Genomic DNA, 287,752 nt, shown 5'->3' with positions numbered 1-287,752 from the left:
TTTGTTTACTTTTTTCTACCTGATGTTCAGGTAGAACATCAAATCTCAGTTTGTCCCCTTCTTTTTTTCCTTCCTTCCTTCCTTCCTTTCCTTCCTTTCCTCAATCTTCTGCTTCTGAGTCAGTATTGACTTCTGACAACTGCCTGGACAAGTCCATCCAATTTTCTCAGCACATTTTCTTTTGGTAGAGGCCTGCCCCCACCCCCAACCCCCGAGGGTGACTGAAAGGGCTGAGAGAAAAGGAGGATTGGCCCAAAGTCATCCATTAGGCTTTGTGCTTAAGCAAGACTTGACTACGTGGTCTCCTGGTTTCTAATCCGGGGTCTTTAATCCCAATGCTGAGGGGATTCTCTAGTTTGGCATTTCTATTTTTATTTTGTTCCTTGAAGTTTGGCAAGGTTCCAGAAGTGGTTTGCCATTGCCTTCTCCTTCCTAGGGCTGAGAGAGAGTGGCTGGCCCAAGGTCTCCCAGCTGGCTTTGTGCCTAAGGCAGGATTAGAGCTCACAGTCTCCTGGTTTCTGATGCTTTGGCCATTCCAATGGCTCCCTTAATTTGGCATTGTAGGCATTAAACGTTTCGGTTGGTCTCCATACATCCTTTTGGTGCTGCAGAAGAGGAGGAGAGTTCTGGGATGTGGCAATCTGTGGTTTGTCCTTTCCCTCAAAATGTGACCTCAGAAATTAGGATAGAAAAGTATTGTTGGATGATTTGTTGATATATTTAAAAATAGCCAGTGTCTGGAAAATGCATTAAAATTACATTAAAGTTTTGTTCCAGGTTAGTGAGAAAGACTTTTGCAATTCCAGATTACTTAGTTTTGTCGGTCAACTTTCAATTTATCTTAAAACAAATAAAATGGTACCCAGGAACTTATTTTTTTTCCAATTTGGATGCCTGACCTTTCAGTAAAAGAAAGAGACAAAACTTCCACCACATTCTGCTCTAATTTAAACTGGAGAAGGGAAAAATAAATTGTGTAAACGTGATGTGATGATTTTTAAAATCTTCTCTCATGGAAAGAAATATGGCATCTTCTGCTTTAATTTCTCCAAACTAAGACTGTTTCCAAAACAATTTTCAAGAGTTTGTGGTCCAGCCACATTAATTAAGTACATATGCTTGTGACTTTCAGTAGAGTTGCTTCTGATTGGTACACAACATTTATTCTATACAATAGCAATGTGGGTTAGACGGCATCACCATCAGATGGATTCATAACTGGCTGACCAGCCATACCCAGGGTGCGCTCCTCAACAGAACAACATCTACGTGTAGGGAAGCACGCAGTTGGGTACCCCAGGGTTGTGTCCTAGGCCCAGTACTCCTCAACAACTTCATAAATGACTTAGAGGAGAGGATAGAAGGGGAACTCATCAAATTTGCAGGTGACATCAAGCTGGGAGAAATAGTTAAGATTTAGAAGTTAAGGTCAAGATCCAGAAGGATCTTGATAGACTTGAGTATTAGACTCTATCCAGCAGTTCAGTAATGAGAAAAGTAAAGTTATAAACTTAGGCAAGAAACGCCAAACTCACAGGTACAGGACAGGCGTCCCCTGGCTCAACAGTATTAACTGTGAGAGGGATCTTGGAGTCCTAGTGGACAACCACTTAAGTATGAACCAGCAGGTTTCAGCAGCTGCCAAAAAAGCCAATGCAGTCCTCAGCTGCCTCACTACACGGATAGCATCAAGATAAGTGAAACTACCACTCTATGCTGCACTAGTGAGGCCACACTTGGAATACTGCATCTCATTCTGGTCACCACAATACAAAAAAATACGCTAAGGCAGGGGTCAGCAACCTGCGGCTCTGGAGCAGCATGTGGCTCTTTCACCCCTCTGCTGCGGCTCCCTGACACTCAAAATATGTGTCACAACCGCCAATGTGCAACACCCGCCCGCCCACAATTTATTGAGCTTTTCAATCCCCGTTAAGCCAACCGTGGATAAATCCAAGAAAATAAAAGTTTCAGAAGAAAACAGAACATATAATTCAACTACATATGCCAGTTTTGTGGCTGCTCAAGAAATCGTCAGGCACGGGAAGGGTTTTGTGGCTCCCGGTATTTTCTTTTCTGTGGGAAACGGGTCCAAATGGCTCTCTGAGTGTTTAAGGTTGCAGACCTTCCTTAGCGCTTAACCTTAAGTTAAGGGAATTTAGTATGTCTAGCCTAACAAAAAGAAGAATAAGGGGATGACATGATAGCTGTCCTCCAGTACATGAAGGGTTGCCACAAAGAAATGGTGGCTGACTCATTCTCCAAAGCACCCAAGGGTAGGACAAGCAGCAGTGTGTGGAAGCTCTCAGAGGAAAACTCACCCTGGAACTAAGGAGAAGCTTCCTGACATGAACATGAGCTTGCAAGACCTCCAAGGTCCCCTCCACCTTTGGTATTCTGATAGTGAGAACAATTAACCAATGGAACCTTTTGCCTCCTGGAGTCCTAGGTGCTCTATCACTGGTGGGTTCCAAGAAAAGACTGGACAACCATTTGTTGAGCATGTATAAGGTTTCCTGTCCTGGGCAGGGGGTTGGTCCTTTCCAGGCCTAGGACTCCATTACGCTTGTATCCCCAATGGAAACAATAAACCCAGGTGCCCTTTCCTCCCAGAGGAATGGATCTTCTACATGTGGCATTCTGTAGAGGGCTTCCTGCATCTTTCATACCTTCCTTTTCCTCACATGTGAAAATGCCCCTGGCTGCTCATGTGGATCTCCAGGAAGTTCTTGGACACAAAGAAGAGCCGTCTCTAGTAACAGAAAAATGTCCCGTGCTGCTGGTTGCTTCTGGACAGTTGCTTCATTCAGCTCCCCTTAGTGGCAAAGGCATGTTGACAGGTAGCTTTTCTGAAATGACCTGGCTGGATAGGGTGAGGGTTCTTTCTCCAACTTTTACAGCCAGGTTGCCCCGCCAAGTAGAAGCAGACATACCCCCAAGAGGCAGCTGACAAGGACTTTTCTTTGGGTAATGAGAAGGATCACCTGCTCCTCTCCAAAGAGGCTTGAAGCATATCAAATCAAGCAACTTCTAACAGAGAATCAATTCGTTCATCCTCCATTTTTTAAAAAAAAGAGATCACCAAGGGACAGTCCATGGAACCAGGCAGACCAAACTAATGTGATCCATGTTTTCCATGGATCATGATGGCCTGCCAGGATATCCAGAAGTGATGACAGATGGCAAATACGTTCTCACTTTTGAGGGTCATTTTAAGGATGCGACATCTGGGCCATAAAGACACGGGGGCCCTCATGCCATCCATAAAGCGAATGCTCGCTGTATCCATCCTGCCCTCTTTTTACTGCTACTTTGGTGTCCAAGACTGCAATGGATACGTACAAGCTGTCAACAGAGATCTTGGGGTCAGTTGTTCCTCCCGTTTCTCCAGCCAAAATTAAATACTTTCCGTGTCTGGCAACAACACAAAGTTTGCTTTCAGAATTACTGGGCAGCCAGAGCATTTTAATAATACTGCCCAAATTTCATTTGCTCAGAATTCCTGACCACCAAATCCAAATATAGTAAAGCAGTTGCTAAATCTCTAATGGGTCCTGACACCAGGAGTGCCGCATTTGGGACAAAGAAGCGATACTGTTTTCCAAGGCTGGGACTCAGAAGAAGCTGGGCACCTTCCCCACCCAGAAGTCACAAGGGTTTTGACTCGCAAAAAGAAGAAAATTGTCTGTTGCAATTGAACGATTGGATGGCTGAAGAAAGTCCCTCCTTTATTTGATTTACTTCCTATCTCCTTTCTCTTTATATAGCACCCACAATAGGAATACTACAACTTATTCATCATATATTTATTCCATTCTATTCGATGCCACTTGATTCCAAACAACCCGGAGAACCTCTCAATACTATATAAGCATAATACAGCAACCAACAAAACCAAACTAGAAGAGAAGAAGAAAAAGAAGAAGGAAGACCAACACTGAGAACTTATTAGATGCCTCAAAGCTTCCTACCAAGCTTTCACCTTCCGTGGAGCAAGCCCCACCCAGTCTGGCCCAAGGCCTGGCAGGACAGAGGGGCCTCTAGGACCCTTGGAACGCCCTCAGGGCAAGAACCACCTGGGCTTCCGGGGGGGGGGGACCTCATTCCAGAGGGCAGAAGGGGCGCTTCCTGGGTCCCAGTAGAGGACAGGCTTTAATGGAAGGGAGCCAGGCCTGGTTCCAGCCCATCAGAAACCACGCAGGGCTTTGGGTGGTAATGAGCACCTTGCTTGACTCACCGCAGGAAAGAAACTGGCAACCAGCGCAGCTTGCAAATCAAAGGTGTCAGGTGGACACTGAGTTGTTAACCATTTCTAGTTTAGTAAACCAATAACATTTTATCACAGTCCTCTGATTCAGAGATAATAGGTAGCTGTGATTTAAATGACTGAATCCTAACACCTGTTGGACTTACACAGCCGCTGAACCAACATTTGAAACACTGCCACATATTTCTGTTACTGGGATTTCAGATCCCCTTCAGCCCAAATATTTAAATACTGCAATACTGGTAATAAATGTAACTGTCTCTAAATGTGTGCATGGATGGGTTTCATAGTAATTGGGCTCCAAAAATATGGTATTATGGAGATCAGCAGGACATACAAAAAATAGCGCCATTTATCGAAGCAAAATATTCCTGTTTCTTGGAACAAAATTCATACAACCCATAGACAGAGTTCTACAGAGAATGTGCTTCCCTGGATACTAACGAGAATCCAAATGACCAAGATCACGAAGACTTTTCCAGCTTGAAATCCAGACTGACTAGGGGCAGCCATTCACGTGACACGCCCCCACCCCCGACACAGACACTTTGAATTAAAAGTTATATTTATTTGATTCATAAGAGGGGTGATATTGATCTAATCTCCACTTTCTAGGGCAAGGTCTGCGTATCGCCACATACTGTTTCCTGTGGGATTACCTTTTAAATTTTAATTTTAGTGTACATGTTTAAAGCTGCCAAAGCAATAATTATCCATACCAGGGAACATTTTCCTCCGTCCTTTGAGTCTTCATAATTCGCATACAAATTATATACCATCCCTGCTTAAAAATTCATTTGGAATGTTTGCTTATGTGCAGGCTGAAGCATCAACTTCAGAACTACATTTAACAATCACCCAGCCTAATAAAATGTTACTAGCTTAACCTTATCAGAGCAGAAATTGAAGGCCAAGAAGAAACAGTCCCTTTTTTAATTAAAAGTCTTCACTCTGGGGATCAGGCACATGGTTTTCTTCTCCCTCTGCTGGCTAGAATCTCCTGTGAAACAAGAGAAATCGTGGAGAAGGATTTTCTGAAGCAAAGCTTGAGCCTCTTATCTGAAAACAAAGCACTTTGCTGCTGTAGCTGTTTCGGAGTTACTTTAATTCAGTGGGAAATTGTGTCACCCACCCTGCTTGGCCTTGAACGCCATTTATGGTCCTTGCATCCCATCAACGACTTCCAGTTATAGCTTAACTCCAGCCTCCCTCTATAGAACCAAGAGTGCAGCTGGCAGCCTCAGCAGACCGGCTGTTGGGTCTCCTACTTGTTCCATGTTTTCAGAAGTCTAGTTCTGAATTAGAAATAATCCAAATCAATTTTCCTCTTTTTGATAGCAACAGATGCTTTTAAATGAAGAGCCAGGAGCGAAGTAGAATAAATGTGCTGATCTGTAAGAAAATACCCATAGGCTTGGGGAGGTCCTTTGTTAGAGCCAACCAAATGGGAACAAAACTGTGGATAACTACCATATTTTTCGGAGTATAAGACGCACCTTTCCCCCCAAAAAAGAGGGTAAAAATCTGGGTGCGTCTTATACTCTGAATGTAGCCCCGCCCAGCCTCTGAAACTGAGTTTCAGTGGCTGAAAAAAGCCTCTAAAACGAAGCTTCAGAAGAAAAGCCTCTGAAACTGAGGTTTCAATGGCTGAAAAAAGCCTCTAAAACGAAGCTTCAGAAAAAAAGCCTCTGAAATGGAGGTTTCAGAGGCAGAAAAAAAAGCAAGGCACAGAGCTCACAACCAACAAACCTGTTGCTAAAATTCACCTCTGGGAACAGCTGAGCGGGGGTATTCCGGGAGGTTGATCCACCCACCAATCAGCTTTTTTCTTATTTTCCTCCCCAAAAACTAAGGTGCGTCTTATGCTCCGGTGCGTCTTATAGTCTGAAAAATACAGTATCTTAAATCGCTGGACATATTGTTGAAAGTACCCATAAGAAGAGCAAAAATCCCTGCCCCCGCCCCCCATGCCCAACTGAGCCGTGCGATCATCAGAGTCTTTTTTTTTCTTTTAAATGGCTCTGACGATCCAAGCTCTGACGATCCCAGCTGAGTTGCCAGCTAACCGGTAGCAAAAATCCCTCCCCCTCCCCCCCCCCTCAGCTTGCTTACCTTAGCTGCTGGTCGCAAGTCTTGCTGTAATCCCTGCAATCCATTGCATCAGCAAGCAACTGGATCTCCCTGCCTGCAATCAAGCAAGCAGGGAGTTGTGGACTTCAACTCCCAGAATTCCTCAGCCAGCAAAGCAAAGCTGGCTGAGGAATTCTGGGAGTTGAAGTCTACAAGTCTTAAAGTTGCCAAGGTTGGAGACCCCAGTTCTATTAGGTAAGTTTTTTTCCCCTTTGGGAGCTTTAAAAAAATAGTTAATTGGGGTTTTTTTTAGTTGTTCTTTTTTTAGACCTAGCCATTTAAAGTTTAGGAAGTTTTAAATTTAGCTGCTTTTATATAAAAATAAAAATAAATTCAAATAAAATAATATTTGTGCAGCTTTTTGAGATTTAATCTGTTTCTGTAGTGTTTCACTCTAACTACACAAACACACAAAATCTCACAAAGCTGTATGTGGAATGTTGTGTGTGTAAAGTGTGAAAGTTGGTTTTTTGGGCTTTTTGTGGCTGTGTGAGTTTCCTGTTTGTTGCAGGGGCCATTTTGGGTCTAGCACAGCTGCTTTTACATTGTGAGTGAGCCAGTTGTGTTGTGTTGTGTTGTGTGTGTGTAAAGTGTGAAAGTTGTTTTTTGGGGCTTTTTGTGGCTGTGTGAGGTTCCTGCTTGTTGCAGGGGCCATTTTGGGTCTAGCACAGCTGCTTTTACATTGTGGGTGAGCCAGTTGTGTTGTGTTGTGTTTTGTAGGTTAAAAAAGGGCAAAGAAGTGACATTGACTTGGCCACGCCCACCTGACCAACAAGCCACGCCCTCCCAGTCACCTTACCACCAAGCCTCGCCCACTAATTAAGCCACGCCCACAGAACCGGTAGCAAAAAATGTTAGATTTCACCCCTGCATATTATGCTTTCTAGTACAATAAAATATCATCTAAAACTACGCAATTTAATGAAGACAAAATAAAGGCTTCATCAGATTGTAAGCCAGTCTGGTTCTGGATAGAAGAGTATCGTTCCATGGTCTTAATTTTAAAAACTGGACCCTCATCAAACACAGCGCCAGGAATGGAAAGCCAGAGGCGTTGCAAGGAAGCACCAAGAGAAGTTACGGGCAAGAGAAGCCCAAGGCTTCTGCTCCCTGGTCCACGCCCGAGACCTCCAAACAGGGTGGAGGTTCCTGGGGGGCCCTGGCTGCCCACCCCCGAAGGTCTCTTGACAGCACCCTGTTGAGGTGCTAAAAAAAACACAAGTGTATTCCAGCAATTTTCAGAAGGAAATTGATTAAAATTGGTGGGTTGAAAACACTGCAAAGACGGGTCTGGTCACCTTTGAATGCCATTTTGAAAATTCCTTCCCCCCCCCAATCGCCACTCGCAGAGGGGTCCCCAAGTGGGTCAGAGCAAAGGCCTGATGCAGGGACAGGATTCCCAGCACTCCTCCTGGCAGCTGCATTCAGCCTGGGAACGTCTGGCAAGGCAACCCGCAACTCACAGTTGCATAACGTAGAAATAAAAGAAAGGCCAAAGTCACCCGTGTCTTTCCTTCTGAAAAAAACATACGCTGAGGGACGGGGATTATTTTCAGACAGCATCTAGATGCATCATGGGGGTGTTCTGGCAAGGCTGACCCTGCTTGCCCAAAAGGAGGGGCCCAGTTTCTCCACAAACCAAGCCCTGCTTCCAGCCGCTTTGTTTTGAGCCAATGACGTCACCCAAGTTCCTTTCCAGTTGGGTCTGATGGCCACCTCTTCCTTCCCCAAAGGCAGCTGGCTCCCCTCTGGCTCTGGAACCATCTCTGCTAGCTCAGCCATGTTTCCCAGGGTTTGTTTGCCGCTTCTTAATTCTGTTTATGTTCCGGGGGGGCCCTGCAAGCATCCCTGAGAAGCTGTCTGGGAAAAGCCAGCCAGGCGCCCCTGTACCTTGTTAAAGTGCTCGATGAGAATCTCCACCACGATGTTCTGGAACTTAATATTCATCATTGCCGCAACCGTGTCCTCTTGTGCACGCATGAGGGTGGGGCCAAAGATCACCCCCATGTTGGAGGGGGACATGAGATTCTCCCTGCTGTGTTCACAGACACTGTCAAGAGAAGGAGAGAAAACAGAGAGGGGTTTAGCAAAGGGAAGGGCACAAGAGACAGAGAGAAGGCAGAGGGAGAACTCCTTGAAGGAGGACCTGGAACTGCCCCCTAGAAACTGAAGAGGATGTAAAGTCAGGACCAGGGAAGTGCCAGATGCCCGGTCTCCCAGCTGCCCTGGCCAGTTGGCAGAGGATGGAGGTTCTTCTCTGGCCCAGCTGACCTGGAGGGCCCAGGAGAGAACAAACACCTCCCGAATCAGCATGGCTTGGCTGGATCTTAGAGCAGCTCTCGATATTGTCCAGGGGAAATGAATTCAGCCATTTCAATGTCTTCCATACAAATATATGCAAGCAGGAAATATTTTCCACTGCAGCTGAAGCCAACGGGAAGCATAAATATCTACTCGGAGCAAAGGCTCTCTTGCCATGTCCTGGGAGGCAGCACCGCAACAGCCCTGATACCTGACCCCTGAGGGCCCCAACTCACTCTTTCACCGTCTGCTCACATAAAAACACACAAAGAATTTGAAATGAAGCTCCACTCATCTGGGACAGAAAATGTTCCCTCTTATTTGAGAAATTGTAAGTAGCCACATCTCCATGTATGCATATGTGTGTGCAAAAAAAGGAAGCAAAATGGCAGTTATGAGCAAATTGAGTGTCGAGAGGACAGAGAGAGGGGAGCACCATCGTTTTCCCTTTTGTGGTCTTTCTGGTCTCCTGTAATTCAAAGCATGACTTCTTTCCGAAAGAAGACTATTCACAAAACGCTTTGCAAATAAAGCTAGAAAGAGAATCAGAGCAGACAAAGAATTTTATTTCAGTCATTGATCAATAAAAATACAATCAATATAATGAACAACACAAAACTATCCCTGAGCAACAAGAACTACTGACAACCATTTATGGGCAAAGCTTACACATAATGTAGCAAACTTTTTTTTTAAAGTTTATTTTTATTCAACATTTACATCTTTAAAATCTTAGTTACACTTTTACAGCTTTCCAATACCGGCATCTTTGGTAATAGCCATTTTATCCTTCGGCCAATTATATACATATGCATTTTGTTTGTTACATACTTATTCATATAATTCATATAATCACAACATTATATACATACCTACTACACACTGAATAATGCATTTTCGCTCTAATTTCTTCTCTTAACAGTCACTATACATTGATTTTAGATTTCTTTTCTAGCCAATTATACCATCTGTTCCATGTTTCGTAATAAATCGTTTCCTCTCTGTCTTTGAGTTCCATCGTTAACTTATCTGATTCTGCACACTCTAGCACCTTTTTTATGATCATCGTGTTTGATGGAGCATATTGTTGTTTCCAATTTTGGGCAAATGAAATTCTGGCAGCAGTGATTATGTGGAGCATGAGGTATTGAATATCTTTTCCCCATTTTTTCTTGTATAATCCCCAAAAGAAATAGTTCTGGTTTCATATCAATTTTTTGCTCAGTCATTTCCTCCAACCACTTTTTAATTTTTAACCAGTAATTTCCAGCTTTGGGACATGTCCACCACATGTGGTAGTATGTCCCTTGTTGATGGTTACATTTCCAACAGTGTGGTGGGTTATTTGGAAACATCTTAGCCAATCTCGCCGGGGGTAAATGCTACCTATAAAACATTTTATAGATATTCTCTTTATAGGCGGCCAACAATGTCATTTTATAATTTGTTCCCCATACTTTTTCCCAATGCTCTAATTCTATATTATATCCAAAAATTTTCGCCCAAATTATCACTGTTTCTTTCACCATTTCCTTCTCCATTTTAAATTTGAGAAGACAATTATACATTTTCGTAATTATTTTCTCATCAGTCCCTGTTAATATTTTATCCATTTCTTGTGGTTCATTTTGGAATCCATATAGTTCTAAATTTTTTTTGTATCTTGTTTGGATCTGTGGATAAGGCCACCAATCTGTTTTAATTCCTTGTTCTAATAATTTTTGTTTAGATTTCAAATTCCCTTGCCTGCCCAACAATTCTTTATAGGTTACTATTTTGTTTAAGTCAATTAAATTGGGGTAAACCAAGGCTTCCATCGTTTTATTTATTTATTTATTAAATTTTTATACCGCCCCCTCTCCCGAAGGACTCGGGGCGGTGAACAACCAAAATTAAAACACACAATACAAATATTAAAATACAATTAAAACAAAATTAAATTATCTTTGGCTTCTCCAATTTAAAACCCCTTACCCATAAAATTCACCCAATTAAAATTTTAAAATCGTTGATACCCATCTGGGAACTTTTGTATAAAAATTTCTTTTAATCTTCAACCAAATTTCTAACAGGGCTTCTCTCACCTGATGTCTCTGGAAGTACTTGTGGGCTTTGTTCTTTCCCTGCCAGATAAAGGCGTGCCAACCCCTCTGCAAATCATGTCCCTCAATCGTTAGTATTCTTCCATTTTTTAAATTTATCCACTCTTTGAGACATGATATTACTGCCGCCTGATAGTAGAGTTCCCAATCCGGGAGGCCAAAGCCACCTTTAATTCTAGAATCTTGTAGAAGTTTTAGTTTAATTCTGGGCTTTTTTCCCAACCATATAAATTTAAGAATTATTTTGTTCAGTTTTCCAAAAAAAGTTTTCCCTAATTTTATGGGTACCGTTTGAAATAAATATAGGATTTTTGGTAGGATGTTCATCTTTATAGTTGCAATTCTTCCAATCAATATTTGTAATTTCGCCCAACTCTTTAAGTCTTTTTGAATTTGTTGCAATAATTTTAAATAATTATTTTCCTTTACTGGAGGCGTTCTAATGTAGCAAACTTTTGCTGCTTTTAGAGAAATAGTTTTTTTCTTGATTGTAAACAGATAGTGCAAATAAAAATTATCAGAATGCCCTGGAAATTTAAATAAAAGAGAGGTAATCAACTGGTGGAAAATGCCCCCGTAGTACTGACTGCATAAAAGAACATGCGCTGTGGTTTCTATGGCACCCATATCACAGGGGCAGCATTGGGTTTCATGTGGGGTTTTTCTATATTTCCCTTCCAGGACAGCTGGGGGACAACATTACATCAAGCTAAAAATGAGGTTCTCCTGAATTTGAGAAGCAGAGCCTATTTTAGGAAGTTCACCCTCTCTCTTGTGACAGATCCGGGCTGGCTACAAAGCCCCCTCTGGGCCACCTCTGTCCCGTGCCAAGCCAAGCACTTACGAACACACAAAGGGCTGGTTTTCTTCTCTTTAGTAAACGAGGCTTGCAGGCATGCACACTTGGACTCTACATACACATCCCCCCCCCCACAAAGTTCAGCAAGTTTGGCTTACAAGAATTTCCAACCAAAGCAACATGCTGTCAGATCCCCCAGCTTCGCCTTGGCGCCTCGCCGCCATTCTGTCATTAATCGGGGAAGGTGGGGGGGTGGGGGAGGGGACAAATGGGCAATTTGCTGCATACCTTTATGGCAGGATATTGGGAGGGGGGGAACTGACGGTTGAGGAAGAACAGAGCTGTCTGGAACCAGGTTCGTCCTGGTGCACTGGCACCTTCAAGGTCGCTTGCCCTGAGTGTGGAAATTCACCAGCCCAAACACCTCGGAGTTTCCCATAATAACTCAGCAGTGCTGGATTGGCTACACACAGACGGGAGGGCTAGGGGAAACCAGGGGTTTAGTCCTCTATGGGCGCACGGGATTTCCCCTTGACTTTACTGCAATCAGCATCTCTTAGTAAAAGGGTCTTTTCACATCAATCAAATGAGTTCTACCAAGGGATCAGACTGGGGCCGGTCTGACACATGCAGGTGAGAAGCCAGGTGGAATCTGAGGGCTGAGGCTTGTAGCAGATTCGCCAGCCAGTCCAGGTTCAAAGTCGGAGTTGCGAAGTGCAGAAGTCAAGGCACACGGAGTGGGGGTTAGCGAGCTACCGTTGCCAACACAGAGTGGGTGCCAGCTGCTCCAGCCCCAGGGTAGTTCATTTAGTGGTGTGAGAGTCCTTCCGTGCCAGCAGCCTCCCAGAGCACCTCGGCTCTGCTCTCCTGGCCCAGGGAGAGGGTGGTGCTCCCATCCCTCATCTTCAGAGAGTGACAGCCGTTGTCATGTTGCCGTTTACCATTTTGCCCTCCCTTCTTTGCCTGCTCAGGCAGCAGTCCCTCTTGGGGGGGGGCTGGAGTGGGCTGCTTCTAGGATCCCCTCCGACTACAAATCGGACCACGAATCAATTCCCATAGCAAGAATATGGAAGCGTTTTGCCAGCGCTTCTTCTGGAATGCTTCTGCTGGTTTCCCTTCCAGCTCACAGAGGTAAGGTTTCCTGGTGGTCTCCCACCCAAGCATTAGCCAGTTCTATTTCTGCTTAGCCGTTTAGTTGGATCCAGCAGGGGAAGAGAGATGTTTATGGTGTTGTTGGCAAAGAACTGGAGAATCAGCAGGAGGGGCTCGTTTCCTATGCATGTGACATTTGGGGGTTGGGAAACTTTACAGGCTTTTGTGGTAGGTGACACGGCTGTGGCATTTTCTTGGGTGTGACTGACACGGCCCACACATCATTCCCAGCCGGGCATCCTGGAAGATTGTTAGGGAGGGGAGAAGCTGTCAATGCATCTGCATAGTGATGAAGTCTTCTCTTTCTACGCTGGCCTTCAGCTGTTCAGTTACCCTTTTCAGGGGCTTTTTGGTTATGTGTTACTTTCCCTGGGATTAGGCACACGACAGAAGAGAGAGGGGGAAAAGGAACATCCCAGAATAAAGTGAAGAACTGGTTTGAGTTCAGCTGGGGGACAAAGGAGACGTCCACTCTCCAGGATGCCCCAGCTTGGCTTCTCAATGGACTCAGGGGCTCAATTGCCAGGAGAGTCTCCGGGCCCAACAGCTCAGAGCAGGACAGGCCGAACAGTTTTGGAACAAGGAGACCAAGGGTGAAAGGATCCCTCCAGAGATCGATGGAACTGGAGAGCAAGATGAAAGTCCAACCTGCAAAGCAGTCAGCTTTGCATTTTATTTGAACAGAAAAGGTTTTTCTAAAACTAACTTTTCTAAAGAGAGGCTCCTGCGCCTTCTCCAGGGCTTGCTAGAATTACAACAACCTCATCGGTTGCAGGTGTTTATCACAGGTGGGCTGGGATCGGGCACAGCGTAAAGCTCTCTGAGTAATTCCTTCTGCCCACAGGAGCCTTCAGTCTCACCCTTACTCCCCACCTTGATGAAAGCAAGAAAGCCACGTGACGCAAAGCCCAGCCACTCGGTACAACTGAAAATTGGTACCATTTCCCAAGAGAAGAGCAACACAAGGCGTTGGGAAGGAGTGCCCAATGGAAATCTTGCACAGGCTCCAAAACTAGCTTGCACCAAAGAAATCAGAGCCGCTAATTGCTGAGCAATCACAGAACCCCGGAGGGCGAGAGACGAGGGCCGGACTTCCCTCCCCTTCTAGCAGAAGAGACACGGACAGGCAGAGCCAAAGGAAAATAGGTCGGAAAAGAAACCTTGGCTAAACAGATTGGCAATGTAGTTTTCCAGAAAACGTGTTGTAAAGCTGTCCTGTGGGCAGTTGGAAAATAGCTAGGATTGCATGTAATTTGCTTGGTTTTGGAGGAGTCTGACTCTGCAAGGAGTCAGACCATGAAGATCTTGACCATGATTTACTGCTTAATGTTATGAGAGAACCGAGCCAATTGTGATTCCTTCAAAGGAAGGAATCCTCCTTCAAAAGATTGGTTCCCATCTTCAAAAAGCAGAGGGGGAAAACAAATGCAGGAAATTACTGACCAATCAGCCTGACATCAATACGTGGGAAGAGCCTGGAACAGATCATCAAACAATAGATCTATGAACTTTTAGAAGCAAGCAAAGATATAACCAGAATCCAACATGGGTTTGTCAACAACAGATCATGCCAAACAAATCTTACTTCATTCTTTTACAAAATTTCTAAATTAGTGGAGCAGCGAAATGCTGTGGATTTCAGTAAGGTATTTGACAAAGTAGATCCCAACCTACTTCCTAGTAAGTTATAAAAATGTGGGATAGACAGGAGAGAGAGAGAGAGAGAGAGAGAGAGAGAGAGAGAGAGAGAGGGAGGGAGGGAGGGAGGGAGGGAGAGAGAGAGAGGGAGGGAGAGAGAGAGAGAGAGAGAGAGAGAGAGAGAGAGAGAGAGAGAGAGAGAGAGAGAGAGAGAATAGAGAGAGAGGTACATTTTTGGACTAATCTTTGCCAAGCCATGTTAAAGAGAGATCTTCCTTAGGCAAGATTTAGGGAGAAATCAATGGCCAGGGCCAATTAAGGATGCAGATTAACTTCGGCTGAGCCATGGCCTGAAGAGGGTGATTCAGGTCTGTATCTGGTCAGCATCTTGCTGGTGTACAGCAGCTGTTTAGAAGTCTGTGGGTGCTGTGTAAGGAAAATGAGAACCAGGCATATGCAACCAACCTTCTTGGTTTGGGACTTTTTCTTTTCCAGTGCCAGATAAGTACTTATTTCTTTAAATAAACAGGCATGGGATACTGTAATGTAGAAATCAGCCAGTTTAGTGTAGTGGTTAAGGAGCTGGCCTAGAAACTGGGAGGTGCTTTTTCAGGAGGCAACTGGACTTCTTTTTAAGCACTTTTGAGACAACCATGGCCTGGATGACTGAGAATCTCTACAGACTTTTAGCTATACAGTTTGGGATGCACAGCCTTGGAATGATGTGGGAGTAGGAATGGATTTCCAGAGGGGGAAAAATGGCAGATTACAGGAATCATTTGCACCACTCAGGTGACCCTGAGGACACAGATAAATCTCCAAGTGCTTCAATGACCCTCTAAAAGGATGCAAATGAGTACAACTGTCTGCAAGGAGTATAAATCCTTCCATTCCCCATTATCCTGTCAAGAAGCTTCTTGATGAGAAGCGAAATGTCTTCAAAAGAAAAAACAAGAAAGTCCAGCTGCCTCTTGAAAAAGCACCTTTAGGAAAAGGAAGACATATGCATGTTAACCCTCCTTGAGTTATTTGTAAAAAATAAACCTAATAAACCAATAAAATAAAACATTCAAACGGCCTTGAAAAAGGTACTTTACAACCAATGAAGTACTTCCTGCCCCTGTAAAATGTCACGCTGCTGCCCCTCCCCCCCTGTAGTTACATGTTTGCAGTACAGGTGCTTGAACCGTGTCTGCACTTACAACCGGTTGCCAAGCTCCCCAGGATCACCATTTGCAATCTCCTCTGTCGGCTTCCCAGGCAATCAACGAGGAAGCCGGCAGGGATGGCTGCTGCTGCCTGCCCAGAGGACTCCCTCTCATCTCTGGGGACTGGCTGGAAGAGCTGCCAGCTGAACTTCAGTGGGATGCAAAAACTGAAGCTGACAATTTGAGCACCGTTTCTGGACCCTGCTGAAAGCACTCCTCCCCCGCAGAGAGGGGAGCTGACATCCTTTGGCAGGCAGCTCTTTCAGGCAGCCCAGAGATGATGATGATGATGATGATGATGATGATGATGATAATAATAATAATAATAATAATAATAATAATAATAATAATAATAATTTATTTCTATACCGCCCTTCTCCCGAAGGACTCAGGGCGGTGTACAGCCTATTAAAAGCACAAAGACAGACATCCATTTAAAAATAATTAAAATTATTAAATAATTTTGGCTCAGATTTAAAACCCCAAAAATTTAAAAGATCTAATTTAAAATCATTACGTTGATAGCCCAGCCTGGCGGAACAGCAGGGTCTTGAGGGCACAGCGAAATACGCGGAGGTCAGAGATCTTACGCATTTCCGGGAGCAGTTCATTCCACAGGGCAGAGAGCCGGAGCTGAAATCCCAGCAGGGCAGAGAGGCGGTGCAATAAGGGGAGGCGTGTGGGTGCCTCAGGGGGAGGCCCTGGAAGGCCTGGCACAGGCCAGGCATCTTTATTGCTCAGGGGCTGAAAATCCTGCTTGGATTTCAACAGGGGCGATTTTCAGTTCCTGAGTAAAGACTCTCAGGGTCTCCATCAACCCCCAAGGCACCCCATGCTCCTTATCTGGGGTTCTGTCTGCTTAACGACCACAGCTGGGAGTGCCAGGATTGCAGTAGCTGAGGACTGCACGGTCTGGGCTGCCATGGGATGTCTCACTTAACTGCTTCGCTCAATGACTCAGTTGGGGTTAAAGTTGAATTGTGGTTGTAAGTCGAGGACTACATGTAAGAAGGGCTTCTAGCTGCTTGGAGATGGCTGGAACCTCAGCGTTGACAACTTAATATTAGCTGTTTTAAATAAGAAAAAGATGAATATAAGCACACTATACCTCTGAGCAACTACAGCTGTTTCTCCTAATAACCCATAGTGCCCTGCTGTCTTTGGCATAAAACTTCTTTGCATGTTTCTGTAATTGTACTTCGGATGGACTTAAAAGGTTTGCCCGTTTGATGCTCTTCTTGGAACGAGACACATCGCTCTGCAACCTAACCTGGCCGGCCGTGAGAATCGTGGGCTGTGTTGGCATCCCCAGCCCAGAGGGGTCGGAGCTCAGCAGTGCATGAAGAGCCACGTGGCCCAAGAAGAACTGCCTGCACCCGGGGATGACCAGGCTGGCTGGAATGACTCACGGAGGAAAGAAAGTGAGCCAGGAAGGAGAGCGCAGGCCAAAAAGGGCCCCCCTCTCAGTGTGTAAAGCACAGCCCCACAAAGGGGGAGGGGTCCTCTACAAGGGATTCCAGGAGAGAGGGGAGGACGGGGCCCATGAGGGTCGCAAAGGGCCAGACACGACTTAGCAACTGAACAACAACAACAAACTCTACAAATATCACTAGTCCCCCAAATGGAAATGTGCTTTCTTCATCCCCAATTCCAACGTGCTTTATCTTTCTCCTCTGGAAAACAAAGCGGCCACGTCACGCCTCCTCGTTTCTGGAACAGCTACTAAGTACACTCACCACTCAAGCTGCTTGGCCACCATCGGCTCCTACTCCACTTCCCCCCCCCGGCCCCCCAGCGACCCCCCTCCCACAAGCAAATGAGGCCAAAGCTCCAGAGGAACCTTTGCTCAGGTCTCAGCTCAGCCCCCACTTACTGGACCAGGTGCCTGATGAGCAGCTCGGACATCTCTCGGTTCTTGTCAGGAAGTTTATAAACCAGGGCATGAATGGCTCCCAGCCTGTAATCCAGGTTCTCAGACTCTGCGGGTGAAAAAGAAAAAAAATCATCATCATCATCAGGTCCATGGGGGCTTCCTTCCTTGCATGGAGGGCAATTTTATCAGGCTCAGCTTAGACTCCTTCCTAACTTGGTATCGCCTCTCTTTCTATAAAATCTGGGAAATTACGTAACTGGGGCGAGGCCCTGTGCCTTGAAAGGGAGGGGTGCCGGAGGAAACGGGGGAGTGTGTGTGTGTTTGGGGGGGGTGGTCCAGTAAGACTATATGCCCTGCAGCTATATAGCCTAAATGAGTTAAAAGCCTGGAATTCATTGTTTCTTTCATAAATCTATACGCCACTCATCTCGCTGTAGCAAGTAATTCTGGGTGGCTTATAATACAGTAAAAATATAGGAATAAAAATACTACAATTAAGATTAGCAACCATTAAATAACAAGTTAAAACCAAGGGTGGAAGCAGATCCCACCTCTGGCAGTCGGATGTTGCAGAGGGTGGGGGCCACGGCAGAGAAGGTGCTTCTTCTTGACTCCCCCAGCTGAAATTCCAGGGCTGAGGGATCCCAAGAAGACTCCTTTTGCCGGTGCAAGTGGGCTTTTTTTTTTTTTTAAGCGTATGGCACATACTAGCCAGGGATCACCGGAGTGGCTGGCTGCCTCTGTGAAAGGAACTTTTTCGGGTTGTGTCAGTTTACCCGCGGGACGCCTGAATGCCAGTAGGCAATCTGGGGAGGCTCTTTTCCTGTCCCTACGCAGTTAATTCGCTCGCGGGAATCGAGCTGCCGACCTGAGCGGAGTGCAGGCTCAGCCTCTTACCACGTAAGCCACCACAGCCCCACAAGTGGGGTGAGGCAGTGAATAGATAACCTGGCCCCATGTCGTGAAGGGCTTTAAGGGTGATAATCAGCACCTTGAATTGGACCCGGAAGCAAACTGGATTTGAATCTTTTAAAATTAAATTTATTTGCTGCCCATCTCGTTTCAAAGCAACTCTGGGTGGTTTACGACATAAAAAGCATTAACCCCCATTGGGCCGTGGGGCCGAACCAGGCCTTCAGCCTCCTACGGAAGGTCAGGAGGTGGGAGTCCATCTCCCCTCGGGGGATGAGATCTTTCAAAGGGCAGGAACCATGGTGGAGAAGGCTCTTCTCCTGGAGCAGGCCAGCTGAACTTCCTTGGCTGACGGGATCCACACTACGCCCCTTCTGCCAGCATGGGTTGGCCGGGACAGTCCCATCGGGGACTTGGACCTATGCCATGCAGGGCTTTAAAGGTAATAACCAACACCTTGAATTGGACCCGGAAGCAAACTGGCAGCATGGGCCACTTTAGGGGCCCGAAGAACTGTCCAGCCACACATTCTGCGCCAGCTGCAGCTTCTGAATGCTCTTCAAGGGAAGCCCCATGTAGAGCACAGTGCTGTAGTCCAAATGTGAAATGAGCAGGGCTTGGGACTCCTGATCCAGGAAGGGCCAAACTGGTGCCTGAGAGAAAGTTGTGCAGAGGCTCTCCTAGCCACAGTTACCCCCTGCTCTTTGGACAGGATATGTGAGTCCAGGAGAAGCTCCAAGTTGCAGACTGGAGCCATCCAGGGCAGGGCCACCCCATCCAGAACTAAGGATGTTAGAAGTCCCAGGTCTTGAAGCTCCATGCGCCCAAAGCCATTGGCCTCGCCAGGGTTCAGCCTGTTGGCCCCCATCCAGCTCCAGACACCGCGAGAGGCCGGCAACAGGATCACTTGGACCACCAGGGTGGAGATAGGAAGTTGAGAATCTTCAGCAAAGTGAGGATAGCTCAACCGCTGGGGGTGAAGAGTCTCACCGGCAGCTTCATGCAGATGTTAAGAAGGAGTGAAGAGAGCACCAAGCCCTGTGGCGGCCGTAGGAAAGCCCTCTTACTCCCTATCAACACCGACTGGGTCCCCCTTGAGGAAAGGAGTCAAACCAACACAAAAGTGTGTCACCCAGCCCCAAACCCTGCAGCTGGCCCAAAAGGGAAGCATGGCTGATGGTACCAAAGGCCACTCAGAGATCAAGAGAACGAAGGCGGTTGCACCACCCCATCCCCCTCTCGCCAGAGATCACCAACAAGAGCAACCAATGCTGTTTCCGCCCCATCACGTGCCCTGAGTCCCAACTGAAAGGGGTCCAGATGCTTCATCCAGGACCCCCTGAAGCTGCCAGGCAAGCATCTTTTCTACCACCTTCCCTCAGATGGGAAACTGGATGAAACTGAGATCCAGCGATGGTTTCTTGAGGGAGGGAGGGAGGGGGCATTGCGAGAGGCCGGCAACAGCATCACTTCCCCTCCTGCGGTGAAGACTTGATTGCTGCTTGCACCCACTTGAATGGCTGGAGATGGTTCCCAAGTGAGTTTTAAAAGAAACTCTGGATGGCCCAGCAATGTTTTCACTGCCTCCAGCTTTCTCAAGGGGTTCTTGGAACAACAGGCAGCAGAGCAAGAGCCTTTCTCCAGAAGGACCCCAAATGTCCCCCTTGCTTGGGGACAGGAGCAGCATCTGATAGCTGGCCAAAAGAGCTCTGGTGACGGGGGAGAGGGGGGGAGAGAGAAGGGCCCTTATTCTGAAGGGTTTGGAGTAATGGCTGCTTCCTATCCGTCACCCCAACATTCGCTGCATTATTTTTATTTTATTTATTAAACATATTCATATGCTGCTGCAGTTGGAAACAACTCTCAGTGGCATACGAATATAAGTGTAAACGGGCCCTCGTGCCCCAAGAGATCCCCTCTCTTTTCAAGGAGCACAGGGCATCAAACTTCCCAGCTGTGGAGAAAGATCCTCCACAGCCAAAGTATCAGAGGAAAACTGGGAAATAAAACTCCATAAAAGAGCAACTCCGAGGCGGGAAGCCTTGGGGAGCTCATTAACGCTGAAGCTCAAGCCAAGCAAGACAGCATGATTAGAGATTACCGGACTCCACGTATTCGATTACAGCCTGGTAATTCAATGCAAATGAGGTTGGTCAAAGCGGCTGGGAGATTTCATGGTGTATTATCTGAGCTGCTCTAACAAGGCACAGTACAATCCATTTATCAATTTGGAAAATAACTCTGTCAGTCTCCAAGCGTCAGCACATTCATTCTAGAAAAGGCCTCCATTTTTAAAACTAAAAGTCAACATGCCCAGGATCGCAATTTCTCCATCTTAGATTCCCCCCGCTGCATGGTTAAAGCAGAGATCGCAAGAAGGACAGGAGAGTAATGGGAAGGCAAGGTAAAATAATCTCACACATGGGGACTAAGTCCAAGACGCAAGAAACCTGGGGAAGAAACAATTAAAGAGTTTCCACTTTAATTAACTGATTAACAAATGAGGGTTAAAAAGACCATCTGCAATTTCCAAGAGTCTTATATTTGTCTCTTAACACTGACCTTTAAGGCACCTTCCTGAAGTCCATGCCCACCATGGGAAATAATATTTACAGTTCAGAAACACCCCCTCCTCCCCGTTGTCCCCCCCCCCAAAAAAAATCTGCCTGTGGCTTCAATGAGGAGAGGACGACACAGCCAAAGCACAGCCGCCTGGCTCTGCAAGTTCCGCCCCCCCTCTGGAGACTTTCCAATTTTGGCTAGTTACTTCCCTCATCAATATTCTGAAACGGACCACTGCCTGCCGCTCTTACTGATTTCACCACTAATTAACCTAGGCTGCTATTTTATGTTGGCATTTTAAGGTTTTATTACCTATGTTTCCATTTCATTTTTGTCACTGCCTTGAGCACCATTTTGAAGCGAGGCAAGACCCGACACAAGGCACAAAGAAAGAGCGAAAGGCCAAGGAAAGCCAATTTATGTTAATGGTGAATTGTGGCTAAGCACTTAGTTTACTTATAGTTCAAACCAAATCCGTTGTTCCCTTATAGAAACTCACTTGAAATCACGACTTACACTTAACCGTAGCATCAATGGCAACCAAACTCCATAGCAAGATTGGGGTGGGCCATACGTGCTCCATGCAGAAAACGAAAGGACTCCGCTAATTGTTGTTTATCGGAAAGATTCTACTTGTGCTTACAGCAGAAAAAAGCAACTAGAAAGTTTAGGCATCACATTAAGCCATCAAGTAGATGTTTACTTTGGTCCACGTGATGCATAAAGCCAACCATTATGACTTAGCTTTGCACCCACTTGCAACCTTCTAGCTTTTTCAATGGAGCATGGCTTGAAAATCCTGGTTTGGCATTTGGTACAAGCGGGGCCATTAACAGGGAAGGCTGTTCCTGCTTTTTGTGAGCCAAAGACTCCCGGTGTTATTGAGGAGAGGAACAGCCTGGCATTTGTTCACAGCATCTGACAGAGATCTCACATTCCAGAAATGTATTTTTCACACCATCAGGAAAACAAACAACAAAATCAGGAAACCCTCCGGAACAGCCTCCTCTGCCCCCCTCTTGGAGACTTACTGGCAGCCAAGACCAATTCTTTGTGAAGCTTGTATGTCATGACAGGTTCAGAGAGGTTCCTGAAAAGAGAAGAAGCAACAGTGCCAAAGTCACCAACAACCAAGGGCCACTCCACAGTGGGAAGAATTCTGGAGGGGAGGGGGGCACTTTATATCTCAATTTGTTGCACCGAGATTGCTCATCTGGTAGCCTTTATGCTCTCATTCCCTGGGATGCCTAGGAAATGATGCCTTACATATATTTTTTTTAAGCAGCATCCTCTTTAAATAGTTGATAGAAGCATCAAACTGGCTTGATAAACGACAGGAGAGAGAATTTGCTCATCTTGTACCAATTTATGCAGCCTCATACCCAAGCTATTAACTGCACAGCACTTCCTGTATGCCTTCAATTTTGCCAAAGTTTTCACTACTCCACTATTCTGCTCCCATCACACGCCCAAAGCATGCCAGTTGCTCTTTGCTGATCGCTGCCTCTGACAGCAGCCTCTGGCCTGGCCAAGGGCTGAGGCAGGGGTTCCTCTGCCGTCCCGATGTCCTTAGCAGTGGCGAGGCTGGTGGGTTTAACTACCTCTCGCCTATGTGAGACCAACGGGAGAGCTTTGTTTCTATGGCTTTTAGTTTTCACCCCACCTTTCGATGGCCTCCTGGGATGAGCAGTGGAAAATGACCATAGAGGGGCAGAGCTAAGACCCCATACGTCCTGGAAACTCTGTGAAGGCACAGTCCCAGCCACACCACTGCAGATGATTAAAATTTTATTTTATTTTGCTCCACTGTTAAAGAAAAAAGGAAGTGAGGCAGAAAACAAAGCTTCCAGGTTAAATCTGCCCATTGCCAGGAGTGTGATCCTGACTCAGTCTCCCATCCCTCTGAGGTCAGTAAAACGAGGACCCAGGTTGTTGTGGGCAACAGGCAGACTCTGTAAATTGCTCAGAGAGGGCTGTAAAGCCCTATGGATGGTACGTAAGTCTAAATGCTACTGCTATTTCCCCACCCTCTACCAAGGACAACTGTCCAACGGCAGTTGCAACTCTCTTCTCCTCTTGTGCTGCTGGCACTCAACAGCGCCCTTCCTTACAGGAAGAAGACTGGGTAATCAGCACTGTGAATGGAAGGCCACCATTTGCTGGTTTTAGGCAACTCTGGCGCAAAGCAGTGGATCCAGATGTCACTGGCTAACTAGGCATCGTCCACCTGGGCCATGAGATCCATCTAGGATCCGGAACACGGACAGTTATTTGGTAGACGCAAACAAGTTTGGACACTACCTCAGGTAGAACTTCAAGGAGCTAGTAATAGTCTTGATGTCCCAGTCATTGCTCTGGAAATCCACATCCCCGGGGCACTTAGGATCTTGAGAAGGAGGGGGAAGAGGAAAAAGGTAAGTTAGATTAATTATGCATGCATGTATACTTAACATTTAGCCGTAGGGAAATAGACAAATGTTTTTGTAAAATCAACAAGACAAAAGGCAAATCCCAAAGCATTATCGAGGCAGTCCACAACCTGCTGGGAAGTTCCCACCTGAAGGGTACTTACGCCCTGTTTGAAGCTCTGACAATAGTCCCCACCCTGAGATCACGTGACACCCCCCCCCCCACAATTGGGGTGCTTGGCAAAGCTGCTGCAAAATGGGGTCAGGTGACTGCAGGATGGTTGTAAATGCTAAATGCTGGAGGGCTCCCGGAAGCTCAGATCCAGGCCCTCAGTACCCCAGGGGTGGCAGTTGCTAAGCAACCTGTCTTAAAGGCCACCTGTCAGCCTAGAATCAAGACTAGGATGGAGTCTAGAGCAGACCAAACAATGACTAAAAACAATGCTTTCCAGAAGCCACTATGGATTTATCTGAAACTATTCTCATCCCATCTTCTTCCTGTTGCTTTATTTCTCAACAAATTGCCAAGGATGCTATAGATCACAGGTGTCAAATTCAAGGCCCGTGGGTCTTAGATCTGGCCCACGGGGTTGCCCTGGAAACAGCAAAGGACAGGCCCACGGGGCCCCTGCCAATGAAAACGGAGCTTGGGAGGGCTGCATATGACCCTCCCGAGCTCCGTTTTTGCTGGCAGGGGGTTGCAGGAGGCCGTCGCAGCCAAAAACGGAGATCGGGAGCCCATTTTCCCTGGCAGAGCGCTTGGGCCACCACAAGTGCCCCCGACACAAGTGACGTCAAGCTGCCACTCCCCCATCAAACACAACCCTGATGCAGCCCTCAATGAGCTGACTTTGTATAAAAATATACAAAAGTATGAAGGCTATTGCTTAACACATTGTATGTAAGCCGCCCTGAGTCTCTGGAGAAGGGCGGCATATAAATCAAATTAAAAAAAAAAAAAAATGAAATAGAGTTTGACACCTCTGCTACAGGTGCATTTTGATTCAGAGAAACATCTAACAAAATACCCTATTTCTGATTTTAGCAAATCATTTAAGCCTGATAATTAAGGGGATATGTAGATTATGAAAATAGATATTCAGTTACTGCTCATCGATGCTTTTTCATCAATGTGAGATGCAGTCATGGATGAAGGCCACAAAGTTTAAGCGTTAGTTCCATAGGCTTAGACGTTTCGATTGATCAGGTGGATGAAACTGAAGGGACGTTTATCAGATTTGCCCTTTTCAATCCTTACTGAATGATACACAACTGGGTAGAAAGGTAGCCCCCTAGACCAGCAGTTCTCAAAGGGTGCCCATGAAACCAAATAAATTTTAAAACTTCTCTGTTTTATTTTCTAATACCCACATAAACTAGAGCTCATTAGGGTCCTCAGCCACTTTTAAAAATGTAAAAGAGTCCTGAGATCAAGATGTTTTATCTGCCTTAGATGACTAAAATAAAATCCAACATGACATTGATAAGTTCTAGGAAAAAGGAATGAATGAAACTGAGCATGCCATGAGGCAAGCAGAGGATTAAAAATGTGGTCTCCGTCTTATGGAGTCCCAAGAGAGACTGGAAGAACCACGAGCCAAAATCCAGTTGGCCGGCCGGCCTCTCGCTGGTGCTCCCTTGCTCCAGCCTGTCCCCCCAATGACCCAAAGGGATGGAAGCCGCTGCAAGTCTCTCTCAGGGAGGCCGGAGCAGAAGAGGGTCGGCCCGCTTTCTATCCTGGCCACACAGGGACCTCTTCTGCAGAAGAGAGCTGAACTTGAAACCAAACACGTCCCCGCTGGATACTGGCTCCTTCCAATAGATCTCTATCTTTCCTGAGGGGAAGGAGACATTCAAATGGCACTTACAATGTTTAACTTTACCGGTTGTGACCCTTTCGTTTACGGAACTTCCACTGTCTCTGAAGCCCTTCCTGGAACACACACCGGGTCTCCATTTCCCCTCTTGGTATTGTTACGACTGAACCTGCCTTCAAGTTATTCGTTCTTCTTTATGAAGGACCTATAATTTACTCATGACTTTAATGACTGCTAAACTCCCCCCCCCCCAGAGCAGAGACTTGGCCCTGACCTTCCCACTCTCTCCTTTATCCCTTCCTCATCCCTTCCTTTTTAACCAGGGAGGAAATCTATCTTTTTTTCTTTTTTACTCCTCTGGCAATATTTCTGCTTTTGTTGCCTGCCCAACTGTCTACAGCCTTTCATCATTTTTACTGGCTTTCCCCTCGGTCCCAGAAATCTAACTCCGGCCCTTCTCCAAGCCTGAGCAGCTGTGATTGCTAGCTGCAATTTTTCACATTTATATACTTGTCAAATCAACCATCAGTTTTCCAGCTATTTAATCTTTACCAAACTCTCCTCTCCAAAACTGTTTTCATTCCCTCTCTGTGCTTGTATTTCTACTTCTCCTGCCCCAGATTGTAAATCTCCATATTAAGTCTAAAAAAACACAAGTCCTGAGGATTTATTTTAAATTGCAAATTGTTCTGGTTGTACTAGCAAGTAACAGTGATAGTTCACAATTGCAGCTGAATCACCAAATTGAGTGGAAAGTTGGAAGGTTTGGATTTACATATCTCAAATTTTCCACCAGCTTCTGCAAAATTCAAAGCTAATCAATATATTTTTAGAAATGCAAATCTTCACTCTTTTATGCAGAGCGTAATTCTCCAGGACAAGCACTGAGAGGTCCGACATTGGCAGGGATGCGGGATGGCAGAGTAGCAGATCTATCCGTGCTCTCCCTCCCTCCCTTTCTCTGCAAGTTAAATCGTGATGTTAGTCAGGTAATGAAACATCTACAGCAGGGGTCTCCAACCTTGGCAACTTTAAGCCTGGCAGACTTCAACTCCCAGAATTGGCTTAAAGTTGCCAAGGTTGGAGACCCCTGATCTACAGGAAGCAACAAAGGGCTCCCGCAGTTCAACCCTGAGCTCTGCCTATTCTCTCCTCTTGAAACTGGTTCCTGTCCACAAGTTTGTGAGCCTGTTCAAGGGGGCAAAAGGTGTCCTGCAGATGTTATATCCAACTGCAAACACCGCCGCATTAGACTGCACCCCTTTCCAGTAATGTCTGCCATCCATCTGTGGTGGAAAGGAAGCTCTTGAAGGGCCCAATCCTGTCAATGCCTCAAAAACTCTCCCGGATGTTGCTGGATGACATGGACCAAAACTTCCGGAGCGCCTCAGCTTGGATGGCCTCCAGTGGCACACGGGTAGCCACAACTGGGAACAGAACTTTCATTAGTAAACGAGGATATGGTTAAGTGAGTCGTACCCAATTTTATGACTGGTTGCTAAGCAAATTGCTATGAATCGTGCAGTCATTAAGTGAATCTGGCTTTTCCCATTGATTGTGCTGATTGCAAGTCGGCTGGGAAGGTGGCCAATGGCGAACCCGGGACATTGCCCCCCTCATAAGCACCCAGACCAATTGCCAAGCGCCTAGATTTTGAGGCTGCTGCTGCAACGGTCACATGTGTGAGGACCAGTCATGAGTCACTTCCTTCCACTGTTAACTTCAAACGGTCACTAAATAAATAGTTGTAAGTCAAGGAGCACCTATTTGCAGTAAAACTCCACCAGGTCTGTCCTCTCTCCCCCCCGTGTCTAGTTTTCTATGATGTGGAAAACAGTGTGCTAATAAAAGCCATTCTACCATAACTATTATGTTAATTTAATTCCCATGAAAAAGATGATCACAGATTATTCAGCAAAATGAAAAAAGAGGAAGCAGTGAAATTCTGAGGCAGATTTCAGAATGAACAGTGGTGGTTGGGTGTCCTCGGTTCCTTTCCTTTCGGGCAATTCCTTCCGACCGAGCCCTGCCGAAGGTCTTACCAAAGAAGGCATTCAAGAGCTTCTGGACTTGGATGTTGCTCCCAACAGTGCGATAGATCCCTTCCGTGGCGATTCCTGAACGGGAAGAAAAAACAAGAAGCCACTCAAATAATTCATCCTAGCAAAACAAAGATCTTTATTAGGATTTGAGGAAGCTCACTAGTGCCACCTTATGCCATCATTAAGGGGGGAAATCATTTTTCAAAGGTGTTTTGTAACAAACTCTGGTACAATAATTTAAAACGGAAAAGAATCCAGAGACCGCAGTCCTCTTTCAAATAATTTATTAGAACACAGTAATTCTCAAAAAAGGCTTGGGGGTAAATTGCCTGCAGATGTGCCGTGCGAGCTCAGGCAGGTAGGGCAGCCATGTGGAGAAGTTGCACATCCGAGGGAAAATGGCTCCCAGCACTTCCAAAGCAGCCTGCAGCCTCTCCTCCCTTGCGGACAATTACTATCTGAAGTATTTAGCCATAGCCCCAAAATTTAAGAGCCACAAACCCTTCCAGAATCCTTCATAGGACTCTTTTGTGGCAGGAAAGTCCGTCCTTCGTGGCTGACGACCCTCATCCACATGGGGGGTCTCGGCACGCATGCAGGCTGCCATGGGATGTGCATGGCGGCACCAAACACAATCTATGCCGCCTTCTAACTGAATGTCCCCAGAATATTCCAGCCAAATAATTTACAAGGATCCTCAAAGAAAACAAGGACATCTAAAGCAAACTGATACTGCTGAAGTTCTTGCCTTCATTTTGTTCCATTGCTGGCCACTTGTTTAAGTGTTCTGCCAGAAACACTCCACTGTCTGGGATTTTGAGTGTTGTCTGAAGAACGGAGCTGAGCAGAACCCATTTATTTCTGTGGCACTTTTATGACACGGCTTCTCAAAGCCAGAAACAGGAGACTCACCCATTCCTTCTGCTCTTTTTTATTGTTTCATTCTGGAATATTAGCTATCCTGAATTTTCCTCTGAGCAATTCAGAAGTATATTTAATTCCCTTCCCAGTTCTTTTGAAATTGTATAAAATGTCATCCTTACAGCAGTTTTCCACTCTTATTTATAGCAGGTGTCAAATATTTACTTTATTTTAATGCTTCTAAAATTGCATGTCATCTTTTCAACTGCTATTTACAAGGGGTAACAAAAATGTGCGTCTCCACTAATTGCATCTTGCTTTTAATATGTTGGCTTAAGTTAGTGATTTAAGAATAAAGTTAAGACTACTTTAGGGTGTAACTTGCAAACTCTGCAACACTGTCCTAGAACCAAAGAATTCCTCAGATCCCACCCACTCAAATTAGAGAAATTGTCTTTGGGAGCATAACATTATCACTTCAGACCTCTACCTCCCTCCAGGCTCCCTCACTGCCCTTTCTGAAAATGTATCCTGCCCACCAAAAACCTCCATCAGAATAACCTGAGGAAAGGCAGGACAGGAGAAGGTTGGGCTCCAAAGGAGGCCAAACGTCTTTGTAGCCTTTTGCCACGTCCTCCATAGGTTGTTCTTGGGGGGGTGGGGTGGGGGGGGTGTTGTCCTTAGAAAAGCGAGTTGATTGGCCTCAAACAGCATTTCTCAACTCCAGCAACTTTAAAAGGCCATTTAGACTATTTTTTCCCCAAGTTTGACAATTTTGTGCGGACATCTGGGAGAATTAAAAATACTATAAAAATAAATATATAAACAAATAAATATGAAAATAAAAATAAAGAATTTAAAAAACTTAAAATATAAATATATTTAATATATAAATATATATTTTAATTTAAAATATATATTTTCTGGGAGAAGAAAAAATACACAAGCACATAATAGATACAAACTTAAAGTGAACCGCTCCAAACTCGATGGCAGAAAATACGACTTCAGCAACAGGGTGGTTAATGCCTGGAATGCACTACCTGGCTCTGTGGTTTCATCCCCAAACCCCCAAAACTTTAACCTTAGACTGTCTACTGTCGACCTCCCCCCATTCCTTAGAGGTCTGTGTGCTGCCTATCCCTGTCCTAACGTTCCCTTTAATTGTATTCATTTTATGTATTCAATTCATGCTTATATATATATATATATATATATATATATATATATATATATATATATATATATATATATATATATATTCTAATATTCACTCAACAAAATAAAATAAAAAAATTCTGGGAGTTGAAATCGAGAGATCTTAAAGCTGTCAAGGTTGGGGTGGGAGTGGGGGAATGACCTAAACAGTCTTTCAAAGCTGGGGTCAGAAAGGAGGTAAAGAGGAATTTCTCTTTTGCTTCCCCTGTGGAAAGATGCAACTACAAGAGATAAATTGGGGATGCTCCATCCTTTAAGGACTGCTCAGCCAGACGTGCCTCCCCACCACTGAACCCGTGTCTCGCTCTAGTTTAATCCAATGGGCCATGTGCTATCCTTACCATTTGTCTCTACTGCATTGATGCATTTCCGGACAAATCTGAAGCCGATCTCGTTCAGTTCCACTGTTGCAAAAAAACGAAACAAAAGGCAGAAAAAATTATCCCTCGGCAACCTCCAGAAAAACAAGTAAGAACATGTTTCTTTTGCTCCCCCTGAAGACGTGATGCTGCTTTTATGCAGCAGCATCTGCTGGCACATGCAGGCAAGAAAGGCTCCCGTTCCTTCCGACTGAGGGTGAAACTATGGAGCAGCTGATGAGGCATGAACAATAAGGTCAGCTCAAGTGGCAAGAGGCCCCAGGTTTAATCGTGCCCTCCTCCAGGTATGGCCAGGCCCAAATCTGTGGGATGTTAAAAAACTGCTGCCAGTCAGAGCAAGCAACGTAAAGCATGCTGGGATAAGGACCTGATTTACTCTAAGTCCTGGTGGTTATGAAAGGAGAAAGCAGGTGATTCCAGATCCCACAAGACAAAATGACTTTTTGGAACTTCAAACCCAACCCTGCTCTGCAAATGTGGTTGGATAAGAAATGAACCAAATTCAGTATAGCGGTCAGGGAAGTCTGCACTGTATTTGGACCTCTCTGATTAGATTTAAGGTACAATTGTTTTATACCAGCCTTTTATGGCATGTCCACAGGTGTTGAACTCCAATTCTTGTAAGTCCTTAACTATGTGGACTGGGGAGGAAGTGGGCGGAAGACTGGAGAACTGGAGGCACATACTGCAGGTAGGGAGGGGGCAGGTAGGACCATGAGAATTCAGAAAAACTATTTTTTCCCCATAAAGCCCCATCCTTACTGAAGTCAGTTTGGACTCAGTGTATCACGTGCAGGAATACATATGCTAATTAAAATATCTCTAAGAGGCTATTAATGATGTTGGATGACAGGGTTAACAGACTGGGGCTGAAACCCTCTACAGCGAGGAGACCCAGCTGTCTGGCCTGGCTGGGCTGCACTGAGCAAAGAGGAATTGAAAAATATATAATGGAGTTAATGCATATAAATCACGGGTTGGACATGCCCGTTCTAGACCTCTGATGGCTTTGTGCCCTCTCCTGGCTATTCAGCCCTCATTTGGTGGCCGTAATGAACATTTCTAATTAACTATTCCTTAATTTTTTTAATTTTTTTTTTGAAATTTTTTTTATTTATTTTTAACATAAAATATAAAACAACATCTTTTTAGAGCAAAGGTTTGGATCCAGCATAAATTCCAAATTTCATCAATTAACATCTTAACAAAAAAAAAAAAAAGAGGGGCGGGGGAAGAGAGAAAAAAGAAAAAACAAAACAAAACAAAAACAAATCTATACCCAATTTTTGTCATTCAATTTAACATCTTATTCTAACATTTAACATTTTATTATGTAATCACCCTAAATCTTAAACTTCAAATCTAAGCAGCTCTTTATAATATTCATTTATCATTTTAACAATCAGTATTAAAAAAAAAATTCCTTAATTTTTTTTGTTTTTATTTTAAAAACAATTTTTTAAGCTTAATTCATGCAGGCACAGATCCTGCAGGAAGAAAGGAGCTGGGCACATCTATGCTGCACTCTTACCACCTCCTTGCATTTTACTTCTCCAAGTCACATATGTGGAGAAAGAGGAATGGCTTCCTGGGACCGAGAACTTCAAGTTAAAAAGAGCAACTGCCACCCTTCCTCTTTTCTAAGGCTATCCTGCAGCCAAGTAATGACCGGTGTTTTCAAAAACAACAGCAAGTCTAACAGGGGAATTGTGCTGCTCTCATAAAAAGTTACTAAGCTGCTGAAGAAAATCCAAAGATATTTGTAGCTAAAACTTGGAAATGGTGCAAGGCAAGCTACCCTTTCAGAAAACCAAGATTGTGAATTGCCTGCAGTTGGATAGATTCTGGAAGCCTATTCAAAAAGTTGATGCTGAAGTCTGAGCAATACTGAAGAACATGAAAGGAAGATCCTTCCCAAAACAAAATGCAAGACGTTTTTTTTAAAAAGGAGGTTCATTGACTTGAACCTTTTAAATTTCCTGACCCTGCAACGTTGCTGATCATTCCTATTTTAAAGCCTGATTACAAAACCTAGACATGCCACCAGCAGGGGGCAGCAGGGGGCTCTCTCTGAAACAGAGCAACTCCCTTTGGCACCCCCAATGCTGGGAAAAGTCACATACTCACTTTCTTCCTGCTTGGTGATGGGGCTGTGGTAGATCTAAACAGCAAAGGGGAGGGGAGGGGAGGGGGGTCAATTAAAAGCATGACAGGACAAAGGAATTGGGGGGAGGGGAGAGAGAGACAAAGAAAGAGAGAGAACATCATTTGAAAATAAGCACTTGGGTTAATTTTCATCTTTGCAGTCTTTGCCAAGCTGCACATTACAGTGAAAGACTTTAAATGCTTAAGATGGAAAAAAAGGCATCCTGGACGTGTGTGTGTGTGTGTGTGTGTGTGTGTGTGTGTGTGTGTGTGTTTCTAATTTGCTAAAAACAGCATTGGGAAGGGCCTGTTCCCAATATGAATTGACACAGCTCTTGTCTTCCAAATTTTGGCTCTCTAGCTTAGTGGGGAGGGACATCCTACTGCTACCCGTCAATGCTACGGCTCCCTCTTGAGGACAGGGCCACCCACCATTTCATGTCTTCCATTCCATTCCTCCCTCTGCAGCCCTTTCTGTGCGGCTGCTCCAGCCTCCCCTGCCCAGGCACAGGGCGCCCCAGATGAAGCGCCATCGCTCCCCAAAGCAGTGCTTGCTTCTGGCAACAGCAACTCAGCTGGGCAGCTCCATACAGAAGCAAAGGCTTCCTCTCCTGTCCTGCAAGTGGGCCTGCTGCTCCCCACCATCCCTGGCAGCATCTACCATCTTTTCTTCCATAGCAGGATGAGATACGCTGAGGAACCCCCCAGGCCCACCCCCAGGCCTTCGCCTACTCCAAAACATCTGGAGGACACAAAACTGCAACAGCGAAAAGTAATTGCTGGGTGGATGATGAATAAGGTATAAATAAGATATAAACCCTCATTAAAGAGCCGTGGTGGCGCACTGGTTAGAATGCAGGAAGAGAAGAGAAGAGAAGAGAAGAGAAGAGAAGAGAAGAGGAGAGGAGAGGAGAGGAGAGGAGAGGAGAGGAGAGGAGAGGAGAGGAGAGGAGAGGAGAGGAGAAGAGAAGAGAAGAGAAGAGAAGAGAAGAGAAGAGAAGAGAAGAGAAGAGAAGAGAAGAGAAGAGAAGAGTTGGAAGGGACCTTGGAGGTCTTCTAGTCCAACCCCCTGCTTAGGCAGGAAACCCTACACCACTTCAGACAAATGGTTATCCAACATCATCTTAAAAATTTCCAGTGTTGGAGCATTCACAACTTCTAGAAGCAAGTAGTTCCCCTGGTTAATTGTTCTAACTGTCAGGAAATTTCTCCTTAGTTCTAAGTTGCTTCTCTCCTTGATTAGTTTCCACCCATGGCTTCTTGTCCTGCCCTCAGGTGCTTTGGAGAATAGCTTGACTCCCTCTTCTTTGGGGCAACCCCTGAGATATTGGAACACTGCTATCATGTCTCTCCTAGTCCTTCTTTTCATTAAACTAGACATACCCAGTTCCTGCAACCATGTTTTAGCCTCCAGGCCCCTAATCATCTTTGTTGCTCTTCTCTGCACTCTTTCTAGAGTCTCCACATTTTTTTTACATTGTGGCGACCAAAACTAAATGCAGTACTGCAGGCTACTTCTGCTGATCACCGGCTGCCATCAGTTTGGCAGTTCAAATAGGGGGCAAAGTTTAGAGGTCAGCATGTGGCCCCTTTGGGCAGGTTGCTCTCCAGGGGCACCACACATTGCCCCAGTTGCTTCGCGGGCCTGCTCCTTCTTCCCCCTTTCAGTTTTCCACTTATTCAGCCCCCCCCCCCGCACCCCCCCCCCAACACCCAGACCTGCTGCTTTCCAAGTGTGTCAGAAACAGAAGATCTGACCGGAGGAGGAGACGGTCCCTCTCGTTTCCCAGAATGCTCTGCTGCAGCTGCCATATCTGGAAATCACCACACCCGAGAAGAGACTGCAAACCAGCCAGGATCTCCTCTTAAAGGGGGGGGGGGGGGGGGGAGGGGGCGGGAAGAGTATCCAGTTGGGTGCTGACATAGGATCCCCCCCACCTTTTCCTACCAGGTCAGACCTGGTGTTGGACAACCTTTTTTCTTCACAACCGAGAAATCCTGCTGTGAGCCTGGATTTTCATCTCCAATATCAGGCAAGCTTCATGTGCAGGATTCAAGGTTTAAAAGGTTTCTCTGATGATTTACTCAGTTGCTGCAAGGAATCTAAGCAAAGCCAGAAATAATTTTTGCAGAGATTCAAGAAAATCTATCTGAAAAATCATAGGAAAAGCATCCTATTTTGGGAAAGTAACTCTAGCAAACTCTGTTCAGAAGAAATTTGCAGGGTATTTTTTTCAGAAGCCACAACGGATTTTTAAAATTATTGGCTTTAATGTGCCAATAATAAATGTTGCAATTTAGTGTAATCTAAGACTATTAATTCAGAACTCTGTTTATTATGCAGATATAATGAACAAAAATGAAGATTTATTTATTAATTATGAATTTTAGCCCACTTTCCATCAAGGGTCCAAAACAAAGCAATATAATAAAACCGAATGTCTAAAGTCACCGAACACAACCAGGAGAGTGAATTTCTCAGCAAACCCGGCCACGGGGGGCTCCTTAAGGTGATGTAGACCCCCTTAAAGCGCCAACAGCCTTTGCTGCAACGGACCTTGAGGGGCTTCTTGAGGTAAATAGGGGCCGCTTAGGGGGCAAACATGCTCTGTCCCTTTCGGTGGCGGCTGAAACTCCAAACAATTCTTATTATCCTGTCTAGTTTAATTTGGCCTTTGGCAGAAGCCTTCAGCGGCTCCACGGGTCCTGCCCAACATTGGAACTGAAACGCTTCAGGTAGCATCATTTTGAATGGTGGGATTTTTAACAACTGCTTTCCATTCTCGGGTGCTTCCTGCTGGCAGCCCATCCCAGGAAAGGATCGGGGATTCGTGTTCTGGCTGAGGTTCCTTTGCTTTCTTTCCTCTGCACCTCCGGTCAGAGCGCTCATGGCCAGGCAGGCCAGGTAAAGAGGGATGGGGAACCGCGGCTATCTGGGGAGGGGCAGGAGACGAGGGGCAGGCCTGGCGCTAAGCTGTGACGCTGGACATTCGAAGGGAGTTCAGATGCGGCAGAGTGAATAGCGGAGCCTGAGAGGCGACAGGGAAGAGAAACGGGACTCGGTTTCTTTTTCTGACTCTCCCAACAGGCTCAGCTGGAAGTCATGCTACCCTTTTCCACCCCCGAGGGGCCTGAAGCGATGCCAGGAATTTGATATAATACCGTAATACAAAGACTAAAAAAAATAAAATGTGAAAAATTGCCAGGACATTAATTTCTTAAAAGAGCTCAACAACTCAATTATTTCTTGATATATATATATATTGGGGGGGGGAGAGGGAGATCCGTGAATGCCATCTGGCGGTCGGTCTTAAGAAGCCAGGTGCTCTCTTGAGCACACCACCCTTTAATGATGTCCAGCTTCATTCAGGGGGACTTTACTTCTGAGTGGACGTCCGGCCTGAAAACTAATCCCAAGGCACCCTTTTAACTCTGCCAAGGCATATTTTTTTATCCTTAAAAAAAAACAGCTAAAACCCTTTTTGTGGAGAGTTTGCCAGTCCAAAACGGCTCCTTGAAAGTCCCATTCTCAGAGGAGGAAAATGACCAGCCGATGCTCCGGCTTCAGCCAGGAGCAGCCCTCCCTACCTACCGGCTCCTTCCCATCCATGGCCTCCATCCAGAGCCGTCGGTTGGCTTCCGAGGGGGCTTGTAAGGTGATGGCACCAGGCCTGCATAAAATTCAGCGGGGGACAACAAGAAAGAAAAATTAACAGCCAACTCAAATGGAGCTTTTATTTTTTCTTACAACTCCCAAAATAAAACTGAAAAATATGAGGGAGGCTGAAGGAAGGGCTCGCAGTGAGAAAAGGAGGCAGGCTTCTTTCAGGAAGGACTCTTTGGTATATTAATGCTTCAAAGTTTAGCAATTGGAGGGAAGTATTTGTTCATTCTGAGGGATGATTTTTCTCCTCTTACAGTAGATCAGTGCTTCTCCAGTTGAGCAACTTCTCAATATGTGGATTTTATCTCTCAAAATTTCAGCAATGGCCATGGTGGCTGGGGAACTTTGGGAGCTGAAATCCACAGATCTGGAAGCTGCTCAGCTGCAAGTAAAACCAGAGGAAACAGACCCGTCGCTGGTTTGATCAAGAGGACTTAAGTCCTGGACTAAGGGCCAGACTCCTATTTCAGCTCAATCCGAAACTGAAAACAAATGCGCATGAAATTTATTTTATTCAAAGAATATACCAAATTTATCAAATCATTTCTACATTTTTCTCTCTGTATTTAACCCATTTTTCCATCAATCTCCCCCTTTTTCTTTCAGCATATATTTTATTAAGTCAAGCGTCTCATCATCAACACTGCCATGACTTCATCAAGCAGCTCTGGATTTTTAACCAACATCCAATCCAGATGCCAACAACAGTGTTGCAATATTTTCAGGATCAGACTCAATAAAGATAATAGAAGTTAGAGATTTAAATATATCTCTCTTTAATCATAATAGGCATTCTATATTCGCTGAATATTCAAGATAGAAGCAAGGAAAATGGGGAGGATGGCTCCTTATATATACAAGGGGTGGAGCCAGGAATGGGAGTGGTAAATTATGAATACATTAAAGTCCAAAGAATAAGTTAACCCCTGATGTTCCATATATACATTATTTACACATTAGAGAATAAGGCATTTACATCTGACAAACAGCTCAAAGGGAACAGAAATCCCCACTAATATTATATCTGAGAAGAGTTGCTTCCTCTTGAAATTCTCCATCACTGCAGGCAGAAAGCACCAAAACTCCCATGTGAATGATTTTAGGAAACCCTTCCAAAAAATAAGAGCAGACCCAGAGAAATGACAGCATTCACCTGACGTGTGGAAACAGAGAAAGGAGAGAGATTGGTCAAGAAAGCTTCAATCTCCATTTATCCACTGGGGGGGGGCGGGGGGATCCCTACAACCTCTTCAACTCTCAAATAGAATAACATTCCCACTCATCTGAGTGAGGAAAAGCTTTCATAACCTTCATTATTGTTTATTTTTATCTGCACAACCTTTAAAGAGGAGCGGCCCAATATTTCACTGGGATCGAAGCTGCCAACGGTTTAGCTCACCTTTCAACGGTCTCAATGTCAAAACAAAACCTTTTGTCTATGGAGTCCGTCTTCCTTCGCACACAGGATTTCAGAATCAAATGTACAGTGGTGCCCTGAGAGAAACAGAACATTACATTTAAAAGAAACACCAACAGCAGGGAAGGTGGCGCCTTAGAAGCAGGCGTCAAGAGTAATACCCAACCCTCCAATCAATGCAAGTTGAAAGCTTAATCTTAATCTCAATCTGATCTCAGCCAAACAAAGCACACGACCAGGAACCAACGTTTTCTCATTACAGGAAAGCTTGCCGGACTGAGGGCCGAAGCAGGGGGAGCCTGGCAGATGTGCCCTTTTCAGCTGGACTCCTGGTCAGGCTTCATTCTTCTGCCAGGAGCCCCCAACTGGCCCTGTGGGATCTTGTGCAAGCCTTGATCCTGCCACTGGCTTGAAGGAGCAGCCTCACTTCTGCCTGCACTTCGGAGCACTTCGAGGCTCCTGGGAAGCTCAGCAGATTCTGAGAAAGCACCCCATCCAGGCCCAACGGCAGGGAGTGGGATGCGAAGGGGGACACAGTGCAGTGGCACTTGGGGAAGGGGGGCACCTGACAGAAGGGGAACGGAGGAGGAAGTTCGGGGCAGCAGCCAGCCTCCTGGGCCAGGAGGGTCACTCTGCAATTACCGTGAGCGTCTTCATTTCTTTTTTAGGCAAGAGTAATAATCAAGTGGATCTGCAAAACTGTACGTAAGGGGGGAAAGGAAGACCTGGATGGCCCCAAGTGGGCGGAGGATGTCTGGGTGGCCCTGGGCTCTGGCAATGATGGTGATGGGCCTCCTGACACCACCTGGCCACTCTCCTTCCAAAAGCCCAAATCCTAGTAGCAGAAATTGAGGAGGTAAAATGTGGGCAAGAGGCACCGAGACAGAAAGTGACAGGAGAGGGAGGTACTTTGCAGGCTTTGCCTTCTCCCTTCCGGGAGGACTGTGGCTTGAACCAGGAGGCCTACAGCTTCTTCTGGCCAACCCACGGGCTCCTTCACAGCTGCCAACTGTGCAGACCACCATCTGTCCTCACTGGAGGTCTGGAGCCAGGAGTCGCATGCCCAGGCAAAAGCCCTCTGAGGAGGCAGCCACATGGCTGCCAGGAACTCGGTCCTGCTCTGCCTGGATGAGCCAGCAAGACCAAGTTTTGCCTGGTCACAAAGAATATGGAAGGGAGCCCAGCGGATTCTCAACGGGCGGCCGGCACACTCACCCCGACTGGGAGGAGCTCATCCGTTTTACTCTCACCCAACACATCCATTCTATGGAGCCACCAGGGGGTCAGAAGCAGTGGTGAAATCCAGTTTTTTTTTTACTACCGGTTCTGTGGGCGTGGTGTGGCTTGATTAGCGCGGCAGGGGAAGGATACTGCAAAATCTCCATTCCCATCCCACTCTGGGGCTAGCCAGAGGTGGTATTTATTTATTTATTTATTTATTTATTTATTTATTTGTTTGTTTGTTTGTTTGTTTGTTTGTTTATTTATTTATTTAATTATTTATTAAATTTTTATACCGCCCCCTCTCCCAAAGGACTCGGGGCGGTGAACAGCCAAAATTAAAAACACACAATACAAATATTAAAATACATTAAAACAGAATTAAATTATCTTAGGCTTCTCCAATTTAAAACCCCGTTACCCATAAAATTCACCCAATTAAAAAATTTTTTAACCCAGCCCGGCTTGCTGAAATAAAAAAGTCTTCAGGGCCTGGCGGAAGGTCCGGAGGTCCGGGATCAGTCGTATCCCTGGGGGTAGCTCATTCCAGAGGGCGGGTGCCCCCACAGAGAAGGCTCTTCCCCAGGAGGTCGCCAGCCGACATTGCCTGACAGACGGCACCCTGAGGAGACCCTCTCTGTGGGAGCGTGTTGGCCGGTGGGAGGTTATCGGAGGCAGAAGGTGGTCTCGTAAATAACTGGGTCCTAAGCCATGGAGCGCTTTGAAGATGAGAACCAACACCTTGAAGCGCACTCGGAAGACCACTGGAAGCCAATGCAGCTCGCGCAGGAGAGGTGTCACGTGGGAGCGCCATATCGCCCCCGTAAGTACCCGTGGGGCCGCATTCTGCACCAGTTGGAGCCTCCGAGTGCTCCTCAAGGGGAGCCCCATGTAGAGAGCGTTGCAGTAGTCGAGGCGGGAAGTAACGAGGGCATGAGTGACCGTGCATAGGGAGTCCCGATCCAGAAAGGGGCGCAACTGGCGTATCAGGCGAACCTGATAGAAAGCCCCCCTGGCCACGGCCGTCAAATGCTCTTCTAAAGACAGCTGTGCGTCCAGGAGGACACCCAAGTTACGCGCCCTCTCCGTGGGGGCCAATGTCTCGCCCCCAATAGTCAGCGATGGCACCAGCTGACTATATCGGGACGCCGGCAGCCATAGCCACTCAGTCTTGGAGGGATTGAGTCAGAGCCTGTTCCTCCCCATCCAGACCCGCACCGCCTCCAGGCACCGGGACATCACTTCAAGGGCATCGTTGGGGTGGTCTGGGGTGGAGATGTATTTGCCGGTTCTCCGAAAAATTTCCACTACCGGTTCTCCAGAACCTGTCAGAACCTGCTGGATTTCACCCCTGGTCAGAATATGTGGGGCTGGAAGGCGGCTGATCCTGCTGATGGGATCTTCCTTATTCTGAATCGGCTTAGAATGTCTTCAGGCATTGTGATGTCACTATTGTGTTATTGTTATTTGTTTTTACGTTTGTTGCTTTTGGATTTTTAATACTATCTGCACCCTCCACAGCTGCATTTGCAAGATGGGCAGCTATATAAATGAAAGGGAATAAAAACTTAGCTGCTACCTGGGGTGCAGTTTGTTTGCAGTGTGGCAAGAATTAAACATTTGCTTCCCACGCAAAAATACTCCTTCTTTTGCATTTCTTTCCAGTAGGTCTCATTCTATTTGATGAGATTTCTTCCAAAAGAGAAGAAAAAAGTTGACCAAGGCACTACCACATTCTTTAGTTAGCCAACACCCTGCTTTCTGTTGTGGCAACGTATGTCCCGGTCTGTAGCACTCCTGGTCTGCCACTCTTCCCATTTAGAAAGATCAGAAGGGAATTTCCTGCATGGGACCCCTTCAGACAGGGAAGCAGGGGCAGCCAAAGGGGTCCAGCACACTGGAGAGACAATCGGCAGCCGCCCTGCCTCCACCACCCCAAACAAGATCAGTTGGGACAGGCATCACAGAGAAATCCAAAGGAAATGCTCAAACTTCCCCAGGAAGAAGAAGAATATCAGAAAGTCTTTTTGGCAGGAGAAGAACATTTTCAGGAACTTTATATTCCTTCCCTTGCTGGCAATGTAAGCAGGTGAAACAAAGCTTCCTGCTGTTTCAGTAGAAAGATTTTTCCAATTGATAAAGATGCAAATAGGGAATTGCAAGTAAAGAGAGGTCTTGGTTTAGACATGCAAAATTTTGCCTGTATTAACAGAAATGCTGCTCCTTTAAGAGAGGCTACACTGAGAAAAAGTCTACAATGAACTACTTTTTGCTTGATAAAAGGGCATTTTGGAGGAACAATAAAGGTTAGTGAGATAAAAGATTTTGGTATGATCCAAGACAGCGTCCTCAGCTTGAGAATTCTAGATAGAAGTCTTGGGGAAATGCTGAAGATTTTCTCTTGCCCAGACAGCTGATCCTGATCCTGCAGGTTATTAGAAGATCAGTTGTCCTGTTTGTGATTCTTTTGACAAATGACACAATGCAAATCTGACATTTTGTTAAAAGGAGGTTTCCCCAAACTAATGTCTCGTAGCTCTTACAATCGCCAGCCTGCACGGTTTTGCCTCTAAACACTCTAAAATCAGTTGGTGAAGATTACAAACAAATGAACAAAGCCAAGTACGTCTCAACTGGAGACCAGAAAGTTAGAGAAGAGGGCAGAAGCCACAAGTTGCTGCATTCGTTAAGGGCTACCAAAAGGGTGCAGAGGTTCTGCCTGGTTTCCCACCGTTGATGCAAGAAGCTACTCACTTGTTTTGCTCCTGGTTTCTGCTCCATGGGTGTCATTCTTAACATCTTTGTTTCCTTCTCATACTGGCAGTAGTATTTGACCCAGGAGATTCCCAGTGCCCCTACATCAAATCAAGAGATGAATTAATACCTGAGACCCCCACCCCACCCCAATTCTCCACGTTCAGAGACATGCAGTATCTAATACAACCATCTCAAGCAGTGCCTGGGTCTCCAGCACTAAAAAAAAAAAAAGACAAAGGGCAGGCAGACCTCTCTCACTTCTCCAGCTTGTAGATAAAAAATGGCTGCCACAGGCTACCTATCACATCCTGGCCCTTGCCAACTCTTCTTGATTCAATGTATGTGAGAACTTGACTCAATTCCTTGACTTCAGTTCTGGTTACAAGGTTGAATTTAACTAACTGCATGGCCTCTGCTTTCATTAAAACCCACAATATTCTCATTAGCAGAATGGGGAAATCTGGTTTAGATGATGCCACTATCAGACAACCCCATAGTAGGATGACTACAATGCCTAAAGAGTTCTTGTTAATGGCTCCATTCAGCTGGGAAGAAAGGACCACACCTTTACTAATGGTTTACTAATGATTTACTAATAATATTAATGACCAGGATGGGAGTTGATGTGTAACATGGACAATGACAAAGTCCTGCATCTTAGGAGAAAAAAAAGGGATAAGACAGCGGTGTAGAATGGGGGAGTCCTGGCTGGACAATGATGCACCCGCAAAGGATCCAGGTATTCCAGGACACCACAGTGGTGAAGCTGCCAAGCAGTAAATACTACTTTAAATGAACAAGACGGTAGAGTCCAGATTGTGGGAAATGGTTTTCACTCTCTATTCTGCCTTGGCCGTGGCCCACATAGAGGAGGGCACCCTATTCCAAACATCACAATCTGGAAGAAGAAGAAAAAAGACAAACTGAACTATCTCAGAAGAGGACTAAATGACCTAGGAACGGAAATTGTCCAGCGTGGAAATTTAATGGAAGCGGGTATGTTCAGCTTACGAAAGAGGTGATCGAGAGGAGAAAAAAACCAATCTATCAGAATAGAGCTGGAAGGGACCTTGGAGGTCTTCTAGTCCAGCCCCCTGCTCAAGCAGGACACCCTCTACCATTTCAGACAAGTGACTGTCCAGTCTCTTCTTAAAAACCTCCAGTGATGGAGCCCCCACCACTTCTGACGGCAGCTGTTCCACTAGTTAATAGCAGCCTGTAGAAATCTAAAGCTGTAGGGAGGAAGGATTTGTTTTCTGTTGCCCCAGAGGGCAAGACCAGAAGTTGAAACGTAAGGAAATAGATCCAGGTAAGAAATTAGGAAGAGCTTCCTGAAAATGAGAGCTGTCAAACTGTAGGACAGGATCTACCTTGTACATCCCCCGTTACTGGAGGATTCTGAAATGAAGCTGAATGCACCAAATAAGGGTGGGTCAGATGAGGCACTTTCCAGTTATGTGGTTCTATAGGAAACTATCGGGAGGGGGGGGGAGAAAAGGGAGAAAAGTAAATACAGGAATTGTGTATTTCTTGAAAAAGGGAACCTGGGAACTCTTTTTGCAAGGATGACCGCCGTCATATACAGCTCACAGATAAGCATTTCTAGTTTCTTGAGTTTTTCAAATAAATAAAGACTTCCCATGAATACGAGTGTGGCCGCACTCAGATGCAAAGGCAACAGCTGGAGCAGTTAATGGGTTTAAGAATGACAAATAAAATTAAGTATCTGGGTATATGGTTGACTGCCAGATGCTGTCCATAAAGGAGGATAACTATCTTCCTCTTTACAACCAGATGCTCAGAGATCTAGAAAGATGGAAAAATTTCCAGCTATCAATTTTGGGAAGGGTGGCAACCATTAAGATGTGCGTGTTACCCAAATGGCTATTTCTATTCCAAACAGCCCTGGTAAGGTTGAATAAAGATTTTTTTACAAATTTGGATAGGAGTATATCCAAGTTTATCTGGCAGGGGAAGAAGCTGTGGATTAGACTTAAAATGTTACAAGAACCCAAAAACAGAGAAGGACTTGGACCTCCCAAATTGGGAGCTCTATCACCAAGCAGCGAACTTGATTTGGGTGAAAGAATGAATGATCCTACAAAAGAGACGACTTTTGACATTTGAGGGAGCCGGTCTTCAACATGGCTGGCACTATTTTCTATGGCCAGGAGCGTCCGGCCGTCCCAGACACTTTGATGATCGCTATTTACATAGGACTCTTGGGTACACTTGGGAAAAGATTAGAAGAAGAGTATATTCAAAAGTTCCATGTTGGATTTCGGCGCAGGAAGCTCAGATCTACCCAACATTATATATAAAGGGAGGAAAACTTTGGCGTATGAAGTCTTTTTGGATGTTCAGGGTAATCCGAAGTCACGAGAATTATTAAATCTTCAAGGATATAAGATAGACTGGTGGTCTTATTCCCAAGTGCACTCCAGGTATAAAAAAGATTTATATAAAGAAGGACTTTACCATAAAATACAAGAATTGGATAAGATATTATTAGAAGGAGGGAAAGGGGTACTATCTAAATGTTACGCATATTTATTGTCTCTGCAGATAGGACAGGATGTAGTGAAGGACTGTATGATAGCGTGGGGGCGAAATTTTGGATATCCCCTTGACTTCCAGCAATGGGAACAGATTTGGTTGAAAAATATGAAATTAACCATGGCTTCTTCATAGAAAGAAAACATATATAAAATGGTCTACCAGTGGCATCTCCCCCCTGCGAGACTAGCTAAAATGTTTCCCGGGACATCTTCCTGCTGTTGGAAATGCGGTTACAGTAATGGAACTTATTTTCACCAATGGTGGACCTGCCCACAGGCGGTTAAATATTGGAAAAAATACGGCAATGGATTTTGGAAATTACACAGATCAATTTGGAATTAAGGCCCGAGATTTTCCTGTTGGGGGCAAAACCTTTGAATGTTAAATCAGGTATACGGTTCTTGTTGATTCACGTTATTACTGCAGCAAGATTAGCGTATGCGCAGGAGTGGAAAAATCAATACTTACCGATGGATTTGAAAATAATATATAAAATTAATGAGTGTGCGGAATCAGATAGATTAACTAGATTGATCAATGGTAAAAAAGATTCAGAATTTTATAACAGTTGGAAGGTATGGTACGATTGGGTCCAGAAAAGGTGGGATAGAATAGATATATGAAGATGTATATATATGATGGCAAGTATGTATGTATAAAGGAATGACTTTATATTTATGGACAATGTACTCACATTACACCATGGTTGCAGGATTGTATATTTCATTTGTGTATTGGTGCATAGAATATATTAATAAAAATTATTTTTAAAAAAATGATGGGGATTCCATGGTGATCAGCTTGACTTAAGAGACCCAAGAATAGCTCAAACCCTGTGTTGCAATTATTTACCTCACATTCCTGCGAGACGCCATTTGATGTCAGTCCCCAAGGTCAAGATTGATTTGAGAGGGATGTTCTATGTGCCTTCAGGTGTGCAAATGTTCTTTTCCACAACCCCAGTTATTTCTGTAGGGACTAGCATGAGACTGGGACACCTCAAGTACCGGTTAAAACTGGTCTTTAGGGCAGGATCCCTTAATTCTCTTCGGTAGTAACTATTTCTCCCTGAAAGAAGGTCTAGACTCAGATGTAAGACACTACAGCTTCTCAGTCCCCCTTTGGGCTTCACAGAGCTCAAGAGAGCTAATCTAGAATTGAATACTCTGCCCTTGATTCTGATTCTCCAGAAAAACTGAAGTGCATTCCGTTGTTATTATTATACAGGTAGCATATACAGAGGAACCTTTACTTAATTTACTAATGCCTTATTCATCCTACTTGGGAACAAACCATGGGAATTACAAAAAGAGAAGCCAAAGTCAAGAAAGACAATGCTCCCAGATAGGTACCGAAGAAAAAAATTCAGGGACACAAAGCAGTATTTCAACCACCTCTATACAGAGATGGATGATTGACATGATGATTGACATGGAGAAACAAGAAAGCCTTCCAGAAGATCTCCAAGCTTGAACGGATATGCTGAAGGATCTCAAAAGAGAGACAGTAACTATCCATTTCAATATACTATAATGAAATTCTGTATAGTAGAGATGGCACGAAAGCTGGTTGTGTAACTGGGCCAATCATTCTCTCTCAGCCCAACCCACCTCACAAGGTTATTGTGGTGGTGGAATACGTGGCAGGAGTATTAGGTAGGTTTGTCATCTTGAGTTGACATTTTACACACACACACACACACACACACAAATACAGGTGGGATAAAAATCTGATAATAACAACAAGAAGAAAAAGAAGAATTCAGAAGATGAGAGGAACTGCTGGAACATCTAAGAACTTTGGCCATCAGCAGAACACAAATCAGTGAGATTCTAGCCAAGTTATGCCAGCAAGAGATATTGTGCAGAAGGAATATTGTGAGAAACCCTGGAGAATTTAGGATGGACAACCTGTTCGGAGCTAAATGGAACATTCCCAGGAACGTTCACCCAAAAGCTTTGGCAAGAGTGAGGCACCTCTTCTTCAAGGTGCTACTTCTCCATGTAGGCCTTCCACAGCCCCTTCCTTTGGCCACTGTCCCAGGGATGGACCTGCACTCGTGTGCAGACTTCCCGGGAAAACTTGTGAAGCACGGGGGCCAACCCTTCTGGAGGATCGGATGCCCCCTCCCCCCCGCTTCAAGGGAGAAGGGTTGGCTTGGGCCCCTCTGAATAAGCTCCATTCAATTTGCAGCCATGCTAGATCCCAAGCAGAGGGAGTTCAGCCTGGGGAAGTACAAGTAGTCCTCAACTTACAATTATTTAAAATTTACCATTACGATTATTCATTTAGTGACTGCATATATTTATGACAGTGTGCACCTTCCTAGGGCCACATGATTGCCATTTGCCATCTTCCCTCCCAAAGAGCAAAACCAGTGGAGGGAAATGGGGGAAAGGCCATAAAATGAGGCCTGGTCACACCTAATGGCCAAATCGCTTTGCAACAAAAACTCTGATCCTAATTGAGGACTATCCATAACATGGGGAAGCAGGAAATGATTCCGTTTTAATTGTTCCTCATTTTCCTGTATCCTTGGTAATTTTTTTTAAAGGAATAGTGAGGATTCCAGCTAAAGCCCCATAAACGGTTGAAGGGATCTCCCTTTATTGGGACAGAAGCCTCAAGGAAGAAGAACAGGGATGCTTGGGAGCAGGGCTGGAAGCAGTGTGAGAACGGAAGATGTGGAGAGTTGGACACAATGGAATGGATATCAATATCATCATCATCATCATCATGGCTTGAAGGTTTGAATTGGGCAAGTTAAGGCACCAATCTCCCAGATTAATTTTTGAATTGTTTTGCCCTCCCCGCCCCCCCAAACTTTCATTATCATTTCAATTAGTTTTAGGCCAAGGCTTGACCAAAAGGTGAATTCTGATGAGATCAGTGGGCACAGGGACCTTCGGCTGTCTACAAGGAGGCAAGCTGAAGAGCAGAGGTCACTTATTTCCAAGATCTTCAATCAAAGGCATGTTTTAGCCATAGCCACAAGGAGTGACTCTTCTCTTTCAGGATTCCGCTCTGTACAACCTTGTTTAAGAAAGCAAGTCTGCCTCTTACATTTTTCTTGTGAATAGAGGTATCCCTCAATGGCTGGTTTGCCAGGGAGCTTGCAGGTCAGTGGGGCTTCTTTCATTCTTTTCTTGAGGTCTTCCAGCTCTTCACGCGTGCTGCTGAAATGATTCCTTGTCTATTGAGCAACGGGAGAAAAGACTCAATTCGTATTTGGGAGGCAAAATCCTTATGTTCAGATGGCCAATGGGACACTTCCATGGTCTTCTATGAAAGAGCCAGAGAAGAAGGCTAATCTTGGTGGACCAGTCTAGCAATCATTTCAAGCAGAGGCTGGCCAGGTGACCCTGGGGACTTTGCAAAGATATGCAGGAAGTAGAGGTGTGTAAAACATTCTAAGATCAGTGGGGCTGTTTTGGGAATGGGCCTCCACAGAGAACAGTGGAAGAGTCGATTTTCCATCCTGGAGCTTTAATATAAATGGATGGTAATCACAATGGCTCTTACCAAAAGTTTAGCCAAAGGGATAATTTTTAAATATTTTAAACAATCAAGCATACTTTTGCATCCTGCCTTCATGGTGCTTAGGGAAGGTGGTTTTTTCCCCAAAGTACAAAACAAAACTTTTGCGCATTTGGGAAGAATATTTATCCAAAGAGGCTCAACGTATTTGATTCACGACACACGGTTTGCTCTTCCCTGGAGCCTGGGGAAAGAGGCCAGAGCCTGGATACTGGGGTTCAAAGCTGTTCTAAAACCAGCTCTCTCCCACTGAGCTCGGCAGGAGTTTGAGGGACGGCAAGTCTCCCTTTCTCCAGAGGTCCCATGTCTGGACACCCACCAGTTTCCTAGGAAGGAGGAGGCATAGAACCAACACAGCCAGATTTCTTCTCTGAACAGCCATTTCTCCCTTCCTCAGGTTGGAGAAGTGGAGGAACATGTCCAGCTCAGCACCTGGAGGGGCCCTCTGATCCACCTTTCCCTCTTCCAGGGAAAGTAAGTGTGGCAGCTGGGATCCCTTCCAGTGTAGGCCTGGTGTCCTTGGCTGACCAAGAGACTGCCTGAGACACTCCTTGGCTGCCCCCACAGCCTTTGGGGAAGGCCCAGAATAACTGAGGGGGCCCCCAGGGCAGTTTCAGCAGACAAATTCATCAGGTCCCATGGATCAATCTAGGCCACAGGTTGGGGTTTCTCAAATGTCCCTGTCTCGGGTTAAAAAAAGGTTGAAAATAGAACCAAGTGCTCTCTAAACATAACCGATTCCTTGTATTTTTTTTAAAAAAAGTGAGTTAAAATGTGCATGCCTAAGCCTAAAAATCAGTGGTGAGAATAAGAGTTGTCACTAAGAATTGCTGCTTCTCCACTTAAAAAGAAGAGGTGGGAAGAAACTGGGAATATTGGAAATTCACTTACATTTTGCAAACTGAGCTGAAGCTGTTGCTTGTATGGAAGGAAATCTTGTGTGAGCTCCACAGTCAGGTTGTTGTAAGTGAAGAGGCTATGAAGAAAAGCCAACACCTGTGCAGGGAAGAATGATAATATTCTAAAAATTGTACAGGCCAAAGCCACAGACCATGCCAAAAATGGAACTGGGCCTCTGCAGGGGGAACGTGCTGCCAAATGACTTTGCAACCAATTAGAACTGGTTTCACCACTGGCCAAGCAGAGCTGATGGCCATCCCAGGCGCCTGGCAAGTTAAAAGATTCGGACTAGGTTCACACCCAGAGGAAACATAAGCAACTAATCTTCCTCACTGAGGCCTCAACTGATTGTGCGGAATAGTTTTTTCCCTTTAATTCTAATTCTAATTTATTAATTATATAATAATTTATTACATATTTTCTCTAAATCAAGGACAACAATGTTTGAATATAATAGAAGTGGTAGGTATGGCCCAACAACGTTTAAGCCCTCTTTTGCAACTTTTAGGGTTAGCTGGTACAGGTAAATCATTTCTTATGCAGACTTAAGTCTATATAGTTTATAGAGAATACAGAACCAATTTTCTACCACTTCTAAATGGAATGGAACTATTTATTTCTGTGTGAAACTCTGCACATTTCACTTTCCTGCTTTTGGTCACTTTACAACCAAGAGAAACCCTCAATTTCTACTTATAGCAAAATGAAATAAAAACAAAAGGAAATGCAAAAGACTATTGAAGACCAATTTCACCTTCATGAAAATTTTTATTTACTTTTTTTTCACATTTTCTTTCTTTTCTCTTTAAGAATAAAAGCATTTCTGAAACAAATAATTATAAAGGCTTACACTAAAGAGTACATAGGTAGTCTTCTACGTATGATCAGCCACTTAGTGACTGTTCAAAATTATGACAGACCGCCCAAAAGGTACTTACTACCCAGTTCTGAAGTTCCAATACAATTTTAAAAAGGTTGTAAAATCTAGTCGGTCAGTCTAGGCGAGGGGGGGGGAGCGGGGGGAGGCATCAGACTTACAGGCTCCACAATACTGAATTTCTTGCTCTCCTGCACTTCTTGGATTTGATAAACATATTCCAGAGAAGATTCAAAAAAAACGTGTCGCTCTTTATCAACCAACAAATCAGCCTGAGCAGAAAAAAAGAAAGAAAGGAAATACTACATGATTTTCTTTCTGCTGCAATTAAGGAAGCTATAAATCTATGAGCAGCTGAAGACTATTTCTAAAAGTAGAAAGACAGGGAGGGGAGGAAAATACCCCAGAACAGAAAATACCGTGTGTTTTGAATTGTTTCCCAAGAACAAACTGTATTAGTTCTACTAGCCAGAATTCCTATTTGAGACTTGCATTCATTTCAAAGAGCCCATTAAAGTGGGCAAATCAACAATACTTTACATAACAAATAGGAGGAAAATAAATAAAAAAGTTCAACTAATTCCCTCTATTACTTAACACACAATTTTGCCAGTTGGTGAATTTTTATTTATATTCCACCTTTATTACATTTACAAATAACTCAAGGCAGCGAACATATCCAACACCTCTTCCTCCTCCTCCTATTTTCCCCACCACAACCCTATGAGGTGGGTTGGGCTGAGAGCGTGACAGGCCAAAGGTCATCCAGCTAGCTTTCATGGCTAAGGCGGGACTTGAACTCACCGCCTCCTGCTTTCCAAGCCTGGAGCCTTAACCACCAGACCAAGCTGGCTCTCCAAACCGTCTTCATGAAGAGACTCACTGACAACTTGGGTCCAGCTCTAGGCCCTGCTCACGGATGTGGAAGCCAGGCGAGGTGGGGGGCCCAGACTAGCAAAATCCAGGATTGGCCCCCTCTTAGCCAGCAGAACTGAGTAGCTGGCCTAGGCCCAAGGGCTGCTTTCTCAGACCAACCTAACGGACAAAGTTGTTGCAGAGGTGGCTCTTGTTCCCTCTTGGCTGGCCACTGAGGATAAAATGAAAAGCCCAGAATGCTTTGGCTTGCCAGAGGAGTGCCAAAATAAGCAGATGTAATGAATGCAACAGCTGTATGATTGTGGCCTGTTCTATCAGTTCAACCATTGATTGATAGCCTTAGTGCCAATCTGTTTGCTGGGGTGGGGTGGGGTGGGGGGTCAGTGGGCTTGATCCACTGGTGGGACAAAACTTCCTGGCAGGCAGAAAAGGAAGAAGAAGCAGGGGGGAAATGCAGAGCAACAGCTGTGCCTTGATATCCTGAAGAAATGGCCGGATATAAATAAACAACAGACAGCCGCATTGACCTTTCTGTCAAACAAAATTCTCTGACCACCACCCAACCGTCAGCCTCTCCTTTACCTCTTGAAGTTGAGACTCCTTTTTCTTGGAAGATAAATGCAGGTGGCGGTCCAGCATGGAGTAAAACTTCTCCCCATCCTTCTCAAACTTTTTCTTCCTTTCCTATGGAAAGAGAATTTGCACAAGCTTCTATTAGGATCCACTGAGCACAAATGGAAGAGCCAAAATCAGAATTCACTCAAAATGTTAAAACTTGGATGTTTGGAGAGGAAGGAAAATTATTCTGATTATGCTCAAAATCTTTGCTAATATTATTTTCATATAATCCCAATTTCTGGCTGGGCAATGCCTCCTCAAGCCCAAAATGTAAGTGTTTGGTTCACACACACACACACACACACACACACACACACACACACAACTATGTTTGAACTTAGCCAATGAGCCCTGTAAATGGAGGATTCTCAGATTACTTTTTCCTATGATTTGCCCAAAATTTGCATGAGCAAATCTGAACGGAATGCCCATCTTCTGTATCTCACCTTTATTCTGCTGTGGAGAAAATCAGTTTATTTCTAACACAGACGCTGTGTAAAATGTAATTTGCACTGAGTCCAGGAATAATTAAAGTAATAGAAAAACAGATTAATAACAAAATTATGCAGATTGTTAACCACAAATGAACTCTTAAACCCTTAGACTTTACTACTGTATATGAATTGTACTTTCTATTAATATTAAAAGTATAGTTCATAGACATTACAGACTATGATACGAGACCCAGTTTGGTGTAGTGGTTAAAAGTACTGGCCTAGGAACCAGGAGATTAGTAAACAACATTTACTAAAGAATTCATTACTCTAAATGAACAGAACAAAATATTATTCTATGAAATCATAAAATCTCTGCCATAGTAACAAATATTACTGTGTTTCCTCAAAACTAAGACCTCTCCGGATACTAAGCCCAATCGGGCTTTTCAGCGCTTGTATTAAAATAAGCCACCCCCAAAAATAAGCCCCCTACCAACTACTTACAAGCCAGTCCCGCCATTTCCTCTGGTTGCTTCAGAGGTGGGTTTCAGCAGGTTCTGACCAGTTCTGGAGAACCGGTAGCAGAAATTTTGAGTAGTTCGGAGAACCAGTAGTAAAAATTCTTACTGGCCCCGCCCCCATCTATTCTCTGTGTTATGTATTGATACTTTTCAGCGGGAAATTCAAACCTGCCTAAGTTTCTGATTGGCTGACAGTCCCTCCTGGATTGTATATAAGGAGGGCTGCAGCCTCTGAGTTTTTGCTGAAGTCTCACTGTATATTAAAGAGCTGTTGTCACTTGCTTGGTTGTGCCTCTCGTTATTCCCGAACCACTTTATTGGCGACGAAGGTGGGATAGAGGTCACAAGAAGCGAACCAGTGAGACCACGAGCTTCAGCTAGGCGACGAGGTGAACTACAGGCGGCATACCGAACATATCTGCCTACGTTCCGCCCAAGCCTTTCGATCCGACCCGTGAAAAATGGGTCTCGTACCTGACGAGGTTTGAATGCTCGCTTGAAGCCAGCGACATGCAAGGGCTCTCCGCTAATCGGAAGAGAGCCCTCTTCTTAAGCCACTGCGGACCGGACGTGTTCGAGATGGCAGAGTCACTGTGTGAGCCGACGCCGGTCCAGACCGTCTCCTGGGACACCCTGATGGCCACGCTCCGGGCCCACTACGCTCCCGTGCCCTCCAAGTTCGTGCAACGATACTAACTCAGACAGCGCATTCAACGAGAGGGAGAACCGGTCAGCGCGTATATGGCCAGCCTGAGAAAAGCCACAACTCATTGCGACTATAGGGACTTGGACAATGCGTTGCTTGAGCAACTAATCTGTGGCGTTCGGGACATTAGGCTACAACGGCGCCTGCTCGCCAAGCCTGATTTAACGCTTGCTGGAGCCCTAGACGAGGCCAGGGCTCATGAAGCCTCCACAAAAGCCGCGGAAACGCTGCAGCGTCCGCTGACCAGCAAAGACAGTCCCAAGTCTGCCCCGGTGCATAGGGAAGACGCCGGATCCAGCTCGGAGTCCGAGTCAGATGAGGACGTCTTCCGAACGGAGCACCAGAGGAAAGACACAGGCAGCCCTCGGCGAAGCTGTCCCAGCTGTGGAGGGCACCATGATAGACTGTCCTGCAAATACAGAGAGGCTATTTGCAGGCGTTGCGAGAAAAAAGGGCACCTGGCGCGAGTCTGTAGAGCCATTCTGCCCAGAAAACACCAACCACGTGAGCGCCGCAGCCAACCGGAATCGATGCGCCAGAAGCATCCAATGAGAGATGGCGGCGCGAAAAAATGGCGCAAAATTGAACCGCGAGATGGCCACAGCATACACATAGACCAGGCCAGCACGGCGATCGAGGACAAGGTCAGCACGGTGGTCGAAATCAACGGCAAGCCATGCTCGATGGAGATCGACACCAGATCAGCTCTCTCCATAATGTCATGGGCGACCCTAAAGACCCTCCTGCCATCGTTCCGGAAGGACCAGCTCTCCAAGCAGAGACTGCACATCCTAGACTACCAGGGGAACCGAGTCCCCCTCGAAGGCATGGGCACGTTCCGAGTCACCTACGGAGACTACGAAAGAGACCTGCCGCTGACCATCGTCACGAAGCAGCTCCCTAGCCTTCTGGGAAGCAAACATCAATTTAGACATCTCCGAACCTAACTACAACAACTTTCCCAAAACAGCTAACTCAAGCCCGGGTTCGCGAGAATACTTAGCTGACAAGCCCTGGTTCCAGCGCTGCCCAAGCGAATCGCCACTCCCAGCCGGGGATAACCACGCCCCGGACAAAATCCAGGAGGTTCCATTGGCGGAGCCGGGAGAGACAGAAAGTCCCTCCGACCAGCTCCATGCCCAACCAAACACTGAACTGCGCAGGTCAACTAGGACGAGAACTTGGCCTGGGCACCTGCGAGATTTTGTGTGTACTTATGTAAATATTTGAATGTTAGTGCCTTCTGGGAAGGGAAGGGTGTTATGTATTGATACTTTTCAGCGGGAAATTCAAACCTGCCTAAGTTTCTGATTGGCTGACAGTCCCTCCTGGATTGTATATAAGGAGGGCTGCAGCCTCTGAGTTTTTGCTGAAGTCTCACTGAATATTAAAGAGCTGTTGTCACTTGCTTGGTTGTGCCTCTCGTTATTCCCGAACCACTTTACTCTGCCTCCCAAGTCCCAGATGATCGGGAGGAAATGGGGATTTTGCAGTAACCTTCCCCTGAAGTGGGGAAGGAATGGAGATTTTACAGTATCTTTCCCCTGCCACGCCCACCAAGCCACACCCACAGAACCGGTAGTAAAAAATTTTGAAACCCACCACTGGATTGCTTGCCGTGCAAACAACACAAGGTGAGGAGGCAAGGCTGGAGGGGGAGGAAGGGGAGGACGTGCCCTCCCCTCCCTGTTCTTCACGCCGGTCGAGCGGCTGGCCACCACTGCCCTGACATATCTCGCCGGGAGACATATGGGAGATTCCATTCTATACCTTACAATGAGTGCCTCTGTATTTGCGAGGCAGAGGTAGAAGTCCTGGCTCACATCCTATTTGACCGTTGCTTGTATAAGAGGGTGAGAGACAGGTACCTTGGTCCATATACCAAACAAATGACCCATGGGATCCCCGTATCATAACAACTTACTTTATGTGCAGCCAGAACCTGAAAATAACATTTAACACAGCACAGCACTCAAACAAAACGGTTCGGTCGAGATCTGCATACGTGGGACTGATTGGGGTAGATTGTAAGAGTGATACTGAAATATAATTTTATGTCATTTTATTCTATTATATATATTTATGTATTAAATTATATTGTATCTTATCCTATAACTATTGTATTTTACCCTACTCTTATTTTAAATTATTTGTATAAGATTTTATTGGCGATATGTGTTTGCACTTGTGCTTTGATATGGCCTATAGGCTAATCAAAGCTATCATTTTAAACTGTATTTTATTCCAATTTCATTTTAAATTGTATTTTATCCAATTCCATTTTAAATTGTTTTTATCAGATTTTAGTAATAATTTGTGTCTGGAACTCTGTGCTTTGATAAATATTTTCCCACAAATCTGCTTCTATACATGAATATGCTATCCCAAAAAGGCGCTAACTGATCACACAACTGTATCATGTGAGTCAAGGAACCTGCAATTTTTTTTAATATTTCCAGGGTAGAAAATCTGATGTTCATCCTTTCAAATATGTTCTTCATGGACTCCAATCTACCCTAAATACAATTTTTTGATAAATCAACCTGAATCTTAGATCTGTGGACAACATTTTATCATTTTTAAGGTCATAAATCCACTACAGGACTTTTGGGAATACTATTTCTTAGCCTATGCTTGAAATATTCCAGAAATGTCCGCTTTAAAAGTATTTTTGAGCTTTTGATAAAACTATATTACATGTTTTAATTCTGACATGGATTCCATCAAGTAAAAATGCATAGATACACCCAATTTAAAGTCATACTCAGCCAGACTGTTCCCACATTTATTTTCTTCCAAAATGGAGCAGTGATCTGAGTAGCAATGAAGGAGGCAGAAACTTTGAGAAACCACTGGGAGCTCTACCATGTCCTGGTCAATTAATTATTTGTAAAAGTAGTTTTTATTGAATATAAATATTAAAAAAGACATACGTAACATATACACAACAACCATTTATACAACATATACACAAAAAGAGTGTAATTTCTTCTTAAGCATTTTTTCAGAGTGACATTCTACAATTCTACATATATATATATATATATATATATATATATATATATATATATATATAATAAAAAATGTTATTAGATTAAGGACAGGTGAAGGAATATATCATAAGTAGAATTGTAGAACGTCACTCTGAAAAAATGCTTAAGAAGAAATATATATATATATATTTAAATCAGTAATATTTCCCCTATATTTTTTGTATATTTCTGATTTTTAACCAATTATACCAATTATTCCATATTTTATAATAGTCTGATTCTTCTCTTTCTTGTAATTCTTTGGTTAACCTATCCATTTCAGCGCATTCTAAAATTTTCCCTATTACTTCTGTTTCACTTGGTATTTTTTCTTGCTTCCAATTTTTTGCATAGGTTATTCTTGCAGCAGTTAATATGTGAATTGTGAGATATTTGATATCCTTAGGATATGATTTGTTAAAGATTCCTAATAGAAATGTTTCTGGTTCTTTTTCAATCTGTGTTTTTGTTATTTGTTCCAACCATTTTTTGATGTTAGACCAAAATTTCTTTGCTGCCGGGCACGTCCACCATAAATGATAGAAAGTCCCTTGTGCCTTTTTGCACTTCCAACAAATCGGGCTATTTTTAGGTTGTATTTTTGCCGATCTGGTTGGAGACATATGCCACCGATAAAACATTTTCAGTTGGTTTTCCTTGTACACCATTGCTTTCGTTAAATTTAGGTTTACCTGCCAGAACTTTTCCCATTTTTCCAAAGGTATTGTGTGCTTGATGTTTTGAGCCCACTTAATCATCGTTTCTTTGACTGTCTCTTCTTCTAATTTATAGCGTAGAAGAAATTTATAAATTCTACTAATTAATTTATTTTCTGAATCTAATATAATTTTATCTATTTCTTGTTTTTGATTATAAATTTCATATGTTTTTATATGTTCTCTGTATTTGGATTGTATTTGAGTATAAATCTACCAGTCTATTTCTCTGTGTAAATCTGTCTCCAATTGTTGTTTTGTCTTTAATTTGCCTTGATAGTCAATTATATCTTTATATCTAATTATTTTTGTCTTATCTGTTAAATTTGGGTGCCTAATTGATTCTGCTGGTGCTAGCCAATTTGGTATCTTCATATAATGTTGTTTTTTAATTTTAAGCCAAATTTGTAATAATGAGTTTCTTATTGTGTGTTTTTTAAAATATGAATGTGTTTTGTATTTCTCATCCCACATAAAGGAGTGCCAGCCAGTTTGGAGTTCGTGTCCCTCAATTGTTAAAATTCTAGAGTCCTTTAATTCTATCCAATCTTTGACCCACGATAGTACTGCTGCTTGGTAATATACCTCCCAGTCAGGGAGTGCAGCTCCTCCTCTATCTTTTGTATCCTGAAGCAGCTTAAATTTTATTCGTGGCCTTTTCCCTTGCCATATAAATTTAGATGTTATTTTATTCAGCTTTTCAAAAAACGGTTTATCTATTTTAATTGGGGTGACCTGAAACAAATATAAAAATTTAGGTAATATAGACATTTTGATGGCCGAAATTCTTCCTAGGAATGAAATGTGTAAATTTTCCCATTTTTCTAAGTCTTTCTTTGTTTGTTCTAGTAATTTATCATAATTGTTTTCTTTAATTGCTGATGTTCTTGTAGATAACCAGATTCCTAGATATTTTATTTTTTTTGTTGTTTGGATTTGTATATTATCTGTCAATTCTTTTGTTTGGATTTCCGTAAGGTTTTTTACAATTAGCTTCGATTTACTTTTATTAATTTTTAGTCCGGCCACTTCTCCAAATTCTTCTATTTTTTGGAACAAATTAGGTATAGATTCCATAGGATTTTCTGTCAAAAACACTAGGTCATCAGCAAAGGCTTGAGCTTTGTATTCTTCTCTATTGATCCTTAAACCTTTAATTCCTTGGTCTTCTCTAATTTTTTTCAACAGGATTTCCAATGACAGAATATATAGTAAGGGGGAAAGTGGACAGCCTTGTCTGACTCCTTTTGTTATATTAAATTTGTCTGTTATGTCATCATTCATAATTATCCTTGCTGATTGCTTGGTATAGATTTCTGCTATAATTTTCCCAAATTTTTCCCCAATTTGCATATTTTGTAGTTGTTCAATCATAAATTTCCAATTTTGATTATCGAAGGCCTTTTGGGCGTCAAGAAAAACCAACGCTGCCTGCTTCTCCGGATGTGATTCATAATATTCTAGAGCATTAAGTACTATTCTCATGTTGTTCTTTATTTGGCGTCCCGGCAGAAATCCATTTTGGTCTGGGTGTATATATGTATTTAATACTGATTTGATCCTTTCGGCCAAGATTGCTGCAAATATTTTGTAATCGGCATTCAATAATGAAATAGGTCTATAGTTTTGTATTAACTGGAGATCTGTATCTTCTTTTGGAATGATTGTTATTATGGCTTCTGTCCATGAATTTGGTATTTTGGCTTTCTCCATAGCTTCATTATATAATCGCAACATATTCTCTCCCAATACTTCTTGCATTGTTTTGTATATTTCTATCGGTAGCCAGTCGGGTCCTGGTGTTTTATTGTTTTTTTGCTTTTTCAGTACTTCATCTAATTCTAATTTGGTTATTGGCCTATTGAGAGTTATTCTTTGAAGAATAACTTTGAAGAAAAAACAATTAGATAATTTAGAGAAAGACCTAAAACAAATAGAACAAAAACTCCAGGAAAAGCCCCAGAACAAAACAATAAGAGAAGAATGGGAAATGATTAAGCATAAATTGAATTTGATAAACCAAATAGAACTAGCCCAAAAAATAAAAATGGCGAAACAAAATTATTTCGAACACGCAAATAAAATGGGCAGATGGCTAGCCTATAAACTGAAAAAAGAACAGAAAAAAAGAATGATATACCAATTGAAAGACGATAAAGGAGAAATTCAACATAGTAAAGAGGCCAAAAAAGAAATTATTAAGAAATTTTATACGAATCTATATAACCAGGGGAAAATAGAGGAAGACAAGATAAAACAGTACATAGGGAAATCAGGAATGCCAAAAATCACAGAAGAACAAAGAATAACCCTGGTCAATTAATTATTATGGGGGTTTGAAAAGTATTTTGCTCTGCTATAATGTAACTATCAATAATTTTTAAAATGTCATTTGTAAAATGTTCACAAGATCTTATTTATGGCCGGGGGGGGGGGGGGGGGGGGAAGGAATCTTCTGAACTGTTTTGCTTAAATTCTTGGGACTAGATTCTTGCTTCACTTCCCCCTTTCCAGTCATCTCCCCCGTCCGCCTATTTACAGACTGCTGTCACCACCACCCCTTTCCATCACCATCACCCAGTGGTGGGTTGCTCCCGGTTCTGTCCGGTTCTTGAGAACCGGTAGTAAAAGCGGCAGGAGGCTCCGCCCACCCGCCCGTACGTCATAAGGTACAATCTGCGCATCCGCAGAAATGAGTGCGCATGCATGCTCCCATTGCAAACTGGTAGTAAAGGTAAGTAGAACCCACCCCTGCCATCACTCCCATTTTTCTAGACACTGCAGGAGCCATGTTGTGCCCCCAAATTAAAAAGGAATAAACAATACGGTACCCCACGAGAGAGAAGGAGGCCTTTGAACTTTTTTCCTCACCCTGAAATCCAGCAAGGATGAGCTGCTGGTCTAGACTCTAGGACTGGGACCCCCTTCTGCAAGTGTCCCTGGGTCCAGCTGGCCCAAACAGAAAGGCTGGGAAAAGTCCCTCACCTCCAAGGAGCTCCTTGAAAGGAGAGACTCCCTCTTGACTGAGTAAAAAGTGGCCCTTAACAAATAATCAAATGTGAAGGTTAGTTTTGTGACTTTCCAGAAGGCCAATTCAAAGATGTTTGTATTCCTTCAGCTGTTTTACAATATTAATAGTCTGCACAGGAGACTATTGCGTAGCGGACAATATGGAAAGAGCAAAGTCAGAACATCCTAATTTTTAAAAAAGTATTTTAAAAAAATAACTACTAATAAATGTAACCATCTGAGATACTACTCTGCAATTTATTTCTTTTTAGGAACTGGCTAGAGATACTTTGAATGAGCATTGAGAATCACACAAAAAGAATGACATCTCCTCTTAATACAGTTACGTTACAAATAAAATGGAGTTAGACGGAGAACTTACTTTGGTGAATCCAATTTGCTCCTTACGGAATTTTTCAAGAGGTTTGATCAACAAATTACTGGCATTTTGCACCTGTAAGGAAAAATGTAGCCAAATAAATAGGCAACAACACTGAACCTTTTAAATCAGTATGATTTGGTCTTCCACTGTGCTCCAGAACTAAGTTTAAAGTAACTCATTTGAAACTCTGCAGAACTAAGGAAGAACTCATGTGACACGAGAGTTCACAGGCGCAGAGTTTGGCCAGGTTCTCACCTCAAACTAAGTCTTCTTCTGGATTAGTGTGTTATGTGAGACCAGCCACTTTGGTCTTTTCAGGAAACCATAATTAAAAGCTAATCGTGGAAAGGAGTAACGGAAATCATGATATGATGCAATAGGGTTTGTGTAATGTGATGTGTGTTTTCAGGAAACCTCCCTGTTCCAACAATTTGGAGACCTCAAAAAACCTCAGTTGCCAAGAGCGCTATAACATATCAAGCATTTCTTAAACCTCCAAGATCTTGGACTGATCAGTGTTTTCTGGAAGGGAGTTTTTAAGATGTTTTGTGCCCGGAACTGAACTGAAGCAAAAGAAGAGTGGAAAAACCTGAAAGAAAGGACAGACAGCTTTGCAAGAGAAATGGGCATATTTAGCGTGCACCAGAAATGCAGCTGCTTGATTTAAAACCCCCACAAGAAATATCCACGGTAATTAAGATGTTTTAATTAAATAATCCAATAATTAGGAGTGAAATGCACAGAAAACCCCCGGAAAGAAAGTAACTTGTTAAAATGGGATAGATCCATACTGACTCCTTTCCGGCAGGGAATTCTGCAAGGGCACTATGTTAGAAGTTGTATTACTGTAGCTATTATTGATCTTATTTTGGCTAGGTTTAGACATCAAGCATAGATCAAATAAACCACAACTGCAGAGATTATACCTAAATCAAGATTTACAGTTCCCAAGGTTCAACACTGACACAACATGCTGGGCCCAAGCCAAACATGCTTTGGGTCATGCAATGATGGAGCTGAGTCCCATTTACTGAATCCTCCACCCACTTCTGACTAAGGAGGAAGGAGAAATGTCCTTACCATCATGGACCTCTCAAGTTCCACCTCTTGGAGCAGCTCAGCAAATTCCTTAAAGGATTCAGCTGAAAAGGAGAGAAAATACTGTAATGAGAAAACATTAATTGAGAGATTAAATAATTGAGAAATTAACAGAAGCCAATTTGGTGTAATGGATAAGGCCCCAGACTAGAAAGCAGGAGACTGTGCAGGAGACACGCCTTAGTTATGAAAGCCATCTGGGTGCCTTTGGGCCAGTCACTCTCTCTCAGTCCAACCCACCTCACAGGGTGGTGGGAAAAATAGGAAGAGGGGGGAGGTTATGGGATCTGTTTCTTGCCTTGAGTTATTTGTAAAACTAATAAAGGGGGGATACAAACAAAGACTGACTCTAAGAGATGGGAATATTCAGTACTTCCTACTTCCCCCATCTGTATCCCCTTTAGCATCCTCATAGTGGATTAATACCCTGAATGCGTAGGCTTCTTGGCCAGTTATCATATCAATGTGTCAGGAGAGATTATTCAGCTGTGACCAGCGAGAAATCTTCTGAGCAAACAAGAGGGGTGTCCCAAGGCTCCCACGTCCAAAACAACCGCCCACTGGAACCCAATGAAGCATTTCCACGTGATCATTTTATTACTGCCTCAAATCTGGATCAAAACACATACGGCTTCTGACCCAGAGCCCACCGTCTTGCCTTGGCTTTTTGCTTTAATTCAAAAGTGCACAAGAAGATGGATCTCTCCTGCCCCAGCATAATACTCACGAATTCTTCCCTTTCCTCATAGGACAATATGGAATCATCTATTGGATATTTACGCTGTGCCAAATCTGTTCTGCAATTCATCAAACTTTTCCCCTCCTTCGGTTTTCCTGTCTTATCCTCAGGGTTCCCCAACGCTCACCAGACCCAGGCCTGCTGCTTTCTGACACTTGTCTTTTTTCATCACGTGGCAGCTGCCCTGACTGTTCACACCTTCACTTTTTCTACTTATTCTTCCCCCAAATGTAAATTCTGCATGACTTTATAAAACATTTACTATATACTGCAATAAAAAAACTGATCTGACATTTGCATCTATCAATCCATCCATCTCAAATATTAATAGGCAAAGTAATCACAGATACAACTGGGTTGTTTATCAGCTAAGAAATGTGAATAGTAAATACACTCTTTAGAAAAGCATTCTCAAAAGGGGCCCTGCAGTTTATTTTCTTCCCATGGAAATATGTAGAAGCCCACCTTCTGATCAGGACAGACGATCACACAACTCTAGCATGAACACACTTTGTTCAAGGGAAGGAAGTTGCATTGTGTTAAGGGCCTCCCAAGTCGTGCTGGGAAGGGGAGGGAGGAAGCCAAACGCGGGAAGGTCCCATTCTTGGAAACACACATTCCAGCTGTTGCTGGGTTCCCCAGGCTGCTACATGGAACCCTTGGCCAGGGGGAAACAAGACATAAATCTACTAGACGTATCAACAAGGCCAGATATAATTTGAATTTTTAAACTTTAACGACTTGCACTTTTCAGTGCAACTTCAGCTGACCTAATAGGTGGCTGCTGCTCTGGATCTGAGCTGTTCTAAGTACTGATCTGCCCATCACAAGAGGCTAACATGGCAGCTATGGAGAGGCCGTTAAGTATGTCGGATAGCTTTGATGCATGATATTCTAAACTGAATCGCAACAAGAATTTTATTACTCAAGCAGGACATTAAATGGACTTCTAGCGCCTAGCCCTGACAAGGCAAAAGAGGCAGCTGGCCAAAAAAGCACTTACCAATGTTGATTTCATCATCTGTCAGAGTGTCCCCAATGAAGTCAAACTGGAAGGACTGGAGTGTCAAGGAGAATTTCTGGACAGCCAAGGAATAGTCTGGGAAAGTTTAAACAGGAGAGTTTCACACTTGAGTGAGCATACAAGGAGAGCAACTCAATTTGCAGAAACCTCATAACTGAAGCAGAGGACTGATTTTGAACTTTGGCCCCCGGGGACTTCTGAATGAAAGCTGGGCTCCCCCAAGCATCACCTGCTTACAAAGAGGCAACTGCCCCCACACAGCTGGCTTGCCTGCCTCATCCTGGCTCCTCCCCCTTCACTCCCGGCCCCGCCCACGGCCCCAGCTGGCCTCTGCAGCTTCCACAGAACGCCCTGGATGCAGCTCCTGACTTCTGCCTGCCAAAAAGGCCTTTGGAGCAAACAGATATTCTTGGAAATAAATCTTGCGTTGAAGGCTGGCACTCTATTTTATAGCATGGCAGCTTCTCAATATTTTTTTAATGAAAACAATCTGTAATGGAATCAGGAATCAGAGAGAGGCAGCAGAGTAAATGTTTACCAACACGCTGCTCTCCATGGCTATTAAACCGCCTTCACCAGTTTTAAAATAAACAGAAGAGGGACTTTGTGTGCATGAAAAATAATTTCCATGCTGGGGTCAACATAGGTCTGTCTAGGAAGGAAGGAAGGAAGGAAGGAAGGAAGGAAGGAAGGAAGGAAGGAAGGAAGGAAGGAAGGAAAACATTGGCAGGGCTGCTCTGGATTTGGTTCTTCTGCAGAACCGTCATCCGACTAAATGGCTTGTGATCTTGATACTGTCCCTTCCTGCATGATTGATTGTGATCTTGATGCTTCCTCTTCCTGTTACTCTTCCCTCTCAGTGCAACTGAATCTGCAGGCAGCATATATGAATTAATTTACTTTTGAGTCACTGTCTCTAAAATGCCTTAAAAACTCATCTGCTCTCTTTTTCTATGCATTCTGGAATTTGGAAGTTTAGAAAATACTTGCATAACCAAAAGCAACTCGGTCTTAAACACCAAGAGAAGATAACTGTTTTGACCAGCGCCACAGAATTGCATATGAAATCAGCATTCAACAGAGTTGCTTGGTGGCACATGAATTAATTGGAAGGGCAGGCAGCAAAACTCTCAGGGAAAAACCTCTGATTGCCATGCTGGGCTCATGGAGCAGAATCCAAAGAAGAGCCCTTTACGCTCTTCAGCCTCGTTTAAAGGCCAACAAGCCACAAAGAAGCAGAGGGCCAGGTGGGTGAGCTACAGATAAACCAGCCCCTACACTCTTAAATGCCATGGAACCAGTGAGGAGTTCGATACCTCCTGGCCAATAAAACCTCTGACTATTTGGGGTCAGATGAGTGAAGGATCCACGGGAAAGGAGAAACAGAAGGACCTTGAGCAAGATCCTGCATAGCCAGCCCTCAGCATTAAGGGCAATGGACCAAGAACATGAAAGGAATTAGAGGGCAGCGTGAATCCTTACATCCTCCCCACCCCTTCCTTATTTTAACCATACATCCACATTTTGAGGTAGGCGGAGCTGTGATTCAGGGACTGGCAACAAAAAGGCCTCTACAGATTTACAAGAAAACAAGGACTGAAGATCTGGATGTCCCTTCATCTCCACCCCAACCCTGTCCTAGCTTCCTGTCAGTTCTTTCACCACACCAAGTCTCTTCCCATGGCCAACTGCCACATTCTCAAGCGTAAAAAGATTGCTTGGCTGAGCTTGAGTAGAATCAAATTTGCAGTGTCTTCGGCAGAAAGCATCTAGGAACTGGACATGGGTGTGTCCAGGAAGAGCTGCAGAGCCCCAGATGGGCTGCATTGAAGAGGAGGAACAACAACAAAAAGGTCAGCCGGGCCAGAGAGACGACATGCTGAAGCCAACAGCCACTCAACTCATCCTCAGACTGTCCCCAACAAGCTTCTCCTTTCACTTGCTCTGCTAGGCACAAAAGAGAAGGGCTCTCCAGAAAGCCCAGCTAGAAGGTGGGGGGGTGGGGTTCGTCTTATTTTCTGAACCTTCAGACAGCCAATGGTTTTTCCAAGGGTCAGGAGATGACTGGGCCGTTCCCCAGGTTTATTACATTTGACCATGGCACGAAGAGAGGTAATGTGATGCAGGACTCTGCTTCTATCTGGGCTGAGGGAATGACTGGCCCAGAATCCCCCACAGGAATGAACCTGCTTCACCCTCCGTGATGCTGTAACCATTACCCCACACTTTTTGCCCCGCCCGGTTCTCTCCAGATGCTGGGAGGCAAATCTCTACTGCACCCTGTGGTTTCTGACGGCACCAGAAACTGGCTATTTAGCACAGCAGACAGATGGAGACAATGCTTGGAACGTGTACATTTCCTAGATGTATGTTGTTGTGATTCCAGCCTTGCCTTGACTTTGGATCGTACCTTCTGAATTCTGGACTTTTCATAACCTCTTGTATTGTGGTTTTAATTTTGCCTAATGGGTTTATCCTGTTTGGGAAACTTTCAAGGGCCTTGTGGGCTCACTGGCCATTGCTCTGTGGACTGGTATTGGCCTGCATTTGGCTGGATTTAATTGGGACAGCTCTGGATCTTTAGGGAAGGGAATTGTTAATAAACCCACTAACTCACCATTACGTGTGCTTGTGAATGAGTGTGGCTTAGAGAATTACGAAAGAAAAACCCTCCATTTGTTTGAAGTGTTAGGTTCTTTTACTAAAGTTAAGTGGTTGCAGGGAAAGCAAATCTAGATCTGAGTATTCACGCACAAGGGCTACACTTTCCCCCCTTTCCCTGGCCCTCCCCCTTTGACCAGTTCATCCGTGTCCAATAGTATGCCTTTTTGATGTTTTGGGAACTGATTTGAAGTTTGGCTTTTGCATTCTGTTCCCAGGCCAGGTGTCCTTGGCAGTGGCTTATTCGGTTTGACACCTCTGGTTCTTTCAACTTGTCTCCCCACCCCGTTTGTCTTCCCATGCCCAAACTTTATTTACCCAAATTCTTTCTCCCACCCCCCTTGTGTTTCATGGCAGAATGCCAGCGAAGCGAAGAAGCTCAAGATGGCAGGGCTGACACAAATTAAGTAATAGTAGTTTTGAAAAGTTCGGAATAAAATGCTCTAGAAAATAATCCTTCTTCTAAAACAGTATAAAAAGGGATGCAAAGAAGAACAAATGCCCCTCCCTCAAAGACCTGCTGCTGACAATCGGACGTGTGTGAGAGAGAGAGAGGGAGGGAGGGAGGGAGAGAGATCAGGTGGATCTCTCCTTGTGCCGAATTCTTTTCCTGCTGGAGAAGAGCGAGTCGAACACTCCCTGCGCAGGCCTGGCCTGCAGGCAAACCCAATGCTGAAGTGGGGCATAATGGAGATGGAGATTTTTAAAACGCCATTCTTCCTCCTCCCCCTCTTCCCGGCACAAAATAGGGAAGGAAGAGAGCTTGAGCTGAGCCCTGTGAATGAGAGAAGCCCCGCACCTATTTCTACCCTTCCTCTCTGCAAAAAAGCCTCTTTCAGCGTTTTCTGCCCACAGAGATCTGTTTTCCAACTCTGACAGGAGGAAGCGCTCAGCTGCTACCAGCCTCTTGAGAGCCATTCAAAGAAACTCAGAATTACCTCCTCCATTTTGTGCAAAGCCTGAGCCTCTCTGGCTCTTTTGTGGCCATTCCTCAGAAATGCAGCCATACAGGGAAGACTCACTGGCTGGACGGAGCTTTCCGCCCTTCGCCAGAACTTCCAGTGAAATGCATGATTGAGAAATTAAAACTTCAAGACGCTGAAAAGCCTCGGAAAGAAAGGGAAACGGCTCTCCTGAATGCCCAAAGAATGCAATGCTGGGGCTGGGCAAGCCCCCAAGGAGGGAGACCCCTGAGAGATCCCAGATTCTCTCTCAGATCACAACATGCTTCCCCACCGATGGCAGCAAAGCCCAACAGGCAGCTCTGCCGGGATCCTTCCTTCTGGGGTGCGCCTCTACCTCCCCGATATTTGTCCTCTGGGGTTTAATCTTGAAGCCCTCGGTCGCGAAGCTCAAACCGGAGAGCTGGACAACTTCCTCGGACCGAATCACCGTCGTGCCACAAGCTCAGCAGATGACTCTGCCAGGTGCCTTTTGCGGTAGGCAACCTCTCAGGAGGAGAACCAGACGGGGGCCCAGTCCTCCATCAAAAGCTTCTGGACACCCAGACTGACCACTCTTCTAAGGTGACTTAAGAAATCACCATCCAACAAAATCAGGAAGATCCGAGTACTTAAAGAGATAAAAATTAAATTCAAGAGATCCAAATTATCAAGATATCAGGACTGTTCCTAGGCAGCAGATTTGCAACCGCCTTCTTTATTTGCTCCTCATAAATTCCCTGCAGCAAGAGGCCAATGGAGGAAAGAGGAAGATTACCAGTCTCTCTCCAATCTGCCCCCACCAAACCACCAGAGTTCCAACTACAAGAGGCCAGGTGAAAAAAATCACTCTCACCCGTGCAAAAGACAAGCAAATGGGAAAGGAGGCAGATGGGGGGACAAATCAGACAGGAATTGTGGCAAGACAATGTAATTAACTTCAATCTTACCAGTCTAGTGCAACTTGCATGAAGCAGAAATGAGCAGAACTGGGATGTTGCCGTTAAGGTGCTGAACTAGGATGAAGGAAAGCCGAGTTCTGGTCCATGCATAGGCATGGAAGCTCTCGGAGTGACCTTGGGCCAATCTCAGCCACTCAATCCATCCTATTGTGAAACTCTGTTGTGGAAGGGCAGGAAGGCGGGACAGAAGGTGCCCTGTATGCAACCTAGCAAACCAATTCTGAGTTAATCATGCCTCACCCAGTCTGTGAAAAGCCAACAGGTCTCCCACTGGCTCCCTGCCCTTCATTCTAAAGATTGGGACGGAAAAGCAATTACTCCTTATTGTATCACTCTGGAGAAGGCAACAGTGTTGGACATAACTCATAATAATAAGTAATAATAAATGCACTGTGTTTTTTTGACTTATACAGAAAGAGAGAGAACCAGATTGGAGAGCAATGGTGCACAATTCCAATTACCACAAAGCAAACAAAACTTCAATCCAGCATAAACGGTGTCCTCTCCCATTGCCACTTTGTCCTGTGCTAAATGTTTTCATGGATCAAGGAACTTAGTAAAGCCCCACCATGAGGCATGTCCAAGACAAGGGGTTGTCTGTTACTTGGGGGGAAATGGCGGCGAGTGGAGAAATTCATCCAAGCAGTGGAATGGGGGCGGCGATTCAGATTCTTGCAATGCCTCTTGAAGCCAGAATTTATTTAATGGAAAACAGATTCAAGGCTGAGCAAATGAGATTGCACTACAATATTCAGGAGGCAAAGCAGGACTTGGTTTAGGTCACTTTTCAAACCAATCAAATATGCCAAAATAGAAAAAGGGACCATGGAAATTGTTCAAGCTGGTAACCCCCCACCCCAACTCCGGGCACTTGATTTAACAGGAGGGAACTGCAGCTTTGTACTTCAGAATAATAGGGAAAAAGAAATGCACAGCATGAATTAAAGTTAAAACGGGGAGGGGACGGAGGTAAGTAATTGACTTCTCTGTTTGTGAAGAGCAGAGCCAGATTTCAGAGACTCACAGCTTATCGTAATAAGAGGGAGGCGTCTGAATTCTGCCTTTCTACTATACCCAAACAGCACCAATTTGAAAACATGTCCTGCTGCCTGCACTTTAACTCCCATCCTACTTGAACCCGTTTCCCATCGGGAGACAGGCGAGTCTCTTGCTTGGTCTTGCTCCATTTTGCTCCAGTCTGTCTTTCCCTTGCAGAAAATGACTGGGCTTGAACCAGTGGTGGGATTCAGCCAGTTCGCACCACTTTGGGAGAACCGGCTGTTAACTTTCTGAGCAGTTTGGCACACTGGTTGTTGGGAGAAATCATAAGGGCAGAGAACCAGTTGTTAAATTACTTGAATCCCACCACTGGCTTGAACCACTGAACACCGTACGGTCGCAGAGCAGGCCAACCGATCAGCAACAACACCAGCACGCAACACCAGTGGAAAAACCAGACAACATCGGAACAAAAGCAAACTTCAGTTTGAGTGTCTCAGAGCTGCTGCTCCTCATTTTCTTTCAGTTTCCCACAGTCAGTGTAAGTAATCGGCTTAAGAATCCAAAAGCAGGATAGGAGGAAAAGTTTATCAAACAAGTACAGAGATTAAATAAAGCCTGTGGCATAATCTGCTCAACGGGACTAATTCCTAATTAAATATACAAAAGCATACAATCCTACGTGCACTTCACATACAAGCACGCCTGCTGCCAACTTGCCCAAATGTTTCCCTGTACCAAAGGGAACATACGTATTGCCACCCAACTATGCTTGGTAGATCCCCACACACTTTTAAGGCTGTGTTAAAAAAATTGTGTTAGTGCACATTGTTGAAATACTTCAGTCCTTCAGATTTCTGTCCCCTCCCAACAAGAGGTGTCCAGCAGCTCTGTCTGAATAGGGCCGAATACGCCGATGCCCCTGTTCATTCATATATATATGTGTGTGATATTTTTGTAATCAGGGTTTTTCCTATGTTGATAAAAGATGTTAAATGGCCATGGTGGGATGAAATCTCCAATCATCACTTTCAGGCCTGTCAGACATTTTATGTTGTTTATTCTGAGACTTATGGGAGACTGGGATAGCACTATTTCGGGGGTTTTTTTGAACCTCTTCAGCCAGACACACCTATGAATTAAAAGGAATAAATATTTGACCTTTACAGGGAGGAGTCATAAAATATGGGTGTGTCTGGCTGAAGAGGTTCAAAAAAAACCCCAAAATAGTGCTATCCCAGTCTCCCATAAGTCTCAGAATAAACAACATAAAATGTCTGACAGGCCTGAAAGTGATGATTGGAGATTTCATCCCACCATGGCCATTTAACATCTTTTATCAACATAGGAAAAACCCTGATTACAAAAATATCACATATAGATAGATAGATAGATAGATAGATAGATAGATAGATAGATAGATAGATAGATATCTCTAAAGCCCAGATCCGGACTGGTCCACAACTGGCCTTTTCACAGGCCTGAAAATCAAGACACAAATTAGGACTAGCAAGAGGTCAAGAAGAGACTCCATGGTATCTTTTTGGTTCCATTCAATAGTGTCCGGTTCTCAGAGACGGCCGGTTTCTTGGCGGGGTTTTTCAGAAGTGGTTTGCGTTGCCTCCTTCCTGGGACGAAGAGAAACTGACTAGCCAAGGTTCCCAGACTGCTTTGTACTTCAGGTGGGGCTCATAGCCTCCCATTTTCTAATCTGGGGCTTTAACCACTGCATTAACAGGCTTTTGATTTAATTTGAAATAAATACCTGCAGCTACAGAGGCAGCAACCGACTAACTAATAATAATAATAATAATAATAATAATAATAATAATAATAATAATAATAATAATAATAATAATAATAATTTTATTTTTATACCGCCCTTCTCCCGAAGGACTCAGGGCGGTGTACAGCCTATTTAAAAACACAGACAAAACAATGATATAAAATTTAAAATAATTAAATAAATGGCTCAAATTTAAAACCCCAATAAATTTAAATACCCCAATTTAAAACTATTATATTGATAGTCCGGCCTGGCGGAACAACAGGGTCTTCAATGCGCAGCGAAACACCCGGAGGTCAGATATCTTACGAATTTCCGGGGGCAGTTCATTCCACAGGGCTGGGGCTCCCACAGAGAAGGCCCTCCCCCTGGGCATCGCCAGCCGACATAACTTGGCTGATGGCACCCTGAGGAGACCCTCTCTGTGGGAACGAACTGGTCGGTGGGAGGCTATTGGTGGCAGAAGACGGTCTCGGAGGTACCCGGGTCCTATGCCATATGAGCGCTTTAAAGGTGGTAACCAACACCTTGAATCGCACCCGGAAGACCACCGGGAGCCAGTGCAGCTCACGCAGGAGGGGTGTCACATGGGCATAACGGGTTGCGCCCATAACCACCCGCGCGGCCGCATTCTGGACCAGTTGGAGCCTCCGAGTGCTCTTCAAGGGGAGCCCCATGTAGAGAGCATTACAATAGTCCAACCGGGAAGTAACAAGGGCATGAGTGACCGTGCGCAGGGCGTCCCGATCCAGAAAGGGCTGCAACTGGCGAATCAGGCGAACCTGATAAAAGGCCCCCCTGGCCACGGCCGTCATATGCTCTTCTAAAGACAGCCGCGCGTCCAGGAGGACACCCAGATTGCGAGCCCTCTCCGTGGGGGGCAAAGATTCACCCCCAATAGTCAGCGATGGCACCTGCTGACTATATCGGGGCGCCGGAAGCCACAGCCACTCGGTCTTGGAGGGGTTGAGTCTGAGCCTGTTCCTCCCCATCCAGGCCCGCACGGCCTCCAGGCAGCGGGACATCACATCAAGGGCATCGTTGGGGTGGTCTGGGGTGGAGATGTACAGCTGGGTATCGTCAGCGTACAGATGACACTTCACCCCAAAACCACGGATGATCTCACCCAGCGGCTTCACATAAATGTTGAACAGGAGGGGCGAGAGGACCGACCCTTGCGGCACTCCCCATGCGAGACGCCTCGAGGTCGACCTCTGCCCCCCTGCCAACACGAACTGCGAGCGGTCGGAGAGGAAGGAGGAGAACCACCGCAAAACGGTGCCCCCTATTCCTAACCCCCTCAACCGCTGCAGCATGATACCATGGTCGATGGTATCAAAAGCCGCTGAGAGATCTAATAGGACTGAGGAACAACCCCTGTCCCGAGCCCTCCAGAGATCATCCACCAACGCGACCAATGCCGTTTCTGTGCTGTACCCCTGCCTGAAGCCCGACTGGTACGGGTCTAGATAGATAGCTTCATCCAGGTGCTGGGGAAGTTGTCGTGCCACCACGCTCTCAACAACCTTCGCCACAAAACGAAGGTTGGAGACTGGACGATAGTTGGCTAATTCAGCCGGGTCCAGGGAAGGCTTCTTGAGGAGGGGCCTCACTACCGCCTCTTTCAAGGCAGCAGAACCAACTTCTCCTCACTTGGTTAAGCAATATTTTTTATGTCTTACAAGCAGTCTCAGCCTGAGTCCAAACTGATTTTTCTTTCAGCTGCCGGTTCAGCTTGGGGTGCAACTGCCGTGTTTTCCCGAAAATAAGACCCTGTTTTATATTTTTTTCGAAGCCTGAAATAAATGCTTGGCCTTATTGCCGTGTGCTCAAAAACCCCGATTGGGCTTATTATCAGGGGAGGTCTTATTTTGGGGGAAACAGGGTAGCAGGTCCTGAGATTAAGGCACTGATCAAAATGTAATTTTTTCTTCTTCATCAACAAAGATTAGAGTTTACTTACTCACCATACACAGGTACTGAACAGGCGAGAGTAGGCCTTTATTAAAGATTACCTTTATGAGTCTTGATAAACAGACATAACATTATAAAATTAAATAAACACAATGACCAGGAAACAAAACAGGAAACATGAAAAGGCATGGAGAGCAATAGCAGCAGCCTATTTCCATTTGAAAAAAACTCAGAAAATATAACAGGGGCTCAAAGAAACTTTTTTTAAATCAAGTTTTTATTATTTTTTAAAAAATTATACATATTGTGTGAATGGCGCAACGTTTGAGTATTATACGTTTCAATACATATAAACATATTCCTAATTATTATTTTCCATTTTCCTTATTCCATATTATTTACTCCTACCTTTTACACAAAATTTTAATTTTCAGGGCTCAAACAGCCTTAAAGCAAGCTGCAGGGGAGGTGTAATGTTCCTGAAACAAGCCAGGACAGAAATACAGACAATCAAAATGGTTGCCAATTTTTTCTCCTGGAAAGAGTGGTGTGATTGTGTCTTGCCTGATGCAGGATGTAAGAGGCTGTGTTTGTCCCAACAGGAAGAGAAGCCCAATGGAGCTGGGCTGTAGATGTGGGCCTGCAAAAGCCCAAATGCCTGAGAAAGACCCTCACTCACAGAGCCCGCAAAGCTTCCGCCTCCACCAACATCAAGGAAGCAGAGACACATCACTTTATTGGTCGACTACACAACCCCTAATTTGGACCCGCTGTGACGTCCAGCAGCTCACTTTCTCCCAGTCGCTGCCACGGAGAGGAAAGGGTGGACGAAAAGCAGATCTGAGGTGGAGCCAATGCTGAGCCTCCCCTGAAAGCTCCTCCAGTGCCCTCTTTCCTGTTGCAAATGGCTCCTGCTCAAGGAGGAAAGCTGCCCCCCGCTTCAGACTGATGGTGAACCCCAAGTGTCTATTTGTATAACAAACCAGCAGGACGATTCTGCTCCGAGAGAGCAGGAGCCAAAGCCAACAGTTTTACTAGCCTGTCACAAAATAAGAGCAAGAAACCACAAACACAAGGATTGCTCTTATAAGGATAGCAAGAGAGTTTACATGCTTGCCAAAGAAAATGGGCCCAAAATACAACTTCCTAAACCCTCTATTAAAAATTGGATCTGAACTGCTACAAATATGAATTTCTGCCCTGTATGGCAACGTCTCTCAACCTTGGCAGCTTTCAGAGGGGAGGCCTCCAACTCTGGCTGGGGAATTCTGGGAAGTAGAGCCCACCCATCTTAAAATGGCCAAGGTTGAGAAACGCTGTGTAAGGAATGGAAAGAGAATGACCATCCAGGGAGACGGGCGTGTGGGGCAGCAGAGCACAAGTCTTTGACTTGTGGGGAGGAGAAGGCCGATATCCGGCCTTTGGCTTGCAGGGTTTGGGCCCTCCTCAAATGGGAGCAGCAGCTGGTTCAAAACAGCTCCTAAAGAGCCCACCTGGGTCTTGCGCAACTGCGCCTACCTTTCAGCGTCTTCAGTTCTGGAAAAAATTGGTTATTTTTTTTTTTTTAAATTTGATTTATATGCCGCCCTTCTCCGGAGACTCAGGGCGGCTTACAATGCGTGAAGCAATAGCCTTCATCCTTTTGTATATTTATACAAAGTCAGCTTATTGCCCCCACAAACTGGGTCCTCATTTCACCTACCTTAGAAAGGATGGAAGGCTGAGTCAACCTTGAGCCTTGGCGAGATTCGAACCTGCAGTAATTGCAGGCATCTGGTCTTAATAACCAGCTTAATAAGAGGGTGCCTTAGACCACTGTACTACCAAGGCTCTTTTTGATGTTTAAAATACAAATACTTTGCAGTGAAGTTGTCTTCCAAGGAATTATTTATGGGGGAGGGGGTGTCTTAGATTTAGCCATTCAACCATTACCATACCAAAATACAACAGATGTAATGGATTCAAGCTTGAAAACAGGGATCGAGTGCTTACAGATCAACAGCAGAATAAAATTATGGATCTCAGCAATGAATCTTGATGATAAAGGTTTTCTTCTTGCTACAATCTCTCTTTAGGCCACCCAGGTAAACGGGTCGCTTCGGCGTTCCATCATTGCATTCTAGGACTTTTGATGCTTATTTTGTGGGCATCCCATGTAAATTCTCTTGAGAATTCATGAGCATCGGTCCCCTTCCTTTTTGCCATCCCTTCAGTCCACACCTGACATTGCCTAGCAGGGACAGATCTATGATTTATACTGTGGGCCCTTTACAAACCATCACAAATAATAACTTCATCAGTTTTAAATTTGGGGATTAGGCAAAATCTAGAATCTAAACAAGATTCTTGCATAAAACAGGTATTTTGTGCCCGTTTCCCTTCACTAAAAGGAAGGAGAGAAATTACTCAGTCATCATGATACCTACAGCAGTTTCTCTATGCTTCAAGAAATTCTCCTGTACCACAGGATCTTCCTTAGATGTCCCCACTCCAAGCCTGCAATATGAAAGATGTTTCTATCAATCCTTGTTCTTGTCTTCTTCTGCTATGCGTTTCCCATCAGTTTCTTACACCAACTGCAGTACCTGAAAATTATAAAACTTTTACAATCTTTCCTCCAATTTATAACTACCATCTCCTTGTGGACAATGCTTCGGTCACTTAGGTCTTTTTCTGCTGTCAGATTTCTAGGATTCTGTGTTTCTATATTATTTTAAAGTCTCCGTCAGTGTCATTATTTTCAGAAATATTTCTGGTCAAGTCAGAAAGTGAGTCCATCTACCCAGAAAAGAGACAAAGGTGAGCCAAAATGTCACGAAGCAACCTCACTGGTCGGTCTCCTGGTGCTTTATAAGGAGCCAAGCCATGGTGGCAGCTACAGTGTCCATACCATTGGCACCAAACTCTTTCTCTCTGTCCACTTGGCTAAAAAAGCCACTGGTACCCATAAAGGTGTCCTGGGTATCATGTCATCACACCAATGTTTGCTTCATTTGCATAATGATGTCATGGCATGTGAGACATCAAGCACTGTTCCCTCTAGAAACCTACCATGAAGAATCATGCTATGGAAATGGAGAAGAGATGGCACAATCCTGGGCAGTTTTAGGAGCTCCACTGAAACCCTGAAGGGACCTGGAAGGTGTGCCCATCTCTTTGCGGCAGGAGCATTGCCCACGCCTTTGACTGGCATGGTGGACTGTGTAGCACCCAAAGGGGATGTCACCAGGGGAAAGAAGGAGGCAGAACCAAGACAAAGCCAGAATTTAGTTTACATTTAAATGCAGATTACGATTCTTGAAATATTTTAATGATTTCTCCCTTCTATTGCATTACTGATTACAACTCTAGCACCATTTTCAGAAAGGCTACACCCAAAGGCTGTGTGTGTGTGTGTGTGTGTGTGTGTGTGTGTGTGTGTGTGTGTGTGAGAGAGAGAGAGAGAGAGAGAGAGAGAGACAGAGAGAGAGAGAGAGAGAGAGAGAGAGAGAGAGAGAGAGAGAGAGAGAGAGAGAGAGAGAGAGAGGAGATAAAGTGTGCCTCCTGCCCAAAGGCCCTTAAGCGGAGTGGAAAGACGAGCTGAGTGAGCTGCAGAAGAGACAGGGAGACTCCAGAAAGAGGGGCTGCCCTAGAAGGTGGAGCTCCAATGCCCTTCTTCAACCTCAGCTCAACGTGCCCAAGTTGAAGCTGCCTGTGCTTTGATTGGAATCAAGACAGGTGGACAGAGGAGCCTTCGTCTTCCTGCAGCTTCTGAGGACACGCGCCGAGAGCAATAACACTGTGGATTACAAAGGCCTGTTAAACTGGTCCTGCAACTAGAGGAGACCAACTGTGGCATGCCAATGAAGTCTTGGGAAAAGCGGCAGGTAGACAAACTATTTTTCTGAAATTCACCCTGCCAAGTGCAGCAGTTCTGGATTAGGCACTCCCTAATCCAGAACAGACACACTCATTTTGGGATACAAAATTAGCAGCAGCTGCTGCCACCTTCAGTAACAAAACTGCAGCTGGGTTGGGGTTGGGTTGGCACTCTTCTGAGCCCAGAGGTTCTCCGACTGGAGGGTGTGAGGAGCTCTTGGGGAGAGGGTGAGCCTCTCAGAAGGGAGTCCCAGCATTGGCTTGAAAGCAGATGAGGCTTGGGGCAGGCCGTTTGTGGGGATGATGTCAGGATGACTTTGGCTTCGCCGGGGGGGGGGGGGGGGGGGGGCAGAGTGTCCAGAGTGAGTTTTGAGAGGGGCAAATCCGGGGGTCTCGCCGTCTGTCAAGATGTCCCAGTTTGGCACTGACTGGTGTCTTCTGGTGGTATGCAATATATCCACAGCCTTTGGAATGTCTGTAAACACGTGCGGGTTATATTTGCTGCCTTGAGTAATTGTAAAAATAATAAAGGCAGTATATAAATAAATACTTTTTTAAAAAATAATGCTCTTTTATCTGCTCTTTTAAATGTGTAGGTTTTCAAAAGAGAGCAGTTTTTGCTGGGATCCACGGGCTATAGCATTGTGGCTGAAAAGCTCGCTCTTTCTCCTCAAGGCAGCCAAAAGGCAAGACCAGAGCAACATCTGCACAAACGCCTGAGCTCCCCTCCCTTTCCGAGCCCCACCCAGCCCTCAGCTGGGAATTGCAGCCCTGCCACTGACACCAACTCTCCACCCACCCACCCACCCACCCACTCACCCAGCCTGCCTGCAGAAAGAGCTTCTCTCTTGCATAAAGCTTTCTGAGATGCAAACATAACCACAGGAGTAGCTCTACTTCCATAAAAAACAACCTAACAGACTCCAAGAAGCATCACTGAGGGCAGAAGAGGCTAGCACGGTAACTTATTTTATTATTTTTATTATTTATTAGTCATATTTCTATGCCGCCCACTCTCCGAGGACTCTGGGCGGCTTACACCAAAGACAGTATACTAAATAGCATATTGCCCCCAACAATCTGGGTCCTCATTTTACCCACCTCGGAAGGATGGAAGGCTCAGTCAACCTTGAGCTGGTGAGATCTGATCCCCTGATCTGCTGAAGTGGCTGCAGTACTGCACTCTAACCATTGCGCCACCTTGGCTCATTATTAATGAGGAGCCCCTCGTTACTCCCATATAACACCCCTCCTGCGTGAGCTGCACTGGTTACCAGTGGTTCTCCGGGCCCGCTTCAAGGTGCTAGTCCTCACCTATAAGGCCCTTCATGACTTAGGTCCGGGATATTTGCAGGACCTTCTCCTGCCTGCCTCTCACCGTCCTGTTCGCTCACGTAGGGCCGCTCTCCTCAGGGTTCCGACGGCGAGCCAATGTCGCCTTGCTGTGCCCAGGGGTAGGGCGTTCTCTGTGGGTGCTCCCACCCTCTGGAATGAATTACCTACCGAGCTCCGGACGGCTCCTGATCTCCGTTCCTTCCATCAGGACCTGAAGACTTGGCTTTTCAAACAAATAGGCTGAGATTGATTCCGGGCTTTATTATTTACTACTAATTAATTATTTGGATTAAATTATGATTTTATTGTACTTGTTTCTTAACTTGTGTTCGCCGCCCTGAGTCCTTCGGGAGAATGGCGGCATATAAATACATGTAATAATAATAATTATTATTATTATTATTTCTAACATATTTACAGTGTCATAATACAAGTCAACATGGCGTCACGCTGGCTGTGTGGTTTACCTGTGCGAGTTGGAAAAATACATACATACACACACATATATATATATATAAATAAGGAAAGGTGAAACTTACACACACACATACACACACATACATGCAGCTATGGGGATCAGGCTTCCTTTTTCAGTCAGCACAATCTATGCCAGTCCAGGGAGGGGAGCTCTGGCCATAAGAGGTAGTGAAGGAATCAAGCGTAATGAGTGATTTTTTAAGAGAGAGTATGTGATTGTCCAGTCTGACGGGCCATGAGACATCAGTGTCTAGAAATCAGAAGTGCCAAGAACCATGTGGGGGAATTTCTTGAAAATGACACCAAGAAGAGGGAGTGGAGCTGCCTTTGAAGGATAACACTACGGAAATCATAGAAGCACCTGTGACCTAACACCCGAGAGGTTAACACCGGAAGAACTTAAAAGTTAACTTCAGGATGATAGCTTTACTCTTCTAAAAAATCCATCTTCCTGTTTCATCTCTAATAGCTTTAAAAAATGCATGTTTTTCTTCCGAGAGTCTAAAATATGAACCCCATGATAAATTCAAATGACCACTGAATGATCACTCATTAAGTGAAGGCTGCCTGTATTGTGACAGGAGGCTGAAGCGTAGATGCTTTCCAATTTTATAGCCTTTTCATTAACCTGTTTATTAACACTTTATTCTGATATATATGCTGTAGGCCATTCTATTTCTGAGAGATAACCTTCCAACTGTGGGGACAGCTCTCCCACTTCTTAAACAAGGGCCTGAAGTGCCCCTGACGGTTACAATAATGCCACACTGCGGGCACTTTGCCAGGCAGGGTCGGTGGCAAAACAAGCATCGGCACCCGCACAACAGACAGATGCACCCCTTCCACCTGGAAGCCAACAGGATTGGGAAAGTAGGAGAGTCACCCACGGACAGCAACCTCATTCATGGAGAAGCTTCTTTTTTTTTTTTTTTTTTTTTATTGAAAAAGTTTTAAAAAAACAAACATATTTTCCCCACAACCCCCCATCACCCCCCACAACCCCCCCTCCCCCTCCCCGACTTCCCAGAGCAGAACACAAGGTATTTCTATTGATCTCTAACAATAATCTAAATTGCATAACCAATCATTAAACTAACATCCCTAAAAAAAAAATTCTTAACCCCCCATATATAAAATCCCATTTCTTAAACATAATACTTCTAATGTCACTTATATAACGCTTATACAAATAAAAGAAATCATTCATAAGCTATTTGATATTTTTTGGTCTGATACTTATTTTGTATATAATCAATCCATCTTCTCCAGTCCTGTATGTACCTTTCTTGTGTGTGATCCTTCAGATATGCTGAAATTTTAGCCATTTCAGCTAAATTAGTTACTTTCAGTATCCATTCACCAATAGTAGGCAAAAAGTCCTTCTTCCAGTATTGTGCTACCAACAATCTTGCTGCTGTTATCAAGTTCAAAATCAATTTAGTCTCTGCAACTGTACAGTCCGTAGTTATACCCAATAAGAACAACTGTGGAGTAAATTTCAGTCTCTTTTTGAGAATATTCTGGATCACCCACCAAATCTTTATCCAAAATGCTTTGATTTTTCTACAAGTCCACCATATATGATAATAAGTTGCATCATCACAGTCACATCTCCAACATTTAGCTTGCACATTAGAATACATACATGATAATTTTTTAGGATCTAAATGCCATCTATAAAACATTTTATAAAAATTTTCTCTTAAATTTTGTGCTTGTGTAAACTTCACATTTCTAATCCAAATCTTTTCCCAAGTTTCCATCATTACTGGCTCTTGAAAATTTTGTGCCCATTTAATCATACAGTCTTTAACCAATTCTGTCTCAGAATCTATTTCCAATAAAGCATTATACAACCTTTTAATATGCATTTGTTTTTGATCTCTAATTTGTTTTACCAAATTCTCTTCATTTTGCACAAAGCCAGTTTTTTGATCTTCCTTCCATCTAGCTTGAAGTTGACCATACTGAAACCATGTATAAATTATACCTTCTTCTCTCAGTGTATCTAAAGATTTCAAATACATTGCCCCCCTTTCCATAATAAGAAGCTCTTTATAAGTAATCACCTCCTGTTTTTGTTCTATACTTATATTTTCTATTGCATGTCTAGGATTTGCCCATAAAGGTATCTTATAATTTAACTTATATTGATATTTTTTCCAAACCCTTAACAAAGCATTTCTTAATATATGAACCTTAAATACTTTATCCACTTTTTTGTCATATAACAAATAGGCATGCCATCCATATAACAAATCATAACCTTCTAAATTCAAAATTCTCCTCTCAGTTAAATTAAACCAATCACTGATTTGTGATAAAACCGCTGCTTCATAATATAATCTTAAATTAGGCATTTTAAGACCCCCTCTTTCACGTGTATCTTGTATAATTTTCATTTTTATTCTGGGTTTTTTCCCTGCCCAAATAAAAGTATTAACACCTTTCTGCCATTCTCTCAGATTTTCATCTTTCTTAAGCACAGGTATCATTTGGAACAGAAATAAAAATCTAGGTAAAACATTCATTTTAATTGCAGCAATTCTTCCCAATAAAGACAACTGTAATTTTTTCCAATTTTCCATATCCTTCTGTACCTTCTGCCAAAGTACCTCATAATTATTTTTGTATAATTTTGTATTTGAAGCTGCTATGTATACCCCTAGATATTTAACCTTTTTAACTATTTCAAAATCTGTTAATCTTGCTAATTTGTCTCTTTCAAATGTAGTCATATTTTTAACTATCATCTTTGTCTTATGTGCATTAACTTTAAATCCTGATACCTTCCCATATTGATTAATTATATCCAATATGTATGGAGCCGACTCTGTAGGTTGAGATAAGGTAATAACCAAATCATCTGCAAAGGCTCTTAATCTATAATCTTGTTGTCTAATTACAATACCCTTCAGTTTTTGTGAATCACGTATCTTATTCAGTAATACCTCCAAAGTCAGAATAAATAATAATGGGGACAGAGGACACCCCTGTCTTGTTCCTTTCTCAATTTTAAAAGCTTCTTTTGTGGCCCACCAACAAAAGCCCCACTCTGCTCCTCTTCAAGGCTCCTGTGGAAAGAAACTGTGGCCATGGGCAGAAGTTTGGCCTGTCCGAATTATGGGCAGCAATGAGAAATGGGGACCCTTGTAGAGAGCGAGACCCTCGTCTTACAGGCACTGCTTTCAGAGCTCAAGTCTGCCAGCCGCCAGTCTGGACCCATGGACCTGCTCCTCTGCCCGCCTGCACTGAAGCCTGGAGGAAATGACAGCAAGCTCTTTCAGCACTCCCCACTCCCCACGGAGGAAAGCATGAAGAAAGGATATTCTTGGAAAGGCTCAGCATTCATCTTCAGGTCCCTCCAGCACTTCAGACTTTGGAAAGAGAGACCACCACAGACAGAAGGCTTTCTCTGCAACCTGCAGGAGTTGTTCCTCTGAAGGCCCCTGAATGGGGCAGAGAGCAACTCCGAAGAGTCATCAAATTATTCCTTGTGCCAACCCGGCCAAAAGGCCAGACAAAAAGTCAGGCAGTTTAAAGGCGTTGGTTACCAAGAAGAAGAAGAAAATATCTCATCTAAACGTATACATTATCCTTTGGAAAGCAGAATAAAAACTAGATGTAACTAAGGCCGTTGGGAATTGTGGTTAAGACGGCAGGCCCAGACACTCTCCCAGCCCTAGTAAGGAGGCCCTGGCTAACCACTTCCAAGAACCTTTGCTAAGAAAACTGCAGGGGCCAGTCCAGGCAGTTATCAAAAACTGATCGAAAGCATAAAAAAGAATAACTATTTTCAAAACTAGAAGAGCAGGAAACCCCAGTGTGAAGGAAATGCACTGAGACACACACACACAGAGTAGCTAAGAGGAGGGCATATACTTCAATAGCTTCACCTTTTCCAGGTACACTCAGGGCTAAAATAGAAGATGATAAAGTTGACTTTTTAATTTAAATAGCAACTATTGAGGAGAGAGAGGGTGGGAAGAGTTTTCTCTACACAAAGATCTTAGCCTTTCACATCAAGAATTATTCTAAAAAAGAAAAGCCTTAATTTACTGTGACCTAGAGTTAGCCTTCAGCCTTTTGACAATTTAGGTCAATATCTTTGATGCAGGCCTCCAAGGACTCTGAAGCTTTTGGAGATGCCCACTGGAAAATTTGAGACAGGCTTTCCTGAAAGTGGCAGATACTCCATCTTTGCCCCCTTATTTCTCTCAGAGGACCGTGCTCAATTCACGTGCCCTGGTCTCAGCGCCTTCACCATTCTGTTCCTCCCGAGTGATCTTCAGGCATTTCATAAAACGCTGCCTGTCAAGCAAAGCCAGAAGAAAAAGGCATCTCAAGGCAACTGATGAAAACCAACCACGTCACAAGAAGCATTAAGCAAATACTTCCCTTCCCCAAGGCTTCCTTGGGACACAACCCCTCAGTGCCCAAAGGGCATTCCCGGCCTTCCACAGCTGTGCATTATTATTCTCAAACCTAAGAAGGCCCCAGGGTAAGGCAAGCTTTGCCTGATCGTAAGGGAGAGGAACGGTCATGCTGGATCACCCTGTTCATCGGTTACTTGCCACTTATGAGAGGGAAGCAGAAGCTTCTCTAAGTAGTATTTGATTTGACAGGAAAAATAAAATGCCGGTGCTAAAATAGAGGACCACCTGAATGTCTCAGAAGCTGTTCTAGAAATGCAGAGGGAAAGAGAATGGGAAGACTCAACAACCTTTTGGAAGTCCAGGCACAATCCAAGGGCTCAGAGGAGGCCTACAAAGCCTGTTGGTGCTTTCTGGTCACCCCTAAGTATTTAAATTCATCAGACAGAATTTCAAAAGACAAGGAAAAGAAGCTCAGAACATGTTCTACAACTAAGATGCCTGGTGATTCCTCACCGGTGGCCTTATGCAAAGGAAGGCTAACTCTGACTTTTTTCCTTTCAAAAATCTGTTCACGGCAGGCTTGCCACCTGGGGGGGAGAGAAGAGAGAGGGAGAAGCTTTCTCAAAGAAACCAGCAAATCTGTCTCCTTTTGTCTACAGAACCAACTGCTGCCAAGGGTCTTCGCTTGCTCTGCTTCCTTCAGGAAAGGACAGGCAGGGGCTGTGGGGGGCTGCTGCGAGGGATGCCAGGAAAGGCCACCTAGCCAGGAGGGAGGCGTGTGGGAGCCATGTGCCGAGAGAGCTCTCCTCCTTCCTGCTTGTGCACAGACCAAAAAGGGGCCACCCAGCTAAGCTCCTGCATCTTCACCTCCAGGTTGATGGAAACGTAGCGGCCAGGAGCTGCTTGTTGCACCACCAGAGCAGCTGCACCCTCTCAAAGTGCTCCCTTTGCAAAGGTTCAGCAGCAACGGCTCTCCTGCTCTACAATACATCTGGATTCCCATAAAAAGGTTTGCAATGTCCCATTATGGTGTGATGTGATGGCCTGATTCCCACCACAAGTGAAAACCATCCCCAGATCCCCGCAATGCGTTGCTCTACAAGCCATTCCATCTCTTTTGAGTCTGGACAGCATTTTTTGTTGAATTTGTGTGAATTCAACCTGCATCTCTCTGTTGTCATGGCTGAAAATGAGAGTTTGATGATCCCACCCATCATCATCAAGAAGAGGAAGTTTCTTAGTAGGCAGATTCTGTTCACCTCCAGAATTTGCCTGGTCCACCAAGCTCTCTACCAGATTGGCTTTCCGATGTATGTCCACTGTCCACTGACCATTCAGACAAGCGATGCAGGGAGAAAAGAGGCCAGCGGTTTATCTGGGATAATTCTTACAGCATTGAAAACATTTGATGAACAAGATAAATCAAACTAACACCCACAGCAGCTAGACAAAAAGCAAAATCAAGAAAATGCATGGCTAATATATCCAGCCCTGTGGGCCGTGATTTATAACCTGGTGCAATGCCCAATAGCAACCGCACAAAATGTATCTTTTGATTGGGGGTCTCCTATGCTGAAGAGATGGGGAGGGGGCTCCTGCCTCCTTACAAACTCTTTTAGAAGACTACAGGAAGGGCAGAGCCCACTAATAAGGCATAGGAAGGGTGGACTTATAAGCCAACACATCCGGAAGACATCAGTCTGAAGAAGGCATTATCACCTCTCAAACAAATTGTCCAAAATATATTCCTGGCCCTAAAAACCAAGATCAACGGAAAAGATTGAAAAGAGATGACGGGACCATCGTCCTTTACTTCTAAGAGTCCGTAGACTGTGGCAGAATGTAAGTTTTACAAGCGAATAAAATGCCCACTTCCTGGTCAGATTGCGTAGAGCGGCTGATTTCAGCATTTCCAACCTTGGCAGGAAGCCAAAGGACTCACAAAACCTCCCTTGTGATCTATGAGCCACCCGAGGGAGCGGTGGGGGGTGGGGTGGGGGGTGGGAGGAGAAGTCCTCTGAGCATGAGCCACACTGGCTGACTTGAGTGCATAATTGCAGCTTGTTACCTTCTTGGAAAGGCACCCGCAGCTGGAAGGGAGGAGAAGCAAGGGGCTCTCCCTCTTCCTGAAAGATCATCCAGCTCAGCCCGCAAGGCCACCATTCACAGGGTGCCCCAAGCCAGGAAGAGTTGGCATTCATCCCACTATAGACCCCGAAGGTCACCTCTAGGAGGCCAAGACTGCAGGGGCCTTAAAGCCTCATTAGATCTCCCACAGCCAGCCAAAACCTCACACTGAGACCCTCGGAAGTCTCTCCCCACAGATATCACCTATTTCAAAGGGGGGGTCAGCATCACATAAGCCCAGAGTCACTGGATATGAAATGGGCGGCAAATAAATTAATATAAATACACCTCCCCAATGCAGGCAATGTTTGGTTAAAAAAACCCTTAACATTAAATGTACATGCATGTACGCACACAAAACGTTTGATGGCAGGTATGGCAGAAGAATGTTTGTGCCGAGGCTCCCCCGGTTCTCTTCAGAAAAAAAGAGCCACAAGGAGGTGGGTGAAGCCTTTCTCAGGATCAGGCTGTGCTCAGTTGGAAAGCGGAAGGCCTTCCAGCCCCTTGCCTGTCTCCATGGAGCTCCGCTGCCGTGTACCTGAGCCCTCCAGTTTTCGGGATCTCATGCAGTCAGAAGGGACGGGGGTCTTCATATTCACCGGGACCCAAACGCCTCTCTTCCAGCAGGAGAACAGCAGAAGACTGGAAAGGATGCCCTGCCTTCCAAAGCCCTCGGGCACTGCCCACTGCAGCAGGTGGCAGCACCTGGCCAGTCGTATCTGCGCTCCTTAATGCCTAGAGAGGAAATCCCAGCGTGTGAGTAGACAGAGACATCCGGCAACCTTCCCAAAGAAGATGTGCCATCTGTGGAGTCCTTGGTGCCCCGTGAGCTCGCTTGCTCTGCCAGTGTTTCGGGTGGGGCTTCTCCTTGGAGGTTCCTTGATTAGGGCAAATATCTGCTGCAGAAAATTCTGCTTCTTCTAATCAAAGAAATGCCAAGGAAACCCCCCACCCCACCCCGCCCACACTGGGGATGGGGATTTCATCAATACTGAGCAAACCCCACACTCGTTCATCCTGATGAGGTTACCCACTTGGGTAATGAAATGCCTGCAACCAAACTGAGAGCACCAAGGATCCCACAGTTCAAATATCTGACCTACGGATGTTCTCTTCTATTGATGTAGAATCAGATTTAATCTTTTTCATTTGCCGGCAGTTCCAAGGCAGTTTCAATATGGTCTTTCTATCACCTCCATCTGAAGTCTATTCATAGGGCAGCACTCAAGCACTATGTGCTAACTGCGCCAAGCATTTCAATGCATTAAATAGTGCCCATAAGTATGAAACTCATTAGATACCCATGTATTTAAAATGCCCAAGTCATTGGGACACTCATCTGCAACAATTTAGTGTATGGCCAGCCAGTCTATTAACCAAGGATGCTACAGACAGCGAAGAGTAATAAAATGAAATGATTAAAAAAACCATTTTCAATCAAAATTAAAAATATGCTAATAGACAGCACCTAAGAAGAAACCCAGCTACCCAACCAGCTTGTTCATCAAAGGTCTCCTTTTGAATAAAAACTTCTTTGGATGATAAGGACCCGGCTGAACTTCCCTTTGCAGCTAGTTCCACAGATGGCAGCAGTCAAACAGCCCTTTCCGACATCCCTGGCCAAGGCGCTTTCACTGGCAGAGGGACCTGCCAAGGGCAAAGGAGATGCTCACCTGCTTTTAAGCCACGCAGGGCTTGGAACTGGGCCTCCAAACAGGCTAGAAGTCAAGGGCAAGGACTCATTATTTGGAGTAGCATTCTGACCAGATGAGACTTGTAAACATTTTTCAAAAGTTTATTTTTATTTATTTATTTATTTTATTTATTGCGATTTATATGCCGCCTTTTTCCCTAGGGACTCAAGGCGGCTTACAAAATGACAACTTCAATACAAATCACAATACAATACAAAATTAAAATCAGTAACCCAATTAAAAGACAATTTAAAATTATACCAGTGTACCCCCAAACAGATCAGTTTAATTGGCGGAAGAGCCACGTCTTCAGCTCGCGACAGAAGGAAAGAAGGTCGGGGGCTGTCCTGAGCTCAGTGGGCAATCCATTCCAGAAGGTCGGGGCTCCCACAGAGAACGCCCTCCCCCTGGGGGTCGTCAGCCGACATTGTTTGTTCCCAGAATGCTGTAACAAAACAAGGAGATTCTGTTTGAAAGCATCTCCTAAGAGGATCAAAGTCCTATAGGTCATCAGCAACACCTGGAATTAGGCTCAGACCCTTCCTTTTCCCCAAGGCAGGGCCCAGAGGGCAGCTGTCCAGCTGCTAAAGCGACTCTTGCCTCTAGCACCAATGTTGGGGCAAAGGCCTCTCCTTGCAGAGAATCCCAGTCACCAGGGCCGGATTTAGATGAAAAGAGGCCCTAGGCTATTCCACTTATGAGGCCCTTTCACCTATAGTGAAAGTGTAATTTTAATTTTGCTAACAATTTGAATGTAGCCCCTCTTGATCTTGAGGCCCTAGGCTGAAGCCTACTTAACCTATAGGAAAATCTGGCCCTGCCAGTCACTTCCTCTGGGTCCACCAACTTTGATGTCCTCGCAAGCCTTGGCCTTGCTGCCCTGTAAGATCCTGCTGCTGTGGAGCCCAGGCCCCAGTGAAGAGGAGCAAGAGTTCTCCTGCTCACTCCTTTCCCCAAAGGGAGTAGTGCTGCCTGGACAGCATCCCGATGGTTTGACGGTTGGAGAAATTCTGCCTTTTTTATTTGTTTTGCCTTGTCACCACCACATAAGCTTGGTTAGACTTATTCCATGTCTTGCTCCTCTACCACTGTTCTAGCTTTTGTTATCTTCTGCACCTCCTCATTCAACCATGATGGGGTACCCCGGGATTTGCAGCAGCAGTCCTCACGTGACAGCACCACAATCACCACTCATCACCCTCCTGTTCCATGGATTAGTAGCAGAACTGCCCACTCATTCACTGGAACCTCCCCAGCACTTGATGGAATCCAGTAAGATCCATAAAGCATCTCCTTCTCTTGTGGAGTTAGAAATAGCAACTACTTGCAGACTGGTAACCAAAAAATGATTCAACCCCAATGGTCGTAGACTGCTGCCACATTCAGCTGGAAGTTACCATGTGTGTCACTGTGAAGGACCATCTGACTGATGGCCTCCTCCCACCAATACAGATAAGGAAGAGACTCTGAAGGCATTACGGGATAAATGTCCAACTGAAGGGCGCACAAAATATTATAGCTGTTGCAATATTCCTTTCGAGATGAGAAATCTCCCTGCTGTTGCTTAGATCAAAACATCTGTTTTCAATTTGCAACAACCTAGGAGGTAGCTTTTTGGAGGGTAAGCACAACACAACAGCCTTAAAGAAGAGGGTGCCCAATGGCTTTCTAAACCAAATTTACCTGCCCAAGCCCAACTGCTGAGGGGGCAGCGAGGACGGGGGGGATGGGGTCTTCTTCCAGTAGGCTCTGCACAAGAATGGCTGGGAGGAACGAACTTGGCAAACAGGCGAGACTGGCACCATTTACTCAGGTGAGAAGAAGGTTTAGTCCAATGCTGCCTTTCCCAACCACCTGGGCTGGGCAACAACTCCCATTAACCTTAGCTCACAGGGGATATTGGGATTTGTAGTCTGGAGATCCCCAACACAAAAAAATGTGCAGGTACCCTTAAAGAACGCCTCAAATCTTTAAGAAGTCTTCACTGTTGACAAGGTTGACTCAGCCTTCCATCCTTCTGAACTAGGTAAAATGAGGACCCGGATTGTGGGGGCAATAAGCTGACTTTGTATAAAAAAAAAAAAGAACACAGCTTGGGGGGGCCGAAAGCCCTACTAAGCAGGTATATACAAAAGTATGAAGGCTATTGCTTAACGCATTGTAAGCTGCCCTGAGTCTCCGGAGAAGGGCCGCATATAAATCAAACCAAAAAATAAATAAATAATAAATAAATAAATAAATAAATAAATAAATAAATTGTGATTCCAACCCCTTTTGCCACTGGGGATCTTCCCTAAAACAACTCTATAGTGTCTGAAAATATTGCTAAAAATTCCTTGTCAATGAGATCTTTGATTTCTTGGCTAGAAGCCGCTGAAGTCAGGGTGGGCTCTGAAACGGTTACCTAGTTTGGATAATGAAATCTCTCAAGAAAACCACCCAAGCTCAGGAGTACTAAGGACCCACACATGCGCGCGCACACACACACACACACACACACACACACCACTTTTCAGGCCACCATCTCCATGCAAAGATCTCTAAAAAAAACCTCCTCGGTGCTAGAAAGACCCCAAGAAAGGCAGGGTCCCTACTCCCACACATGGTCCTCCCACCCAAGTGGTCTTCCCCAGCGTCCCTGTTGTGGCCCATCAGCGGCCTGTGTGGATTGTAGCTGATTCCGACAGCGAGGAAGCTGGTGTGGTGTTGCGCCAGCAGCCTGTGCAGCTGGCACCCAAATCAGACAATGAGGAGGCTGGAGAAGATGTGGTGCCAGAGGCGGGGATTCAGCCAGAGCCTTCAGAACCTCCAGAAACTCCCATAAGTGAAGAGGAAGAAGAGGAAGAGCCTCTTCTCGAAGCACAGGCGCGCAGAGCTGCCAAAAGGCAGGAATGGCTCCTCAGGAGGAGGCCTCCTCGAGAGTAAGTCTTGGGAGCTAATTGGCCATTTCCTTAGCCTATTTAAGGAGGAACGCCGACTGAAGCAAGTTGTAGGGAACAATTTAAGTTCATTCTCCTTCGTGTCTAGATCTCTGTGAATTGGTTCTGGGCTTTCTGCCAACCTTAGTAAGATTGTGATTACTTTATCTTTGTTTTCTTGTAGGCTGTTAAGGAAGTTTATTAACAGCCTTTGTTTGGAAAAGACCGAGTTATTTTAGTAAATGTAAGTTTTGTACAAACTGTGTGTGCTGTGTTCTTTGGGGTCCGTAGCTGGGACAGAAGAGTCCCCAAAGTCCAGAGCAGCTTCAGAAACATCCCTGGACACAAGACCTAAAGAGCAGGAGGCATGCTTGGAGCAAAATACACTCGGCAAACTATACCACCACCTTTATTTTAGACTTCAGGTATTTACTGGAAAGAAAAATGTGCTATTGTCAAGCACGACTTCCAAGATTACGTCAGCCTCTGAGAGCAATTCACCTTTCAGTCACAGAAAAGGTGGTTGTTTTTTCTAAGTGGTTGGGTTCGACAGCCATGGAAATTCTTTAAATAATTAAAAAACAAAGGCAGTTCCATTCTTGTGTTATCTCCAAGTTAATTATTTCTGGCAGAGGGATGCCCTAAAAGAGGCGGAATTCTCATGCAAAGCTCAGCTACACAATCCGCTGATCTCCTACCCACGCTCAGAGCTCATTTCCGTCTGAAGCCCTTCAAGCAGCATCCAAGCCCTCGCGTGCTCTTCCGCGGTACGCTAGACCCAAATGGACAAAATCCACGAACTCTGTTCTTTTGTTCTGCCCCAACAAATAAATCCTATGGAAGTTCAGTGCTCTAAATCTCTTCACATTCCACACCGGGACAAAGGCAGAACTTCCACTACACACAAACTGTCAACCTATCTTACTTTAATCCGTGCAGTACATGAAACAGGGAGTGCACGAAAAGATGCATTATTCACACTTGGTTTGCTGAATTGGATGGATTTACACAATAATTAAACCAGGAAGTGCGATTTGTTGCTGCAACTTGCTAATCCAGTTCCAATCAAACTCCATTACAATTGAGCAGTGGTGAAATCCAAATTTTTTTACTACCGTGAAACGTGGCTTGGTGGGCGTGACTTGGTGGGTGTGGCAGGGAAAGGATACTGCAAAATCTCCATTTCTTCCCCACTCCAGGGAAAGATACTGCAAAATCCCCATTCCTGGGGGAAGGATATTGCAAAATCTCCATTAGCACCCCACTCTGGGGCCAGACAGAGGTGGTATTTGCCAATTCTCTGAACTACTCAAAATTTCCGCTACCGGTTCTCTAGAACCTGTCAGAACCTGCTGGATTTCACCCCTGCAATTGAGCATAAAAGCCCTTTCTGCCCTTACGAAAGCTACTTTGGCCAGATTTGCTGAATTTCAGGCAGCTGTTGGACGGATGTTGCTGCAAAACTTTAGGGATTAATTTTGCTGGAATGTCTCCACCTGCCCCATCACCCTCTCAACAGCACCAGCTGAGCACAAATGCAAGCGAAAAGTAGGCAGACAAAAAACGCTCATTTGACAATTCCCATTTTGTTCTGTTTCAGTCTGATCACAACACTGCGAGCCCAAAGAAATACCCAAAAAAAATCTTATGATTTGATTTCAGTTTAGCACATTGTGTGAATCCAACTTTGTAAGCTTTAAACTAGGCAGGACAAGAAGTAATAGGTGAAAGCTTGTTAAAGAGAGGACTAACCTAGAAGGACGGAGACTCATAGCTCTCTGACAGCGAGAACCACCAAGGGAACAGCTTTGCCTCCCATCCCTGGAGGTCTTCAAAAATAGACTGGACAACTATTTGACCGGCTGGTATAAGGTCTCCTGCCTCGAGCAGGGGGTTAGACTGGAAGACCTCCAAGGTACCTTCCAGCCCTATGATTCTATGTCCTAAACCATGGTTTAAGGCATAAATGTCATGCAAACCCAGTCAAGTGTGGTTTAGAACATTTTCACCCACCCAAACCTGCTTAATTGTATCTTACTCAGGGACTGAAGAGAGAGAAACCAAATGATATTCGTGTCTTCTGCTTTATTTCTACTAAAGCCACCTTTGCACAATCTAAAAGGGCCGTGAGATAGAAGGTGGCAAGGAAAGCACCCTTTACCAGCCATGGGAAAGCCCGGAGGCAGAATAAGGGTCTGGGGTGAGCTCTGCAAACGATCCTATCCCCAGCAGAGCCAGAAGTTCAATGCAGAAGAACCGTCTGAGGATGTCACCAGAAGCACCTTGGCAGGATGTTAATCCTGGATCAGCACATGGAGTGGCTCTTAGTCAAACAACCATTGTTCAAGAAATCACAGTTTATAGAATATGTGCAACAAGTGACACCCCCCCTTTTTTTTTTTTTGAGGCCAATCAATGACCTTCTATGCAAAAACCTTCTAGCACACAGCCTTGCATTGGTTAGTCTTTGCCAGCTTTTCAAATGGTCAGGAGATGTTCTTGAAATGCACCCCCACACCTGACAGATGTTCTGAGAGTCATGTCAGAGAAGCTGTGCCAACAGCTGCAGCTCAAGCACCTGTCCTTGAGACCCCATGCCTCAGCTCAGAGAGCAGGGAAGCCAAGCACTCTCGCAAATGAGGCCCAAGCTTCTGCCAGGGTCTCCGTTCCTTCTTTATAAAGAGAAGCTCCTCAGTCCGGATGCATCAGGAGAGGAGCTGCTTCCTTCCACCCCCGCCTTGAGCTCGCTGCAGCAAGGCAAAGCCAATAGCCCAAGGATTGCGGTCATGGGAAAACACTCACTCACGTAAGAAGCCCAAAGCAAAGGGAGCTTTCAGCCAAGTTTTCCTTTAGGTGCTATGGAGGACAATCAAGGAATACATCTCTTCTTTGGGTAATTAAAAGCAGTCTCCTCATTTTCCTTGCTTTTTATTTACCTCTTGCTTTTTATTTACCTTATTTATGTTTGTAAAGAAAAGTAAAATATCCTTCTTCTTCTTCTTCTTCTTCTTAGCCCAAGGAGAAAACCATCCCAGTCGGTCATCAACCTTCACTGGAAATCAACTGTGCTTGCAGGATGCAGAGAAAGCAGAGAAGACCCCACCCACCCCCACCCCCGACAGATCCCCTGGGGAAGCTGCCCTCTTGGAAAAAACGCCCATCTCAGTAGGCAGAAGGTGCTGACCTTGGCACCCCGAAGGTCCTTTGCCGAGCCTCAGCATCCTTTAGCGGCTTCCTTCTGCTCCAAGCCACCGATAAGCAGCTTTTCAGCCTCCTCTTCCTTACTCAGCAATACAAGCTTAGAGGAGACTCTCCCGTTTCCAGCATCGCAGGCAGAAGAAACTGAACTCGTGTCTGCGGAGGAGCATCGGCCTCCTGGTCACAGAAACAGCGACCGAGGAGATGATTCAGAGCAAAGAGACGAGGAAGGCATTGATGGTCCACACACGAAGGGCAACTTCATATTATGAAGCCTTCCTGGTGCTGGAGTTTTACTGGGAGAGAAGGGCAGCAAACCTAACAGCCCTTCTTACAGCAGATGCTGCTGCATAAACTCCATCTGAGATCCGATTCAAACATGTGACACTGAACAAGATATGGGCTGCGTTCACACATCTTGCTAAACTTGACAGTTTACAAACCCCAACCAACAGGTAACCCTCGACCTCACTAGGATTTAGTGTGTCTGGTGATCCAAGCCAGGGATACACCAGCTGTGCCTATGCAGTCACACCATAGGAAACAACTCTCCCTCCAGAGTGTGACACCAACCGATAATCCCACGTGGAGGCCAAAGCACAAACACAAACAACAGGCAGGGCTGGCGTGGGGGGGGGGGGGAGGGAAGAGAAGCACCTGCTGCAGTGCAAGAGGCCAGAGAGGGCCACCAATGCCTCCAGCGCCAACTCAGGCAGGCTGGAAATGGGAACAACAGGAAGAGACATTTCACCATGCTTGGTGGAAGTGTAAAAAAACTTTAAACATGGATTCAAATGTATATGTTGATACAGAGGATTTTAAAGATTAATGTTCAATTGAAGCCAGAACTTTTCCTTTTAAGACTGATGGGTAAACAGAAAAAAACTCACGGAAGCTTATTTTTGCTTTTTGCTTTTTAATTTTTTTTTTCAATATATTACTGTGGTTAAGATTATTAAATGCAAAAGGTGGAAGATTTGGCATTAGCTACTATGAAGGAATAATTGGTGAAATTAAAGGAACTTGCTGAGATGGATAAACTGATTGATTGAAAAAAGGCCATTATTAGCATTCATTAGTGACTAGAAATACCTTGTGGATTTTTTGTGCACAAAACTGATTTTATGATTGATGATTAGCAAGTTATGGAAATAAGAAAAATATGACAAAATCTTAGGTTGGATTATAAAAGATTGGAAGCCACTTCTTTATACACACACTTTGTTCTTTTATTTTCTTTTTTATATCTCCTTTTTTTTCTATCTTTTTTTTTCTTTTTCATATTTACTTGACTATAGTTTTCTTTCTGAATATATTTCTTATTACTGTTTATACTTAAACGCTTTTGATAAAAACTATTTACAAGGAAAACGTCCTTGCTGCTTGCAGTTCTCTTATCTCCTGCTGGCCGCATGCCTGCGAACCCTCTCCGGGGATCCTGTTTGTGCTTTCCTATCTGGGGTGCCGCACTTCCTTCCTCAAAGACCACTTCTAATCTGAACTGACCAGGAGCCACATTCTGGGCCAGGAGCTTTTCCAATGGCAATTCCCCCCACGCAAGCATGCACGCACGCACGCACACACTGTGGCAATCTACGTACTGCTGAAACTGTCTCTCTAGCCTTCAATTGGGTGAAATCATGTGTCCTAGAGCAGGGTTATTTTAATCAACAGCCCTTAAGTGGGTTAACTTAAAGAATGCAGCCAAACTCTGGGGCCCAGGACTCCTGCGGGATTGAAATCTGGCCAAAATTGTGACTGCTTCACTGCTGCCATGATCGTCATTTCCGGAGGGAGGGAGGGAGGGAGGGAGGGAGGAGAGAGAGAGAGAGAGAACCTCGGAAGGATGGAAGGCTGAGTCAACTTTGAGCCTGATGAGATTTGAACTTGCAGTAATTGTAGGGAGCTGGCAGCTAAGTGCTATATTAACAGCGCTTTAGTCCGCTGCTCCACCAAGGCTCCTTAATTAGCCAAAGAAGAGAAGAAATTGAAAATATAGCCCTTATGCTTTGGAACACCACAGCCCAGCCCAGCCCAGCACAAGCATTTAGCCCCCCTCTTCCCATTTTGTAAAAACCGCTTTCATCCAACTGACTGATTGCAAATGCTTATCCCAGGTAAATGCAATCAGCTTATCGTTATCTTGTTATGTGATTTCCTTTTGCGACCTACAGACAAGCAAGGTTAATGGGGAAGCCAGATTTACTTAATAGCCATCTTACTAAGTTCACAATTTCAATGATTCACTTAACTCTGGCAAAAAAATCCTAAAACGGGGCAAAACTCACTTAGCAAATGTTTCACTTAACAACAGAAACGCTGGGCTCAATTGTGTGTTGTAAATCGAGGACTCCCTGCCCTGGAAGAAGCTATCATGTCAGCCCCGAGCCTTCTCTTTGCTAGGCTGAACATACCTCGTTTCCTTAGCCGTTCATCGTCCAGGCAGCCGCTGTTAAAAGTTGCAGACAGGCGTTAGGTTTGTACCTGCCTGCTCCAATACCCTTTGGGATCAAATCTGAACCCAGGTGCGGCCCTAAGAATTGCATGCCGCCTCCTCCTCCCGTGGAAATCTCGTGCTGCCTAGAAGAGAGTTTTGTGGATGGTGCCCGTCTTTGGCATCAGGGCTCAGGCCACGGGAATTCACACAGCAGTGGCTATGACGGCCAAGGGAGACACCTGCGAACCTTGTGTTCTACCTGCCCTTCCGATGGCCACATTTCCAGACAAAGCAAGCAGAGGCTGAAGCCCAGCGGGAGCCAGCTGAAGGTCTCTGCACAGGGAAGGAAACTCCTCGGGGTGTTCTTCCCCAGCTACGGACCCCAAAGAACACAGCGCACACAAAGTCTGTACCAAACTTAAATTTACTAAAATAACTCAGTCTTTTCCAAACAAAGACTGTTAATAAACTTTCTTAACAGCCTACAAGAAACCAAAGATAAAGTAATCACAATTTTACTATGGTTGGCAGAAAGCCCAGAACCAATTTGCAGAGAATCCAGACGCGAAGGAGAGTGAACTAAAGTTGTTCCTTACAACTTGCTTCAGTCGGCGTTCCTCCTTAAATAGGCTAAGGGAGTGGCCAATTAGCCCCAAGCCTTACTCTCGAGGAGACCTCCTCCTGAGGAGCCACTCCTGCCTTTTGGCAGCTCTGCGCACCCATGCATCGAGAAGAGGCTCCTCCACTTCGTCCTCTTCACTTAAAGGAGCTTCTGGAGGTTCTGAAGGCCCTGGCTGAATCCCCGCCTCTGGCACCACATCTTCTCCAGTCTCCTCATTGTCTGACTCGCAGCACCACACCAGCCTCCTCATTGTCAGAATCAGCTACAATCCGCACAGGCCGCTGATGGGCCACAACACAGGATGGGGGTGGGGGGTACAGGCAACGTAGGGGCTTCTCTCCACATCATTTTGGCCATTGGGAGCCCCATGTAAGGTTGTTATTATATTTAACGTTTTTGCAACCCCAATCAAGGACTTTAGAAGTGTGTGTCCACACACACACCTACGTATATACTTCTAAAGTTGCAAAAAAAAATTCCCTCAAGAGTGTTTGCATATTTACCCTGAAGTGAAGTATGCACATTGTAAAAAGATACGTAGTTTAGCTTCAATGTATGGAACTTCTACCAAAGAAAATTTCCAGCAGGATTTTCGAGGAGCAGTTGAATGGACCCCACATCTGCCCTACAGTTCCACCTAACATTTCTGCATTTTCTCCCCTTTCAAACCTACCTGATGCTTTTCATGGACTGGAGTGTATTCAATAAAGAGCTGCAGTGGGAAATCCCAGCAGCTCCAAGATTTGCAAATCTGTTCTATGCACACAGTTAAATCAGATTGACACACTGCTTGTTGCTTGCAAACCATAATTCACAACGTCAGAGGGACAAGAAATCTTTTTGGACCTAAGATCCTTCAGCCACATTTTAAAAACTAACAAATATGTAAATGTACTACTGTAATAACAGTTAAATTTATTTTAAACTGTAGTAGAGTTAATTCAAAATAGTTAATTTGCTTTGCCCCACGTTTCACATTTTTCTTCCATCATTGGAAGAAGCATCATTTCAAGGTGGGGGAGGAGACAACTACAACTCTGAGACCCCCTCACCTCCCCCCCATGCTTCCTACCATTTGCCGTGCGGTAGCTGACTGTGCAACTCTAGTTAAAAGGCTGTTGCTTTACATGATAGCCGCTCAGGGGTGTCAAACTGGCGGCCCACAGGGCTGGATGCATGTCACACACAGGCCACGCCCACCCTGGCTCTACAGGCAAAAACATCGCGATATGTCACATGACTTCACGTGACGCAATCGAGTTTGACACCCGTGTGATAGCTGAACCCAAGTTCAGGGCAGTTCAAGGTGAAATGAGAGGAGACATTCATTGAATTATTTTGGTTTTCATCAAAACTGAAACAGCCCAATTTTCATTTCCAAAACTGCCAGGCTTCACCACCTGCTGCCAACTGGCACTGAGCTACCTTGTCCAACTGCCCAGTGAAAACTGACACTGTATGGCACTTTTTAGGAAAAGGTCGCTCTCAGGTAAAGAGCTACCTGTTACTGCATTATTCTGGGGACAGGCTTCAAAGGAACTTGCTGCTTTTGAGGGGTTCAGAAATGTGTCATTTGCATTTATTGGGAACTTAGGCCATTATTATTTCCGGTTATTCCACAGACTGTCCTGGCAGCAGATCAGCTCTAAGGAGGCATTTTCTTCTATTAATGACAGTTTAACCTACCAGAATAAAACACCCACGTATTTGGAATCTGCACTCCTCTGAAATGAAGGAAAATGAGAGTTCAGCCTTTGTGCCTCAATTATAGGCCGTGCCGGGAGAAGTTACAGAGCTCTTTGGCATCCAGCTCTAACTTATCCTGCAACGTATCTTTTGCCCTCTATAATAAAGATATAAGTAATTGCACATCCCACTTGTTATTTCTCACAGATATGTTATGATTATAGATTTTTTCAGGCTATGCATATGCATCTTTCAAAAGACACACATCAAAGACACAATACTGCATAAAATAATTTCTGGGTGAGTATTTCTACCACCCCATCCATCTTCCGAGACTCTTGTTGGAATGGACAACAGTTCTTGGGAGGCTGAAATCAAAGGCAGGTATTTATGAACTTGGGGGATGTGGGGGTTTAAGCCTTTTCTTCTTGTAGCATCTTTGCGCTCTTCTGCCTATTAATTAGTAGCGCAATGCTTACAGCTGATGCAATTTAAACGACACACTGCTGTTTCATTGCACCTGGAGTATTCCAAAATCCATCACTGTTTTTAAATATTTCAGCAAACAGAAATGTATCTCCTAGATAAAGTACTGTATAACTCCAGCCTTTTTCAACCCAGGAATTCTGTGGGGATGTTCCTGAGAAATGAAATTTCATCTCTGAAAGTCTAATTTCTCTTGCAGGAAAGTGGGTTGACTGAGCTGATTTAATATCCCTTTTAATACTACAGTGCTCAGAATCCAGGCTTCTCAACTTCCTAACGTCCCATCTAGCCCGCCATCTCCAGCTACGTTAGGTCACCGAGAGGTCAACAGTTGTAATCAAAGAATACATTTGCTGTTGTACAACCTGCTCTCGGTGGAGCACATCACCCAGCAAGGCCACTGCATGTTAGCTCAGCCGTGAATGACAAGGTTCCTCCTCCCGGGATCTGCACGCTTCATCTCGTCTCCAGATGGCTGAACAGATGGAGCATGGCTCCCTTTCAAAGACGCCGTGAGATCATGGCTGTCCACAGATGACATGGCTCTCGCCAAGGTTCCGTTCCTCCCTCGCTGCCTTCCCAGCTTTGGCATCCTCCAGGTGAATGGACTTCAACTCCCAGAATGCCTCAGCCAGCACAGCACATGACACGATGTGCTCACTGCCTTCCAGAAAGCTGCGTTTCCAAGAGCCTCTGCAGCGATAGCAGCCAAATTTCACAACCATCTTGGAGAGCAAACTGGCTGGCAACATACAAAATAGAGCCTTGATAGTACAGTGGTTTAGTGCACCCTGTCATTAACACAGCTGCCTGCAATTTCTGCTGGTTTGAATCTCTCCAAGGCTCAAGGTTGACTCAGCCTTCCATCCTTTCTAAGGTAGGTGAAATGAGGACCCAGTTTGTGGGGGCAATAAGCTGACTTTGTATAAAATATACAAAAGAATGAAGGCTATTGCTTAACGCATTGTAAGCCACCCTGAGTCTCCGGAGAAGGGCGGCATATAAATCAAATTAAAAAAAAAAAAATGCCAGCAAATCTAAACACCTTTCCTCACACATTTTCTTTAGATTTATTGGCTCAAATCTCTCACACGGCTCTTTCCTGGAGATGGCAGGACTGGCCATGAAGCCCTGACTCTAAGGCACATCTTCCACCCAGAAGCTGCCACATCTCAAAAAGGAACTACCACCTGCTCAGCCCATAAGGAAAAAGGTTATGTTTGCCCATAACACTGCCAGCCCCACGTCTGTGGGAGTTGGGAGCCAGAGCTGCTCAGGCAGCAAGGCCAAGTCAGCTGAGATCTCACGCCAGGGTTGAAAGGGAATTTTCAACCTCCTGTATCTCTCCCAAAGCAAAGCAGCCAAGGCACCCCCAGGATGGGTGACTTCTTCTCCAAGACCACCCAAGGGCAGACCTGAGCGGCTCTGAGTCACTTCCACCTCCCTGGACTGGCCACACAGAACAGCTGAGAGGGAGAAAGAGAAACCTTGAGAGTGGAAGGGGAGGATGGGAAGCAAACCGCCTTCCAATCGACCCACCTACTGTAGGGTTGGCTTTGCATAAATGAACCCTGATTTATCTAGCCATGGTTTACTGAATAAGCTACAAATGACTGGGTCTATACTTTGTGTTAAATCATAAACTTGTGTTTTACAGATTGTGGTGCTGGGACCATAGGACACTTCCGGCCATAAGCAAGTGATCCAGATTAGACCTTAGCTCAGGTTTGAACCCATGCCTGAGGGTTGCCTCCGCAAGACCAGCATTCCTCTTTCACCTGCATCTGGGTAAAGGGAAGCAGGTTAAGAATGTCCTTGGCATCCCAACAAGGCTACTCTCCCCCCCCCCCCGCCCCTGAAATCTGCAGGCAGCTCATTCTGAAGGAGTGTAAGGTAAGCAGACATCCCTGCTTCCCTGGAGAGGAGTCCCATCACCCTCAACGCAGAAACGTAGCTGAAAGGATTCACTCCCGACAGACTTCTTAGCCCTTCTGCGGGGCACCTCCTGGTGCTGCTTCCCAGGAAGGGCTCATCCTGCCTAGAAATGTCTTTTTTCAGAAGTTTTTGTTATTCAGGAAGGAGAAACATGCCACACAATCTGGTTCTCGCACAAACGTTTGAATAAAACACCCTGCCTGTTTTATGTTATGTATATAAATTGCATTTTCCTCTGAAGTTCTTCACTCTCTCAGAGGAGAGCTCAGAGAATCATAGGTCTTCCAGAAAAATGGCCTGTCCTGGAATTCAATGCACGCAAGAATGTCTGCCTCTGTTCCCCCAAACAGCGCCCAGAAGATTTCAAGCAGGAGTCCTGGGAGCCTTAAGGGTGGCTCCACCAACTCAGGATGCCTCTCTGCAGCCCAGACCCTGGCCACCTCCCTCTGGGTCTGCCCCCCGAGGAAAGGGGAGGTGGGGGGACCCTTGGAGAAGCTCCTGCCTCCAGCCCATCCCAGTGGAAGACAAGCCAAAGCAGCCCCACAAGCCCCAGAGGGGACCCGCGGACACCCCACGCGACAGCCCTCCCGGACACCTTCCCTCGCTCTCCGAAAGCCTGGCCCTGCTCTGCCCCCGGAGCCGCCGCCCAAATCAACGGATTCCAGCCAAGGCCCGAGGCCTCCCTTGCCCCCAGAGCCGCGGCTGCCCCCGCGGGCGTCCTCCAGCCACGGCCGTCCCAGCACTTGCGCCGCTCGCTGCCTTCACGGGGGCTTGCAGAACAGGCGGGAGCAACGCTTCACCCAAAGCCCTAAACCCGCATTTAGCCACGGCAGGAGCCGCCGGCCAGCGGGCCGAAGAAGCAGCCGGGGCTCCCGGGGACGCCCAGCGCAGCCCCTCCGAGGTCCCGGCAGGCCCCTCGCCCTTCCGCGCCAGTGACGGGGAAGCCCCTCCGAGGGCTGCCGTGGGGGGGGGGGGGCGGCTGCAGTCCGGCATTTCCTCGTGGCCTCCCATCCCAGCGCCACCGGGACGGAGCCAGCGCCGCTCCCTCGCCCTCTTCCAAGGGGAGGCGGCATCCCCCGAAGCCCCCGCCGCTTACTTTTGATGGCCCCGATGAGCGCGTTGCCGTCCTTGACCACGTCCTTCAGGAACTTGTTGGTGCGCTCCAGCTCCTGCTCGGAGCACCGGAGCCGCTCGCGGAAGGCCGGGCTGTCCAGGTAGCAGTCGCTGAACTCCAGCGCCGGCAGCCCCATGGCCGCCCCGCCCCGCCCCAGCCCCTCCGCTCCGCTCCGCTCCACCCGCGGCCGCAGCCTCAGCCCTGGCGGCGCGCTCGCATCCCGCGGCGGAGGGGCCGAGGCGGCGGGCGGCGCGGCCTCCTGGCAGGGCGGGCGGCGCTTCGGAGGCTCCGCATCGGCCGGGCCGGCTCCGAATGAAGCGAGCGGGCGCGGGCTCCGGTCCCTCCCCCGGCGGGCCGCCCTTTGTTCGCCCGGAGTGCTGCTGCGGCGGCGGCTGGCGCCTCCCTCGCGGCCGCTCCCCTTAAAGTCGCAGGCGGCGCCGCCGGGCCCTCCGCGTGGCCGGGAGGAGGCGAGGGCCGGACCGCTCAGGCCACGCCCGCCATCCAGCCGCGACCCCGGCCTCGCCCGCCAGCCAAGAGCGGAAGCCGCCCCTCGGGGGACCTTCCGCGGCTCCCAGCTGGCTCCGGGCGCCCCTCGGCTGCCTCGCTCAGGGAGCCTCCTCCGAGGGGCCCCGTCCTCTCCGCCGATGGAGGCCTGGGAGGCGACGGGCTCGGGCTCTCCGCGGCCCCCGGCCGCCCTCCTCCACCTGCGCTTGCCGCCCCTTGGACGGGCGGGGCCGCCGGGCAGGTTGCCAGCCGGGAGGCCGGGCGCTCCGTCTGGGAGTGCAGCCGCGCCGTCTGCCCGGGCGCCTTCCGACCCGAGGGCGGGGGCCCCAGGCGGCCTTTGGCTCCGGGGGACAGGCGGAGGGGCAGCCTGGCACGGCGGGGCAAAGCGGGGCGCCCAAAGGGAGGGAAGGAGTGGAGCGGACGGAGCCCCGAGCCCTTGCCGAGCCCCCTCCCCAGAGCTCGGGCCTAGCACGAGGGCAAAATGCTGCCCAACTTCGTTTTAAAAACTTGGCCCGGCTCCTTTTGCGACGGAAGCCGCCGTCATTCGACTGTCAGAGTTGCGGCGGGAGCCCCGGGAGAGCCGCCCGGCCCTCGGCTGGCCTCTCTGGGAAGCAGGCGCCGGCCTTTGGTGCGCCCCGGCCGAGGGGACGGGAGGGGAGCGGAAGAGCAACCACCTTATGAATGAAATGGGCCAAAATGGCCTGATGAGGGGGAAGGGAAGAGCTGGGAAAGCCCCACTCTGGGCTGGGATGAAAGCCAGGCCATTTGGGGAGGGGGGCTGGGGGGGGGGGCTTGACTTAAGGATGAATCCTGTGCTGCTAAGGATTCACCCGGTGGGAGGTCTTCCTTCCCATTCAGCGTCAACTTAGCATGGAATAGAAGAGCCCCAGTCCGGATTTTGCCCCAGGAGGCTGGCCTCCCTACCAAGGGCACATTGCACCCCAACCCCCTGGCCCAGTCACAGGCACAGCAGCCCTGGAGCAGCAACCTTCAGACAGAGGATGCTGCTGTTCCTAGGCAACCAAGTTGCTAGGCAACAGAGCCACAAATTAATACCACTTTAGACTAGCAAATGGTAGGAATCCACGCAGCCGAGGGTAAGCCTCTCATGCAAGCACAGTCACTTTGGAAGAACAGACTCTTTTTTATGCTATGTACAAATCCTGGCCCGCTCAGCAGGAGTTACGGGACACAGGGAGAGCCACCTATTGGGGGTGGAGGCAGCCGGACTCAGTGGTGGGTTGCTCCCGGTTCGCAAGAACCAGTAGTAAAAATTTGTAGTAGTTCGGAGAACAAGTAATAATATTGGCTGGCCATGCCCCCAAACCGGTCCCCGCTCGCTTACCCCACCCATCTTATCAGAGGCTTTTTTTGTGTATACTTTTAAAAGCATTTTTTCTACAACCTCTTCGGCTGAAAAAAATGCTTTTAAAAGTAAAAAAAAAAAGCCTCTGATGATCATGCAGCTCAGCTGGGATCGTCAGAGCCTTTTAAAAGCATTTTTTCTACAACCTTTTCAGCCAAAGAGGTTGTAGGACAAAAAATGCCTTTAAAAGCCTCTGAGTTTAAAACCCAGCTGAGTTGCCTGATTGTCAGAGGCTTCTAAAAGCATTTTTTTTCTGCAACCTCTTAAAGTTGTAGAAAAAATGCTTTTAAAAGTAAAAAAAAAAAAAAGTTGGCCACGCCCACCCAGTCACATTACCACCACCACCAAGCCACACCCACAAAACAAGCCACACCCACAGAACGGGTAGTAAAAAAATTTAGAGCCCACCCCTGGGCCAGACCAATGGCCTACTGAGTCCACTTCTGGTCCCCATGATACAAAAAAGATGCTGAGGCCCTGGAAAGTGTGCAGAGAAGAGCAACAAAGACGTTAAAGGATCTGGAGGCTAAAGGTTAAGGGATGAACAATGGTTGAGGGAGCTAGGCACATGTAGCCTATTGGAGAGAAGGAAGGCGGGGGGGACACGGTAACTCTCTTCCAGTGCTTGAGGGGCTGTCATAGAGAAGAGGTCACCTTATTCTCCAAAGAACCTGAGGGTAAGACAACAGGCAATGGGTGGAAGCTCATTAAAGAGAGATCCAACCTTGAACTAAGGAGAAACTTCTCAACAACAAGAACCATCAATGGAACAGCTTGCCTCTCAAGAGTTATGGGTGCTCCATCACTGGAGGCTTTCAAACAAAAATTGGACAACCATTTGTCCAGGATGGAATTAGGCATCCTGCCTTGGGCAGAGGGTTGTATTAGAAAACCTCCAAGATCCCTTCCAGCCTTATGATTCTAAGTTCAACCCATATTCTCCTTGCCTGCTGGACAAGAAGAGGGAAGCCTGGTTCTTCTTACCTTGGCAGCCCTGAGGCAGGAGAGATACCACTTCCCTGCCTCGCCCCAATTAAGGCCACTCAGTTTTGAAGACACAGCCTGATCCTGGAGGTCCCATAATTCCCTGCAGGCACCAACCATTGAAGGAAACCTCCATTGGAAGATGTGACCACAAGGCTTGGCAGAGCAACAGAAAATCCCGGCCCTTGTTAACTCCTTCTCTCTGACTATCTCTCCGTGCTTTGCAACTAGCATATGTTTGAACTATCTTTCTTCAAAAGACAGCTCTTAAAGAGAAGACTCTGTAGCGTCTCTGTACTCTAAATCAATGTGTCTGAAGTAAAGCAACTTCGAAACATGGACTTGCTGAGATTAAGAAATGCTGCTGTAAATAATCACCTCATCTGAGGCTTTATCAACCATTATCTGGACTAGGAGGAGTTACGAGGCTTCTTGAATAGGATTCAACTATCATTTCATCAAATGAGAGTAGTTCATCATTTTAAAGACAGATTGGATTGACTGATTTCGCTGTAGGATGTTTTGTGGTTTGTATGAACTTGGCAACTATGGTTTGCTTCTCAGATCACAAAATTAACAATGGTTAGTACAATCTGTAGCAAGCACATGGACAGCTACACATAACACAGATACGAGTGCAAATGTCATCATGGAATGTGAAATTGTTGCACAAATGCCATAAATTATGTGTTTTGTGTCCAACACATGACATCTTCCAAGGTCTACCAGTCCCCCATACAACAGCAATTTGAGGCAACCAGGAAACAAGTCACAGGGCCTTTACCCTGTTTCCCCCAAAATAAGAGATCCCTTGATAATAAGCCCAATCGGGCTTTTGAGCGCATGGCAATAAGGCCAAGCGCTTATTTCAGGTTTCAGAAAGATATAAGACAGGGTCTTATTTTCAGGGAAACACGGTAACAAGCAACAAAAAGCTGGTTTTGTTTTCCATGATGCTCTGGAAATTGGTGCCTCTGTGTGCAGAAAAACTTTGTGATATGACATTTACAAGATAGGAGGAGCAAAGGGCTTCTGAGCAGTGCAAAAGTGCTTCTCTCCAGCAAGCGGCAGATTTTTGAAATGGAAAATCGGTGTCTGAGCCAGCACTGAATGTCGAAACAAAAACAAGGAAATCATAAAAAGGCCAAGGCCGTTCCCTTCTCCATGCATTTCATCTCATCTCTCTGGGGAAATGTCTTGTCAGGAGAATGTTATTCTGGCCAGGGCAAGACAGCGTCTGTTTTTCCCACTCCACCCAAACTTCTCCTAAGAGAAATGGCTCAGCGTCCAACTGGCTTGGAGAAGTGAGCGAGGATTGTGTGATTCCTGATTGTCCTAGTGCCTTGAACTCTCTTCTTCTGCCAGTTACCTTGCAATAACATCCTGAAGACAGACCCGGGTGGGGCAACGAAATCTGGGTTCTCGCTTGCCCCAAAGCTGTTTGGGGAGGGGGCGTCAAGACTGACTCGCACTTTCACCTACATTCTGCTTCGCTCACAGCTTGACAATGAAAGGGAGGCGGTGGAATGGAATGGGCAAGGGTGGGCAGAATGGCATCCAAGCATCCGTCGGTTCTCGTGAGACATTGTTTCCACCAGTGGTGGAATTCAAATTTTTTTTACTCCCGGTTCTGTGGACGGGGCTTGGTGGGCCTGGGAGGGGAAGGATACTGCAAAATCTCCATTCCCTCCCCACTTCTGGGGGAAGGATATTGCAAAAATCTCCATTCCCACCCCACTCGGGGGCCAGCTAGAGGTGGTATTTGCCAGTTCTCTAAACTACTCAAAATTTCCGCTACCACTTCTCCAGAACCTGCTGAATAGCACCCCTGGCTTCCACCAAGCGGAGGTCCCAGTGTGGCTGGGATAACAAAATGAGCAGAACTAATTGGTGGACATAATGGTCTGTGGAAAAAGGGGGAATGAATTATGCATGTTTTTGAGTGGGAAGCCCAGAGCTAGTTTCGCGTCTTCTGTCCAATATGGATTTATTTAGGAAAGTTTATGCTCTTGATAAAATAACATCCAGGAGTTTCTTTTTCTGGATTCGCCAGCTGGACAGTTGACATTAAACCAGCTCTCTAAGTAGCAGCCTACCTGGACCCCACCAGGAGGTTGGCAGTTTTGAGATGTCAGCAACTGACAAAGGAGTGGAAAGGGGGGCAAAGCCAGGGGAAGCCTCCTTTCGAGAGACCCCAGCGGTGGCCCAAGCTGAAGCCGGGATGCAAGTGGCCAGCACAAACCCCAAACAGTGGGTTGAGAAGCTGGAGCAATAGCCTACGCTCAAGGGGGAGAGCATGACAGAAGAACCCTATTTGGGCACCAAGAACCAATGGGCGGGAAAGTCGGTGGAACCAAAGGATCAACCGATCCCCCTGGAGTCACAGTGACCCTAGGGAGCAAGTGGAAAGCTAGGTGAGCAGCCAAATGGGATTACCGAACCGATTGTAAATTCCCAGCTGTAGCTCGCAGTCCGTCTATGGAGCAGCTGAGAGAGAAGTTTGGCAGGCTGGAGGTCTGGGGAGCCACCTCAACCAAGGGCAGCAATCATGGGATGGAGGCCATGAAACCATTGCCTACTCTGTCTCCTCCCCTCCTGCAGCCAATGGTTCCAACACCACCCGGACGGCAGGAGCACTCTACCAAAGGACAGCGGCTCCTGTCCCTGCTGCCGCCCCATGGGGGGGGGGTTAGGCACCAGCACCCACAGCCCCAGCAGCAGTCAATATCCCTTTCCACACCAAGCCCTCCATCAACAGGTCATCTTTATGTCTCTGGAACCATTCATCCATCTCCAAGGCAGTGGTTGTATCGCTGAGTCCCCAGCCGGCTGCAGGGCGAGCACCAAGAACACTGGGGAGAGATAGAACAGAGAGGCAGCTCCCAATCAGCTCAGCTGATCCGTGGGTTGCGATCAAGGGGCTCAGCTGCCATTAGCTGACCGGGGAAGGGAAAGGCTGCTTCCTGTGCTGGCCATGCCCACCTCTTCACTAGGGCTTATTTTGGGGTGACGGCGTATATTTACACCCACCCCAAAAATCAAGCTTGGCCTTATTTTCAGGACATGTTGTATTTTCAGGAAAACATGGTAAGTCCGGTATAGCTGACCTTCTAGTTTCCTCTCCCATCTTTTGGGAGATAAAGTTCTCAGTTTGGGTGGACTATAGTTTACATCTATAGTACTGATATTTTCCCCCCCTAATATTCACCCAAATACTTTAAACACATGGTAGCTTTCATCCTTGATATTGTGTATTCCTGTAGAGATACAGTAGTTCTTTGCATACATTGCAACTCCTCCCCACTTTTGTTGGGTCTGTTTCCTTTAACAATTTATATGCCCTTGTTGTGGCTTGCCACCTGCCAGTGGAACTGGTGGCAAACTCCGAGGATGAGGAGGTTGGGGAGGAACTTGGGCCAGTCCTGGAGTCTGGAGAAGTTTCTGATGGATGCTCTGCGTCGGAAGCAGAGAAAGAGCCAGGGCTGCCCGATAGTTCCCAACTGCCTTCGGAGTCAGAGATAAGTGGGGAAGAAGAACATCTGGGGCCTGTTCCAGATGCACGTATGCGCAGAGCTGTCAGGAGAGGAGAACAACCGAGGAACAGGGGCCGACTCGGGAAGAAAGGCACACGTGGATGCTGAATGGCCCCTCCCTGGCTGGGGAATAGATAGAAGCAAACGGGGAGTGGTGGTTGCAGGAGACAACCATTCGTCTTTCTTTCGGAAGATTTGCTTATCGTGGTTGGTTCCTCAGAGACTTCTTGCCGGGAATTAATTTACAGCTTTGTGACTGGAAGCTGGCAATTATCCAAGGACTGATAAGGTCTGTTATTGCAATTAAGCCTTGGAAGGATTATCGCATGGTATTTTCTGTGTGGGAATGCCATGAATTCACAGTAGTTAAATAAAGAGAGGGTTTTTTTCGGGACAAGGAGTCTGTTTCTTGGTCCTGCTAAGGCTGAGTCAGAACACCCCGAGCGGTATGTACCATTTGTGGGTTTCATCCCACCAAGTTTCAATATTAGCTACACTATCACATTGCGCTCATGTCCTAGGACCATAGATTCTCCCTGCTTGTTCCCCATACTTTGAGTATTAGTATACAGGCATCTGAACCCTTTATGGCTGACCCTGCCTTTCCTTCCTGAAGCTCCTCTGACACGCCTCAATCAGTGGTGAAATGTAAAATTTGTTACTACCGGTTCTGTGGGCGTGGCTTGTGGGGGGGGGGGTTAATGTGACTGGGTGGGCGTGGCCAACTTTTTTTTTTTTTTACTTTTAAAAGCATTTTTTCTACAACCTTAAGAGGTAGTAGAAAAAATGCTTTGAAAAGCCTCTGACGATCCCAGCTGAGCTGCGCGATCATCAGAGGCTTTTTTTTTACTTTTAAAAGCATTTTTTCGGCCGAACAGGTTGTAGAAAAAATGCTTTTAAAAGCCTCTGATGATCCCAGCTGAGCTGCGCGATCATCAGAGGCTTTTTTTTATTATTTTTTATTAAAAAGTTTTTTCAAGTATTACATTTTTTCCTGTCCCTCCTCCCCCCCAACCCTCCTCCCCCCATCCCTCCTCCCCCCAACTCCCTCTTGCTCTTTAACTCCCCTTTCAACTAACAAAACATAATTCAAAAAGAAAATTTTTGTTTCATTCATAGGCTATTTGAAACTTTTTAGTCCGATATTTGTTTTGAATATAGTCAATCCATCTACTCCATTCTGATATATATCTTTCATTTGAATGGTCCTTCAGATACGCTGAAATTTTTGCCATCTCTGCTAAATTCACTACTTTTAATGTCCATTCTTCAATAGTAGGTAGGTCTTCCTTCTTCCAATACTGCGCCATCAGAAGTCTGGCTGCTGTTATTAAATTTAGAATCTATGACCGTACAATCTGTAATTATACGCAACAGAAAGAACTGTGGAGTAAATTTTATCTTCTTCTTGAGATTGTTTTGGATAATCCACCATATTTTTATCCAAAATGCCTTAATTTTTTTACATGTCCACCATATATGATAATACGTGGCATCATCACATTCGCATCTCCAACACTTAGGTTGCAAACTTGGATACATACAGGCTAGCTTTTTAGGATCTAGATGCCATCTATAAAACATTTTATAAAAATTCTCTCTTAAGTTTTGGGCTTGCGTAAACTTTACATTTCTAACCCATATTTTTTCCCACGTTTCCATCATTATTGGTTCTTCAATATTTTGTGCCCATTTTATCATACAGTCCTTAACTAGCTCTGTTTCTGAGTCTGATGATCATGTGGCTCAGCTGGGCATGGGGGGGGCAGGGATTTTTGCTACCGGTTCTGTGAACCACCCGCTGCCATCGCTACCGGATCGAGCGATCCGATCCGAACTGGGAGCATTTCACCCCTGGCCTCAATGCCCCTTCCTTCTCACTACCTCCTTCCTCATTGTCTGATTTATTGTCTTGGACTTCATGCTTCGGGTTTGGTCCCAAAATTGGTCTCCTTCCCCCTCTAGCTTTAGTTTAAAGACCTACAGATGAGGGGAACCAGCTGTTTTCCAAACACATTCTCCCCATGCCAGAAGCCATTCCTGTAGGAATAAAATAAAAATAATAAAAAAAGTTTCTTTCAACACATAGAAAGCAAGAAAAAAGTCAAGGAAACAATCAGTCCATTAATGGGAGAAGTGGGCAAGGAAGTGGTGAGCACGGGGAGGAAGCAAAGCTGCTTAATTCTTTCTTTGCATCTGTCTTCATACAAAAAGAAAAAGTAACCCATCTACCAAAAACAGAACCACAAAAGACAGACTAGAAATTCAAATTTAAAAAGGCAGGAGAATGGTAAAAGAATACCTGTCCACTCTAGATGAGTTCTGAAGTTTCTGCTCTTTCCTCTCACAATCTGATTAGTTTGCGCTCGATGCAGGTATAATTTGAGTCTTCCACGGGCAGGAGGACAAGCATAGCATGCACCTTGCATCTTACTCTTTAGGATTTGTGCAGATGCAAATCTTGTAGACTTTCTGCTTTGGATTTTTAGTTGTAAGAATCTTCTGGTGTTACGCAGATGCTCTCAGGGACTAAGTCCCGAGGCTGCTACCTTGATCTGCTGTACAAAGTCCTAGTTCTTTGCAGCTCTCAGCTCGCTCCTTTTTGCTCTCCCAGAAATCCTCTGGGAGGATTATGCAGATGCTCTCGGTGACTCCATCTCTGGTCAAGTTCGTGTGACCCAGTTGTGCCTACAGGCCTACCTATTACAAGCTATGCCTGTATGCTTATTAACTACTCCATCTTAAGCTTTCATTGATCTGCTTAGTCTTTTTAACTTCAGTAAACTTTATTCCTTGGCATATAAGATGAAAAGCTTAGTCTTCTAAATATGAAGCTCCAGACTAGTTTGGGAGATGTGAAGGAGGCAGGGATATAAGCATCCAGGAGAAGTCCCGGCAACCTCATGTATGTCCTGTAGATATCACACACATTAGGTGACTGATGCAAATGACATATGTTTACTCCATGACATTATGATCTAGGTGGCATTATTTGCCCAGACCAAGTTACTCATGGGAAGGATTGGGGTTAGATACCAAGGTCCCAGTTCACAGAATGGCTATTGTCAGTCATTTGTATAACCATGGTTTATTGACACAATTGCCTGGGTTTCCATAACTTGCTAAGCCATATAATGTGATATACAAGGCATACCAGGTTCGTTCTCAGGGATATTAAGGCCACACGTCATGGGGTTGGGGGTGGGGGCTAGGTGTGTCCCTGCTGCACTGGCTTGCAACACAGTCAGTGTGTCAGAAAGTTCATGTACAAGGCTCCAAAATTCTTACAAGGATTCAACCACAGTAGGCAAATATCTTGCTGCTAGTATAAAGCTTCTCCTAAAATCTTTTGAATTGTTCTCATTAATACAAGGTTTCTTTGGAAATAAAGATGTGGGGCCTCTAGCTGTGTTGGTCTTTTTGTTCTAGAAAAACCAATAGTGTTTGCAAGTTTCTTTAACAAAGTTCCTATATTGAATGGTTGTTGATTCCTTTTCCCTGCAAAATTAGCATCTTTGAATCCTTAGAACTTCAAATGGAGACTTTGGTTCATATGCCAGAGAACATTTCTGTTTGCAACATGGAAAAAGGAATCAATGAGTTGTTAGGGAACTTCCTTCAAAAACCCTCAGAGAGGGTGGACCTAGCCCAAGAGGGTGAGTTGGACGATCCTTCCAACACACACGAAAGCAGTGCTGAATCACAGCAGTCCTGACCCTGAGTAACTCCCAGAACTTGCTCTGTTGCCCTCGGGACCAGCCCACCAATCCAGCTCACAAGGAGATGGGAAGGATAAGAGGGGTCTGCTCCCGGCAGCTGGAGCATTTCACACCCTGGGACCCTGCCCAGGCCATTTCTCAGGCCCATCGCCTTCCATGGCTGCAGAGGGAAGGTGTGGAGAGCTCCCCTTTCAGGCTTTCTCAGACTTCTCTCTCCTGCATCGCGGGGATGATAAGAAAGCAAAGGCAGGAATAATTCTGTGGGTGCTCAAAGTGAATTGGGGAATGTAGCAATCCACTGGAGTTAAAGGAACTTCTGAGAGATCAGGAGGGGCCTCTTCGGGTTGTTGTTTTGAAAAATGAAATTTTGCAATTCCCAATAGCTGCCGCAAGTACACTTTTGCAAAGAGGCCTTTCTACGTAGCAGCCATTTAGGGTGCACATTAAAAAGCTCTCAGAAACCCAGAGTTCTGCTTTTTCCTGAGCATTCAACAAAGTATTGCAATGTTCCAACTACTTCTTTTTGGGTAGCACCTTCATTTCCACATTGCCTTTCCTCACAAATCTTTCCAGGCTGCCCATTGCCAGATGTGACTGGGAGGGCTTCCAACTTGCCATTGAGATGATCAGTAATCTTAGTGTGCCCCCTGCTGGGCAGAGGGCACCATTGACCTGGCAAAATAGCCAGTTTGGGCAACAGTTGGAGGCAAAGAAAAGCCAAGTCCAAACAAGTATGTCCTCAAATGCCAGGCAACTTCAGCTTTGGGAGGAGCTGCAGGGTGGGGTGCAATCTAACTTCTCATTCTCAGTTTCATCTCTTCATCTATCTTAGCCTTTACATATCACATGAAAACAACATGCCACCTATTACAGCAGGAGATGTGAACAGAACCAGTTTGCTGTGGAGGTTCAGGTGCTGAGTAGAGAGCAGGAGAAGGTCTCTTTCTCGGCCTCCCTTGGTTATGAAAACTATTTGGGGGGCCAATGGGTCAGTCACTCACTCTCAGCCCAACCCAGCTCACAATGTATATTAGCTATGCTTTCCATCTTGAGTAGAGTAGAGTAGAGTAGAGTAGAGTAGAGTAGAGTAGAGTAGAGTAGAGTAGAGTAGAGTAATAGAATAAGAATAGAATAGAATAGAATAGTGTCAGATGTAAATGCCTTATTCTCTAATGTGTAAATAGTATATGAACGGGGTATCAGGGGTTAACTTATTCTTCACTTCTTAATGTATTCATAATTCACCACTCCCATATCTAGCTCCACCCATTGTATATATAAGGAGCTGTATGCACCCATTTTCTTTGCTTCTATCTGTGAATATTCAGTGAATATAGAATGCCTAATGTAAATAAAAGGAGAAATATTTAAACCTTTAATTCTTACTAAATTTATTGAGTCTGATCCTGAAAATATTGCAACAATCTGGTAGCAGAGGATGGTTAATTGACTCAATAAAAAATTTAAAAATGTCTAAGAGAGCTAGGCCCAACACCAGGGCATACAGCAAAGAAATGGAAACGGACCAAGAAATAATTGACGAATCCACAAACGCGATTTCGAGAGAATCCGAAGAATATACCACTGAAGACGAAGAAATAATAGATGAAAATGATGATCGGGAGGAAATCGAAATAGAAAACAACGAACTCAGGTCAGAGATATTAAAACTATTAAAGAGTCAAAAGAATGATGAAAGTCTCATCGCGAACCTCCAAGACATGCTGAAGAACAGCGGAGCAGCGAGAGAGAAGCACATCACTAATGAAAAACCAAAAGACCCAAAAATAGTGAGTGATATGACTGCAGAAAAAAATACTGTAAAGAAGAAAAACGGTGATCCCGTGCGAAATTTTGAATGGCAGCCATCTTGGTTTCAACAGACCTCCAGGGTGAGCGAAGCAGAGCCAATCAGAAAACCCAATTCAAAATTTCTGGCGCGAAAAACATTATCAGACAACGAAAACGAAAAAGAAGATTCAAACACCTCAGAAGAAACGGAATCGGAAAGTGAAGGTGATTCAACGAATAACCAGATAAAATCAGCAATGAAAACGCTTTTTGCTGCATTTGGGCCAAAACTAAAAATTACCAAAAAGTTAACTAAGAAACGAGCGGGCAAGCCAGTGCCTCAAGACCTAACCGCTCCCATCCTGACTACAAGAGCGCCGACGCCCGAACCCAGAGAGCCCTGCCGATACCGCCCCACGCCACAAACCGAAGCAAGCACCAACGCTCTCAAAAGAAGAGGAAGAGCAACCACCATCGTCAGGACTCCCAAGATCGAGCCAGAGACCGATTCGTCTGAGGAGGAGCAGAACGAGCGAGCCGCAACGACGAGAACCTCTCACGACGACTCCAGGGACGAAATGGACAACGCGCATGCGCAAGACTACGCAGACGATCCGGGAAGACATGAATTGCTGGGAAGACCATGCAGGCTCGTTGCGAGCATCCCCATGCCGTTTTGTAACTTTCAACATTTACGAGACCACGGACTACCTCAGTTTGTAAGTAATGGACCTAATAATGTCGGAAATTTACCAGGTGACTTCCCAAAGCTGAGGATAGATGGCATTAATTTACAAGAATGGTATCAGCAGCTCCAGGTTGTCTTTATGAAAGAAAATTTACTGTTTTTTATCACTAGTCCCCCAAAAAGACCTTGGACTCTAAAATTAGACTGTTTACATCATAGAGCATTTTTCTTATTAATTTCTAGTGTATCTCCTGCAATGTATCACAGCATTAAGCAAAATCTGACTGTTTCAGAAATTATTCAATGCATGTTCAATTTGTTTCACAGTGACAGTGTAGCTACTACTACAAGGATGTCTAAAGATTTCTTTTCATCTAGGATAAAACCAGGGGTTTCCATAAGTGAGCACTTAATATCTTTAAACAAAATAAGAGCTGAACTGCATTTAAGGGGGGAGGTGATTTCAGACCAAACAATGAAAAGTGTTATCATCAACTCACTTGACCCATCATGGGATAATTATATGTCACACTTAGACACAATCAATCTAGGATACTTATCCATAGAAAGTCTATCCAATAAGTTAATAGCAGAAGACAATTCAAGAAGAAATCGTTCTAACAATCACACAGAACACAAACCATATAGAAAAGTAGCTTTTCAAGAAAAATATAATGAGACTTTTAGATGTCACAACTGCGGATCCAGGGAACACAATAGAAGAGATTGCCCCAAAATTTCAAAAGAAAGACATAGGTCAGAATATAGAAACAAATACAATTATAGACAGTCTTCCATGGATAGACATAGATATAGAAGCCCACCAAATTATAAAGAGAATAGAGGGGGCAGAGATAATTCAAAGGATAGAAAATCTGGTTCACTGAATGGGTTAAACAAACAAGACAACATTAACATACAGCAGAATGAGAACAATAATTGGCTCATTGATTCTGGAGCAACTAATCACACCACTAATAACAAAAATATATTATCTTCATTTGTAGAAGATAAATTTGTAATAAAAGTAGCTAACCAAGAAAAGGTTCAAGTATTAGGTAGAGGGAATGTAACCTTACCTGGCCTAGGAAAAATAGAGGGGGTATTACTAATACCTGAAATACCTCATAACATACTAAGTGCCATAAAACTAAGCAGGGATTCTGATATTAACATTGTTTTTTCTAAAGGAAAAGCGACTTTGGAGAAAAATAAAATAGACATAGGCACTGTGATGATTAAAGGAGGCCTACCTTATCTAATAACAAAGGAAAAATGGTTGCACAACATTGATTCAAATATGGAAGATTGTATTGAAGTAGATGATGAAAACATTAGCAACAGTGACAATGATGAATGTAAAATATCTCATGATCACAAAGATGCACATAATGAAAAAAAACCAAAAATAGGCAAGCCAATTCATGATGAGTGTGCTCACATCTTACATAGGAAGTTAGGACATGCCAGTTTTCCTGTAGTGCAAAAAATGACTGAACACGCAGAAGGTGTTAAAATAAAAAATTGTGAAAACTATTTGGAATGCTCAGTATGTAAATCTACAAAACTAAAAACTAGCCCCAGGCCAAGAAAATCCACTAGGTCAACCAACAAAATTTTTGATTTAGTACACATGGACTTAGTTGGTCCACTAACTCCATCAATCACTTATAGAAAACGTTACTTCTTGACCATAGTGGACGATTATAGTCGCTATGGATTTGTTTATACATTAAAACACAAAGATGAAACCTTTCAGAAATTTAAAGAATTTTATAAACGCATAGAAACACAACACAATATCAAAATAAAACAAATCATGACAGATAGGGGATGTGAATTCATGTCTAAAGAATTCTCCCAATGGTTGAAGGACAAAGGAATGTTACATTACACATCTAGTCCATTTTCTGCGTTTCAGAACGGGATTGCAGAGAGGAAGAACTCAACATTACAAACCATGATTAGATGCACATTGGAAGATGCTGGCTTAAGCAAACAATTCTGGTCAGAAGCCCTACATTATTCCAATTACACACAGAATAGAACCTGGTCCAGCATTATAAATAAGACACCATATGAAGTGATGTATAATAGGAAACCAAAATTGGCACACATGCACATATTTGGAGTCACTGCAGACGTACACATACCTAAGCAATTAAGAAGAAAGGGAGAAAACGTGTCCAGAAGACTCAGATTTATGGGATACGAGACAGGCACTAAAGGGTACAGATTCATTGATAATAATAACAAATTTATAGTTTCCAGAACAGCTGTGTTCCATGAGCAGGCCAACTGGTCTAAAATACATCTTAATGAAATATTTCCAAGTAACAACAAAGATACAAAATCTCAAGAGAAAGGGACTATAGAAAAGCAAAACATCAACAAACATAGAAACAAAACCAAAACATGGACAAACAGCCAACACAAAATAAAGACAGATACACTAACAAAAAAGGAAGCAAGATATTTGCATGATAATAATAGTAAACCTGAAAAAACAATTAGAAACACCAGAAATCAGATGCCAAATAAATACAAAGATTACATAATGCATATGGATGGTGAGTCAACTACACCTAATACATATGAGGAAGTGTTAAAACTTCCTCATAAAGAAAAAGAAAAATGGGAATTAGCAATGAAAAAAGAGATGGAAAGTTTACAAGGATTAAACGTATTTACACCTGCAATTGCACCAAAGGATAAAACAATTATTGGTACTAGGTGGATATATAAAATTAAAAACTTAGAGGGAGGCAATACCCTATACAAAGCTAGACTAGTTGCACAAGGTTATGCACAGAAATATCCGGAGGACTATACTGACACATATTCACCCACAGTAAGAACTGAGAGTGTCAAAACAGCTCTAGTGGTAGCATCAGCACTCAATCTCGATGTATTCCAATATGACATACAGACTGCATATCTACATGCAAAACTAGATAAGGAAATATATGTAAGAGCACCTCACAGTCAATACACAAACAAGAATGAGACTTGGTTGTTAAACAAGAGTTTATACGGGTTAAAACAATCTGGTAAACGATGGTATGATTGTTTAGTAAAAGTACTTAAAACTATGGACTTCAATGCCACCACCGCTGATAACTGTTTCTTTGTCAAAAAGGGTGATGATTACATAGAGTTTGTATTGATTTATGTGGATGACATTTTATACATAGGAAAACATAAAGAGAGAAGAGAAACATTTGTAACTAAGCTAAATGAACATTTCTCATTGAAATCTTTAGGTAAAGTAAATAAGTATCTTGGTGTTCAAATTAATAAGACTAAAAGAGGATTCAAACTTACTCAGAGAGATAAGATCATAGAGCTCTTAAACAAATGCAATCTAAGTGATGCCAAACCTTGTGATACTCCTATGCAGACTGACTTTCTAAGAAATGCTGATGAATCATCTCCTGAATTCAAAGATAACACGTTTTATAGATCAGTCATAGGTTCACTTCTTTATATCTCCAATTGGACAAGACCTGATATCGCTTTACCCCTCAATTTATTATCCAGACATGTCAGCAAACCAACAATGTATCACTGGGAAGCTGTTAAAAGAATATTAAGATATCTGAAAAATACATTAGACTTTTGTTTAATGTTAGAACCTAACAATAATAGAGAACCAAAGCTCACATGTTACGCAGATGCGGATTGGGCTGGAGACACCTCATGTAGAAAAAGTACATCTGGTTATATATTCCTCTTAAATGACTGTCCAGTTTACTGGTACACTGGTAAACAAGAATTAGTGGCCACTTCAACGACAGAAGCAGAATATGTTTGTTTATCTAAAGCTGCGAATAACCTTGTATGGTTTAATGACTTAATATCTGATGTTTGGAAAAAACCTGCTTTACCTTTTGTTATGCATGAAGACAATAAAGCAGCTATTGAAATATCTAGATCTGATGCCATTGGACAAAGGTCCAGACACATAGATATAAAATTTAAACATGTGAGACAATTATCTCAGGATGGATTTATTAAAGCAGTGCATTGTGAAACTTCAGAACAATTAGCTGACATATTGACAAAGCCCTTACCTTCTAAGCAGCATAAATACTTGACTTCTAAGTTATATGTTTTGTACTGTCCCGAATCTGAATGTAATTGGTGTAGCATAACGAATCGGCATTTAGAGGGGGATTTGTCAGATGTAAATGCCTTATTCTCTAATGTGTAAATAGTATATGAACGGGGTATCAGGGGTTAATTTATTCTTCACTTCTTAATGTATTCATAATTCACCACTCCCATATCTAGCTCCACCCATTGTATATATAAGGAGCTGTATGCACCCATTTTCTTTGCTTCTATCTGTGAATATTCAGTGAATATAGAATGCCTAATGTAAATAAAAGGAGAAATATTTAAACCTTTAATTCTTACTAAATTTATTGAGTCTGATCCTGAAAATATTGCAACAAATAGAATAGAATAGAATAGAATAGAATAGAATAGAATAGAATAGAATAGAATAGAATAGAATAGAATAGAATAGAATAGAATAGAATAGAATAGAATAATAATGAGGCTGGAAGGGACCTTGGAAATCTTCTAGTGCAACCCCCTATCCCATGGCTGGAGATCTTGTACAATTCCAGACAAATAGCTCCAGTGGACAAAACCTCCAGTGATGGAGCACTCAACTTCTGGAGGGAAGCCCTTCCACTGATTAATTGTTCTCACTGTGAGGAAAGTTCTAGATTGCTTCTCTCCTTAGTTAGTTTCCATAGTTTGCTTCTTGTCTTGCCTTCTGGTGCTTTGGAAAATAAGTTGACTCCCTCTTCTTTGTGGCAGCCCTTCAAATACTGGAACACTATTACCATGTCCCCTCAGCCCTCCTTTTCATTAGACTACCATAGACGTACTCAATTCCTGCCACTGTTCTTTATATGTTTTAGCCTTCAATCTCCTAATCATCTTTGCTGTTCTTCTCTGCACTCTTTCTAGAGTCTCAACATCTTTTTAATATTATGGTGACCAAAACTGAATGCAATGTTCCAAGCGTGATCTTACCAAGCCATTATAAAGTGGTATTAACACTTCACATGGTCTTGACTCTATCCCCATTAATGCAGCCTAGGATTATGGCTGCAACACACATATGGTTCATATTTAAATGATGATCCACTAAAACTCCTAGACCTCTCTCACATCAGTCTCACATCACCAGGTCTTTATCAGGGACAAAAAATGGGTGTGCATGTTATCATATCATATTTTGGGATCAAAAGAATGCTCCCAATTGGTGCCCCCTCAGAACAGTGCTTCTTCTTTTTTTTTATTGTAAAAGTTTTTCAAATACAGATTTCCCCCCCTTTTTTCCCCTCCTCCTCCCTAACCCCCCTCACCCTCCCCACCCCCCATGGCTTCTCCAAAAATAAAATCCAAATTGATATCAAATTATATAATACTTTACCATCCTTTTACACCACCCCCCACATGCTAACCATTTCTTTCTAACATTGTTATTATATCCTCCCATACTATACATTTCAAAGCAACCTTCAGCTATAAAACTATATGATAAATCCTAATTTGACATTTATTCAACTCATAATCTACCCATTTCCTCCACCCCCATACATATATCTCTTAATTCAAATCTTTTAAGTATATTTATATCTAAACATAACATCCCTTTTCCTAAACTAAACAATCAGTAACCTAACCCATCTCCACCCATTTTCCTACAGGTCTACCATACATAATATTTTTAATATCTTTGTTCTTCTGCCCACACCACACAACTAAAAAATATTTCCATATATAAATAAAATCCTCAAATGACTTTAAATTTGTAATCCATATAGTATCTTCTGTAATGTCTTTCAACTAGATTATTAATTCCATCGCCCATGTTAGGGTAACATCAGGTTCAGCTTCCAACAGTATATTCAGTATCTTCCATTACCATCTGCCCCCATCAATAGTAAGTATTTTCGTATATAAAAAACCACCCGAGTGACTTTATATTTATATTCCATATAGTATCTTCTGTAGTGTCTTTTATCTAGATTATTAATTCCAACCACCACATTGGGGTAACAACCAGATCTTCTGCATGCCCCAATCCCATAGTTCTCTTGCCTTATAACTCAGCATATACGTAATCCATTTTTTCAAAGAGTCCAAAATAGAAAGTTCCAATCCACTCAATCAGAGGCCATCTTCCACATCCCAAAAGCACCAGCACTGCAGAGATCTGTTATTCTTCTCAAAATAGTATAAGTCAATAATTTGCCTCAATTATATTTTCATGTATCAGCCATCTATAAATCCCGCTTATTATATTTAATCGTCTCTTAAGTAACTGGCATTAGACTGTTGTTTGGTTTAAAATTTTTTAGTTTTGTAGAACCTGCTTCTTCTTTTCTTAACTTTTTGTGGTTTAGATCTCCATCCTAGTTGCCTTTCTAGGACTTGTATATCAGCTGATTGAGTTCCATGCTGGTCTGTAACTTGATAAGACATCTCATTAAAATCCAAAGCCGCCTCTCTTATATTTATAGGTAATCCAGCTATAACCTCTGAAGGAGAATCCAAAAGCGGCTCATCCAAAAGGGCCTCTGTAACTTGTTGTTTTTCCATTACCTCCATCTCCATCTGCTTAGGCTGAGTTTCAATCTCTTGTTGATTTTGCTTTTCTTTATTCCCCTCCTGTGTTCCTGACACTGATGGCATACGTGGAGATGTTGGATCCATTTTAGAAACCTTGTAGTAAAATTCTTCCGCTTTTTCAACAGTATTTAGTTGATATCTTTCTCCTTGGTATCTCAATATTATACCAACTGGAGCATCCCACCTAATGGGATGTTTTGTTTCTTTAGCTCAGTCACCAAAAATCCAAATTCCTTTCTATCTTTTAACATCTTGGACGGCAGCTCTTTATATATCCAAATCTTCCTTCCATTCATTTCTAGAGTGGAGTTAAAAGACTTTTGCACAATATAATTTTTTATTCCTTTATCAGTAAAGTAAATCACCACATCTCTAGGCAACTGCCTTTGCTTTGCAACCCAAGAATTTGCTCTGTAGGCCTTATCAATCTTACAGGATACCTCTTCAGGACTAACCTTTAAAATCGCAGCCAGAACTTCAGCAGACATCTTTCTCAAGTCCTCTCTATTATTTTCCTGTATTCCCCTCATTCTGACCGCAAATTTCATGGACCTATATTGCATCATTGTGACTTCTCTTTCAATCCTTTGTTTTATATTATCTGCATTGTAAGTCTTGTGGTCAGCTTTCTTTATTTTAGGCTTTACTTCTGAGTTATTTTCTTGAATATTTATCAAATCATTTTCCATTCTTTGTATTTTATTATCCAGATTATAAATCTTATAATCAGCTTCCTTCATTTTAGACTCTAATTCTAAGTTGGTATCTTTATCCATCTTTATAACTATTTCTGAAAAGCTTTTCAAAGCTGTTACAATCTGTTGTTTCAGATTATCATACTTTTGTTGTACCAACTCTTTAATTTCCTGCCTGAATTTTTCAAGATTCTGGTTCACAATCTCATCATGTCTTGCCATCTCCTCCAAAACAAATTCCTTTAGGTCTTTAGAGCCATTCTTCTGAATCTGCAAGCTCAAAACTTGCTCATATGATTTGTAAATGGGAGAACCCCCCCCCCACAGCTTGGTTGTCTGGCTTTGTCAGTTTTAACGCCATCCTGCCACACAAACAAACTCTTTTTTTAAAAAAAAGACTTTTCTCCAAACGATATCAATATCAAGTCTCTAAGAAGGAAGAAACATGAAATAGAAATTTTTCTCTTCAATTCTAGCCAGCGCCATTGTTTCAGATACTTTGTAACGTATTAAGCTATTCAAACGGAAGGACTTTCGCTTTCAGCTTTCTTCTTCTCAAGTCTCAGCCAGTCGCCATTTTAAAACTTTCTTTCTTCACTTTTAAAATCACTCATAGGATTGTTAGAAATACTTGCGATTTAGGGTCCCAAATCCGGATTTCATCCTGTTTTCAGACAATCTGTTAGATTTCGTTAATTGGATTGGTCCCATCGCCTGGCTCTGCAAAAAGCAGAGTTCCCCCGACACCCGGAGCAGCGGCGAGCTGAATAGGGAGCCACATTCTGCTTCCTCCCCAAGAGTAAAAAAAAACTCTGGGGAATTTGCAGAGGGCTCTACCTGTCCTCACCGCCTCTATCTCACGTCTCCTCCAGGAGACGGAGTTTTTCGAGCCATCTCTCAGCTGTAGAGACGGCTCTTTATGGGCGACGAGGCTGGCGGTCCCGAAAGACCGTCTGGCGGTGACGGAAACCAAACCGGAAGCCCAGTGCTTCTTAAAATATGGAGGACGAGCAGTGGGCTCAACTCTCTCATCGCAAACACAACTCAATGAGCAGTGAATCTGCCCACAAACTCTCCTTTTTTGAACCAGAGATTTCTTGGGTTTGTTTGTTTTTTATCTCTGCGTCCAAGGCAACTGTGGCATCTTCCTTTCATGCCCCAGTGCAGATCTCATCTTTCATTTTATGGTACTTAATGACCTCATCTACAATGAGGCAGGCTAGTGTTGTAGACACATGTCAATCCCACCACTGTCAAAGTGGACAGGAAGTGGAACAAGAGGAGGGGGAGGCAGAGGCAGCAAAGGAGGAGCGGGAGAAGAAAGAGGGAAAGAGGTCGAGTCAAAAGCGGGTTCATCCCAGTTGGCCAGGCACCGAAGCACTGCCACCGCCACCACAGCGGAGTCATGTACGCATCTGCCACCTGTTCGCCCCATGTCAGCCATACTCTCCACGGCATGCTGCAGCTGATCCAAGGCACGCAGGCCAATGCCCTTTGGGCACATGCCTCCCTATACCTCCTGCTGCAGCCTGGTGGAGTGCTGACCCCTGGCCCCTGCCTCACTCCCACCTTGCTGCCTGCACCTCGCCCCAATTCTCCAGCCATGGCTATGCCGGCTTTCCCCTTCTAAAGATGAAGCAATCCAGCTTGCCCAGGATCAGGTTGGTTGTCACAGGAAGTGGGGGCTGAATGACAGGGGCCACGGTGAGGCACCACCCCCATCTACCCTCATCCTCCAGCTCTGCCACACATGAGGAATAAGCCTCCCATGATGGCCAACCTGACCCTGGGCGAGCTGGATTGCTTCAGCTGTGAGGAGCCTGGCCTAAGATTTCCATCGCCCAGGCTTTCCGAAGGTGATGGGAACTGCAGCCGCCACAGCCGAAGAGTTTAGCTGAGCTGCGAAGTTGAATGTAGCAGTGGTGTGCCCCGAGCGAGGAAGAGCTATGAGCTTTGAGGGTGCAAGTGTCTACAGTTCTATGGCTCATGCACAGAATACTGCACCTTCCTATTGGTGTTCAAGGAGGCTAATCATGGTCAATACAAGTACACATTTTTGAAAAATAAAGGGATGTATTACAATATTGATGGTGAATGTGAATGAAAAGGCAGTTTTAACTGATCGTTGAGGCTCTGGCCAGCTCCTATCCCTGCCCGCTTGCTCACCCACCTGCTGGATTCCCTGATTGAGGGCAGGGATAGAAAATAGGCAGCCTCTGCTTGCCTCTACCCCAGCTCTCTTGATATTCAGGCCACCTCACAGTGGGGCATCAACAGCAGGCACAGGCAGAGGCACAGGGGGGAGGCATGCGATCCGGCCTGCCTGCCCCATCGCAGCCATGGTTGCAGGCAAACAAAAACAGACAGTGGGACGGAGAGGACGGACTCTTAACTAGGGCTTATTTTTGGGGTAGGGCTTACCATTAGGTGGACGCTAAAAATTATGCTAGGGCTTCGGGTCACAGATTCTTGTAATGCCTGTAATAACATTAATACCTCCTTTTGTGATGAGTCAGCTTTCTCCGGCTGTAAGGTGCTTTCAACCGGCCTCTGATTAGAAGGGCTAGAAGATATTGAGGCCGGTGTCGATGATGCCTTTTTACCTATTTTTGTTATATTTAAAATCAACATTTTGGCAATTAATTTTTTTAACCAGTAATTATTATCACCTCCCCTAGTCTTCTCTATACTCATATAGGGTTGAGTCTTTTACTCGTATAGCCGCCTTGAGTCTTCAGAGAAAGGCGGCATACAAGTTGAACAAATAAATAAATAGGGTTAGGGTTAGGGATCTAAGAAAACAGTATCACTTCCTCACTTCAGTATTGATTAGACACAATGTAAACTTCAGGTGGCTGATTCCCCAAGGGATTTTAATCAAGGGATTTCTGGCAAGAAAAAGGGTACCGATTGGACTCACTGGATAAGGCAACGGATTTTTATGAGAATTGTTGATGAGGAACAAGAAACAAGAGAGCGATTCTGCTTTTGCAGAACAAGCCGGCTGCAGGAAACTTAAAGCGAAAGAACCAGCTTTAATAAACAGCGAAACTACTGAATCCTGAAATTTGGAAACGCAAGTATTAGCACTTTGTTGACTTTTCAATCTGAGAAAATGCGAGTGAGTGAAAGTGCTTTGAAAAAACATGGCGCCTAGCCTCAGAGTTAACGAGCCAGTGAGTGTGGATTGGTGAAGTTACTTTGCTTTGTTACAAAGTTTCCAAGTTGCTACAAAGTTGCCTTGCTTGTTATAAGAGAAACAACTGGGAAATTTTTCCCTTTTCAATATTGGACTTTGCTTTATTTTAACCCTTATTTGATCAAATCTGGGGGACTTTTTTAGAAGTCTTTGTGCAGGAGGGAAAGGAAAAGGAACTTCCCTCTTTAGAAAAACTAGATCACGAGCCAGGATGGCTTCAAAGAAGCAGGAAGGGAAGGCATTAGGGGGGGGATCCCCCACACACAAACATGAAACGCAACTTCCCCCTGCTCAACAGCTACAAACTCAGAAAAAAGAATTTGATGTGGGAGATTTAAAAGAATTTATTTCTAAAACTTTGGATGATAAATTTCAAAAATCTCAACAGGAGATAGATGATAAACTTCAAAAATCACATCAGGAATTTATGCAGGAAATTAATGAAGTTAAAGACATGGTGAAACAGAATCAAAATAAGGTGACCAAAAAAATTTCAGAAGTGGCGTCTGGCCTGGCAGAATTTATTGGGACAGTTGATTTTAAAGTTGAAGAATTTAAATCAGAAGTTAATGTTAAGATGAAAGACAATGATTATAAAATTGATGAGGTTGACAATAAAATGCAGAGAATTGAAGATGAGATTGTTATGATACAATTCCGGGCGATGGAATTCGCCATATGGCTTCGGGGAATTCGAGAGGAGGAGAGACAGGATTTGAGACAAGTTTGCTCTGAAGCCTTGGCTAAGATTTTACAAGCTAATCCTGATTTGGTATTTCATAAAATAGATAAAATTCACAGAGTGAACTCTTGGGTGGCCAGACAAAGACAACTGCCCAGAGATGTGGTCATATACTTTACTGATAGAGAAATTAGAAATGATATCCTGCAAAAATCTTTTCACACTTCTGTACAAGTGGGGGGTTCACGACTTGAAATTTTTAAAGAATTACCTCCTAAAATGCTGAAAGCTAGAAAAGAATTTGGTTTTCTTGTTAAGGAATTGAAAAATTTACAGATACCCTTCCGGTGGGATGCACCAGCTGGGATAATTTTTAGATATAAGGGAGAAGGATATCGGTTGAATACCGTGGAGAAGGCACAACACTTTTACAGTACTATTCTTAAGGAAAGAACACCATCTCCACGTACATCTACAGTTTTGGAGATTAAGGAGAGTGAAGAGAGGCAATTGAAAGAACAGTCTAAGCAGGAATTAGAAATAGTGCAAGGTGCAGAAGGAGGTTTTCTGAGTGAGCCCTTGTTGGATTCTTCTCCAATTCTGGATTTGATTCAGTTGACTGAAGTTAAAGATCAACGTATAACTAGAGCTCAATCCAAGCTACTTAAACAAAAGCAACAACAACAACAGGAAAGACAAGACAAGAAGGCAGTTAAGAGTACCATACAAGAGAGTGGCGCTATGGGAGGAGCGAGATCGAAGCTCTCGGATGAACTTCAAATATTTTGCTCTGCGCTCCAGAAAGAGGCTGATGACCTTTAAGTGTCTATCTTGGAATGTTAATGGGTTGAATTCAGCACAGAAAAGGAAGAAATTATTTACATATTTGAAACAATTTAATAATGATATAATATGTTTACAAGAAACGCATATTACAACTCAAGATCAAAAATATTTGATAAACTCAAAACTAGGAGCACATTATATATCTTCAACTTCGCAGAAAAAGAATGGTGTGGTTATTTATGTAAATAAAAAATTAACAGCGAAAGTTATAGAAGCAGATCAAGATGGTAGGTTTGTAGCAATTGAATTGCTTACAGCAAATGGTCAAATTCTTTTGATTGGAATTTATGCTCCCAACCAACAACAGGACTATTTTTATAAGATGTTACATACTAAAATATTGCAATGGGACTATAGATCTATTTTAATTATGGGAGACTGGAATGGAGTAATTGATTCTAAACTAGATAAAAAGAGTTTGGCAAAGTCTAGAATTAGACTACCACAGACTTTTTTTGATATGAAAGAAGATATGGAACTAAAAGACGTTTGGAGAATACATAATCCAAATGAATTGGATTACACTTTCTTTTCTGATAGACACAGATCCTTTTCTAGGATTGATTTTATCCTGTTGTCAAATGATCTACTTGTTAAAACAAAAAGAACAAAGATTTTTCCAAGAACTTTGACTGACCATAGCCCTGTATGGATAGAAATTGAGATGGATAAGGTTGAGAGACGTTCTTGGAGATTAAATGAGAACTTGTTTAGATATGAAAAAAATACAATAGAACTTAAAAAGCATTTGAAAGAATTTTTTGAAATAAATTTGAATAAAGGTACCCCAATTGAAATTGTTTGGGACGCAAGTAAAGCTTATATGAGAGGGGTACTTATCTACATGAATTCTAAACATAGACTGTTCCGACAAAAGAAAAGATCTGAGTTGGAAATGGAAATAAAGAATAAAGAACAGTTACTTATTAAAAATCCAACAGATGAAAGAATACGAAGTGCTATAAAACTTTTGAAAGACCAATTTCAAATGCTTATGGCGGAACAAGTTGCAACAAGCCTACAATACGCGAAGCATAATACATTTTGCAATGCTAACAAACCGGGCAGATGGTTGGCTTATACATTGAGGAAAAAACAAAGTACACGGACTATTGATAGTATTGATATTGGAGGGAAAGAAATTTTTCAACAAAATTTAATTAAAGAAGCTTTTGTGGACTATTATACTAAACTATATGCCAAAGAAGAGGTGCAGAATGGATTTATAGAAAAATATTTAAATGATAAGAGAGTTACAAAAATTACTGATCAACAAAAGGAAAGAATGAATTATCCTATAACAGAGGAGGAGATAACAGCAGCAATTAAACAGTTAAAAACAGCCAAAGCTCCTGGCACGGATGGTTTGACTGCAGTGTATTATAAAACTTTACAAGCTGAAATGGTGGGACAACTTAGAGATTTATTTTGCAATATTCAACAAGGGGGTAAAATACCCCCATCTTGGACAACTGCTTATATATCTTTGATACCAAAAGAACAAGTTGGTCCTAAAAAACCAGAGAATTACAGACCAATATCTCTTTTGAACACAGACTATAAAATTTATGCGAAGGTATTAGCCAACAGGTTGATGCCAGTAATTCAAAAGGTGATTCATGAGGACCAAGCGGGATTTATTGAGGGCAGATATATGAAGGACAATGTAAGGCAAGTAATAGACTTATTGGAATATCTTGATAAGAATAAACAGATCCCTGCAGTGCTGGTTTTTCTGGATGCAGAGAAGGCCTTTGATAGAGTGGATTGGAATTTTCTACTAAAGACTTTAAAAAAGATGGGCTTTGGGGACCAATTTATACAGGCGATCTCAGCAATTTATCAAGAGCAAAAAGCACAGATTATTATTAATGGAAGTCTGACGACAGAGTTTAAAATTGAAAAAGGAACAAGACAGGGATGTCCGTTGTCCCCACTTTTATTTATTTTAACATTGGAAGTCTTGCTAAATACAATACGGGACTCTAAAATTTTGAAAGGCATAATGATAAGGCAAGAGGATTATAGAATAAAGGCATTTGCAGATGATCTGGTGGTTACCCTATCACAACCAATGGAATCAATAATCTTGATGAACGACATTATACAAGACTATGGTAGAGTTTCAGGTTTTAGACTGAATTCAAAAAAGACTAAAATGATAGTTAAAAATATGACACAAGATCGTAAACATGAGCTTGAAAGGAGGGCAGGTTTTGAAATTGTACCTAAGGTAAAATATCTTGGAGTTCAGGTTGCAGAATCAAACATGAAATTGTTTCAAAATAATTATGAGGTGTTGTGGCGAGAGGTTCAGAAAGACATGGAGACTTGGAAAAAGCTGCAACTGTCTTTACTTGGAAGAATAGCAGCAGTTAAGATGAACATTTTGCCAAGATTTCTGTTTTTGTTTCAAATGATTCCGGTGCTTAAAAGTGACAAACAACTGAAAGTTTGGCAGTCTGGTGTGAATAAGTTTGTCTGGAACGAGAAGAAGCCGAGAGTGAAATTGAAAATTATGCAAGATGTTCCAGAAAGAGGAGGCCTTAAACTCCCAAACCTACAGTTATATTATGATGCAGCAGCTTTAACTTTAATAAGTGATTGGTTTGGAAGTAAAAAGACTGGAATACTGAATGCAGAAAGTTTTGATCTTGAATTTGGATGGCATGCTTATTCATTCTATGACGACAAAGTAGATAAAGTATTTAAAAGTCATATACTTAGAGAATCTTTGATGAGAATTTGGAAGAAGCACCGACTCAAATGGGATTACAAAATACCGTTATGGCTGGATCTTGGTCATACTATGTGGAATACAAATATAATGTCACTCGGGGGGTTTTTATATAAAGAGGTTCTTTTTACAGATGCGGGCAGATGGCAGCTGAAGACATTACAGACACTGTTGGATGAAGGAATTAATTTAACTTGGTTACAATATAATCAACTACAATTGAGATGGAAAGAGGACCAAAAAACTGGTATTATGTTGCATGAGGAAGAATTGGTTAGACATATAAGAGAGAAAGGTCCAATGCATATTAAAAGGCTTTATAATGTTTTGCTAGAAAGGGATTCAGAAACTGAATTAGTTAAAGATTGTATGATTAAGTGGGCACAAAATTTTGAAGAACCAGTGATGTTGGAAACATGGGAAAAAATTTGGGTTCAGAATGTTAAATTTACAGTCGCAGAACCTGAGGGAAAACTTTTATAAAATGTTTTATAGATGGCATTTAGATCCTAAAAAGTTGTCATGTATGTACCCTAATGTTCAGCCAAAATGTTGGAGATGCGAATGTTTGGATGCTACGTATTATCATGTTTGGTGGACCTGTAGGAAAGTTAATGCTTTTTGGATAAAAATATGGTGGGTTATGCAGAATGTTTTGAAGAAAAAAATTCAATTTTCTCCACAATTGTTTTTATTGGGTATAGTTAAGGGTTTTACACGGGGTGAAATAAAACTAATATTGTATATGATAACTGCAGCAAGATTGTTGATAGGTAAATATTGGAAGAATGAAGCTTTGCCTACTATCGAGGAATGGACTTTGAAGATGGCTAGTTTTGCAGAGATGGCGAAGATTTCAGCATACTTAAAGGATTGTTCACAAGAGACTTATGAATGGGAATGGAAAAGGTGGATAGAATATGTTCAGAACAAATACCAAACTAGAAAGTATCAAATAGCTTTTATTTGAAAATAATGTATTAGAAATATCTTAATGTAAAGAGAAAAAGAGGAAAAATTATATAGGGGGAGGGATGGGTTCAGGTTTATATATCAGTGTTATTAGTTATGAGTACATAATAGGGAAGTCTGGGGGGGAGGATTAGGGAGGGTTAGGGAGGACGGGAAGTTTGGGGAGGGAGGTGGGGGGGGTGAAAAAAAGGGGTGAAAATGTAATTGTAAAACTTTTGCAATAAAAAAAAAAAAAGAAACAAGAGAGCGAGTATATAAAAGCCAAGAAGTACTAATAACAGGAGGAAGATACCCAAAACAAATACAGGATGAAAAGGAGAAAAAAGAACGTTTAGAATGAGAAGGAGCAATAGCGAAAGAACCTAGAGAAGTAAGAGCAACTTGGACTATAAAGCCTAGATATAAATAATTGAATGCAAGAAGAAATAAAGGTGTTATCAGTCAATATTAATGGGCTGAATTCATCAATAAAAAGGAATAAGACATTCTCTAAATTAGTGAAACTAAAGTTAGATATAATAGCACGTCAAGAAGTGCACATTAAGAGACAACAATATAAATTATTGGAATATTCTAAATTGGGAAACTTATTCTATTCATTACCACAGCAAAAAGAAAAAAGAAAAAAAAGAGGGGTGGTACTTTATGTGAAAGAAACAATAAATGCCAAACAAATTTTTAATGATGAAGAAGGGAGAATTTTGATGTTGGAGGTGACTCTGTATCAAAAGTGATGTTAGTTGTTATTTATGCACCAAATACTGGACAAGAGAAGTTTTATAAGCAACTTAATAAAAAGATTCTAGAAATAAAATATGAAAATATTTGTATCTTGGGAGATTTCAACCCAATTGTTAATAATGAAATGGACTACAGAAGTAGTACAATTAATACAAAAAAAATAGAAGGACTTTATCAGAAACGTTGATTAAAATGATAGAAGAATTATCTATTCTAGACACATGGAGAGAAATGAATCTGGGGAAAAAAACAATATACATTCTATTCCAATATGCATAAATCATGGTCTAGAATAGATATGATTTGGATGAATTCGGAATTATGTGGAAATGTACAAGAGATTGAAATTGAACCAAATTTATGGGCAGACCATAACCCAATAAAAATTAGTTGGAAGGGTCAAAGGAAGAGAACAAGGTGGACTTTAAACCAATCAATAATAAAAGAGAAGGAATTCATTCAGAGGATGGAAAATTCTGTTTTCAAAGAAAATAGAAAAGAAAAGACTACATTACAGAATGTGTGGGATACTGCCAAAGCAGTTGTAAGAGTATTAGCTATAAACTATATGGCACAGAAAAATAAGAAAAAGAAACAAAATCAAAAGACCCTTTTGAAGAATATAAAGAACTTGAATTAAAATCACAAAAAGAGCCACAAAGAATAGATTTAAGAAATAGAATGAAGCTGAATAAACACAAATTAAATCTTATAGGAAGGGAGGAACTGGCGCAACAAATTAAAAAAACAAAACAAAATTTCTTAGAAAATGCCAATAAACTGGGAAGGTGGTTAGCCTATAGCTTGAAGATAGAAAAAAAAGAAGAATTGGATAATAAAACTACAGGACGAGGAAGGCATATTACATAGCCAACTTGAAAAGAAAAGAGATATAGTTCATTACTTTTATGAGAAATTATACAAAGCTGATAAAATAGAAGAGGAGAGACTAATACAATATCTGGAGAAAGCCAATTTGCATAAAATTTCAGAAACTCTTAAGAATAGGCTGGAGGAAAGAATAACAATGGCAGAGTTAATGAATGCAATCAAAAAACAATAAAACAATAAAACCCCTGGACCAGATGGTCTACCAGTAGAAATATATAAAGAATTAGAAGACACCTTGAGTCTGTCAATGCTAGAAGTATACAATGAAGTGTTAACGGAAGCTAAAATTCTTCTGGTAGCGATGGCAGCGGGTGGCTCGGAGGACTGGTAGCAAAAATCCCTGCCCCCCCCCCCCCATGCCCAGCTGAGCTGCGCGATCATCAGAGGCTTTTTTTTTAATTTTAAAAGCATTTTTTCTACAACCTCTTCTGCTGAAAAAATGCTTTTAAAAGTAAAAACAAAAGCCTCTGATGATTCTGCGGCTCAGCTGGGATCGTCAGAGGCTTTTAAAAGCATTTTTTTTTGCAACCTCTTAAGGTTGTAGAAAAAATGCTTTTAAAAGTTAAAAAAAAAAGTTGGCCACCCAGTCACATTACCCCCACCACTAAGCCACGCCCACAGAACTGGTAGTAACAAATTTTACATTTCACCACTGATATAAAGATAAAGATAAATGTACAATACCAATATAGATTCTTCTTCAACGTGGTAGCAGTTACAAATAAGGCACAAGGCAGGAGAGAAGAGTTAGTTTCATTTCAGCAGAGTGGACAAGCACATAAACACTGGTTTCCGTTTCAATTCTCTGCACAGACTCAGAAGCTGCAGACTAAGAGGCCCTGACTCCAGTCTGTCTCAGCTCCCAATTGGCTGATCTAGTTGCTATGCCTATTCATTGGCTAACCTTGTTACCAAGTTTCTGCCAGTTCATGAATAATCTGACACTCCTCCCTTCATGACTGGAAGAGACATAAATTCAATTATTTTAATATTCTTCAGATACCTGCATTTGAAGACCCACATTCACAGCTCTCTTCAAATACCTGAGAACCCTTTTACTGTGATACATCCTTTGCAATGAAACAAAGAGCATCCACAAATGCTAATAGTTGACAATCCCCACCTTCTAACTTTCCAGTGTATATGCAACCATCAGCCTTGCAACTCTTGAATCCAAGATCCTTCAATGCAGTATCTAAACAGATATTCCAATTCCTGGCTGACTGCTTCAGCCATAAATGGACTTGTTCAATTTATACACTGTGTTATGTAAATAGGTTTGTTTGGTGGGAAGTTCGAATTAACTGACCCTCAGCTGATTGGCTGACCACTACGGCTGTAAGGTATATAAAGGGAGCTGGCTCCCTGGGTTAGTTGCTGGAGTCTCACTATACAATAAAGAGCTGTTGTCACTGACTACTCTGGCTTGCTGCGTCCTCATTCACCCAACTTAACATTGGCAACGAGGATGGGATTTTGAGGCCAGAAGCAGAGGAGAGCTGAAGCCACACTCGAGAGAAAGAGCTGAAGCCACGTTCGGAGAGGGGACCGGAGACCGCATCCGAATCCAGCCAGGCGAGCGAGCGGAGCTCAGGAGAATCCCAAAACGATGTCTGCCTGCACCCCGCCAGCGCCTTTCGACCCCAAAGAAGAGAAGTGGGGATCCTACATGTCCCGGTTCGAGTGCTTCATGGTGGCAAACGACATGCAAGGGCTACCAGACGTTCGGAAGAAAGCCCTGTTCCTGAGTCACTGCGGGCCAAGGGTCTTCGACACAGCCGAAGCATTGTCAGAGCCGAATTCGGTCCACAACATTTCCTGGTCGACGCTACAGACCCTGCTAAAAGACCACTATGCACCAACGCCATCGAAGTACGTCCAGCGCTATGATTTCCAGCAACGGTTCCAGCAGGAGGGCGAATCGATCAGCGAGTACGTCGCTGCCCTGCGTAAGGCCGCAACCCAGTGTGAGTACCGAGACCTGGATGAGATGCTCCTAGAGCAACTAATTTGCGGAGTGAGAGATAGCCGGCTCCAGAGAAGACTGCTCATGAGGTCAAACCTGACCCTACACATCGCCCTGGACGAGGCAAGAGCGCAAGAATCGTCAGTAAAGGCTGCAGAGAAACTGAAGAGCTCCCACCTAACCAGAACAACACAGAAGACAGCGCCAGTGCACCGAGAGGCCGTAAGCACCGCAAGCGAGGGGGAGTCTGAAGAAGAGGTCTACTGCACCGAGCAGTCCCGCACAGCCCGGAGGGAGCCCAGAGATGGATGTGCCAGCTGCGGAGGGTCCCACCCACGACAAAACTGTAAGTTCAGGGACGCCATTTGCCGTTCCTGTGAGAAAAGGGGCCACATCGCTCGGGTCTGCAGATCCAAGACACACCAGAACTACAAACCACGTGGCCAAACCTTCCAATCCGAGCCAGCGCCACACCGTAGGCCCAACAAAGATGGCGGCAGCCGGAAGGGCGCGAAATTTGAAGACGCTGGGGCCTACACCATACACATCGCACAGACCTGCACCTCGCCCGGAGAAAAAACCTACACAACGGTCGAAATCGAGGGATGGGAGTGCCAGATGGAGATCGACACAGGATCGCCGATATCCATCATGTCTTGGGAGAACCTAAAGAAAGTCATCCCCAGCGAACACAAGCGACAGCTCCAGCCACAGCAACGCAGACTGAAAGACTACCAAGGGAACCGCATACCCGTCGAAGGAAGAGGCGAGTTCCAAGTACAGTACGGGGAGTTTACCGAGAAACTGCCCCTCACCATCGTCAGCGACAACCTCCCAAGCCTCCTGGGCATGGACTGGTTTAGAGCCCTAGGCATGGGATTCACCAGAGTAAGGAACGTTCGAAGCACCCTGAAAGAGGACCTGATGCAGGAGTTCCAGGACGTGTTCGACGAAAGGCTTGGCAAGTATGTGGGGACCCCGATTTCGTTTAACCTCAACCCCAATATTGCACCCATCCGTTTAAAGCCTAGGCGGGTACCGTTCGCCCTGAAGCCCAAAATCGACATTGAACTGGACAAATTAATCAAACAAGGGGTGCTCGTTCCAGTCGACCACGCCAAATGGGAGACCCCAATTGTTACACTGGTAAAGCCGGACGGATCAGTGCGCATATGGGCTGATTATAAATGCACAATTAATAAGGCCCTGCAGCAGAGCGCCTACCCAGTGCCCATCGTTCACCATTTATTGCATTCCCTGGGCCCCGGCAAGATCTTCGCAAAACTCGATCTTGCGCAGGCGTACCAGCAACTGCCGGTAGATGGCGCTACCGCAGAGGCACAGACTATCGTAACCCACAGAGGGGCCTTCAAGTGTACCCGCCTGCAATTCGGAGTAAGCGTGGCACCCGGACTGTTCCAAAGCACCATGGAGCGGCTGCTACAGGGAATCCCCGGGGTGGTGCCCTATTTTGACGACGTGCTCATTACCGCCGACAATGAGCATCAGCTAAGGGAAAGGCTGAGGGCGGACCTAAGGAAATTCAGGGACGCGGGTCTCAAAGTAAAAAGAAACAAATGCATGATCGCAGTCCCCTCAGTCGAATTCCTAGGATACAGGGTAGATGGCACCGGCATACACCCCACAGAGAGCAAGATCAGAGCAATCAAAGAAGTGCCCACCCCCAAAGACAAGGCAGAATTACAGGCCTTCCTGGGACTATTAAACTTTTATGCCATTTTCCTTAAAGACAAGGCAACAGTGGCAGAACCCTTACATAGACTGTTAACTAAGAAAGCCACTTGGAAATGGGGGAAGGCTGAAGACAGGGCATTCGCCGGCATTAAAAAACTGCTATCAGCTGAGAGTTTTTTAATCCAGTACAATGCAACGCTTCCCCTTGTTTTAGCATGTGACGCGTCCCCGTTCGGGGTGGGAGCCGTCCTGAGCCATAGACTCCGAATGGCCTAGAAGCGCCCATCGCATACTACTCCCGAACTCTGTCAAGCGCCGAGCGAAATTATAGTCAGCTCGACAAGGAGGCCCTCGCCGCCGTTTCGGGAGTAAAGAAATTCCACGAGTACTTGTTCGGGAGAGACTTTGAGCTAATCACCGACCATCAACCGCTCCTGGGTCTCCTCGCGGGAGATCGGCCAACACCGGCAGCACTATCACCCAGGATGACACGCTGGGCCATTTTCCTCGCAGCATACTCCTATCGCCTGGTACATCGACCAGGGGCGGACATGGGCAACGCGGACGCACTCAGTCGATGCCCACTACCCGACAGCCTAGAAGACCCCACACCCGGCATCCCCATCTTGCTGATAGACGTTTTGGACTCCGGGCCCATAACATCAGCTGAGGTTGCAAGAGCCTCAACCAAAGACCACGTGATCCGGACAGTCGCAAGTTGGGTCATGAGGGGATGGCCGGAAAAGATTGGGAGCGGGGAATTTAAACCGTTTGCGGGAAAACGGGACGAATTGACAATGCAAGGGGGTTGTTTACTATGGGGCGATCGGTTTGTTATTCCCTTGCGGCTACGGGAAAAAGTCTTAACATTGTTGCATGAGGGGCACCCTGGGATTGTAAGAAGGAAGGGGCTAGCCAGGAGCTACGTCTGGTGGCCCAGCATGGATACAGACATTACCGAGTGGGTGGGGAGATGCCAGCCCTGCCAAGAGTCCAGATCAGATCCACCAACGGCACCCGTGAGGGAGTGGGAAAGACCCCAGGGACCCTGGTCCAGGATACACATTGACTTTGCAGGCCCATTTCACGGACAGACCTTCATGGTCGTTGTAGATGCATTCTCCAAATGGTTGGAGATCAAGCTAATGAGGGCCACTACCACCGACGCAACCATCAGGGAGCTAAGACAGTTATTCGCCACCCATGGGTTACCGGACATCCTAGTGTCAGATAACGGGCCACAATTCACCGCGACACAATTCGAGGGTTACTTAGCGGGACTAGGGATCAGACATGTCCTTTCGGCCCCATTTCATCCGGCTAGTAACGGATAGGCTGAGAGATTTGTGAGGTCAGCAAAGGAGGCCCTTTCACGATTAAGCCCCGGAGACTGGCAGGAAAGGATAGACAAGTTTCTAATAGCTCAGCACTCCACACCCTGTACAGCCACAGGCCGAAGCCCGGCAGAACTATTAATGGGGTGGAAACTCCGAGGAATATTAGATAGGCTCAACCCCAATTACTCCCCAGAGGTTTTCAAGGGTGGGGAGAGGAAGCTTAGAGAGTTCACCATAGGAACACCGGTACACGCTAGAAACTATGGACAGGGCCCACTCTGGGAGGCCGGGACAATCACAGAAATCACGGGGCCCAAATCATACAGGGTAGACATGGGGGACGGGAGAGTTTGGCGCAGACATATTGACCAACTAAGAAAACGAGTAACCGCAGACACCGACGACAAATTCGACGACCCAATCTCTGACCATGACTACCAACCAGAAACACAAACTACAAGCCCGAGTAGAGCGGAGGACTTAGCTGAGGATTCTGGTATCCAGCGCCGCCCCATCGAGGTAGTCCAAACCGCCAGAGAAGTCGCCGCCCACGAGGAAGTCCCGGAGGCCTCATTGGCAGAGCAGGGAGAAACAGAAAGTCCCTCTGACCTGCTCGACGCCGCCCCTCCGACTGAACTGCACAGGTCAACTAGGACTCGAACACGCCCTAGTCACCTGAGAGACTTTGTATGTAAATAACACCCCAAGTGACTTCTGGGAGGGGAGGAGTGTTATGTAAATAGGTTTGTTTGGCGGGAAGTTCGAATTAACTGACCCTCAGCTGATTGGCTGACCACTACGGCTGTAAGGTATATAAAGGGAGCTGGCTCCCTGGGTTAGTTGCTGGAGTCTCACTATACAATAAAGAGCTGTTGTCACTGACTACTCTGGCTTGCTGCGTCCTCATTCACCCAACTTAACACACTGTGTTAGGCTTTTTACTGTCATACCCTGGGGCTTGAACCCTGTAAATTTCTTCCTCTAATTCTGCATTGAGGAATGCAGTGGTGATATCAAAATACCAAATTTTATGGCCATCTGCCGCTGCCAACACTAGTGCCAGCCTTATGCTTTCGCTCTTTACTGTAGGTGTGAATCAGTGGTGGGTTCCTCCTGGTTCGGCCCGGTTCTGCTGAGCCGGTAGCGGTGACGATATGACGTCACTGAACCAGTTCTGCCCCCCCGCCCCACCGCCCACCCCCCGCGTTATTCTTACCTTTTATTTGGCTTCACCCCCAATCTATTGCTGCCTCCTGAGTCCCAGCTGATGGCTAGAGGAGAAAAAACTTTTAAACTCTTGCTGTGGGGCTTCAAAGGACCGCCCTACAGCTGATCAAAGAAAACAAATGAGTAGACTGGTGCCTGCAAAAATACATGAGTAGACCGGTGCCTGCAAAAATACATGAGTAGACTGGTGCCTGCAAAAATACATGAGTAGACCAGGATGCTCCAAGAACAAATGGGTAGACCGGTACAGCTCTGCAAGCAGTTAAAAGCCTGGTAGACCAGTACCTCTGCTAAATCCTAAATAATTGTCACATGACCATCAAGCCAGGCCCACAAAATAAGCCACACCCACAGAACCAGTAGTAAAAAAATTTAGTGCGGATACCTCATCATAGTGCACATTTTTCATCTGTGAAAAACCGTGTGCCACTAACCTTGCTTTTTATTGTACCTCATTATTGGGCAGTACTTTCTCCTTGTATACCCACTTGCATCCTACAGCTTTGCTACCCTGTGGCAAAGTCATAGATGTGAACACTTTATGTTCATCCATGGATTTCCTTTCCTTGTCCATGGCTTCTTTCCACTTTACTTGTTCAATTTTTGGTAATGCCAATACTTCCTTATAGTTCCTTGGCTCACACCACACATGACAGACTTTAACTTTACTAGCAGAATACCTGCCAGTTGGAATCCCCTTGTTCCATTGCTCTGACCTGCGTGGCATTGACTGCTCCTGTGTTTCAACCCTCTCTTGCTTCATAGCTTTTCCAGCTTCTTCAGTTTCTCCTCCCTGAACGCTGACACCGTCACTAAGTGAGTTACCATCACTAAGTAGATCACTGTCACTAAGTGAATCATTCCAAAACTTTGCATCAATTCTCTTCTAATTTTGCTCTGCAAAGCTAGCAGACCTGGAAATCACTATTCTTTTGCTCCCATTGGTAAAGCTTTGAGAATCTGGCTCATCGCCCATTAACCTGAGCTTTCTAGCCTCTGGTTGCCCCTTTCTTCTAATTGCTTTTGGAATATGCACCCACACATGACTTCCAAAAACTCTTCAATGTGCCAGAGATGGCTTCCTCCCATATAGCACTGCACATGGAGTATCATTAACAGATTAACAGAGTTGGAAGGGACCTTATCGGTCATCTAGTCCAACCCCCTGCTCAAGCAGGAGACCCTACACCATTTCTGACAAACGGCAGTCCAATCTTTTTTTGAAAGCCTCCAGGGATGAAGCTCCCACAACTTCCGAAGGCAACTTCTGTTCCATGGGTTGATTGTTCTCACTGTCAGAACGTTCCTCCTCATTTCCAGGTTGAATCTCTCCTTGATCAGTTTCCATCTATTATTCCTTGTCTGGCCTTCAGGTGCTTTGGAAAACAGCTTGACCCCCAACTCTTCTGTGTGGCAGCCCCTCAAATATTGGAAGATGCTATCATGTCTCCCCTGATCCTTTTCTTCACTAGACTAGCCAGGCCCAGTTCCTGCAACCGTTCTTCATATGTTTTAGTCTCCTCATCATCCTGGTTTCTCTCCTCTGCACTTTTTCTAGAGTCTCAACATCTTTTTTGTAGTGTGGTGACCAAAACTGGATGCAGTATTCTAGGTGTGGTCTTACTAGGGCTTTATAGAGTAGTATTAGTACCTCACTTGATCTTGATTGTATCCCTTTGTTAATGCAATTTAGGATTGCATTGGTTTTTTTAGCTGCCACTGCACACTGCTGGCTCATATTTAGCTGGTTGTCTACTAAGTCTCCAAGATCCCTCTCACAGTCACTGCTATTAAGCCTGGTTTCCCCCAGTTTAAAAGTGTGCTTTTGGTTTATTAATTGATGAACTCCACAGCCTATTAATTAAATAGTTAGCAGTCAACATGGCTTCACCCCAATATGACCTGCTCAGCCCAGAATCCTCCAGCAGTGAGTCCTTCATGGTTTGTAAGACTTCATTCCGCCTCTGAACAACACCATTCTCAGCTGCTGTGTACAGATTTGTGCATCTGTGTTTTATTCTTAACTGTCCCAACCATTGTTGAAAACTTGTTGACATGAATTCTGAACCTGTCATTTTGCAGGGGGCTGTCCGGGGCGCTGAGCCCCAGCGCCAGCCTAAACCTTGGGCTCAGTGAAGACTCAGTGAAGATGGAAGAGAGAGAAGAGATCGTAGAGGGAGCCATGGGGATTGATACCAAAGGACTCATGGGCGCCAGCACCATCTGCTCAAATTTTTCCAGGATCCCCATGGGCCCAATATGCCCCAACGATCCCAGTGCAGCAGTGGGGTCTGATCCAGCAGCTGTCTGGGGCTCTGCCCCCTCCTGCAACTCAACAACTAGCTGCAATCCCGCAACTGGTGGTGGCTGCTGTGCCACCAGTTCCAGCTCAGCCGCTGGTGCACGCGCCACCACCCGCCATGGTGCCACAGCAGGTCCCTGCCCTGCCACCCATCGCCACAGCCGTTCCACCAGCCAGGCCACTGCCACCCTGGTTTAGAGCCACTTTTGACGGCAAGCCTACCAAATTGGGTTATTTCCTCAGCCGAATCTGGGCCCATATAGATCAGTATGGAGAACAATACAAAATCGATCATGACTTAGTATCAGCGATTTCCGATGGCATGAATGAGGGGGATGCTTTGGATTGGATAGCCCAGCTACACAATGAGGGAGTGGCTGAACTAAAGAATGCTGAAGGTTTTTGTTGCGCTACTTCGGGCCAGATTCGAAGACCCCGACCGCATCAATGAGAACGAAGCCAAAATAAAAGTGATGAAACAAGGTAGCTGACCCATAAAAGACTTTGCGTGGGACTTTAGGCAGGTCGCAGGGAGCCTGGCCCATTGGCCAGACCGCATCCTCTTGTACTACTTTAAAGAAGCCATTGATCAAGAAGTCAGAAAAGCGTGTGGTGTTTGAGGGGTGCCAGAGTAACTGCGGGACTGGTATACCATGTCCATAGCTCTGGACAGAGAAATTTACCCACACCGCAAACCCTTCATGGAGAAGCCACCCCGGAGGACTTTTGCCTAGACATCCTCTTTCAAAACCTGCTGAGACCCCTCCTTCTCAACCTACAGGGGCTGTTAAGTGCTACCCTTGTGGACAAATGGGTCATCGGGCTTCTTCTTTTTTTTTTTTAAACAAAACAAAACATAAAACAACCATCATCCATTACAATTACAGAAAGTGTATCAATCGGTTACAATTCTTTTGTGCTTAATCCCATATCCAAAATTTACAGGTTATTTAATTTCTCTTATTTGACAATTTATTATATCCCTTTATATTATTATTCTCATTTAACAATTATTTAACAATGGCTTAGTTCCCATAAAAAAACCACTGCATTTATTTTATTATTACATTTCATATTTTATTTCCATGCTTTATTATCTAGCCATTGATAAAATAAATCCCATATCATATAAAATTGTTTGTCTTCCTGTTCTCTAATTTCAAATGTCAATTTACTCATTTCAGCACATTACATAACTTTCTTGATAACTTCATCTTCCGTAAGTATTTTCTCCTTTTTCCAGTTTTTGGCAAATACAATTCTAGCCGCTGTTAAAACATTCACAATTAAATATCTCAGCTCTCTATTGTATGTTTCTGGTAAAATCCCTAATAAAAATATCTCTGGTTTAAAGTCAATATGTTTCTTTGTCATTTTTTCCAACCATGTGTGGCTTTTAATCCAATATATTTTAGTTTCTGCACATGTCCATCACATATGGTAATATGAACCCAGTCTGATGACATTTCCAACATTTCTCTGATTTGTTCTTGAACATTCTGGCTATCCTCGTCGGGAGTAAATGCCACTGTAAAACATCTTATACAAATTCTCCTTATATGCTGTTGACATTGTCATTTTATAATTATGTGACCACAATTTTTGCCATTTCTCTAAATCAATCTCATGGCCAAAACTTTTCCCCCATGCAATCATTGTTTCTTTAACTTGTTCTTCTTCCAAATTTACTTCTAATAAATAACCATACAGTTTTTAATTACATAGTCATCAGAACCTGTTAGAATTTTATCTAAATTTGTCAAATTACTGTAAAAACCCTCATTCTTAGAATCTTTATCATAGCTAGACTGTATTTGCATATATGAAAACCTATCCATTTTTATTTCTTGTTCTTTTAATTCTTGCTTTGATTTAAGTTCACCCTTTTCATTCACTATATCTAACCATTTGTTCCTTTCTAAATGTTATTGAATATGAGAATAGTAGCTTCAATAGTAGATGACCAGACTGGAATTGGGCTTCTGAGTGTCTGGCCCTGTGCCAGTTCCACAATCACGTCCTCCCACGGCCACCAGAGGCAGAGGGCGCCAAGAAAGTCCCCAGATACCAGTAGCTTCACCCAACAAGCTGTAGTGTTTCCCCTCCCCACCAAAGAGAGCGAGGAACCTTCGGCCAAAGGAGCTTCTCCCAGTGAGGCTACCGATGAAGATGACCCAATGGTGAGTGCAGCCATTCCCCCACCCTTTTCAGTTAAAGTCAATTTGGTGGTGCTTGAGACATGGGAGTAAGGAAAACTCTCAGCAGTAATAGATACAGGCTGTATCAGATGCTTAATTGGGCATCCAATCATTGAACAATTAGGGATAAAAATGAGAGCCCTGAAAAGCCCAATATTCAAACAGATGGATGGAACATTAATTGGAGGGGTTCGGGCCACCCAAATAACCGAACTGGTAAAGTTAGAAATGGGGACGCATCGCGAACTTATACAATTTATAGTGGCACCAAAGATGTCCAAATCCGTCATATTAGGCCTTGCGTGGCTTGACAAATGGGGCCTGACCATTAAGTGGGAAGAGGAAACGGGAAGATCATAATTGGTGTTGGCCCATTACCCACCGTCCCTCCTCCTAAGAGACTGCCAAACTATAGGGACCCACCACCAGAAGTGGCAGCCATTTCAGACTTACCTCCAGGCGAACCCCAGATTCTTAAGGAATATAGAGGCCAAGCTGAGGCATTTAGCGAGGAGGAGTGTAACATCCTCCCCCCTCATCGAGCCACTGATTGTGCCATCAAATTAGAACCTGGGGCCAAGTTGCCAAAACCAAAAATGAACTCCATGATGCCTGCAGAAATGACCGAGTTGAGGAAGTACATAGATACCAACTTAGCCAGAAGCTTCACTGAGACTGCAAAATCTAGAGTGGCCGCCCCCATATTATTTAAAGAAAAGAAAGATGGGGGGCTCAGATTATGCATTGACTTTAGGGGTGTGAATGCCATTTGCATACAAAACACCTACCCCCTGCCCCTAATGAAAGACTTGTTGAACCACTTGTCAAGAGCCAAGGTCTTCACCAAGCTAGATCTAAAAGACGCCTATTACCAAATTCACATAAAGGAGGGAGACGAATGGGAAACAGCTTTTAACTGCCCGCTGGGCAGTTTCCAATCCTGGGTCATGCCTTTTGGACTTCAGGGGGGCCCCACAGTATTCATGCAACTGATCAATGAGGTGCTACATGAACACCTGTTTAAGGGGGTCCTAGTTTACCTGAATGACATTCTTATATTCAACTAAAATATGGAAGAACATGTTAAACTAGTCAGACAAGTGCTGAAAAAACTCTTAGCAGCCAAGCTTTATGTGAAGCTATTGAAATTGGAATTCCACAAGGAGTCTTTGAACCACCTGGGCTACCAGGTGTCTAATCAAGGGATCGAAATGGACACGGCAAAGGTGAGGGACATGCTAGATTGGCAGCCCCCACAAACATGTAAGCAACTTCAAAGCTTTCTGGGGCTTGCTGGAGCTAGATGGCCTCGAGGACCCCTTCCCATTCCTAACCTTTAGGAAACTGGCTTCTCTTTTCAAAGGCTGCAGTTCCCTTACCCCACTTGAAACAAATGCCTGAAATGCAGCCTCACTGTTAATTTTTCTGCCAAAAAGACCTTGACACAGTGGAGGCATTGGGAGGGGAATTCTGTGCAGGGTGGATGGGTGTTTGTGGCAGAAAATTGGAGGGCAGGTCCAATTCCCACTGATTATATTACCTAATTTGGGTAATTTAATGCCTGCAAGAAAGCAAAAAAACTCAGAAAGCACCAAGGATTCCTCAAAGACTGAATTACTGATTACTCAGCTAAACTAAAAACTTACATCAGTTAATATCTAACATATATTATAATTATAGTTTATAAGATACTAGAATAAATTAGAAACTAAAATCAGTGGAACAGCTTGCCTCCAGAAGTCATGGGTGCTCCAATACTGGAAGTTTTTAAGAAAACATTGAACAACCATTAGTCTGAAATGGAATAGGGTTTCCTACCTGAACAGGAGGTTGGACTAGAAGACCTCCCAGGTCCCTTCCAACTTTGTTATTCTGTTATACTAGTGTTGGAAGAAATGTCCATCTGGGTTCAGTTCCAAGTGGGAAGAAAGACATTGGAAACATGGAGGCTATTGGAAAGATGGTTTAATGGTGGACAGGACCACATGGTTTGAGCACATGGGGGAGAGGGGGGAGGGAGAGAGAGAGAGAGAGATTTATACCCTCTCTTGGGCCCCACCTTGGAGCTTTCTGTTCCTGTATAAGAAATGTATTCTGATTGATTATTAGATCCCCATGGGGTCATGCAGGGGTAACTTTGTAGGTTGTCTTGAGTCCCAGACTTGGTTGAATCTTGCTGGGTGATGTACTCTTCCCAGGTTCCATGTAGTGAGATGGGTAGAGGGCTAATCCTATTATGTCCTGAGGGTGAAGGACTTTTGTGTTGTAGATAAGCTGGCCCAGCCTTTTGTCTTGTAGATAGGATGGTCCAGTCTTTCTGGGGCTATTAACAAAGGTGGTGGCTGCTTTCCAAAAGCATGTATCTCCTTTTCTCATCCAGGGAGGTATAATGTATTTCCTAAAATATTTCATTCTTCTAGGAGAAGGGTGGGTGCTAATTTTCTACGCTAGTTTTTGCCCCACTTTTTCCAGAAGGGAAGGTGGCTGTGGCTGAAATTCTCACCCACTTTACCAATATAACAATTGGTGTACCCCCTCAATGAGTGTACCCCCTCAATCAGAATTACACTGAAACCCAGATCTGGGGGGGGGTCACTTCTAAAGCAAATTCTCTTCCATGAAATGGGAAGAACTGTGGAGAAAACAGGCCCATTGCATAATTTCTAGGTTGAAGATGCTGGGGGCAAGGTTGCAGAGGGCACTGCCCCCCATCATACAGCTTCTCATTGGGCTCCAGGACCTCAGCCAGATCAGTCCCTCCCTCCCGAGTGACTCCAGGGTTCCTTTCTCAAAGGGAACCCTACTCCTAGGAGTGAAGTCGCAATCGAGGGAGGGAGCAGGTTCTTCGGTCTTCTTGGTTGTCATGGTAAATGTCTAACTGTATTGCCACCCTGGACACCTGGCTCTGTAGAGGTTAACTAACCACATATCCCATCACTCCCATAGCCACTCTTTACCTTCTGGCCCCTCCTCCTGGGTATAATAGCTCTCACCACAAGGTACTCTGGTTGTTCCAGATGTGCACCTGAAAGAGAAAGGTCTAAGGTCAGTGACCTCTGGTTCCACAGGGCCTAGGATTCATCTAGGCCTGCAATAAAGGAATCCAATTGAGAAACAGAATTTGTCTGTGAGTTATTGGGCTAGATCCATCATCAAACATTGGTTTCATTAATAAAATAGCTGTGGTGAGAACAACCACAAATTAAAAGAATTGGTCACTATTTAAGACACTGATTTCCTGAAGAATTTCAGTGACACAATCTGTGGGGTTTTGGAGCTGCAGAAAAGAGATTTCCAACCCCTGCAGGGAGGGATGAGGCGGGGCGGGCATCCCACCCAGGAGTGGCTGGCAAGGACTCTTACAGCAGAGACATGCAAGGCTGGATCCCACCACAAGGAAACACACATGCAAGCACTGTGCTTATGTGCCCACCCCCCAACCCTCTTTGAATGGAATGACAAGGAGGAGCTCTGGAAGCTGTGTGGCCACTGCTGGGAAGTCAGAGTGTTGTTTTAGCTGCTTCAATTTGGATAGAAAGAAGAAACCCTGGGAAGAAGGTCGGCCTTTTCATTTGTTTTGTTTCCGTTTCTTTCTTGTACAACATTTAAGGATCACTTCTTCCAGGAACAGGAATCCTGCTGACTCCCAAGACAAAAAGAAGGGACAGAATATGCTGTTCAGAAGATGTTATGCAATCTCTCTCTCTCTCTCACTCACACACACTGCTGTACCCATGGTTTGGGTGGGACAAATCAGGGAGGGATGAGATCAAGGGAGGATCCCTCTGGATCCTACTTTTGTAGGTTAGCTGTTGAGTTGTTGGCTCAGTTCAATAGGGTTTTTATGCAACAAAGACACCCACACACACTTATGCAGAAAAAGGACCCCACAGTCCAAGAGAGAAAAAGAAATGGTGTCTGGCCAAATTTCAGGCTCCCGGTCTGATTTTTTCCCTCCTCTGCTGTCAGATGAACAAAGGAAGCTTTTTCCCAACCCTGAGCCTGTTCCAGGGGTTTGTCCTGTAAATGGGCCTCTCCTCCTCTGGAATGTTCCCTTAAAGTGTAGACACCCCCCCCCTTTTGTTTAACAGACCAGTTGGAGGGAGGGGCTGTCCATTATTCACAAATGTCTGCTAAATGTCATTTCAGTAACTTGGTGCAAATCATGCAAGTTGCACCAATTGACACAAAAGATGGAAGGATAAAACAACAAAATAACGCACACGGCATATTTTGCAGCATTTGTGTAATGAGATCAGGATCCAAACATTGCACCTCTCAGAGAAATTTGCCATTTAGTAAAGAGAGGTTGTGTTCCAACTCAGAATCACAGTCACAGCGGTGTGGCCTTGTATATTAAAAAAACTATAAAACCAAGACAAATTTTTGCAAATGAAGAGTGGAGAATATTGATGGTGGAGGTAACAATGAACTACAAACAAATACTTTTGGTAGCAATATATGCACCAAATAATGAACAAGAATTTTTTAATGAAAAATTGCATAAGAAAATTATGGAATTGGAATATGAAAATATTTGTGTGGTAGGAGATTTCAATGTGATTGTAGATGCAGAATTGGATTATAAAAGTAGTAAAGTAAGTAAAAAAGTTAGAAAAACACTTCCAAAAATGTTTTTTTTTTTAATGGCAGAAGGGATAGGAATCCAAGATGTATGGAGAGAAATAAATCCTAAAAGAAATCGATACTCATTTTATTCAAATAGACATATGTCCTGGTCAAGAATAGATATGATGTGGATGTCACCGGAGTTAAAGTCAAGTGTGCAAGAAATAGAAATAGAAGCAAGCACTTGGGCAAATCATAATCCAATTGGAGTTAAGTGGAAAGGACAAACGAGAAAATGGAGATGGACATTGAATCAATCAATACTAAAAGACAAGGAATTTATACAAAGTATGGAAAAAGAAATTGACTTTTCTTTCAAAGAGAACAGAAAAGAAGAAACTTCATTACAAAATGTATGGGATACTGCTAAGGCATACATTAGGAGACTAACTATAACATACACAGGGGGAAAAACAAGAAAAAGAAACAAAATCAAAAGATGTTAGCAAAAGAACACAAGAGACTGGAATTAGAATTACAGAAAGAACCAAACAAGATCTTAAAAAATCAAATGGAACTAATAAAACATAAAATAAACTTACTAGATAAAGAATTGGCAAAAAATTTTAATAATAATCAAAAAGCTAAATAGAACTTTTCTGAAAACGCAAATAAGCCAGGAAGATGGTTGGCATATAAATTGAAAACAGAAAAAAAGAAGAAATTGATACATAGACTGGTAGATGAGAAAGGAATTTTATACTACCAAAATGAGGATAAAAAAATAATAATTCAAGACTATTATGAAAAGTTGTATGAGCAAGAGAAAGTTTCAGAAGAGAAAATTATTTATTTATTTATTTATTTATTTATTTATTTATTTATTTATTTATGTATGTATGCATGTATGTAATTTATATGCTGTCCTTCTCCCAAAGGACTCAGGGCGGCTTACAGAGAAAACATTCAACAGAACGAAATTAAATATTAAATTAAATCATTTAATTAATAAATTAAATATTAAACAATATTTGGAAAAAGCAAGGCTACCTAAAGTACCAGAAACAGTGAAAGTCATGTTAAATGAACAAATATCAATGATGGAATTATCAGAAGCGATTAAGAGACAAAAGAGCAATAAAACACCAGGGCCAGATGGGCTGCCGGCAGAATTTTACAAACATTTACAAGATACTCCAGGCCCATCAATGTTGGAAGTCTATAATGAAGTATTGATTGATGCAAAGGTACCAAATTCATGGAGACAAGCAAATATTCGTGGATTCCGAAATATTACTTTGATTCCGAAAGAAGACTTAGATTTAATACAGATAAAAAACTTCAGGCCAATATCTTTACTGAATGCTGACTATAAAATATACACTTCAATAATGGCAGAGAGACTAAAAAGGTTTCTAAATGAATTTATATATTCAGACCAAAATGGCTTCTTACATAAGAGACAGATTAAAAACAATATGAGAATGATTTTAAATGCATTGGAATATTATAAAGCACATCCTGGAAAACAAATGGCATTGATCTTCTTAAATGCACAGAAAGCATTTGATAATGTGAATTGGCAATTTATGTTGTTACAACTAAAATATATGGCCTTTGGTGAGATATTTATTAATATGATAAAGGCAATATACCATAAACAAATGGCAAAGGTGATGGTAAATGGAGATACGACAGAGAATTTTAATATAAAAAAAGGCACAAAACAAGGATATCCATTATCTCCTTTACTATTTATATTGACATTGGAAATGTTAAATAGAAACATTAGACAAGATAAAGAAATTAAAGGTATGGACATAAAAAAGGAACAATATAAATTATAGGCATTTGTTGATGACTTATCCTGGAAGACCCACAAGAAAATGGACTTAAACTAATTAGGAAAATAAAAGAATATGGTGAAGTAGCAGAACTGAAAATAAGTAAAGTTAAAACTAAAATAATAGTTAAAAAGGTCAAATACACAGTAAAAAGAACTAATGAGGAAAATAGGTATACAGATAGTCGAGAAAGTTAAATACTTAGGAATTCAATTAAGTGTGTAATGATTAAAGAAGATAACTACCAGTATTATAAATTGGCGCAACAAATTAAAACAGATTTAGAGAAGTGGAAACATTTACAGCTATCATTGATGGGAAGAGTAGGCACTATAAAAATGAATATTTTGCCAAGATTATTCTATTTATTTCAAACAATACCAATAAAGCTGGAAAAATATTTTGAAGAATTTAATAAAATATTAAAATATATCTGACAAGGAAAAAAAGCAAGGATAAGTTTGAAAATGTTGCAAGATTCTAAAAGTAGGGGTGATTTTGGGCTACCAGATTGGGAACTGTATTACCAGGTTTCAATACTTACTTGGGTGAAAGAATTAATAGGTTTGAGGAATAAAAGACTACTGACATTGGAGGGACATGATATTGAAATGGGTTGGCGTGCTTTTTTATGGTATGGAAAAAACAAAATACATAGCTATTTCCAAAGACACTATGTTAGGAATGCACTATTATTAGTTTGGGAGAAAAATAAAGAACAACGTTATTTGAAAATACTGGTCTGGCTTTCAACAATGGAGGCATTGATTTATCCAAATGTTATTGCTAGAGAGAATGTTACTAGATATAAAGATATTTTAAATGAAAAAGGGGAAACAGGAATTGAGTGATCAAGGGATTGAGATAACATGATGGTCATATGTGTAGATACAATCTAGATATGAGAAGGATGTTAAAATGTATGGTTTAAATAAAGAATTAACAGAATTAGATCAGATATTAACAGCGACAGATGAAAAATTAATAAAGAAAATATATAGCTATTTGTTAACTATTCAGATGGAAGATGAACAAATAAAAGAGACAATGGAAGTATGGGCTACAAATTTTGGCTACTCAATTAAGTTAGACCAATGGCAGAAATTATGGGATAGAAATTATAAATTAACAATGTCTACTGCATACAAAGAAAATCTTTATAAAATGTTTTATAGATGGCATTTCCCACCCTCAAGATTAGCAAAGATGTTTAAGAATAAATCTGCAAAATGTTGAAAATGTCACCAGACACCTGGTTCACCTGGTCCACATGTGGTGGACATGTCAAAAAGCGAAAAAATGTTGGACAAAAATAAATAAACGGTTGGAAAAAATGATAAAACAACATATAGACTTGAAACCAGAGACATTTTTGTTGGGCATTTTACCAGATACGTATAATAAAGGGAATATATCTGATCTTACATATATTAACGGCAGCGAGAACAGTACCGTGTTTCCCCGAAAATAAGACCCTGTCTTATATTTTTTTGAACCCTGATATAAGTGCTTGGTCTTATTGCCATGCGCTCAAAAGCCCAATTGGGCTTATTATCAGGGGATGTCTTATTTTGGGGGAAACGGTATTTGCACAACAGTGGAAAGTGAAGAGATCCCAACAGATGAAGACATAATTAGAAAAATATTAGAATATGGAGGAATGGATTTGTAACACTTACAATTAAGGAAAAGAAAGAAACGGAATATTTTTTGACTTGGGACTTATTTTATCAATGGCCAGCTGACAAAAACAGGAGCTAGAAACAGGAAAATATATGAAAGGATCAGTGATACAAGAAAGATGGGTTAAAATTGGTTAAACAAATAGTATGACTATTATCGGTATTAATATATATTGATATAAATGTGATGAATATTGTTGTAAACATTTTGAATATTACTTCTTAAAATGATTTGTACCCCATTAACACACCATTCAATTGAAGTTGGAATTTTTATATACTATAAAATAAAATAAAAACTTATTACCAAAAAAAAAAAAAGAATCACAGTCACAGTGCATTGCAGCAGTCAAACCATTAGATAGATGGGTAGCACATGAGTGGCTGCCTGAAGAGGCCCTGACTGAGGAACGGCTGCAGCTGGTGCACTGCTGTGAGTCCAGGAAGACCCGCAAATTGTGCACACACCCTTGAATGGGGAACTGGAACTTCATTCAAGATCACATCCCCAGATCTGGTGAAGCAAGCACCCACGGCCACTCCGTCTTGATAGGACTGAGTAAAAATGGTTCCTCCCACCCCCCAGGAGCCTCACTGGCCACTTGGAATCGAAAGATATAATTGGGTAGCGATGATACTGAGCTCCAAAACAGCAGGTGACCTCACTCAGGGGTTTCGTGGAGTTATGGAAAAGGCGGAGAGAGAAAGCAGAACCTAGCAGCATCCCACAAAGGAGGGGCCAGGAGAACTCTCCCCTTCAACCTCTGGAACTGGCCCTGGAGAAACAAAGGGAAATAATATAAAATGGAGCTGGTTCAGAAGAAAATAATGTGATTGACATTATTGAAATCTGCTAAGATAGCAAGGAGCAAAAAGGGTGGATCAGCCACCATCCCCCATCGTGACTTTGGTGATCCAACAAGCACGACTGAGACTGTCTCACCCCGGCCTGGAACCTGACTGGCTTTCAAGTCTAAATGATCCATTACCTCTGGATTCTCATCCTCTCCAGACCAGCCACCTTCCTCAGAAAGTGAGGTTGGAGACTGATCAGTGCAGGGGTGGGTTCTACTTATCTTTACTACCGATTTGTAACGGGGCTGTGTACGCGCTCTTTTGCGTATGCACAGAAGCATTTTCATGACATTAGGGTCAGTGGGTGGAGCCTCCCGCCAGTTTTACTACTGGTTCTATAGAACCGGTGCGAACCAGGGCAACCCACCACTGGATCAGTGGTTGTTGAGGACTGCTGGGTCTAATGACAGCCCCTCGGCTCACCTTCTTGGCTGTTTTCATGACCCCAGATCCAGTAAACAGGTGGCTGAGCTGACAGCACAGAAAGCCGTGTCCGCTCAAGGACCACACCCTCAGGTTGTGCCCCTCGCACCTCAGTGCCCAAGGCTGTACGTGCAAGTTTGAACATCTGAGTGACTTTATCCTTCAGACAACCTGAAAAATCCTCACCACAGTTGAGTGGGGTGGAGGGGCTCCCTACCCAATGGGGTTAACCTAAACAGAGCCACTGAACACAAGGAGGCAGAGAAGTATGGATGTTTCACTGCCTTATTGTCACAATGGGATATGAGCTCTTTGAGTCTTCCGCCAATGTTGCTCAAGGCATCTTTTCTGGTGCTTCATCTCCCAGAGATGCTTAGTAAACCAACGGGCACCACAGGACCAGGGTAGAGGGAGATGCTGCACAGGAATGATAACATCCAAAGCCTGTTCCAGGCAGCGACCGGGGCCTCCTCCAGATCCTCAGGGAAACTCCAAGCTGTCCCTGGAACCCACGGGGCCCATCAGTCACCTGGTCAGGCAGATCGAGGGGGCCCTGCCTGCCTGCAGGGAGGGTTGACCTCAGGGAGTCTGATCTGACCACGCCAACAGAGTGATGTTGATGTCCTCCACTGCCGGATCACATCTCAACTGTCCCAAGAGAGAAATCAGATCTAATGTGTGGTCCTCAATGACCTGGAACAGATCTCTGTTGTTACCACAGAGGCCATGACTTCCTGACCTGCCCCAGAGATTCCAAGATCTTCTTCATAAATGCTAGTCAATGCTTCAAAATCCAATTTTTTTCTTCTCTGTGTTTCCCTTTGCATTTGTCACTTTGGCTGTTTTTTAGCTCACTTCTCTAACATATGACCTTCATTTGAACCCTTTAGATGTCCTGTTTAGAGCTGTTCTTCTGTGCACGAGGGATCTCACACGATTGCATCTTCTTGTGCTTCCTCTCCTCCTATTTGTCTGGTCCCTGCCCTCGCCTCGTTCTCGCTGCCATTTCTGGCAGAAAGCACAGATATGGCTCCTCCCCAAATTCTTTTTACCCAGGAGAAAAGTGGGGTGTGGCTACAGAGACAACCAGCAGAATACGGGAGACCTAGGGTAGATTGATAACCGCCAGAGGTCATCCAGTATTAACTCCCAACAGTTTCTTCTTATGCGGCAAAAAGTCATTGTCTATTTTTTATGTGGTGTCTTTCAAAAGCCATCTGATGCCCGCAAACAACAAGCTCAGAAAAGCCATTTGGGGGCACATTGTAAAAAGGAAGAGCTGCTTTCCTGGCAAGAGTTTCGCAAGCGATTGCCCTTGCCTTCCTCTGCAGGGGTTCACAGGGGAAGAGTGGCCCCAACCCCCCACCCACCCATCCCCCACGCCAGCTTCATGCCTTAAGATGGAGCAAAGCCCACAGCCTCTCGGTCTCTAGCCTGGTCCTTGAGCCCCCACACCAAAGTGGCCGGCTGAAGCTGCTTTTCAGTTAGAATAGAGCTGGAAGGGATCTTGAAGGTCTTCTAGTCCAACCCCCTGCTCAAGGAGGAGACCCTACGCCAGTTTAGACACAGGACTATCCAGTCTTTTCTTTAAAATCTCCAGTGATGGAGCACCCACAACTTCTGGAGGCAAGTTGTACTCCACTGGCTGATTGTCCTCACTGTTAGAAAATTTCTCCTTAATTCCAGGTTGCTTTTCTCCTTGGTTAGTTTCCGTCCACTGTTTCTTGTCCTGCCTTCTGGTGCTTTGGAAAATAAGATGACCCCCTCTTCTTTGTGGCGGTCCCTCAAAATACTTGAATACTGCTATCATGTCACCTCTAGCCCTTCTTTTCTGTAGACTAGCCAAACCCAATTCCTTCATGTTTTTGTCTCCAGGGCTTTAATCATCCTAGCTGCTCTTCTTTGAACTTTTTCCAAAGTCTCAACATCTTTTGGTGACCAAAGATGGATGCAGTATTGCAGGTGTGGCCTTACTAAGACTTTATAAAGCGGTACTAATACTTCACGTGATTTTGATTCTATGCCTCTGTTTATACAACCAAGGATTGTATTAACTTTTTTGGCTGCTGCCACACACTGCTGGCTCATATTTAACTGATTGTCCATTAGGACTCTGAGCTATCCCTCTCACAGTTACTGATTTTGAGGCAGGTTTCGCCTAATCTGTACTTGTACATTTGGTTTTTCCTGCCTAGGTGTAAAACCTTGCTTTTCTCCATATTAAATTTCATATTGTTGGATAGGGCCATTGTTCAAGTCTGTGAAGATCTTTTGTGATCCTGAGCTTGTCTTCTGGGGTGTTGGCTATTCCTGCCAGCTTGGTGTCATCTGCAAATTTGGTGAGTTCCCCTTCTATTCCCTCATCTAAGTCATTTATGAAGATATTGAAGAGTACTGGGCCTAAGACAGAACCGTACCCCCACTGCTTACTTTTCTCCATGTAGATGTAGTACCATTAAGGAGTACTCGTTGAGCATGGTTTTGTCAATTTTTCTAGTTTATCAAAGTAGATTGTGGTCTACTTTGTCAAATGCCTTGCTGAAGTCTAAGTATATTATGTCCACAGCATTTCGCTGGTCTACTAATTTAGTCACTTTGTCAAAGAATGAAATAAGATTGGTTTGGTATGATGTGTTTTTAACAAACCCATTAACCATGCTGGCTAATAGTTATAACTTTATTTGTTGCTAGATGTTCACTGATCTGTTTTTTATTATCTTTTGCAGTATCTCCCCAGGTATTGATGTTAGGCTGAGCGTCTGTAGTTCCCTGGGTCTGGCTCCCCCTCCTTTTTTTTTCTTTTTTTTTGAAGATGGGAACCACATCAGCTCTTTTCCAATCCTCAAGTAGTTCCCTTGTGCTCCAGGATTTTTTAAAGATGTGGTACAATGGTTCTGAAATGACATCTGCCAGCTGCTTCACAACTCTGGGATGTAATCAATCAAGTCCTGATTATTTATATTTGTCAAGATCAAACAGGTATTTTCTTACCATTCTCTTGCTTATTTTAATTTTTGTTTCTAGTCTGTCTTTTACAAATATGTTTTTTTGTAGACTGGGCTATAGTTTCCTTTTGCGTGAAGACTGATGCAAAGAATGAATTAAGCAGCTCTGCTTTCTCTCTACTGCCTGTTACTTCCTTGCCATCTTCTCTCTTTAGTGGACCGACTGTTCACTTGACTTTTTTCTTGTTATTTATATGTTGAAAGAAACTTTATTATTATTATATTTGACTTTTATTGCAAGTCTTTGTTCATTCTGAGCCTTTGCTTTCCTGACTTCATCTTTTTTTTTTTGTAGAATAGAATGGAGTGGAGTGGAGTGGAGTGGAATAGGAATAGGAATAGGAATAGGAATAGGAATAGGAATAGGAATAGGAATAGGAATAGGAATAGGAATAGGAATAGGAATAGGAATAGGAATAGGAATAGGAATAGGCCTGGAAGGGACTCTATCACTTCTTCTCAATTAGCAAGAATTAGGTCCAGCCTATATAGCTAATTCCCTCCTCTACGTTTTGGATGACAAAGTTGTCAGCTAAGTTGGTTAGAAATCTGTTCGATCTCCCACTTGCTGCAGAGTTTGTCTCCCAGTTGATATCAGGGTAGTTAACATCTCCCAGTACTACTGTGGTATGTTTCCTGCATACATTTGTTAATTGGTTAGCCAAGAGTTTGAGGGAGGCAAATACAATTGGCACCTAAAGAGATGCAGTCAGGCCATGCTTTGAATTAGAGACGGTGGGGAGAAATGGACCACATATGTGGGCCTTGGGGAAGTGGGGAGTCTCCCACCTCTCTGGGCAGAGAAATTGGGTCAGGGCGATGGCTGTGAGGCAGGGGTTGAGATATATCAGTAAAATACGGTAGGTTTCTGCTTGCATCTTTTTTTAATTAGAGAGATACATTACAAAATCTAAAAACTAAAATTGATTACATAGAAAATGTGGAATGAAACTGTAAGAATTGATTAATATATTTTTGAATACACCTTAAGTCAGTAAATGGTCAGTAGACTAGCCAAGGTTGCAGAACAATTATTCCAATTCCTTCATTACAAATATTCTTAAAAGACTATTTCATTGGACATTGTCAGTAATACGTTCTACAGAGTTTGCAATGTTTCCATTGTTAAAGTATAATTCTAGTATTTGTATTATAATATACTGCATGTTTGTCCGCATTTGTGGGGTGTAAAAAAGTCAAGATAGCAGCTAGAACCACGTCATTAAAGCCCCGTCCTTTTTATGTCTCATCATGATCTCCAGATTGTGGACAACATCTTGACTTTTTCTGCCTTCCTGCGGACACCCTGATGTACTGTCCACTACCACTGCAGGGACAGTTCTTGGTGACCTGATGAAATTCTCTGCAAAAATGTCTTCCAAAGAGATTCACAGAGATTTCCAGAGTTTTGAAAACATTTTCAAAAATGTTATTAGTATAAGGGATAAGGTTTTCTTGAAAGAAGATACAACTGCTTCAAAGGTTAGTGTAAAAAAAAAGGTCAAGGATTTCCCTGTCCAGTTGTCTGACTTTAGTGGGCGCTGTTTGTCTCCATTTCTTAGCTGAGGGAGCCAGTGTTGTCTGAAGGCACCTCTGTGGTCATGTGGTCAGCATGATTGTAGGCCGAGGCACATGGAATGATGTTACCTTCCCATCAAAGTGCTAATTGCATTTGCATGCTTTTGAACTACTAGGTGGGCAGGAGAAAGTTTATTGATGGGCTTCTAATTTGCAAAAAAACAGGCAAAGAAAAATCAAGTTGTATGACAGGTGTATGAAGAGCCTGGTAAATATACCGATGCATAAGGAGGAATCCAAAATAGCCAATAATGAAATATTTAAAACTCACAGACATACAATATATGCCCTATTGTCGTGATGGCGAACCTATGGCACACGTGCCACAGCTGACACATGGCGCCATTTCTGTGGGCATGCAAACCATCGCCCTATATCAGCTCCACCACGCATGCAAGCATGCCTCCCGCCGGCCAGCTGATTTTCGGGTCTCTCCGGCGCATGCGGAGATGTGCGTGCATGCCCAAGCCACCCCTCCCCTCCCAGGAGTCTCCACACGGCCCATTTTGGATGCCAGGTAAGTACAGGGCTTGTGTAGAGGCTCTTGGAGGGCAAAAAACGGGCCTACAGGAAGTCCGGAAATGGGCTATTTTCGCCCTCCTGGGGCCTACTGGAAAACCTCTGGAGCCTCTGGAAGGCGAAAAACAGGCCTACTGGAAGTTCAGAAATGCTGACTCTGTAAACCGCTTAGAGAGGAGTGTGAAGTGCTATGAAGCGGTATATAAGTCTAAATGCTATTGCTATTGCTATATTCCTCTAAAAGTTGTGATCAAACTCAGGCCAGCCTTCCCTACCGGTGTCTGCCATATGACCTCACCTTCCTCTTATCCTCAGCCAGTAAGGATGCTTGCTGGAAAGGAAGGCGCCATGATCAAAATTTCTGATAGACTCCAAATTAATAAGCTTGTGTCCATAGTGGGAAAAAGGCTGCTATTTTCCAGCTAAGTTGGAAGCAAGAACTTTTACAAAATTATTTTGAAACCTTTTGAAAATAAGACTTTTGTGGGGATGATCCTGTCCATTGCGGAGAAGTTCCAGGAGCAGACCGAGAGTGGCTTTATGAAAGCATTAACCTTTCATACGGGAAGACACACGTGGCAGGATGGAACGAGCAGAAGCAATTTGGAAGTAGACGTCTTTGATGAAACGCTGGCAGCATCCCACCCATCCGTCATGATGGCCAGGTGATCGTTTGTCTCTTTCTCTTCTCTTCGATCATGACCGCATCGTAATAGCCTTGGAATTTGATACAGAAGAAGGGGATTGGGATGATAATGGTCAGGACACCACATAGTGCTGTACAGGCTCCAATCAGTTTACCAACTAGAGAGATGGGTACAATGTCTCCATAACCTACTGTAGTCAAGGTGACCACCGCCCACCAGAAAGCTGAGCCGATGTCAAGAAAATGTGTATATGTGTTATCTTCAATTATGTCCACAAAATAACAGAGAGAACCAAAGAAAAGGATTTCGAAGAGTAGAACCAGCAGGAGGAGGAGGATCTCTTTGATGAGGGCCCTGGAGGTATAAGAGAGCACTCTTAGCATCACAGGGGTCTCCACCAGCTTGAGGACCTTCAAGAGTTTGAAGAAGTACAAGGCTCGCAAGAAGTCCAGCCAGAAGACAAAATGCGGATGGCTTGTGGGATGCCCAAGCAAGGAAAGTTCGATGTAAACGGGGAAGAGGGAGAAAAAGTCAGCCACATTCAGTGGACTTTGGAGAAATTCCTTCTTATTTGGGCAGGAAAGGAGTCGCAAAAAAAATTCAAGCATGAACCAGAGGACACAAAAAAGTTCCGAGTGAAGGAGGTAAAGCGGCTTTGCATAAAAGGGATTGTCAGCTTCAGTGTGAAGGGCGAAAGTAAAATTGGTCTGGTTTTCCAGAATGTAATGAGGAAAAAAATAGGTGTCTTCAAAAGCTTTGGCAATAAAAAGACAGCATATCCCTATATTGAAGAGCAGACACACAATAGCCAAGCCCTGTTGGGGGGAAAAGAGAGGAGGTCAGAAGGACGGGTGGATTGCTTTATCAATCACATGTATGCGCCACTCATCTCACGGTTCGAGGTGAGCCTGACCCTGATCATTCCTGAATATCATGATGGCTGGGCAAAATGCCAGCTGTGCAAGTGAGTTAAGTTACAGATGCTCAGCTTTTAGCACATGGATCACTTCTCCTATCCAGGGCATAGGAGTGAACTGTCTGAAACTAAAACCTCAGGGGAAATGATGACCCCTCATCAGGAGTGAAATCCAGCAGGTTCTGACAGGTCCTGGAGAACCGGTAGTGGAAATTTTGAGCAGTTCAGAAAACCAGTAGTGGAAATTTTGAGTAGTCTGGAGAACTGGCAAATATCACCTCTGGCTGGCCCCTGAGTGGGTGGGAATGGAGATTTTGCAATATCCTTCCCTTGCCATGCCTCCAAGCCACGCCCATCAAGACATACCACGCCCACCAAGCCATGCCCACAGAACCGATAGTAAAAAAAAAAAATGGATTTCACCACTGCCCCTCATTTTCTTAAAATTCATTCTTATTCAACCTCAGTCGGCTTGAGAAGATGTCCTTGCAAAGAGAAGAGGATTTCAGAAAAATCCCCCAGGTTGACCAGTGGGGTCATACCTAAGACTGGCTGGCCAAAGGTGGATCTGAATAGCCGGACCTTCAGAGGACAATCCTCTCTCTAACATCTGGTTCTTCTCCCCTCCCCCCACTTCTATCCATTTCCATCCATAATCTCAGGAAGAGCCTCCTCCCAGGCACTCCCTGGAGAATTTCTCCTTCCCCTAGAAAAATTCAGGGGAAAAGATGTCTGCCCAATTTCTCTGCTCATGAACTTGGGGAAGAATTGGAAAAAAATATCCCATCTCTGGCCAGCTTTGTCTGAAACAGAGGAGGAGCTGGAGGCGGCTGGAGAAAGGCTGTTTCAGTGTTGCATAGGTTGATTTTCACCCCACGGGGAGCTGATCAAATCCCCATTCTTACTTTTACTACTATTATAACGAGCAGCAAGATTTATACTTGATGTGCCATGCTCTTCAATCCTGCCCTAGGACTCTCCCTGCAGGGGGACCAAGGGCTCAGCGCAGTTCTGAAAGAGTGACCAGCCGCTTCACGCTAACAAAACCGGCGAGTGCCTTTGGCTCGGCCTCGGGCCATGGCCCCTGAAGAGGCCGACAAAAACCACTGAGCAATACTGCAAGGAGCACATGCTGCCCCCCAAAACCCTAGCTGACCTTTGCGCTTAAACTGGAGAAGGGCTTCTCAAACATGGCCCAGATTCTGGTCCGGCATCGGCCCCTCCAGGTGCTCTGGTTCCTTCCAGGCTGGTCCAGGAGCCCAGCGACCGCTTGGTTTTCCTCCCAGATGCCGTATTCTTCCTTTTGCCCCTCAGCGATGGCCAATTTCTGCCAGCAGCAGGGTGCCAGGGGGGCGTTGCTGAGCCCCCAGAAGGCCAGCTCCTCGTCCAGGGCCGACTTGCAGGTCAGGTCAGGGCAGTGGAGCTGTTTGGTTCTGTAGTAGTTGAGCACCTCCTCAAAGAGGCAGGAACTTCTGTCAAAGAAGAACTCCTTGGTGTCCGGATCGTAGTCGAAGGTGGCGGCTGCCTGGGGCTCTGTCAGGCGGCATAGCTTGGTGCCAGGGAAAGCCTGGAGGGTGCTGGCGTAGGTCTCATACCGGAGACCCCCAATGTTCAAGGAGATCTTTTCCTCCAGTGGTTTCATCTCTTGCGACTGGCTGCCAAGGACAGGAAAAAGTCTGTCATCATTGTCATCATCTACAATATTCATCCAGGAGATAGCAGAGGCTTCGTTATCCAGTGATTTGGTTCTAACTAGGAATCGTGGAGGTATTATTAGCATTATTCTTACTATTATTAAGAGTCCAGCCCTTTTAATAACGTTTCAGAAGAAAAGTGATGGGAGACTTCTAAATAGGCTGAACTCTCAGGCTCTTGGATTGCCTCCCTTTCCCCTAGGATGAGAAGAGAGGGACGGACGAGGGCCCTTCCTACCCCTGCCCCAGTTGGGCAGAAAGGGGAGAGGGAGTTGGTGGGGCTGCTCCTGCAGCCCCTTCCTCCCCACTGCTCTGCCTCTTTTCTGATGGAGATCAATCCAAAGAACGTGGAAGAAAGTCTCAACTTCACGAATCTAGCAACAGGCAATTGCTGAAGCAGCAGTGTGTTTTATGGCTTAGAGTTGTTGTTTAGCATATTATTTATTTTATTTATCATATTACAGCAAATTATTTCCTCCCAACATTTCCTACTTAAGGAGGGACTTCTGCAGATCACAATCGCACTGTGTCTCCAAACATTTAGAAGAAAAAGGTTGTCCACCAGAGACAGCCCTCAAATACTTCCTTCCCACTTCATCCTACATCAGTTTAATTCTTTCTGGTTGTTTCTTGATCACTAAAATCAGTGGCCCAGAAGTATGTAATAAAATATCAAAAGAAGTATTAAATTTAACTCATTCATTTTAGCACCTAAGATGAAAAAAATGTTAACTCATCTGCTTCTTTCAAATACCTGACCATCTTTTGGATGGTTCTTTCCAGCTATGGAGCCCAAAGTAATTAACACGGTAATTTCCTCAGAAAGATCCAGGCTGAACAGAAAACTCGGTTGCCTCTTTAATTGTCTGCCTAGGGAACATGAATGATTTGAAAAATGAGGATTTTTTTTAAAAAAATTAACCAAACGCATAACATTTCCTGAAATTTTGAGCAATTATTTCCATAGCTAGCTGAATGATTTATTGAAAATTATAAAAATTATAAAAATAAATATATCACCATGAAAAAAACAAGAACTACAATTCAGTTCTGAAGCTCACAAATCCCATAACCTGAGAGTAAAAAGTTCCTGGTTGTAATTAAATGTTAAACGTATTCTGCCAGTTTGTGCCCGAACAGAAGTGGTAGTAACAACTCAAGTCTCTTACAATCCCACCCAAATGAAAGAACCAGACCTGGGTCCTTCTTGGACAAAGGCGGTGGAGTCCCTGGAATCGGTTTTAGCTCACTCCTCACCAACATCAACGAATGCCACTTTTCAACTCCTGGTTCCTTCCCCAGCTCTGCTGAGGCTCCACCAACCGTCTGGTTAGGTTTTATATTTTTACCTCTAATCTTGTAGAGCAGTTTTGCAAAACGTAGCCTGCAAAAGGAAGAAGAGGAGAGAAAAACAGGCTGTGCTCTGGCTCAAGTCCAACTCACGGAGGCCAAAAAACAAAACCAGGCTATAAACAGAGCCACCAGAGGGATGGGGGGGGGGAAGGGGGGGAATAGATTGCATAAGATCTTCTCCTGAACAGCATGCTCTGTTCCTTCCCCTTGCTTTGGCAATAGCAGAGTGATGTTCTTCTGTGTTTAATTTTTTTAAAAGTTTTAATTTTTTAAAACACACACACACAAAGAACCAACTGTATTTTACTTCAGAAATCGAGCAATTTTCTTCCCAAAGCAAATGTAGTCAAATCATAATATAACTTGACAATAATTATAAGCATCTTTAGACAATGACAATGTGAAACTCATCAGCCGCGATTCTAATGATTGTAACCAGCTCTTTGTCAGTGGCCTAGAAGGACAGACGACTGAACTTTCAGGCCAACTTTGTCAAGCTGACAAAGAAGGGAGAATATGAAGTCTCTGATGGGACCCCACGTTTCTGTTGCCCCCTGGACCCAAATTCTCTGCCCAGAGATACGGGAGACCAAAGGCCCACGTGTGCCATCGTCCATTTCTCCCCATGGTCTCTAATTCAAGGCCTCTCTTTGGATGCCCTTTGGGTTTGGTTCCCCCAAAAGCAACTCCAGCCGGCCAGTTTGGCATCCTGGCTAAAGGACCAGCACAGAATCCACCCATCCTGCCCAAGACAGAGGCAGCCCCCAACCTCCCCACCCCACCCCATCGCTTCCAGGTTTGGATGGCAGAGAAATTAACGGGGAGGCTGATCAAATGCATTTTGGCCATTTGTTTTAGGTGGGTAAGGGACCTGGGGAGAAGAAGGGGCTCAGGCAGGTCCTAAAGGGCCAGGGGGCCCCGAGGCCATCTAGTCTGCCGCCACCACCCCGCTTGGCGCAGGAATCCCAGAGATGGGGCTGCCCTTTGAAAAGGCGGCCTCTGGCCCTCTTTGTCCCCCCCCCCCCCGAAGCAACTGTTGAGTTTGTTCTTGATTAACTTCTGCAAGTTATTTCTCTCAGGGTTTTCCTGGCGGGAAGGGACAAAGGAGCTCGCAACTCGACATTGAAGGGGCGGCTCCCCTTGTCAAGGCAGCTCATGGCCTGGATGGGGGGCGGATGCGCGCGCGCGCGTGTCCGTGAGAGAGACGGGGGTCTTCATTCTCCCCCCCCGTGTCTCCCAGGAAAAGCTCCCTCCGGCGGGGGCTCCGGGCCAGGACGGGGGGCGGGGCGGCTCTTCCCTCCTTGAGCCTCGGGCGGCAGGTTCGCTTCCAGCTGGGCGGAGGGCGGGGGGGGAGCGCAGTCCCTCCGGATTGGCCGCCTCGCTCAGCCGCCCGAGCCTCCGCCGCCGCCGCTTTCGCCCTCGCCACTCGGGCTGCGGCGGGCGGGCGGGAGGGTGAGGAGCGGGGGCGGCCCGGCCGACGGCGAGCCGGAGCGCGGGCAGCGGCGGGGCAGAACAGAAGCCCGCCGAGCGCCTGGCCAGGTAGCCGGGTGGGCCGGCCGAGGGCAGCGAGAGGAAGGCGCGTCCGAGGGAGCCCGAGGGCTGCGAGGGCCGGGGGGAGCGGCGCCGCTTTGCCTCTTCGGAGCCCCGCGCCGGGCATGGAGGAGCCCCCGGGCCGAGTCACCCTGAACGTGGGCGGGCTCCGTTACCGCCCCAGCCGCGCCACCCTGGCCGCCTTCCCGGGCACCAAGCTGGGCGGGCTGGTGGAGCCCGGGGCGGCGGCCCGCTTCGCCTACGACGCCCGCGCCGGCGAGTTCTTCTTCGACCGCAGCGGCCGCCTCTTCGAGCAGGTGCTGCACCTGTGCCGCAGCGGCCACCTGCACGGGCCCGCCGCCTGCCGCGCCGCGCTGCGGGCCGAGCTGGCCTTCTGGGGGCTGGCGGAGGCGCGGCTGCCCGCCTGCTGCTGGAGGAAGCTCTGCCCCGACGACCCCCACCAGGAGCCCGAGGACGAGGGCGACGGAGAGGACCGGCGCGGCCTGCTGGAGCGGGGTCCGCGCGGGACGGCCGGCCGGGGGGCGCCGTGGGCCTGGGCTCTCCTGGAGGAGCCGCGCTCGTCGGCCTGGGCCACGGTGAGCCGGCGCGGGGCTCCTTCCCCCCGGAGGGGGCAGGCGGGGCTGAGCCAAGGAAGAACGGGAGGGGAGCCGAGAGCCCCAGGAAGTCCAGCCTCAGCCCAGGCAGGAACGAGAAGGGCCCTCGACCCAGAAGTTTCCCTGGGGGAATGCCCGGGGCTGTGGAAGACTGTCCTCCCCCCCCCCACCCCAAAGGCAGGGAGGTCCAAGACTGAGTGGAAGGCCGAGATTCTCCGCCATGCCCTGGGTAGCTGGCAATCCACGGGCAGAGGGCCTCTCCAGAGTTAGGGGTTTGTGGCTGGTTTTTATCTTTGGGATTTCCTGGTGGTGTCCCTTTCTCCAGGCTGACCATTCCTGGAACATGCTCCGATATGTCAATGTTTCTCCTAAAATGCCGTGCATGGTGCAATGTCCTGGGTCAAAATAAAGAAAGGAGCAGGGATCCCGAGCTTCTCCTCCTGTGGATGTGGCCTCAACCGACTCCTTGTCTTGCACCTGCATCAGACTCTTGCCTCGTGTGGTGCTTCTGCCCACCGGGTGCTTTTCTCCTCTACTGCTGTTCCCGCTCCTGCCCATTTCATCCCCCTTGGATTTTGTCCCTCCGATCAAAGCCATCCTTTTCCTTTTCTGCTCCTTGTTTCGCCATATCGGGATTCTCTAATCTCTAAGAAGGCTCTTCTGACGATTGGAGGGCAGATGGGCGAGGTAATTTAGAAACCCCCCCCCCCCCCCCCGTAGAAGCAAGAAGTTCGAACTTGGCCTGGAGCCGTTTGCTGGGATCTGTTTTCTGGGTCTCCCTAGAAAAAACTGTTTGACACCATAGAGGTCTAGCGCTGTGATCTAGTCATGAATATTCTTTAAGTGATGAGTTATCCATCTTGGAAAAGGACACATTTCATTTTCAATGTTTTCTAGCCCAGCCATTTAAACTCCGGAGCCCTAATTCCTTCAACTAGGGCTGCAGAACAGCTTCTGATGACCCAGAGATGTGTGTTTTGGTTTTTGTCTTCCTTTTGTAGACTTTTCAAGGAGGAAAATAGGAGTGGAAAGTCTCCAGATGGCCCAAACCACGCCACCAAAGTCCAATGACAGAATGGTTAAATGATGGTGGTTTGGTTTCAGAATTTAAAGCTGGAAATGGAAGCAGTTAGCCTCCTATAGACATCCTCCACTTATTCCTACCACTATTTGATGGGAGGGGGAGACTAATCAGGAAGAACTCAATCACAAAATAATAGAAGGGAGAAATCGCACCTACAGGGGAACTGAATGTACAGCTGTATGAAAGTTTAAGGTGAAGTGGTAGCCCTTGGCTGGCGGTTATGGCTCTGTAACTCCTCTGGGTGGTTTACCGTCGAGTTGGGGAGGTGATGTTCCTGGCAACTGACGTGGGGTCTCCCTCTCCTTCCTTGTAGGGCTTTGCAGTCATGTCCCTGCTGGTCAACGTTGCCCTCATCATCATCCTTTGTGCCAAAGGAGGCCAACGTGAAGACTTCTTTGGACCCCACAGCTTCACCCACACCCACCACCCCTCAATGGAGTCATTGTGTCCACAGATACCTTCTCTCCTCCATCTGGAGCTCTTCTTCATTCTCTGCTTCATGTGTGAATTTGTCACCCGGCTCGTTTCCTGCCCAGACAGAAAGAAATTCTTCCGAAAGCCCCTGAATGTGGTTGATTTCCTGGCGCTTTTCCCAGTTTGCCTGGACCTCTTTTTCAGCCGACGTGGACACCAGCCTGGAGCTCTGCCATGTTGGCTGAACTTGTTCCGTGTGGTCTATATCATCAAACTCTTGAAGGTCTTCAAGCTGCTGGAGACCCCGCTGATGCTGAGAGTCTTCCCCTACATGTTCAAGTCCGTCTTGAAGGAGATTGCCATCCTGATGTGGGTTTTCCTTTTCGAAATCCTTTTCTTTGGCACCCTCACGTTGTTTGCCGGCTTGATCGAGGATCATCCAGATACGCTGCTTCATGACATCTTCTCGTCCTTCTGGTGGGCTGTGATCACCTTGACCACCATCGGCTATGGCGATATATATCCCACCCAGACAGCTGGCAAAGTAATTGCGGCCTTTGCGGTGCTTTGTGGCCTGCTAACCATCATCATCCCCATTCCCATCTTTTTCATAAAATTCAAGCATTATTATACTTCCGCTGTAATTAAGGAGAAGAAGAGGGGAGAGGAGAAGGCAACACCAGCCGTGACATCCTCAGAAGTCTAATGCAGTGACGGAGGCTGTTATTTGGGGGAGGAAAGCCCTTTCCCTTCCACACCGCCCTGCAGAACGTCCAGCCCAATTCAGTGGGATGGTCCCATGCTGCTTCTCTTGCTGACCTTCGTCCCTGCCGGGTCCCCCTGCTGCTCTGGCCTGTTTTGCCTTTGAGACGAGTGTATCGGGCTCTGCCGCGTTGCAACGGCAGCTCTTCGTCCTTCGGAGAGGCATCCCAGAAAGCAGCCTGTAAACGACCCCTGCAGCAACATCACAAACCAGGTTTCTTATGGTTTCCACTTCCATTCCGATGAATCCCTGGCAAACCCTTGACTGTCTCCCAGTCTGAGTTTCCTCCCGGTCGTCTTGATGCCCTTGTGCCATTTTGCAGTGCCAGACGTCCCCTCAGACAGCTTGGAGCCTAGGCAAGGGCTGGGCTGCTCCACTGTTCCAGAGAACCGAAAGAACCACCCCTCTACCACCCCCGTGCGAGAGCCAGGACACTCCGAAGCTCCCCTGCCCATTCCTGGCAAGGCAGGCCCAATGAATGACGTAACTAGTAGTAATGCAACTCTTTGGACCGGCCAAAATTTATGTTCCCCTCCCAGCTCAAGGACACGCCTGCTCCCTCCCTTGGTCCTCCTGAAAGGGGTGTGTGGGGGGAATGAAAGGGCTCCGCTGGGTCAGGCTATGAAGGTGCTGGCCCTCCAGAATTCTGCCTAGCTGGCCAAGGGACCGCTTCCCCAGCCCCAGGGAAGCTGCCTTTCTCTGCCTAGGGCAGCCGGAGGGCTCTTGCCAAGCCGCCGTGGCACCAGACATGCCAGCTGGCCCTTCAGTGCAAGAACCTTTTTCACCCTCGGCCACTGAAGCGGTTCTAGCTCTCGCCTTTCCTCTCATCCCTTCCTGCTTATTTTCTCTTCCCCACCCCCCACCCCATCCTAACTGCATGGCCTTCAAATGACCGTAATCTCAAGCAATAAAAGGGAGGTTGGTTTCAAAAGTTTATTTCCTTGCCTTGAAATAGCTTCTTTGTGGGTGGAGGAGAGGAGAGCAGTGGTGTTAGTTCTGGGGTGTAAAAAAGCAGGTTTTTTCTTCCAACTAAGATGCTTTTCTTCAAGACTCTGGTTCACGTAAACCGTGGTCCATAAAAGTCATCCTGCAGGAACCTCAAGCCGGCCTTTGTGAGGCCATTTGCAGTCTTGACACCTGACGGGCTCCTCCACCACCCTCGACTTGCTCCCTAGTGGTCCTGCACTGTATTCACAGGCCACCCCCCCCCACTCCCCACCCCCCTACTGGCAGGGGGCTCACTCAGGAGGCTAATCTGCACAGGCACCCAAACTAAGGCCAACCAAGCTTAGGGGGCTGTGCAGACACTTCTATATTTTAACCAGCCTGGCTTCACACACTGTGTAAAAATATTGTGCCTGCCCCAAGTAGCTGTGCTATGCTTAGAATAGGCAGCAGGAAGTAAATGAGAGCCCAAGAGAAGTTTGTGGCATCTCGAAATGGAGATTTTTAATCACATGGAGATTTGTAAACTTCTGTGAACTTCTTGAACTCTTCAGCAACTTCAGGCCACCACCTGCAGCAGGCCTTCAGCAGGGTTTCATACTTGTAAGTTGGTTGTATCCATACAAAGCTCAGCCTGCTGGGATCCCAGAAGTGCCATTTTAGGGCTCCAGAGAAGATGCTCTGGGTGTCTCTCAGGTCTAAGACTAAGCAAGTAGCACCTGCTTTCTTCGTCACATCAATCTGAAGGATAATTCTGTGAACATGACTGCTCTTTGTTTTTCCTGCTCTGCTTCTATTTAGCTTGCGTTATTTACTCGTATTTGATGGGGAAATGTCAACCATTTACTGTCCTGTGGAATTTTTCCCCAGCAGCTTCCAAATTATTATTATTTTTTTGCTGAAAATTTAAGCTATGTAACTTTGTAAAACTTCACTAATTTTAATGTTTTAGTCAGCCCCATTTTTCTAATTATTCTTTTGAAGATAGTAGCAAATTTATGCATCAGTGAAAATATTTCAGCACTTTAACTATATGACAATATTTATTGTAAAACATTTCCTAAAATTCTGATTCTGAATTTTTTAAAATACTGAAATTCAGCTTCCTTTAAATAATGCTTTTGCATTATACATCTATGATGCTAACTTTTAAACAGCTCAATTTTAGCTGTTCTTTTAATTAAAGTATCTGATTATTATATAAAATACAAATTTCATAAATTTAATTAAAAAATAAAATATATTAAACTGAGTAACATGTTTTTGTTTTAAAATCTCAAACTAGTAAAGGAATGGCAATAACAGAATTTAGGAATTAAAAAAATCTGAGGAGCTATGATAATTGAAAACCACAAATATGAGAAACTGGCACTCACCCATTTGTAAGTTTCCTCCTCTCTTTGCTTGCATTTTAGAAACCACCCCTTCTTCCCAGCAGAGGGAGCTCTTGGACTACCTAAAGGTGGTCCAAGATTTAACTTTACTCACTTTAGAGGTGATTAGTGGGCTGGAGGCTAAAGCATGATGAAGGGTTGCAGGAATTGGGTATGTCTAGTCTAGTGAATAGATAGACATGATAGCAGTCTTCCAATATTTGAGGGGCTGTCACAAAGAAGAAAGGACCGACCTATTCTCCAAAGCACCGGAAGGCAGAACAAGAAGCAAAGGATGGAAGCTAACTAAGGAGAGAAGCAACCTAGACCTAAGGAGACATTTCCTGACAGTGAGAACAATCAGTCAGTGGAACAGAAGTTGCCTCCAGAGGTTGTGGGTGCTCCGTCACTGGAGGCCTTTAAGAAGAGATTAGACAGCCATTTCTCTGGAATGACGTAGAGTCTTCTGCTTAAGCAGGGGGTTAGATTGGTTAGGTCCCTTCCGACTCAGTTATTCTGTTAGCATTCTGTTAAAGGTGCAGCTGGGGGTGCAGAATATATCTCGAGGATTAGCCGAGTATCATGAGGCCACAAGAAAAAGGAGGTCTGTTGATCAGAGCCCCATTTTTCTTTCTGGAGTATAATGATATTAGAATGTTGTTAGCTCCATTTTCTCTGCTCAATACATTAATTGTACATTTACAAAAGGTGTTGGTAATTCCAATCACGGCGTAGTGGCCCTACAGTAACTAAAAACCAATAAGACTATCTGTAGCTCCAGGTTGGACTGTAGGGCCCTTGATGGTCTTTGAGCTTTGTTTTCTTGCAGCTTGAAGACTGCCAAACCTGGTTTTTACTGGCTATTACTACCTGTTTCCACCGACGTTCCTCAGAGGAGCAGAGCTGCCTAGCTGCCATTTTCTGCTCTGGGGTAAAAATCATGCCTGTACTTTCTGCCAAAGCAAGACCTGCGCTCTGTATAGTGGGGTTGTGCAGTGTGGAGTTGGGCCTTCTGGACTGGCTGGCATGTGGAAGGAAGAAGCCCTAGCTGACTGGCTGGTCACTTTTGTTGGGGACATTCATGCAGTACCCTACTGGCAGCCTCCCTCCATCCCTGCCTTGTGGAGCTGGAGCTGATGCCCAGGGCTCTTCTGTATCCCCTGAAGCTCAACTACCATTCCAGCCCTCTGCCACAGTTGCATCCATCCCAGAACGTCCCAGGCCTCCACACGAGGGAGAATGACTGGGCTATTTTTCCGTCCTGGGTGGGCGATCCACCTCTTCCTCCACAGTAAGCTCGTAGGGCAGCTGAATATTTGGAGGACTGTGGTTGTTGGGATGCAGCCTTAGGAATGGCATGGGGAAGATGGCTTCCATGCACAGCAACAGCTCTCCAGCTCTATCAGGATGGGCAAGTGGACCCTTCCTTATTCCTGTGGATGGGGGAGGGGATGTCTTAGCCTTTGCCCCTCGTGGTTGCAAGTCCCTTATGTTTGGATCTCCTTGCTCAGTTCACCAAAGAAAGCTATCGATGCAGGGGTGGGGGGTGGGGGGTGGGGTTCTTGCAGAGCCTGACAAATAACTGGGCCTGAGGTCACCCTTGGGTCTCTCTCCTCCTAGGCCAGCATCTGCACCATGCATTCTACAGTCTGCCTCCTCCTCTATTCCTGCCTGCAACCATTGGGGGAACCTCAAAGGTTCTTTTTCAAAAAGGCAACTGGACTGGGGGGTGGGGTTTCCCCCTTGAGGAAGTTGTTTTGCTTTTCATCCAAGAAGCTTCATCAGTTCTGATGGTGCGTGTGATGGAAGGATAGGTACTGGCAGGATGGATGGGGTAGGGGAAATGGAAGGACTGTTTCTTTACAGCCATCTGATGGTTGTTGGCACTCTCATTGAGGCCACTTGGGCATTTATCTGTGCCCTCAAGGATGACCTGAATCAAGTGCCAATGGGTGTGGAATCTTCTTGGCATTGCTGAAACGGCTGCCTTGTAGACAGGAGATAGGTGGGGTCTTAGTCCTCCCCCTCTGTGGTGGGAGGGCTGTTCAATTCTAACACAGATGTATTCTTTGACCCCTCTTTCAAACCAGTGGTCCTCTCTATCCAAACGGTGGACTTTGCTGTCTTCAAAAGGGTGGCCTTTGTCCTTCAAATGCAGATGGATCGCTGAATCTTGTCCTGATGGGCTGATGAGACAACTGTGAGTCATTTATGACCTGGATGACTGAGAATCTCCATAGACATTTGGGGGAGCCCATTTAAAGAGGAGCTCAGGCAGAGAAGCCCCACCTCAAGCCCCCCCCCCCATTTGTCCCTCTTCCAGCTGTGGGGAGAAGCTGCTGGACTCTTGCTAGCTGTGGCCCTGCAAAGCAGCCACCTGGTGTGGTGGACAAGGTGCCCGTGGAGGTCCGGGGTGGCCAATGGCATTTTCACCTTCAGGCCAAGGACAGGCAACTTTTGGTGACGTGCCATTTTGCTGGGCAACACTGATAACATCTTAGGCCTCCAGTCAATCGGAAGGACTCTTCTAAACATAGAGCCGTCAGCCAGGAGAAGCCATGGCCCTGGGGATGGAGCTACCTCCGCTGGGTCATCCATCTTGGGTGCTTCACTTTGATGTCCTGCTGTGGGCTGGGTGAGACTTGATGACCTCAAGAGCCCCTTCTGGAAGATTCCAGAAGGGGCTAGAAGATTCATGGCTTACTTGTCATGCATATGGAGTTCCTTCAGTATGAAAGAGAATACTCTTCTTCAAGTATCGGGCACGGATCTTCTTCTCATTTTCCTGATAGATGGGAGAAATGCTGTCGAGGGTCTTTCCTGTGCTGGAATGGATGGCTCCCAGAGACTAAATAAGGAGGTGATAAATTTGCCAAGGCGCAGGAGGAGCACTCAGCTCAGGGACTGGGGGCTGAAGGTAGGTCATTTCTGAGGAAGTTTCTTTCCTCATCATCCAGAGGGTTGGCCCCTTTGCTACCTGCGTACAGCCCTTCTGTGTTCTCGGCATCTGTTCTTGATGCCCCTGGCACTTTTCCTCTGGCTTCTTGTGTGGCATGTTTTCTGCAATTCCAGTAATGGTTGATTGAATTTCCTGTCTTCTCAGAAGTTCAAACCTATTTTTCACCTCTACTGTATACGTGATAGGGATTTTGGTGACATCAAACTTCTTTGGAGGCCCTGCCATTTGATAGTGCATAATTTGACTTTAATCTTTGCCACCAACAATTCATGATCTGAACCACAATCAGCACTTGGATAGGTCTTAGAAGCAAGGCGGAGCTGATCCGTTGATGACTGCACAGGACATAGTCAATCTGGTAACAGTGAAGTCCCTTTGGTGAGGTCCAAGCGCATAAACGGCACCTGTGTTGGGGGAACCATGTATTCATGGTCCTAAATGTTTTCTTGGCAAAAGTCACCTGCATCGTCCCTTTCACCTAGTCCAGATGATGCCCGTTTCCCAGGGGTGAAATGCTCCCGGTTTGGACCAGATCGTCCGATCTGGTAGCGATGGTGGCAGGTGGTTCGGAGGTAGCAAAAGCCCCTGCCCCCCTCCCCCCATGCCCAGCTGAGCCACGCGATCATCAGAGGCTTTTTTTCTTTTAAAAGCCTCTGTGGATGGATCATCAGAGGCATTTAAAAGAAAAAAAGCCTCTGCCAATCAGGCAACTCAGCTGGGGTTGTCAGAGCCTTTTGCAAGCATATTTTTACAACCTCTTCACTGAAGAGGTTGTAGAAAAAATGGTTTTAAAAGTAAAAAATGAAAACAAATTGGCCACGCCCACTCAGTCACATTCCCCCCCCCACCAAGCCACGCCCACAGAACCGGTAGTACCAAATTTTAGATTTCACCCCTGCCTCCCCCCCCCCCCACCTGCAGGGATTTCTTGTTTTGTACTTTTTAAATTATTTCCCTGTTTTAGGCCGTGCGCTTCCCAGGGCCCCTTGGTCAGACGGGGGGATAAGAGAGCCCTTGGTGGACTGAGGCCGGGCAAAAGGGGCTCCCCCCGCGCAGGCGACAGGGGCTGCTGAGGAAGCGCTCCGGAGCCGGATCCCGAAGAGGAGCGCCCAGCCCGAGAGCTGCTCCCCTTCCCAAGGGGGGGCATGGAAGGCCGCCGATCCCCCCGCTTCCCCTGCCTTCGCTCCTGGCCGTATAAGGCTGGCAATCGGCCCCTCGAGGAGGAGGAGCCCCCGCGACGGCCATGATGTCACCGCGCATTTGGGGCTACAATAGCAGGAAATCCTGGCGTGTTTGCCCGGACAGGCTGACCAAGCCGCCCCCCCTCCCCCCCGCCCAGCGCTCCGCCTCGGCACCGCCGGAAGGGGGGGAGGGGAACCAGGGGAATTTCCCCCCCTGCCCCGGCGCCAAAGGGGCTTCTCCTCCGCGAAAAAGCCCCTTTGGGAGGCTTGCGAGGCCCCCTCAGAGCCCCGGGAGGGCCGGATGGGGGGGCTTCCTCCGGAGAGCGAAGGTGGGCCTCCTGGGCATCCCCGGCCAGCGCCCAGCAACCCTCTGCAGGCTGGGCTGGAGAAGCTCCCGCTGAAGGGGAGGGAGAGAGGGAGGGAGGGGGAAGGCGGCCGGGACCAGCCAGCCGAATGAAAGAAGAGGAAGAAAGGCCCTTCAGTGGCCTCACATTCAGTGGCTTCTGGCCCCGCAAGGCAGGCAGGCAGGTAGCTGAGCTGCCTTTCTCCGCCAGAAGGGAAAAGCCTCTGGCAGCCGCCGAGCCGGCTCAGAAAATCAGACCCAGAGCATGCTTTGAATGCAGGGCTGACAAACTGGTGGCCCCCGGCCGGATGGGTCAGGCGCAGACCATGCCCACCCGAATTAGCTCCGCAAATGGGGAAAACGTCGCAAAATGTCACCTGACGCCACAAGTTTGACACCTGGATTCTAATGAGACTCACGAAGGAAGTCAGCTCTTTGACACAAATAGTGGCCCCATTGACCAGACAACGTGGTTTCCGTGACTGCCACGCCACAATGTCAGGGGGCTTGTTTGCTTTCTTCGCCCTGTAGTTCTGTGATCTCCTGGTGGTCTCCCATCTCAGTAACAATCAGGGTTTGGTCCAATGGAGCAAGGCATCCATTTGCATCCATTTGCATAGCACCGGAGGTTGCTTGGAGGAGCAGCTCACCGTGAGTTCAAGAGGACTCAGGCTTCATCCAGGGCTCCTTCCCACCGCAATTACCATCTGCGTTTGTTAATCTGAGTAAACAAGGGCAACTAGAAATCCAAGTACACGAGGACAGATTTGATATTGTTGTCATTAAGGAAACTTGAGATGACATGAATGGAATATACAGCTAGGGCTATTTAAATTGTTTAAAAGAAACAGTTCTACCCAAAGAGGATTTGGACTTGCAATTATAGTTAAGAAATAAGTACATCTGTACAGAAATACAACAGAAGAATGATAAAAACTGTGTTTTGATTGCATTTAGGTGAATATAAAAAGGAAAAAGAATGACGTTGCCAGAGGTGTTTGGAAATAGAGGAATTTTTTTGCTAGTCACTGAACTGAGTTATGTAGGAAGCACATCACAATAGCAATGGGGGACTTGGTACCCTGACATCAACGGGAGACAAACTCTGCATCTAGTGGAAGATCAGACAAACTTAGCAGACAACTTTGTCTCCCAAAAGGTACAGAAGGGAACCTAGAGGGTCAACCATACTAGACTTAATTCTCATTAACAGAGATGAAATGACAGAAGGCGTTGGGTGTGTGTGTGTGTGTGTGACCATACAATATTGGAATTCCAAATTATGCAAGCACAAGCAATAGAACAAAATGAAACTAGAGTCTTGGATTTTAAGGAAGCTGATTTCAATCAATTTAGAGATTGAGAAGGATTCCATGGATGAGAATCCTTAAGAAGCTTGGGAAACTTTGAAAAATGAGATTATAAAACTCTCCAGTCTAGCAGAATTCCAATGAAGAAGAAAAATGAGAGATCTCAAAAGAAACCAGCATGGCTGCACAAAGAACTGATAAACTGAAAAACAAAAAGGACAATTATAAAAATGGAAAAAGTGGTACATAACCTAAGGCAGAATATCAGCAAATAGCCCAAACCTGCCAAGATGAAGTCAGGAAAGCCGGGGCTCAAAATGAAGTCAAAAATAACAACAAAAGCTTCTTTCAATATGTAAACGGGCAACTGGTCCATTAACGGGAGGAAAAAGCAGGAAGGGGATAAGCAGCAGAGAGACACCAGAAAAACAGTCCAATCTATAAAAAAAATACTGTCAAACGCAAATTAGGAAAGCAAGTCAAAATGAGTAAGAAAATGGTAGGAAACCCCCCCTCTATTGTGGACAAGTTCCGATCAGAAGCGGCCGGGGCTCCGTCACTGGAGGGTTTCAAGAAGAGCCCGGACAGCCATTGGTCTGAAGTGGGCGAGGGTCTCCTGCTTGAGCAAAGGGGCTGGACTAGAAGACCTCCAAGGTCCCTTCTCCTGTTCACTCCGGGCCCTCCTCGCGGCCAAGCCTCGCTTCAGCCTTGGAAGAAACCCGGTCACCAGAGGCCGCTGGGGCGGGCAGGAGGGAAGCAGCGCTCTGTGGCGGCTGCCTTTGGGGAAGGGGCTCCTGACCCCGCCCTCCAATTCTGGCAGCGGCTGGGGGGGAGGAGCAGCCCCTCCTGCTCAGGGGAGGCTCTCCCGCCAAAGGGGGCGGGGAAGAGGGAGCCGCGGACCCTGAAGCCCCTCGGGAGCTCCAGAGCCGGAGAAGGCAGGTGGAAAGAAAGGCGTCGAGGCTCAAGGAAGGGGAAGCCCGCAACCTAGAAGCGAGCGGAGAAGCAGCGCCAAAAGCCGGTGCTCTGCGGCGGCGATGGCCGGACAGCCCCCCGAGGCTTCCCTTCAAACTCCTTGGTTCGGCTATTAAAACCTGCCGCTGCTTTCTTCTCGCTTTGAAAGAAAGCCGCCTCTAGCGCTGGGCCTGGCGGGGAAAAGGACAGGCACGGAATCCAAAGCTCAAGTGCTGCTTAGGCCCTTGTTTTTAAATGCTTTGATCTGCACCGTTAATTTAAAAACCACGTGAGCCCAGAATGGGACTTGGACATTCTGAAAAACAGGCAGGAAAGTTTGGCTTTAACACCTGGGAAGCTAAGTAAGGGGGAAACTGCCCCCCCCCAATCTCCATGCTGCACCCAGCACTGGGAAATTGGACAGGCAGCCAGCACTTCTGCTGTGTTTCCATGAAATCATCAAACTTGAACTCTGAAAGTCCCAGATGGGAAAAGCAGGACAAGCCTCACATTATTCCGATTATTCTGCTTTATTGTTGACTATCAAATAATCCCTTCTTAAGGGCCTCTTCTTTGCTTCCAGCTCCTTTGACAGAGCGGCTCCTGTGTCCCTGTGCTAAGCAGTTCTCTCTGCCTGTGTCCTTGCAGGAGCCCCCCCTCCCCTGCACAGTGGGGGAGTCCAGAATTGAGGAATAAGCCACGTGAAGGCCAAAGGGAGGGGCAACGCCAGCCCTCAAGCTTCCTCCACCGTGCATTGCAGGGCCAAAGGCCTGGGGCTTGGAACTGGCCTTGACCCTACCTGGATCCTGGCACTCAGACCTTTGGATGGATGGAGAAGCTCTTTCCCAGAGGCCCAACTCAGACTGGAGCTGTGACAAGAAAGCTTCCTCCACCTCTGCAGAACAACTTGTGAGCTGCTTTTCAGATCTTGCCCTGGAGGGTGGAGCTCTATAAAGACCCTCTTCCACTCTTCCTCCTGGGCCCCCAGACAGGAGCAGTTCAGGACCAACATCAAAACTTATTTAGCCTGTCCTTTTGCACTCGGTGAGATAACTAAGTAACTAAATACCCCACATACAATAATGCACCTTAACAGAAGCAATGACGACGGTTGAGGAAGATGTTTTAGCACAGTTGAAATGATCCTCTCAAGTGACCATGAAGTCTCTGACCTTCTGATGTGCTTGGCAACCTTTGTGGAGATCTTTCACAATAGCAGCTGGTGAACAGCCCACTTTTTGTCCAGCCAGGGCAGAATGTCACTGCTCAGATCAGTGGCCCAAATGCTCCTCTGGCCGTCCCGCGGACCATCCGGTCAAGGCCAGCTGAGCTGCAGGTGGGTGGTGCTTCCGTCTCGGAGGTCCCAGGACTGGGCTGGGTGGCTCTCGTGGTGCTCTTGGTCTTGTCTCTGACTTTCTGCCAGTTCTGTGGGTGTGGCTTGGTGGGGGGGGTGTCATGTGATTGAGTGGGCATGGCCAACTTGATGTCCTTCACAGCAAGGTGCCGGCCCACCAACAGCCACACCCACAGAACCGGTAGTAGAAAAATTTGAATCCCACCACTGCATAGAGCCCAGAGTTCTAGTCTGTCAAGATCCTTCTGAATCTGCAATCTGTTAGTTTTACTGCCAACTGCTTTAAGGCATATCCTTGTGGTCATTTTTATTGGTAGCTTTCATGGGGAAATTTATGCCTGTTTTGGCCCCTCAAATCCTACAAAAAAGAATACAACTATACAACTATCTGCTACAATGTTAGCAGATGCACAAGTATCAGCCTTGTTTCTGGACTTACTAAAACATTTATATGCTATTTCTCATAAAATATCCCCAAAGGGCTTCAATCAATTTTAAAGCAACAATAAATGGAAAGAGTTATAGTACAATGTATACATGTTTATTTTATTTATTTTATTTATTTATTAAATTTTAATACCGCCCCCTCTCCCGAAGGACTCGGGGCGGTGAACAGCCAAAATTAAAAACACACAATACAAATATTAAAATACATTAAAACAGAATTAAATTATCTTAGGCTTCTCCAATTTAAAACCCCATTACCCATAAAATTCACCAATTAAAAAATTTTTTTTTTTAACCCAGCCCGGCTTGCTGAAATAAAAACGTCTTCAGGGCCCGGCGGAAGGTCCGGAGATCCGGGATTAGTCGTATCCCTGGGGGCAGTTCATTCCAGAGGGCGGGTGCCCCCACAGAGAAGGCTCTTCCCCGGGGGGTCGCCAGCCGACATTGCCTGACAGACAATGTTAAAATAAATGAGGAAAAAACTTAATTTATATCATACTTGCAGTTCAGACTGAACATTCAAGGATGATACATTTTAAAACTAAAAGAAAGGGAAAAGATTTGGGCATGTTTAGCGTCCATGAAGAGCGGTTGGCCTGCATTCTTGTGTGTGGCCAGTGTCGTCGTTGCACCATTGCCGCCAGGGCCAATCGCAGGGGGAGTGGAACAAGTCAAGATGGCGTTTGTCCAACTCTTTTTTAGATGTATCAGGGTGCAAACGGTGATCATGTGACCCTTGGAATGCTGTGATGGCCAGAGCTTTGAGGACTAGTCAGATGTTCAGTGCTATCATAACTGGACCAATGGCCGAGGACTGAAGATCTTTGCACTTACTCATCACTGATACGCCTTCCTTGTCCAAAAGGGTCACCTTTGCAGAGAGAGACTTGGGAGGTTTCAGGGAATAAACCGCTGGGCCTGTGACTCCCCATATTTAAGGGAAAAGGAAGCCGAAAAAAGGAGGGGGGGGGGTTCTGCCTTCCTGTAGCTCTTAAGCAATCTGCCTTTCCTGTCAGCTGCCATGAATGTCGGCAGCATTCACTGATCTCAGGCTGAGCTGACCGTCTGTATTCAAGGTGCTCTTGTCAGCATTTCCCCTTCATTTCATGGGTTCTTCTGCAACTTAATTATTATCCAGCATTCTCTCAGCACTCTGCTTGTGCTCAGAGGCACATCTTCTAACACAGTTTCCGGCTGGAGTAATCAAATCTCAAATCCCAATATTTGCTAGTGGTAGCCACTGGATTAAAATCCCTCTCCAGAGGCCTGGCAAACACCTGGGTGCTTTGTTTGGTTTTTATCTACCGCAAGTCAGAGAATGGCCCTTTGCTACTGACCGTGGTCTAATCTGGAGCAAATAAATACAGTGCTGGAACCAAGGAGAGTCAACAAACAAAGGCTAATGGGCTCCCTCTGCTCTGTTGATCCACTGTAACCACAGCCAAATAAGAATAAAAAGGAAAAACCGAAAAGCACACAGAGACAGACACCTAACCTTAAGCTGACCTGCCTCTGCAAGGAGGAGATGTTGTGATCACTGTGGCCAAAGGAGTGTGACTAAAGTCAATTCTCCAGATTGCCATTCTGCAGGAGTTGTCTCCTCTAGGGAAGCCAGGGCTGTCTGGCCAAGCAGCCCAGTGTTTAGCAGGGGGTCTTCAGGTGTGTTCACAGGGTCGGGGGGGGGGGGGGAGGCAAGAGGGCAGCCACAACCATGGGGCTTTTACCAGGGCCATCATCTTGACTTTTTTGACTCTTCCAGGACTTGCCCAAACTTAGATTATTTGTCATGAGGTCGGAGCTAGTAGAAAGTTGGAGAGAACCTGGAGAGGAACACTTCTGAAGCTCTCTCCAATCCACTCAGCCTCACCTTGGGTCATGTGACCAGGAGGGGGAGGGTTTAGAATGGCAGTGCACCTGCTGAGCCAAGGGGGGGAGGATGGTTCTGGAGTCCCCGTTATATGCACCTGACAGAGAGGCTTTCTAGCAGTGGTCACACCTGGCACCTTGGCTCCCTCTGCAGGCATCCCTTAAATAAAGCATCAGCATAAAAACATATACAACTTGCATAAAATATGAGGACAACACAATAATGGAGATAATATATTAAATTAAGATAAAAACCATAATAAAATCTCCATAATATGGAGCCATAGAACTGCAACGGGATAGATAGATGTTATAATTTGATATCTAAGGAAGGTAACCGTCTAAAAGCTCCTGGTGGGACTGGGGTGAGATCATCTCAGGTGCCTTGAAATTTCCGGAGGAGGCCTATTCTTGAACAATACGTGTTATCCTTTGTTCCTGTGCCCCACTTAAAACCCTGCTCAGGGGACTTGATTTCCAGCGGGGCTGTCCACAGGATGGTGGCTACAACCAACATCTTCACGCAACTGGCACAAAAGCCAGTGACGCCAGTGGCAGGACCACGTCTGGACTTCTTTTCCCCACACCATGTGAGCTCCTGCCTTCAGCCCACATGGGTCTCCAACATCTCAGTCGGTCTGCATCCTTCATTCCATGGCAGGAACTGGATGGCGGCCAGACAGTACCACCAAGCCGAGCAGAGCAGGGCCGGGACTCCTCCCGACTGGCCTTCAGCTTCGGGTCAAGTGGCCCAGCCAGGGGATCTCTGGCCCAGCAGCTTTTCTTCCACTTTGCCCTCAGCAGTTGCAGATCACAGTCAATTTCATCTGCCCCTTCAGTCATTCAAAACAGGGTGGGAGGAGAGCTGGCAGGCAAGCGCCCGGTAGGCACCTTGCCAAGGAAACATTTTGAGATTTTGTCATTTGCAGGGTGACGGATCAGAAGAGGGGGGGGGGGAGTCCTTCCACCCAGGAACTTCATTTCCGTTGTCTTTTTAGTAGCAGCAACTCCGTTTTATCTCAACTGTTTCCTGTTCACATGATTTGCTATCAGCTTCAGCACCATCTTCTCTCCCTCGTCAACCAATAATGAAACTAATCCAATTTCATGTAGCTCCATCATGCATCCCATCGAGGTCATTTTGATCTCCTGCTTCTCTCCCAGAAGAATCACTTCTCAGACACCCAAGCCAGCAGATCCTGGATCCTCTCTGGCATTTTAAAAATATGACATCGTTGTCACAATAAAATGCAGTCCAGAAAAGGGAAAAATTCCAGTAAGTACTGAAAAACATGATGGGTTCCTAAGATCAAAACTAAGATGCGGATCAGAATCTGAGCCTGCTCTGAGATCCTCACAGAGACATTTTCTGAATGAAAGTTGCAGGAGTACTACCTTGGGGGGGGGCTCTCTCCTCCAGTCATTTGCATGAATGGTGCTGCCACTAATCTGTGTATCCATGCCAGGATAAATACCAAAGAATGAGAACACTAAGGGAGACGCCAGGACAATAATGGGCCTGGTAGAAGCTTTATTAGAAAAGCTCTCCCCAAATATACTCCAGGGCTCTGCTCTCAATCTGCCAGGTGAGCCCAAGTGGCAATGACGGTCTCCAGGATTTGACTCACAATGGGGTTGGTTTGTTGGGCAAGTTTTAGAGCCCCTCCATCTCTCTTCCCCCTCCAACCACAAACCTGCTCAGTTCTGGCATCAGCAAGAAAGGTTAGATAGAAATGAGGGTTGCTTGTCTCCTGGGCAACCAAAGAGGGGAATAACTATCTGACTGAGGTTAGAGCAAAACCTTGGTTATCTCACAAGAGCAAATAGGAAGAGCAGCTTCCTCTTCTTGATGCGACAGCATGGAAAAATGCAGATTAATCACCATCAGGTGGCTTGTTTCTGCAAACTCCCCCCTCCCACAACGATGGCAGGAAAATGATCTGCCCCAAGATGCTAAAGAGAGGACCGTGGCTAAGGGTTCTGATTCTGGGGTTCCGTTTCTTTTCTCCCTTTGGTTCAGTCAAAGGTTTTCCTGCTCTCCCTCCAACCGCAGCCGCTTCTTCCCACTGTGACCTGAGAAGGCTGCTCAGCTGTGGGTTGGGCTCCAGCAAGGCACAAGCTGAGAGACTCACAGGGCTCCTTAAAGCTCAGGCAGGCAGAGGAGGAGGAGGAGAGGAGTGGGGGAAGCTGGCTTCTCACTTGGCCTGTGCAGACCTGCCGGGGTTTGGGCAGGCAACGCAGAGCGAGAAGCCCGGAGGGAGTTTGCCAGGTTTATGAGAAGCTGGCAAAGAGCAGAAGCAAGAAGCGTTGGTTAAATCAAAGGCCAATGCAGGGGTTTTAGTTTATTTTTGTAAAGTTACTTTTTAGTTGTTTGTTTTATTTGTGGGAGCAGGTCTCACAACTTCCCTTATTCTTGCGAGGCTTTGTTAATATTACAAAGTTTGAAAGTCAGGCCAAGTGTGTGTGGGGCGGTTGGGTGGGGCAGATGGGTGGGGGGGGGGCGAGGGAGAAGATCAACTGAGCAACCACTGCAGTCCTTGGATGTTGTCATGCAGGCTCCTCTTCCTCTACTGCAGCAAGAAAAACATGTTAAAATTGTATAGTCCTTCATTCCCAATTAACCTGGCCAATTTAAACAAATTGTTAAAAGCATTTAAAACAAGGAAACAACATGAAATTAAAAAGAACAAAGATGGCAGGGATAAGCAACCAGAGGGGGACAAGGCTGGGCGAAGAGCCAAATCCAAGTCCCTTTGAAATACCAGCAGTGCGGGGGTCACCTGGACCGCGAGGCAACCTTATTCTAGGCGGCAGGTGCTGGGACAGCTGCTTCCAGGCTCATTGATGTTGTTCAACCAAAGAATCTCAGAGCATGCCATCCCTGCCACATCAGATCAGCTGGAGCCGTTAAGGGAGACAGGTGGTTCCTAAACTAACCAGGCCCTATGCGATGTGGGGCTTTATAGGGAACAACCAACATCATTATCGGTATTATATCTGGAAGCAAAATGACAACCAGTGCAGCTTGCAAAGCAAAGCTGTTATGTGAGCTTACCAAGATGCCGGTGATACTCCATTCTGGACCACTTTCTGGGCAGTCTTCGAGGGCAGCCCCAAGTACAGTGCATTGCAGTAGTCAAGCTGAGAGGTAACCAGCAGGGTATGAATAGTGGTCTGTTGGGGCTGCACCTTCTAGAGCAGTGATGGTAAACCTTTTCGGCACCGAGTGCCCAAACTGGAATGCATGTGTGCATGCGCCAGAGACCCAGACACCCAAAGACCAGCTGGCCAGTGTGTATGTGCATGCCCACACTGGCCACCTGGTTTTTGGGTTTCTGGTGCGCACATGTGTGCCGGCCAGCTGGTCTTTGTGCTGGAGTTTCCAGGGCTCCGGCACATGCAAAGATGAGCTGGCTGGCATGCATGCACATGCCGGAAACCAGAAGAACAGCTGGCGATGGCATGCATGTCCAGAGAGAGGGCTGCATGTGCCACCTCTGGCACGCATACCATAGGTTCTCCATCACGGTTCTATAGATCTCCCTTGGCCTGAGGCTGTGTTCTCACTCCCAACCCATCTCAATGAGCAGCACAGAAAGTGAGTGACTGGAGCTGAACTGGGCGTCTCTTAGGCAGAATGAAGTACATTTAGATTCTTTGCCTTCCCTCTGGGAACTCAGACTGCAAGCATCTACTCCCCCTGCTATCTTCACAGCAAAATCCCCACGACGCTAGGTGGACTAAAGAGGATCTGGCTCAGTGGGCTGCATGGTTGAGCCTAGGACTGCTTGGGCCCAATCCACCCCTTTCACCACCGTACCACCTTCATCTTCGCTGAAAAGGAAAAAAAGGAGCCTCTTTATGAGAAACTGGCAACCTTCTAGAACTTGGGAACCGAGTCTGGCACGGTTAGGTTTTCACAAAGTCTGTTGTGGCTGACAGCAGCCGGCAACGCCCAGGTTATTTTTAGTTTTTTAAAAATAGATTTTGACAAAATGAATTGAGGCAAATTTTGGATGGAAAGAAGAACCAAGGATCTTCTATGAGGCTGTGGATTGTAGGGGATTGTGGCCATGTTGAATCCTCTCAAACTGACCACCGCAAACAAAGCCCAGTTTTATTTTTGCTGGGCCTTTTGAATGACCTACTGATTCTGGAAACAATCTTTTGCAGAACTTTGTATTACAGATAATGTTTGATTTCCTCCCTCCCTCCCTCCGGGGCTGCGATCCTTCCTTTAGCAAAAATCCCCTCCACCGCCTCTCTGGAGTCTCGAGTTCCCTTTGCAGAGAACTCTGCCGGGTGGGCTTGAACTCTCAAGATGGCAAAAGGAGTTTGGCAAACAGAGCTCAGTCCAGGAAGGCTTTTGTTGGGCATTTGGAAGTTACAGATAATGGGACATAAGAGGGATTGGCTACCTATTCCAATTTTTAGCTATTTTGGGGCACAGCTGCAATTGCTAACGTAGCATCGCGGCAAGGAAGACAGTGCAAGCTTTTGCCAGAACTCCATCAGGAGCTGCCGAGAGTGGCTATCATCTGGATGCTGGTATAGTTTACAGGGCTGTCCCTCCCCACCCAAGTGAAGCCGTACAGAGCGCAGCCTTTTTCAGGCCACCCATTTAGAGAGGGTGTCCCCTCTCCTGGTTGCTGGGCTATCAACCTGCTGAACCAGGTTGGGCATTTTCCAGGCACAGATGTCGATGGGCACTTTCACCTGCTATCGGAAGCTGAAATGTGCTGCCTTTGGCTTCAGACACCCCCGCCCCCCCCCCCCGTGTTTTGAACCCAGCTGTTCTGCTCCATATTGTGTGCACAAGCGATGGCAGGGGTCAGTCCTGGGGCCAGCTTGATGGGCAGCATGGAAGGGGAAGCTCTCCTGAAGGGGGCAAAGGACTGGTGTCCCTTGCCTGCCAAGAGCCCTGCAGCTGCCAGGCCTTTCTGACTCCATGTCTGAGCCCCGGCACTTGACCTGAGTGCTGGCAAGGCAGGGAGGAGGAAGACAGCAGGAGGGAGAGGAGCGCGCCCTGAAAAGAGAGGCCTGGCACTCCTGTGCCCCTGAGCTCTCCTACTGGGCGACCCTTCTGTTCTCTTTCACTCCCACCCTCAATGACCTTGTTCTAAAAGAGAGGCAATGTTTATAAGTGATGTTGAAATGAACATGCTATAAAGCTGAAGAAAGGCTCGCGGTCCGGTGTCTTTAGAAGTGCAATGTGAACTGAATAACTTTCTTTCAAACTTGTCCTCACTCTTTTGAGAAAGCTTGAAAAAAAGGTTTTCTCAGAATGGCCCAGCATTAGGAAAACGCCGGCTGATTAGTGATGACTGGCAGAAAGCGTTGTGAAGGATAAATTCACCAAACACCAAAAGGATAACAAGAGAATGATGAGTTCAAGTCCTGCTTTAGGCATGAGAGCTGGTGGGGTGCCTTTGGGCCAGTCATCCTCTCTCAGCCCAACCCACCTCATAGGGCTGTTATGGGGAAAAGAAGAGGAAGAAGGTGTGTAGAAGATGTTTGCCACCTTGAGTAAAAATAAACAGGCAGGAAACAAACAAACCAATAAATAAATCCTGTGAACATGGCTTATAAAATGCTTATCTCACTACGTATGTTTGTAGATTTATTTATGAAGCATTCATATAATATTGTGTTGACAATTAAAAGCCCTTGAGAAATCCTGCATCAAGAGAGCCTTATAACAAGAGCACTTAGATTTATATACTACTTTATAGTTCTCTACAGCACTCTCTGAGCGGTTTACATTTGTTAGCATCTGGCCCCCAACAATCTGGGTCCTCATTTTACTGACCTCAGAAAGATGGAAGGCTGAGTCAACCCCGAGCCTGTCAGGATTGAACTCCTGGCAGTGGGCAAAGTCAGCCTGCAATACTGCATTCTAACCACTCGCCAGCATGGCTTTTATATGAATAGGTAATTAAATGGCTAAAAATCAAAAATCAAATAGCACAGCAAATAATTTTAATTTGGAATTCAGAGTATGGAGACGCCCACCTGCTTTAAAAGGAGGAAAAGCAACTCGATGTCAGAGCCCACTGTCAGAATGGATGCCTAGTGGAGCCGACCTAGAAACCAGGAGACTGGCAGGTCCAGTCCTGCCTATAAAGCCCGAAAGCAGGCCAGGTCACTCTCTCTCTCAGCCAAACCCACCTCACAGGATTGTTGTTGTGGGGAAAATAGGAGGAGGAAATATGTTCGCTGCCTTGAGTTACTTATAAGGTAATAAAAGGCAAGTCAAAGCAGTTTCCAGCAAAGCTGGCTGGGAAATTCTGGGAACTGAAGTCCACTTAAATGATCGGACACTTGCTGCCCAGTGTGTTCTGCACAGGACCGAAGGACAATGGTGAAGTCCACTTATCTTAAAGTTGCCAAGGTTGAGAAACATTGTGCCAGTCCATCAACGGATACATTGTTTTAGGAGAAAAAAAGCTTCAATAAAAAATCTAGGGAGGTTGTATGGAAGGATTCTCTATATAATTATGGTCCTAGTCACCAGACTAGGCTGGATAAGGGAGTCGAGGGACAATTCTGTCCAGAGGGTGCCTCGGGCTATGAACCGGCCCCTGGGCTACTAACTGGCCATTGAGAAAGATGCCCGTCCCAAGACTCAGCTGTTGGGTAAATGGCCTTCTCCTCTGTCCCAGACTTCGGAGGGGCTGCCAAGGAGGCTCCTTTCCATTGGTGAAATTCAAATTTTTTTACTACCGCTTCTGTGGGCGTGGCTTGGTGGGTGTGGCAGGGGAAGGATACTGCAAAATCCCCTCCCCACTCTGGGAGGTGGTATTTGCCAGTTTTCCAAACTACTCAAAATTTCCGTCTCCGGTTCTCCAGAACCTGTCAGAAGCTGCTGGATTTCACCCCTGCTCCCTTCGCCCAACATTCCAGGAGTCAGGAAGATGGCAAGTCCCCCAGCAGCTTTTTGTAACCATCCTAATCAATTACTCGATTGTTGGAAGTCACCTTGAGTGTTGGTGTATATAGAGAAAAAGGAGCATCTATTCAGATTCAATTGTGCCGTCTGCAAGCAAAGTTCTGGGTAATTCGGTTCCTGACTGCATGAAATGAATCCACCTTCTGCATTTACCCAATACAGAACCTCTGAGCAAGGCCAAAGGGCCAGCAGCACCGATTCCATGCGGGAATGTTTCAAAGGGTCGTCGGGCAACAGTGCCAAGGGAAGCCCCGCTGATTGAAAGGCCCAAGCCGGCTGGCTGGGCGTGCTGATCCGGGGTTGGCAGGGGGGAAGAAGCTCGCTCTTCCCTGCCGCACTCAGCGCCCCGGGCCCCCGACGCCTGAGGGGGGGGAAGGGGGTCGCTCGCCACAGGCCCAAGAGCCGCTCTTCGCCGCCCACCGGCATAAAACGCCCGAGCGAAAGCGGCGCGTCTCCAGCTCAGCCGAGAGCCCGCCGGCCGCGCGCCAGAGGCTCCCGAGCGTTGCCTTCTCGGAGCGCCCGCCGAGCCCCACCGCGGACCGGGACCCGCCCTCGCCCTCGCCGGGCGCGCGCCGGCCAGCCTTCACAGAGGATGCCGAGGTGGGGAAGCCCCGAGGCGGGGAGGCGCGAGGCCCGCCCGGGAAGGGCGGGAGAGCGGCAGGAGCGTCGGGGCGGGGGCTCCAGAGCGCCGGCCCCGAATAAAGGCGGCGCGCTTGGCCGAGGCTCTTAGCCTGCCGACGAGCCACTCCCGCCGCCCAGCGAAGCTCCCAGCCGAGACGCCCGCAGCCCCACGACGCCCAGGCCGCCGGCACGATGCCGAAAACGGTATGTGTGTGGGGGGGGGCAGGGGAGGCCGCGGGCCTGGGGCGCCCCTTCTCTGCCTGCGTCGCATGGCGGCTGTCCGGAGTTTCGCGGAGCGGAAGGGCGTCTCCGGGGAGGCGGGGAGGGAGCGCTGGGGGCACCCTTGGGGGTCTTCCTTCCTACCGGCCGCGGGCCTTTTTGCGCCGGGCACCGGGAGGGCGGAGGTCTCGCTCCGACGTCCCACCCGTGATTGGGGCGTCGTTCGCGGGAGCGGGCCCAGGCCAACGCGGCGGCCCCCCCGCACACGCGCTCGCCGCTTCCGCCCACGGCCACTCGGGGGGTGCTGAGCCCCTCGGCCTCGGAGCGAGCCGGGACCGTCCTGGCGGCGCTACCGGCAGCCTCGCCCGCTGCGCCAGTCGGGCCCCGCCCGAGGAGAGCGCTTGGCGCGGCGGGAAGTCCCGCGGGAGGCCCGGTGGTGAGGGGCGAGGCAGCCGGGCCCGAGGCAGCGATGGGCGGGAGTCGCCGGTTGACCTCAGGACCGGGGAGCCGGTGGCAGGCATCCCGTGGACCCGGGTCGGAGCGCCGGGCTGCCGTCGGCGGGAAGGAGGCCAGGGAGGGGCGGTGGGCGCGGCCGCCTTCCTCCTCGGGGGCAGCGTGGCCGGAGCGGGGGCCGCGCGGGTGTCTGGCTGGGAACCGCTTTGCTCGGCTGAGAGTCGGCAGCGGCCGGGCCGGATGCCGGTGTTCGCCCGTGCGAAAGCGGGCCTCGCTCCGGCCGGGTGGAAAGGGCGAGGCGGCCCAGCCTCCCCCTCGATTTGCGGGCAAGCGGAGCCGGCGGCCGCGGGAGAAAGGCCCCGCGGAGCATCGCCGCTTGCCCTGCGGCTTGCAGGAGGATGCCGTGACTGCCGAGAGGCGGAGGAGGGCAGAGGCCGCCGGGCCCCCCGTCGCTTTCCCGCTCCTCAGACGGCGGGGCGGCGGCTCCGGCCGAGAGTTTGAGCGCGGGCTCATTTCCCCCGCGTGGCCATTTGCCCACGTGAGGCCCAGGGGCGTCCCCGCTGGAGAGGCAGCCAAGGAGGCGCTTCTGCAGGCTCCCCCTCCTGCTCCCCTCGCCCGTCGAGTAAGAGAATCCCGGTTCCTTTAGGGCGCCAAAGGCCGGTCCGGGCCTGCCGCTGTTGCTCAGTGCTGGGAGCCAGCGGCGGGTGGGCGTCTGGGCCTCAGCTGGGAGGGACCGTTTGAGACGGCGGGATTTTTCGGAAGAAAAGCTTCCATTTCCCTTGATGAGCCTTCCATGGTCTGCGTAGCTCAACGTTTCTCAACCTTGGCAGCTTTAAGCTGTAGGGACTTCAACTCCCAGAATTCCCCAGCCAGCAGGACCTGCCCGCCATAGTGTCTGGCCAGCATAATCAGTGGCTTTGGGTGCCTTTCTTTGTATTGTATTGTATGGTATTCAATAGCTTTCAGTAGCTCATACCTTCCTCCCGTAACCGTTGACTCCTTCGGGCATAGCCTGAGGCCTTTCCCAGCAGTTACCCTCTGAACCTCCTTGGTCTGGAGACCCCAGGGATGGAAGACTAGACGGCCTTCTTCCTGCCAGGCCTGTGGGTTTCCTGACTCCTCCTGCACAAGGGCCCTGTGGGAAGAGTTGCAAGGCCAGCATCTTGTTCCTAACAGTATGGGATTCTTTGGAAATCCAGAAAGCTGAGCAAGAAAGGGGACGGTCCTCCTTTATTGCAGAGAAGTGAAAGCTACACTTACTCTCAGTAGTAGCAATGATTGGTCTAAGGCAATGTTTTTCAACCTTGGAAGCTTGAAGATGGGTGGACTTCAACTCCCAGTGCTGGCTGGGGGATTCTGGGAGTAGAAGTCCACCCATCTTCAAGCTACCAAAGTTGAGAAACACTGGTCTAAGGGGAGGGTTAATTTTCCCAAGAGGCCAACATGACAAACTCAGACTGTTGTGGAGGGCTGAACCAATAGAACTGAAGATGTGTAGGCATGCACGCACATGCGTAAATTGAAAAATAGTTGCCTTCAAAAAAAAAAAAAAGCAACGTAGTTGCATTGCGTGAGTAGTATACACTTATTTACATTTGATTTCTAATTTCCAAGTGATCTCACATGGGCCAGACAGGGACAGCCAAAGGGTCAGATGTCGGCCTGGGGCTGTACAAGGCCCTGGTCTGGTCTAAAGGATCTGCAGTCCAGTATTGTGGACATCCCAAGTCTGAAACAGAAGCAATTCCCTCGAAGCACTGCGGGTTTTCTCCGGATGTGTCAGCCTTACCAGATCAACCAGACAGGGAACATAACCAGATAAGATTAATTCTGCTTTATGGCAAAGCTACATTAACAGAATTTGGAAGTACAATTCTGCAGCCTGAGATTGATTATTTATTTATTTATTTATTTATTTATTTATTTATTTTATATACCGCCCTTCCAGAAGGACTTAGGGCGGTGTACAGCCAGAATAAAACACACAGATATAAAATTTAAAAAACAATTTAAGAAATGTTAAATAATTTGGCCCATATCTAATTAAAATAAAATACTCGTTTAGGACATTTAAAAATTAAGAGTTAACAATTAAAAAATTTAAAAATTAGGCCAGCCCGGCTTGTTGGAATAAAAGCGTCTTGAGGGCCTGGCGGAAGGTGCATAAATCGGGAATCCTCCGCATCTCAGGGGGCAATTCGTTCCAGAGGGCAGGAGCCCCCACAGAGAAGGCTCTCCCCCTGGGGGTCGCCAGCCGACATTGCTTGGCCGACAGCACCCGGAGGAGCCCCTCTCTGGGAGCGAATTGACCGGTGGGAGGCTATTGGTAGCAGAAGGCGGTCTTGTGAATACCCAGGTCCTAAGCCATGGAGTGCTCTGAAGGTGGTAACCAATACCTTGAATCGCACCCGGGGGATCTTGGGGAGGGTTCCTTTTAAGTCTCTTGCCCCACCCAGCCACAGGTTGTGCCCTCTTATCTGGCCACTCCTAGGAAACATCTCTTTGCCCCTGTTCCCCAAAGCCATTCTGACATACCATTGCAAGATGTGAGCACCAGGGACTCGGATGGTGAATAAGAATTGTAGTTGGATCCCTGTGGAAAGTTAGAGGCCGGGGAGACTGCTGAGGGATGGGGGTTCCAGTTTCAGGGACCCAGACGCTAGTTCCAGGGTAAGGAAACTTGTGACTGGAGAGCTTTGCACTTTTGAGGAACGTCACTGGTTCCCTGTGGCTGCTCATAAGAGTGGCTGCTGTGTGGCCGCAGCTGTTTACAAACTGGTCCTTTATCAGACAGCAGCAGTGCTGAGAGATGCTCTGTGCCATCCCTTCTGGGATGCTGTCGCTCACCTGCCTTACCTGCATCTTTGCATAGGATTGGTTGGCACTCTCCCAAGTGAAGCCATGTTTATTTTTGAAGAATGCCGAAGGGACCGCTGCCCTTGGAGGCCGGCCTATTAACTTGTGTTGTTTTGTAATATTCCTTAAGTTAAAAATAAGTCAGATGGTGCAGAGAGATTTAGCCCTGCAGGAGAACCTGTTGATGCCAAGCAGGAGCAAGGCAGAGCTCACAGCTACAGTTGGGGGTGCACGGCATGGGGAGCAGCGGCTCATGCCTCTGGAGACTGGAGCCGTGTGCCTGGGGCATCTTGTCTTGGGGGGGGCTGATGGGAGCTCCATGGTTTGCTAATCGCCTTTGTGGTTGGCCTGGTTTTGCTGCCTTATGTTGGACCAGGGCCAATATCTTGTATTCTTCCTTGTGTCTTTCAAAATGGAATTTCAGAGTTTTCCCTGTGATCGCTGAAATATACATAGCTGGCATAAACTGTAATAAGCTATATCTTTCTGACTACTGGCTTTGGAAAAGTTTTGAACTGAAATCATTGCAGATTCACTGTGCCAACAATGTTAGTTTGGAGCTGGAAAATGAGCTCAGAGTTGCTGCAGAGCCTTGTCTGAGCTTGACTGGAATGGCTTCCACGGCTAAGGAAGGTGAGGTGTGCTAAATGTGGAGCATGTCAAGTCTGTACTTGACTTCCTTTTGGGGAAAATCAGGAAGATTTTAGGAGAAAAGATTCCAAGAGAAAAGAAGAGACAATCTTGACTTATTTTCTAGCTGAAAACTTTAAGGAGCAAAATAGGGGACTAGTTTGATTAGCTCACAACAGGAGAATGGTTTTCAAAGTGGCATAGAGGGGGGTGGGGGAAATGCAACGCACAGCTTCCTTAAAATACTAAGGGTATTGTGAGTGGATCCCCCCTCCCTCCCACTGCTGGCGAAAGATCAGTTTGATTCTCTTAACTCCTCCGTTCCTTGGGTTGTACAATAGCTGCTTTAGAGAGATGGGCATCTGATACTGGAGTGGTATAACCTTTGAAATGAGATGGACCTGCAGCTTTCCTTTCTTCAGTTTTTTTTTTTAAGCCCTGCCATTTTTAGAAAGAAAAACCAAATGGCTGCTTTGTTCCTAGGCAGGAGGGCTTTTTTTTTTTTTTTGACACGCCAGGCAAGCACCCACTGTGGGGTTTGAAGACCTTCTCTTGAGAAGGCGGATGTCGTAACAAGCCCCCCCTCCCCTCTCTTCCTGTTCCCTTCGGAGGCCACCTCCCTTCTGCGCCTCCTCCCCCTCCCCCCCCACGCCTGGGGCCACCAGCAACCAATCTGCATTTTCAGACATTTGCAGCTGTGATTCCACCGCTTGAAGGGGACTCTGGGGAACAAATCCATGAGGCTGTCCCTGTATTCAGCCTTCCGAACCAAATTCCTAGCTGGAGTCCTTTGGGCAGAGGTCATCTGCAGCCGTGCCTTCTGGGCACCCCTTACGGCCAGAGTAAACCTGTACTAGTTGCCAGGTGAACTCCTGGGGGCTGATTTCCTCAGATTCCCACAGCGCCTGGGTCAGTTGCCCTTGCTTCCAGTGATCATGGACAGAAACTATTTTGTCTGATCTGATTTCATATTAAGCAAGTAAAACAAAGCCAGTATTCCTGGGATCTATTAGTGCAGTTTCTCAACTTTGGCAAATTGGAGAAGTGTGGGCTTCAACTCCCAGAATTCCCCATCCGGCCAGGAAGCCATGGGAGTTGAAGTCTATACATCTTAAAAGTTGCCAAAATTGAGAAACTGTGTCTTTGTCTTTGCAGTTACTGTAAATGATAAACTAAGAATGCTCACTTAACCTTCTTAAGGCAAAAGTATGTCTTCAGTGAGCCTGAGTAGCACACTTGTTTGAAGTGTGCCAGAATTGCCCTGATGGTCTGAGAAGTGCCCCTTTTCCCAGGCGGAAATCTGTACTTGGGTGTTAATTTATTTTTTATGTTATTCAGTTTCTAGAGCTGCCTATCTCGGATGCAAGATTAAGTCTTAGATTTTTTATTTTTTTAATCCCACCTTTATTATGTTTATAAATAACCCAAGGCAGGAAACATATCTAATACTCCTTCCTCCTCCTAGTTTCTCCACAACAACCCTGTGAGGTGGGCTGGACTGAGAGGGAGCGAGTGACTGGCACAAAGGGGGTCCTGCTCCAAGAGAAAACCTGAGTGTGGTTAATTCAAATTAATTCGAATTAATTTGTTCATGTGATTCTTCATTTAATAATCTCTTTTTGTTACATTAAAGTTACATTATGGGAAGAGTTTATAGGTCTGAGGGCCATCCAAAGCCTCCACCAGCCTCAGGGTATTAGTAAGACTCCTCTCGCAATTTGAAGGGGTTGGTGACTCATTGTCCTTATCTTCTCCTCCTAGGAGATTACAGCAGGAATGTGCAACTTCTTTCCAATCCTGCCGTCCTGCCCTATCTGACTTGCAAATCGCAGAAATGAGCAGTTGATGACTGTTAAAGCTCCCCGTTTCTTGTATCACTTTGCTGCCCTCTCATGGCTGCCTGGACTTTTGCAGCCCAGATCTGTTTGCCCAACATAATCTAGAAAGTGGGCAGGGCCAAAATGAAGCTGTGGTCAGAAATAAAACTAATTTAATAGACAATGAAATTAAAATATTTATTATGCCAGTACTTTGATTGCTGCTTGTGTGTTTAATAACTTTTCACTTGTACTAGAATAGAAATTACAAGTTGGCAGTAGTCTTGCTGGTTATTTCCATGCCTCTGGTTTGCATTCAGTATGTTTGATTTCTGTAATGGTCAGATAACATCTAAGGGTGAAGCAGTCTTGTGATAAAATATCTTCATTTTGTCTCATAACAGCAAAATCCAGAGCTTTGGTGGTGGAATAGGTAAACTATCTTTCCTAAAACTTGGTGCCTTCAACATTTGCGAACAACCTTCAGAATTAAGTCTTTGAAAAAGTTCTCCTGACCTCAAAATAGACCTATTTTTCTTGTCAGGGGTTCACCACAATTTCAGAGTTGCTTGCTGAGCAGAGCAGAGGTGTGGTGTTCCTGTACAGCTTTGTAGAAAGTAGCATTTTAGTGCTTTCCAGCTCTGTAGTGAGTGGCTAAAGAAAGCAGCCATGCCTGAAGTCCCTTTATTGTCACTGTCGCCTGCCAGGCATTCTCCAGATGCATAGAGGATACTTGTCGCAAAGGTGCTTTTTCAAAAGTCAGCTGGACTTTTTCGTTTTTCATTGAAGACATTTCACTTCTCATCCAAAAAAACTTCTTCAAAACTGAAGAACTTTCTTGGGTGAGAAGTAAAACAACTTCAAGGAAAAACAAAGTCCAGCACCTTTGGGACAATCGTAACCTGGACGATTGAGAATCTCCATAGATGTTGAGGATACTTGCACCTGATTTACATCTGTGTGTATTTGCATGTTGAATACTTTCATAAACATCAGGGCTACTAATAGGGGAGCAAAACCCATGGAAACAAAAGGATTTTGGTATGTCTTTCTAGGCTTAAGGAATAAAAGGATTCTGCCATCTTTGTGGCTTGATTTTTTTTTTTTTTAAGGAATACTTAGTTAAATTTTAAGGTTAGTTGCTCTAGGGTTCTTTTTAGGTTAGGATAATTTTTTTTAAAAAAAATTGGAAGTAGGCCTTGTTCCTTATTGCTTAAAAGAGCCAAGTTACAAGACCATAACTTAAAAACTCTGAATTAGCCCAGTAAAATAAAGAGTCCTTCATATCAAGGTTTGACTGCTGGAATTGCATGACTCCTGGAATTATTGACCAAGCGTAAACATTTCATTCTTGGCCAGGGAGATCAAGTTGGTGAAGACTTCTTGAGAAATGTATCCTGGTTATATCTAGAGTGATCTGGTCCATTTCAGCTTTCCTGCTTTTGGTCAGGATGTGGGACTGAGTCTCCTGACTTATGCCAGGAAGATTGGAGCGTGGATCTGTTACTCTAGAGCCCTGCCCCCTCGCAGTGGTTGATTGCTTATTACATGCCCAGTGAGTGGAAGGGGCTGATTTCCTTGCCTGTCAGCATGACCATTAGCCTGGGGTGCCTTGTGGGGCTCATCTTGTTCCCTTCTTTGCCAGCAATGCAAAAGAAATCAGCTGGAGCTTTGCTGTGAGTTTTCATCAGTATTTCAACAATGGTAGTTTTATTGCTTCTTGTCATTAACCCCAAGCAAATTGGCCTCAGATGTTGCTTCAGTTCAGTAGTATGTGGGATGAGGGTGAACAAGCTGAAATTAAAGCCAGACAAGCCAGGAATTCAAATTTCTGTAAGGAAATCTGTCTCAGGGCTGGAATTTAGCTCCTAACTCCTCTGGAAGTATTCTTGAAGGGGGGTGGGGGGCTTCCTAGCAGTGCCCCATGGCAGTTTTTAGATGAAAGCTGGGGAGCACATTTACAGAACTTGGCAACGGTTATCCATGCCTTTGTTGAATTGCACTTGGGCTGCTCCAGTACATTTATGCATGAAAAGTACCCAAGAAAGCTCCTAGCCATGAATGGAATCACAATCATCTCATGCCCACACAGATGCTGTAGGTTAGTGCTGGTCACCGCTTGTTTTCCGGGCTCAGTTCAGTGTTAGACTCTTCCTTGAAAGCAGCACAGGCATCTTCTTTGCCAGCAGAATCCTGTGTGTGTGCGTGCGTGCGCAAGGGGCTCTCCGAGGGGTCAAGCTTCTGTTCAAAAAAGTGAAAAAATATTCAGGATGGCTTGCTTTTAAGACTTTGGAAGAGCGTTATATACCTTGCAGTGTTAGGAATTGATGTGCTTGGCCTTTTAAAATGGTACAGTGCTCAATGGGTTGTGGTTATAAAGCTGGTATGAGAAGATCATCTTCCCTTTTAAGGGAAAAAAGTGAGTAATTATGGCAAAAAGGAATATATGAACTGTTCTGTCTGCTGCCTTTCATATTCTACTATTTCATGTCTTTGGAAGCATTTTACTAGCTGCTGCCAGAAACAAGATGTTCCTTTTATTTATGCCAGTTTATTACATTTTTACTAAAGACCTCTTTTTTATGCTTGCTCTACTAATTTGCTAAGCTTTCTGTTCTGTTACTATGATTTCCAAGAAAAAAACGGGGAAAAGGAGATGGAAAAGGACCTTCACAAGGTTCTCCAAAGGTGACTTTCCTATAATTAAATTCAACTTTGGAGGACCTCAATGAACGTCCTTTCCCATCTTCTTCACCTTTTCCCTGTTCATTTTTTACAAACGATTTGCATATGGAAGGAAGAACTTTCTCCATTTCTGATTTTTCTCGAAGAGAGCTAGAACTTCCTTGCTTGCTAGGCCTCTTGAATTCTCACGCAACCACTTCACCAGTATCCTTCCCTGGCAGGATATTGCCCACAGTGCAACAAGCGTGTTTCCTCTTTTAGTTTAACACCAAGAGCGGCTTGGTTTTTATTTAAAAGGATTTCAGCTCTTTGTGTTTATTACTTAACGTGGCTCCCTTGGGATGGTGAAGATCTCGGTATCATTGTGCCCTCTTGATGATTTTCCCCACAAATGGCATAAAACACAGTGTTCCCCCCTCCCCTCTCCAGAATGGGTTTGGAGCTCCTCGAGTCCCTCCAGAAATTGCTGCAGTCATGCAGTTTTCACCATAAGAAGGGGAAATTGCTAAATGAATGGAAAATGATCAAGTTTACTTCCGTTCAGTTGTGTCCGATCTCAAAGACTGCCTGGACAAGTCCTTGCAGATTCTTTGGCAAGATTTTTCAAAAGTGATTTGCCATTGCTTGCTTTCCAGGGCTGAGACAAAGGGACTGGCCCAAGTTCACCCACCTGGCTTTGTGCCAAATATGGGACTAGAACGTAGTCTTCTGGCTTTTAGCCTTGTGCCAAAATCACTACACCAAACTGGCTTTTAATTGACTTATTGCTTAATTTACTTACAGCATATTTAAATCAGATTTAGTTTCTTTTTCTGTTTTTTGGAGTCCAGCCTTCCAGCAGGTTCCTCAAAGGCTAAGAAATGACCCTTCGTTTCAATATCCAGACTGAAGAGATGGGCCGATTCTTTGAATTAGTCGGCCCTGGGGGGAGGTCCTTCCTCGTCCCTCACGAGTTGACCTGCAACCAAAGGATGGATGGGCTCCAGTAGCCCCGCTGGGATCCCTGGGCTCTGACCTGGGCGCAGCACTTGCCAGGGATCTGCTCTAGGCTCAGTCCACACCCCATTGGCCTGTCCCATTGACTCAAAGATACAAAACTTTGGATAGAATCCAGAACTTCAATGTTTACCAGTTCCCTGAGGTTGGCCTCTGAATAAAATTGGACTGAAACTAACAGTTAAGAGATATTGTTACTGTTATTTTAGAAGCTCTGATTGTTTATTACTTCAATTTACATGTCCACCCCTCACAAATTCATGACTAGCCATGGCCACCAAAGCAACACTGGGGGGCTCTGCTGGACGGGCGGGAGCAAGGCCAAGACTGCCCCCTTCAAGGTCAGGCTGGTGGGGGCAACCCTGTCCTGCCCAAGCGGCACTTGTGCCTTAAGGGCTGGGGGAGGGGGGAGGCCTGACGATTGTGAGGGCAGGATTGATTCCCCCCCCCTTTTGTGGGGTATTTGCAGGATTTTGTTTTGGCTAATTAAATACAATTGCTTATTTTAGAACATGGGGTTTTTTTTGGGACTTTCCATCCCAAATTCTGCAAGTTGGGATGGTGATATTTAGGGAACGGGTCACAAAAAAAGAACAGGAAAAAATTCAAGAGGCCCACCCTTCAAAGAAGTGCTTGCTCTTTGAAGGACAAAGCAATTTAAGCAGAACGCAGTATAAAATATTAACCAATCTATTAAAAATGGCAGATCAAACACCTCCTAAATACCTTGGTGCAACCCTCTTTGTTTACAGCCTGTTAATAAATGCTGGCTTAGAGGCCTCTTCTCTCCTTTGCCAGGTGCCGCTGGCTGCCTGCCTTGGTCGCATTGGTGGCCTCCAGAGAGTTGGGGAGGAAGAGAGTGCAGGGAAAGTTGCTGCAGGGAATTGAAGGGCTTGTGGCAAAATGCAGCCGAAGGACATTCACCACAGTTGCACCAGGTTGTGGTGGGCTGCGTGTCCTTGTGGCCTTTCTCTCCAAGTGGAGCTGAAGGTTCTAGGGATTGTAGCGCATTGTGAAGTGTCTGCCTTTACTGCAGCCACCTTATTTATTCCCTCAAGTTTTGCTTGTAGAGTGGTCAAAGTACCTAGAAATCCATGGAAGAAGTACAAAAGCAGGCAAACAAAAGTTGAGCTGGTCAGAACTACATTTAGTAAGCAAATGGCTGGCATTGTTAATGCCAGGGAAGCTGGTTTTAGTCATCAGTCTCACAGAGGTCCTTTTGATGTTAGTTAACAGGCGAAAAACTGGGTGGACTTTCCTCCAGGCTTTTCCAGAAATTAAAAGTCCCCAAACTCCTGAAGGCCAGGGTGCCTTCTTAGCTCTGAGAAAGAGTCCTCTGTGTGTGTGTTGGGGGGAAGGGGTCCCTCCCCTGAGATCTGCTCTTGAGGTGGATGGGTGGAAGTGAGAGAAGCCCAGGAGACCCTCCCCAAATCATAATGGACAAGGTGTTGCTGCTTGGTCACTATGGGTGCAACACATCTCCCCCCCCCAATTGGGGTTTGCTCTTTTCCGACTTTGAAAGGAATTTCAATAGTAAATGCTTTATCTGGTGGAAGAAGAGCTGGTCGGGAAGAGGCAGGGAATTTTTCTACCTGGCACCAGATAGGACCGACTAGGGAGCTGGAGAGAGAGGTTGAAAAGCAGCAAATTCTAAGCACTGAATAGCTTCTCCTGGCAGGATGGGGGAGGCTGGCAACATGCTTGGGAACGCGAAGCTGAACTGGGTGGACCCGCCAGCTCCCATTTCCAAATTGCTGAGAGTAGCAAAACTCTCTTTAGCTGTCATATCTGGCAGCTTTCAAATCCTTCCTTTTTTTTAAAGTTGAAGTTCGCTTTTTTGAGTGGAGCCTTCCTGACAACCTCCTGCAGCGCTGTGGTAGTTCACCAGGCCGCCTTCCTGATTCCTTGCGCAGACCAGGCTAATTGAGGGCTCTTTTGCTGGGCGGGGTCAAAAAAGTCAAGATGGCAGCCGTGATGCGTGTAAAGAAAGGGGTGGGGCTTCAACCAAGGGGTTGCGGCTGCCAGGGCAGAGAGGGGCAGAGAGTTTTCCTAGGAGGGGGGCTGGCTGGCTTGATTCCCTTGAAATTGAAAGTATTTGCCCCATTTTGTGCCATATTTGGACATAAGCTCACTTTTAAAAAAACATAGGTTGGTCCCCCCCTCATATCTATATAATGATAATGGATACATTTTGTGGGCAATCGATTTTGGATTGATTCCAAAGTTGGAATGTCCCTGCCTGGAGGGTGGGTTAGGCTTAGGCTTACCCAGTGGCTTCTTTCCTCCATGCCCTGGGCGCCTGGGTTAAGTTTCGCATCTGGGGTTGGTGGAGGCTTGGCATTTAATTGAGACGGTGGGGAGGGCCAGGCTTGAGAATCTGCGCCTTTAGAATGGAGCGGATAGCAAAGGGTTTTATTCCAACTTGGAATAATCACAGCGTGGGATTCAGCTCTTTCTGGCCGGCTGAAATGTTGAGTCTCTTCGTTTCCGAGAACCCGGCGAGCTTGAATCTGCCAGGATGAATTCTGCAAAGGAATGGCGGTGCGCCCCCCCCCACCCCCCAGCCCCTTCTGCCGTTCTCTGCAGCCCCTCTCTCCCCCCCCCACCCGCCCCAGGAAGGCCAAAGGGAGCGCAGCGTCGCCCCCCCCCCCTCCTCCTCCTCCTCCTCCTCAGGGTAGAGCCGCGTCGCCCCCTCCCCGTCCGGGGCCAGGACGCGCAGCGAGCCCCCCCAGCCCCCCGTCCCCGCCTGCCGCGCGTTGGGCCGGGCCGTCTCTGCTCCTGCGGGCGCCGCCGCCGCCGCCTCCCTCGGCCCCGCGCCAGCCTCGCAGGGAAGGAAGGGTGACTCAACGCTTCCTCCGGATGACGTCGCCGCGCGCCCTTCCCGGCCGCTGCGCCTCCGAGAGCGCCTTATTTGGCCGCGCAGCTGCCGGCCCTGCCCGCTCTGGGGAGGCGGCCTCTCCGGGCTGGATGCGGGCTCGGCTCGGCTCTGCCGGCCGCCGTGCCAGGCCAGCGGCTGCTCCCCGGAGCGGCCCGCAAAGAAGCCCTTCCCGCCCTGGTTGCGGCCTGCCTGCCTGCCTGCTTCCTCTGCAGCCGCCGCTTGAGGCTGCGGCTGGCAGACAGGCTGGGAGCCTCCAGTGTTGGGGTACAGCTGCCCCCCCGAACGCCCCAGCACCCCCAAGCCTGCTTGATAAGAGGGGAAAGGAATCCGTGCCCCGCAGAGGTTCTGCTGGAGGGAGCCCCGCTGCCCCTGGGCCGGCCCTGGGAGGGTGAGAGCCCATTTTCGGGGAGTGGGAGGAACCAGGAGAGGTGCGCCTTGCTTGGCCTTCCTTGTGTTTTCTGTAGCCCCTCCTGCGCCCACCTTGCCATGAGAAGGGTGGGCAACCCCCGCAGGCCATCTTCCCAGCACTGGCCAGACAAAGGCACATTGATAAGGCCTTCCCTTCCCTTCCCTTCCCTTTCTGTTTTGTTGTTTGCAGGCAGCCTTGGAATAAGTAGTTTTCTGCATAAAAATAGAACAATGCCATTAAAGAGAGCAGGAACCCAAAACGCAGCCTTAAGAAAACCAGACCAAGGAGGTTAAGGGAGAACAAAAACTTGTGTGAGCTTAGCAGACCCTTTTAATAACAGGAAGTGCCTCTCCTCCTGTTTCTGAATCCTCCACCCTCTCTCTTCACGACCAGCAGCTCTGCTTTCCTGTGCCTTCATCATGCTGAAAGCGCCTGAGAAAGTTGCCCCAATGGCTCTAGCAGGGCGCAGGAGGCCACGTGGAAGCCTTGGCCCTGGGCATACTTGCCCTTCTGCAAGGAAGGGGGGGGGACACTGCGCCTGCAGCTCTTTTGAATTTGCTTTAGCTGCATGGCTGAGCCCCGTTGTGCTGGGGGGGGGCGGCTGTGGATCAAAGGGTGCCTTGAGCTGTGCTTGCCTCTCCTGGTCTCCCTTTGGGAAAGTGGCCAGGGGCTGATCTGCATCTTCAGATGGTGTCTGTCTGAATCTCTCTCTCTCTCCCTCCCTCCCTCCCTCTCTCTGCCCATGGATGACAGTGGGCAGACCCCACCATCGCAATCATTGTTGAGTTTGGTTTCCTCCAGGCTGCTTTAAGGACGACTCTGTTCAGCTGCTCACCTCTAGGAAGGGCTAAACTCTGAAGGAGGGGAAAAAATGTGCAGCAGTGATAATACCACAGGGATTCCCCCTCCCCCTCCTCTGTGCTTCAAGGATAAGTGTTGCTGTTCTGCAAAGCTGAGGGAAGGAGCCTCTTGGTGGCTGCTCCTGGGGTTCAGATCACTCTTGGCATTTCTGCAGGAACAGCTTTACTGTAGAGCTAATACTGTTACTTTAAAACTACAGTTTGCGTGTTCGGCATGCAAACTGGCTTTTCTAGAAGTTCTTAACCGGGAAAAGGCAAAAACAAAAACTTGTTTTTGTTGGAAGCAGAGGCCTCTAATGTATTGCAAAGTGCGGGGAGGCACTGCGGCTTTTCTAGAGAAGCCATGCTTTTTGCTTCTCCTCCTCCTCCATTTCAGCCACCAGCTGCATTCACACCAGCTGCATCTGTCCAGGATGTGAGACTGGAAGGCCCAGGGTGTCTTTGGGCCCCAGAAAATTCAAGTCAGTGCCAGATCAGTGTTAATGTGACAGAAAGAAAAATGATTAACTACAACTACAGAGTTAATCTCATTAATCACACTGTATTTGAATTCAAATATAAATTCTACCGTGTTTCCCTGAAAATAAGACAGGATGTTATTTTCTTCTTACCCCCCCCCCCAAATAAGGGCATGGCCTTATTATTGGGGGGGGTCTTACTATTTTGGGGGTGGAGGAGTCGGCGAGTGTGGGGCTGGATGTCCCATCACCGCCTCCCCTCCCTGTGCTTTGTGCTGGCTGAGTGGCTGGCTGGCGCTGCCCTGGCGTGTCCCGCTGCCTCGTGGAGTAGGACTCTGCAAGGCTTGTGCCGTTGTACGCACGAACTGCAACACCGCTGCGAGCTTCATCATACCAGCCCAGCTGGCGTCCTGCAGCTCGCGGCTGCACCGGTAAGTCGAACCTCACAGCAGTGCTGCCATTCGTGCATGCAACGGCACAACAAGCCTTGCAGAGTCCTGCTCCATGAGGCGGTGGCGCAATGAGTCTCACAAAGATTCATTTCTGGCAAGTGGGGTGGGCGAGAAGCGAGACACACGTTACCTTTCCAGCTCCATCGCATTCCCTGCCGTTGTGTCAAGGGAAACACGTTGTAAAAAAACCCTCCTTGCTAGTTCAGTCAAACTTCTCGAACTCGTGAGAAGGTTTTTTTTTACATGTTTCCTGGACACAATGGCAAGGAACACAACGAAGCTGCTAGTCTCCAGTAAGATGCGCGTCTCGTGGTGGGGCGCAATTTGGGGGTGGCAGGTGAGGCGAGGGATGGGGTGGGGTGGGCCGCAAGACAAACCCTGGCTGAAAGCTGCTGGAAGTGGAGAAGCTGCCTGCTGCCATGTCTTCTGGCAGCCGGGGCAGAGAAGCAGCGAAGGGAGCCGCAGCCTCACATGGAGTTAGAACCATAGAGCGGGAAGTGCACTCCTAGAGCAGCCGCTGCCAGAAAACTCTCTGCCCTGGCTCCTGGAGGACTCGGCAGCAGGCGGCTGGCCCGACCGGCCTCTTACCGCTCGGTTGGTCAGTGGTGCTGTGCCCGGCCGGAGGGGGGCCTATCTGCTAGGTGGGCACTACATGGCAAGAGGTGCCAGGTGGCTGCTCTCTTGTGAGTGGGGCTAGAGTTTGCAGGCAAGGGGGAGGGATGGATGGATGGGAGGCAGGCGAGCGCCAAGAACACTGGGGAGAGATAGAACAGAGAGGCAGCTCCCGATCAGCTCAGCTGATCCGTGGGTTGCGATTAAGGGGCTGAGCTGCCATTAGCTGACCGGGGAAGGGAAGGGCTGCCTCTTGTGCTGGCCATGCCCACCCCTTCACTAGGGCTTATTTTGGGGGAGGGGGTATATTTATGCCCACCCCAAAAATCAGGCTTGGCCTTATTTTCAGGACACGTGATATTTTTGGGGATACACTGTATGAAATAGTATCTTTCCTACTTTTATTTATCACAAGGAAGGAGGGAATGCTTGTGCAACTTATACATGATACAGAACTGAGGGAGAGCTAATATCTAATACATGGGTAGAAAAATATGTATTGTGATTAATAAGCTGCTTTAATTGGTTGTGTGGATCCCTCCATTTGTGACTTGTTTAACAAACTGTGTTTAATAATGGTTTGATACAATCTGAATCCAGATATGGTTGTGCACAAAAACCACCCCACAGTATCTGGAAGACAAAAGGCAGCTAATTCCACTTTAGTGATTGCCAAATTTACTCTCTCCTAAAAAGTCCCCTGAGATCGGTGAAGTTATTTGCTCCTTAAACAAATTCCGATTTTGGCTCACTGATGCTGTGTTTGACCCAGGAGCTGTGCAGCTTCAGCTCCGTGTCCTTAAATTGCCAGGAGGTTGAGCCTTCCTCTTCCTGCCAGGATTTCTATGTCCTGGAGGGTCGATGACAACTCGCCAGGGCCAACTTGCCCCAGGACTAGAGTTATAGGTATCAAAGAAATCATGGAACAGAGCCATTAAAGAAAGGATGCCAAAGGAGGGACAAAATGAAATGTGAATGACAATAATTAAAATATTTTTTACATTTTAAATAATTGAATTGATTTGTTCTGTTGTCCTGTGGCAAGTTGACTGTGGCGAGTTGTCCCATTCTGATCCCAGAGAGCCCCAGGACCTTTGTAGGCCGGACATCTTACATGACTGCATGTAGTCCCAGATCTGCAGCAGAAGATGAGCCCACCGGACGGACAGCAGCCTGGCTGGATTGGTCATCCCCTGTGAGCGGTCTTTCCCCTCTTGGCCGCCTCCTGCTTTCTGCTTCTGCCTTTGTTTGAGAAGCCTCCCCCTCCAGCCCCCCACCCCCCACTCGTCTCGAGAATAGAGGCCGCAGGGCAGAGTGGCAGGGGGGGTCGTAGAGCCCACCTGTCCCCCCCCCCCCCTTGCTTGGGGAGTTTTGCAGGCAAGGGAAGCCAAGGAAATGGGGAACTGGCCCGGCTCCTGGGCAGGTCAGCCTGACTTTCCTGTCCAGCTAAACTGGAGTCATGTTGAAGAAGGTCTTGAATGGAAAAGGAGGGGAATAGTGGCTCTCCGGCACAGACTGCCTTTCTCTCCCCCCCCCCCCCCCCCAAGGAGACAGAGTGGAGGATCTTCCTCACTTTCAAAGCAGAGCCCAAGCTGGCTCGAGTTAGTCCTCAGACCAAAAGATAGTCAAAAGAAAAAGGCTGTTGGTTTGGGCTCCTGCCTTCAAGATAGCAAAGGACTGGTGGGAATAATGTGATTTACAAAAGTCCAGCTGTCCACTAGACGACAGCAGAGGGAGTCAGAAAGCCAGCTAGTTACTGCCATCTGGCTTTTGCTCTGTGCTTTGCAACCTCTAACCTTATTCCAAGGCTCCAGAAAAATGCAAGGCTAATTAAGGAATGAATTTTATTTTACATCACTGGTCTGAAGGTTTGAAAGCTGCCAGCCAAAGATAAAGATGTTGATAATTTCTTTATGGATTAAGTGTGCAAAAAAACCTATTTGGAACGTGGTGGTCATATTTGGGAAAGGAGCAAATTCTAAAAGTAAAGGTGTGTTCCTGTTTCTGGGCAGGGAGAGAATGGAGATAAGGCTTGTTTTTGTTCCTACATTCAAGAGAAGAAGGGAAAAATCTTTCTTAGGCTTCCTTTGCTGTGCACTTTAAACAAAAGGAACTAATAAATCTTTCCAAGCCTCTGATAAAACTTATCAATCAATCAATCAATCAATCAATCAATCAGAAGAGAGCTGGAAGATACCTTCGAGGTCTTGTAGTCCAACCCCCTACTCAAGCAGGATACCCTATACCATGTCAGATAGGTGGCTGTCCAGTCTCTTCCTAAAAGCCTCCAGTGATTAAGTACCCACAATGTCTGAAAGGCAACTTCTGTTCCACTGGCTAATTGTTCTCACTATTAGGAAGTTTCTCCTTAATTCCACCTAGGAGTTGCTTTTCTCCTTGATTAGTTTCCATCCATTGTTTCTTGTCTTGCCTTCTGGTCTTTGGAAAAAATAAATTAATCCTCTCTTTTTTGTGGCAGCCCCTCAAATACTGGAATACCGCTATAAGGTCACCCCTAGTCCTTCTTTTCTCTAGATTGGCCGTGCCCAATTCCTGCAACAGTTCCATGTTTTTGTTTCCAAGCCCTTAATCAACTTAGTTGCTGCTCTTTGCACTTTTTCCAATGTCTCAACATCTTTTTTGTAATGATGTGACCAAAACCTGTCTTCTGGGGTGTTGGCTATTCCTGCCAGCTTGGTGTCATCTGCAAATTTGATGAGTTCCCCTTCTTTTCCCTCATCTAAGTCATTTATGAAGATATTGAAGAGTACAGGACCTAAGACAGAACCCTGTGTTACCCCTCTGCTTCCTTCCTTCCATGTAGGTGTAGTCCCATTAAGGACTACTTGTTGAGTACGGTTTGTCAGCCTGTTATAAACATATCCAGTGCTGATGTCTACTCCACATTTGTCTTGTTTTCTAGAAAACTAGAATGATTTTTTTCTAGTTTCCCCACATTTTTCTAGTGTTAGGCCAATCTGCAACCAAACCATTACGCAGAATTGGATTCTGTATTTTCAGCTAAGCAGGGAAGTGTTCCTGCTTTAAAGGAAGCATATATTTCTGAAGAGAATTTTCAATTTTTAAATTATGCACAGCTCTTAAGGGAGGGGCATATCTCTGCTTTGGATCCCATTCAGAATATTTTTTTTGAACTGTCACCTGAATCAATTCTTTGCAACAAAACTAACCAGCTGAAATAGCTCAAAGAATTATTACATTATTTTGAGCTTCCCTTTGTCCTGGAACTTTAGTTGTGATAGCAACAGCACTTAGACTTATATACCGCTTCACAGTACTTTCCAGCCCTCTCGGAGCGGTTTACAGGGTCAGCATCTTGCCCGCAACAATCTGGGTCCTCATTTTATCCACCTCGGAAGGATGGAAAGCTGAGTCAGTGACAAGAAAAAATGACAGTGACATAGGAGGCACTAAGATATATTTGGGGGGTGGGATTCACACATAGCAAAAATCCACTGGTCACTAGATGATAGTAATGAAATAGGGGAAATGAGGATTATTTGTGCCATCTAGTGCTCATCTGGATTTTCGTAGCTCAGATAGTTCTCTGGGATGCTGGCCTTGCGCCAAAGAGCTGTGCTTGAGTGGCTCCTTCCAGGAATTTGGGGCTGAGAGGAAGCTGCGAATGTTCTGGCCAGTTGCCTCCCGAGTGGATCTGGTGGCGAGGTGATCCTTGCCAATCAGATTGGGCTACCTGAGGTGGCACCACCAAGGCGAGGGGAAGCTGGTTTCAAGCCTTGCTGAGGAAGTGAGGGCTGAAGGCAATCGTTCTCTACACGGGTTGGGAAATTCCTAAAAACTGTTGTCAAACGTCATTTTGATTTAGTCATGCGCCGTATTGTTCAGGAACAAATATGATCATTGTATTTCAGTTAACATTCATGTAACAGTTTTAAGGTTGGAAAATGTGAGCGCCCCGAGAGACTGATCAGTTCTGAAAACATGCAGAATGAATGCAATCTGGGCTGCCTGATAGGCTTGTTCTGACAGAAAGGTGGAGTCAAATAATAGTTTGTTTTGTGTAACACACTAAACCAAAATGTAGCTTGTATATTTTTGACTTGGCATGTCGTTTGAATTCCATTACTATGTTTGCAAACATGGTTTGACTGAACACAAGGTTCAGATTTCTTTTATGTCTCTTTCTGAACCTGGGCAACTTGAAGGTGGGTGGGCTTAACTCCCAACTCTATGCTGGCTGGGGAATTCTGGGAGTTGAAGTCCACCCATCTTCAAGTTGCTGAAGTTGACAAATACTGTTTTATGTAACCAAGAGTGGCTCAGCCTGCAATATGAGTGCAGCCAATGGCTGTCAAGAAGGACAGGAGCTCCTCACCTTGACTGATTCCTTCTTGATTCCTAGACTTTTTCAGCCCCCTCAGTAAAGAGGATGCCTTTAGTACAAGCAGGCACAGTAGATGAACAGTCTCCCTTGGTTTGTGCCCCTCCCCCCCAAGATGGTTCTGGTGACGGGCCCCCCTAACTCCTGGCCAGTTGAGGCTTAAGAGAGTAAAACCCCAGATTGCTTTAGGAGAGAGCGGAGGAACCGGCTTAGCAAAAGAGCAGCTGCCATTTTCAAGAGGACTATGTTTCTTCTCCCTCTGTGGGATGTTACAGCTAGAATGGGGTCTGCCAGCTGGGGGAAATTCTTAATAACTGGAGCTCCTGATACCCTCCCCATACGGTCCCTCCAGCTTCTCGGTCCCCCAGAGCGATTTAGAATAATCAGTGTCACCCCTTTCTTAATACATTTCCTGCCCTTAAGCAGTCTTGCCCTTCTTGAAAGGTATTAAGAGAGTGCAAGGACTTTATTATGACTCAAAATCACAATTTGGGGGAAGCTGCTGGCGTGTGGTTGCTTGACAAGTGAGGATTGGTTTGCTCCACCTTCTGGTCTTCCTAATGAAGGAAACCCAAATGCCTCTTTCATGCAGTTTTATCCTATTCTCCCTCCTTGAAATAGAATTATTGGTGAACTCCTACAAACAGCCCCTTTTGAGCCCCATCAAGGGAGGCTGCATAGCTGTTCTGGAGCCAAGATGTAGTAGCACAACTTCCAAACTAAGTTGCTTCTACCTGTGAGTTGGCCCTTTAAAATGGGAGAGGATTCCTTCAGGGTGTTGCAGATTTCCACCTTATCTGTGCTGCTTATCATCTGCAGAAACCATTACTTTAAATTTGTTAATTTGAGTTAATTTGGTAGTTTGAAGTTTGCTATCATCAATATTAATGAAATACAACAGTCTGCTTCTCAACTTCCGAGCAGAGGCTACAACCAATAAGTCCAGGCAAAATGGACTCAATGTAGTACCTCTGGAAGAGCAGGATTGTTATCTAAATTGAATTAAGTGGAATTCTACTCAGTGCCTGATAGGTAGAATTTCTTTACTTTGTTCTTGCTTTGTACCTTTCAACTCACCGTCTCCAAATTTCTAGCCTGGTGCCTAAACCACCACACCAAACTGATCCTCCATGGAAGGCTTCTGCCACATCAAATGTTCGAAAACCTTGATGCGGGAAAAAAGGAATGAGCAGGTACCGTTTGTTTCCCTGCAAAATAGGCAGAGAATCATGAAAGCAGAGATGGGGGGGTTTTTTTCCCCCTTCAGGAGGCCTGCTCTGCTTTTATATGTATTCTTCATCATCAGCTTGAGACAGGCTCATTAGCACGGCCTTTGCAATAAGAGAACCACGCTGATTTCTGAGGTGGTTTTGTCTATTATGTTTGCACGGAGGCTAGCAAAGTCACAAGGAGATTGCTCTGCAGTGTGCTGGGGTAGGTAAGAATGGTTAATACCAGAGGGCACTTCTGGATAAATTTGCCCTGCACCTTTTCTGACAATACCCTGTGAGACTTACGATATTCTTCTGTTCCTTTTTGCTCCCTCATGCACTCAGCTAATTTGTGAGAAACGCTCGTGTGGCGGAAAATTTTTCACCATTCGAAAACTATTTCGATATCCAAGGGCAGACTAATGTCTTTTTAGCACAGGCCTTGTTTCCTTCTTTCCATGTTTTCTAATCTGACAAAAACAGTTGTAAAGTAGTTTGGTCAAAAAAGGAAGTTTTAAGAAGACAGGCACAGTCCTGTAAAGACTCTTGGGACAGTCTTAAAAATACCGCCCAGCAAAGACCAGGATCCATCCGGGTGGGGCACTTCTGATCCTGTGATGGCTCATCGTGTTGGCTGAGTAACTGCCGAGAAGTCCGATTGCTCAGAAAAGTGATGGTTGGGTCACTGGGCCTGCCCAGACGATGAGGTCTGCTCCAGAAATAGCTTTGGCCAGAAATGGTCATCTTGGGGAAGCCTCTTATCCAGCTCTGACTCTGCCTGCCTGTGGTAGCAAAGGACAAGGCCTTCACAAAGGGGTCGTGGACATTTTGCAAGCTGGACTCGCCCTGGTGGGGTTATTTTGGAGAAGACGAAGTTTTAGACCCCACACTTCTGCAGCCCAGGTTTGCCTACCTGTGGCAGGGACAAGAAAAGGAAGGGCTTAGCAACGGTGAAATCCTGGACTCTGGTCACTTCTTTAGTGTAGGGGATGGGTCAAGTGCTGAAGAGTTCTAGTTCCTCTGGCCCAGGCAAAGTCCCTGGGAGATGTTGGGCCAACCTACCCAACGCTGAGCTCTTAAACGAAGAATCTTGTCCAACCCGGATCTGCTGCCCAGGGATCCCAAGGAACTAACTTCCAACTCCTGAAGGGGCACTGAAGCAATGGAGATCTTATGGAGACGGGCTTTGTTTAGAAATATAATCTTTCTGCCTATAATGAATGCAGTTGTCCCTGCAACAGCTTATGTGTAACACGTTTTCTGCAAATTTTCATTTTGTGGCAGTTCGATTATGCTATTTGGGGGTAGTCAGAGGTGCCTCTTATTTCACAGATCTGTGCTTTCTGACTGTGTTTACATATTACATTAAGTTATAATGTGGTTTGTTTAGCTGAAACCTAGGATATTACATGAATCTAATAAATGATTATCAATCATAGCTTATGGTTCATTCAGCTGATTGTCATACATCCACTGTAGAGCAATGACGCCATATTGCTGTCCCCTGTTTTTTAAGCCATAGCCTAAGGCCTAGTATATTGTGCAGGCTCCAATGACAGTTGAATTCAATAAACAATGATTGTCCAATCCTCAGCTTCTTGTGATTCTAGGAAACACATTAGCAAAATGTGATGGTTGGCTTTCTCAAACTGTCCTGTGTCTCTCTCTGTCTCGTAATCTCCAGCCCAAAACACCTGTGAGCGGCAGCCTTATTGCCCGAAACAGTGAAGGGAGGGGGGGGAGAGGGGAGGGAGGGGGCAGCCTTGTATTGCAAGCTAGACCAGGAGGACAAATAGCAGAGCCTCCGGAGGGACGTGAAGGATGAAGTGTCCCTTTCAGCCCCTTGGGGTTGACCGATGTTAGAGGACTGGCCCTGCCAGGTGCTCACCTCTAGTGAGAGTGGCCATCCAAAGTGGGCTCTGGTCAGCTGAAACCAGAATTGATTTTTTTGGCACTTATGGGCGGCCACTTAGAAAAGACCCCCATGAAGGACTGGTTTTGTATAAGGCATTGCAGTTTCCATACGCACAACAAGGAAAAATAGTGAAATACAAGGGAGGAGTGGACCATGAAGAGGGCAGAATCTGCAGAAATGATAAAATTGACCTATTTGATCAGAGATAAAACGAGTACTTTGATAAAAGTCTAGAAATTTTATGGAGTTTTGGCTGAAAATCCAAAAAAATGAGTTGGAGATTTTTGGATCTGTTGATTGAAAAGGGTTGAATATGGAGAGAAGGGAATTACGTAATGTAACTTTAAAGAGGGAGGAGAAAGAACTAAAATCACATTAATGTTCTTTCTCTCTTTTTTTAAATCATTTTTTTAAAAAAGAAGTGAGTTTTGGTTAAAATAAGAGCTAAATAAGAACTAAAATAAGATGGTGTGGTGCCTAAAAATAAATCCCTCTCTCCCCCCCCCCCACTACAGCAGGGTGCTTTTCTCCTGCTTGTAGACATGTTGAATCTTCTTATTGCAGGTGCTTAACTGAAGTGGGGACTTAGGAGTCATTAAGCTCTGCCCCAGACCCCCCTTCTCCTCCCCCAGGGCTGAGAGTGGGAAGCCCTCCTCTAACCAGGTGGATGCCTGCAAGATGAACCGTGAATGTCGACTGAGGATGCAGAGCCCTTCCTTCATGAACGCTGCTAAAAATAAGCCACATGTACCGAGTATTTCCCTCTGCTGCTTTGGGGGAAGGCATCTTTGAACAGGATGTTTGTGGTTTCCTGTTCAGCGCCCAACCTGCCCCGTCTCTTAACCGTTTGGCTCTACCAGAGGCAGTTTTCTGGTGGAACAGGCTGTTGGGAACAAATATGCCAAGGTTTTGGGAATGCTACCATCCCTACTCCAGTCACCCTTTGGCTGGGCCAGGCCTATTCGCACCTGGGCAACCCTTTCTAACGGCTTTTGCACCTGTGTTTTAATTGCACCCTCTGCCAGCTTGGGACAAATCTCTAACTCCTTTGTACCTAAAGAAGTGAGGGTATTCCATCTTTTGCACACAATTTGTGTTGTGTCCAGAGAAGAACTGACAGGAACAAGGAAAGCAATCAAATGTTTTGCAGGTTAGCAAGCGTAGCTAATAAAGACAACAGTGAGGAGGTTGAGGAGCATTGGGTTCATCGCACTTGCCAAAGGAAGCTTTTATCATCGTCAGGAAAGTGCAAAGGGCGAGACCTTTCCTAAGGCAAGGGAGGATTCCACAATGTGGGTGACGGGACAGGACTCCCCCCCCCAAAAAAACATGTTTGAGCTAAAAGCAGAAGTTTATTTCACTTAGAGGTGAGGCAGAGGTGCAGCAGGCTTACATGGACATGTCTGTTCTCAAATCTTGCAAGGCCTGAACCCAGATGGCTCCCCAAAAACCATTGGGGCTGGGAGTGATTTGGGAGCTCTTAATGACTGAATTGGGTGCCTTGAGGTTTTTTCTGCAAAGCTTAAGGCAGCTGCTTTGCTGTTTCCAGAAGCCCCAAATATTTGGTCCTACCTTCTCCAGGTATTTATGGCCTTCAAAGGGGTCTCTGCAGGTTTTAGGCTGACCTTGGTGGTAGCAGCCACTCTTTTGCCAGCTGGCACAGTTGCTCCTGCTCTCTAAGGTCTTGGTCATGCCTTGCTCCCATGCAGTGGCATCCTACATGAGGCATTGGGAAGCTCCTAGGGGAGGAGGGATAACTCAAAGCATGTCAGAGTTGCCCCTCTAGGAAAAAAAAGAATAACAGAGTTGGAAGGGGCTTTGGAGGTCTTCCAGTCCAACCCCTGTTCAAGCAGGAAACTCTATACCATTCTGGACAAATGGTTGTCCAATCTCTTAAGACCCTTCAGTAAAGGAGCACCCTCAACGTCTGGAGGCAAGCGGTTCCATTGGTCAATTGTTCTTGCTATCAGGAAATATCTCTTCCTTCGACAATTTAGATGAGGGGATAAAAGGGGAGCTCATCAAATTTGCAGACAACACCAAGCTTGGGGGGAATTGCTAACACTAGATGATACTCAAGAACCTGAAGGATCTTGATAGGCTGAACCCTGGGCCCTACCTATCTAACAAAATGAAACTAAGTGGAGAGAAAAGTAAGGTTTTATACTTAGGCAAGAAAAATCAAGTGTACAGATATAGAATAGGTGGCACCTGGCTCAACAATAGTAACTGCGAGAGGGATGTTGGAATCCTAGTGGACAATCACTTAAATATGAGTCAGCCATGTAGCTGCCAACACAGCCGATGCAGTCTTGGGTTGCATCAACAGAGGGATAGCATCAAGATCACATGAAGTGCTGGTACAGCTTTGTACTGCGCTGTAAGACTGAAATACCACATCCATTTCTGATCAGCACGATACAAAAAAAGATGCTGAAACTCTAGAAAAGGTGCAGAGAAGAGCAACAAAGATGTTAAGGGGTCTGGAAGCTGAACCAGAGGATAAACGATTGAAGGACCTAGGTACGTCTATTGTAACGAAGAGAAGGAATAGGGGAGGCTTGATAGCAGTCTTCCAGTACTTCTCCTCTCAGAGAAGAGGGGGTTGACTTATTCTCTCGAGTACCTGAGGGCAGGATAAGATTATCAGAGAATCAACCTAGAACTAAGGATAAATTTCCTGATGGTGGGACTAATTAATCAATGGAACAGCTTGCCTCCAGAAATTGTGGGTGCTTCCTCACTGGAGGCTTTTAGGAAAAGATTGGACAGCCATTTGTCTGAAATGATATAAGAGTCTCCTGCTCAAGCAGGAGGTCAGACTGGAAGACCTCCAAGGTGCCTTCCAACCCTGTTTCTGTATATGCTATGTTGTAATTGCAGAGAAGCTGGTATATCGATTGAAGCTTCATCGTTTTGGTTCTGGCATTAAAGAAAATTGAGGTGCCAGGTTTAGTCATTTTAAGCAAGACTAAAATACATACGAGTGCCTTTATGCTTCATTGTATTGAGAGGGGACATCTTGTTCTGTGCACTCTTTCGTGAACACGGCAGTGGTTTGCTAATCCTAGTTAGTGTGTGGCTGGAATTCACAGCCAGGGTTTGACAGATATAATTGCTGTCCTAATTGCCATCCGTACCAAGGATGGCCTACCTCTGATTTATCATTTCAGTCCAATTCTCTCAAACGGCAAAGTCCTGCTGGTTGGAGTTGGCTATGCAAACAACCACTCCTTGTCTACATGGAGAAAGAAGGAGGCAGTAGGTCTGAAATACTGAGTTACTTGCAAGATGTGCAACTCCCACCCGGTACCAGCTGCCCCTTTCTATTGGAAGAAAATCTGGTTGTCGGGCTGGAAATCTCAGGAGTCATTCCAGGTGGAAGGTGAAACATGCTTCTGTGCTCTCCCCCCCTCCCCAAAAGAAATCAGGGCCATAAACTGGGAGTGCCTTCTGCTTCTGATTAGCTTAAGGATATGAAAAGGCCTCTTTCAGTGAAGGTTTGCTTTAATTAAACATAATCCCTTCAGCAATTGCAAGCATTTGCCGGTTGCTAAAGTTGGGATTTTCCTCCTTCAGGCAAAATGTCAAGACTAGAGATGGAGAAGGAGAACAGTTGCAAGAGTCCACTGAAAACTCTCAATAAATTTAAATAAATAATATGGGAAGGCAGCCATATCCCTTGAGAAAACATCTTGGGGTGGGAAATTCCTGCTCCCTCCATGGTGGTGCAACTCTGAAGCCTGGGGAGCCAGAGAATCTCTTCCCAGAAACACTTTGGGAGTTCTTTGCTGGTCTTCTTATTCATCTGGAACTGTTTCTCAACTCCGGCAGTTTCCAAATATGTGGACTTCAACTCCCAGAATTCCATAACCAGCATCTGGAGGGGCCAGAGTGTGTCCAACGACGTGGTCTGGCTGAAAGCTGTACTGCTCCAACGGGCGTGGATAGGCACTCCCTCCAGTGGCCTCTGCAGTGGCTGTCTCTTTGTTGTCCGACTTGATGGAGTCTGGGCCAGTGGGCAAGGGGCAGATTGAATCCAGCCCAGCAAAAAGCTTCTAAGGAACTCGGGAACTATCTTTTTGTCTGAATTTGGGGTGTTTTAAGGCATCCTGACCCTGCTTCTGGAGGTTCTGGCTTGCTCTGGTTTCCATTTGTCTTAGTGGAGCACATCAGTCCAGAGCATGGCAGAGATTTCCACAGACTTTATGTTGCAGGAAGTGTTTCTGGCTCCACTGAACAAACTGCTCATCAGGTCTGGTGCCTTTTTCATTCCATCCTGAGAACAACTGTTCAGTCACGCCTTTCTTCTTTCTGACCATACATCCTTCAAGGTTCAGATTGGGCAAAACCTGGCTCAAAAACAGTAACTGTGAGAGGGACCTTGGAGTCCCACTTAAACATGAGCCAGCAGTGTGGAGCAGCAGCCAAAAAAACTAATACAATTCTTGGTTGTATAAACAGAGACATAGACTCAAAATCACATGAAGTATTAGTACCACTTAAAGACGAGGTGGTCAACTTATTTTCTAAAGCACCAAAAGGCAAGACAATGGATGGAAGCCATCATCCGCGCATTGTAAGCCACCCTGAGTCTCCGGAGAAGGGCGGCATATAAATCAAATTAATAATAATAATAATAATAATAATAATAATAATAATAATAATAATAATAATAATAAACATTTGCAGTGCAAAAGCCCTCACTTATCTGCAAGACCTGGGAATGGATGTTTTGGTTTTCCTTCAGCTATTGTCCTGCCCCAGCCTGGGTGCAAGGGGCAGGTTTCAAAACCCATCACTACTGGTTCACTCGTGGGCGCGGGTGCGCACGCGTGACACTTCTGCACATGGCGCAGAAGCATCTGGGTGGGTGGGTGGAGCCTCCCACTGCTGCCTCTACCGGTTCACCCGAACCAGTAGCAACCCACCACTGCTGGGTACCCTCCAGATGTGTAGACTGTAGTGCCCAGAATTCACCAACCCACCTGGCCAGTGCTGGGAATCTAGAAGGTATCCAGGTCTCCTTTCAGAGAGAGAATCATGATTTGTTGGAGGGCAGGCAGGGGGAAAAGGTTGGGTCTGTTTCATGGAAAAGCTGCTAGGGCCCCTTAGACTGCCATAAGCCAGTAATAATTAGCCATAGTATATTGTATACACGATTGGCTGAGGGTCAGAAAACTTTGAGTCATAAATCAAGGTCATGCAACATGGTAGGCGGAAGAGTGAGAACTGTGCCTGGATTCTCTCTAGGCCAGGGGTGTCAAACTCAAGGCTTAAATCTGGCCTGGAAATATCAAAGGACTGGCCTGCGGTGCCTCTGCCGGCCAAAACGGGCCGTGGAGAGGGGCATTTTCAGCCGGGGAGGTTGAAAACGAGGCATGGGGGAGGGGGCACACGCCCTCCCACGCCCCCTTTTGGCTGGCAAAGTGCTGCAGGAGGCATCCATCCCGGCTCCCTCCCATTCTGCTCCCCCCTGCTGGCCTGCGGAGGAGAACCACAATGCTGATCCGGCCCTTGAAGAAATCCAGTTTGACATCCCTGCTCCAGGCCTTTGAGGGTGAATTGGTGGGTGGGTGCTGATATATGCTCTGAACTAGAAGCCTGTTTGCACCACAAAGGACCTACTTTTAATTGGGGTCAAACTCTTGTAGCTCTCCTTCCTTCCCTCTAACACTCTTGCCCTGGCTGTCCAATAGAAGACCTCATTTGGCTTCTCTTCCTGAGGGCAATTCTTTGATAAGATGAAGGGTAAAACTTAAGAAGAACAGTTGCAGGAATTAAGTATGTCTAGTCTAGTGAAAAGAAGGAGTAGAATGGAATAGAATAGAATTCTTTATTGGCCAAGTGTGTTTGGACACACAAGGAATTTGTCTTTGGTGCATATGCTCTCAGGGTACATAAAAGACAAGATACACTCACCAAGAATCACAGGGCACAACACCCTGTGGGTGTAGGAGAAGGGGTAACATGCTAGCAGTCTTCCAGTATTTGTGGGGCTGCCCCAAAGAAGAGGTGGTCAACCTATTCTTCAAAGCACCAGAAGGCAGGACAAGAAACAATGGATGGAAACTAACTAAGGAGAGAAGCAACCTAGAACTAAGGAGAAACTTCCTAATAGTGAGAACAATCAATCAGATGAACAAGTTGCCTTCAGAAGCTGTGGCTGCTTCAATACTGGAAGCTTTCAAGAAGGGACTAGGCAACCCTTTGTCTAAAATGGTACAAGATCTCCTGCTTGAGCAGGAGGTTGGACTAGAAAACTTCCAAGGTCCCTTCCAATTCTGTTATTCTGATAGTTCATCTGCTTGTATATAAATAAATTGTGGGTTTAAAAAGCCAAGAGGTTTAACTTTTGGTCAGGTTGTAACCTGCCCTATGAGACTAGTATGGATTGTGTTTTTGAATGCCATAATCCTGGCATAGGACCCCCAGCACAAATAATAGTATGCAACTTTCTCAGTCGCCCATCCTGGTTTTCTGGGAGAGGCAAATGGTTTAGAAAACCTTTGGAAAAGAGCAGTGATAGTTCTGGAAACTTGTATAGCCTTAAAAACAGTGGCTGGAGGTTGGATCTGGACTGGGACCAGAGCTTCCCAGCCCCACCAACTTCAAGATGTGTGCACTTTAACATAGTTCTGGCAGTTGAGGCTCATACATCTGGAAGTTGTTGAGGTTAAGAAATATTAATCTAGACTATATGTACAAATTAGGGCCCTGGAACAACCTTGGGTCCTTCTAGAAGTTGTCGCCTAATTGTGATTTTTAATCTGGCAGAAGGGAGAGTTACTAAAGGAATTATTCTAATTTACTCTTGATTTACTCTTAATTTGATTCAGTTTATTTTTGGTTGTTCTGGTTCCATTCAGTTTTGTCCAACTGAAGTTTGTAGAGCATTTATCTGTAAGGTGGATCCAAAATGTCAGGTTGGGTTTTTGTGTAAAGCCCATTTAGGGTTCATGCATCATGTGAAACCCTAACTCAGTTTGGTTTGAACTAAGAGAGCTGAGTTTCTAGCTTAGCATGTAGCAGGAATGCCACAACATCTTTGGTTGAATTAGTCAATTCTTTAGAGAGCAGGATGCTGAAGGTGAGTCTTTGCCAGGCACGGGAGAGGGAAAATGATGGCAGTCACATCTATTTTATGTAATTCATCATATTTGTGCAATTTACAATGTCTAATTTCATGTTATGATGAGCTCTGATGCTTGGGCAGTAGAACCTTTCTTGACAATTTCTGGAATCAAGTTATCCCTGCAAGCGGCCTCTCGTCTGCATTGGCACAGTGGTAACTGCGGGCCTTCGGGCTGCTGTGCTCTTGGGGGAACCGAACGACTTTCTGGGTTGTTTTTTCTGCCCCCTCCTGCCTGTTTTCCTGCACAAGGGCTTAAGAGGCAGAGGGCTATATTTGGGTCCTTTATAGAAGTACAAGGGCCATCTGCTTGGAGAAGGCAGGCAGGTGCTGCCACCAGAGGCTGCATTTAACTTTACCAGATACTGTAGATGAAACACTCAGCAAGAATCCAACCACAAGCTTTTCTCTTGATTGCCAGGGTTGCTGGTGAAGAAGACAGGACAGCACCCCGTCTTTTCCCTTTGTTCCCTCCACATCGCTTGGTCTCAGGGTTGGAGCTCAGGCCGCTCCCTCGGCTCAGCTCTTCTGCAAGGGGGCAGGTGACTCTCTCTGCTTTCATCCCAGGGAAACGCCCACCCCCACACCACACAAACTGCCAGAGAAGCCTGATATAAGGGTCGGCTTGGTGTTTAGGACATCTTTCTGAGCCCCAACCAGATGTGTTGGGGTTGCATTCCAAAGAGCTGTTCCTTTTCACTGAAATAGAACCCTAGAGTGGTGGGGATAAACCTCTGTTTTAGGAAGCAGAAGGAAGTTTGGGCAGGCTCCATTTCACAACAATTTAGGGTTGTTGTTATAATAATAGAGAAAAACAGTGTTTCTAAGGTGGACCTTCTGCAATGTTGATTCCAAAATACACAATTGCAGCTTTTGAATGAACCTCTGCAGGGTCTTTCGGACTACAGTGTATATCTTTATATTGCTTTAAATATTTCATTGCACAAAGAGCTTTTGGGCAAGCTGTCCTGTGGAAATTGCATTGGAAATAATCTGTGGCTTGATTTTTTTGGAGAGAAGTTGAAAAGAAAAGGAGATGGATAAGGTTTTGGAACTCCAAAGAAGCCTTTGCATTTGCCCATTAAAAGCTTAAGTGCAACCCAATAAATGGTGAATGGGCTGCTCTCTCCCCCCCACCCCCCAACGTGTTAGACTTTGAGTCCTTCCCATAAGTTGCCCATTGTTTGGCTTGTGGATTGGGACCTATGGAAGGTGAAATCGTGCCTGGAAGGGCTTATATAGGGTGTGTTACTATTTTTCACTGTTGATGGCTGCCTCCTCCTTTATCCTTCAGGCTGTTCCACTCTTTTGAACTCTCCTCCCTCTAAGGCATCAGAATCTTTTCTGTAACCTGGGGGTGGATATGACTTCCTAGTAACTGTAATGCTATTGGTTCCCCCTATTTTTCAACCCCCCCCCCTTAATCAGTATGGAAGGCTTACCCAGATGGCTTCTTGCCCTTTGAGAGATGTGAAAAACATCTTGGAAACATGGTCTCTGCCCAGTTGTGTGAAGTTCTCAGCCTGCCTCCTGGAGAACATAAACAGTGGCATGTCTGGATCCCAGTTGCCTGGTTGTCACTCTGAGCTACGTTCCCAATAGTGGTGCTGCCATTTTTAGTTAAGGGATTGTCTTGTAGCTAAGATTGTGTTTTGTGGGGTGTGCTGGGTTTTTAATGGATTTCTCCTTCTAATTCCAGATTAGCGTGAGAGTGACCACCATGGATGCGGAGTTGGAATTTGCCATTCAGCCCAATACAACGGGGAAACAGCTCTTTGATCAGGTAAGGCGGCTGGACAGGAATCATGGACTGTGTCATTTAGAAGGCCTTGTTGGATTGTCCTCCTCAAATCTGCCCTGGTCAGATCCCCTCGAGGGCCCTGGGTTGAGTTCTGGCACTACCACAGTTCACAAAGAACAACAAATTGAATGACTCCAGAGGCTTCTAAGGCTTCTAAGATGATGAATCTGGAAATGAAATCCTGTGAGGTGGACTAGAGAAGAAAGACTGAGGAGAGATGCAAAAGCATTCTTTAACTCTCTCTGAAGGTTTCTCATGCAGAAGAGGGAGTAGATTTGTTCTCTGTCCACCCAGAGGGCAGAACCAGAAGCAGAAATTGCAGGGAAGGACTGCCAAAATGATGGAGGCTCCAGAAACCAAATTCTGTGGTTAGAGGTTCTGAGTATGTTTAGCCTACAGGAGAAAGGACTTAGAGGAGAAAGATGATAGCAGTCTTCAAACATGGGAAGCATTGTCATGTAGAGGAAGACGTGAACTTATTCTCTGTTGCCTCTGAGAGGAGGATCAGGGCCGATGGGTTACAATTGGGGGAAAGGAGCCTCAGGCTAGACATCATGAGGGGCATCCTAAAGCCGTTTCAGCCAGCAGGATGGCTGCCCTGTTAATTGATGAGTTCTCCTTGCTAGAAGTGTCCAAACAGAGGCTTGATGCTCATTGGTCAGAGATCCAGGTATTGAATTTGGACTAGGATGCCATAATTTTGTCATATGCTAAATCCATGTTAATAAACACAATGGCAGGGCTCGGTTAGTATGGTTTACCCAAATAACCATATACCTGGCTGTGTTGCTGAGCCGGGGCCCCGGAATGCATTAAGAGTCCCATTCCCTGGCTATATTGCCAAGTATCTGGGCTGCTATGTATATTTATTTTGGATGTTTCTTTTGTTTCTATTGTTTTAAAATGTTATTAGTATTTTGACTGTAATATATTTTTTGACTTGTAAGCCACCCAGAATCCCTGACCAAGATGGGCAGCTATAGAAATTGAATGAATGATTGATTCAATGAATGAATGAATGAATGAATGAATGAATGAATGAATGTTCTAATGTAAAGGAGTAGCTCACAACTTAGATGAAGGCAATGCTGGGGTTTTCACAACATACTGGACCAAAAACTTATCTATTTTACCCCCAGTGTAGCATCCATGGAGAGCCAGAAGTATAAACATGAATGTGAAATTGTGTCAAACTTTCCTAATTCTCTATAGAATAATCAACGGGCTTGTCAGAGCTATCAAATGTGCTGTTGGATCCAAGAGTCTTTAGCAAGTATCTGCTAAAAAGTGACTGAGGGATGAATTGGGACTTCAGCTGTTTGAAACAAAACTCCACTGGCTGAAAAGGACTCCAGAGATAGAATAGAATAACAGAGTTGGAAGGGACCTTGGAGTCCAACCCCCTGCCCAGGCAGGAAATCCTCACCACTTCAGACAAATGATTATCCAACATCTTCTTAAAAATTTCCAGTGTTGGGGCATTCACAACTTCTGCAGGCAAGTTGTTCCACTTATTAATTGTTCTGTCAGGAAATTCCTCCTTAGTTCTAAATTGCTTCTCTTCTTGATTAGTTTCCACCCATTGCTTCTTGTCCTGCCCTCAGGTGCTTTGGGGAATAGCTTGACTCCCTATTCTTTGTGGCAGCCCCTGAGATATTGGAACTCTGCTATCATGTCTCCCCTGGTCCTTCTTTTCATTAAACTAGACATACCCAGTTCCTGCAACTGTTCTTTATGTGTTTTAGCCTCCAGGCCCCTAATCATCTTTGTTGCTCTTCTCTGCACTCTTTCTAGAGTCTCAATATCTTTTTTACATCGTGTTGACCAAAACTGAATGCAGATCCTGGGTTTTCTCTGAGGGTCCCCTGAACAGTTTGCTTTTGCTCCAAGACCAACTTGCTTTGGAGGAGGTTTTGCTGCTTCGGCTTCTGTGCTTCTTCTTCTTCTTGCCTGGAGAGGCACCTGGGGAGGGGAGGGGAGGGAGGGGAGGGGGAGGAGGACACAGGCAGCAGGAGATCATTTGTGCAGAGATGTCACCCATTTGTGTCATTAGCTTGATGGCTTGTAACGGGTGTCACTGCAAGGACCCAAGTTAGTGTAATAGGTTTGTATCTGTGCGGTTTCTGTGTCTACATTGTGTCTGTGTCTCAATTTAGTGACCATCGACAGATCGTCGACAGAGCTACCCAAAAGGTACTTATAACTTGGATTTGAAGTTCTGACATGACTACATTTTGGGTAAACCCAAACCAGTCTTACAGCCATCAGCAGCATCCTGGGTTCCTGTGGCTGAGTTTTATAACGTTTCTGCCAGAAACAAGGTTTACATCTCACTTAATGACTGCTACATTTTGTAAAAAGCACTGCAAGGAAAGTGATAAAAATCAGATACGGTCGCATGATGATCCCCTTAACAATCATCGTGACTTATGACCATAATTGCATAAATTGAGGATACCTGTACACCGTATCTACCTGTATTTTGTATATACTGCATCATTAAACTTACCTGCAAGATAACCTCCTTCTGAGTGACTAAATCCTAACTCTGATGGAGCCACAAAAGTAGGTCTGGAGTGAGCTGAGACCTGAGTAGCTTAATTCTGCGAGGGGGCAGCTGGGTCAGCAGGACTAAAGAAACAGGGTTAAGGAGCTTAGATTCATTCCAATTCCATAATCTTTGTAAATGCAGTGACTTCTGTTCTATTAGATAACTTCCAGAGGGGCAGCCACGTCCTTTGTAGCAAAAAGAACGTTTTTGGGGTGCCACGTCATGATCACTTATATGAAAGGTTATGTTTTTTTGTTAGTTGCAAAGTCATGTCTGACCCATCGCGACCCCATGGGCAATGTTCCTCCAGACCTTCCTGTCCACTATCATCCTTTGGAGTCCATTGAAGCTCACGCCGACTGCTTCAGTGACTCCATCCAGCCATCTCGTTCTCCGCCATCCCCTTCTTCTTCTTTTGCCCTCCATCGTTCCCAGCATTAGGCTCTTCTCCAGGGAGTTCTTCCTTCTCATTAGGTGGCCAAAGGATTTGAGTTTCCTCTTCAGGATCTGGCCTTCTAAAGAGCAGTCAGGGTTGATCTCCTCTAGGACTGACCGGTTGGATCACCTTGCAGTCCAAGGGACTCGCAGGAGTCTTCTCCAGCACCAGAGTTCAAAGGCCTCCATTCTTTGACGCTCAGCCTTTCGTATGGTCCAACTTTCACAGCCATCCATTGCAACTGGGAAGACCATAGCCTTGACTATACGCATTTTTGTTGGCAGGGTGATGTCGCTGCCTTATAGAATGCTGTCTAGGTTTGCCATAGCTTTCCTCGCCAGGAGCAAGTGTCTTTTAATTTCTTGGCTACAGTCCCCATCTGTGGTGATCTTGGAGCCCAGGAAAATAAAATCTGTTACTACCTTCATTTCTTCCCCATCTATTTGCCAGGAATTGAGAGGGCTGGATGCCATGATCTTAGTTTTCTTAATGTTGAGTTTCAAGCCAACTTTTGCACTTTCCTCCTTCACCCACATCAAGAGGCTCTTTAGTTCCTCTTCGCTTTCTGCCATTAGAGTGGTATCGTCTGCATATCTACGGTTGTTGATATTTCTCCTGGCTATCTTAACTCCGACTTTTGATACTTCTGGTCCTGCCTTTCTCATGATGTGCTCTGCATATAAATTAAATAGGCAGGGTGACAGTATGCAGCCTTGCCGGACTCCTTTCCCAATTTTGAACCAATCAGTGGTTCCGTGTCCAATTCTCACTGTTGCTTCTTGACCTGCATATAGGTTTCTCAAGAGACAAATAAGATAGTCTGGGACTCCCAACTCTTTAAGAACTTGCCACAATTCGTTGTGATCCATACAATCAAAGGCTTTAGCATAGTATGGAAGCTCATATATTACTTATATATTCCTTATATGGAGGAATCCTCAGCTGATAAAAATGGTTCAGTGTAGAAGATTTATGACTTTAAACCCAGAGACTTTTTTTTCTTAAGAAATTGGTCTTGGGATGTTTCCAGTGATGAAATGGTTCCATGCCCTGAAAATGGACGCATTTTATTTTTCATAGCTTCCCTCATTTGGCTGCCCTTCCTCTGCTTCTGACAGCCGCAACCATCTTCAACTAGTCCTCAGGTTACCATAGCAACTGGGACCAGAATTTTTCACACTAAGCCTTGCGGTCATAAAGCAAGACGTCAGGTCACCTCCGCATGGCTCACCAGTGGCCGTCCCAGCAGGCCCTGCAGCCGTGATTAAGTGAGGACCGCACAGGTCGTTAAGCAAGAGCCTCTCGTGACCACCCCGTGGGAAGAGGTGTGGGAGCCTTTTCCAGGCAGGCTGGTAGGCCTTACAACACTTCACTCAGTGATGGTCCAAAAAAAACCTGAAAAAAGCAGCTTATGACCGTTTTTCACACTTATGACCGTTATAGCATCCCCAGCCACATGATCAAACTTTGGACGCTTGGCAACTGGCTCATATTTATGACGATCGCAGTGTCCCTCAGGGCCACGTGACCCCCTTTTGCGGCCTTCTGATAAGCAAAGTCAATGGGGAAGGCAGATTCATTTAACAGCCATATTACTAAGTTAACAACGGCAGTGATTCACTCAACAACTGTGGCAAGAAAAGACATAAAATGGAGCATAATTCACAGCAGGAGCTGTCTCACTTAGCAACAGAAATGTTGGGCTCAATTGGGGTCATAAACTGAGGAGTTCCTTTATGGGGAATGGGCAGGGAGGGAGTGGGAGCCCTGTGTGGGCGACATGGAGTACGGGGGCCTCCCGGGGGCTCCTTGGGGAAAAGGTGGCGGGAGGAGGGACTGAGGGGAACAACGTGGGGCCTTCCCCACTGAGCAAGCAGGCTGCCCATGGAGATTCTGACCATGAGACACTGCAGCTGCCCTAAGGCCCACCTGGTTGCCCAGCGCTCCACCTGACACGACAGCAGGGATGGTGCGACGGCCAGAACTTTGAGGACCTGTCATAAGCTGCCCTGGGACAACGCCGTCATAACCCTGAAGGGTTGCTGAACGAGTGAGCAGTCTTACCCTGAGGATCACAATATGTTTTTAATAGTACGATAGCCCCAGCATAGTAGGTACTCCACTTCCCTAATTGCAAAAGCATTTTTTAATATGCTGAAGATGATTTCCTGGATTTAAACCCAGCTGAAGCCGGAAGAGCCTTGATGGCTGCGTTCATCCATGTCTCTCTGGAGGGAATCATTAATGAGCGTGGTCTTGTGATCCCAAAGAATCTGCTAGTGATCTGCTAGTTGGGATCTTGCAAAGAATCCACTTTCACGTATCCTGCCTTGAGCAGGGGGTTGGACTAGAAGACATCCACAGTCCCTTTCAGCCTTGCAATTCTTTAATTCTGTGAGCCTGAAGTCGGGTTTGCCTGGCTTAGGAGCCAGCAAAGGAGCCGAGAGCTCTCCTGGCAGGCCTTCCCTGGGCAGACCCCAAAGGATCTCTTGGGGCACTTGATCGCCCCTCTTTCAGGGCAATATTGTTCGGGCTTGCATACTTGATTGCCTCTTCACTTTGGGCTTCCGACGTTATCTGTCACTTCCATAACGGAAGCCCCTCAATACCTATAAAAAATAAACTTTCTCTCAAGTCGAGCTCAACTCCTGGTGACTTTGTGGAAAATGTCCCAGGGCATCATTGAAAGAATGCAGAAGTGCTGTGTCATTGCCTCCTCCTGGAAAAAGTATTTTGACTTTTGGAATTTCCTGGTGTCTCCCATCCAACCCTAACCAGGCCCGACCCTGCTTAGTTTTCCAGCCCAGGGAGGAACAGCTGCCTCTGCTGCAGGCATCCCCAGATATCTCTGGAGTACATTTTAATCTGGTGGTTGCATTTATCTCATCTTTTTCAATATTAGCTTTATTGTTTGGCCTGCAATTTATTGGAGGTGTGTGCATTTTTATATATTATATATATAAACATTTATATTATAAATGAATATACTTAATAGTATACATTATAAATAGCTACTTATACACACACACATATATATATATACCCTGTTTCCCCCAAAATAAGACCTCCCCTGATAATAAGCCCAATTGGGCTTTTGAGCACATGGCAATAAGGCCAAGCACTTATTTCAGGGTTCAAAAAAATATAAGACAGGGTCTTATTTTTGGGGAAACACAGTATTTATATATTATTTTGCATATTTATTAGCTGTGGTGTGTGTATTAGTAGGAAAGCAGGTATAAATGCAATGGGTGACTAAAAGTTAAAAACAACCTATAAGGGAGGGGAATGTGACCTTCAAGTCTCCTCCGTGGGGTTTTCCCTCAGAGACCAGCAAAAGGAGTTGCTCAAAATGTGCCCACTCCACCCCACCCCCACCCCCACCCCAACAATACATGCAACAGAAGAAAAAGAATTCCCAGAGCTACCAAGGAAAGTTTGGCTCCTGCACCAGCCTTAACCTGGACAGAAAGAGCCCTCGCGGACTTCATTGGAAAAGAGCCTCCTGCATGTTATCCAAGGGAGCCTTGTTGGAAACGTCTGTTGAGGCTGTGATGCTGGAGATGGTGAGGCACCTGCTTGGACCCCTTGGCACTCTTGGGATCCAGCGCCTCACCTTGGGAGCCTTTCTGGGTTGGCCCAGATGGTGCTAAAGTGCATGGAGCAATATTTCTCAACCTTGACAGTTTGAAGATGGGTGATGTCAGCTCCCCAACTTCCCCAGCCACCAGGCTTGAAGTCCGGACATCTTAAAGCAGGCCTGGTTGAGAAATAGTGGTGTGGAGCCGTGGAGCATTTCCCATCTATGTCAGCTTCCCACAAGGGAGAGATCTGGACCAGGAATACCTTGGCTGTTCCTCCCCTGCGGACCTCTCTTGAGAAGTGCCAGGTTGCCTCCAGAGCCTGGCTGAGATTGGACAGCAGGGCTGCCTGGCTCAAGGGAGCTGGGCCTCAGGCGGAGGGTGGCGTCTTCCGAGGAAGGGCCAGGGATCCTTTTACCAGGCTATAGATAAATCATCTAATCTGCTCTTTCTCTAATGTAGCTCTGGAATTCAACAACTGTCTCTGGACAATTGCAAGAGGAGGAAGTTGATTTGCAAAGGAAGTAACCCATTCAGCCTGGCCACAATGGGAAATCAAAGTAATTGTTCCATACTTTATTTTTTTTGCCCAACTGAATGTTCCAGTTTGCCCAGCCTGCCCTATTGAGAAAGAAAAACAGCTTGGCTGACTGTTCTCATCCCCTTCCAATGCCAAGTCTTGCCGTGGCCCAGCTTTTAACTCTGCAGTTAATAATGTTAAGCCAAATTTTAATGCTGTTGTGCAAGGCTAACCATTGAAATGACTCTTTTAAAGACAACGGTGCATCTTTTTAGCCATCAGAACGCAGCCTCCCTTCAATTTTCTTGCAATAATAATCCCACCGCACTCGAGTTCTTTTGCATTGGAGGTGATATTGACAACATATTTCAAATGTTGGATTGGATCTTGTAGTTGCTTTTACTATGCTAATGCAGGATGGCTATTTCTTCTTCAAAGATATTAACTCACCAGGGGTTGCCAGTGGAATGGACACGCTAGAGGTGAGGCTGTATATATGAAGCTTTATAGTTACCAGTCCGGTCAGTTCAAATAAAGGGGACAATAGGTGCCTTCAGAAATGCCATAGGCCCCATCTCTAAACATTCCTGGACATTCCTCCCTTTTCCCAGGAGGTGCAGGGTCTGTTGTTCCAAGAGCCCTGATTGAATAGGATATTCAAAGGTGGACAAGAATGTGGCCAAACCAGAAGAGGGACTATTCTCCAAAGCTCACTGGGAATCCCACAGCTTTCATCTTTGTTGACCTCTGCCCGCTTCAAGCTGCCCAAATGGACATCCTTGTAAACAGGGAGGAGGAGGAGGAGGGAAGGAAAGAGATGCAGAGTCCCAGACCTTTCAGTGCATGTACGTTGCCTGATTTGCCAGAGAAAATTTCAGCATAATTGATGCCATGTAGACACCTCAAATTGTCTGTCTTCCACACATGGGCCCCTCTCTTTCCCCCAGGGCCGAATGGAGAGCTGGGCAAGCAAGTGGGTGGGTGGGCAGGCGAGCAAGAGGGCTGTCAAAGGGGAGGTGTTGATGGGCGGGGCATAACTCCACAGTGAATTCCGGTGTTGACATGTCCTGCGAAGAAATGGCACTGAGTTGGCAGAGGGGACGGTGATGACAAGAAGGCTGCACCCAGCTGGCCGCACTGAGCTAATGGCGTCAAGTCATCCCATTCCGCCTTCCACTTCCAGCAGTAGCCTGGAGGGTTCCTGGGCAGGAGATTCAATTCTTCTGCTGTTCTGAGGTGCCAATTCTTCAGCCTGGGAAAAACCATGTCCTGCTTCTGGCTGGCTGGCTGGCTCCTCATCTGGCCTCTGGACTGCCTTTGGTGGCTGTTGGCCTTTCAGTGCCTCGCCGAGATAGATGGCGAGCCCCCTCCTTCCATGCCATCCAAGTGTCTCCTTTCAGGGTCCCATCTAATATGCCTGGCGGTCGGTTGGTGAATGGAAGCATTTGTCCATTGCTCAGGAAAGCATCTAGATGGTGCCAAGTTGCTGTATTGCCTTTTGCAATGGTTTATATATATATATATATATTTCTGTCTTAAGAACAACAGTGTAAAAACAGTATAAAGAGTGAAGAATACCTATTCTGTTTAATTTCTAAATAGTTATTTCATTGCTTTCCAAGTGTGCCTTGATCATGTTTTAAAGTATGAATTGACTTATATTACAGTGCTCTTTTAGCATTTCTAGATGATAGAGAGTTCTCTATTCTCTTTCCCTTTGTTATTTTTTTTTCTTTGGCACCAGTAGAAAAAATGTAAATCATTGTCATTTTGGTCAGTACTTTGTGTTGCTGTTAACATGGGAATCTAGCCACCTGTAATCTAGTAAAGTTTAGGATTTGACTGCCCATTAGACAGCAAGAATGTATGTAATTTGCACAGCAGAACGTAAGAACAAATCTCCCTTCAGGATCCAAGGCTTGTCCATTCATAGAACTCTCAGATTGAAGGGCTCTCGGGGTCTTTGAGTCTAACTCCCCTGCCTGGTGGAGGAATCCTCATCCCATTCTGGACAAATAGCTGTCCAGTCTTTTCTTGAAAACCTCCAGTGATGGAGTACCCACAACTAAAACTTAGCTCAAGCTTGGATCCCTCACTATAACTTGCAGCCACTGGTCCTTACTGTACCCTCTGGCATAGGGAGAATAGATGGACCCCCTCTTCTCTGGGTCCGCCCTTCAGGTATTGGAAGATGACTACCATGGCTCTCCTTTTCCTTTAGGCTAAACAGACCCAGTTATTTCAACTGCTCTTCATATATCCAGCCTCCTAGGCAGCCCTTTACCAGCTCCGTGGGGTCTTCATCCTTCTTGTATTGTGGAGACCAGAACTGGAACCAGTGCAATGTAGGGCAGTACTATCTCTTCCCAGGTTAGGCAGTCTTGTATCGTCCAGATGTGAGGTAGGACATCAGTGTTCGTGGATTTGGGGAGCTGTAGTCAAACACCTCAAAGGCACCATCTCAAAACAAGTCTCGGCAATCGTGATTTCGTTATGAAGTCCCATTTTTTAAATTAAAATTATCCCATACCTTAGAGGATGGACAAAATCTTGAACAGCCTCTCTATTCTCACATGGAATGCAGACTACTTGGTGGCCACAGCTGCCTGTGGTTTTGCATGAGTTACGCCCTGATGCCTTCTTTAGAAAAGAGAGAAAATGCCAGTATGATATTAATGACTCTTCATACATTTCAAACTGAATTGGGGGTCAAATAAGTCAAGATAATTCCTGCAACTGCTTGCTCCTTTTTATGATAGTTCTGCCATCTTGACTTTTTTGACCTTTACCCTCACCCAGGCATCTTTCCCCCCTTCCGTGCAAGGCTGATGTGGCCACTCTGCGCAAAGCCCAGGAGAGTCGCCTGGGAGAGAAGTTGGCCGGAGGAGGGGCTGGTTTGCAGCACAGGCTCTCCAGGTGGAGCCCAGCACAGTGGTGTGTGTGTGTGTGTGTGTGTGTGTGTGTGTGTGTGTGTGTGTGCGCGCGCGCGTGCGTTGCATGTGGAAACGCTCTTTCCCTTGGGCGCAGCAGACGCTCTTGGTCACCCAGGACCATCAAAGGCAGAAGGAGCCACAAGTGGCCACTCTGCTTTTGGGTTTTATTCTGAGGGACAGGATCTCAGCCAAGAGAAGCATCTCAAAATGGATCCAGCATCTAAAAGAGAAAAAATATGCTAGGACTTGTAAGGAACATTCAGCATTTGAGAGGAGAAATGAGATCTACGTAGTTATGGAAATAGTTGGTATCTGTCATTCTTTGTTGAATGTCCTGTATTTTTTCCTACCATTTTTCCCCAAATCATTCTTTCTTTTTCCTAGAAAAAGCCTCTTCTTGCAGGCACAGCTGTTGAGAATCTCCACTTAGCAGCTGGTCTGGGCAGTGAGGTTGTTAATGGGCTGTGTGGGAGCCTTCTGCGGGCAGAGCTTCTCTGCGCATCCCACCCTAACCCTAACCCACCCACCCCCGGCCAACAGCTGCCTAGGGGATGCCAGCCGCAGCCATCGCCACTTCCGTCTTGGCCCCTGTCTGGGGAAAGAGGACAGCTCCCTTATGGCAGGTGGCCGCTTCCCAGATGAATCCCAGTTTCTTTTAGAGGGTATTTAGGGCAGAGCTTGTTCTGTGCCAAAAACCCTGAAGGAAGGGAGTCCCCCATTGCTGCTGACATGCACCCATGCCCGCCATTTGGCCCGCTTGGAGCTGTGCCATGACGACCTTTGAAGGGGTTTGGTGGTCCTTCTCCTCCTGGGATGCAGTGAGCCGTAAACCCCTTCCTCTTGCTCACGTGTTGCTGTCTGGTTTTCATGAACAGGTGGTGAAAACGATCGGCCTGCGAGAAGTTTGGTTCTTTGGACTCCAGTACCAGGACACCAAGGGCTTCTCCACGTGGTTGAAATTAAATAAAAAGGTATGGAGGTGCCTCTCATTTTATTTTCTGCTTCTGCCCCCCCCCCGAAAAAGGGAGTTTACTTTCTTGGGCAGGGATGAAACAGGTTTGCCTTTGTGGGGTTGGGCCCCTGTCAGTCTTTGTTGAATGGGAGTCACAGACGATGGTCCCGTCATTCTCTGAGACAGGCTGCAGCCCCACCTCTGAATCTGGAGCACCTTCCCAGCTTTCCTTCCATCTAGCAGGCTGATAGGTTGCAGGTGGCATTGCCAGCCTACTGCTTTGTCCACCTGAGCACCTTCTAGGTGTAGGACATTCAGCCTTGGCCGTTCCAGAATTCTGGAAGTTGGAAAGCTACAATGGTGGGCGAAGGCTGAGCTAGAAATATTAGGCTAGTCAACCCAGTGGAATAGATTAACAAACTGCCCTTGGATTTAGGGCAGGCACTCCAACCTGGGCCCCGTGGCTGGGGTCATGGGTAGTGGATTTAGAGGCCTTCTGGCTTAGTAGCCCCAAGGGCGCTTTTTGGAAAGGCAACTGGACATACTTGGTTTTCCCTTGAAGACGTTTTGCTTCTCGCCTAAGAAGCTTCTTCGGTTCTGACTGAATGGTGGAGAATGGAAGGATTTAGATTCCTTATATTCCAGATGACTACCTCCCAATCTCCACCGTTCAGTCAGAACCGAAGAAGCTTCTTAGGTGAGAAGCAAAACGTCTTCAAAGGAAAACCAAGACAGTCCAGTTGCCTTTTGAAAAAGCGCCCTTGGGAGAGCCGTGACCTGGATGACTGAGAATCTCCACAGACCTCCTGGCTTAGTATTTGTCCCAAGAGTTCTCGGTTGTGATGCTTCTGGATGTGTTTTTTCATCCTGATTTTGCCACAATGTGCTGCAGGTTACAGCTCAGGACGTGCGCAAAGAGAGCCCGCTGCTTTTCAAATTCCGGGCCAAATTCTTCCCAGAGGATGTTGCAGAGGAGCTGATCCAAGATATCACGCAGCGCCTGTTTTTCCTCCAAGTGAAGGAGGCCATCTTGAACGATGACATCTACTGTCCCCCGGAGACGGCCGTTCTCCTGGCTTCTTATGCGGTCCAGTCCAAATACGGGGACTTCAATAAGGAGGTTCATAAGCCCGGTTATCTAACGACTGACAAACTGCTTCCTCAAAGGTAGAGCGAAATCTGGCAAAGTTGCGGTTCCCCCTTTAAATGCATAGCTATATATTTTATTACGAGCTTTATACCCCACTTTTCTGCTGCACAGTTTGGACCTTATTCCACAATGGATGAGCCTCACCCTCTCTGTTTTGAGGTTGGTCAGGCTACACGGTGCGCTCAGCTGTGGTTTGCTGAATAAACCACAGTTAAGTGAATTGCCATATGACGTTAAGACACAAATAAAGTTGTGCTGAGCACAGTGTGCGAATGCAGCCGAAATGCCTTTGGTGTGTGTTTTTCATTTATTTCTTTTCCTTAGTAAAATAATGCTTAGATCCCAAACTACTGTCGCTTTAAGAGCTGGGACAGAGACATTTTGAAAAATTGGAAAACAATGTGAGAAGGAGAAACCCTTGGGAAGCAAAGACCCGAGAGAGGCGATTTTTAAAAGCACCCAGAGAGAGATTCAAGCCTTGGAGATTCAAGACCATAAGCAATTGCAGTGTGATCTGCAGCCCATGTTCATGTCGCCTCTCTTCCACTAAGTGGAAACCTTGGAGGTTCTTTTCATGGTTGAACTTCATGTGGCTGAAGAATTTGTTTTTGCAGAGCTGTCCACGTATCCTAATACGTCTTCCATCTCTTTGCCTTGTAGAGTTTTGGAACAGCATAAACTTAACAAGGATCAGTGGGAAGAAAGAATCCAGGTGTGGCACGAGGAACATCGGGGGATGCTCAGGTATGGCTGGCAAGAACAGAAGAGAGCATTATTTATGACTTGTACAAGTCCCCTTGTGAGGTATTCTGCTTGCAGGTATAATTCTGCCAGGTATAATTGCATCTAACGATGCATGATGCATGTAAAAACAGTTGCAATCACATCTTGACTTTCATTTACCGGAGCCTTTGGTCACCCATCTACCCTTAAGACAGATGGGAAGACTGATAAAGTGTCTGTGTCTCCATGCCCTGGCTGAGCTATCTAGTTGTTACTCTAAATCAGACCCTATGCACTAAAAATCACAATGCTCTAATCAAATGGGCAGTGCCCTCTTTTGGATGCAGTACCAACTGTTGCAAAAAAGAGGATGCTTTTGAGAATGCACCACCAAAATGTAGCTTTTAACATTAACATACGTTTTGTTTTCTTGGTCCTTTCAGAGAAGATGCCATCTTAGAATACCTAAAAATTGCACAAGATCTGGAGATGTATGGTGTGAACTACTTTAGTATTAAGAACAAGAAAGGCTCAGAACTCTGGTTAGGAGTAGATGCTCTTGGACTCAACATTTATGAACAGAATGACCGGTAACAAAACTATTCTCCTTAATCTTCCGATAGAGTGCACGGTGGTGTGTGTGTGTGTGTGTGTGTGTGTGTCTTTCTGTCTGTCTGTCTGTCTGACTGACAAGAGAGAGTGATTGAGAGAGGGGAGGGTTTATAAGAGCAGAACACAGCTGGATCTGACAAAGTCTCCACGGATGGTGACAGCCACCTTCTCGTTTGATCAACTAGACACGGCCACCTTCTTGGTCACATAGTCTGCAAGCAATTCTCTTTTCCTTTTCATCTTATGTGGTTTTGACGTTGTTCTGTTGGCTCTTTCTAGCCTAGAGTGACTCTCTGTGCTGGCATTGGTTTGCCATTAGTTGCTTCCAGTTCTCACACAATTCTATGAATCTACTGACAGATCTTTACTGGAATATTCATTCATTCATTCATTCATTCATTCATTCATTCATTCATTCATTCATTCATTCATTCATATAGCTGTCCAACTTAATCAAGTGTCTCTGGGTAGCTTATAATTCTAAAATTATAAAATGATTAAAACAATTTAAAAACATTAAAACAATAAAAACAAATGTAACTTGCTTTTTAATCCCAACATAATTATTTCCCAGAAATTAAATTACTTCCTAGGCTCAGAGGGATTTTGTGATTCATTTTGCTCTCATCCTCATTGTCCTTGAAACAGAAGTGAGAAAGTTCCTCAGATTGACTAAGAGGGTTGTGGTTTTTTTGCTTCCTGTTATATGAAGCTAAACTCACTGCTTGAATTGTCTCTGTATCTTCATATATCTTCAGGCTGCAAGAATTGTTCTGGGCAATCTTAATTTCATGTATCAAGAGACTTTTGATATACATAGATACACATAGATTTTAATTAGTAGGAAAAGTTACTCTTATGGCCCAGATTTGTGCGGATGATCCTTGTCTTGTTAGATGACACCTACCTACTCTAGTGTAGGAAGCACCATTGAAGTAAATGCAATATGAGGATGTCTTCCTGGCCTTTGTGGAGTGGGGTGGCTGCACAATTTGCACCAAAACAGAGGTGAGGGCGCATGGAGGGCAGGACCTACCTGGCATTTTAAACTGGGTATTTTCCCCTTCCTTGTGATCTCTGCCATTTTGGAGTTCAAGGTTGGATTTGTAGGCATCAGCAGGGAGGATAAGAGATAATACAGGGAATCCTTGACTTACAGTCATTCGTTTACCAACGATATGAAGAGGCTGAAAAAAGTGACTTATGGCCAGTCTGCACAGATCCCCATGGCAAAGGGGCCAGATTTGAGGTGCTTGGCCTCTGGGATGTGTTTGTGAGAGTTGCAGCATCCCAGGGTCACCATTTGGCTTCCAGTGAGGAAGGTCAATGGGAGAAGCTGGATTCACTTAACCACCACAGGATTTGTTTAACAACTGTGGCAAAAGCGGGTGCAGTTCAGTTAACAGCTACCTTGCATAGCAACAGAAATTTTGGTCCTAATTGTGGTTTTGAGGACTACCTTTATGCCTATCACGATGCCATCATACACACGATGCGGGTTATTTATTTATTTATTTATTTATTTATTTATTTATTTATTTATTTATTTATTTATTTATTTATTTATTATATTTCTATACCGCCTTTCTCCCGTAGGACTCAAGGCGGTGTACAGTCAAGAAAAATATATAGACATTATATTATATACCAGGTTATATCCTGGTCATCCTTTGGACCTGATCCCGGCTTGGACTGGATGCCTCGGATGGCACCTTAGAAATTAGATGCCTTGTTTTGAGCTGCCATTCGTTTCCTAGATCTGTTCAGTTACATAGTTTGGTCAATTTGGAATTTCCACTTACATTCTGAATCCGAACACGTTCATTGGTGGGAAATGTATGGAGGGTGTGAACAAAAACAGGTATTTGGATCACTGCAACTGTTCATTGAGGTTTAATTTTTGAAATTACAAATCCTCTTTCACAGGCTAACACCCAAAATTGGGTTCCCCTGGAGTGAGATCAGAAACATTTCCTTCAATGATAAGAAGTTTGTCATCAAGCCCATTGACAAGAAAGCCCCAGTAAGTTACGCTTTGCAACTTAACTCTTTTAGTGTATTAATTTATTCAGAGATTAGTTAAAAAGAAGTGGAAAGTTCAGATCAAATGAAATCGAAGACTTGGGGCTTTTGGGGCCACTTCCTGGCAGCGGATTTTGATTCTGCATCTGACTTTCTCTACTGTGGTCACCAACTAGAAATGAGCAGAAAGAAGAGCAGGGCTACCTCAGCCAATCAGTCAGGCCAGGGATGGCTAACCTTTTCCGGACTGATTGCCCAAAGCATGCACACGCGAATGCATGTGTGCCCGAACCCCAAAATGCAATGCACATGCACCCGCCCCCACATGCGCATGCGGGCCCCCTGCCCCCTACCCCCTGCATGCACACACACCCCGCACATGCCCCCCCCTGCATGCGCAGCAGAGACCTGACAACCAGTTGGCCAGTGGGAGGCATGTGCGGATGCTCGGTGGAACTGAACTGGGGTGATGGCTTACGTGCCCACAGAGAGGGCGCTGGGTGCCACCTGTGGTACGTGTGCCATAGGTTCGCCATCACGGAGCCAGGCTAACCAAAGGAATGAAGCAATAAAGCACAAAACCAATTGACAGTAAATATAATGAAGATTAACTGTTGGCAAGTTTTGCAGGCAATTAAAGGGACTATAACAAAAGGCATATAAAGAGATGGTTTTGCTCTGGCTGGGCAGGAAGTCATGTGAATAGAATTCAGTGTGAGTGTTGCAAGAACTTGACCGAAGGAAAAGAGAGACCAACCTTTGATGGCTCCAACTGCACCTGGGCAAAGCCAAGCTGTGTGCAGGAGTATCCTACAAATCCTTTCCAAAGCAATCACGGGCAGCCACTGCATCAAGCTAATGATAAGATCTTCTAAATTCGATGTTTATATCTTGGTTATCTAAGAAGATGGGCAGTTAAGAAATATGAAATATATTTATTTATTTACTGAATTTATTTACTGCCCACCTTGTAGTGAACAACTCTGGGCGGTTTCCACACACACACATACATACCTACCTGTAAAGCTGGCTTTGTAAAAAGCCCTCTCGAGAAGAGGCGGTTTCTGGAATAATTGTTCCCACTCCAAGACTGCTAACGTGGCCTTGTCAAAACCCATCACTGCTGCTTTTGTTCCTGTTGAGTTTTCATTTTGGGTGGTGGAGGCGCAGAGGGGCACATGGTGTTCTACACATTATCCTAAGCCAGGGTTGGAGGGCTGAGCCCCACAGATCCCCCTGAGCCCCCAGCCTCTCTTCTACTGACCCAACGGCCGGGCGCCCCTGGGATTGCAGAAATGGCTTCAGCCCAGGGCTCGACTCCCAAAGCCTTGCGGTTGTTACCAGATTATACCTTTTAATGTGTCTGAAGAAAGAAAGAACGTGTTAAATATATTTGATTTCAGTTAAATAAGGTAAAAGTTAGAAAGGCACCTAATTTTGTCCTGGCCCCTTCACTGCTCTCTGGACTCCAGGGTCAATGGCCAGGGGCATCTTGCAGAAGAACGCTGAGCCACGACTGAGGAAAGGGCTTAGCACGGCCTTTTGCCTTTTGCCCGAGACACGCTGGAGGTTTGCTCCCAATGGTAACAGTTGTCGCCCTGCCAGTTGTCCTTCCTGCCTTCCTTCTGTGGGATCTTTGGGACAGAGGAAAGGGACGGCTGAGCTGGGCACCTAATTTCTGCCTGGAGAGCATAGACTAGAGACTCTAGATAAGCAATCTGTCCATGCTTACAAATGGGACAGTATCCGAATTTAAAAAGAGCGCCATGAAAGATAGCTGCAAAACAAGCATTGCATTGAACTAAGCCAGACGCTCTAAAATAAAGCTTACCAAGGATGAACTACAGTTTTAGTTTTTGGTTATCATGCGGGCTGCTACCTTGGTCCACTAGACTTCGTCTCAGTCCTCCTGAACTTACAATGAACAGCTCTTCCCAGCAGTCTCTGGTGCTATGCAAATGCGATGCAAATGCAACCAGTCACTCACGCTGAAAGACCCTCTGAGTCTTGGATGGGTGAAGACCCCGCGTCCTCCATTCTTTCTGCCCACCCAGGATGTCCCACCCAGTGGGGGTGTGCACCAGGTCCCCTCCACTCAACATTGTCCTTTTGTGGGACTGAGGAAGCATGCCTTCTCTGCTGCGGTCCCCGCTCTCTGGACCAGACGGCAAGAGAAAGACGGCACCTGGAAGGCTTTGAAGACCTGGAGTTGATGTTTATAATTTGCTCAAAGGCCCCAAAACAATGATGTTGTTTTTCCATTTATTGGATTGATTTAGTCTGGTCTGCCTGTGTCATTCCATGTTCTTAGCTGTTTGATGTTTTTCCTGGTTTTACATGCCACCCACTAGAGTTGGGTGGTCAATAAATATCATTTAACTAACTTTAGTTTCTATCAGGAAAAGCTTGTGATTTCTAACTTCCTGCTGGGTTCCCCACTGACTTTGCTGGTTGGAAGCTGTCAGGGAGAAAGTCAATGGGGAAGGCAGCAGGGAAGTTGCAAGTTGCTCAGGTCTCCCATGCACCCCCCCCCCAGTCCCTTTGTTCTCGTGTCGAGCTAACCCCTCGGCATGTAGCCTCTCCGATCGCTGCTGCATCCTTGACCAGTGCTTGCCTCTCACACTCCCATTTGCTCCCTCCCCCGCCTGGCAGCAGCCACTCACCTGCCTGCTGGCCTTCGCCTTGCAACTTTCTGCTGGCTCCTCTAGTGACTTTGCTTGTTGGGAAGCTGGGAGGGAGTGCTGGAAATGATGATCTTGTCACTGCAGCTGACCATGGCAAGTTTCAAATCCCAAGGGAATCCCAGATTTTGGATGCATTCTGTAAGTTAGCCCATTTGAGATAAGGTAAAGGCAAAGGTTCCCCTCCCACATATGTGCTAGACGTTCCCGACTCTAGGGGGCAGTGCTCATCTCCGTTTCAAAGCTGAAGAGCCAGCACTGTCTCCGTGGTCATGTGGCCAGCATGACTAAACGCCAAAGGCACACGGAACACTGTTACCTTCCCACAAAAGGTGGTCCCTATTTTTCTACTTGCATTTTTTACGTGCTTCCAACTGCTAGCTTAGCAGAAGCTGGGACAAATAACGGGAGCTCATCCCATTACATGGCACTAGGGATTCGAATCGCTGAACTGCTGACCTTTTGCTCGACAAGCTCAGCATCTTAGCCACTGAGCCACCACGTCCCTCTCCATTTGAGATACCTTGCTGTAAAAATTGTTGCCTTATGACACACACTTTTTTTGTCCAATTGAAAGTTACAAAAGATACAAGAATTGTAATAGTATATACTGGTAGATGCTGCAAAAAGAAATACTTGTTTGGAGATACGCTTAATTTCCTAAAAATTACAGCCCATGTAATCAAGTTGTGTTGTTACTTCTGGAGAAAAAGAGGGCCGAGGGAAGCTGCATTCAAGGCTAACCTTGTCCTTTCTCCTTTGCCAAGGATTTTGTCTTCTATGCTCCCCGGCTAAGGATTAACAAACGCATTCTGGCTCTGTGCATGGGGAACCATGAGCTCTACATGCGCAGGCGTAAGCCAGACACCATCGAGGTGCAGCAGATGAAGGCCCAGGCCCGAGAGGAGAAGCATCAGAAGCAGATGGAGAGGTGAGTTGGCTGAGCACAGAGCTTCTCCGGCCAGGGATTCTCACAGCAGGATGTGGGTTGGGGTGCAGCGCCTTCTCGGGGGGCAAAATCCTGCAACTGAGATGTGATCAGAAGACCCGGACTCCCAAGGGACAGGTAGACAAGTTGTGGCAAGGAGAGTGGCGGCTAACTCTTTGAATGCAGGCTCCAAATGAGGATAACAGCCAAGTCAGATGTGGAGGAGGATGTTCCAGGGTGCTTTGTTCAGGTGGAGGGAGGTTTCAAGAACTCTTATTTCATGAGGGGGGAGAGTCAGAGGCTCTTTTGAGGTGTGTTTGAACAAAATCTCAGTGTAAAGGCAGCCTGCGTTCTATTGTATACTGGAATAATTCTGCACAAAAGCACATTCTTGCAATTTAGGGATGCCAAGCGATAAAGTTGTTCTTTGCTCCGCCTCTTGGAGGTCCCGGAGGATGGGGACCACTGTTTAAAGGGACTTGGCAAAGACGGGGGAATCCCTGACTCCCCTCCTTTACCAGGGTTCTCCTGGTCCTGCCAGGGGATTAAAGACTTCTGAGCAGGTTCCTTCAGCTTTTAAAAATGTGGAAAACCTGTTGAGATAACCCAGAGAAACATGGTGGATTTTGAATTGAAAGTGTACAATCCCCAGGAGAGATCAGTTTTCCAAGCCATATTTTAATTTGAGATATACAGATTATGCAGTTGGATTAAAAGATTTGGATGAGACAAGTTTGCCCAGTCTTCCTTTTCAGTTTGTTTAGAAGTCACTAGAGGTCTTCAGACAGAAATTGGTAGAAGCAAGGTCATCCGTCAGAAGTATGTTAGGGGGATCCTGTATTGAGCAAGAGGTTGGACTAGATCAGGGGTCTCCAACCGTGGCAACTTTAAGACTTGGGGACTTCAACTCCCAGCTGGCTGAGGAATTCTGGGAGTTGAAGTGCCCAAGTCTTAAAGTTGCCACGGTTGGAGACCCCTGGACTAGATGACATCTAAGACCATTTTCAACTTTGACTAAGTAGAAATTGCATACCGAAAGCCCTTAGAGAGGCTTAGCAGCCCATTTTTTTATATAAAGGAGGCATGAAATTGCTGCATTTTTCCTTTCCTCTCAGGGCTTTGCTGGAGAACGAGAAGAAGAAGAGGGAGATGGCCGAGAAGGAGAAGGAAAAGATTGAACGTGAGAAAGAAGAGCTGATGGAGAAGCTCCGACAAATTGAGGAGCAAACTAAGAAAGCTCAGCAAGGTGGGCAGGAGGGCTGGCCTCAGGATGGGCCCCGGGAGAGGAGCGCTGAGGGCAGCAGGGATGACGTCTCGGCCTCTTTCTCCAGAGCTGGAGGAGCAAACGCGCAGGGCGCTGGAGCTAGAGCAGGAAAGGAAGCGAGCCGAGGAGGAGGCAGAGAAGCTGGCCAGGGAGCGGCAGGAAGCCGAGGAAGCCAAGGAAGCCTTGTTGAAAGCCTCCAATGATCAGAAGAAGACCCAGGAACAGCTGGTAGGCATCAGCCCCAGGCATTGGCACTGCTTCCGAGCTGCCCAGTCGCCAGGGAAGCCCCTTCGGTAGAGGGGCCTGCATTTGGGGGTGGACAATGGGAAGGTCAGCTCTGCAGCCAAGGTGGCCGAAGGGGAGGTGCTGCAGGAGGACGGCCCAGTGGACTCAAGCAGAGGGGTGCAATATGGGGTTGTGCAAGCCTGGGAAGCGTCCCCGACACCTCTCAAAAAGTTGCCCTTGTAGCAGAACTCTCAGGATGAGGCAAAGGGAAAATGATTCCTCCTGCCCATTTTAACATGCACTAATGATACTGCCATTAATTTATTTCAATGAATTTAATTTTAAGTGCTGTTTCACCTAGGAGCCCAACCAACTTTCATAGGTAGCCCCTGACATGCCTTCCAAAGATGCGCAGCCCAACAGAAGATGCACTTCCTGGTGTGGGGCATGCAAAGAACCCCCCCCCCCAATCAAAAGCAGCTCCCTGCTGTTGAGTCACGGAAAGTGCAGGAGGCCCCTTTTTCTGCTGGATCAGCTCAGGCCTCCTGAGTGGGACTCCACCGCCTCCTACCAAAGGCTGCAGCTGATTAACAGAAGAACAATAACAGAATAACAGAGTTGGAAGGGGCCTTGGAGGTCTTCTAGACCAACCCCCTGCTCAGGCAGGAGACCCTATATGATTCTGAATACATGGCTGCCTTACCTCTTCTTGAAAACTTCCAGTGATGGAGCACCCACCACTTCTGGAGGCAAGCCCTTCTGCTGATTACCATATTTTTCAGATCATAAAGTGCACTCCCCTCCCCCCCCCAAAAAAGAAGTGGGTGGAAATCGGGGTGGGTTCCACTTACCTTTGCTACCGGTTCGCAACGGGAGTGAGTGCGTGCGTGTGTGCTTGCTTCCACGTGGCACTTCTGCGCATGCACAGAAGCTTCTGCAGATGCACAGAGCGTCCGTGATGACGTCCGGGTGGGTGGGCAGAGCCTCCCGCCACCGTTACTACCGGTTTGCAAGATCCAGACCAAACTGGTAGCAACCCACCACCGGTGGAAATGTCTGTGCATCTTATAGAGCGAATACGGGCCTGTTTCTGGCCTCCCAAGCCCCCCGTGCATCCCATTTTTGCCCTCCCCGGTGTCCAGAAGCCCTCTGCAGGCCAAAACCCTTTTTGCCCTCCCCAGCGTTGGGGAAGCTGAAAACGGGACCTGCGGAGGGTCTGCAGAGGGCTTCTGGATGCCGGGGAGGGCAAAAACTATTTTTTTTTTCTTTTCCTTCTCTAAACCTAGATGTGTTTTATGGTCCAGTGCATCTTATGGTATGAAAAATACGGTAATTGTTCCCGTTGATAGGAAATTTCTCTTTAATTCTAGGTTTGATCTCTCTTAATGATCTTCCACTCTTACTTCTTATCCTGCCCTCAGATGCTTTGGAGAATAGGTGGACCTCTCTTCTCTGTGACAGATTTTCAAATACTGGAAGACTGCTCTCATGTCTTAATCCTTCTCTTTGTTAAACATTCCCAATTCCCACAAGCATTCCTCATATATTTTATCTTCCAATCCCCTAATCATCTGTGTTGCTCTTCTCTGGACTCTTTCTAGAGTCTCAGTTTCTTTTTTGAATCGTGAAGAACAAAACTGGATTCCGTATTCCAAGCGGGGCCTCATCAGTGCGCTATAAAGCAATACTACAGCCTGTGATCTTGATGCTATCCTTCTGTCGGTGCAGCTCAGGGCTGCATTGGCCTTTTTGGCAGCTGAGGCACACTTTTGGCTCATACCTGATTGTCCACCAGAACTCCCAGATCCCTCTTACAGTTATTGCTGTTGAGCCAGGTATCAGCTATTCTCTATTTGTGCATTTGTTTTTGCTCGTCTAAGTGTAAAACCTTACTTTTCTCACCATTGAATTTCATTTTGTTAGGGGCCAGTGTTCAGGTCTGTCAAGATCCTTTTGGATCTTCAGCCTATCTTCTAAAGCAGGGGTGTCAAACTCAAGGCCTGGGGGCCAGATCTCTGGAGATAGCAAAGGACCGGCCCACGGTGACTCTGCCAGCAGAAACAGCTCACGAGGCCCATGCACGTCCCTTCCAAGCTCTGTTTTTGCTGGCAGAGGGTTTCAGGAGGCCGTCCCAACTTTGATGCAGCCTTCAATGAAATCGAGTTTGATACCCCTGTTCTAAAGTGTTGGCTATTCCACCTAGCTTGGTGTCATCTGCAAATTTGATGAGTTCCCTTTGATCCCCTCATCTAAATCGTTTATGAAGACATTGAAGAGTCCTGGACCTAAGATGGAACCTTGGGTACCCCACTACATACTTCCCTCCATGTCGATGCAGCTCCATGGAGGACTATGTGTTAATTGTGATTGCTCAGTCAGTTACAAATTCATCTGGTGGTGATGGTGTCTCCAGAAACATGGGGAAGGGAGCTCCCCAAATCCTACCAGTTCCCACCCCCACGTATTTGGACAATGCCATGCTAACACACACACACACACACACACACACACACACACACACACACGTCTCTCCCACTCCCATCTTTCCTCTCCGCTTTGGCCCTCTCGTAGACTTATAAGGCAGGTCTGTTTGGAGGTTAGACCTTTGCAGCTGAGCAAACACAGAAGGAGCCTTGGAAGTAGGAGCAGAGGAAAGAAATGAAGGGAGATGCAGGAAATCGTCTTTTTTTCCAGTAGCTGTGATTTAGCAGCTAATCTGGACGATATTAAAATGGGAGTGGACAGTTTGGTGGAAAATATGGGGGGATCTGACTAGTCCCTGAATTGTGGCCTGGAACTCCTGATGGCCGAGAAGCCACCCAAAAGGGCCCTTCCAGGCGCAGCTGGTGACCTCGGAGGCTGGAGAGGGGGGGCCTTGGCCCTGAGGCTGCCAGGCTTTCTAAGGTTGCAGAGGTTTAACTGGGCTGCTCTGTTCTCCTTGCAGACCAGCGAGATGTTGGAGCTCACCACCCGGATCTCGCAGCTGGAATGTGCGCAACAGAAGAAGGAGAGTGAGGCGATGCTGTGGCAGCAGAAAGTGAGTGCCCGTGGCTCTCCTCCGCTCTGCCCACCCAGCTGCCCGCTGGGACTGGTGAAGGGAGAGGGCTGAGGGACTGGAAGAGCTTTCAAAGAATGCCCGTTTTTGTTCCAGAGAAGTGGGAAAGCCAAGACTGTTTCTAAAGGGTGTCCAGCCAACCTACGTCGATGCTGGCAGCTTGTGCATATAAATACATATGGACCTGACTTTTTGTTCTCCGGGCTCTGCTCTTTCTCCTCCCTGAGTATAAAATGAGCCTTTGGGATTCCTTAATATTTTGGCTGGTGACAGAATTCCAAAGATCTTTGTGGAGGCCCCATTTCTCTCCTCCCATTGACTTCTTCTGAGCAACTTTTCTGCACAGAGTGCTATTTGTGTGACTTAACTTGTTCTGAAGCTTTCTTGCCAATCAAAAGAACTTTCCAATATTACTATACAAGACCAAAATATATCTGGAGATGTGAAGCCAATACATTTTTATTGCCCTTAAAACTTTGCATGCAGACTCCTCCTTGGGCTGCTTTTGCTCTCAGTCCTTGCAAAAGTCACGGATGGAGGCGTTTCTCTCCTCCTGCTCCAGTCAAACGGCTGGATCCCCTCACCAGTCTAATTTCTGCCCTCTTGACCTAAGCGGGTTTCTTGGGGTGCTTTCAGCTGCGCGCTCTCTCTCTTTCAGGCCCAGTTGGTTCAGGAGGACTTGGAGAGGACCAAGGAGGAGCTGAAGTCCGTCACCTGCACTCCGCACGTGTCTGAGCCCATGCAGTCGGAGAACGAGCACGATGACGAGCAGGACGAGAACGCGGCAGAGGCCAGTGCGGAACTGCGGGCACACGCCTCCATCAAGGACCGCAGCGAGGAGCAGCGCACCACCGAGGCAGAGAAGAACGTGCGGGTTCAGAAGCACCTGAAGGTGAGCTGGGCCTCACTCGGCCCGGTGCAGCTGATGGACGAGGGTGGGGCCGCTTGAAGAGGCGTTGACCTTGCCGGCTGGGGAATGCTGGGAGTTGGAGTCAACACACCTCCCAGTGGCCCCGGTGGAGGAGCTCTAGACGAAGGAAAAAGCCAAAGGCCAGGACTGGAGCTGCCCTTGGATGGGACAAAAGAGGGATGGCTTCAGGATCTTCAGAGGTGGTGGCGGCTACACAATTGTTTACCCCATGGATATAGGGCAGGGACAGGCAAACATTTTTGCAGTTGGGTCTTTTTTTAAAAAGAACAGAAGGGAAAAACATATTCTGGTTTGGGATCACCAAGAAGCATGTGGCATTATCAAAATAGATAGACTTTTTAGACTTTTTGTAAAAAAAAAAAAAAAGTCAAATTGTGTTTTAGGGTATTTTTCTGAAAAGAGAAGGGGAAAGTTTATGGCACAGTGGTTAGAATGCAGTATTGCAGGCAAACTCTGCCCATAGTCTCTAGTTCAATCTTGGCCGGCTTGAGGTTGACTCAGACTCTCATCCCTTTGAGGTCAGTAAAATGAGGACCCAGGTTGTTTGAGGCCATATGCTGACTCTAAACTGCTCACAGAGGCTTGGAAAGCACTGTGGAGAGGTACAGTCAGGTCCAGAAATATTGGGACATCGACACAATTCTAACATCTTTGGCTCTATACACCACCACAATGGAGTTGGAATGAAACAAACACAATGTGCGTTAACTGCAGACTGTCAGCTTTAATTTGAGGGTATGTACATCCAACTCAGGTGAACGGTGTAGGACTTACAGCAGTTTGCATATGTGCCTCCCACTTGTTAAGGGACCAAAAGTAATGGGACAGAATAATAATCATAAATCAAACTTTCCCTTCTTAATACTTGGTTGCAAATCCTTTGCAGTCAATCACAGCCTGAAGTCTGGAACGCATAGACATCACCAGACACTGGGTTTCATCCCTGGTGATGCTCTGCCAGGCCTCTACTGCAACTGTCTTCAGTTCTTGCTTGTTCTTGGGGCATTTTCCCTTCAGTTTTGTCTTCAGCAAGTGAAATGCATGCTCAATGGGATTCAGGTCAGGTGATTGACTTGGCCATTGCATAACATTCCACTTCTGTCAGTTCAAAAACTCTTTGGTTGCTTTTGCAGTATGCTTTGGGTCATTGTCCATCTGCACTGTGAAGCGCCGTCCAATGAGTTCTGCAGCATTTGGCTGAATGTGAGCAGATCTTGGTCTCATCTGTCCATAGGATCTTGTTCCAGAACTGTGAAGGCTTTGTTAGATGTTGTTTGGCCAACTCTAATCTGGCCTTCCTGTTTTTGAAGCTCACCAATGGTTTACATCTTGTGGTGAACCCTCTGTATTCATTCTGGTGAAGTCTTCTCTTGATTGTTGACTTTGACACACATACACCTACCTCCTGGAGAGTGTTCTTGATCTGGCCAACTGTTGTGAAGGGTGTTTTCTTCACCAGGGAAAGAATTCTTCGGTCATCCACCACACTTGTTTTCCATGGTCTCCCAGGTCTTTTGGTGTTGCTGAGCTCACCGGTGCATTCCTTCTTTTTGAGAATGTTTCAAACAGTTGTTTTGGCCATGCCTAATGTTCTTGCTATCTCTCTGATGGGTTTGTTTTGTTTCTTTAGCCTAATGATGGCTTGCTTCACTGATAGTGACAGCTCTTTGGATCTCATCTGAGAGTTGACAGCAACAGATTCCAAATGCAAATAGCACACTTGAAATGAACTCTGGGCCTTTTATCTGCACATTGTAATTGGGGTAATGAGGGAATATCACACACCTGGCCATGGAACAGCTGAGAAGCCAATTGTCCCATTACTTTTGGTCCCTTAACAAGTGGGAGGCACATATACAAACTGCTGTAAATCCTACACCGTTCACCTGAGTTGGGTGTACATACCCTCAAATTAAAGCTGACAGTCTGCAGTTAACGCACATTGTGTTTGTTTCATTCCAACTCCATTGTGGTGGTGTATAGAGCCAAAGATGTTAGAATTGTGTCGATGTCCCAATATTTCTGGACCTGACTGTATATAAGCCTTAACTGCTGTGCCCATTCTATGGGCAGCTGAATTTCACCAACATGGCCTCGGTGCGGGTTTTAGCTCTTGGGGACAAAGAAGCAGCCGGAGGTGAATTGCCCCACCCAGTCTAGGCAGTAAGGCTGCCCTCGGCTCCTGCTGCCCAGCCCACAGTCTGAGAGCAGCCACCGCTTGTAGCCTTGGGTCGAGGTTCTCACTCACCAGGGATCTTCTCATTATCCTTGATCTTGTGGGGAGGAGGAAGAGATCCGGGCAGCTGCTTGGGTGGCAGGCAGCCTTGTGGGATCTCTGCTCTGACCTCCAGGCACCTTCAGCCTGGGATCCCTGGACATTGGCGCTCAGTTTCCATACCAACATGTCCATTTCTGTCTGGGGCGATGGAAACCGAAGGCCCCCAAACAGGGAGTGCGCTGCCTACTTGAGTGGGGGTACCAAGTGTGAATTAATTCTTCCCACAGCTCTGTTCTTAGCAAATGTGGGTGGGGGATGCTATGTGACATCCAGGCTACCCATCCCCTTGCAGCCACCCAGGTTTCTGAGGGCAAGACACAACTCTTGATCACGCCCTGCAGGGAAAGTGGTGTCAGTGAGACAAAGCCTTGTGCCAAAAGGTAGAAAGAACCAGTCCCAGCCAGGAGGAAGGATCTCGGACGGGCTCCCTCTGGGTGCCTCAGGTGGCTGATGTCTCCCCCTTCTCCCTTATTGCCCTGCAGGCTCTCACCTCCGAGTTGGCCAATGCGCGGGACGACACCAAGAAGACAGCCAACGACATGATCCACGCAGAGAACATGCGGCAGGGCCGTGACAAGTACAAGACACTCCGCCAGATCCGTCAGGGCAACACCAAGCAGCGCATCGATGAATTTGAGTCCATGTAGTCATTCCAGCCTCTGCTGTACCTTCCCCCCCTCCGCCCTCCCCCTCCCCTCATGCAAATTTGTGATGCTGGAACCATCCACTACAGGAGAGTGAATAGATCGGCCTCCTGGGCTGGTGTTCAAAATAGGACCAAACAGGAAGAAAAAGCAAGAGTCAGTTGTGCCTTATTATTATTGCAGTTTTCCGGCAGCCGGCCTCTGTTTAGCAGGGCTGATGAGCTTACGTATCCCAATGCTTTTTATTGCTTATAAGAAATATATTAGTGCTGAGCTGCCAGTGGAGCCGCTGCCTAACCACGGACCGCTTCCCCCTCCTAAGCTCCCTTGCTGGGCTCTGGAGGGGCACGGCCTTGCTCTGCCCTAACTCCAGTCCCTGCCGGAGCTTTTGCTTCTCCAGGTAGATGCTCTGCTTGGGAAGAGGACATTGTGGAGAAGGGAAGGAAGCACCCAAGGGCAATGGCCAATGTGCCTTCTCCCCTCTTGGCGCCAAGAGCAAACCGCTGAGCAGGCCTAGCCAGGCCCTCAGGTCTCTTTACGTTCTCCAAGTGCTCCTTACTGAGACTGTTGAACAAAATTGGATGCGCCTTCCCTTCTTCCCAGTAGATTTGCTACAGAACCGTTGTCTTCCCAAAAGGAAAAAGTTTGGCCATGGAGCGGTTGTCATTCATTTTGCCAACCTTGTCAAGACATTCAGAGAGGTTTTGGGTCAGCCGGAAATCTCCAACCGGCACGGCTGCAAAACTACACCGCTCAGCCTCGTAGGGCGTGCCTCCCATGTGCCTGGGCCCACGGACATGCCTGATGGTGCCTTAATGACACTCCCTTTCCCTCCTCTAGTTGTGTAAGGTTTTATAAAAGTCTTCTTACTTCCACTGACGCAAAACCAAAAATACTTTACACAAAGATGTATTTTGTGTGTGAATCTCCATGTTGCCAGCCGTTCTACTGTTAGGAAGGTGAGGTTTGGTTTTGAAACGGTGCCGTTTCTGCTGCTTTCTTTTCTGTTGGAAGGGCGGCCGGCCCCCGTTTCCACACCCCGTCCCTTGGGGGGGCCTGCAGGTCTGCGGCTCTAGACAAAGACGGGCGGTTGGCCTCCCAGGACCATAGAAGGGTCTCTCGGCGGTTGAGCCACTTGGCTCTTTGAAAGGAGCCCCCTTTCTGAATTTCTCCAGGGGTGCCTGTCCTGGGACTCTTCCCATGGATGCGGAAGGGTTGAAGATGAGTCTGGGGTCTTCTGCCTCCTCTCCCAAACTTCACTATAAATGGCTTCCTCTGCAGGAAACCTCCCCCCCCACCCCCGAAAGCCCCCTTTGCTTAGCACCCTTCAAGTCTTTTCCTACACTTTTGGCCCTTTTCTGCCTTCCTCCTGCACACACACATGCACACCTCCCAATCCCAGCTTGCATTTATCCAAAAAGTATTATTCTGAAACAGCACCACAGCTCTAGAAGCAAATTGTACCGGGTGTAAGGCTGGCCAAAGTCAAGTCCACTAAGGGTGGTGAGAAGGAGCTGCCGCACAATTGTCCCAAAGCTGCAGCTGAAGCCCTGGGCCTTGAGGCGGTGCTGGGAGACCTGCGCCTTGCAGCCAGAGGGGTCTCGGTGTAAGCAGCCCAACATTTCCAAAGAAAGACCCTCCTCCTCTCTTCCTCCTCCTCCCCTTCCTTCTTCCGACTCCACGTGCCTTTGGGAAGGGATGGATGAGAGGGTGTGGACAACCATCTCCTCCTCCCCCTGAAATATTACAATGCCATGGCTTTGAACCGTTTCCTAAAAATTACTCATTGAGTAATGAGTAATTACTCATTTCTCTGAGTCAGCATTAAAACTTTTGGTGCTGACATGGTTTCTGGGCCTTCCTGTAAATTCGGCCTAAGCTTGCCAGAGGCTCGCTTGGATTTCCTTTCTTTGCCCCTCCAAAAACGCCTCCCAGGGGGTTTCTGTGTTGCCCCAGGCGCTGTGGGGCTGCCGGGCACCACAGTGCTTCCACCCAGTCGCTTCCAGGACAGGCAGCCACCTGCCGGGGGCAGTGAGTTCGCCTCCTCCTCCTCCTCCTCCTCCTCAGTAGTTGGTTCAGCTCTTCCCTGATTTTAACCAGTATTATGTACTCCAGTGACCATGGTATTGATTTCATGCTCTTTTCTAGCTATGCATGATTAGAAAATATTAATCTCAGAAGTGTTGAGGGGAAGTAACTCTGTTCTCCCTTCATAGAAAATGTATACTGTGTTGTAAAGAGATGATATTTTGCAGAAATTAATGTAAGATGCATTCAGTATTACAATGAGATTTTTAGATTTTTTTTTTTAATTATTGGGTTAGAAAACGTGGAGGCTTTTTTCTTCCTCTCCGCTCCCCCGTCTGTTTACTGTTACACCTGGGTATGTGCTATCCCTCCGGGGGAGGGAGTTTGCCCACTTAATCATCATTTTTTTTTTTTTTGTCTGGCTTTATATTTGTGTTATGGAATTTTTGCTGTAAATTATGTCTTCTTTTTTTGACCATCCTTTTTACATGTAATGTCGAAGCACCAGCCTTCTCAGGGGAGGGTCTGCAAGGCGGCCTGTGGGGGGGAAGCGGAGACCCCCCAGCACTTGCTACTGTCCGAGGTGTTTGACTCGACACCCCCCCCCCCGTCTCTTTGTATCAGTGCCAATAAAGTTTAGACAAGGCAGCTGCTGCGGCTTCCTCCAGCCTCGTCTTTTCTTAGCCGGGATGTCCCATCTGGCCCCTGCCCTGCCAGAGGCAATGGGGGGTGGGTTTGGAATGGGCTCTGGCATGCACCTCCTCTGGCAGCTTTTGCTGTGTCTGGTCCAGGAAGCTGGGGAGCAGCATCTGCTGGAGGGGACAGCCTTGGGTTAGATAGAAGCATCTTCAGAGAATTTTGCCCCCAAACTATCCCACTTCGCCATGTGACCCCTCCCCCCCAAATGCTCCCTGATATGCGGCAGGACACGGAAGGCCCCCAGTTCTCCAGCTGCTCCCACCGGCTCCCTTGCAGATCAGCAGAGGGCAAGCAAATGGCGCCAGCCCCTCCTGTTCCCTGGGGGTGGGGGTGGGGGGCAGCTGTGCAGTGAATGCCTACCATTTGGGTGGAACTGGTGAGAGTGTTCAAGTGGGGTCCTGGAGCTCCCAATGGTTTTGGGAGTAGCCATATCTTCCCCTGAGCTTGGCCAGGGTGGCATCCTAGGTAGTAAACAGCAGAAGAGTGGATTGTGCATTACATGACTACGTAGTTATTTATCTCATCTTAGATAGTGCACACGTCTAATGCTTGTTCCTTCTCCTCCTTTCCTCGCAACAACCACCACCCTGTGAGCTGGGTTGGGCTGAGAGAGAGCGATGGGCCCAAAGTCACCTAACTGACTTCCGTGCCTAAGGCGGGGCCTGAATTCATAGCTCCTGGGTTCTAGGCCAGCACCTGAAGACCGAACGGGCTCCATGGTTTTTCACTGATTAGAAGCAGGCACAGAACACGTTGTAATTGTTGGGGGCCACACAAACTTTGGAGAGGTGCCAGGGGCATGGTGGGCCTTTATCCTGCATGGGGACTTTCTTCCCCGTTGGAAGTAATTTTATTTCTTTTCCGTTTCTGAGCTCACACCTCTGTTTTCTCTCCTTCCAAAATGGCCAGTAACCTGCAGAGACTTTCGGCCAAGTCCTGGGGGCCAAAGGAGAAGGGCCTCGGGTGGGGCTGTGCTTGCTTGCCCTCCCAGCACTGGCCTTAGGGAGTTCCTCGGCCTCTTTCAAGGGGGTCCACCAGAGGTTCAGCATCCAACTGAACTTGGGTCTCAAGTGGATGCCCCACCAGGATCAGCCCTGAGCAATTTATTCTTCAGTATTTGTAATGGTTCAGACGAAGAGGTGGGGATGCACAACCAATTTGCAAATGAAGTGAATGAGGAATAGCCAGCAGAACAGAACAGAACAGAAGAACAGAGTTGGAAGGGACCTCGGAGGTCTTCTAATCCAACCCCCTGCTTAGGCAGGAAACCCTACACCGCTTCAGACAAATGGCTATCCAATCTCTTCTTAAAAACTTCCAGTGTTGGAGCATTCACAACTTCTAGAGGCAAGTAGTTCCACTGGTTAATTGTTCTGTCAGGAAATTTCTCCTTAGTTCTAAGTTGCTTCTCTCCTTGATTAGTTTCCACCTATGCCTTCAGGTGCTTTGGAGACAAGAAACAAAGAAACATTTAGAATGGTCTTTATAGCCTAGAGAACAAAGCTACAAGTAACAATAGCTTTGAAAATAATAGATGCAAAATGAAATAGAAAGCAAATGCATTGTTGTAGGATGTGATATACTGGATCTAGTAACTGCATTGGGGCGGGCGGGACTTGTTGCCTGTGGACAGAAATGAACCAACAACGGGAGGAGCTATAAAATAGTTGGGTGCAATTTTAGGGCTCATCCAAGAGTTTCCAAATAACAAGACAAAATCCGGCGGCACTAAATAAAATTATGCTTAAAATTCACAGAAAAGAAACAGATTTATTAGTTTAGAAAGTAGAAAAAAGACCAGCAAAAATTGTGAAAATAAAGGAAAATGGGTACATTTAATGTTGAGAAAAGAGGTCGTAGGCCCAGCACATCCGGAAAACTCTTGAAAATGGTGCCACTAGAGGGCGCTCTAACCTTTTATGTGGTCCTTTTTTATACAGTTCTGTACAAATCCAGCTGCTTTGCAGCCTTGATGAAGTATCCGGTGGATTTTGCAGACTCCTCCTTTCCTTCATATGGAGCCCACCTCCTTCGGGCAAAATGCCACATTGATGCTACCGGCCTGTTTCTTTTTCATTGCTTTCATGCTCCGTAAGGTAGTCATGTTTTTTTCTCCTGTTTTAATGGGTTTCCTTAAAAAACAAAAGCATTTCGAAGATCAACAGAAAAGCGAATTTAAGATTTCCAAGCAAGTCAGGCCAGGTAGGTGAAGGACTGCAAGGCAGAAGACCGAGGGCTCTTTAGCCAAAGCAAAACACACCACCTCGGCTCCTCTTCCCGGTTCTCCTTCCGTAAGGCAGATAACAGACTGGGTAGGTCCCAGTTAAGTAGGAATATTGACAACAGCCATGTAAAATGGTTCCCACATTTTCTAGTCCAGCACCGCCTTCACATGTCTCATAATTTACGTTGCAGTTAAAAGTGCCCAGGAATCTCCATTCTCACATACATTTCCCGAGTAAGCTCATTCCCAAACCATCATGACTTCTGTGCCTTGCCTGGTCAGAGAAGCTGAGCAAAGTCTGGCCTGATCAGTCTGCAGCTTCTCTTTAGATTTGATTCCTACCAGATTTCAGATAGGAAAGGCTGGAGCAAAATGCTGAAATCTGCCCCCCCCCATCCTGTTGGTGGCATCCAGAAAAGTGTCCATGCCCCTGCAAAGACCTCCTTTGACTGGCACCTGGGGGCTTCTGTCCCAGGCCGGCTCCTTTTCTTGCCCTCCTCACCCCGTTTGGGCTACCAGACCCCTCTGCCCACCCGGAGGAATGCTGCTGTGATAACGCGGAGTAAACCTTTGGCCGGGATCCACACATTTCTGTACAATATGCTGTTGTCCCAATTACCCCGTCAAACACAACAGCCACCTTGTCTTTGATAACTTTAATATTCAGCTTCATTGGGCTGGATTGGATGGAATACTTTATTTGGCCAAATGTGATTAGACACAGACGGAATTTGTCTCTGGGGCAGAAGCTCTCAGTGTACCTGCAAAGCATATAACAATCATCAATAACGATCATCGTCATCATCATCATACCAATAAGAGTGGGGGGGGGAGTAGAGAAGATAATAAGAGTAAATAATACTACAGCCCTACTACATGGGTACATACACATAGACATTAGGCAGCACTGTGAGGATTAGGTGTTGAGCAGAGTGATGGCGTGAGGATGGCGTGAGGGGAAAAAGTGTCTCTGGGTCTAGTTGTCTTGGCATGCAATGCCCTATAGCGGCATCCCGAGGGGAGAAGCTGAAACTGTTTATGTTCAGGATGAGAGAGGTCTGTAGACATTTTCTCAGCCCTCTTTCTGGCTTGTCCAATGTATGGAGAGCCAATGGAGAGAGCTCACAGCCCTGGGGGCTGCCTCTGCTAATTTCCCAGGTATTAGATGTAATTTTCCCAAGCTTTATCTGTTGCTTCCTATCTCTCAAAAACATTCTCCTTGATGCATCTTTAAATCTACCTAATATTGATTGCAAATTATTTTGATTCTCACAGCCATACAATATCATTTCCCCACTAAAATATGTACCTCATCTAATGCCTCTGATATCATTGCAGACCTCCCTGTACATTTATCTCTCAAGACATTTAACGACCCCAAGGAAACCTGGTCCCCACTCCTCCCTCCCTCCCTCCCTCCCTCCCTCTCTCTCTTGTCTATATGTTCCTCCTACTGCAGAGCAATGCTCCATTATTTTCTTCAGCTGTTGAGGGACACACCCCAACACAACCCCAACACCCCAACAACAGCAGCACACCCCTCCTCTTGATGGTCATCCCTGACCGGCTCCACTGTCTCCACATTCCAGAATGGAGAGAGGTCACCAGCTGCCCTGCCAATGTCCTTGGCACAGACTCCACACCACATACGTCTCTCATATCTCTCTGCTCAAGGTTCTCCAGTGAGATAAGCAGCTTAGTGGTTCCTATCCCAGCCACTTCTACAGGTTGATGTGATCGACTAGTTTTACAGACAACGTGAATACGGGATAGAACATGGCAGGAGTTCATCACTGCTCAGGGCAGCTGGGGAATCAAACCCTTCAAATCCTGGCCAGGAAGTTAATGACTGATTTTGCAAAACATAGAATACACAATAATAGGGATGAAAGGACCTTGCAAGTCTTCTAGTTCAACCTCCTGCCAAAGCAGGAGACCCTCTACCATTCTGGATAAATGGCTGTCCAGTTTCGTCTGAAAAGCCTCCAATGATAGAAACCCACAACCCCAGGAGACAAGCGGTTCCACTGATTAATTGTTCCCACTGCCAGGAAATCTGTCCTTAGTTCTGGGTTGCTTTTCTCCTTCATTAGTTTCCACCCACTACTTCAGGTGCTTTGGAGAATAGATTGACCCCCTCTTCTCTGTGACAGCCCCTTAAAAATATTAGAAGACTGCTATCATGTCACACTTAAGTCTTTCTTTGGTTAGACTAGACATACTTAATTCCTGCAAGAGTCCATCGTACATTTTAGCTTCCAGTCCCCTAATCATCTTTATTGCTTTTCTTTGCACTTTTTCTAGAGTCTCAACATCTTTTATATTTCATGGTAACCAAAACTGGATGCAGTGTTCCAAGTGTGGTCTTACCAAAATAGTATATAGTAGTACTATCACTTCATGTGATCTTGATTCTGTACCTTTGTTAATGCATTGGCTTTTTTGGCAGCTGCCGCACAATGCTGGCTCATACTTACCTTATTTTTTTGGAGTATAAGACATTCCGGACTATAAGACACACCTACCTTTTTTGGGGAGGAAAACAAGAAAAAAAAAATCTGCCTCTGCCTCCCAGCAATTTGCCTCCTTGCAGCAAACAGCGGAGCAATAGGCAATGGCAATCCCTGCAGCCTGAAACAGCTGAGGGTTGGAAGGCTGATCCAACCGACAATCAGCTGCTTGTGCTAATCAGGCTGTGCTGAAGCTGAAATGGGCTGTTTGTTGTAAGGAAGTAAATTACTGGGAGGCAGTGGCCAAAGATTTCTCTCACAGTTACCACTGTTGAGCCAGGTACCACTTATCCTATACCTGTGTATATGAAAAGCCTTACTTCTCTCAACATTGAATTGCAATGTTGCAATTGCAAAATGCTGGATAGGGACCAGTGTTCAAGTCTGTCAAGATCCTTCTGGATCCTGAGCCTATCTTCTGCAGCAAAACAATGACAAAAACCATTTTGAATGCCTTTGGGTCAATATAAAAGGGAGGAAAAAGAGGGACATTGTCATTGTCAGGCCACCCAACCAAATAGAGGAAATAGATGAACTTTTTAGTAGTCACTTAACTAAGGTATGTAGGAAGCACACCACAATAGGGGGCTTTAACTACCCTGACATCAACAGGGAGACAAACTGCACTTAGTGGAAAATCAAACAGATTCCTAATGAACTTAGCAGACAATTTTGTCTCCCAAAAGATACAGAAGGGAACTAAAGGGTCAGCTATACCAGACTTAATTCTCACTAACAGAGATGAAATGATAGAAGGCATTAAAGTTACAGGAAGCTTTAGGGGGAGTACCATGCAATATTGGAATTCAACCTTATAGAAAGCACAAGCAATCAAACAAAGTCAAATTAGCCTTGGAGTTTAGGAGAGCTGATTTCAATAAACTTAGAGCTTGGGAAAGATTCAGTGGATGAGAATCTTCAAGGGGAAAACAGTTGCAGGAATTGGGTATGTCTAGTTTAATGACAGGAAGGATTAGGGGTGACAAAGACTCTTCCAACTCTCTTATTCTTTTTTAAGTGTTGGCTATTCCCCCAGTTTGATGTCGACTGCAAATCTGAAGGGTTCCCCCTCTATCCCATCATCTAAATCATTTATGAAGATGTTGAAGAGTACTGGGCCCAAAGCAGAAACCTGAGGTACCTCACTGCATGCTTCCCTGCATGTTAGATGTAATTCCATTAAGGATCAAATGTTGAGTGTGGTTGTTCAGTCAATTACAAATCCATCTGGTGGTGATGCTATCAACCCTACATTTTTCTATCTTGCCAAGGAGACCCATTCTGACTTCTTGTCTTTTTGACAAGACAAGGGGGTCTCAGAGCTTCTCAGACTTGACTGGCATCATGTCTGGCAGTAATCTATATAAATAAAAATGTAAATGTCCGTTTGTACATAACCACACATCTCTGAAAGTTCTTTACCAATTGCTTTCAAATTTTGACACAATGTTGCATTCGACTACGGGCATGTTTTTATATACCTATATTTTATACATGTCACACCTGTGACAGGTAAAAACATGAAAAACATTGGAAAACATTGAAAGACATTGACAAACATTGAAAAACAGCGCCATCTGCTGGACGTAAAACCAACATGGCAGCCTCCCAGCCCTGATTACGCTCAACAGATTTCTGCTCCTTATATTTAGACTCTCCCTATTGCTTCCAAGAAACTGCGCATTTGGAAGGCAGAAACGCCCGAGGGCCATATCCTGCCACCAGGCTCGGCAGGTAGGCAGCCGGCTCCCCGCCGGGAAGCCCTCGCAGCTGGCGCTTCTAGGGCTGGGCGGGGCCCGCCCAAGCCTGGCTCTGACCTCCCCCTCCCCCGGCCGCCCCGCGAACTAGCCTCGCCCGCTGCTGCTGCCCATCCCCCTCGCCAGCCGCTCTCGGGGCTCCCTCCAAAGAACACCTGGCAACGAGGCTACCTGGGTCCGCCAAGCGGGAACCCTCCATCCCTCGCCTGGCCTGAATCGCGCCTGGCCCAGCGCTACCACAGGCCCTGAGGTCAGAAAAACCAGCCACTAACCAGCGCTATGCGAATCCGGTCGGTGAGTGGGAGATGGAGGCAACTGGAGCCTCAGGGTCGCCTTTGACCAGCGCCACCTTGCATTCCCAGGTGGGCGCTCTGGCAGTTCATGGAGCCTACATGAAAATTTCAGCCTCTGGCAGAAAAGGGGCTCCGGGGAGCTTCGGGGGGTGGAAACGGCCAGGAGGGAGGATGGCCGGCCCTCCTTCGTTTCACCTGGAAGAGTGGGGGATTTAATCATTCCCCTGCCCTTGGCAGGCGGGGGAAGAGAACTGTGTAGCAGGGCTTCAGTGGGGTATGCGTGGGTCCTGGTTTTGCCGCTTTCTTCCTTCGGGCGGGAAGCCCCAAACCAACCTCGAATCCCCGCCGCACCCCCTCCCTCCCTCCCTTCCCTTCCCTGCTATGCATCTCCCCATCAAGCCCCCAGAGAACATCTGTGTAGGGAGGACGGAGGGGCCCCCCGAGTTTCTGCTGTGGTGTGGAGAGCTGCGAAGGCCTGGCCTGAAAAGGTAAGGGCGATGGCGGGGGATGCAGAAGAGGCCGGGCCAGAGACAGAGATAAACAGAGAGAGAGGGAGAGAAAGACAGAGAAATACAGAGAGACGGGGGGGGGGGAAAGACACATACAGAGATACAGAGAGAGAGGGTGGGAGAGAAAGAGACAGAGATACAGAGAGGGGGAGAGAAACATAGCGATACAGAGGTGAGGAGAGAGAGACACATAGATACGGGGGAGAGAGAGAGACAGAGATACAGAGAGAGGGGGAGAGAGACATAGAGAGATACAGATGGGGAGAGAGAGAGACATAAAGAGATACAAAGAGAGTGGGAGTGGGAGAGACAGGGAGGATTTTGTGGTTCCCATTGTTTTTTAGCAATCGGTTCTCTGCCCTAATCACCAGCTGGGTAGGCGTGGCTCGGGAGCTGTCATGTGACTGATGAAAGTGAGTGATGCCGAGTTGGCCACGCCCACCAAATGTTCGTGGAGAGTTTGGAACTTCAGCCTCGCTCTTTTAGCCCAGCGGAAGCACCAGACTGGGCCACAGCAACGCGTGGCCGGGAACAGCTAAACAGTAAAAAATAAAATGCAACACAGAACAATTATTCAAAGTAGAGAGCAGTATGGCCACATCTCCAGGAATCTCCAATGTTTAAGTTCACCTGTTAAAGTGATGCATTGAGCATCTTCCGGGGGGTTCAGTTACACATACGCATTGGGGCAGTGCACATTAGCCACCGTTCTTTTTTAATGTTCTGATTCTGCCAATCCACCCTCTTGCAAATGAAGAAATTGAGATTACCTCAGAGAGCTCCGATGGTCCAAAAGGACATGCAGCATCTTCTCCCAGCCTTGAAGGAGACTTGAGAAATGGGAAGTGCAAGCCATAAATACCACTGACAAACCCTGCGTGAGGTTGCCAAGTTGTCTTTGCACAAAGAATGCGTCCCCTCTTAACCTTTGCATCTCATAAGAAGGTCGCTGCAGGACTGACAGATGGAATTCTTGTCATGTCGACTGGCAAGGACATTTTTCTCTGTCTTCTACTAAGGACGTTATTGGCCATCGCTGGCTGCCTTCATCACCTCAGGAAGCCTTTAGCTCTGGGCGTGTGCTTTGCCATCGTGGCTTGTTAATGCTTGTTCATGCCTAAGCAGATTGTGGGAATAGCACCAGTTTCTGCATCTGAAACATTTCCATTTAGGGTTTTTGCATGTTTTATGTATAAAACAACGAATGGAGCCATTATACTGTTCTAGACTTCATCGAAGTCTGATAGCTTTGGTTAGAATTTTTCTTTTCTGCATTAATTTAGGCCAGGATCTGTCTTCTCACGGGTGGCCCTCCCTGTTCTCTCATGAGTCCTCTACAGGTGATGAGTGGATTAGAGGGAGGGCTTGTCTCCAGACTGAGTCATGTGCTCTGGGATGGCCCTTTGGCCCTAGGCCAGTCTTTCTCAACGTGGGCCGCTTGAAGAGGGGTGGATTTCAATCCCCAGAACTCCCCAGCCAGCCAGTGGGGGGATTCCGGGAGTTGAAGCCCACTCCTCTGCAAGCAGCCATGCTTGAGAAACTCTGCAATCTTCTCCCAACGCCTTAGGAGCTTTTTTGTAAATATTCCCCAGGGATGAAGTTCCAAAATTCCCAGCATATCCTAAGCCTCTCGCAGCACAACCGCCATTCCCCTTCTGGAGCTCTTCACTTTGGGCCTGAGGCAGACTAGGAATCGCTGGGTTTCCAGTCCTGGTGCCTGAACCACCAGGCCAAACGGGCGTTCAGAATCGTTTTCAAGGGCTTCCTTTGCAATGGGGTGAGGAGAAGCTTCAGTGGGTTTTTTTTTTTAATTGTACAAATAGTCCTGGATTCTGGATACTGGAACTTCCATTGCTAAGAAATAGGATTGTTAAGTGAGTTATCACACGACCGTGCCTGATTTTACAACCCTTTTTGCCCCGTTGTTAAATGAATCCAGCTCCCTACTGATTTTGCTTGTCAGAAGCTGGCTGGGGACAATGCCAAAGGCAAACACATGATGACCACCATAATAAATACAGACTGGTTACCAAGGCCTGAATTTTGATGACACAACTGTGGGGACGCTGTGACGGTTGCAACTGCTAGGACAGGTTGTAAACCACTTTTCTCAGCACCATCATGACTTTGTATGGTTGCTAAATGGTCATATTTTGAGGACTGCCTGTAGTCAGAAAGGGCTCTAGACGTCAGCAAAGAGATTTGCAGGTAGATGTGGCTCCAACTTCCTCCCACCTTCCATATGGGAAGGATGTCAGGTCCTCATAGATGATAGATCCCTATTGGGGCACTGCCATTCTGGTGGATGGGGCCCTGGTGACCTTTTATGAGCTTTTCAAACCTCTGGCCCTTCCTTTCCTTCGATGTATCTTCTTGGGCTAGGGAGCAGGGAGGGATTGGCTTGGGGCCATCTGTTTTGTCTCAACTCCAGGAACGAGCAAGCGATACCTGAGAACAATGTCTTATCACCTTCTCAGCTCGAGGTTCCCACAACAACTTCACAGCTGTGGATTGGTTCGCCTCGGCCTGGACAGTGCGGAAGTGTTTCTACAATGTTTAAACTAAGGATTTCGAGCGGGAACTTCAGATCCTGCCTATTCTTCTTGCTATCACTATCTCCCAATAAAAGTTCCTTTTGAAATGCTGCCTGTTTCAAGAGTTCTGCTTTCTTGAGGGGATAGGAGAGGCAAGTCCTTACGAAGGATTAAAAATCTTTTTTCTATGATTAAGTGGGCACAGAATTTTGAAGAACCAGTGATGCTGGAAACATGGGAAAAAATTTGGGTTCAGAATGTTAAATTTACACAGTCGCAGAACCTGAGGGAAAATTTCTACAAAATGTTTTATAGATGGCATTTAGATCCCAAAAAGTTGTCATGTATGTACCCTAATGTTCAGCCAAAATGTTGGAGATGTGAATGTTTGGATGCTACGTATTATCATGTTTGGTGGACCTGTAGGAAAGTTAAGGCTTTTTGGATAAAAATTTGGTGGGTCATGCAGAATGTTTTGAAGAAAAAAATTCAATTTTCTCCACAACTGTTTTTATTGGGTATAGTTAAGGGTTTTACATCGAGTGAAACAAAATTGATATTGTATATGATAACAGCAGCAAGATTGTTGATAGGTAAATATTGGAAGAATGAAGCTTTGCCCACTATTGAGGAATGGACTTTGAAGATGGCCAGTTTTGCAGAGATGGCGAAGATTTCAGCATATTTAAAAGACTGTTCACAAGAGACTTATGAGTGGGAATGGAAAAGGTGGATAGAATATGTTCAGAACAAATATCAAACTAGAAAGTATCAAATAGCTTTTATTTGAAAATAATGTACTAGAAATTTTTTAATGTAATGAGATAAAGAGAAACATTATATAGGGGAGGGAGGGGTTCAAGTCTATATATAAGTGTTATATTAGGGTTCTTTATGAGCATGAGTATATTATAGGGAAGTCTGGGGGGAGGGGAGGGTTAGGGAGGGTTAGGGAGGTTGGGAAGTTTGGGGGGGGAGGTGGGTGGGGAAAAAGGGGTGAAAATGTAATTGTAAAACTTTTGCAATAAAAAAAGACTTAAAAAACAAAAAATCTTTTTTCTAGAAAGAAACGAATTATTGTGAGAAAATACTGATATTTCCTTGAGGATGTCACTCCCCACTGCATCTCTGGGCTCATCCATGTCATGTCCTGATGCCCATTTTTAAGAGACAGGACTTCACATTGTGGCACCCATACCTCCTACTCAAAGAAGCCTGGTGTTCAGCCTGACATTGATGGGAAGATCCTGGAAAAGATAATCACCCAACGGATCTGCAAACGCCTACCCTGTTTTCCCCAAAATAAGACATCCCCCGATAATAAGCCCAATTGGGCTTTTGAGCGCATGGCAATAAGGCCAAGTGCTTATTTCAGGGTTCAAAAAAATATAAGACGGGGTCTTATTTTCGGGGAAACACGGTAGAAGCAAGCAGAGCTATAATTATTAGAAGTCAACACAGGCTTGTCAAAAACAGATCATGCCAAACAAACCTTATTGCACTCTTTGATAAAATGACAACATTAGTGGACCTGTGAAATGCTGTAGACATAGCTGACCAAGATAGAACAATGTGGGCTAGGCAGCATCACCTCCAGAAGCATTTGCCATAAGCCGACTGAGTGTATGCAGTGCTTAGTTCTCAATGGAGCTGCATCTACACGGAGAGAAGCATTCAGGGCTCTGCCTTAGGCCCAGGACTCTTCCACATCTTCCTAAATGGGGTAGATGAGGGGATAGAAGGGGAACTCGTCAAATTTGCAGATGACACCAAGCTGGGGTGGAATAGCTAACACTTTTAATGGTAGGCTTAACATTCTGAAAGACCTTGGTAGACTTGAACACCGGGTCCAATCCAACAAAATGCAATTCAGTGGTGAGAAAAGTAAGGTTTTCCACTTAGGCGAGAAAAACCAAATTCAGAGGTGTATAATAGGTGGTTATCTCAGAGAAGAGCAAGTCGACCGATTCTTCAAAACACCCAAGGGCAGGACAAGAAGGAATGGGTGGACGTTCATTAAAGAGAGATACAACCTATAAGTAGGGAGAAATTTCCTGTCAGTGGGAACAGTCAATGGAAGAGCTTGCCTTCAGAAGTGATAGGTGCTCCATTGCTGGAGGTTTTTAAGAAGAGCTTGAACAGCCCTTTGTCCGGAATGCTATAAAGTCTCCTGCTTGAGAAGGGGGTTGGACTGGAAGGCCTCCAAAGGTCCCTTCCAATTCTGTTATTCTGTTTTCTGTTTTCAGTTGTCTTCACTTGTGCAACTGTTCAATTACTTTCCATTTTGGCCTCGTGTGCAACTGTGAAATCTCACCAATGATATGTTGGCTGACCTGGTCAGAGGGTGGATCTCCTCAGCTTCCACCGGCCATTTCAGTTGCTGCGGCCACTCCACCTCCCACCCATGTTTGGTCCCTGGACATTGTCTTGGGCTCTAAGACCCGCCAAAAGCTGACTTGTGTGGAGTAGACTTGTCAGCCAGAGGGCTTTTAAAAAAAATTAACACAGGACTTTCATTCTCCCAAGAGGTAATAAAGAAATAAATAGGAAATAAATAATTGCTAAGTAATAAATAAATTTCATTTTCACTGCTTTATTGACGGGAGGAGGAGAAAGATGATGAAGAATCTGTTTTCTACTTAGCGCCGAAATGCAAAATGGCAAAGCTCGCTCCTGCTTCTTCCTGCAGCCACTGACACAAGAGGTTGGACCATTGACCTCTGGCAAGCAACGTGCAGCTAACAGCCCTGGGGCGTAAAAGGGGTCCTGGAGGGGCCTGCGATGAACACGGAGTGATCTCTATGACGTGTAATTGGGCTCCACTTGGATTGGCCTTTTTGCTGGGTTGATTGCTTTAGACCAGGTCAAACTCACGTCTTCAGAGTGGCGTCACGTGACGTATCGCAACTCCCCCCCCCTTCGCTAAACCGGGTGTGGCCAGTGCGTGATGCATCTGGGCCGTAGGCTGCAAGTTTGACAGCCCTGCTTTAGACCAATCCTGCCCACCCCACTAGAGGGAGCAAGAGGGTGGTTGACCTTCTGGGCATCGTGTGTGTGTGTGTGTGTGTGTGTGTGTGTGTGTGTGTGTGTGTGTGTGCATGCGCTGTGTGGGAGGGAACCACAACATGAAGGAAGCTGGCCTGACAAAGTCCCCAAGGGCAGCACTACTTGTGAGGCATGCAAAAGAAGGAGGAGGAGGAGGAGGAGGAGGCGAAGGGACAGAGCCCTGATCACATGGCTGCTGCTCCCATCTTGATTCCCCACCATCTACCCACCCCTATTCCTGAACCACCCCTCGGCCTTGTTGCTGAGGCCCAGGAGAGCTCAGCTGTGGGAGTCACATATTTATGCTCACATATTTTTCTGGCAACTCAAGGGCAGGAGAAACGGCATTGATGCGGCCTTGAGGAAGAACCGCTGCTCTGCCTGAGTTCAAGGCGTTCCCGAGAGCTTGTGAGAGCGGACGTCTCCTCCTGCCACAGCAACCATTCCGAGAAAGGCTTTGAAAGGCGTGCAGGAAACCAAGGGGAATACGGAACTGCTGCACAGACACAGCTGGGGAGGCCCTGCACCTCCCTGCTCAAATCCTCCCCTCCTCCCTTGTGCAGATTTCTGCCCCAGGCAAGGCCACCCAGGGGGGCCAAGCAGCCCAGCCCGTGTTTGGTGCCCCTCCTGCGTTGGCTGCTGGGGAACACAGAAGCTCTTTGGCCTAAGATTCCCCCAGGAGGAGGAAGCCTTCCTTGCTTCCCCTCTCAAGCCCTGCCTCTTTAGGGACGGAGTTACACAACTGTGTGTCTGTACCTCCTGGCAAGTCCTAAAATGTCAGCCAGAGCACCATATTTGGCAAGTTTAAATGGCTGCTTGGCTTTCTAGTGCCCTCCAGTATTTCCTTCCATACTGTAATATTGTCTTCATTTTCTGAGCATCCACAGGCAAAGTCTTTCTTCCGTATGTTTAGTATGGATTGTCCTTGGTAATTGAATGCTTCCTGCATGTGCTCTGCATATGCTCATGGGCACTCCTCTGACCAGCTGAGGGAGGGAGGGAGGGAGGGAGGGAGGAAGGAAGGAAGGAAGGGTCATAAATCCTTCTGTTAAAGAAAGCACATTCCCTTTTTCTATCTGTCATTTTTTGGTGGAAATAGGCCTGTTGGTTTTTTGTTTTTTTTTAATTATAATTATAAAGTTATTTGGAAGTGGTATCTGACCCCAATAAGACTTTTTCAAATGGATAATAAAGTGGATAAAATGTGTTGGAGATGTAAAGTGGAACTTGGGACATATGCTCATATGTGGTGTAAATGTAATGGGGTTGAACTTTTTTGGTCTAGGATAGAAAATGAAATATTTGAAATGATTAAGAAGAGGGTCAAATTGAAATCGGAAGCCATATTATTATTAATATTGAATGAAACAACATTAACAACTGGAGAAAGAGAATTGGTGAGGATTTTGGTTATAATGGGGAGAATTATAATTGCTAGATATTGGAAATGAAATGTTGACTTAAAATTAGAAGAATGGTATAATGAAACATGGAAATTTGCATTAAACGATAAATTGACTTGTGATATTAAAATTAGAAGTGGTATATACAAAGAGAATGTTTTTTGGAACACTTGGCAACCATTTGTGGACTTTGCACTTGGAAGATTGGATGAATCAGCGCCAGTATCTTATCAAAGAGATTTCTGGAAGAATTGAAGACTTTAATTTCCTAAAACTTCCTTTCCATTTGTATAGCACGTTGGGGGGGGGGGGGGAATTTTTTTCTTTCTTTACTACTGACTTTTGTATTGTTTTTTTTTTTCCTGTTATTCTTTAACAATAAAAATACAATTAAAAAAAAAAAAAAGGAAATAGGCCTGTTGCCCTGCTTGTAATCCCCCAGAGAGCGAGAACAGAAGAGGAGAGATGGTGCTGCCCATAAGCCAAAGCCATTCTGCCCCAGGAGGCTGTGGTTGGCTTCCCTCCTCCTCCTCCCCAGCAACTCCCCCTTCATGGGCTGGGCTGGGCTGGGCTGATGGGACTCCCTCCAACCCTCCTCACCGGGCGCTCGTGGCAGCTCAGCCCCCTCGGCCCCGGCCTTATATTTCTTCAGCCGCGGGTATCTGTTCTGCAAACCTAGAAGCTCAGCAGCCACGCAACACAACACAATACAACATGCTGGCTCAGCGCATTGCCAAACTTCTCCGCCTTGGCACCTCTGGACACGCAGCTGTGGGGAGGGGACGTCCCGGGCTGACAGCAGGCAACTTGGAGCTGGGGAGATGCTTCAGTGACAGCCCGAAGCCAGAAAGCACAGACCAGGGGTAAGGATCATCATACCCTTCTTTCTTTCTTTCTTTCTTTCTTTCTTTCTTTCTTTCTTTCTTTCTTTCTTTCTTTCTTTCTTTCTTTCTTTCTTTCTTTCTTTCTTTCTTTCTTTCTTCTTCTTCTTCTTCTTCTTCTTCTTCTTCTTCTTCTTCTTCTTCTTCTTCTTCTTCTTCTTCTTCTTCTTCTTCTTCTTCTTCTTCTTCTTTCTGAGGCGCCACAAAATGTGGTGGGGGGGTTGGGGGGAGATGCTGAGGCACTTGGTCAGCCACAGAGGTCCGGGGATGGGTGTCTTGAACCCTGCTGGGTCAGAGGCTGCAGCACCTCCTTAGCTCCGGCCTCCGCAGGACTCTTGGTCAGACCTTCTGCCCTCCCAGCTGCTGCTAGCTGGAGTTACCGGAGGCTCTCCTTCCTCTTTATTATCTTGGCCCCTCAGGACCTCCCCCTCCCCCCAAGGCCGCTTAAAACCGTTAGGATGCTATAAAGCCGAGAGCTGTGAAAATGCCGTAAGGAAGGCTTCTGAAAAAAACCTCACTCTATGTAAGCCACAGATAATGTCCGTGAAAACTCAGGAAAGGATTTTCTCTGCTTGCCCAACCAAAACTGGGGAGAGGGGTTGTCTCACTGCGTAGAATCATAGATTCCTAGGGGTGGAAGGTACCTTGGAGTCCACCTGCTGTCCAGCCTCCAGCGATGGAGCCCCCACAACTTCTGGAGGCAAACCTTTCCACTTGCCTCACTGTTCTCACTGTTAGGAAGTTTCTCTCCTTTCTAATCTCTCCTTGATTCATTTCTGTCCATGGTTTCTTTTCCTGCCTTCAGGTGCTTTGGAGAATAAATTAGTTGCCTCTTCTTTGTGGCAGCCCCTCAACTGTCATTAATGTGTTCCCCCTAATCTAGTGTCCATTCCCAGCTCCCTCAACTCTGCATCATACAATGTAGCCTCCAGACTCCTTATCATCTTCCTTGCTCTTCTTTGCTCTCTTTTTTAGAATCTCAACATCTTTTTTTGTATTGTGGTGATCAGAACTGGATGCAGGATTCCAAAAGTGGGCTCACTAGTATAATATGAAGCAGTGCTGTCAATTCTCGTGAACTTGATGCTGTCCCTATATCTATGCATCCTTGGCTGTGTTGGCTTTTTTGGCAGCTGCAGCACACAGCTGGTTCATATTTAAGTGACTGTCCACTAGTAATATAATTACTACTATGGAGCCAGGTGCTACCTATGCATACCTGGTTTTTCCTAAGTGTAGGACCTTACTTTTCTCACCAGGGACCTTGCTGGATAGGGCCCAATGCTCAAGTCTGTGAAGATCTTTCTGAGTCTGGAGTCTGTCTCCCAAAGCGTTAGCAATTCCCTCCAGCTTGTTAGGCAAGAAAAACCAAATGCACAGGTATAATATCGGTGGTACCTAGCACAATAGCTTAGATGAAACTTGACTCAATACTAGTAATTGTGGAGTCCTAGTGGACAATCACTTAGATATGAGCTAGCTGTGTGCTGCAGCCACCAAAAAAGCCAATGCAGTCTTAGACTACATTAACAGACGGACAGAATCAAGTTCACATGAAATGTTAATATCATTTTATAAGATCTTGCTAAGACCCCACTTGGAATGCTCCATCCACTTTGATCACCACAATGTAAAAAAGATGTTGAGATTTGAGATACTGAAAGAGTGAGGGCGACAAAGATAATTAGGGGAATGGAGGCTAAAGCCTATAAAGAACAGTTACAGGAATTGGGTCTGTCTACTCTAGTGAAAAGAAGGACTAGGGGAGACATGATGTTCTAGTATTTAAGGGGTTGCCCCAAAGAAGAGGGAAACAACCTATTCTCCAAAGCCCCTGAAGGCAGGACAAGAAGCAATGGATGGAAACTAACTAAGGAGAGAAGCAGCCTAGACCTAAGGAGAAACTTCCTGACAGTGAGAACAATTAATCGGTGGAACAACTTGCTTGCAGAAGTTGTGAATATTCCAATACTGGAAGATTTTAAGAAGAGATTGGGCAATAATTTGTCTGAAATATTATAAAGTTGTTTGCATGAGCAAGGGGTTGGACTAGAAGACCTCCAAGTTCCCTTCCAACTTTGTTATCCTGTTCTGTTCTGTTCTGTTCTGTTCTGTTCTGTTCTGTTGAAGTGTTGTGGCCTAAGACAGAACTTTGGGGTACCCCATGGCATGCTTCTTTCCATATAGATGTAGTACTTCCATTGAGGACTGCACACCACATTGAGTGTGGTTGGTCAGCCAGTTGTGAATCCATCTGCTGGTGACGTTGTCTAATCCACATTGTTCTATATTACCAAGACCTACTACAGCAAAGGCCTTAAAAGGGGGGTGCCTGAGGTAGCCAACCGAAAGAGACCTCTGAGAAATAGGCCAAAATAACCACAGAATTATCACAGTAAGAATTGGAGAGCGTCATGTTACAAATAATCAGGTAGCAGCAGAATCCTAAAATAAGTACAGTGAGAGCAGGAATCGCTGCCCTCCCCCCCCCACTTCTCTTGCCTGTCCTGTTCAACAAACTGCTGCTTGCACAGTTCCTAATTGCTAAGTGCTGGGATCAGAGGTCCAGCCAAAAGGTTGCCCATGTAAACAGGGTGCGGTGGCAGGTGGTGGCCTGGCAGGAGCTCCTTCTGCTCTTCAGAAAAACAGCCCTTCCAGAGCCCATTTTAAGCCCTTAAGACAGCCATGCATTGCCTCGGACCCATCACGGGTTTTGCCAATGTCAGCGCAGGGATCGGGGGCCCAGGCAAGTGGTCCTTTTGGATCCAGAGACAGTAAATAAAGGGATTTTAAGATTTATTATTAGGTCAAGCAAACAGATGTAAAGGCATAACATAAAAAGCAGACATACCCAGCCAGATTCCCAGATCTCTTAGAAGCTGCGAGGAGCTCCTTTTTATTTATTTATTTATTTATTTATTTATTTATTTATTTATTTATTTATTTATTTATTTATTTATTTATTTATTTTATATACCACCCTTCTCCCAAAGGGACTCAGGGTGGTTTACAGCCAGCATAAAACACACAAATATAAAATGTAAAAACAATTTAAAAATATTAAATAGTTTGGCCCACATCTAATTAAAATAAAACTACCTGTTTTGGACATTTAAAAATTAAGAGTTAACAATTAAAAAATTTAAAAATTAGGCCAGCCCGGCTTGTTGTAATAAAAGCGTGTTGAGGGCCCGGCGGAAAGTGCGTAAGTTGGGAATCCTCCACATCTCGGGGGGCAATTCATTCCAGAGAGCAGGAGCCCCCACAGAGAAGGGGGTCGCCAGCCAACATTGCTTGGCCGACGGCACCCGAAGGAGACCCTCTCTGTGGGAGCAAATTGGCCGGTGGGAGGTTATTGGTGGCAGCAGACGGTCTTGTAAATATCCAGATCCTAAGCCATGGAGCGCTCTGAAGATGGTAACCAATACCTTGAATCGCACCCAGAGGACCACCAGGAGCCAGTGCAGCTCGCGCAGGAGGGGTGTTACATGGCAGCGGCAAGACCCGCGCGGCCGCATTCTGGACCAGTTGGAGCCTCCGGGTGCTCCTGAAGGGGAGCCCCATGTAGAGACCATTACAATAGTCCAGGCGGGAAGTGATGAGGGCATGAGTGACCGTGCGTAGGGAGTCCCGATCCAGAAAGGGACGCAATTGGCTGATCAGGCGAACCTGATAAAAAGTCCCCCTGGCCACGGCTGTCACATGGTCTTCCAAGGACAGCCGTGCATCCAGGAGGACACCTAAGTTGCAAGCCCTCTCCGTGGGGGCCAGCGACTCGCCCCCAATAGTCAGAGATGGCACCAACTGACTATATCGGGACGCCGGAAGCCACAGCCACTCGGTCTTGGATGGGTTGAGCTTGAGCCTGTTTCTCCCCATCCAGATCCGCACGGCCTCCAGGCACTGGGACATCACATCAAGGGCATCATTGGGGTGGTCTGGGGTGGAGATGTACAACTGGGTGTCATCAGCGTACTGGTGGAACTGCACCCCGAAACCACAGATGATCTCACCCAGCGGCTTCACATAAATGTTGAACAGAAGGGGTGAGAGGACCGACCCTTGCGGCACCCCACATATGAGGCGCCTCGAGGTCGACCTCTGGCCCCCTGTCAACACAAACTGCGACCAGTCAGAGAGAAAGGAGGAGAACCACCGCAACACGGTGCCTCCCACTTCTAACCCGTCTAACCGGTGCAGCATGATACCATGGTCGATGGTATCAATAGCCGCTGAGAGATCTAATAGGATCCTTAATAAGGACAGCAGAGACCCCCGCCTCCCCAGGGATGGCCAGGTTTTCCAAAGTGCCCAGCGGTAGGTCCTGTGCAGAAGCTCCCCGCGAACAGAAGCCCCACAGTTGTTGTTTTTAATCAAAACCTGGCACCATCGCTTCATGGTCCTGCTGTGGTCAGAAGACTGTGAGACCTTGACTGGCTGGGACACGACTCTGGGCTGGGAATGGAAAGTCTGAGACTTTTACAGCAGGAAAAGCTTTGAAACTCCAGGAAGATGCCACACACCCCATCACCCTTCTTTATTCAGAGTAAACAAGGATATAAAATAAGCTGGTTAGCTCAGAATTAGTTCTAGACTTCTAAATGTTTCTTAATAGGAAGGAAAAATGAAAATATGTCACCAAACTCGAAATAAAGATGGTTGTCCACATTGTACCTACGATGCATCACATTCTTCTATTTAATATCCTTTACCAGTGGCTCTTCTCCACTTTCTGGAATTCATGGGTAGCATTGAGATGAACTTTCTCCAAAGGCACATCCAAGTGGGCCTTAAAGAATGATTATGACCAATTTCCTCACTGATTTATTCAGTGATGCTTCTTGTCATAAACAACCTAGTCTGAGTGGTGTCCCATCATAAGGATGACCAAGTTAATAAGGGTCTTATTTGCCTTATGATGCATAGGGTTGTTGATTTTAATTTTTTTCATTGTGATTTGTATTGGAATTTGTCATTTTGTAAGCCACCTTGAGTCCCAAGGGAGAAAGGCGGCATATAAATCGCAATAATAAATAAATAAATAAATAAATTGCTACACAGAGCCAAATGTGTGTGTGGGGGGGAACTCATTCACTTGAAGGGCAGCATTACATTTGACCAGGAGCCCTGGTGGCGCAGTGGTTAGAATGCAGTATTGCAGGCTAACTCTGCCCACAGCCAGGAATTCAAGCCTTCCATCCTTCCAAGGTCAGTAAAACCCAGGTTGTTGGGGGGGGGAATGGTGACCCTATCAACTGCTTAGAGAGGGCTGTAAAGCATGATGGAACAGTATATAAGTGCTATTGCTATTTGAATCTAAATAAGGATTAATTCCTTGTGTAGATGATGATATTCCCTTGGCTAGATTGGCTCAACATCTGCATTTCCACCCCCCCATCTAAAATACAAACTTTGCCCCTTGTTCTTGTATCCCCAGATCTTTTTCCCTTCTTCTTTCCTTCTTCTGCTCAAGGTTTGGCTTTCCAGCTCCATCAGGCTCTGAACAATGGCCTGTCCAAAGTCCTTTCTTCATTGCTGGCAAAACATTTTGGAGAACCAGGGTGGGGCGTCCTGAAAGTGAAGGTCTAGCAACAGAGAGGACCTGCTTTAAGAGAGGCCTCGGCCCCAGAATTTCCCAGAATGACTTTGAGCCCAGAGTGAGGGTTGTTCTGGGAGGAGGAGGAAGAGCTGCGTTCATCATCTTGACCTTCTGAAGAAAATTAGGATAGAATTCCAGGGACAGAAACCTGCACACCAGGCAACTGATAAATGTGCTTCTCTTGGCTTACCAGGGCCCAGAAAAGCCTCTCTTGGGACTTCCTCAGGGTTCACAAGCCCTGAGGGGGACGAAAACTTCGTTGGCTTGTCAGATCACAAACCTCGCAGACTTGCACAATCACCAAAAGGGCAGCAAAGCAACTCTAGAGCCTGTGAGGACTTGTAAGTGAGCAGCCCAGGACGGTCCTTCCCAAGGCCGCATCTGCTGAGGAACTGAGGAAGGCAAGGCGGGAGCCACCCCAAGGCCGGGCAATTTATCTTGAAAACAAACCTTGAAGGGAACCCTTCTAAAGCGTCCCCAGAATGGCTGCTGACGTCAAGGGCTTTTAACCCACAGCTTCCATTCCATTTTCCCAAGGCAACACTTTGCCTTCCCAAGTTTGATTTTCCCATCCTCTCCATCTGTGACTGCTGCTGTGCAGTAGTGTTGAGTCTGAACTGTCATTGCAATAAGCCATGGTTTATTTGAATCATGATTTACTATAGAAGCTACAATTGTTCACATTTCACATTAAACCAAAAACCAAACAAACTGCAAAATGCTCTGATTTATAACTGCAGAAACTAATAATTAAGGGTTTGCTTAGTATGTTCTGTGATCCAGCCCCATTGGGTTCTTTCAAATATACCATGGTTAAGTAGTCATGGCTTAGAAAGTGTGTATGTGTGTGTGTGTTATCCTTCTCTCCCATTTTCAGCAACAGATTGGGGACACCCTGGGGAGGGGACTGCTCCCCTTTCAGCCTTTAGGCGGGGGTCACTTTTGGCCTTGGGTGTCTGGTTAGGCATCCCATCTATACAGAGTCCTCTGACAAGAGTGAACAGGTAGGTGGGAGAGCAGGTTAAAGTTCAGAAAAGATAGAAGATGGTCTTTTCCATCTACTTCCCTGCAACACAATCCCAGCAAAGGAGTTTCCCAAGGGAGCTCAGCTGGCCTTTCTTTGGCTCTGAGCCATTTTGCCCTCATGTCAGTATCAGAGCTAAATTCAACCAATCAGGATAGAGCTGAAAGGGGCCTTGGAGGTCTTCTAGTCCAACCTCCTGTTCAAGCAGGAGACCCTACCATTTCAGACAAACGGCTGTCCAGTCTCTTCTTAAAAACCTCCAGTGATGAAGCCCCTACAACAGGGTTGGCGAACTTTTTCAGCACCGAGTGCTGAAACAGGAGCGTGCGTGCGTGCGTGCATGAGCGCACCCATGCCGGAAACCGGAAGACCAGGTGGCTGGTGCACATGCACGCACATGCATGCCAGGCGGCTGCTTTTCTGGTTTCTGGCATGCACATGCGCTCTTCTGGTCTCTGGTGTGCATGCACACATGAAGGCCAGCTAGCCCGTGCGCATACATGCACCGGAAACCGGAAGATCATCTTCCTGGTGCACACATGCACACCGGCCACCTGGTCCTCTGGTTTCTGGTGTGCATGTGCATGCACACGCACACACGAAGACCCGCTGGCCGGTGCACATGCGTGCATCAGAAACCAGAAGAGCAGCTGCCTGGTGCACATTCTCTTCCAGTTTCCGGTGCTCCCGCGTCCATGAAGAGCAGCTGGCCAGAGTGCTGGAACCTGGAGACGCAATGGGCGATGGCTCGCATGCCCAAAGAGACGGCTCTGTCTGCCACTTCCAGCACACGTGCCATAGGTTCGCCATCATGGAGCTATGTGATTTGCACCCAGCAAGCACTAAACTTAATTTTATTTATTTATTTATTTATTTATTTATTTATTTATTTATTTATTTATTTATCTTTCATATTTCTATGCCGCCCAACTCTCCGAGGTCTCTGGGCAGCTTACAACAAAGACAGTATAAACAATATACAATAAAAGACGTTAAAAAAACCCATACACACCACTCATGGCCGGATCTCATAAGATCGCAGTGGTGAGCTCAACGGCCCCAAGCCTGCTGGAAAAGCCAGGTCTTCACCATTTTCCGGAAGGCCAGTAGGGTGGGAGCGGTCCGGGCCTCAGGAGGTAGCTGATTCCAGAGAACCGGGGCAGCCATAGAGAAGGCCCTCCCCCGCGGACCCGCCAGCCGACATTGTTTAGCTGACGGGACCCAGAGGAGGCCAACTCTGTGGGATCTTACCGGTCGTTGGGAGCTATGAGGTAGAAGACGGTCTCGAAGATAACCTGGCCCTAAGCCTAAGCAAGAGCCTGGATAGCTCAACAGACTAAAAGCTTGTTATTAACATTCAGCTGCCTGCAATTATTGCAAGTTCGAATCTCCCCAGGCTCAAGGTTGACTCAGCCTTCCATCCTTTCTAAGGTAGGTAAATTGAGGACCCAGTTTGTGGGGGCAATAAGCTGACTTTGTATAAAATATACAAAAGTATGAAGGCTATTGCTTAACGCATTGTAAGCCACTCTGAGTCTTCGGAGAATGGCGGCATATAAATCTAATTAAAATATATATATATAGGGCTTTAAAGGTAATAACCAACACCTTGAATTGTGACCGGAGACCGATAGGAAGCCAGTGCAGCTCACGGAGGATTGGTGTAATGTGGGAGTACCTAGGTGCACCCACGACCGCTCAAGCGGCTGCATTCTGGACCAACTGTAGTCTCCAAACACTTTTCAGGGGTAGCCCCATGTAGAGCGCATTGCAATAATCCAACCATGAAGTGACAAGGGCATGAGTGATTGTGAGAAGAGCCTCCCGATCCAGGTAGGGTCGCAATTGGTGTACAAGGTGAACCTGTACAAAGGTCCCTTTAGCCACAGCTGCCAGGTGTTGCTCTAATCTCAGCTGTGGGTCAAGGACACCCAAATTGTGAACCCGTTCTGAGGGGGACAGCTTCTCCCCCCCTCAGGGCTAAGGATGGACAATCGACATGATCCTTGGGAGGCAATACCCACAGCCACTCGGTCTTGTCTGGGTTAAGTCTGAGCCTGTTGACTCCCATCCAGGTTCTCACAGCCTCCAGGCACTGGCACATCACATCCACTGCTTCACTGAAATGATGCGGGATGGAGATATACAGCTGGGTATCATCAGCATATTGCTGATATCCCACCCCGTATCGTCGGATGATCTCCCCCAACGGTTTCATGTAGATTTCTATGATCAGTTGCAAGATGAACTGTTTAAATAGAGCTAAATACTTTATATCCATATGCTCCATCTGCTCTTTAGCAATTTAAAACAAAAAGCTTCACCAGAGCAAACATTATAAGAGATTTTCCTCCCTTGTTTGCTCATTTTTTGCAAACAACAGATGGGCGAATGGATGGTCCATACAACTCACAAGGTATAATCATACAGTGGTTGAAATTTTGGACAAGGATCAAAGCTTGATTTATGATGAAATTAATGGTGTGATCCCAAATCAGTAACCAACTCTCAGACTAACGAATTATGAGGTTGTTGTTGTGACCTAGGCCCAAGTATGTATTATCAGACACAATCAGTTCTAAATGAACAGATTTTATCAGAACAGCTGAGAATTAACTCATTCTCCGCGTAGTCCAAACTAATTCAAAACAAATTCTTCATAACACAATTCTTCTGCCTTATCACCAACCTTGGTCTACTTTGGCAACCTGCCAAAGGCTTTTCTTGGCAAAAGTTCAGAAGCAGGAGATGCTGAAAAGAAATAAATGCAGCAAGAGAAGAAACAAATCTATCAACGTTGTTTTCCGACAAAGAGCCCAAGAGCCTTGCAGGTCTTTTAAGCTTTATGGGAGGGGCCAATCATCTCTTGGCCTTACTCCCGAGTCGTCCTTTTTGCTTTAGCTGCTCTTGCCTTCTGGCAGCTCTTCTATGAGCGCACTAGGAACAGGCTCCTCCTGTTCCTCTGCCTCTCTGCTGTGAGCCTCTGGAGACTCCGGAGTGCGCACATCACTCCCAGATGGCCCTGGCCCCATCTCTGCCTCCGACGCGGAGCCCTCATCCGGGCCTTCCCCAGCATCCAGGACTGGCCCATGTTCTTCCTCAGCCTCCTCACTGTCCGACTCCGCTTCCAACTCTGCAGGCTGTTAGCAGACCACAACACTAAATGTCAGCAGCCTCATTTTAGCCTCTGTATGCAATTCTTTTTTAAAAAAAACAACACTCACACATTCAAATGGAAAGATATTTCAGGGTTACATTCATATGTTTCTCCTTCAAAAGTTCCCAAAGCAATAGGCAAACACAATATTCACAAGTACATGATCAAAACTTAAATTTGAATGTGGTATCAGTATATGATGGTTTAAAACAACACCGTCAGAAGCCTGTACTCTAAAGTGCAGTTTGAATGCCATGGCAAGCTCCCCAGACTAGCTGTTTTCAGACTACAATTCCCAGAATTCCGTCTCCCAGCAGGCTTGGCATTTTGGGAGGTGCAGTCTAACCATTCCATGGGATGATCAATGCTTGCAAGGATTTTTGCAAGCCGCCCTGAGTCTTCGGAGAGGAGCGGCATATAAATTGAATTAATTAAATTAATTTTTTAAATTTTTCTTCCTTCTAGGCTAAATAGGGCACCGTGGTGGCTAAGTGGTTAAGAGCTGGGCTTGTCAGCTGGAAAGCCGGCAGCCCAAGTTCAAGACCTGAGTGCCACGCGATGGGGGTGAGCCCCCACCTTCATGCCAGCTCCTGCCAACCTAACAGGAAGCATGCCAATGCTGGTAAATAAATAGTAGGTACCACTCGAGTGGGAACCTAACAGCACTCCGTGATGTCATGCTGGCCATGTGACTACGGAAATGTCTTCGGACCGCGCTGGCTCCATGGCCTTGAAACGGAAATGAGCAGCAGGCAGCCTAGAGTTGGCAACGGCTACCAGAATAAAATCTGCAGGGACTCCTTTACCCCTTTTTTTCCTATCCTGGGTATTAAGTCTGGAAGAAAGTTGCTGTAAGTTTGCTCAACCCTGTCGCCTGCCCCTTTTTGCATGTAAGGAGTATGCTTCCTTGAGCTCCAGAGAGCTCTTGGGTCCCCAGGCATCTGAGTGTTTTCTATAGTCCCCAAGGGCTGACTCCATTCTCAAGATCATCATTTGAGCAAAGATCTTTCTTGTAAGTAAAGATGGTGTGGCAGTTTCAGTCCCTGCTTAGGTCAACATTGCTCCATCCTAAACTAAGGCTTTTTGTTCTTGCCAGAAATGATAAATCAAGACTAGAAGGCAGCACTCTCCATTTCCATTGTAATCTCCCAGGCTTCTCCCAGGACTCTAGTAAGAAAGGGCATTTTGGAAGTTCAGGACAAGCAGACTTAGGCTGCACAGATCTGAATGACCACTAGATGGCAGCAAAGCGAAATAAAAAAAACTGCTGCCATCCCAAATGTTTTGCAATTACCCATACTTTTCGGCATATAAGACACACTTTTTCCCCCCTAAAAGAGGGTGGAAATGCGTCATATACACCAAAGCCCCACCCCAGGGATCCCATTTTTGCAAAAAATGGGCCCGTTTTCCACAAAAACAGGGCGCGCAGAGGCTTTGGGAGGCCTGCAGAGTGTTCCCGTGGGCTGGGGAGGCCAAAAACACCCCCGTTTTTAAAAAAATGGGCAAAAAATGGGCCTGTTTTTCACAAAAATGGGGTGCACAGAGGCTTTGGGAGACCTGCAGAGTGCTGCTGTGGGCTGGGGAGGGCAAAAATGCCCCATTTTTCGCAAAAATGGGCTCGTATTGCTGTGTTTTGCTGTCCTCACTGCGGTCCGCTCCACTAGCAGGAACCGAGAAGCATTCTGATTGGCTGCCCTGTCTGACAGCTGAGTATAAAAGTGCTGTCAGATGGAGAAAACCTCACAGTTGTTGTCAGTGGAGCAGCTGCCTGTTAGCAATCTCTGTTAGCATAAATAAACAGTTGATTTTAGCCTATTGTCTCACCTCAGTCTGTCTGCCGCTGTTCTCGGTACTGAACAACTGGCGACGAGGATGGGATTGTTTCCCAGACTGAGGCGCTAGACCCGGGCTAGTAACCGTCACTAAGAGCTGTCACTAGATTGAGCTGAATTCATAGACAACGAGAGGTCGTGCTACCATACAATTGCCTCAGACACAGCCGTTTGAGTCGCCTCAGTCTGCTAAGAATGGCTGCATTAAACACTTTCGCTGCTTTCAGCCCAACTTCTGAGTCGTGGGACTCCTACATAGACAGAGTGTTTGAGTGTTTTTTAGTAGCCAATGACTGTGTAGACATCTCTGGCAACAGGAAAAAGGCATATTTTTTAACATTTTACGGGACAGAGATGTTCGAAATAGCTAGGACTCTGTTAGCTCCCCAAACAATACATTCTGTGCCTTGGGAGACCTTAATGGCCAGGTTTAGGAGCCATTATGCACCAATGCCATCCAGAATCGCCCCCCACCATGCTTTTTACCACAGAAACCAGAACAAAGGTGAATCCATTAATCAGTTCATAGCGGCACTAAGCTCTGCGGCTCTCTATTGCGAATTCAGTGACCTTGACGATGCCCTGCTCGATAGGCTAGTCTGCGGAGTAAGAGATCTCCAACTATAGCACCACTTACTGGCCAAGATGGAGATAACTCTACAGACAGCATTAGTCGAAGCCCGCGCTGCCGAACTGTCAAACAAATCCACGACTGAGATTCAGCAGGCAAACAGCCCGTCCACGGCTATCAAACCTGACACGATTCATCATGAAGACTTGGACGTTGAGGACGGGACGGACAAGGATGATGACATCCACCACCTCAAGTCAGCTACCGAGAAAAGCTGCACTAGTGACAAAATAACAACCCAAACTGTATGTGTGAGCTGTGGCGGGAACCACCTACGGTCAGCCTGCAAATTCAGAAATGCCACCTGCCTTCGATGTGGAAAGAAAGGGTTTCCCTGAGGGGGGACTGCTGGGATTTATAGCCTGACACTGAGATACAGAGGAGAGGAAACAAAGGAAAATATAAGATTTCTTTGAGGAGCATGAGCAGAGCCATTGGGAAGCAGAGCAACGCCCACGCAGGCCTGGCTTAGGCTGGGACCTCCTCTCTCTTCTTGGAACACTTGGACTGAAAGGGCAAGATACAGAAAGCTCTGCTACATGGAGAAAAGTAGAACCGGGAACAGCATGGTTGGAAGGGGCCATGGAAAGGAAGTCACCCCCCTATACACACACTCAAAGAGCCCAGGTGCTTTGGCCAGGGAGTGGGATGACACAAGCACAAAAGAGCAGGACCCCGGACAAAGGGAGGGACCACCGTGGCCCATCAAGAGAGTTATGGCAGAAAAGCTATTGTTCTTCAGGGGCTAGAAGAATCTAAAATCACCCCATCACGATATCCTACAGTGTGCTCCTATAACATTGTAGCATACTATATGTAGGAATGGAATAGGTGATAACAAAGAAATAATAAAGAAGAAATAATAATAATAAAGAAACTTTCTGAGTTTCTTTATTAATGAGTTGCAGTGAAATTGCTTTTATATCCCAAACCAGCCAGCAGGTGAAGAAGGAGTAGCCACTGAACTTTTGGGGCTGAGGGAAAAGTGATCCATAGTCTTTGACATAAAGAAATGCAGCATACAGCTCTCAAAGGGTCACCACCTCCAATATACACTTCATAAACACGACAACATAAATAGATAGTTAGATAGATAGATAAATAGATAGATAGATAGATAGATTTATTTATTTATTTATTTATTTATTTATTTATTTATTTATTTATTTATTTATTTTTCAATTTATATACCGCCCTTCTCCCTGAGGACTCAGGGCGGTGCACAGCCAGAATTAAAAACATGAAATACAAATATTAAAAACAATTAAAATATATATAAATTTGGCCCAAAAATGTAAAAAACCACAAACCAATTAAACATTTAAAAAATTTTAAAAATTTCTTCCTAAGCCAGCCCGGCTTGCTGGAAAAAGTGGGTTTTAAGGGCACGGCGGAAGGCACTGAGGTCTTGGATTCTCCTTATCTCTGGGGGCAACTGATTTCAGAGGGTAGGCTGAAGGCTCTCCCCCTGGGGGGTCACCAGCCTACATTGTTTGGCTGATGGCACCCTGAGGAGGCCCTCTCTGTGGGAGCGCACGGGTCGCTGGGAGGTCGTCGGTAGCAGCAGGCGGTCTCGAAGATAGCCCTATGCCATGGAGCGCTTTAAAGGTGATAACCAACACCTTGAAGCGCACCCGGAAGACCACCGGGAGCCAGTGCAGCTCACGCAGGAGCGGAGATAAATAGATAGATAGATAGATAGATAGATAGATAGATAGATAGATAGATAGATAGATACATAATCATGCATATACCCACATATATTGAGTCTGTCATCTGCACCTCTACAACTGTCTGGTTTGGCTCTGCAACCCAACAAGACAGACACAGACTTCAGAGGATAATTAGAACTGCAGAAAAAACAATTGCTACCAACCTGCCTTCCATTGAGAACCTGTATACTGCATGAGTCAAAAAGAGGGCTGGGAAAATATTTACAGACCCCTCGCATCCTTGACATAAACTGTTTCGACTCCTGCCCTCAAAATGACACTATAGAGCACTGCACCCCAGAACAACTAGACACAAGAACAGTTTTTTCCCGAACGCCATCACTCTGCTAAGCAAATAATTCCCTCAACACTGTCAAATTATTTACTAAGTCTGCACTACTATTAATCTTCTCATCATTCCCAACACCCATCTCCTCCCACTTATGACTGCATGACTGTAACTTTGTTGCTTGTATCCTTACAATTTATATTGACTGTTTCCTAATATGATTTGATTGCTTATTTGTACCTTATGACTATCATTAAGTGTTGTACCTTATGATTCTTGATGAACATATCTTTTCTTTTATGTACACTGAGAGCGTATGCACCAAGACAAATTCCTTGTGTGTCCAAACACACACAATAGAATATATTCTATATTCTATTTTATATTATATGACACAGAGAAACAAACAATCTAATTTGGATGTATACCTGTACATGGCAAGAAAAACAAATCTTGCGAGTTATTAGATGAGTCATAATTGATGATACTGAAATTTCCAAGCAGAAATATCCATGAGGCCATTACAAATTTAGAGATGGATGAAGAGCTGAGAATAGCAGAAGCCAAATGCCAAGTTTGGAGGGACCCCTGTTGAATCCCCTACGGAGATCTTTTGCAGAAACAAACCGAGAAACAGCTCATGTGAGCCGCATCACTATCATGAACTTCTCCTGATGCACCATAGTTGACATTGTGTAATGTAATTCACTAGAAATATGACCTACCCAATTCCCTAGTGGACATGCCCAAAGTCTAACGTATAGCTAAAATATGGATTTTGGGGTCCTGGATCATTGTTTTTTGCCCTTCAGAGGGCACAAATGGTTCTTGGTCTGAAAATTCCAGACATGGAAAAGTGCTCCATTGCTTTTGATGGCCCAAGTCAGAATGTTGTTCCATGTTTTGCAGTCAGGAAAGCTGGAGACATAGAAGAATAGGTTGGAAGGGACCTTGGAGGTCTTCTAGTCCAACCCGTCAAGCAGGAGATCCTATACCATTCTGTTCAGCCTTTTCTTGAAAACTTCCAGTGATGGAGACCCTCCTTGTGGCTGTGCAACTCCTAGTGTAAAGATATCTCGATAGCTCTGGGCCCAGGAATAACTTACCACCTCCCCATCTTTAGCTCGGTTGCAACCAGCTGACACAAAAGAGTAGAATGCTTTGGACTTTTGACCAATGTGAATGGCAATTTTTACTTGTGGCTTCTTTGACTGTCACTTGGCACTTGGGAGCACCTGAGCTCTCTCTGAATGGGTGTTGTGCTTCTCTCTCCATGCAGCTCTGCGGACAAAGTGAGGCTACATTTTATTAATCGGGATGGAGAGAAATACTCGGTCAGCGCCAAAGAAGGGGAAAGTCTGCTGGCGGTTGTGATAAATCAAAACATTAACATCGATGGCTTTGGTTAGTGGTGAGATTCTGCCTTTCTGTCTTCAGGTTTTATTGGTTACCAATAATCTGTTCTTTTAGCAGTTGGCAAAATTGTTTTACAGACTGGTCTAGGCACTAGAACACCCACCTCCTGAGATCTGATCTCGCCTCCTTTCTCTGGGACAGCCCAGCAAGGAGAACCAAGAGTGCTGGATCCAGTTAACACTCAAAGTTTGAACATTCTGCATTTTCTTCCTAAGCCTAGATTTATTTATTTATTTATCTGTAGTCTATCTTTATTATTTTTATTAATAATTCAAGATAGTGAGCATCCCTAATACTCCTTCCTCCTCCTATTTTCCCAACAAAAACCTTCTGAGATGAATTCTGCTGAGAGAGAGGGTGATTGCCCCAAACCCACCCAGCCGGCTTGCATTCCTAGGTGGAACTAGAACTCACTGTCTCCCAGCTTCTAGTCTGGTGCTATTAGACCAGACTGGCTTTCGTGCCTTTGAAAGTTTGTGTCACTTGGTTTTACTCACAGATATTATTATTATTTATTAAACTTGTATACTGAAGATTAACCAGGAGATGGCAGCAAGCTGGGCCCTACAAAGTCCAAGCCTCTGTTTACCGGCAGGAAAGCCTTTAGGGTTCCCAAATCTTCAATTCTGAGGGTTGAAATAATCTGAGCAGCTCATTCTTCCACTGAAGATGTTACCCAGCCTCGGAAACCAGGCTTGGAGAATGAACCCTCACCCTCCTCCTACACCCGAGCTACAGATATTCGCCACTGTCGCTATCTCAATCTTCTTCCGGTCAAAGGATGCTTCTCATCAGCCTGCTGAGGTGATGGGGCCATTTTGTGACTAGATGTGGCTGCCATTTTGTGAGTGCACCCACCACACACTTTTCACACTCCAAGTGTGCCTCTACCACTGAAGTATGCCCACATCCTAATGATCATCTTTTACACTCAAGAATTTACTTAAGTTTGCTTCATCCATCCACTCCTTTTACATGAAGAATAAAATACAAAGCAGCACTTTCCTCCACATTTGGATCCCCAGATGGCAGAATAACCAAGCCCCAGTTTATTTCTGAATTTATTTATTATTTCTGAATCTTTACACCTATATGTAACGTAGCTTCGTCCAATCAATTCTATGGCGCAGCCTGTGTTTTCTCGCCACATGACACCATTTGCTGTCGTTGGAGCTTTCTAAAATCGAGGGTGGGAAGCTGATGCTATTAATTTTTGCTTGCTCTCCTGGGTTTCTAGCATGTAGGTAACACTGTAAACCCGCAGAAGGAGCCTTGCGTGGCTTCTGCCAACAACGGTGGCCTCTTTTCTCCTGCAGGGGCGTGTGAGGGCACCCTGGCCTGCTCCACTTGCCATCTAATCTTTGAGAAAGCAGCGTTTCAGCAACTGGGTGAGATCACTGATGACGAGCTGGATATGCTGGACTTGGCCTACGGACTGACTGACACGTAAGGTGCCCCTTTCTTGGCTCTGAGTGCATTGGAGGGTGGGGGAAGGGGGGCATTTCAGCACTTCCAACTCCGCACTCTGGCCATTGTTTCAATGAAGGGAAGAATGCAAGTTGCTCATTTACCTGACTCCGAGGACTCCTCGGGATTGCTCCTGGGGAGCAATCCCAAGCATGTTGTGACTGTTGCATAGATGTTGATGAGCTCAGTCAGTTTGCCACATCCAGAAAAAAGGTTGAGAGGGCATCATACGGGATCCTGCCCAGCCTCGCATAAGTGGAAGCATAATTATCTAGAGAAGAGAAATGATTGCTTATCCAGCTACTTTCTGGACCAATTTGCCTTGGGCATCCCTTTATAGGGGAAATGTAAAGGAAATGGAGTCCCTGCGCATTTTACTCTGCTGCTCATTGCCACCTCTAGGGGATGCAGCTCATCTCTGGCCATTGAGCCAGCACTGTCCGAAGACATTTCTGTGGTTATATGGCCAGCATGATGTCACAGGGAGCTGTTACCTTCCCACCAAAGTGGTACCTATTGATGTATTCACACTTGCATGCTTTTGAATCATTAAGTGGGCAAGAGCTGGGGCAAGGATGGGCACTCACCCCATTGCGTGGCGCTTGGATCTTGAGCCTGGGCTGCTGATAAGCCCAGCATCTTAACCTCTGAGCCTCCACATTTCCCATAGGCCTTTATAGAGTCTTTTGGATTTTTGTCAACGTCAGTTTTCATGGTGTCCTTAGCTTCAAGTGGCATTTTGAGCTGCATCTAAGGTCTGGGCTCACAAGGGATGCCAAAGGCCTTCTGTCCTACTGCAAACAGCGGTACACCTGGCAACAGATTAGGCTGTTGCATGCTAGGAAAGTGACACCCAAATCCAGATCTTTGCATCTGCTTTTCAGATCTCGTCTGGGTTGCCAGGTGTGTGTGAAGAAATGGATGGACGGCCTGACGGTCCAGGTGCCCACGGATGTCTCAGACATCAGGAGAGAACTGGAAGTGGAGAAGCAAACGAAACAGTAGTCGAAGCACATGACCTGCCCTGCAAATATTATCCTGGCCCTGTTAAAAGAGGGGAGGCCTTTACTTTCCAGACTGAAAGCAAACACCCTAAACCAACCAAACCCCATTTCTGAGTTCATATAACTTGCTGTGCCCAACAAACTCAAGCATACGGTGGCTTAATATGACCGCTTAGTTCAGATTATACATGGATAGAATTACTTGGGTCATCTAATCACTTAACCATGTGCAACACAGCCCCATTTTAGCCCCCGTTTAGGCTGTGGTGCCAGGCCAGCTCCTGAAAGGGGTTCTGTGCTTAGAATCTGTAGCCTCACCTGAATTGGGATGAAAAATTGGTGCTCTGTGGGGCTCATTTCTGCCAGAGAGATTGAGAGAGACTGCTAGACATCTGCCGCTTCCAAGGAAGCTTCTTTGTGGCTTGATAGAATTGATGGGAGAAAGATTGTGAAGTCCCAAAGTAGCAGCCTGTCCAAGCCCATCAGTTGGGGGCTACATTTATCCCCTTTGAATGGGCTGGGATGTGTTCTTACTTGCAGCGCCCCCCCCCCCCGTGGTCATTCTGTGAGGCAGAGGAGGAGCAAGACTCACCCCAACTGAGCCAGCGAAAACAAAGTCAAGCTCAATTGGTTGGATCACGGGACCCACCTCTGAGTCTGGCCCTGTGGTCCCCTTGGAGATTTCCCTTCCATCAAGTCTAGTCCTGCTTAAGTTCCGAGCCCAACTTTGGCTCTTCTAGACTGGAGGCCAATCCTCATTTGAGCTGATCCCTTGGAGAAAATGAACACGGAATTCCACAGATGTGAAGTTAGAGAGATGCAGTGAATGGTTAGGGTCTGTTCCTGGCTATGAAGACCATTGTTCTGGTTTTCACTGTGGATTATTTCTTTGCAGTGTGCATTTTTATTGTACATTTTCACAAAGTATATTCGGAAGAATTTCCCCTTTACAGCTACTCATGTCAAATATTGTTCTGTTGGAAAGGTAGAAATAAAAACTTTCAAAACAAACCAAGAAGATACCTAGCAATTGTCAGATGGGGAGATGCAACTTTCTGTAGGTGAAAATCTGTATCACCTGGGAAGGCAGTTAAAGCTCTGCACAGAGTATATTTACACTACTGTAAATTGAACTAACTACTGACGTCAAGACTTTCTACCTTTGTGAAACTATATAATACGAAACTATATACAGGATATTAGAAGCACTTTTGGAGTCTCCCTGTGAAATCTCCGCTGCTCTTTAGGTTTGCCAATTGCCGGGATAATTGTTTCTCACAGTAATTAATCAGTTTTTTTTTAAAAAAAAAAAATTCCTTGAACTTGTAGAGATTTAGATAGTCTAGGAGAGAAAAGGGACATCAAAATGGATGTATTCTGAACAGCTTGATACCACTGGCAATCTTTAGAAATCAAATAGTAAATTCTGGATTAAACACTTATTTTTAAATGCAGTTTTTATATTTGACAATGTTTATTCATCACATCAACATCTCTTTGCTGTAGAAAGGTCCTTTACATTTCACTGAGGATGATTAAATAAATGTTTCTTGGTACTGTTTATGTTAGTGTTCCCAAGAGATTATTTTGAGCAGTTTGACATCAAACTATGCTCTTCATTTACAAATAAGCATTTGAAAAATACTAATTCTTGCCTCTCTGGACCCAAATGGTAGTTGGGTCCGCTTCCACCCGCATCCCCCAGTTTGCCAAACAGTCACAGTTGGTCCTGTGTTTGCCACCTTGTCCAAAATCCGAAGCCCTGCCGGTTGGAACTGGCTTGGCCAAACGCCTGGAAGTCAAATCACCTCGTCCTACAACGCATTGATTATAGAGGCCACTCTGCAGACCTGCCTTGGGAGGGGATCTACTTTCATCATTTGAATTTGTTTTTGATGTCAGTGTTAAAGGGAAAAAGTGTATCCCCATCAACTTTCAAATAATCTGCAAGGGGAGGGCAGGAGAGGGGAGAGGTTGGGAGGAGAGTGGGGAAAATCGGCTAGAAGGTCAAAGACTGGGGATTGATCACAATATTTTAGACTAGCCAAAAATTCCCCTGAGTCATTATGTGGTTCAAAATGAGGGAAAACCAACCATTGTTTCAGTGGTTGTGTGGAGGCTTTTACGAAGAGTCTGGACAGCTACTTGTCTGGAATGATACATGGTCTTCTGCTTGAGCAGGGGGTTGGACTAGAAGACCTCCAAGGTCCCTTCCAGCTCTGTTATTCAGTTATCATTGGATGCATTAGGGCTTTGAATTTAGCACAGTACAGTATGCATGTTTTGAAAATCCAAGTTTTATATTCTGCATTTGACAGGAATCAATATCTGAATAACAGTTTTGGAGACAGGAGGAGTAGAAGAGAACTTCTGGGAGGGCAAAAAGGGAGCCTGGGTGGAGGTCAAAGAGGCAAGGAAAATAAGAGCATAGAAGGGAAGGAGAGGATCAAATATCCAGGGTCCCAAGGATAAGAGCAAAAGTCCAGGAGCTACTGTACATGCTCCAATTTCCCAAAGAGATGTCTTGCAGCCAGGGAGATCGCAGAAGACCAACTGGAAGTCCAAAGCATGGGTGAAATTCAACTGGTTCTATCCTGCTCGGGTGAACCAATAGCGGTGGTTGCAGGAGGCTCCGCCCACCTGTGCAGACGTCATGACGTCGCTTTTTTGCAACGATTGTAAGCCTCTGTGCATGTGCAGAAGGCTTTGCGCATGCGTGGACGACGGTCCACAAAGCCGAAAAGGTTGGAGAACTCTGGTCCAGAGCAAAGTTTATCAACCTTGGCAACTTGAAGATGTGTGGACTTCAACTCCCAGAATTTCCCAGCCAGCTTTGCTTCAGGTTGCCAAGGTCGAGAAACACTGCCGGAGAGGATCAAGTCAGGAGTCCAGAAGTCAAGGCCTGGGCAGCAAAGAGGCAGCATTCCAGGTGGTCCTTCAGGTTCCTCTGTCAACTTCGGAAGGACTTCGGCTGAAGCCATGTTTCCTTTCTCCTTGGTTTCTCAGTTGCCACTCTTGGGGGGGAGGGGGGAGTTAGAAAGGAGTGGAATGTGGTGCCTGAGTCCACCAGACAAAACATCCACCAGAGGCAGCATGTGAACCAAGGTCATCTGAGATGGAGGGGGAAGATCCCACTGGACTGATTGGATAACGTGACCCAAGACACCTGAGGGGGGTGGGAAGTTTCTATTCTTTTTATTACTCTGAAGCGTGGGAATTACTACCCAGGGCTCGCTTTACCTTTCTAAGTGCCAATACAGTGTACTCATTCAAGCCTGAACGGAGCTTCCAAATCCTGATTCAATTGGGTTCGTTGCTCGGAACTACGACATATCCTGGAGTAGTCCTTCCAATGGCAAAGGGAATCAGATTTACAAATACCGGACGCTGTTTGCACGAGGGAAGTGTTCTCAGGCACAGAATATTGAACTAGGGATAACTTGCACTAACTTTCCTGGTGCTGAGCCAACCGGAACACGTGGCAAAATCATCCAGGCTACTCTGGAATCTCCCTTCGGTCTCAGGTAGCCTTCCTTATCAGCTGCTCTGACTTCTACGTTCTGTTCACTGGCAAGATGGGCGGCTCTAGTGATTTATTTTATTTATTTTATTTTATAAAATTTGTATGCCGTCCTATCTCCAAGGACTCAGGGCGGCTCACAATGACAGTCGACCAAGCGACTGTTAAAAACAACGAATATACATAAAAAATCAAGAAGTTTTTTTTAAAAAATTTAAAATATACTACCCCATCAGTCCAGGCCGGGGGACATAAATAGCCAGGTTTTCAATTCACGGTGGAAGGTGCGAAGGTCAGGGGCCAACCGGAGCCCCAAGGGAAGTTGATTCCAAAGGGTGGGGGCACTCACAGAGAAGGCTCTACCCCTGGGAGTTGCAGCCGACATTGTCTAGCTGACGGCACCCTGAGTAGGCCCTCTCTGTGAGAGCGCACCGGGCGATGGGAAGTTGACGCTGGTTGCAGGTGGTCTGAGAAATAACCTGAGCCTAAGCCATGAAGGGCTTTATAGGTTAACACCAGCACCTTGAATCTCACCCGGAGGGCAACCGGCAACCAATGCAAGCCGCGCAGGAGTGGTGTAATATGGGAGTATCGGGTCCCTCCCACAACAGCCTGGATCTGGGCAATTTTGGGCAGAAAGCCAAGGATGGGAAGACATGTTGTTTAAACAAGGAACGGAATTAAGTTTTATAAATAATTTTACCTGGGTTGTACAATATCTGTATAGTCTTCCTATTCTTGTATTCCATAGCTGTAAGGATTTATATATATATTACAGTGTTTCACAACTTTTAAGATTTCGACTCCCAGGATTCTCCATCCAGCATGGACTTCATCTTACAGAATCCCGAGTTGGAAGGGACATTGGAGGTCTTCTAGTCCAACCCCCTGCTCGAGCAGAAAAGTCTGTACCGTTCCAAATAAGTGCCTGTCCAGTCTCTTCTTAAAAGCCTCCACCTACAACTTCTGAATGCAAGCCATTCCACTGATGAATTGTACTCACAGAAGAGAGTGCATTCCGGTGCTTTGGAGAACAGGTTAAGCCCCTCTTCTTTCTGGCAGCCCCTCAAGACTGCCAGCATGTCAACCCTAGTCCTTTTTTTCTCTAGATTGGTCATACCCATTTCCTGCAACTGTTCTTCATATGTTTTAGTCTCCAGACCCTTAATCGTCTTAGTTGCTCTTCTCTGAACTCTTTCTAAAGTCTAAATACCATTTTTATAATGTGGTGATCAAAATTGGATGTAGTATTCCAGATGTGTTCTTACTAAGATTTTATAAAGCGATACAAATATTTCAGATAGTCTTGATTCTATCCTTCTGTTTATGCAACCAAGGATTGCATTAGCTTTTTTTGGCTGCTGCTGCACTGTTGGCTCATATTTAAGTGATTGTCCACTCAGACTCCAAGATCCCTATCACAGTTATTGCTATTGAGCCATGCTTCACCTAACCTGTACTTGTACATTTGATTTTTTTTTTTTAGTTTAAGTGTAAACCTTACTTTGCTCTATATTAAAGTCCATTTTGTTAGATAGGGCCCAGTGTTCAAGTCTGTCAAGATCCATCAAGAGCTTGACTTCTGGGCAGTTGGCTATTCCTGCCAACTTCGTGTCATCTGCAGATTTCATGAATTCCCCTTCTATCCCCTCTCTAAGTCATTTATGAAGATATCTCAGAGTACTGGGCCTAAAACAGAACCTTGGGGTACCCCACCGCTTATTCCCCTCCATGTAGATGTAGTACCATTATTGACGGTTCAACATTATTGATATGTTGAAATCCACATATCTTGAAGTGGCCGAGGTTGACAAACCCTGATCTATAAGCATCTGAACAATGGAGCTTTGCTTCAGGTCAGACCTGCATCTCCTTCTGACCTTCCTTTCCCCCCCCCCACCCCCCAATCCTCCCTGAATTCCTTCTCCTTTCAGAATTTAAACTGGGCAGAGGTGCCTTGTGTGACCCTGCTCTGGGCGATGGTTATCATAGCCATTCATCACTCTGCCCTTCAAAAACCACCCCAGTTCTGATCTCCATCAAAGTTCACATTTTCATAACTAATGTTGTTCTAGGAAGTTTTATAACTATCTAAACAAATACCAGCCCATTGTGCTGATATCATGCAGGATTGACATTTTGTTTACTGGATCTCGTTGCGGCAGGGTCAACATCCCCAAATATGGGCAAACTTCTAAATTCAACAGTAGAGAGGACATTAAGCACTTCTACAAATCTAACTTGTGCCATTTTGACATGATAATATTTTTCAGTATTTTTCCTCTTCTTTGGTGAACTTATCAAAACGCTACTTTGTAAATTTAGGGTACTTTGTAATATGTCATCTTGGTGATCCACAGACAGACCCAGGACATAATCTGGGGGTTCTCCTGGCTCATGACTCCTGTTAGAGGAGAGGTGGCAGTTGTGGCCGGGAGGTCCTTTGTGCAACTGTTGATTGTGTGGCAGTTACGTCTTTTCCTGAACCAACAATCCCTGCTCCTAGAACTAAGGAGAAATTTTCTTAGAACTGAGAACAGTTAACCAATTAACCAAATGCCTCCAGAAGTTGTAGGTGCTCCAACACTGGAGGTTTTCAAGAAGAGCTTGGACAGCCGTTTGTATGGAATGGCATAGGGTTTCCTGCTTGAGCAGGGGTTGGACTAGAAGACCTCCAAAGTCCCTTCTAATTCTGTTATTCTGTATTTTGTCACTCAGCCCTCTTCCTTGCTTCTTTTTTCTAACCTACTTGAAACGTGTGTTTGTTCTGTTCTTCATGTTATTTTGCTTAATGTATAAATATTGTTTGCTGAGGGGAGAGAGAGAGAGAGAGAGAGAGAGAGAGAGAGAGAGAGAGAGAGAGAGAGAGAGGAAGAGGAGAAGGAGGAGGAGGAGGAAGAAGAGCATAAGTTTAAATAAAACATTATACCTAAGTATTTATATCTTGGCATAAGGCTGAAATAAACAAAACTTCAGAATGCTCAACATCAGCTGAGATTGTAGATTGTAGATTTGTATTATGTATACTTAAAATCTCATATTCTTGTATAGAATCCCCAAATAATTGTCCATTTAAAGTTTTACACTTTAGTATTTAGTATGTGATGAGAACACGACAGAGGAGAAGTCAGCATATATACCCAGTCCACGTAATTACAAGTTAAAACTTGTATGAGAATACGGCAGAGGCCATATGTCTGGATGTGCAATTCAGCCATCCGGGCACTGGCCTCTGGCGTTGCTTCATGCAGATCTAGGGAACCAGAGAACAGACGCACTGGGCAATCTTGCACAGTACGTTTAATAGTTTGCCTATCAGCATCCCAATCGCAACCAGGGGAAATTTTCCATCCCCACTGATACAGGGCAGAGGCACTTCTTCCAGTACCAGACCTAATTCTGTCCAATTTCATCCAGGCAGGTCAAAACCAGGTGATCTGGTAGAGGGATCACTAATGGTCAGGCCATGAGACGGAACCTTGGACCATTGCTCCCTCCAGGGATTCTTGGGGTCAAACTTGTGATGGGCTGTGCATTGTCCTGGGCCGTGATGGCGAACCTATGGCATGTGTGCCAGAAGTGGCATGCAGAGCCATCTCTCTGGGCACGTGAGCCATTGCCCGTTGCTCTTCTGGGTTCCAGTGTGCCGGCCAGCTAGTCTTCACATGCGCGGGAGCATCAGAAACTGAAAGGGCAGCCGCCCGGTGTGCATGCACATGCCGGGAAGATTATCTTCTGGTTTCTGGCATGTGCATGTGCACCGGCCACCTGATCTTCCGGTTTCTGGCAGGCATAAAGACCAGCTGGACAGTGCGCGTGTGCATGCTGGCCGGGAACCAGAAGATCATCAAAAAAAAAAAAAAGTTAAAAAGAGCAGGAGATAGCATTAATACTAATAGTCCATTATTCAACTTACGGTATGATATCAGCTTCTACTGAATTCTGTGAAAATTTGAAATCACCTATTACTCAACATGTTGTCAATCAAGTCATGGTGTTACAACAAGGTATACTCTTGATTTGTTTGAGGGGAAACTTTACACTAATCCAGTACATCAAATCTATGTCCTCCTGAAATAGTCTCCTTAGGTTATGTCCCTAGTAGACAGTCACCCTTGACCTCAAGCTTGTCAATCACATTCCTGCCTGAACCTCCTGAGGCCATTGGCCATACCTGATGGGACCCTACAGGCTCTGGGCTCCTCCTGCTGGTTCTCTGCAGCAGCATTTCTGCCTGCAGCATCGTGTTCTGAGGAAAGCTGCCCTGACTTGGGCAAAGGAAGCTGCTGCTGGCATGCTTCACCTTGACTCTCTTGGTCTACCTTTCTGGCTTCTGGATATTCAGAAAACAGCAGAATAGGGCTGCCCAAAGCGATGCCTGAAAGTGGGACAAACCAGCCCCATCAGGACAGCAGGCAAGCTTGGGGTGGCTGCGGTTCTCTGGGCCAGCTGAAAGCAACACATCTAATTGGGCTCCAAGAGGCAAACTTAGTTTTGCTGAGGCAGAAGTCAGTTAGGACGCGACTTCATCCTAGCGACAGTGGGACTTTGGCTGGGCCGCCGGTCCTTTTCCCCAGTGTCCCAGGGCCTTTTGGCCTTGCAGCCAATCAAGGGCCAGAGCATTAGCCAATAGCCACAGAGCGCTGCCAGTGGGTGAGAAGCAGGTCTTCTCTTGGTTTGTATCTCCAGGGCCAATCCGGCAGCCTTCCTTCATCCCTCGTCTGCCCACTCGCTCTCTCAGGCCCTCAAGGAATCCAGTCCGGTGGAACAAGATTTCGTGCCAAGTCAATCTTCCTCTTTCCAAAGCTCAAAGCAAAAAAACATCCAAATAAGGACTAAGAAATAACTGGCTCTCGGTTGAGTGAAACTGCCATTCATTGTGGCAAAAAAGAAAAAGGAAAAAGAAAAACCTTTCCATGGATGGGACCAAGGCCGATCAGCATTCAGGAGGATTTCAGCTCTTCGGTCTCTGCTTGAGACACCTCAAAGGCCACTTTTCCTCATCACCAACTGTATTTAACAGGCATAGCCCTCA

At 45.9% G+C, this 287,752-nt stretch overlaps 5 protein-coding genes across 7 annotated transcripts in view; 3 read left to right on the top strand and 2 right to left on the bottom strand.

Moving 5' to 3' along the window:
* The window catches only part of OPHN1 (oligophrenin 1), a 118,195-nt gene extending 18,628 nt beyond the window's left edge, over positions 1–99,567 (bottom strand). For both annotated transcript variants that reach the window (XM_070951838.1, XM_070951839.1), the window contains exons 1-18: positions 99,414–99,567; positions 61,885–61,980; positions 60,125–60,186; positions 59,045–59,116; positions 50,206–50,307; positions 48,909–49,019; positions 47,862–47,966; positions 46,497–46,626; positions 40,872–40,972; positions 36,879–36,973; positions 35,408–35,486; positions 31,798–31,831; positions 29,632–29,694; positions 27,212–27,286; positions 23,246–23,330; positions 21,976–22,034; positions 17,471–17,576; positions 8,288–8,447 (exon numbers count right to left, since the gene is read on the bottom strand). In XM_070951838.1, the coding sequence (XP_070807939.1) occupies positions 8,288–8,447; positions 17,471–17,576; positions 21,976–22,034; positions 23,246–23,330; positions 27,212–27,286; positions 29,632–29,694; positions 31,798–31,831; positions 35,408–35,486; positions 36,879–36,973; positions 40,872–40,972; positions 46,497–46,626; positions 47,862–47,966; positions 48,909–49,019; positions 50,206–50,307; positions 59,045–59,116; positions 60,125–60,186; positions 61,885–61,980; positions 99,414–99,567 (1,689 nt within the window). The remainder of the gene's footprint in view (positions 1–8,287; positions 8,448–17,470; positions 17,577–21,975; positions 22,035–23,245; positions 23,331–27,211; positions 27,287–29,631; positions 29,695–31,797; positions 31,832–35,407; positions 35,487–36,878; positions 36,974–40,871; positions 40,973–46,496; positions 46,627–47,861; positions 47,967–48,908; positions 49,020–50,205; positions 50,308–59,044; positions 59,117–60,124; positions 60,187–61,884; positions 61,981–99,413) is intronic.
* Positions 99,568–153,495: 53,928 nt separating this feature from the next.
* Positions 153,496–159,213, bottom strand: LOC139322770 (voltage-gated potassium channel KCNC1-like). 2 transcript variants are annotated; one of them, XM_070951989.1, is made up of 4 exons: positions 159,087–159,213; positions 158,645–158,760; positions 157,353–157,851; positions 153,496–156,095 (listed from the first exon to the last, which is right to left on the bottom strand). In XM_070951989.1, exons 2-4 carry the CDS (start codon positions 158,650–158,652, stop codon positions 155,286–155,288), a joined length of 1,317 nt encoding a protein of 438 aa, XP_070808090.1. In that variant the 5' UTR covers positions 158,653–158,760; positions 159,087–159,213; the 3' UTR covers positions 153,496–155,285. The 2 variants fall into 2 exon arrangements, with proteins under 2 accessions (XP_070808090.1, XP_070808089.1); XM_070951988.1 differs by lacking the exons at positions 158,645–158,760; positions 159,087–159,213 and having other exon boundaries at positions 157,353–157,904.
* A 1,685-nt stretch (positions 159,214–160,898) lies between these two features.
* LOC139322771 (voltage-gated potassium channel KCNC1-like) lies at positions 160,899–165,699 on the top strand. Its single transcript, XM_070951990.1, has 2 exons — positions 160,899–161,369; positions 162,785–165,699. Exons 1-2 carry the CDS (start codon positions 160,899–160,901, stop codon positions 163,589–163,591), a joined length of 1,278 nt encoding a protein of 425 aa, XP_070808091.1. The 3' UTR covers positions 163,592–165,699.
* Positions 165,700–184,002: 18,303 nt separating this feature from the next.
* MSN (moesin) lies at positions 184,003–245,851 on the top strand. The gene is made up of 13 exons (XM_070952075.1): positions 184,003–184,151; positions 215,593–215,676; positions 226,591–226,686; positions 227,560–227,834; positions 228,478–228,561; positions 228,984–229,130; positions 231,079–231,175; positions 234,623–234,786; positions 235,899–236,029; positions 236,115–236,275; positions 239,217–239,309; positions 239,986–240,219; positions 243,019–245,851. Exons 1-13 carry the CDS (start codon positions 184,140–184,142, stop codon positions 243,181–243,183), a joined length of 1,743 nt encoding a protein of 580 aa, XP_070808176.1. The 5' UTR covers positions 184,003–184,139; the 3' UTR covers positions 243,184–245,851.
* Positions 245,852–260,890: 15,039 nt separating this feature from the next.
* Positions 260,891–280,215, top strand: LOC139322644 (adrenodoxin-like). Its single transcript, XM_070951805.1, has 4 exons — positions 260,891–261,045; positions 276,590–276,714; positions 278,043–278,172; positions 279,078–280,215. Exons 1-4 carry the CDS (start codon positions 260,897–260,899, stop codon positions 279,196–279,198), a joined length of 525 nt encoding a protein of 174 aa, XP_070807906.1. The 5' UTR covers positions 260,891–260,896; the 3' UTR covers positions 279,199–280,215.
* Positions 280,216–287,752: the final 7,537 nt, after the last annotated feature.

This window comes from Pituophis catenifer, unplaced genomic scaffold (genome assembly GCF_029215685.1).
Source record: "Pituophis catenifer annectens isolate HBS135680 unplaced genomic scaffold, rPitCat1.0.hap2 SCAF_11, whole genome shotgun sequence".
In the NCBI taxonomy this organism is placed as follows: Eukaryota; Metazoa; Chordata; class Lepidosauria; order Squamata; family Colubridae; genus Pituophis; species Pituophis catenifer.
This window is presented reverse-complemented; position numbering and strand designations above follow the sequence as displayed.

What these genes read in the sequence shown, in the direction of transcription:
- LOC139322770 (XM_070951988.1), bottom strand. Translation starts at nt 157,904, where the DNA reads ATGAATATTGTAGATGATGACAATGATGACAGACTTTTTCCTGTCCTT. An exon ending in TCTCCAGTTTAAGCGCAAAG is followed by an intron (nt 156,096 to 157,352) that starts GTCAGCTAGGGT and finishes TCCCCCCAACAG; the next exon opens with GGCTTGGCTATTGTGTGTCT.
- LOC139322771 (XM_070951990.1), top strand. Translation starts at nt 160,899, where the DNA reads ATGGAGGAGCCCCCGGGCCGAGTCACCCTGAACGTGGGCGGGCTCCGT. An exon ending in GCTCGTCGGCCTGGGCCACG is followed by an intron (nt 161,370 to 162,784) that starts GTGAGCCGGCGC and finishes CCTTCCTTGTAG; the next exon opens with GGCTTTGCAGTCATGTCCCT.
- MSN (XM_070952075.1), top strand. An exon ending in GGAAACAGCTCTTTGATCAG is followed by an intron (nt 215,677 to 226,590) that starts GTAAGGCGGCTG and finishes TTTCATGAACAG; the next exon opens with GTGGTGAAAACGATCGGCCT. An exon ending in AGAAGACCCAGGAACAGCTG is followed by an intron (nt 236,276 to 239,216) that starts GTAGGCATCAGC and finishes TTCTCCTTGCAG; the next exon opens with ACCAGCGAGATGTTGGAGCT.
- LOC139322644 (XM_070951805.1), top strand. Translation starts at nt 260,897, where the DNA reads ATGCTGGCTCAGCGCATTGCCAAACTTCTCCGCCTTGGCACCTCTGGA. An exon ending in CCAGAAAGCACAGACCAGGG is followed by an intron (nt 261,046 to 276,589) that starts GTAAGGATCATC and finishes CTCTCCATGCAG; the next exon opens with CTCTGCGGACAAAGTGAGGC. An exon ending in CATTAACATCGATGGCTTTG is followed by an intron (nt 276,715 to 278,042) that starts GTTAGTGGTGAG and finishes TTTCTCCTGCAG; the next exon opens with GGGCGTGTGAGGGCACCCTG.